At 38.3% G+C, this 288,358-nt stretch overlaps 2 protein-coding genes, 1 long non-coding RNA gene and 2 pseudogenes across 5 annotated transcripts; 3 read left to right on the forward strand and 2 right to left on the reverse strand.

The window, feature by feature from the left end:
• Positions 1-362: 362 nt before the first annotated feature.
• On the reverse strand, positions 363-144,481 carry AGPS (alkylglycerone phosphate synthase). Its single transcript, XM_045838437.1, has 20 exons — positions 144,035-144,481; positions 100,844-100,933; positions 88,306-88,396; positions 85,991-86,111; positions 85,818-85,892; positions 82,628-82,699; positions 81,033-81,112; positions 79,699-79,779; positions 66,846-66,971; positions 65,031-65,139; positions 53,988-54,115; positions 45,003-45,054; positions 41,594-41,670; positions 39,644-39,756; positions 34,809-34,878; positions 32,051-32,112; positions 28,247-28,336; positions 23,149-23,248; positions 21,023-21,080; positions 363-2,355 (listed from the first exon to the last, which is right to left on the reverse strand). The coding sequence occupies exons 1-20, from the start codon at positions 144,370-144,372 to the stop codon at positions 2,234-2,236; spliced, it is 2,055 nt and encodes a 684-aa protein (XP_045694393.1). The 5' UTR covers positions 144,373-144,481; the 3' UTR covers positions 363-2,233.
• On the reverse strand, positions 13,172-18,529 carry LOC123809223 (annotated as a pseudogene).
• On the forward strand, positions 144,380-167,210 carry LOC123818829. The gene is made up of 3 exons (XR_006785775.1): positions 144,380-144,513; positions 152,220-152,274; positions 165,811-167,210. It is a non-coding gene; the product is annotated as an uncharacterized LOC123818829 (long non-coding RNA).
• A 2,906-nt stretch (positions 167,211-170,116) lies between these two features.
• LOC123815020 lies at positions 170,117-176,564 on the forward strand (annotated as a pseudogene).
• A 78,271-nt stretch (positions 176,565-254,835) lies between these two features.
• On the forward strand, positions 254,836-287,053 carry NFE2L2 (NFE2 like bZIP transcription factor 2). 3 transcript variants are annotated; one of them, XM_045850395.1, is made up of 5 exons: positions 254,836-255,002; positions 283,180-283,446; positions 284,078-284,167; positions 284,768-284,956; positions 285,343-287,053. In XM_045850395.1, the coding sequence occupies exons 1-5, from the start codon at positions 254,958-254,960 to the stop codon at positions 286,570-286,572; spliced, it is 1,821 nt and encodes a 606-aa protein (XP_045706351.1). In that variant the 5' UTR covers positions 254,836-254,957; the 3' UTR covers positions 286,573-287,053. The 3 variants fall into 3 exon arrangements, with proteins under 3 accessions (XP_045706351.1, XP_045706426.1, XP_045706465.1); XM_045850470.1 differs by lacking the exon at positions 254,836-255,002 and adding an exon at positions 256,399-256,541; XM_045850509.1 differs by lacking the exon at positions 254,836-255,002 and adding an exon at positions 256,434-256,507.
• Positions 287,054-288,358: the final 1,305 nt, after the last annotated feature.

The following is a 288,358-nucleotide window of genomic DNA, read 5'->3' on the forward strand; positions in this document are numbered from 1 at the left end:
GCATATGCAGCGGCACCTCAGAATGGGTGTATGAAAAGGGGGAATGCGTTCTGATTTACTAAATCAGAGCGAAACAGTACTGATGGGTGTTCATGTGTTTCAAAATGATCCCTGTAGAAATGATTCCGACTACAAAATGTAGTTATCACCACAAAACCAAGGTTGGGGAATCCGGCAAACACGGGCAAAGGAAAACAAAGACATAAATCACTGATTTCCATGAGGTTTGTGTAGAATGGTGAACATGACAACTTCAGGTGTTAAATTTATAGTTTCCTAATATCAAATACAGATTTCTGAGGTTGCTGAAATTTGAACTCCCTGGGAAAGAATGTTGTAACAATCACATGCAACAGAATGAATCTGCTTATGAATCTGTAAGTTTTATTTTTAAAAAATTACTCAGAAACATGTATACACTCCAGTGAGATATTAGTACCATATTAAAATTTTACATTTTGATCACCAATTAGAGAAATCACTTTCATGAATAGATGCATTTTATAAAGCTGAGATTTTTATCATTATAGAGGCAAGTATAATTTCCTCATCAAGTATCCACCTATTTCAAATATCAAGGTCTTTAAGCACAGATCTGCTGGAAATTTTGTAATTAAAAATAAATCACCAATGTGGAGAGGCAGCTTCTAATAAATCAATATTTAGTTTTTGTTGTTAAACTAATATTTAATTTTGATTTGTTTACAGATTTGTTTATTAGTCTGAGGCCAATTTTATTAATTAAAATCATTTATCATTTTGAAGTCTTAAAAATACCATTTTGTCAACTTTAAATTTTTACTTCTCTGGTTAAGGCTATCTTCACATATAAAAGGTATCAAACTGCCCCAAAATACTCTGGAGCTGCTGCTACATAGACAGACAGTGTGTCCTTTTATAGGATCATCTGCATTGTAACCTACTGATCAAATATTAATTTAAAAAAATTATCAAAAGTTAGGTATTGCATTAAAAAAAGAATCCATCTCAAAATGTGAGTCATAAGCCTTGACAGTGATTCAAAGTAACCCTTTCACTTATTTTAGCATCCAGATTTGAATGTAAAAATGTATGCTAAATGTGACTAATGTTCTCATTATTTAAGAAATATGATATTTCAAACTTTTGATTATGCTATGTATATTAATACATTACAGGTTTTTTAAAGTTTAGGTTAAACCAACCAGTAATTCAAAAGAGGTGTTAAGCCATTATTAAAAACTAAACTGAAACTTTACTTTTATATGAAAATTTATCATGTTGTTTGGGTTAATTTTTTTAAAAAGATTTTAATTTTTATCGTCGAAATTGCTGAAGCTTTCAAATTCAATAGCTGAGAGGTGACTGTGTTTCTCTCGCCAAACAAGCTTCCGGCTGCAGACACCAAGTGTGAGCAGTCTTCCTTCCCGCCTGTTGCAGCTCCTGCGTCTCAGCGACACGTGTGCAACCATGCACACTAGGGGTCTGAGCTGAATAAAGGCATTCATTTCATGGTAAACCTGTTCTTCACAAACACTGAGTAATATAAATCAGCTTCTTATAAAACCTATTATGAATGAAATAGAATATAACAATAGGTTATCTCAGTGATACAAATACAACTCAGACTTCAGCAGAAACAGAAACATGGAGAACAAAAATGTGTCCCCAAACAGAATTATTTTGTATATTGATGATTCCAAGTTTTACAACTGTACACTAATTTCAAAAAATAAAAAAAAGGGTAGGCCAAGCACCTTACAGAACTGAAAACATCCTAAGTAACAGGCGGCCAATACTGTTTCATGAGTCCCCTCCCTTAGTGGCCGATTCACACTGGAATGCGCCCTGAACCCCACGTGTATCGCTCCTCAGTGGAATCCTCCCCAAAATATCTGCTTCTCGGAGATGTTTTTAAAAAGAGTCTGGATAAGCAATAGGTGACACCAAAATCCACCTTTGTTCCCAAGAGGAAACGTCAATACAAAACAGCTGGCAGCATCTTCCTCCACAGTAACAACTGGCAGACTTATGCTGCCTGAAATTTGAAATGACAGTGAAATGAGAGAGACTTTGGAATACCATCTGTCCATCCATAAATGCAGAAACAAAACAAACTACAGAATGAAACAAACATGTTAAACCAACAAACAAATGCAGCTGAGATATAGTCCATGATATATATGATTACTGGCATAACAATAGTTGAAGACTTAAAAAAAAAGTGACTTTTTTCATAACAACAGTACTGGATTTATAAAAGGTTCCTGTTTCCAAAGATATTATTGGGGTCCACATATTCCTTGACAGACTTCAGCATCCCAAAGCCGACATCAGAGATACTTTCCTTTAGCCATTGCTTCCGTAACTTGCCCACTGGAAAAACAAAATAAAAAATGCTTCAATATACACTGTGATGCTGGGAACCAATCAATCTTGTGACCACGAATGAACAAACACTGTGTGATAAATGCTTTTATTCAAAAATGAGAAATGTTTTGCTTTATTTGATTTATTGAGCCCACCAGACTATCAAGCTCATTAAGCGCGATGCATTCCCCGGGGAGGCCTGTGCCCCACAGAGTCTCCTTTTCCTGTAAACTACGGAATGAAGACGAAGAAAGCTTGGACTGAGATTATGGCCCATTTTACAAATAACAAAATGAGAAAAATGTGCATTTCAAAAGAATCCCCCTCCTGTCTTAACAACCCAAACAGCCAAAGTTTCAGAGAAAATGAAGTTAATTCAAGAAAAATACTGCGTTCAGGTAAATTTGTTGGGTATAATATAGCAAAAATAGCAGGATACACACACACAAAATATTTTAAGGAAAACAAAGGCTTAGAAATTTTTAAGAAAATATGAACCCTGGGTTTAAGGGGGAAAAAAAGAACCTGGTTATGAAGCTTTTCCATTTGCATTTTCTTTTCATATTACTTTTAAATACATTTGCATGTTCCCAAATAATGGTTACTTTCTTCCTATTTTCCCCAAATTAGAGATTTCTTTGGGTACTAAGTAAATCAAACACCTGACTCATCTTAAACTTACTCTTCTGCTTTTATATACTGTAAAAAGCATGCTCCCCCTCTTTGTTCTTGGTCTTACTAATTTTTTCTGAGAAAAATAATGAAGTAATATAAAGGCTAGCAGCATAAATCATCTTTAAAAAAGTACTCAATAAAAACATAACCTAAGTAGAACTTTTATAAGAAAGGATATGTGCTTTATGTTTTGGCATTAAAAAGCAAAGCAATATGCTGACTTATCTGTGGTGAAATGGATAAATCTTTTAATTTACAAATAGGACTATTTGTAGTTAGTACTTTTCAAATGTATTACTGTAATAATTGAATTCCAATGGTCATTTTCCACAAATGTTCATTAATGACCCAAAGTCATCAACGGTCCTTTAATTGGCCACGGAAATGGGAAACCTTCTTTCATTAAGGTATGCAGCCTGTCATTCTAAAATGTGCTCCCATTTATCAGGCTGCAGTGATACACCATAGCATCTACCTTTTGGAAACCTTAAATACCACTTCAAGCTCAATTCAAAGCATCTTTTGTGCCCAGTTCTCCAGAAAAACATCAAACTGTCATTAAAATAATAAATAACATGATACCCTTTGAAAGCAAAGTATTTCTGCTTAGCTTCTAGAAATAAAAAAAAGTGTTGCTGGTGTTAAGATGGGGGAAATGAGGTTCAGCAAGAAAAAATTCTTAAATTCAAAAAAAAATTTTTTTGCTTAAAAAGTTCTAAAATTAGAAGTCAGGCAGTACAAATTCCTATTTACGGAATCTCTAGCACCTAAAAGATATTCCACCAGGTCCTCCTACTATCTTCCTAAGGGACAACTCAGCACAAGGCTTCAGTCTGTTTTCTCACCTGCAAAAGGATTAAAAACAGTCTTTTCACCTCAAATATCCTAAGATTTTAAGAACTTTAAAAAAGTTACAAATCAGTTATTTCCAGATTTGCTCCAAGGGATTAAAAACCAGCAGAAGCGGCACTGTGCTAAGCCGCCCACGCGGAGGCAGCTCCGCGGAGGGGCGGAGAGCGGCGAGTGCCAGTCTCCACTGTTATCTGTAATGTAGCTTCACTGAATGCGTCCTGTGGTCACAGATCTAATTGTGCCGAAAAGACTGCAAACAACTGCTCCAACAAGATGGAGCACATTAGAACCTCAGCAGGATGCCCAACAGCGAGCTTGTCTGCCTGGTTTTACACCTCTAGTAATGATGCAATTCCACAAGGAACTGAACCATCATTTGAGAAGCCACCCAACAGCCACTGCATATTTAATGAAGTCGCTCACCAAGTGCTGGAAAACAGAAGGTGCTTGGAGTGCATCATTAGTTCTGTCAGAAGGATAATTTACACATCTATCTTGTCAAATTTTCTATGGTTTATACTTTTACAATAATCAATCTAACATACATTTGATTAGTGAACTAGAAAGTTTTTAAAAAGGCAGTACAGGCAGCATGGCCATGGCCCCTCATAAACATAGTTAATGAAAGAATTTAACCCCTTCATGGCAGAGGTCTATGAGCTTCTGTGAGTGATAACAGAATTTCAAATGAGATCAGAAATCACGGCTCATGCAATTAAAGGGGCTAGGAATCTTTTTCATTTTGCTTAACAATTTAAATCAATACATTGATTAAGTGTCCAAACAAAAAAACACAATCTAAGTAAAAATGTTCAGTGAGTCTTTGTGATAAGACAATGATTGGAAATAGCTCTTTATAAAATTCTAAAGAACCTTCTCTGGCTGTCTTGGATTGATGAATTAAAAACAACAACAACCCCCCCCCCCCCCAGGTCCTAATCCCAAAGAGAGATCACATTTCAAAGTAGAAGAGTTTTTATTCTAGAGCTAACTGACAATAACAATGATGGTGCCATGTGTCCCATCTTCATCTGTCCTGCCAGATAATGTACATACAGGAGAAATGAGCGGGCTGCACTGGTCTGGACACACGTGACACACGTGTTCACGACTCTATAGGAGCCGCTTCGACATTTGTAAACCTCGTTTTCAGGAATGGAAATGAGACTCTGTTCCTTAAGCAGCATGTCATACTGAAAGACAGGACAATGAATAAAACCAGCAAAAACAGGTAGCCTAAGACGGAAGCATCCCTTGTATGTATAGTGATCCATGAAAAGGCATGTATACATTCATATCACATGAATCCTAATACTCTTTCCAGACCTGTATTACCTGAGGTGGGATATTCATGACTACTGACTCAACTATATTCCTTTAACTTCTGATTTTCTATAGAAGTATAAACCTAGCCTGAGTGTCAACACTGGTGCTACAGAAAGCCAGTTCCACCACCTTTAAAAGTAAAATAGGGACCCTGTATTCCACAGTTCACAATTGTTCTAAATACAGAATACCCAAAGTATTTAAGCCTGGTATTTAAGGGCCTCAGAGCATTTTTAAAGATACAAAAAACATAAGCCAGTAAAATACTAAACATTACAGAAAACAAATGGGGGAAATTCTTCATCGGCTTAAATTAAAAGAGTTCACAGTTTACAGTGAAACTTTTTTACAGTTTAATTTCAGATAATGTACATACAGGCTGGATGAAGCAAGTATTTTGTGTTCTTCTACAATATACACTATATTTTTGAAAACTTGCTTTTAGAACAGAAAAAAATGAAGCTTTGGAGGGTACCTTTGAACTCACAGGGCCAACAACTCCCTCTGGGTGCTAACAACTCCAAGAAAGAACACCTTTGTGGTATGACCAACAGCATAAAAGGACAGACAGGCATAAATGTAAGGGGGAGTGGGTAGTGAGTGGCGTGTGTGTGAAGTGTGGACACGGTGGTCAGCCCAGCCATCAAAAATTATCTGGAACCACTCTGTGCTCTAAGGCCCTGAAGACTTAGCAGACACTACCCAATAGTCCTCTCTTAAAAGTGATAAATCTAGGTTCTACTTGCCAGAGTTCTTTTTAGCTAGATACAGTTAAAACTGTTTGCATTATGAATTTGATCACAGAGTTGAAAAGACTTATTATATACTCATCATGAAATAGACTGTACATTTAGATGACAGAAGTGAAAGCTCAGAAGTAGAGTTTAGCCAAAGTAGAATAAAAGCATCTAACCATTACTATAATGACTGTATTTTGAAAGTTGCAGTTTGAGCATACTGGATACCTTTAGCACTATAGGTCATATTTTTAAAACAAAATCTAGACTTAGCTGCTTGTATGAGTGATCCAAACATCCATTTGTATTTCAAGATTTAAGTAATGCAACTATCTCCTGGTGAACTACATAAGGAACTGGTGCTGGAGGTACACCCGATCTCCTGCCAGATGGGGTTCTGGCCCCATGAAACTCGAGGTGCTGATGAAAAGAGAGGACAACAGACTGTTTCCACTCCTTGAGGTACCTGGTGACCTGACTGCGATGAGGTTTCTTTAGGGAGGGCAGGGGATCTCAAGTGGAAAAAAAGGATTTAGTTGTCCATTTGTTAGTGCAATAAAGCACATTTCTGTGTGTTTGATTTTGGTGAAGGTACATGCTAAACGTCAACCAACAAATCTCCAACTGAGGGAGGCTGACCCCAGACTTCAAAGGTGTATGAGGTGGGATTATGACCATTCAAGAGGCTGACTGAATGCTGAGTGGAGACTTAAAAGTCATATTTGATTTTTAAGTCATCTAGTTTATTTTCTTCTAATGAGACTTCTGATATCAAGATGCAAAAATTCAAGAATACCAAGTTAACAAAGCAATTAATATTTGATGTTATAAGATACTTCTTTCACTAAATATTTAAACTGTCTTTATGCTAAGGTTTCATCGGTGCAGTTTATATAATATCTCCAAGATCTTACAGATACTTCAATAGGTCTTTAGAGATTACAAAACAAAAAAAGTTTAAATTACTGGGGTAATAACAGACCACAAGAGCTGGATTCAGTCTGTCTTCAGAACACAATTATGTGTTAATTCTGCTCTCTCTCCCCAAAAGATGGCTTGACACAGCTGAAGTTTAAACTCTGTGGAAATTAATGCCTATCCAACAAAGTCAAAAGCAAGTGAACAGGTCAAATACCATGAGATAGGTAAGGGCAGACGAGGAGAGAAAACAACAAATGATCCTTGAAGGCTAAGTCCACATTTTATTCATGCTTGTAGCCCTTCTGTATAACATGTGTATGCCACAATAAGAATTCAGTAAATGTTAACTGAAATAAAAAATAACCACTGAATCACAGTTGTCCATCAGCTATTTAGATAAGGGGTAAGGGTTCAAATTTCTATGAAAAGGAACCTGGGTTTGCTTAATTTATTTTGGTTATACCTGCCTTGCATTCCCTATATTCTCACATAATTTCTTGGATACACTCAGAGTTATTCTACAGCAGGTAGGACTCTTTGGACTCCATCAGTGCTTCTCCACAGAGGCAAGTCTGCACCCCAGAGACAGTCAGCAATGTCTGGAGACAGTTTCAGTTATCACGACTGGGGCAACACTAGTGGCATTTAGTAAGTAGAGGCCAGAAATGACGCTAAAGATACTACAATGCACCAAACAGTCCCCAGAGCGAAGTTATCTGGCCAAAAATGGCAACAGTGCCAAGTCCAAGAAATCTGAACTATATGCTTCCAAGTGTCCACCTCCTGGGAGCACAAACAATTTCCATAAAGGCAACGCACCTTCACTGCTATAATCAAATGGACTGGCTGCCAATGTCGTTGCTAGGTGACCTTGTTCTAAATTTGAGGTTAATGACCAAATTAAGAGAAATTGCAAGATTTTATCTACTGAGAAAAAACAACCATTGATGGCAAAGACACTTTCTTTAAAATTAATGCTTAAAGACTTGAATCTAATGTCAATTGAAAGACATTTTGTCACTTTTGGCCATTTTTCCAACCAATCCGTTAAAATATATATGAAATAAAGTTTCACAGCACTGTCCAATGGGATTTTCAGTGATGACGGAAATGTTCTGTATCCACACTGTTTAACACGTAGCCCCCCAGCCACATGTGAATATCTAGCACTTGAATGAAGTGCTAATGAAGAAACAGATTTTTAATTTTAATCAATTTAAATGTAAATAGCTACAAATAGCCAGCTGTCTGGCTTTTGTGTTTTACAACGCAGAACATTAAAAATAAATTCTACCTAAAGTCAATTTTGACAGATGTTACACTTGAAAATATCTATTAGGGTTAACTGTTTGCTAAACACATGCAACTAACTATAAAAATTATTCTGTGACAAGTTAATAATGTAGTAGTACATGCATTCTCAGACCAATAAACACTTAGTACTTAGAAGAGTCTTGTACATAAAACTGCTGGGAATAAAGAGTTCTCTTTCAAGGTCCAAAGAGAAGTAGTAACATACAATGCACCTAGTCTCTTCCGGTGATACGCCCGAGGCAGGAAGCTATGACAGGTGCATGCAACACGCGGTGAGAGACGGCAAAGACAGTGTGCCCCTGCCCATTCGCCATGGCGCAGGCATCTGTAACTGCATGAGTGGGGAGGTGCAGAATTCAATATATTGTTACAACAGGTTTTCTGTCTGCTCTCAAATCTGTTTATCCAGTGACAGAGATGAGACTGTTGAAATTGTTAAATGTTTGGCTAAATTATGGGTTAAATTGGCTTTTAGAGTCTGGTCCTGGAGCCAACTATTTACAACATTGCTTCAGAGAAAAAAAATATTATAATCACCTTAAAAGTTTTGTGAAAAAGAAAAGCTATTCACAAAGGAAAAAAACAAAGGAAAAAATTTAATTTAAAGGTCAAAACAAAATTTTTGCTATCTTATGGTAATCTGATAAATATTCAATATTGGAAAGGCTACATTCATCTGGTAGCTATAAAAAGACAAAATCACAACCAAGACACTGACACTGAAATAGTCGAGACCCAGAACAGTTCCGTCATCACAAGGGTCCCTGCGCTGCCTGTTCATAATCAACACCTCCCCACACCAGATTCCTGGAAACCACTAACCTATTCTCTATTTCTATAATTTTGACATTTCTACCTAACAAAAATGTTATATAAATAAAATCGCAAAGCTTTTGGGATTGTTGTTTTTTTGTTTTCCACTAAGATAACTCTATGGAGATTCACCCGAGTTATTGCATGTCTTTTAAAAAAAATAGTTTTTCTTTTAAGATTTTACTTATTTATTTTTAGAGGAGAAGGGAGGGAGAAACAGAGGGAGAGAAACATCAATGTACGGTTGCCTCTTGTGCACCCCCTACTGCGGACCTGGCCTGCAAACCAGGCATGTGTCTTGACTGGGAATTGAATCAGCGACCCCTTGGTTTGCAGGCCGGCACTCAATCCAATGAGCCACATCAGCCAGGGCTGTTGAATGTCTTAATAGCTACTTTCTTTGTATTGCTAAGTAGTATTCCAAGGTACGGATATACAATTATTTAGCCACTTACAGTAGTCCCCTGCTTACCCGCAGGAGGATATACGTTACAAGACCCCCAGTGGAAGCATAAACCATGAATAGTACAGAACCCTATATATACTTTTTCTTATACACACACGCTTTTCCACTTAAAGGAAGCTTCCCTGTGGCATACATGGATTGCCAGCATCACTACTCTTGCACTTTGAGGCCATTTTTAAGTAGAATAAGGGTTGCTTGGGAGCAAGCACTACAATACCACCGCAGCCTATCTGATAACCGAGATGGCTACATGACTACTGGGCAGTCTGTGTATACAGTATGAGACGATTCACATCCCAGCCAGGATGGAGCAGAACAGCATGATACTTCATCATGCTACTCAGAACGGCCTGCAATTTACAACTTATAAATTGTTTCCTTCCAGAATTTTCCACTTAATATTTTCAAACCATCACTCACCATGGGTAACTGAAACCATGGAAAGGGGGGGACTACTGTACCAGTTAAAGGACATCTAGGCTGCTTGGGGCTATTCTGAGTAAAGCTGCTCTGAATACTAATGTACAGGGTTTTTGTTGTGGACAGAAGTTTTCAGTTCCTTGGTATAAATGCCCAAGAGTGTAACTGTTGGTTTGAATGGTAGTTGCATGTTTGATTCCATAAGAAACTGCCAAACTGTCTACAGAATGGCTATGCCAGTTTATATTAATACCAGCAACGTACGACTGACATAGTTTCTCCACATCCTCACCAGCATTGGATATTGTCACTCTTCTTTCATTTTAGCTTTGTGATAGGTGTTTGTATTTCACTATCCAATACAATACACTCTCATGACTTTTGAGAGTTCTTTACACATTACAGACGAAAGTATTTGTTGGATATGTGGTTTGCACACATTTTCTCCTACTCCGTAGCCTATCCTTTCATCCTCTTAACAGAGTCCTTCATAGAGCAAACCCTTTAAATTTTGGTAAGATCCAACTTACTAATTTTTCCTTTAATGAATTGTGAGTTTCAGAACTCTTTGCTTAGCTCTAGATCCTGGAGAGTCCCTGCCTGTCCTTTTGCCTGGAAGTTTTATTACTTTATGTTTTACATTTAAGTCCATTACCTATTTTGAGATCATTTTGGTAAAAGGTCAAAGTTTTTTTTGTTTTGTTTTGTTTTTTGTTTGCCTACAGATGTTCAGTTGTCCCAGCACCATTTGTTGAACAGTCTATATAGGCTTCCACCATTGGACTACTCTTGTACCTTTGTCAGAATCAATTGACATAATGGTGTGGGTCCTTTTCTGGGCTCTCTGTTCCGTTTCATTGATCAATGTGTCTCTCCTCCAGTACCACAGTGTTGATTACCGTGGCTATGTCCTAAAATCAGGCAGACTGATTCCTACGACTTTTTCTTTTTTTCAAAATTGTTTTAGTAGTCTAGTTCCTTTGCCTTACCATGTAAATTTTAGAATAATCTTTTCTATATCTACTAAAAATATCCCTGAAATTTTGGTAGGATTTGCATTAAACAGATCAATCTGAGGAGAACTGACATCTTCACCATGTCCAGTTTTCCACATAGTCTCCCCATTTATTTAGGTCTTGATTTTTTTTATCAGCATTCTGTAATTTTCAGAACACAGATCCTGCATATATTTTGTTAGATTTGTGCCTATTTCATTCTCTTTGAAGCAACTGCAAATGGCATTGTAAATATTTTAAATCTCAGTCTGCATATGTTTGTTGTTAGTACACAGAGATGTGACTGATTTTTTTTGTGTATTCTTGTATTCTGCAATCTTTCTGAGTTTGTTTTTGTAGATTCTTTGGGGTTTTCTATGAAGACAATCATGTCATATATAAATAGCAACCATTTTATTTCTTCCTTTCCAATCTCTATGTCTTTTATTTCACAATACAAGTTTTAAATAAATGTCCTCAAAGCTGATCTTTTGCTTATTCCTTTGAATAGTCTCTTTTTAAAGTTTCTGATACTACTGGATTCTGTTAAGACCACACAAAATAGCTGCCCCCTAATTATTCTCTGAACAACAGTAAATAATTTTAGTTAGGTAAGAGACACCAATATTTAAACTAAGACTGGTTATATTTAATCAAGGCTTTTTACTTCCTGACAAGGACTCAGGTATAACTTGAGCAAATGAACAACTGAAAAACTTAAGTCATAAATTGAAATTAAATATGTGGCTGACATAAACTCTGCTGTTTAAACTGACCAGCTCGTCAGTTACAAAAACAAGCACTATGAAGATTAAGTTAAACAGGCTTTGTATTTCCTACAGCTTCCAGTTCCAGACTACATCTGTTTTCTTTGATACACAAAACCAGAGTTAAAATAGCTCCATTTATCACAGCATGATTGTAGGCAGACAAACCAGCCTGTCTGCTTCCAGATAGTGAAAGCAACTGTTATTAATCACAATTACAGGCCAAACCTTCTAAGAGAAATTACATCAATATTCTCCCAACCCCCAGCCCTTCTACTCTTGAACTCAAAAATGGCACTGAGAGTGTCACGACACTGCCTGAAGGTTAGTAAATAAAGATGCTGCTATAAGGCTGACCTGAGTTTTAAGATCAGAATGCGAATTAAGGAAAATCTTTTTTACCCATGAAGTGATCTCTCAAAAGCTCTATTATTAAGGTTAGCAGGACAATTAAACCCACTCTTTAAAATTTATATAGAAAGGTTTCTGGCTTATGAACCTATACAGGATATCTGAAATTTACAATTTTTTTAGATGACTAACTTTAAGCAGAAAAGCATTTATGAAAATAGACATTTTTCTATACCAAACTTTGTAGAGAACAGCGTAAAGAAAATTATTTCTCTTTCATAGAGATTGTACAATAACAGAACTTCCTATAGAGTGAGACCAACTGCAGGTTATGAATGAAAATTACGTAAGACAATTATTGAATCATATCCCTTAAATTTGGATCTTTTTTCAAACAAACTGTAAACCTTTCTTCAATGGTTAGGGCAAGGGTTTAAGAACCCAAACCACATACTAGACTTATTGGGGTGAACACTTTGTAAGTTATTATATGTCTAATCACTATGTTATACACCTGAAACTAATATAATATGTCAACTGCAGCTGAAGGACAATTTTTTTCATAGTACTTGCTTTATTTTCTTTTGGTTATACATGCTTTAAAAAACAAGCACAGCCCTGGCCAGGTGGCTCAGTTGGTTGGAGCTTCGTCCCACACACCAAAAGGTTTTGGGTTTGATCCCTAGTCGGGGTGTGTTGTATACTGGAGGCAATTGATCAATGTTTCTCTCTCACATCAACATTTTTCTCCCCCGCTTGCCCTCTAAAATCAGTGAACATATGCCCAGGTGAAGATTTTAAAAAATAGTTTAAAAAATTGCACACATTTGCAAAATATCCAAACATCAGGAATCAGAAAGGTACAAAGCAAGTAACTTACAGGCTTGAAAGAATATCATAGGCTACAGAACAAAATCAAACCAATCAAATACTGAAAATTTCTTTGTTCAAAACACAAAGATATTTTAATGGAATAAGTTTTTGTTCATTTGTTTTTTAAAACACTTTAGGGACAAAAACTAAACTTCTTGTGCACCTGAGGAAGGGCCTGGCTTCTCTTCCTTGAAGGCCTTTTGTAAAATACAGATGCCAGCATTCACTGGCCTCCGTGTTCACCCTCACACACACGCTTGCCATCTGTAAGCGCAGCACTCTGGGCCCACCCTGGGGATAACTGGCAAGGGGCTACAGAACATCTAGGATGTGGTTGATTTTGGTAACCAGCTCCTATCACTTTCCCTGAAGATGAGCTTTACTCTTTCTCTACATGTGTCTTTCTTGAGCTTGCCAGCCACCAGCTGCTTAGCTCCTATGGCTGACTTCAGCACCAGCTACTTGACCTATGCATCCGGCTTCTGCACTTCATTCACTCTGTCGCAGAGGTCAGAGCACTCTGTCTTTCACCTGGACTACAGCAAAGCAATACCACTGGCCAAGGCCTTGTGTTCCATCTCCAGGCTCATAACACTGTTGAGGGACTGCTTACACTTACTGATAGTCTTACCAAAGTCATGGCAGTGACGTATTTGCTTACTGACCAGGGTCTGCTCTGTGATGCAAGCCACCCTTGTCCTGGCTCCTGCGGCAGATCCCTTGTGATGAAAAAGTATACCCTAATGTAGACAAAGACTGTGAAGAAAGAACAAGACGTAGAAAAGGGCCCCCCACCAGCAGGGGCTCCTGCAGTGTGAGCACCTTGTTGAATGTGTAGTGCACCCTGATGTCCTGTTCTACCGGATTTTCCCTCCTTCTTTCTTTCTTTTTTTGGTTCCACCAGGTTTTTCCTGTAGGCAACATTCACAGGCAGCCAAATGTGCCCAGGCAGGTATAGTGGAACTCATCTGGGCCATGGCTGATTTCGTAAGGACTGCCAACTTGGATATTCCTGCCCCTATAGGCAAGATGACCTTCACAGTCAGAAAATCTACCACATGCTCATCAAACACCTGGTCCACAAACCTCACCTTCACTGTATATGGGGCACCCCAATCATAGCTTGGGAGGGTATAGTGAACAATGCAAGGGGTCTTCCATGCTCCAAAAAGAGGGAAGTAAGCCCAGATTTCCATCTCCATGGAGTCATCCAAAATAAGGAGGTGGCTGGTGGGAAGTGCCAATACCATCTCGATAATAACATCCCAGGCAGCGGCAGGGAAGATAGTCTTAAAAGAGAGGATGGAGGATATACATCTATCTGGCTGTCTCTGGTAATCACAGTCTACAAAGACCCTTTAATTAAGCACAGCCCCTATATGCTTCAAGTCCACATTTTCTTCCTCAGAGGGAAACCTCAATGGCTTGGGTCACGCTGGTGATAACAAGGAAAAGGGCAGGGTGCACTACACATTCAACAAGGGCTTCTCACAATGTACTTTAACAGTATTCTGACTATAGGTAGGGACCACTCTGAAAGGTCCAAGGTGCAGAAGGGTCTTGAACTATGCAGGGTTGCACAACTTGGTGTAGCTCTCCATATTTTGAGAGGCAAGCTTCACATGCATTGTTTGTCTTTGATGGATAAGAAAAGTAGAAATACAATGGTTGCCCTCAAACACCACGAACTGTTTCTCTGATTGAGTCATCTGATTTGAAGATTGCAAAAGCACATAAGTATAGTCTGTTTCCACAATGGCTGAAATCTCGGTCCCAGGATCAATAGCACGGGGAGCGTGACCACAAAGAATCTCCCACTGTTACCCTTAATTTTGGTTTCAAGTACTTCTAGAGTTGTTCCCTTCCCCATCTTTTCCTCTCACTTGCACACAGAGCAGCAGAGGCAGAAGCAGACAGCAGCAGGGACCTCCGTGACCAGGTAGGAAAGATTTTTTTTTAAATCCTGTCTTCCCAGACCTTTTATTTCAGGTTGAGTAACACATGTATCTTTAATGGCCTCTACAGGTTTTTTTGTGTGCATTTGGGGTGGGAGAGGATTTTTAGAAAAGAATATAAACCATATTTCCACTTGGTACTGTCTATTGCTTTCCTTTTTTTAAGAAAAGCTACTGTTTTTTAAGTGCCTACTACATGTAAGACACTGTAAATGCTTTAATTACATACATTATTACATTTAAGTCTTACAATAATCTGTGAGGTAGGTACTATTCCTGTTTTGCAGATGGGAACACTTCAGCTCAGAGAAGTTATTACCCTCAGATCACACAGCTAGTTAAGTGCAGAGTCAAGAGTTAGATACAGATTTCATTCCAAAGTCTATGTTCTTTGCCCTCAGTTTATAAGCCTCTCAAACTTTTACTTGTTTTAAGACAAAGCCTATATGAAATCTTAAATATATAATGCTTCTACGGAAGAATACTAAAGTGTTGAAAATTGTAGAGATAGCACATTATTTTACACTACTTTTCCACTGAATGACTCTGTTAATTCTCTTACCCATAAATATTATGGAATATGAGGTCTGTCTGGAAAAAGTCCAGCCATTGTTAATATAATGCAAACGGTTTGAGCAACATCAATGTAACCTGGCAGCCATGGAGAATGGACTGGAATATGCATGTGTGAACAATGACGACTTCCCTGCACTAGTCAGTGGGGGCAGTAGACGACATTGAGTGAGCATGTGTACTGTGTGGCTGTCACATTCAAAATGATTAAGCAAACAGAGCAACGCATCTGTATCAAATTTTGTGTTAAGCTTGAACATTCCTCCATGGAGACTATTTAGATGATTCAGAGGCCATAGCTATGGGAAACTGGGGATTGGTAGCTTTGTCATGACAACACGCTGGCTTACGCATCACACCTTGTGCAGAGTTTTTTGGCAAAACATCAAATCACTCAGGTGACTCAGCCCCTCTAGAGCCCAGATTTAGCACCCTGTGACTTCTGGCTTTTCCCCAAAACTAATATGACCTTTGAAAGGGAAGAGATTTCAGATCACTGATGAGATTCAGGAAAATACGATGGGGCAGCTAATGGCAACTGGAACTGAGGTCCCAAGGTGCCTACTTTGAAGGGGGCTGAGGTGTCATTGTCCTGTGGACAATGTTTTTTGTATCTTGAATCTTCTCCAATAAATGTCTCTATTTTTCAAATTACATGGCTGGATACTTCTCTACAGATCTCAGAACCTGAGCCATTCCACAATTAGATTCTATATTCAAAAAAGGCCTGATTATTAAACATGTGAAACTAAATTAGCAATGAGACTAATGCCATTCTAATATGAAAAATTCAGAGATATGTGATAGTTTGTAAAAGTTCCCCAAGTCTGTGAGCACTTACCTACTCACTTAACATATTCATTGAACATCTACTGTGTAGACCTGCCAGGCACAGTTCTAGGGACATGGGAACACAGTCATGAACAAGATAAAGTCAGTAACCTCGCTGAACTTACTCAAATGAGCACAGAAACTACTCAAGAGAACAGGGAAGACATCTCTAAGATGGTGGCATTTTTGTCAGAGAGAGAAATGAAGGGGAAGGTGAGCGATGCAAACATCTGGAGGGAGAAACAAGGCAAAGACCATCAGGAAAAAAGGGAACAACCAGCAAAGGACTTGAAGGGCAGGAGAGCCTGATACATTTGAGGAACAGCAAGAAGGCCAATACTACTAGAGGAAAAAAGTACTAAGAGATGAGGACAAACAGAAAGACTCACTGTGAGTATCCTTGAAGGTTCTGATAAGAACTTCGTGTTTTACTCTGAATGTGAGGAGAAAACACTGAGTTTTACACAGATTACTCTGGCGGCAAGGGAAGAAGCAGTAGGGGAGCAAGAGTGGAAGCAGAGAGACCGGTTGGGATGCTGCTGCAGTGGCCCTGGTGGTAGTGGTGGCTGATGCCTTCTTCTGCTATTTGGGAAGCAGCGGCACACAGATGGTGTTTGAAGTCCCCCTACTGAGGTGATGCCTAAGGGAGTGAATGAACACCCAGAGCAAACTGCCTCAGGGCTGAGCCCTGGAGCACTCCGATCTTTATTTAGCAGTTTAGAAGCTGAGCTTGCAAAGGGAAGCACTTCACTGTCCCAGCACATATGAAATATATTTTGTATTCAGGCTTACCTAGTTTCTTCTAAGCAACAAATGAAACCAAATAGTTTAGTTGGCTTCCATGTAGTCATATTTTTGACCACATAGAAATTAAAAATATGAGAAATATGACAGAAATAAAAATTTCTATTTATATGAGACAGAATCTCTCAATAAATATGCAATCAAACCTTGCTATATTCAAGTTATAGCTAATAATTTCTAAAAATAAATTATTTCTTCAAATTTGAGTCGTCAGCAAATAAAGGCCTATAAGCCTAGAACCTAAAAATGCACATAAAATGTAACGTGATCTGACCTTCAATGATTTTATTACCTGATATGGCCAACATGTTAGAAACCTACAATGAGGAAGTATAAAAACCAAAAAGTCAAACTGACTTCTGTGCAAGGACTGAGAAAACAATGAACTATCTAGAATAAGGAAATTAAAATTGCTGATTCATTTGTTTTAACATCTGAAGTAAGGCGGGTAAACTAGTGTCAAAATTAAATAGAGGTTTTATAATTTTAAAAGAAAAACAATAATGTTTAGTATTTCTTTTCATACACTTTTAAAATTGTGTCTCTCTTCAAAGGCTATTTGTTCATTTCACTCTTTAGCTTTTTGCCTATTTTTGCTATTTTAAGGCCTTAAGCAAGAGGACAGGATGTGGAGCAGGAGGACATGAACTGAAATTCAAATTCTGGCACTCGTGATTACTGCTCATACCTTTGGGCAATTTACTATACATTCTGAGTTTTAGCGTACCTTTATTTGAAAGAAATAATATCTACTCCACAGCATTTCGAGAAGAATAACTACAGGAGATTAAGTTAGCAGAGCACCTAGCAAATATTTATAGCTTTATAAATGTTAATTACTTTCCCTGTTCTATCTCCCTTATCTTCACTGTTTCAACATCTGTAGCATTTACTTGTTTATTAAAGTTACCTTTTGAGTGTTTTTCAAAGAAAATGGGAAACCTTTACCTTGATTAAAGTAGCATGACATAATCCTACCAGTTTTGATCAGTGGCCTTTTGAAATGTTATCGTATTTTATTTTACTGGACAGTCAAGTTCTTCAGTAAAAAAACTGTAATTCTCTGAAACCCTATTGCCCAAGTGGACCAATAATATAAAATGGAAAACACAACAATATTAAAAGGCACTAAGCATACTTTGTATTAAAAAATCATCAGGAGGCTATTTACATTGTTTGCTTTGGGATCAAGAATTGAATCATGATCTTATAGGTAATTGTTTACACCCTTCCAACTGTATTTTCTGAACTCGTACTTGTGTGTATTGATTAATGCAATGGACTATTACCATAGCTTTCACATACAACAAAATCCAAGTTTCCAAGGAAATAAAGTATCTAAAACCAATTACCTAAATGACAATTAAGCTACTATTTCCTCCCATATATAAGATTCAGCTGTTCTCACCCTCTGGCAGAATCACATCTCTCCAACATTTACCATCATATATGTGAAACGTGCAGTTCCGGGTCTTAAAGGAGAAAGTTCCCTGTTGGCTGCTGACATGTACCAACAGGCAAAATTGACTGGAGAAAGGAATACTTTTTTTCTCTAAGTAATTACGGCTAAATTATTTTGCCTCCTCCCTCCATGCAATCAATTAAGAATGAAGAATATGTCATTACTAAGCCCTGGCTGGCGTAGCTCAGTGAATTGAGCACGGGCTGCGAACCAAAGTGTCGCAGGTTCAATTCCCAGTCAGGGTACATGCCTGGGTTGCAGGCCATGACCCCCAGCAACCGCACATTGATGTTTCTCTCTCTCTCTCTCTCTCTCCCCCTCCTTTCCCTCTCTAAAAATAAATAAATAAAATATTTAAAAAAAAAGAATATGTCATTACTTCATGATAGTATCTATTTTTACAAGTTCCTTACATATTAATATAGTGGCATCCTGAAAGAGAATATATAAGAAAGATTTTAAATAATGTATATGGCTGGCTGAGCATTTTAAAGGAAGGTGCCAAAAATATAAATATCTTTACAAAATGCCTCATGTTTAAATTTCCAAAATCAGGTGTAGACTTTTAGATTAATTAGAAGCTTTTAACTGCACTTGAGAGCTTTCTAATACTCATTTTCCTCCTTTATTTTTGTCATTCTAACATTCACTAGAATCTCCATCAGAAGACAACACTGATAAAAGGAAGAGGAAGAAAAGAACAAATTCATTCACTGTAATGCTTACCAGTCAGCAAAGTTAGAAATTTATGTATAGGGGTTAAGAAAAAAATAAGGCAACAGCAATGCTGGGAATTGTCTTTCTAGTCATTCATCTACATGTGTCATCTTCTCCAGGCCTGGCTGCAATAATGGTGTAAGGAACACAGATCCTCTATAGCTCACTCCTTTTTCTACCAAAATTATTTTATTTATTCTACATACACGTATGAAGCGGTGACGGCAGGGAGGGCGTGGGAAGGGTGCACTACTCTAGGTGCTGGTATATAGCAATGAACAAAACAGAATCCCTGCCTGAAAACCCTCATTTTCCTGAAGGAGGAGGTTGCTACTTTTAAGAAGTATAAATATATAACATGTTAGATAATGCTAAACGCTATGGTGAAAATCACACAGGGAAAGAGGGATATAGAGATTCCAGGGCAGGGGCAGGAGCTGCATTTTTTAATTGGCGGTTGTTCATCTTTATGCTCCCCCCTAAAATATTTTTAAATTTAAAAATCAAATATATTTATTTTCCTAAGCACCAAATTATACTGAAGGACATACTCAGAACAATTTTCTATTAATGGGGACAGGTGTATAACCTTGAAAATTATCATTTTAATAACCAGATAGCCATTGTTTCACTTTTTAAAAAAATGCCTCATATAACTTTCCTAACACTGCTGCTAATACATAGGTGGATACATCTTAATCTTTACTGATATAATCAATTTTCTAATAAACCTTAATATTTACTACAATGGTCACCGAGCAACAAAACACCATTAAAATCTTGGGAAAAACATTTTTTTTGCATCCTGTCTTGATTAATTTACTGAATTTTGGGTAGGTGGGACAAACAGTTCATCAGTATATGGTACAACTGACATAGAGCTACATTTCAATAGCGGCTGAAAAACATTTGTGTTGTTTTTCTTTTTTTTTCCCTTCAAAAACGTTTGCTTGTAATGGTTAAATACCTGCCAGGCAAGTGAGGTGATTCTTGGGGAACGTGAAGTTCCCTGAGAACTGAGAAGGCTGTCTAGGTTCCTGTGAGGGGGGACTAAAAAACAAATAAACAAAAAATGTAATTATCTTCTGAAGGGTGGGCCCCTTGTAGTACAGGTTTCCCCTGCTAGGTGAGTGTTCTAGGAACCCATCTCTACCAGTGTACCACCTGGCATTGTAGTAAGAGGCTGCATTTGGCTTCAGTGAATTTTTTTTGAACACTCTTTCAATGCATCTGCCCGTTTCATGATGGGTGATTTATGAGCGTACCTGCCCACACCACACTGTATTCAGCAGTTTTTGACCAAAAACGGCATGACCCCTGCCCTCCACCCTCCCTATTCATCTAACCTCACCCCATGGACTTTTTTTTTTCCTGGATGAGAAAAGTCCTCAAAAGGAAACGTTTTTCCAATGTGGAAGAGGTGAAACAAAAAATGGCAGAAGCACTCAAAGGCATCAAATCAACGAGTTCAAAAACTGTTTTGAGCAGTGGGAAAAAACATCTCGATAGGTGTATTGCATTAAATGGAGAGTACTTTGAAGGTGACTGGAGTTTAAACATGTATGAATAAATACACAATTTTTTATAAATAGATTCTTGTTTTGGGGGTCCCTCTCGCATCTAAGCAGGCTTGTCTAGTAAAACTTCTGTTGGTTATTACCACAACCTAGACTTTCTCAGTGAGAGACATAAAAACTTCTAAGAAATCTCAGGTGCTCCTGTATTATTCATATTACAACTCTCCCTAGCACTTCATTAAACCAAATGTTTTTTACATTAGGAATATCAGAAATTTACATTAGGAATATCAAAAGAGAATACCTCCATGGTGATGTGACAGGCTCCCTCCGTTATCGAGGATTTCTTCTCTAGCAGCTGCCTGTATTTGGAAAGGATGCAACAAGTAGATTTCAGTGTGAAGTGAGAGTTAAGATTCAACTCCCAAAGGAAGCACATACTTCCTGGGTTCCTAATAAAGCAGAAGCTTAATTTTCCTTTCTCTTGCACTAACTACATTTAAAAAGCAATTAAGATATATAGCCTATTTGTAATAGATTTTTCCAGTGAATAGTCACAATCTACAATAGTCACTTCCAGATTCTAGAATAGAAAAAAAGGCAAAATAATTCAGCAGCACTAAGTTGTCAATGAAAAAATGTATTGTGAAGACCAAACCAGGTCCCACTCTAAAGTGAACACGTCACTGTACCAACAAACATTACTAACTAACATTTACCAACTGCTTATTGTTATGTCTAGAACAGCACTAAGCAATTTACCCGCAGTAAATCATTTATTTTTATTATAGCTTCATGGAATAATTATAATGACTTGTATTTCACAGATAAAGAAAATGAGGCTTAGGTTGTTAAGTCACTGACCTAATATCATACAGTGGGCATCACACTCAAAATTACAAAGCAATCAGGGGTCGACCAGAAAAGCCCTTATGGGGCAAAGTACTTGTGATACCTATGGATACTTAAAGCGTGAAAAAAAACCCAAGCCCTGTTTCATCCTCCTGACATACTAGGCCTTGACTAGACTCCTTATAGAGTGCTAAGGTGAGAAAGATAAACACTTAAACCACAACAAAGAAACACTGAAGTACAGGGTGAAAAAAGGGAAACAGAAATTGAAATTACATTCAATCTGTGAATCTGTAATAGCCACAAGGTGAAGTATCTACTGCCTTGAACCTCTCAGAATTACTCAGGTTGTATAATACCAACAAACGATGAGAAGCGGGGCCAGGGTAGAAAGGGGCCCCTGTGGGATAGACAGCCCATACCTCACTGCAAATCCTCGTCACTTAGGATTTTTCCAATGAATCATATATATGGCGGCCCTGCTCTATGAGATTTTATCTTCTGGCAAATTATTGTAAATAAAGTGATAACTACAGTACTTGAAATCAGTAGCATTTAAAAAATGGTAGTTTGGACTGGGAAAGAAGGAATAATTTCACCCTTGTAGTACTACACGGAAGAGGCACTGGGCAGCCACAGAGCAATATAAAAACATTGAAAGGTTAAGGTGATGGGAAAGAACTTGAACTTTTGAGGGTATGGATATGTTCATTATTTTGATTGGGATGATGATTTTACCAGTATACATATACATCAAAATTCACGAAACTGGACTTCATGGGCACTTTACTGTATTTCAATTTTACTTTGAAAAGCTGTTAAAAAGTTGAGAAGGGGGAGGCACAGGCAGGACCAACCAAACCCTGGCTATGGTTTGAGTCTAGAAGTGTCCCCTGAAAATCATCTTGTGGTATTATTTTTGGTAAGCATGTAATGGAGTTAAAACACCAGGATACCTGAGGCTTAAACAAACCCCAGTCTCTTCCCAGTTTAGAGTCTGGTCTGTACTTCAACTCTAGACATGTAACAAGAAATATCTGATCATCTAACAGGAGGCTTTATAACATTTACAAGCGTAAGGACATTTAAGAAGTATAATAAAACCACTAGCAAATGAACCTCAATGGCCTACATATAGCTTTAGCAAACAAATAAATTATAAACCTAGAACAAGGATGTTACAGCAACACAGACCTAGAGCATCAGGGTTGCTGACCTCAACAGTAGCCACCCTCTGGAGGTGAGGGGCTGCCCAAGTGATATCAAGCATTCCCAGAGTCCTTTGTCATTTCACGTCATTCAGTATTATGTACTGTAAGTAACAACCAAAAAAACACAAGCTACAGAATATTAATTTTAGAACATTAGTTCTAATATATGTAGAGAATATTAATTTTAGACTCACAATTCAGTATACAACCCAGTGCAACAAACATGCTTCTCATTTCTATGCGGTATCATCAACCAGGTAAAGTTGTAAGTGACAGAAGAGAGTCAAACTAAAATTCACAAATTGATGGTAACATTTATCAAAATTAATAAAAGAATATAAGAGCTATATTCAGTATGCAAAATTACCTCGGTCTGTTCAAACACAGTCAGTGGGTCACTTATTCCCCTGTAGTTAAAGGCAAAGTAGAAATAGATACATGCACCAGCGTCGTAAGTCTGAGTCACCCTAAAAAACAGACAGACAAAATTCCCACAAGGCGTTAAGTGAAATTAGATTTAAGGTCTAGAAACTTAAAGGCAAAATCATCTGAATGATTTGCTTAAGCCATAATCTCATTCTCTACCCAGCCTTCTACTCCATGAAACGAATGCAGACTGGCTATCTGAAGAATATACAGAAACTATTTGTACTATTTTTAAAACTTTTTTTGGTAAGTCTGCATTATTACCCCAAAATTAAAAAATTTAAAAACAATGTAAACGTTTCTCTAATTGGCCTGAAATAAACAAAACCTGCCTCTTCAGAAGGGATTTTTTTTTTGAAGCATGTTGTAGCTAAAAACAGCCCAAAACAAACTAGATGAAGCTTGGTGATCCACTCTAAGTCTTCTAAACTTCCTCTAAGTTAACAGAAATAAATACAAGACCTTAAAACTAGGAAACAAAAGAAATGTACAGATACCAAAAATGATCAGACTAGGTAAAATACATCTTCACATTAATAATTAGTAGGAATTTGAAAACAAACTAAATGATCCTATCAAATGCATTGACATGGCCTTAGACTAGTATCTCTGGGCTCCATATGTGTGCATGTTATATGGTGCTTACAAAAATACCTGGAATGCCAGACTGTTAAAAAATATATCAATATATTTAATATATGTATTTTAATATATATTAATATAAACATAGACTTATATCTATAAAGTATAAATATATATTTTATAAATATGCGAAACTGGAATATATAAATATATATTTATAAATTTATATATTTTATATATATATATATATATAGAGAGAGAGAGAGAGAGAGAGATGCTTTCAAAATGCAACTAGGCGAAGCACTTGAAAGGGAGCTAAGGTAATCATAGTCGAATCCCCAAATGCAGTTTATAGAAGTCCCCAGAAAGACCTTAACAGAAGGAGCAAATACAGAGGAAATACTCTTTTTACTACACAATACAAATAGACTCTAATCTAAAATTTTAATGGCCTTTCAGGCCAAATGTTAGCTGCCTCAGAACAGAAGAAATGAACTGTTTAATAATGCTACTGTCAATTTGCCAGCTGTGTTTTTCTTCTAGTGTTAATTCACAGTCATAAAAACAGATCCTGTGAATGTGTACATTTTAAGTTCCAGATTTACAAAGTTTAAGAAAAACTAGAACAATTTTAACTGATGGCATTATCATTACAAATAATAAATTTAAATAAACTTAAAGGATACAGGAATAAAAGGAGTTTATAGCAATTACTAAAGTATACATTACTCATAAGAATAGTTAATAACAATAAATGTAATGTAACTAAATACTAATAGACTATGGCCACCTTCCCACAAATCCAGAATCAATATTAAATGCAGTTCAGTTTTCAGTAGATAAGGAGGTTTCTAAAGTCAAAATAGGGCTTGACTGATCAGTATCTCAAAGCAAAAGTAGAAATAATGAAAACACCTTTTGGAAAACTTCAATTTGGGTCCACTTCAGAAAGTGACTCAGATCTAACACCTTTTAATAGATCACTTCTATCATTTAAGACAGTTAAACACTAAGCTTCCAAAATCACCCTGACAACAGAGAGTGTGGCTGCCAGTCTACTATTCTATAATTTTTAAAAAGTGTTTGTGCTCTGCTCTTTTTGGAGTATTTTACTTGTTTCAGATTCACTGGCTAGGAATTCCTTTCCATAAAAATTCAGGGTTGGAATTTCTATTCCAATAGACAAAGTACCTTCTAACAAACAGAAATGAAATAAACAAACTTAATAAATGCAACCTACAGCTAAATTATTTTCCTTGGAATCTTTAATTTCAACAATATCTACGATTATTTTAAATTAATTTTGAAATACCTTTTAAAAAACTAGTTTCAAAAATACATCTCATATTTACATTCAACACAGAATAATTCCCTTGTCCATTATTAAACAGCTTAAGTCAAACTCAACTAAAATCATATTCTTGTTAAATGTTAGTTCAATAAAGTATGTGATATAAAAACTACATTTAAAATTTCTATTAATCAAAACTATTCAAGTAACTAGACTTTGTGCACCTTCTAATCTTTGGTTTTATAAAATGATCACAGTAGCTAAGCATTTAAGCTTCTATCAGAAAATTATTCCTATAAAAACAGCTACTTAATTAATGACATGTGGCCAATTCAATCTAAGCATACCAATTTTAGCTACCTACATAACAAAGATCCTTCAGTCTTGTGAGTACCTTCTGAAAAACCAAGACTTAAGTGTTCTTACAGAAGAGAATATTTTACTTCTCAAACACTTTCAGTAAGTAGTGGCTTATAACAATGATATTTTCAAAATAGAAGGGGAGAAGTCTCAAGACTTGTTGAACAGCGAGGTAGGGCAGAAGGAGGAAGGGGAGATAAAATCTGTTAAGTTGCCACTAAAAACAAAAGAATAAAAACTTCTCAACTACACAAGAATAGATTCTATTATTTTAAGTGTTTCAAATTTTACTGTAACAAATGACTTTTGGATTATTAGGCCTGATTTGTTTTCAGTATTATATAATAAGAGAAGAATTAAGTACAACAGGTCCTCAAATAACATCACTTCATTCAATGTTGTTATGTTGATGAGATGCCTGATGAGATGCAACAGGAACTTAACTCTTGTTTATTTTGATTAGCCTATAGTAGAATTGGTTTCATTATGCATCATTTTGCTTAAAGTCACAGAACTGGTCAATATCATTAAGTGAGAACTTATTTTATCAATTTCGGTTGGTAACATAAATAAACACAAAACTTTTTTCTTAGACTTTAAGGACTTTACAGTAAGTTTCGTTTTTAAAACTGCTTCCAATTTTTTTTTAAAAGTGCATTCTTATGCCTTCATTTAGAAAGGCTCTCTATCAGATCAGTTCACTAACCAGGCTCCCTCTTTTCTCTTCCTTCAGACATAGCACATGTCCAACCAGTGAGCGCTAACTCCACATTTTTAGCTCTTACCTCTTCGATTCTACCCCGAATACATATGTTCTACATGCAAATACACAGACTTGACTTGCTACTTCCTGAAATGCTCTTTAAACCCTGTCTTTCTCACCAGGCTCAAAAGACTATTTCAATGAGATTCTGAGTTACATGAACAGTTAATGTAAGGAAGGTGTTTTCCTCATATCTCATGGTAGGATTGTACTTTCTTACCCAGCAGATGCATAATTTATCAAATTCTAAAAGATATGTCTCCATGGGAGCAATAAGAACAAAGAAACACAACATAGCAGTAGGGAAGTACAAGATGAGAGGATGTAAAAGAGAAAAGAAGAAAAAATTACAGAGATAGCAGTTTAAAGAGTATATTGCTAGTCTTACAAAGCAAATATATGCAAATTATCATGCTATGTCAAAATATCAAGAGGGCTTAACAACTGGATGTTTCCATGAGGATTTTTCTTTGAGAAGAAAAGCAAAATATCCAAATTTTTCTTACTAATACTAGTATGAATTATAACCTTAACCTTAATGTAATTACATCATGATGATGCAATGGCATTTATACAGCTCTTCATAACCTTTCTCATTTCATCCTTAAACAGTCCCATCAAGCAGATGCTATTACCACTACTTTTACTAGTGATAATTTAGAGCTCAGATTAAATTATTAATAAACACTAGAACAGTGCTTTCTTTTCCTGTTCAGACATGTGTAATGTTACAAAACAAAGAAATTAAAACTGAGCAGGAAATTGCCATGATGGTGTAACTGGTAGGCAGGGCTGAGGCACCAAGGGCTAAGGACAGGCCCTTTGGCGGGAACAAGCCCAGGTCTGCCTTCCCAGGCTGAGATTAAGTGATTCCAGGCACCTCAGAAGAGTCAGGATCATGGACAGAAATACAGACAAATGCTGTTATGCTAAAGCATAACGGTTGTTTCACAGTCCAGCATCAGGTGTACTTAATAATAAAGATAATATATTATTTTGAAAATTACCTTTTAGTCATGCTTATATTGGTGTTTATTTGTTTATATAATAAATATTGGAGTTATAAATCAAACACACAAAATAAAAAAGAGAGGCAGTTATGTAATACAGAATGTTCAATAAATTTTCAAATGCTACATTACTATTGTATCATTTACTTTCAAGTTCCCCTGCTCGTGATCTGTCCTAACTTCCATTTATTCTCCATTCCAATTAATTGAATAACCTTTGGAGGATACATATGCTTATTCCAATCTTAATACATTTAATCTTCAGGTGTTTACCCAGAAAATTAGTATCAAAAGCTTTAAAACAAAGTACTTCTCAAGAAAACCTCCATCTGGGCTGTTGCTATTTAACAAAGAGAACAAGACCTTCAGTTGAACACGATCAAATATGGGGCACACTAGTCACATCTTAAATTTAAATTACTTGAAATTAAATAAAATTTAAAATCCAGTTCTGATTACGCTAGCCACATTTCAACAGCTCAAGAGCCACATGTGCCTTGCGGCAACCATATTGGACAGGGCAGATACAGAACATTCCCAGTGTGGCAGAAATATCTGTCAGAAAGCAATGAGTTAATCTTCATTTGGATCTTTCACTCCATGCATTCCTTTATTCCATACCCATTCATTTATCAACTGATAAACTGATTAAAGTGGTTATTCTCTACTGAAGAGTGAGCTAGGTTGACTATACATGTAACTTATAGTTCCCTGACTACGTATGTAATTTAGTTTCAGTGAAGAAGGTCTTCTCTTACTCCAGGAGCTTGGACGTTTGGGTCTTCACGGCCATGCTGTCCAGAGAGCTTGTAAGGCTCATTCACAGAAGGGGCGTTCTACTCGTAAAGGGCTCGGGACTGCTCTAAATGCTAGTGGCACCATCCTAACGAGGTGGCAAGTGAAGTTTAGGAAAGCTTGCTAAGTGACATAGAATGAAGCTTCGCTTTAGCTGGCCAATTACACTTCTCCATTAATTAAAAATAGGGTTTTTTGTTTTTTTTTAGAATAAGAAGTATAAGAAGAGAAAACTCACCTGCATGTAGAAAGAGGAGCAAACTGAACACCCTTCTCTTTGCATTCCCTTATTATTCTTTCTTTTACATTTCTACAGAGATCTACAACCCTAGAAAACATAATTGAATACATTAAATTTTCAAATGTTACAAAAATTTTAACATATGCTGCTTTATCTGGCATCCTTCAAGTCAGAAATGCTCCTAACTAAAACTTTCATACTTCTTTCTTCAAAAATGAAAAGCCTTTATCATTCAAATTGAGCCTTCTATTCATAACTTTCAAGGGAGCAAAGTCCTTTCTTTCTTAGCCATAGGAAAGACAGAACAGCATACTCAAGTGTCCTGAAGGCAGTTTCCTACACTTAGAAAAACACAATTTCAAAATAAATTTAACTGCAAGATTTTAAAAGCTATAAAGAACACAATAAAAATTCAATTCTGGATTACAGAAACACCAGTCTTATATCCATGTCTAAAACGTTTTCCTTAAGCCCTGACCAGCGTGATTCAGTTGGTTGGGCATCATCCTACAGACCAAAGGGTAGCCTGTTCGATTCCCAGTCAGGGCAGATGCCTCGGTTGTGGGTTTGGTCCCCAGTTGGGGTGCCCACGGGAGGCAACCAATCGATGTTTCTCTCTCACAACCATATTTTTCTCCTTCTCTCTCCCTTTCCCTCTCTCTAAAAATAAGTAAAACCTTTTAAAAAGTTTTCCTTAATTTAAAAATAACTGAATTAGTGATAATCATGATGTTATACCACATGCTCCACAGCCGATTTGTAAACACTGAGCTAAAGTCCAGTTCAACAAAGACTTACTGGACATGTAACTCTGTGTACAGCTATGCTAGACTGTTTAAGATCAAGTCAATGAAAACAGATGAGAGGAGACTGGTAATATTTAACAATATTAATCTATGTTTTAATGTGAACTGTAACATACTGTTAAAACTACGGATTTTACTTCATGTGGAAAATAAAAACTCTTAAGGTCTATAAAAGCCATTAGTTCTACAGTAAGCATCCTGGCTACGCACTGACACTGGAACAGAAGATACCAAAGAAACCCAAAAGGCTGACCTGCCTCTAGTCTCAAGATCAATGTGACTGTGGGAACTGATGTAATAAAAATAGCATTACATGGATTATCCTTTATAAAATGAAGTTATTTGTATTTGCGTAAGAACAAAAAATATATGATTAAAGTATGTGAAAAAGATTTTCGTGTTTTATTAACATGCCAAATTTTATTCTTATAAATACAGAACTTAAACAGTGTTCTTAAGTTAAATTCTGCTTTATTCTACGAGAGCTGCAGGCAAACGTGATAAACATGAGTGATAAACATGATTTATCAATGTTACCTATGCCTTGTTTATGGAATGGTAAGAATACCTTGTTTTTAAAAAAATCTCTGGTAAAGCATATGGATTATTAAAATTCAATGTGCTTTTATTTTGAAAATCCAACTTATAAAACAAATACTTTAACTATAAATAAAATGTACTAAGCTTTAATATCAACAAGGGTTAATAAATATTACAAATTTATGAAAGTTACAAGTTCTTTATCATGTCTCCCAAAAATGGAGTTTAAGTGCTGCTGCTTCTTCTTGATCATCATAATCATCTCATCAAAAATAATAATCAGGAGCAGAAGGAGATGGGACAAAGGACAAAACTGAATGGTTATAACCCTTAATGGGGTACTTTCTAGAAATGATTTGTAGGAAAGGAGTTCTGAAAGTATTCTCTCACAAAACTTGTGCAAAGCAATCCACTGGAGCCAATCACCTGGGAGATAAATGTAACTGTGTACACTTTTAAATTCTTACCTCATCTATTAGCAAATTTAACACTACTGACCATTTCCTTCTTGAGAAAAGTTTCCCTGGGCTTCTCTCACATTGCTGGTTTTCCTCCAAATTCTCCAGATATTATTTCTCCGTCTCCTTTGCTCTTGTTTGTATGACTATTCTTAAATGTTGAGGTTCCCGGGACTTCTTTCTTAGGCCTTTTGTGCCCTTCATCCAAACTATTTATCTGCTCCCTTGGTTTTAATCCCAGTCTCATGCTGGTGTATCCAAAATCTTTAAATCCTCACTTGGACCTCTTAGATTGCTATTTTTATAGGCTGAATTCTTACACTATTCCAGAGTACCTCCACAGAACACTATGCAGTCGTCCTGCTAGGGCCCGCTGAGGAATATGCAAAACTAGCAAGAGGAATAATCCCTTAAGAGAATTATGTCTGAAAAGGTCAAGCAACCTAATAATGAGTGAGAGTTGAAGACCCTGATCCCATGGGTTGTCCTTCTAAACACCGACTCTATCCAACTAACAGTGGGAAAGAAAAAACATTGCTAAAAGGGCAATAAAGTTTCATGTCATGAATGCAGCTGTTTTCCCTTAACCTTATTTATTAAAACTGAAGTTGTTTTAAATGAAAACAAACCAAATATGTATTCTGTATAAAAGGGATATTTCCAGTGAGTCAGTTGTAAGTAAATGTGTAAGTATATACAAAGAAAGAATAAAGAAAACTAAAAAGATAGTGCATGATTAGCTTCCACATTTGGAAGAATAAAAACAAAATGAACAACTGCCAAACTCTGTTGTTCAAAAGTGTCAGATGTCAATGAGTTGGTTAATTCTTTTTATTTACAAGATTTATTCCCCTTATAGTTAAATTAAATTAAATTCAGCAACAAAAGCTGTAAATAACAGATCCATACCACGAAGTCTGGTTATCTCGCAATGCACAGACTGAGTGTCAATGCACCCAAGGTCATGACCATGGCAGGTGAAGACTGAATGAAGGAAAATAAAGGCTTTCTGGGAAGGAGTAAAGAGAGGTTACAGTAGAACAAAAATGTTAGGCTGTGTAATATCTAAGATTCATGAGGATTTGTTCTATTCTACTTTATTTTAGATTTAAAATGATTGGTTAATTTTATTTTTTAAGTAAAATGTAAGGCATGTTAGAATAAAATGTACTAACAATCTCCTTAAGAATTTTTTACTACTAAATAAGTAAACTCACAAGTCCACTTTTAATAAAACTATTTTCCACTTCCTAATCAGTTTTTATTAATTCCCAACCAATCTGTGTGTATACAATCTAAAAAACAGTATATAATTTCTTTAAATTCTGTATCTTTGAGAAATCATTTAAATGCAAGTTAAGTAAGATCTTGCTGAATAGCATGTAAATACAAATATCAAAAGCTAAATAATACATCACAAAAAATTTAACTAACTTCATAATTTGGGGGCACTCTTTAGAGAACATTTAAGCCTATTAATCACTTAAGAATTTAAATCAAAGCTAAGTAAAACCACATAGTGACATTAAAGAATCTTAAAGAATAAGATTCTTTAAAATATAAACTTCAATAGCAGCTTCCTTCTATGGCACACAAACAAATTTTCCACAAACAAAAAATAGCTTGCAAATGTGATAATCTGATGGAGATATTAATTTAAATAAAGGTGATTATGATATTTCAATGTTTCTTTATAAAATTTTAAGTTTACATATTCACACACAAAGACACATTACTTGAACAACTTGTATGGCATATTTTAATAGCAGGCATTTTTAAAAAATATCTGCCATTCATTTACTTAAATAACTTTTGTAAGAATTTTATTACCATGTTTAATATGGATCAAAATTATCTGGATTTTATATCAAATAGATTATTTGCTGATTTTTCTTAACAGGTTGTGTGTGTTTTTTTTAATTGTTTACTCTATTACAGTTGTCTCCCATTCCCTCCCCCCAATTCCCCTCTCTTCCCAGCATTTTATTTCATTTTACCTGTCCCAAGGAGCGGAAGTCTCAAAAGATTCTCCTAATATATAGTATTCTAAACCGAAGTCCTGTTAAGACACATATACAAAAATCAAGAAATTATAACAGATGCAGAAGAATCAATAATATTATTTGTATTTTATGTTGTTCACCATCAGTAGTACATGTAATTGTTGGGATTACATGTTTCTACCTTAATCTCCATGGCTCTTTACCTCTTTACTATCCACCTCATAAGAGCCCTGGAAAGTGGCCGTAAGAGTGAGGTACAACCTCCAGGAAGACAGGAATTTGGTCTGTCTTATTCTCCTCTGTACCTGTGGCACCAGGCTAAGTCCTGAAATATAATAGGAACTCAAATATTTCTCCAATGAATGGAGTTTCTATCCAGGAACTATCTATGCATATGTAGAGAATATTAGCATAACAGATGTTTGGTGGCCTAATCAGTACATGAACCAATACCAACAAGTGGCCATTAGGATCAAAGAAGCAGGGAAGCAGGGAAGCAGGAAAGTGGGGGCATGGGGGAGAGATTAGAGGAAGGAAAAGCTATCTCCCTTTCTTAAAAGTAACTTTTTTCCTGGCTGGTGTGGCTCAGTGGATTGAGTGCCGACCTGAGAACCAAAGAGTCACCAGTTTGCTTCCCAGTCAGGGCACATGCGTGGGTTGTGGGCCAGGTCCCCAGTAGGGACCAAGCAAGAGGCAACCACACATAGATGATTCTCTTCCTCTCTTTCTCCCTCTCTTCCCCTCTGTCTAAAAAATAAATAAAATATTTTTTAAAAAAGTAATTTTTCTTTAAAAACAAACTAGAAAATATAGTTCCATTCTCTGTACTGACTGAATAGAAAGAACATTTGGAAGCACCTCTGCTAGGAATATATGCATATACGTATCTTACACCAGAAGATATAATGTTTGTATGATAAATAACTTATAATACTAATTTCTTTATTCAACGTACAATTCTGTAATTTCAAAACTGAAAATAGAAATTCACAAACCACTACAGAAGTATAAAGATATGACAGAAAATTTTATAAGGTAGAAAACTCAATACATGTTAAGTTTTCACTTCTAATAAAATGAACTTCTTCAACTCTACCACTGGTTGACAGTAGCAAAAAATTCCTGAAATTACTGGTCTAAAATTTTCTCTTATGCATTCACTTATTTAGTAAACATATATTTAATGACAACAGTATTAAGTACTGGGAAAATAAAAAAAAAATCTCTATTCCCTCCCCCCACAAAAATCTCTAACTTGCTTCTGATTAAGTTTTAACATTAACTGGAATCTTAATTAAGAAATTTACTTCAAACTGTGTCTATGCTGTACCTGTTACAGTTACATTTCATTTTCTAGCATTATAAATTTAGTACCATGAGAAAATGGTCAATATTCTCAGAGAAAATGCCTAACAAACAAAATTTATGTATACCCATAATGCTGATGGAAGAACTTGAGGTACAGACAGTCTATGGAGATAAAAGTTATGAGACCTAAAGTCATCTACTTCCTCTCATTATCTGCAAACCTGCTCATCACAACCTCTCACACAGCACACAGGCAAGAATGCGCCATTCTCAGAATGGTGGCAGGGAGGTGGGCAGCGGGAGAAAACTGTAAGACGACCTACATGCTTCAAATTCACTGCTATCTGAAATTTAGATCTTACTTAGGGTTAAATTATTGATTGTTAAAATGAAAACAAAAGTCAATCTTTCTTAGAAAAGTAAAAAAAAGTTTGTATGAATATTTCCTTCAGAATAATTTCCAAGTGAGAAATTAGAACTCTCAGTTTTAGGGAAGCCAAATTCTCAACAGGATAGCTGAGAAATGACCTTTTAAAACAAGACCCTTTAAATTATATAACAAGCAGTATTTTTTTAAAAGTAATCTTAGCAACAGCAGAAAATCTGAAAACTCAAGTTTGCTGTAGCTAAACTAGAAAAATAAAACAAAATACATGAAAAAATGAGTAAACAAACTTTCATATCAGTAAGTACAAAAGACTCATGAGGTTAATATAGCTAATAAAAGTTTCTCACAAACAGAAAATTTAGAATTAGAAAAATTTTAGAACTCAAATATACACAAATTATTTCTTTAATTGTATATAGTACTCACTGCCAGTGAATCAGTAACTACTCGGAACTAAGTTAAAAATCAACTTTCAAAGACAGTTGGAGACAGATTTACATAACCTTAAAACAGAATATGGGTCGAGTGAGGAATGGTGCTAAATAAAACATCTTGATTCTAACCAATGTTAGGAACAGCACACTCAACTTTCAGACAGAGAAAGTCTCCATTCTTCTCAAGAACAGAAAGACCTATTAAAACCTTTAAATTCCTCAAAAGCATACATGTAAGGTTTAATTAATAGTTAAAAATTATTTATAAGACCTAAAATCATCTATTACCTTTCATGATCCATAAATCTGTTCATCACACCTTCTCACACAGCACACAAGCATAACTGTACTCTTCCTTATCAGCATGGGGGGTGGGGGCAGCAGGGAGACCTACATGCTTCTTCAGACCATTGCGATCTAAACTTTCGACCTCACCTAAGGTTACAGTAAAATGCTTACCGTGGGAGAACTTGGGGTGGATTTGTAGCTAACCCTTTATTACTATAAAATGACATGCTCAATTACAGTTGGTTAAAATTTAAGAAAATAATTTTGTTTACTCAACATAAGGAAAGTATTGTTTGCAACATAAATTGACAAGGAAAAATATGAGATAACTTACTCGAATGTATGCAATGACATAGGTCAGCAAATAACCTCTTTGTCCATTATCTTCTCCAGCTGCCAATCCACTGTAATTAAAGAAGTGCTAATAAGTTTCCAATGAACTATTAACAATATTTAAAAAACCGAACTAGTATGACACCTTAAGATAAATGCTGAACAGATTAACATATATTATACTGTATCTCATTTTTATTTTACTCTCATTTATCATAAATATATCACAGAGCCATCAAAGGAATAAGCTTGAATAACAAAAATCTGAAAGCGCTTTTAATATTTCAGCTTGGTCATTAACTTCAAACTTTTATTGATCACACTAATAAAACTGGCTCATGAACCCAACTACTTCTACCCACATTATCAAAGAATATGAGACGTAAGAAACAAATGTAAATAATCCTCACAAGCACAAAATGATACTTAAAATACTCTTATTAAAACACTCTTAATTTCTTATTTTATTATTATACTCTTATTCACATATTCATATATTATTATAATCTTATTCATATGTAAAGATGTGCAACAAATGACTAGGATCTTCCAAATACCAAGATATTTCTTGAATACTTGAGCACATTGTACAATATTTGAAGTATTATTTCATTGACCTTATGAGTTAAAGGAGACAACACACACCTGGAAATATTAAAGTTTTTGAAACAATATGTAGACAAGTATAAGTCCAACAGGTAAGATCTTATTACTTATGAACACATGAACTGTCCCTTTTAATTTGAAAGTTTTGTCCATAGAAATTGCATTTGGTGATCTAGTTAGAATTAATCCATATAACATATAATTCAGTCTAAATGTTCTACTTTGTGAAAGTCAGCCTTATTTTAAAAGATTATGAATGATTATAGATTTCCATACATTCATTATACCTTTTTATTTTTGCTTCTTTCCATCAGAGATAAAAATTAAATTTTAACTATGCTTTTTAAAAAATTTTTTAAAGATTTTATCTTATTTTTAGAGAGAAGAGAAGGGAGGAAGAAAGAGAGGGAGAGAGACATCAGTGTGTGGTTGCCTCTCACATGCCCCCATCCCCCCGGATGGCCTGCAACCTGGCCTGCAACTCAGGCATGTGCCCCAACTGGGAATGGAACTGCCGACCTTTCGGTTCACAAGCTGGTATTCAATCCACTGAGCTACCCCAAATTTTAACTATTCTTAATCAACTAAATAAAACTTATCCCAAACTCTCAAAGCACCCATTAAAAATTCCTCAACAAAACCATGTAAAAAGAAAAATATCTTTCCTTGTGACTTTCTTGGATCCTGGTTAATAATCAACTGTTATGTCTCTCTTCTGAATATCCAGCCTGTACCTCCTTGTTCTCAGGATGCCAAGCGCTTAACAATGGTGTTTGCGCAAGACTCAGGTCTTGAGATTGTGTGACTTGAGCCTCTTCTGGAAGCATTTCTCTTTATGGCTTCAAGGAACTACTTAGAGTTAAATCCTTTTTTTCCCTGAAGTTTGGCTTGGATTTTGTGGTAAGTAAATAATACAATATAGATGTATCCTTGGTCTATGCAAATAATGTAAGGCATTTTTAGGCTAGGATAAATGGGCTAAATCAGATTTCCTGACTTCGTGTTCTGGCTGGACATACTCAAATAAGTGTCACCCAGAGGAGTGGCAAAGGTTGATAAAAGCAGCTGTAGTCTAGAACTACTCAGGGACAGAGTATAATAAAATGAAGGGGGCTGTTTGTACTACCAAAATGCTAATGAGAGAGGAAGACAGAACTCAGGTGAGATAGCTAAGAGTGAAAAGTAAGAAAGAGAAGAGAATTCTGGGTTGGATGTGTTTGTATGTGAGGTTGGGGTAGGCAGTCAAATAAAACTCCAAAACAAAACCAAAACTAGTCAGAAAATTGCTGTGTAAGTGAGCAGAGGAACACAGCTGAGCCCATAGCTCCATTAGGTATGAAACAGGGTCAGACACTGAGTCTGAGAGGAAAGAACACTACAGATCTAGGAAACCGAAACTGTTCATCGTGGCCTGGTAGCAGAAGCAAAACAAAGGAAAAGAGAGGGAAGACTAAAAAAAGGTGCAGAAGACCTGCCCTGGAAATCTTTGAGAAGGTACATTCTAAGTATGCATTTGGTGAGATGTAACACTAAGGAGGACTGTCTCTCTTATACAGGATGAGAAAAAGTCCTACTTTGCAGTCCCAGATTTACCTGTTTTTCTTCAGACCCAATTCTAATATCTAGCAGGACAGGGTGGGGCAAGCTCAGTTCCACTTTGGAAATCGGTGTGACAAACCACACAGAAACATATATTTTCTTATTTGAAGAAGGAATCTGATGTTCATTCTAAATTCATAAACACCAATGGAGAAGAAAAGTCATTCGGGGTTTGCTTTTCTGAATCACACATTTCTGGGCAAATTTAGCCTTTTGGAACTTCTCTCTTTTTTTTAGCTTTCAGAATATCTTCTAGCCAAAATTACCTTAAGATACAATATATAAGTAATAATAGAGACTTCAAAATTAAATGCTTCTAACTTGCCATTTTTGCAGCCACTCAAAAAAAAAAAAAGGAAGATTCAAACTGCTTTATGTTAAAAGTAGCAACATCCATCCCCTACTTCCTGCTCCCCACCACAAATTTCAAACATCAATTAACAAGGTTCTTAAACAAATTTAAAGTGATTTCATGGGGAAGGACTGGGAAGACTAATGAAGGAGGAATGAGACAATTTTTTTACATAAAAGAGCCATCTGGTGAACCTAATCACTCTCATGTTGAATTACACTAAACAACTTAAGCACACGCTTTAAGAATAACGATAACATATTACCCCAAATTCTACGGTAAACATCAATACATTTGTCATGATAGCTGACAGGTAATGTTTATTCTGCTTAGCTCTTAGAAGTTAAAGTACAATACTAGCCAACACAGATAAACAAAACGTATGATCATTCAACATTTGGCTATTATGTTCTGTTGGACTGTATGTGTTCAAAGGTATTGAACAGTGTTTGGGTGGAGGTGGAAGGCAAGGAGGAAAAATGGCTAAGATAAAAATGTTCTCAACTGTTGGGAATACTACATTAAAAACAATCAATTTGAAGGTAATGAAGTGGTAGAAACAGGGTTTAAAAAAGAACAGAAAATGAAGAACAGATTAACGATGGCCTGATTCAAAATAAAATACATTAGCTAAACTAACTTAATGAAAAATTTAGCAGAATGAAATTTAGTGGTGCTTTCTTCCATGTACTTATGCAGAAGGAGAAGTGACTGAGGAACAAGGGTTAGCAGAGTGGCATGTTTAATTAGAAAAACACCTCTGAATCTTCCAGTTATTAGAACAAAGCACTAGTGCCTATAGAGAACTGGGAGCAAAACAAGATTTCTCCTAGAAAAGCACACGAAGATATTTTCAAGTATGAAACAAATCAAAAGACCCCTACGTCGTGTGCCTAATGAGAGCCCAGACTGTTCAACACAAAAGATTTCTGCATCTAAATGAGGGGAGACAGGATGAAAGTCTACTAAGAAACTAAGTTATAATATAACTAAGAAGTAGCAAATAATAATAGCAAAAACTGAGACCTCAATGAAGATCTAAGTTTTTAATGCTTCACCTTTGCTTTGAAAAGATATCTCATTTACCATAATGTATTTTTAATGGCTGAATTTGATACAAGGTTTTTTTAGTATAAGCAAACTGCTAGAATTTAATCAACAGTTCTGGGGTCTCAGTATCAGTATCTAAGAGACCTGGATTTATCTTAAGGATGATTCATTCTTACTTTTAAGTTGTAAGTAGCTGGTGTTCAAGGAGAAAAACAAAACTGGCATGACATTAACAGACAGTTCACGACAGTTGATGGGTCAAATTAAATAAAATTGACAGAATGGTTCTGCCAAATACCTAAAAATTAAAATTCACCAAGAATAAAAATATTCACAAAGAATTCAAATTAAGTATAATGTATGTGATATATTTTAAGTTCTAGAGGAGAAAAAAAAGACAGGTAACCAGAAAACTGTTAGTTTATATATTTAAAAAAGGAAAATAAATGGAGTCCTGATAAATGGCATTTTCACTATAGTTCCCATAGATCAATCTTATAATCCATCAAGCAGACAAAAAGAAACCACCCAATCATTATTCAGTTGGTTATAGACATGAAATGTTTTCTGCTTCTTTATACTAGCATAAAACAGTAAGTGACAGGGGGTAGAGCACAGGTAATTTATCAAATACTTTTGATTAAACACAATTTCCTTTCAAAAACATAATTACAGCATTTTTATATACAGGGTCTGGCAGAAGTAATGCCTGGTTGAGTGTAGTTGGTAGGGTAATAATATAGGTATAACAATTTAGTTTTAATTTGAACATTTCACTTAAAATGTCATATGGTGTGCCATTGTGTGATATTGTTATTAACAATTACACACTTACGATTTTGTAATAAACAAGGAGCGTGTTTTGTGTCAGACCCTGTATATATTTCTACCACTAAATTATAATATGACTATAAACTTTTTTCCTATTTCACTCTAGCGCAATAAATAGCAAATGTTATAGAATTAGCATTAATGGAAAAATACAGTATTTAATATAATCATGTAAATGATTATATACAGTTATATTAAGAAATCATATATTAATTAAGTACACACAAATAAGAGCAACACAGCAATCTAACTTCCTACAAATTTTTTAAATAAACCAACACAACATGTTAAGTTATACTACCACAAATTTAATACTAGAAAGGGAACATTAACAACTGCTTGGAGATATCAGAATTTTAGCTTAACTTTCTCTTGGTATTTTGAAGTGAAAGCCATACCCAAATTTTGCAGCAATGTCATACACTTGTTTTTCATGCTGAAGAACCTTCTCACGGTCCCCCTCAAACAGTAATGTAGCGACACTGATCTGACTTGGATCAAATCCTTTAAACTACAAAAAAAATTATTATTACAGATAAATCTTATTCTATAAAAGAGTAAATCAAAATACATTTTGTTCCTTTTTTCCTTCTAATCTGGGCTCAAACACAGCAGCTCTTTAAAAATTGAACTTTGGAACTTTCACTGGCAACCAAAAGAATGTTTTGTACACCTATTCATGTCATCAAAATATAATAAAACTATGAAAAAAACACTTCACTTCAACGTATGCCTCGGTGTCAACTATAATGACATATTGGTATGTAAACACAACAAATAACTTGTAAGAATTGTAACTATAAGAAAGAATCCAATAAAACTACCAAAATGATAGAAAATAATAAAGGATGGGGGGGAGTAAAAACCAATAGCATGCTTAAATACTACAATAACTCTTATTAAATAACATTTTCAAAGGAGACTTTATGAATAAAATTAAAATGCAAAACACCTAAGAATAATCTTAAAACAGCTAAGTTCATGAGGAAACACATGTCTAAAAGATTTAAGACATATGTTCCTGAATGCATAAACTAAGTATTATAAAACCTGCGAACTCTTGCCAAATTAATAAACTAGTTTATCTTAATTCTAATAAAAATCTCAACAGACTTTCTCATATGGTTAAGTTTCTAAAATTTTTCCAAGATAATAAACAGGTAAGTGACAGTGGTAGCAGGAAAATTAAAAAAAAAAAAAAAAGAAGTACTAGACCTACAGCAATAAAATCCATTTACTTTTTTAGGAACAAAAAGCTCATTAAGATCATGAAAAAGATTTTGATACATTAAAAGGGAGTCTATTTCTTGGATAAGTATATAAGATGTGGACATGGTAAATCAGTGTAGGAGAGGCAGGGGTTAGTAAATGGTTCTCAACTGGTCACAACTGGTTAGCAACTGGGGGAGGAAGAGGTAAAGATTACAATATATAGATCTTTATCTCACATCATAAAAACAAAAAAGCTTAAATAGTAATAAAAAAAAATTGAATTCCCACTTAACAAAATAGCGCGAGAGAATAAAATGGTCCTACTCATAGTTCTGGAGGAAGGAAGGCTTTTCTAAGCTTAGAAGTAATTAATCAGAGGAAAATATATAAAAATTTAAAACTTTTGCAACAAAAAGAAAAACCTTTATTTAAAGGGATTCACTGACTGGAAAAATTATTTACAACATATACACAAAGGCATCTAATAATTCCACACACCAAAGCACCAAGAAAAACATGAGGCTCCCACCCTGGAGCAATAACCCTATTCATCTAATTCACACAAAAATTGTATCTAGCAAATATAGGGAAATGGTCAGTCTCACTGGAGTTTCAGGAGACATCCACTAAAATGAAGTACTATTCCCCCTAGATTCAGTAAATTTAGAACATAAAACAAAAATCCTACTAAGCAACAACAGCAAGGATGCAACAGAAAAATGGTACAAGTGTATTGCCCATGATAGTGGAAGCTGGTAGAAACCTTTATGAAAGGAATTTAGCAAATCCATTGTTATTTTTTTTAAACCCTGATTTTTATTTCACTACTAGATATCTACTATAATGGAAAAAATTCAAACTATAAAAAGTGTTCCATGCATAAAACTGTTTAATGCAGTGTTATTTTTTAGGTACTTCAAACCTGAAAAAAAAATTTAATTTCTGAAATCAAATGCATCATTGATTTACTTTGATAAAATATTTAACACAGAATATAATAAGTATGAAATGTATGCAGAAACATGGAAAAACATACTTATAACAGGTACTCTGTGAGGGGCAGAAGGCAGGAAACAAAAATCAATTAATATCCTAATCACTTAAAATTTTAGCATTTTATAAAAGAAAATTCTTACCTTTGTAATATAAAACTTTTTTAATCCATCCAAAAATGATGTAAAAATAGAGGAAACCTGAGGTTTAAGAGCATGACCTAAGAAGGAAAAAATTAGTACTTCAAATTAATAACAAATTATATGTTTTCAGAAGATCAAGAGAAAAGTGAATGTTTTCATAACCTTAATTTTAAAAATCTATTACATATGACATATTGATATTAAGATCTTTATCTTTTACCTTTATTTTCTTTCAAAAGTCACAGATTTTTGCTTATAAAATCCCTTCTTGTTTTTTTTTAAACTCAAATTACTGTATGTAATTAATACTACACATAGTTTAGGTTTTCTTTCAATGGTATACTTTATGCATAGTAAAATCACTTCATTAATTTTTATTTCATTAAGACCACCCAATGGTGACTGGTTTTACTTTTATTTTTTTAATTATGCAGAAACCATGCAGAACTATAACCAAATATGGAGCCAATACCACATTTAAGGTTGTTTCTTAATTAATTCTTATTTCATCTAGAATTCTTGGCATAAAACTAGTAATTGCTTCCTTAATCACACCCCGAGAGTTAAAATTGCCAAAATACCATGAATGGGGTCTCAGAGTCTGTTAAATTAACATCTCTGCCTGCAGATTGAGCTTAATTGAGTGAAAGTCTTTACTGTTTTCTCATTGTTTTCAGAGTAGCAACTTCTTAACTCTCATGACTGCTATATTTAAGAGTCACACATCTGGCCTTAGTGATACAAGTCCAACTCAAAAAATTCAAGCATACCATTTACACAGAATTTTTATAAAAATTTTTAAAGCCCCTAGTGGGTCTAAAATTATCTTCAAATAAAAATTTTATTATTAAAAAGAGGCTTTAGGGTTTGGGGATTCAGTTTATGTTTACAGTGTGGGTTCCTTCTTTAAAATAGGTATACATAGCAAACTAGTTTTCTGAAAAACAAACAAAATTCTGGGAAGAAACTATTACTTGCAGTCTTTTTTTTTCCCATTCACCTTTTTTTAATGAGAGTCTGAATCTGGAATATGTATTACATTTCTATTGATTATAATACGAAACTGCATTATATAAAAAAACAACTAACATGAAGTCTTCACCAGAGGCTAAGAATTAGGTATCCACGCTGAAACTGAACAAAGCAAACCACAACAAAAACGTAGGGCAGATTATCTAAGGACTAACCTAGCAATCTTTCTGAGCTCCTGAGCTCCTGGATCTTAAGAGGTTTGTTTGGGGGGTTTATTTTTCTTTTATTGTAACCTGTCAGAGATGCTTCTCTAGAATAACCAGTGCTTTAATACATACCATTTCTAGCATGATTAAAGTCAGAAATACAATATCATCAAAATATTCACTCTCTGTCACAAATAGTATTCATTCTACTTTAACAATTGGAAATAAACATATAAATATAAATGTGTGAGTGTGTATGTTGTGTTCTTGCAATAATGTGAAATTGTATGTTCCTTAAAAAGTCTCTTGATTCACATAATCTTTACATAAGGTATGAAGACTCCAAATGTTATGACTGATGTAAATTAATCCTAAGGGCATATCTTCATCTTAACACATTGTACAATTTCTGTAAACGCTAGTGGGAGGTAGTCACATATACTCCTGATACTGAGTTGATGTGATACCTTTAAAGCATATTATTGTAACAGCGATACTAACTTTTAAGTAGGTCAAGTATTACTATCAATTGGGCATATTAGCTTTCACTTATTCTCTAATTAATGTTACCTATCAAATTGATTATATTCAAAATATATTCCAGCTATTGTGTTTTATCTTTTACAGTAAATAAAATAACTGGTTTCCAAGTTTACTAGCTGGACAGTTTGATTAGTGGATTTTGTGTTGTTATAGTGTTAATTAAATAATTTAAAGGGATTTAACAAGCATCTATGTTTCAAAGAAGTAATCTGAGACAGTGGATCAGGCACATCTGGGTTTAAATCCAGCTCCACCACAGCTCTAACTTGTGAACTTGGACTGAAATTTTATACCTTTGAGTAGTTTGTAAACTAGGAATACCACCTTGAATAGCTGTGAGGAGATACTTGATAAATTGCGCTACTGATAATGTGCTTACTAACATTAGCACTAAGCTATGTGCTATCCAAGATTTGTTTAACCTATTTTGCTAATTTAATGATTAAGTCAGTCAACATGTTACATAATAGATTCAGGAGACATAAAAATGAATGAGAAACGGACATAGAAAACTTCAATTAAATCTAAACTACACTCAGATGGAACGAACAAAAATCTGTCTATCTTAGCCTTTGTATTTATTATTGAGCAATCATTCCCATAATCTTATGGACTGTTTTGAGGGTACTTAAATTCTGTAAATTTAAATCCCAACTAAATTAGAATTTATGGAAAATATATAGAAGAAGTAAAAACAGAATTGAAAGATGAAAAATTGTGTCAGAAAGTTTAACACTTTAACCAGAATAGGGAGCAAAAAGAGTTTCCTGCTACTGAATTCTCCATCTGATTACCCCAATGGCACCTGAAATGCAACCTGTTGTAATGTCTTTTCCCCAAAGTCATCATCTCTTCTAGACTGTTATCTACCAATCCAATTGGTCAAATCAAATCTGGCAGTCGCCCTCAACTCTTACCTTTATTTAACCTTCTACATCCAGTTGGCAAGCAGGCCTTTCATAAATCTATCCCTCACTCTCCACCTTCACTGCTGCTGAAGTGGGGCCCTGATCAAGGCCCCCAAATTGGCCTCTTTAACCATTTCAACTCCTGCTTCCTGCTGGCACCATTCTAATCTATCCGCATAATGCTAGCATAATAAGCTTCCTAAAATATAAAGTTGATTTGTTTTATTCCCTCTACAAAGAAACCCCTTGCCTGACAAATCTACCCTGCAAAGTCCACCCATCCAGCTTGAACTCCTGTGACAACTTTCACCATAACCTCTATGCGCCACACAAAACTAAAATGTGCCACTTAGGTTTTACAACTTCCTTTTTTTTCTGATAAGTGAACAAACTTGGTAGTAGAAAGAGGAAGAGAACATCTCAGGCAAATTTCTATTCACCTTTTAAGATTTAGCTCAAGAATCACCGTCTTTTAAGAAGCCTTTCTTATCTCCCCCACCCCCCAAGGAAAATCAGGCAGGCCATCAACCAGCCCTCACTTGCACACCAGGGTAGCCAGCGTCATCTTCTTTCACAGCACCTCCAACACTCTGCATTCATTCATTCATTCATTCATTCACAGAATTCTCTGTCCTCATTAGACAGAGAGCTTCTCAAAGGATAGGAACCATGATGTTCGTCATTCTAGCTCTGCACTCAGTAGTCTTCCTGGCACATAACATGTATTTCATAAATTCATGTGGCTTAATAAGCAGATTAAAATCACCATTTCTTACTTACCAAACTGAAACTGCTGGTTATCCATGAGGCGAATAGATGCAGGAGCACATCTCTGGTTTAAAAGAAAAAAAAATGTGATATAAATTTAATAAGGTAAAGAAGCTAGACGGGTAAAACATGAATGTCATCTTTCTTCATAGATAAGTCTAAGAATTGTTTCTTCTTTTTATCTCTTTTCATAGTACATAGAAAAACTATCAGATAGTATCTAGAATTCTAAGATCTTTCAAGGCTATCTGTATAAAAACAGCAACAAAACTCTGAAGCATAAGATTATGTATCTAAAACATCTAAAACTGCACCAGTATCATGTTTATTTAGGCACACAATAAAAGCTGCAAGAGAAGAAAAACAAGGAAAGCAGATATTTATATTAATTTGTAATGTAAAACACTACAATACCAACACTAACAAGGTTTAAGTTAGTTACAATTTTTCCATAGAATTAAAATGAGCTGCACCCTAAATGGGATTTTTATTTTCTACGCAAATTTTTAACATGGTTAATCTGCTACCAAGAGGTTGCTTTCAAATTAAAATATTTATCTTCTGAGTATTACCATTTATCAATAAAATTTGTACCAACACTATGTTGAGACTTATGGGAACCACTCAAAAGAACCAAACTTAATATACACTTTTAACTGTGTATAACAATATTTTTGCTATTACTTTCTTTTAACTGGACGAATACTTCATTTTTAAAACAATTCATAATACACATTTTATTTCACCCAGCAAAATGACTAGTTTCTTATTATAAATACTATACAACTTATTTACTCCACTTTGAAACTAAAGGTGAGGTAATTCAATCTATATAAAAAAGTCACTGCCAAATCTAAAGAAACAATATTAGGCAATTTCATATATACAGCTTAACAATAACATTATCTTATACTTGATAATCCTATGATTTCCAAGCTATTTTCTTATGTCTTTATTTAATATGAGAAACAACCCTGTCAGGGTAGCAGTCCCCAATTTTATAGGTAAGGACACAAAAACCAAAGAGATGAAAAGACTTCCCAGAGGTCGGATGTCTATTAAACAGTAAAGAGAACTACAACCAAGACATCTGACTGCTGAGTGAGCAATATTTCAAATACACCACACAGCTGCCCACCCCCCGCAAAATCACTTAAAACACAAAGCTATAAAGACACAGTTGAAATAAAAAATTACATGAAAACTACCTTCTTTGCTACTTCCTGATCTTATTAAAAGTATATTGTTATAAAATAAAATAAAAAATCTACTACCTGAGTAATGTCAAATCTTGGTATAAAGGGATCAGTGTAGTTGGGTTAATGCCTCTAAAAACATTACCAGCTTCCAAATACCAAAGGAGCATCAATTTTCCTGAAATGTCTTTATTAAATTGGGCACATCAATATCTAACAAAACACATGAATACTGATTAAACCAAGTTTCTTTTCTTCATAAAATAGGATATAACATACATATTTATATGTCTTGGCTTAAGTACACCAGCAAAATATGAGAAAGAATTCAGAACTATTCTGTCATTATTTAAAAAAAAACATTTTAAATTCCTGTCAACAACTTGTAAATTCCATATCCTATTGCCACTCAGATTCTCCTTCGCCTGTATCCATGGCAGGTGTTATTAATGAAAACAACCAACACAGGCATATATACATCAGAAAATGGAGGAAAGAATATATGCCATTTAGTATAGTAAACGTCTAGGGGAATCCAACCTCTAAAACAACTAAAATACAATATGCAGGCCTTGACACAGCCTTAGTTTGACAACACTATCCACAAAATACACCTTAAGGAAAACTGGAATAAATTGATCATTGAATGAATATTAGATGACATTAAGAAATCACTGCTGATTTTCTTAGGCATGATAGCAGTACTGTGGTTATAAAGAACACTTTTTCTTTTGTAAGTATTTAGAGGTCAAGTGCCACACTGAGTCTCCAGCTTAATTTCAAGTGGTCCAGAAAACATACACAAACATATAAAACAGACCAGAAAGTTAACTGTTGAATACACAAGATGGATATACAGGTGATTACCATACTATTCTCTCAAAGTTTCAATATACTTAAAATTTACAAATTAAAAAGAAGGAAAAAATAAGAAAGCTTTAGGTCACTTGCTACATATAGCAACCAATATTCAGTTACATTGAATGTGCTTTTAAATTGATAGCTGAGTCACATGAACTAGACAGTCATACACTGTTTCTATTTATACTGAGGCACAGTAGAAGGTTACACACTTACACTATCAAAAAAGAGTAAGAAGCTAAAGAATTTTTTGTCTTTAGATAATTAATAAATTAGTTTTCAACACTGACTTGAAAATTATCAAAATCAAACAACAATTTTATTAAGTCTCATGTTTTAATACTGCTGCATATTTTAAAAATCAGTAAATGTAGTTTTTCAGTTACTATCACAAATAAATTCTCAGATGTAAAGCACTCAAATTTAAAAAAACACAGTATCTAGATTGCTTTCTAGTCCTCTGGTAATTGATAATTTATAAATCATTGTACAACATTCTAAAAATACAAAGCAGAAAAGGTTTCTTAAATTTTTAAATTAGAAGTTGTCACTACAGAGCTAATTAAATAGGAGTTCCTATCAACAGACCATTTTACTATAATTAAATGTTACTATATATTACTAGAATTTAAAAAACAAAACAACGTTCCTGGTTATGATACCTTTAGTTAAGATTAGATTATGTTTCATTTGCTATGAAAACTAATTTGGTAGGTTAAAGAAACCTCAAAACATTTCCTTTAAAAGTTAGAGACATCACAAATTCTGAGAATCTCAGCTCTAAATTCACTCCCATGCTATTCAATTAGATTAGGAAAGGGGGGAAAGGGTCCTTGAGTTAAAGTGACCCCTGGTGGTAAGTGATCAGAACTAACGTGAGGGAATATTTTTACCATGTGCAACAGTGAGTTAAAGATATATTCAGAGAATTCAAGAAATACTCACAGGAAAATTGCTTACTTGAACTGTAGTTAATGAAATAACTGACTTCTTTCCTACTGTAATAAATGTGCCCTTACTAGATAATCTCTAATATATACTCACTTGTACCTAAAGTGTATTAATACTTACTAGTCTGAATGGGTAAGAGAAATGGATCACTATGGGCTAATAAATGTCAGTATTACTGTTTTATCTGAGCAAAGAGAAAATAAAAAACCACACTGGCCTCAAAGCATGAGTATAAGACTAAGTTAAATAGCTGGCAATTTCATCCCTTTAATGATATTATTGTGCAAACAGAAATTTACTTAAATATATAAACTGAAAAATAAAACCACCACTCTGATTAGTCTTATTTACTTAGAAGTCTCTGAACTAACTTAAAAGCAACAGATTTCTCAATCTAACCATCTCCTCCAAGTAGTTCCTGTAAGAAACACATCAAAAGATTTCTGCAAAATTTGTTTTTATAGAGCCAAGTCATACCTCTTCCTTTTCACAGAGAAAACCAGAATTTGCATGTTATTCAAGGTGTCTTTTTAAAAAATATTTATTTACTTATTTTTAGAGAGGGAAGGGAGGGAAAAAGAGAGAGAGAGAGAGAAACAGGAATGTGCAGTTGCTGGGGGCCATGGCCTGCAACCCTGGCATGTACCCTGACTGGGAATCAAACCTGCAACACCTTGGTTCACAGCCCGCACTCAATCCACTGAGCTATGCCAGCCAGGGCTCAAGGTGTCTTTTAATACATTTTAAATGTGTAGAATTTCCACTGTGCTGAGTCCACCAGGATAAACTAAAAAATATAAGCACTAGATGGCAGTCCTACATTTCTGGTACCATGGTTAAAGATGATTTCAATTCAAATCATCTTTGAATTGAAAAGATTTGTTTCTTCAAGTAGTAAAACTTTCTGTGCTGATTCCAGAACAGACCAAATTTCTTAGCCAGGAGACTATTTCAGAGACACTCCACTAATCTCATACTGTATCAGAAGCCAATGCTTCAAAACAAAACTACTTGTACAAAGCTATACACAAATTTAAACACTGAAAAACGCATAATAGGCAACATCCTTAGTTATTACTAGAAGACAAGAACCATGTCTTTTTAATTTACATAATCCATTATACTGTGTTGGATATAAAGTTAAAAACCATACTATCTCATATAAAAGATACAATACAATAATTCAAAAAAGGATATGTGAAAAAAAGGGTATGTGAAAGAGAATTGTATTAAATGCAAATTTCTAGATATAAAAATTTAAGATGCAGACAGAATTAGTTCTTTCTCTAACTGATAAGAATTAATACCGCAGATGAAATCAACAATGTTTAAGGCTATTGGTATAGCTGGTCCTATTTGAAATGTCATACTGTACATTTAAACAAGAACTTTTACTAGGAGTCTACATTGTGAACAAGAACTTTTTTTTTAATGAGAATTATCTCTCGGTTTTAAGGAATGAAATAATGCAGATTATAGAGTAGATACTTCTCTCCACTTATATTGACAGAAGGGCCAAAGTTAATACCAAACAGTCTCCCCATTAATTTTACATTTTCAGTTTAGCAGGGGTGTAATTACTTGTTCTGAGTAGCTCCTCAGAACACGGTCAAGAGCATGTCTTATAACTGTCTTCAAGTTTAATATATTTTGCTGGATTGCACAGTAAAACCAATTAACTGAACATTTGGCTAGGTTATTCTCTCTGCTTCAGAGAGAGAAAAAATATAATTTAAAAAAAGATTTAAAATGACAATTCCATTTTCTACATGTAACAAATTATTCCCAAGTTTTAATTGTTTTATAGTATAAGTGCTAAACCTAACTCCTTTCAATTTATTTGAACCCCTCCAAGATAAATTAAGCTGAAAACAGAACAATCTGGAAGTATAACATTCTGAGATGTCAAACATAACCTATGTTATTTCTTCCCAAATCATGGTCTACACTCATTAGGAAAAAAACACCCTGTCAATTTAAAACAGTTTAAAATAAAGGTGATGGTAAGTAGAAAGAGCCATCCCTTTTCAAAAAGTAGTGAGAGAAAAAGCTGCCTTTTAATCTATAATTCTAAAAACCTAGTTCTCACACTGAGAAAAACAGTTTTTGGAAGAACGCATGCTAATTCGTGCCACAAATGTTCATCTCTCAGTACCACAGGGCATAACGCCTACTTTTTATTGGGGGGAGGAAAAAAACCCCCGAACTTCAAGGACTGCTTTGAGCTTGTTTCAACACTGTTTTCCTTCAAGTCATTTTTAAGCAAACGATAAAAGAGAGTAACAAAATATTATACCCGACACTGATCTTGTGGTTAAAAAACAATTTTCTGCCTTTGGAGAGGCTTCGGTAGGAAATCTACTTTCTAAGAAAGTCTTAAAAGTCACTTACCCTTCTACTGAGTAAAGGTGCAGACTGTACTGGACTGCCACTTATGAGACAGAATCACATTAATCTTCCTTTCTAGCTCCTCACAAGGTAGTGAAGTACTGAAAGAGGGCAATTCCTCACATGGACAAAGATCAGATCAGACCTTAGCAGAATCCTTCCGCTGCCAGTATAAGGTCGCTCAATTTATTCCCTTCAGTAAGAACAGTGGTGAAAATATACAGAGCCCACTGAGCTATTTGGGAACAATCACATAGGCTCCTTTCCAAAAGCTACTCATCCAAAATACATCCCATTTCAAAATCAACTTGAGTCTGAAAATATTGCAAAAATGGAAGTGCTATGAAATGACAGTGAGGAATTACAAGCAGCCAACTCATTATTCAATCAGGAATTTGGCACAATCATAAAACATGTACCATCTATTTTAATGGATCTTAATTCTGTTATCAGCTGAAAATCCAAATTGCAAATTGAACAATGACTAGTGCCAAAAACCTGGTAATTTTCTCAACTTTTCTGCCTGAGAATACTGTTACAAAGCAGGGAAGCACATACAATAACACCCTTGTCATGTGAAATCTGTACATTCTATAAACTAGTATGTAAATGCACATAAACCACAATGCTAGCATTTACCCATTCCCAGGTAAGGTAAACAATAATATTTCTCTACATGTCCACTGTAGTAAAAGATGTAGGTTCTCCAAACAGTGAGGTAACTCAATTGTTTCACTCATAAGAGCAGTATTTGAGAATAAAATATTATCTGGGCTTTTCAATCAGTTTCAAGTAAGGCAAGCTTTCTAGTCACATGGTGTTTATCCCTGAAAATTGTCTGTTATTAAGTACAAAAAAAACAAATTGTTGAAACTATTGATTAGAAAGGAGCTTTCCTTTTGATCTGCTTTTTAACCACAGGGTGGTGCTTTCTATCAATCATTGCCTTTATTTATCCAAGATAATTCAATATAGTTTATTTTGTAGTGAATTTAGATTATGGTCACTGTGTGAATATCCAAAGAGTTTGTTTGAACAAATTAAAGGACAATTTTCACTGGCTTATGCAAGGATGAAGGAAAATTTTACCACTTGCTTTTTCTGGGCACAAGTAGTTCTTCTCTGTTACTTTCTACCAGAGCATATTGTAATTATAACAAAAACATCAGACTGTACCAATCATTTATGTTTAAATCCAACATTTTCACTATAATGAAATTATAAACTTAAGATTTTGATGTATATTACTTCTCATTAATAAAACCTAGATATAATTATACGCAAGCATTTGCAATGTGGAAAAGCAGATGGAGCACTCAGGAATACATAAAATACATCTACTTCTACACCAAAGACATAGAACAACACTAAATCTGTCCTCCACAGAGCAGATGCACTGTGTAGGGGCAGAGGTGGACCAACACAGACTGAATGTGACTTTTATCTTTTGTTGAAAATAGAAAACATACAAATCAGACCAGTTTTATAAAGTCTGTAATTATTTTTTAAATCTAATTTGGCATTTATGTTTATTCTGCTACAAAGCATAAAGGCAATAATGGTCAATTTAAAAGATGGCATTCAAAACTTGAACAAGAAAAATAATCTGAACTGTATCTTTAATAATAAAGCTTTTGGGAGAGAACAGTCAAGCCTGGCAAAGACAAAAAGTAAATAAAAATAAAGAACTTAACACAACGAATAAATTACAATGCAAAGTAGAAATACTGGAATAAAAAAATTACCCACTAAGGAAAATTTTGAAATTAACAAAAAAATACAATCTATTTGTAGAAAATGTTTGGTTTTATTTAGCTTCCCATTTTTCTAGGTATTAACTCTTAGGCAAAACCACAATGCTCTACAAGTAGTTCTTTCACTTCTCAATACCAGGGGTGTCTTAAATTTGAATTTACTTTCCTTGGCCTTTAAGTGACAGAAGACTTGCTCAGTGTTCAGATATTTACTCCTAAAACTTATCTCCACTCCTTTATTCAATCAGCCTACTTTTAAATTCTGTTACCATCTCATTATTTTAGTGAACATAGCATAATACTTACTATACATCCCCAAAGTGCTAGTAAACTAGGGGCACTCTCATAAGGATTTCAGCCTTTAACATTCACTTATACTTTAACCCCACCAAAGCGACCGGCCACAAGTTCAAGCATGTTGATTCTAGGACTACACTTCTCTTTAAACTCTCTCCTGTGCCCAGAGGTAACACACTCAGGATTAAGGGCCCTATGGCTAATTCTTGATGGGAAAAGCAATCCAGCTGATAAGTAACAAAAGCCATTTGAAAATTATAAAAATCATCCTTGTCAACTGTTAGATAAGGTGATGAGTCCATATAGCTGGACTTCCTAAAAGTGGGAAACTATCAGGAAGAATGAGTTTCTCAGAAAACAAAACTGAACTGAGTGTATGGAATAAAAGAGCACTGAAAATGGTAACTATGTGGGTAAACATAACTTTTTTCCCTCATATTAAATTTCTTTAAAATAGTTTTTTCCTCATTTTAAATGTTCTTTAAAACAACAGTGGTTCTCTTGGGATAGTGGGAAGACAGGGCTCCTCACCACTTTTTGTGTCAGTACCTCGTCAAGTCTACCATCAACATAGAGTGCCTGCTGGTTAAAATGTCTTTGCCTCATCAGATGCTCCTTCCACTCTGCACTGGTAAACTGTTAGATAACCTATGACAGATCACATCAGAAAGCTCCCAGGCCTTCAAGATTCTAGTCTAGTATAGTTGAAGTATTAAAGAACTCCAGGAGTTTGGAGAAAGCAAGAAGAGGCTGAAACATATTCTCTTAACTTCCCCCTGTTTTTAGAAAATGTGGAAAAAAGAATTTTTCACAAACCACTGTAGTTCAAACAATGAACCAAATGCCTAAAGAAATGTGAGAATTTCCACACTGATGCACAGAACTAAATAGAGAAAAAAATTACTTTTGTATTACCTAGTCTTTTAAAGACCCTTGAAAATATATCCTTTAAAAGAAGGAAGGAAGAAAGGAAATTCTTTCAGTTATAAGTAAATACATTATGTTATATGATGCTATCCTGTATTGTATCACTTCGTTTAAGCTACAGAATAGGCAACACTATAAAACAAAGTAGAGCCTGGTAGCAGTACATTCTAAGAATTGACTGCCCACAGATAATTTCTAAATTCCTGGGCCACTGATATTCAGCCATTTATTTCAATTTCAATAAATGCCTTAAGAAAAATTAAATATTGCTTCAATTCATCACAAAATATTTCACCCAAAAATAACAAAAGAAAGCATAACATTAAATAAAAGGCAAAGTCATTCAAAGCTATCAACCCAAGTATATATCTTACCTTGGCTTAAAATTGCACAGCACTTTTCAAACCAAAAATAGGTGTATAATTATTGAAAAAAAATGCAACTGCATTTAAAAGGATGATTTTAAAATATTACCTTTTGATACAGGACTAGGTGAAAACCACAAATACAACACAATTATATATGAAGATTCTATGTGACATATCAAAATCAATTATACATCAGAATTTAAAAAATCTAAGAATATATGTGTGGGTTTGGTTTTTTGTTTGTTTATTTATTACCTGTTTTGCAATTTCCCTTAAACAGGCTACTCCTTGTTCAAAATTAGGGAAAGCTACTGAGCCAAACTTTTGATATTCAGGGAGTGGTCTGATTTTTATTGTAGCTTCTGTTATCACACCAAGAGTTCCTGAAAAAGAAGGGGAAATAACCCATTATATCATATACCAATTTTCTAAATCATATTTAAAAAATCTATTTTATCTATTCTATTATTATATTTAAATCTATTTGATCTATTCTGTGGAAATAATGACTAGTCAAGTTTTTCTAGAAAAACTAAGCAATTTTATAATTTCTAAGAAAAGTTTTTAGAATATATTTTTTTGTTATATATAAATACTTTAAAACAATTTTTTTAGACTTTATTTATTTATTTTTAGAGAGGGAAGGGAGGGAGAAAGAGAGAGAGAAACATCAATGTGCAGTTGCTGGGGACCGTTGCCTGCAACGGAGGCATGTGCTCTGACTGGGAATTGAACCTGCGATGCTTTGGTTCGCAGCCTGCGCTCAATCCACTGAGCTACGCCAGTCAAGCCTCTTTAAAACAATTTTAAGGTAACCTTTCTTCAAGAAGGTTATATTTAAGTAGTTTTATAAGTATTACAACTTACTAAAAGAAAAAGAAATATTTGAAAAACAACAGGTTTTATATCTCATACGCATTCATACAAAAGTATATATTGATATTTGTGCCTATTATTACTGTGAGAACAATTTACTGGGGCAAAAAGAACTTAACTTTCCATGAGAACTTAAGGTGATAGAAGAAATGAGAGGGACTATTACACCTTGCCTTTCTCCCTAAGAATTAATATGAAGAAAAGACAAAGGCAAGGGAGGTGCTCTTGTGTGAAATAAAAAAAAAGATATTTCAGAGACAAAAATTATCATAAATATATAGCACAAGAGGACCACCAATGAAACAAATGTTCTTTTTCCATTATATGGAGGAGTGGGGGACAAATCAGAGTGGAAATAAGCAAGTTAAATACAACTACATGATCTAATAGCAATGCTAAAATAGTTGAAAAGACATGGTTGAAAACAATTATATTGACAAGCCTAGCTTTTCAAATTCAGTGGTTCCCGATGTACAAATGGTAGAAATTATTAACACTACTAGTAAACTGTTTGCAAATCATAAAAAATGAACAAAGAGGGAAATCTTTGAAAATGTAAAACAATTACAACACCAGAAATAAATGAAAAGTATCACAAAAATCAAAGCTTCCAATAAATTTATAGTATACTTAAAATAAAATGTCAATATATAATACAAGATTAAAAACTACTAAGTCCACCAAAAGTAAATTACATTACATTAGATCACAATATGTTTATCACACAATAGGAGGTTTCCTATTGAAATATCAAATATGGCCCTATTATGACTTGTAAAATCACAATGCTTTGCAAGTCTGGCCTATATAATATTTGAATAAAAAAAGATATATCTTGTACATTTTAAACGATAACAAAAGTGACCAGACTTTCTTTTATTTTAGCATCTTTATTGAGATATAATTCAGACCATAAAATTTTATCCATTTAAAGTATAAAATTCAATGTTTTTTCATATATTCATAGATATATGCAACTATCATCATAATCAAGTTTAGAACATTTTCATCACACCCAAAAAGAAACCCATCAAACAATCATTCTCCATTCCCCCTGCACCTCTCAGTCCTAGACACCCACCTATCTGCTTTCTGTCTCTATTCTAGACATTACAGATAAATAGGATCTTAGAATATACGGTCTTTTGTGACTGGCTTCTTTCACTTAGATGATGTTTTGAAGGTTCAATCATGTTATAGCATGTAATAAGTATTCTGTTCTTTTTAAATAGTTGAATATTATTCCACTGTATGTAATAACTCATTTTGTTAACCATTCATCAGTTGAGGGACATTTGGGCTTGCACTTTTTTTTTTAACTATTTTAACAGTTTACTATAAAAGGACATAACTCAGGAATAGTCAGATGGAAGAAATGCACAGGGCAAAACGTGGGGGAAAGGGTACAAAGTCTCCATGTCCTCTCCAGATAAAACACCCTCCCAGCACCTCCATGTGTTCACCAACCTGGAAACTCTGTAAAACACTATTTTAGTAACTTTTAGGTAAGTTTCATTATATAGGCATGATCACTTAAGCCACTGGCAATTGGTGACTACTGTATGTTGCCATGTATAATGCGTACCAGACTTTTGTGAGAATTATACATGGGATTATTACACCCATTAGTATACCCATGGTATGTAATGATTATACCCATGTATAATGTGCATCCCTATTTTTCCCTCAAAAATTTGGGCAAAAAACCTGTACATTATACACAGCAAAATACAGTAATTCAATGTCCAACCTCTCTTCCCTACACAGGGGACAGGGCTGAAAGTTCCATAGATTTCCATTTTGTGGGTGCTATAAATCATGCTACTATGAACATGTGTACAAGTTATTGTGTGGACATATGTTTTCCTTTATCTTGGATATGTACATGAAGACAATTTCAGAATGATCTTTTATTCCAAGTAACACTTGGCCCTCAGTTACCTTTGACTGAGGCTAAGTTTCAGGTGAGTGCAGCCAAAAGGTCGGGGGCAGGGGGAAAAGGCTCACTTCTCCTCAGCTTTAAATGGTGGGATAGAGGCTCTACTTCTAATAGTGTGCTAATACTGGGGTCCCAATCACCCTTATCTTAGCTTGTAAAGGGCTGGAATCTTACTAGAAGAAGCAAACCAAGAAGACCTTCTTTCCTTCTTCCTTCCCCCTAGCACTCAGCTCCTAAAGCGAGAGTGTCCTTAAAGAAAATCCTGCCATTGTTCTCTCTGCACACACACCTCCAGAGCTGCAGGCTGAAACTTTGCCTAAAAGGGGAAACACGCCATAAAACAGCTCCTGACTTCTTCCAAAGGCAATTACTTTATTTTCAACATAGCATGGAAAACTTCAATGGCCAGTAGTTTAATCAATCATGGTTATGTAATGAAACTCTGTAAGAGTAGAGAATGTGGTAAAAGATAATGGGGAGGACCTAAAACTTCCTAGGCAATAAGTAAAATGTAGGCCAGCTGGTTTGCCTGGGCAGAAATAGTAGGGATACTGGAAGTCCTAGTATCCTGGAAGTCCTTGTCTGAGCAATCAGACAAGAAATAAAAGGTATCAGAATTGGAAAGGAAAAAGTAAAACTGTCTCTATTTGCAGGTGACAAAAAATTTTATGTATAGAAAATCCTAAAAACTCAACTAAAAAGCTCTTAAAACTAATCAATGAATTCAGTGTAGTTAAAAGACAAATTTAATATAAAAATCAATAGCATTTTTATACACTAACAATGCATTTTACAAAAAAGAAATAAACTGATCCCATTTACAATAGCATCAAAACAATAAAATACTTAGGAATAAACTTAACCAGGGATGTGAAAGATCGCTACTCTGAAAACTATAAGACACTGATGAAAGAAATTGGAGAAGACACAAACACAGTAATTAGAAAGGTATCCCATGTTCATGAAATGGAAGAATATTGTTAAAATGTCAATACTAACAAAAGCCATCTATAGCTTCAATGCAATACCTATCAAAATTCCAAAGGCATTTTGACAGGGAACAAAAACACTCCTAAAATTTACGGTAGTGGGAACCACAAAGACTCTGAACAGCCCAAGAAGTCCTGAGCCAGACGTGTCACACCTGATTTCAAATTATACTACATAAAGCTATAGTAATCAAAACAGTATGGTACTAGCCTGAAAACAAACAAATAGACCAATGGAAAGGAACAGAGAGCCCAGCAATAAACTCAAGTATATACAGTTAACTAATATTTGACAAGGGAGCCAAAAACATTCAATGAAGAACAGACAGCTTTTAGTAAGTGGTGCTGGGAACACTGGATATTCACAAGTTAAGAAAATGAAAGGTGACCCCTATCTTACACCACTCACAAAAATTAACTTGAAATAAATTAAAGACTTTAATGTAAAACATGAAACTCCTGGAGGAAAATATAGGGAAAAAGCTACTTGACATGAGTCTTGGTAATAGTTTTTTTGGAAATCACCTAAGGCACAACCAACAAAATCAAAACAAACAAGTGGAACTATATCAAACTAAAAAGCTTCTGCACAGCAAAAGAAACCATCAACAAAGTGAAAAGGCAACATACAGTATATACCTATACATAGCAATCACATTTACTATGGGAAGGGAGATGCCTGAAAGACAAGGATAGAAGGTAGATTTTCCCCTATATGTCCTTCAGTACCTTTTGAGTTTTTTACATGTTTGTATGTATTTTAATTTGGTACATGTAATTACTTATTTAAAAAGTTAATGCTATACACACACAAATATATATAATCTTTACATTAGCAAAATGCTTTAAATTTTTAATTCTACATCAAAATTCTAAGATACTGGTAAGAAATGACCATATCTCAAATTTCTGTATACCCAACTGCCTCATATGTACCGCAGGCATTTTAAAGTAGCAAAACCTGGCATGAAACTATCAGTGAGGTTAAGAAAATTAGTAAAATAAGACTTTGCATTATTGCAAGGTTAATGAAATCACCAGAGCAAGTCTAACTATCCAGCTATGAGTTATGCAGGGAGGCCCCACTGTGAAACCAAAATACAGACTGATAGAGGTCATCTTCCATTAACACATATTCAAATTAAGCCAATCACAAATGGATACATCTCAATTCACTTCATCAAAAGGCTCACTTGTGTGTAGGTTTTACCATATTTATTGATTCTTTTGCTCTGAGAATATTATGTCCATGCAGTGATATAAAATACTTGATTACATATCGCTTGATTATATGCACATTATACCGATATTTTATACCAACCTAATTTTAATTTTTTATAATGGCTCCATGATAATGTGACAAAATAGAGGCTAGTATGCCTTTCACTTTTCTTTGTTTTAATAAAAATGTATTATAATAAATTTTATAATTTTTAAATGTTCTAAAGAAAATTAAATGTTTCAATTATTATTATAAAATGCAAGTATTTGCTTGAAGCAAATAAAATCTTTCATAATTTGAAAATATACTTTCAGGTGACTCTAGGACTGAGAAGATTGGCAGTCATTTGATTCTGAATCCTGTCCCTTTACTCTTCCCCCAAAAACATAAAAATCAACAAAGAAAATAAATAAAACCACATAGGAACTACACCTTGAGTATTACTAGGGGACAAAACAAAAATAAAAAATAAATAAACCTACAACATTTAAATTAACTGTAAGTAGAGATTTTAAAAAATAATAATAATTTCAACACACCTCCTAAGCCTTCCAGCTGCTACAAGCTTGAAAGAGCAGAAAGTAAGAACAGGCTTAAAAGATTATATAAGAGCCTTGGCTGATGTGGCTCAGTGGACTGAGTGCCAGCCGGCCTGCGAACAAAAGTGTCACTGGTTCAACTCCCAGTCAGGGCATGTGCCTGGATTGTGGGTATGGTCCCTACTGGGGACACATGAGAGGCAACCACACATTGATGTTTCTGTCCTTCTTTTCTCCCTCCCTTCCCTTCTGTCTAAAAATAAATAAATAAAATCTTAAAAAAAAAAAAGACTGCACAGGTTTGAAAATGGGAGGAACCAGAAGTGGCAGCCTTGGAGAAGCAAGAGGAGTATCTTTAGGGGAGCATAATATTTAGAGAAATGTGATACTCTTGGAAACAAAGTAGTGAAAGGAAAAAATAAAATGAAGAAAAATTACTGCTCTCACAGAGACAAGATGCTATGCCTTCTCCTAACAAAACCACCACCACCCACAACAAGGAGCACAAAAGAGGGTAGAAGTGAAAGAAAAAAACACTCTTAAACTAGGAACCCTTTCCAAGTAATAAACAGGAGCAGAGAAAGGCAAATGAAATCCATTTAAATAAAAACTGCAAAGTCAGAAAATGTTAAAAAAAAGCTTTCCTGCACGTGAAAAGCTCCTCCTCCCCAAACCAACCTTGATCCTAATGAAAACTGTAACAAATTTCAAACTGAATTAAACATTGTCAAACAAGCATTTGTGGATGTGAAAAACACTTAAATCAGAAATATAAACACTAAGAAACATAAACATAAGTTGACAAAATATAAGAAATAAGAGATGATTAAACTCAGAAATGGAACAGCAGCAGCAGCAATAAACATAAAAAAATGAAGGCTGAGTTATAAGAAATCCAAAAGAGAACAGAGAATAGATTTAATGAAAACTTAATGAAGGTCACTGAAGAAAGGCAGGAAAATGACCAAGGTAAAATGAAATACAAAAAAAAAACAAGTCAAGAATAAAGGTCAGAGAAAAAAAAACAGTGGTTGATATAGGCAGCAAGCAAAGGAAGTCAGATATATATATAATTGGAGTCCCTAAAGAAGAAAACTCAAAACAATGGGGAAAAATCCCTAATATATACACTATAATACAAACAAATTTTCCACAAACAAAATCTGAATATACACATAGAAAGAGTCCACTGGGAACCAGAGCAAAATGATATATGACAATAAACTCTGACTTGTAAAAGCATTAAATTTTAACAATAAAGAAATAAAAAAAATTTCAGGGCCTCCAGGCAAACAGAGGAAACAAGCTACAAAGGCAAGAAAGCTGACATCAGATTTCTTTAAAACACCACACAAAACCAAACCAACAGTGGAGCAGCATTTTCAAAAACAAGGGAGAAAAGTGCGACCTTAAGGATATTTACATCCACTCAAGCTGTCCTGCAAGAATTGAGGCCACAGGAAAACAGTTTAGAACATCTCAGAACTCATAGGATGTACAACTGTGCCTCTCCTGATGAATCCCCACTAAAGAATGAGCATTATTTAACCAAAAGATGACCAATAAAACTACAAAAAAAGAACCAATAGTAAGCATCTCATCTACTTCATTCTACAGAAAAGGCTAAACGGTGGGGTCATGGTTTTTTTTTTTTTAATGTACTATTAAACATTTTTCAGATAGAAGTGCAAATCATTGTAAGTTACTAGTAAACTCCATACATAGGAAAAGAATCCAGTGCATTTCAAATGCTTTGACTATTTATTATAATTTTAATATATTAATCATGCTACAGCATTTATAATGAGAAGCTGCTTGTTAACAGTACGAAAACTTCATTAACACAAAACAAGACAAAAACACTAAACTTAACATGGTTAGTCACAGTGGAACTCAGTAGGATAGGGAAAATAGGCTTTTAAATGGTAATACTTTCAAGAATGTCCTCAAATGATTCAACTGCAGCAACAGAATATATTTTTAAAGCTCAAGGAAAAGTTTATGATTCACATTTAAGGCAGGTTATTATTTAGATAGTTCAAATAGCAAATGAAAATACATTTTATAAAAGAATATGATTTCACATAAAATTAGTTCCTCAATCATACTGTCTCTTGGCCTATATTAAGATGATTCTACATCCACATATACAAAGAATTGGGGATTAGGGACCACAGATACAATGTGTAAAGATCAATAATGCCAAAATAATACACAACCACAACAACGGTGATAAATTTAACATTTACTGACTACTTACAGCATGCTTATAAACTGCTTAGCATAATCTCATTCAATCCTCACAAAAAGCTTATGAAAATGATTACTTTATTATCCCCATATTATAGCTGAGGACATTGGGTGTAGGAAATTAGCTAACTGAAAGAGTCACAGAAATATAAGTAGTGAAACCAGGAATAAAATCCAGATATTACAGATTTCACAGTTTGTGCCCTTAGATCATATGGCACTCTGCATGTATATTTATAATAAAATCTCATTTTAATACAGTAACTTACCCTAGAATAGAATGTTTTTATAATAGTATGTTTTATAATAGTATGTTTTTGCATACTTACTATGATGAGTTTGTCTTCCTTAAATTTATTCAAAAATTGACAAGAGGGAAGTAGTCTAGTCTTTTAAATGAAGTTCACACTACTTTAAAAGGGATAAAGGCCATATTATTTCCCTAACTATAACGGTGCAGCCAAGAGGGGGGCCCCAAATAGGGATTTGTGATGGGGTCCAGAACTCAAGGTATCCAGGAAATATTAGAAAAATATATACAGGATGTCCTCACCCCTCACCCCTCATGTCTGAGCTGGGGGAATAGGACACATGGAGCAAGCCCATTCCAAGCTGTGTCCTATAGCAACAGCTTTGCAGCTAACCTCTGGTATGGTCATTTAGCATACCTATAACCTTTAACTGGTTTCATGGATATGTTAAATAGCTGTGGCCATGCTTTGAGCCAGGGGGATGGAAGTGACTTCCACCCAAGAGATAAGTGGGAGGCAGCTCCCCCAGATTACAGTACCTGTGTGAGAGCTTGGAGAAGACTGGCTCCATACCATGGGGACACACCTGCCCAGACTTACGATAGTCCAGTAAAGCTGGAAGAACACAGTAATGCTGGCAGATGTAACTGACTGTAGGAGGAGTCGGACATGAGACTGCAGAGCAAGACTGGTGGGGGGATTTAAACTCAGGTGCGGCGGCTATGGCTATGCGGGGGAGAACCACGTGGCTTTGGGGTGCTACCTTTTGCCACGTGGCTTAGGAAGCAGGAGAGACTTTGCCTGGAAGAAAAGGGGTGAAAGGACTCTTGCTGGTGGGCCATGAGAAGGTGCCACATGGTACTGGATTAACTGGAGATCACGGCGGCGACACAGCTGATGGTGCTGGGAGCCTGAATCACGAACTTCTACTTCTTTTCCTGAGATAAGGTACCCCAGACTAGGGCAGAGGTAGAAGGAAGTACTGTGTGCAGGCTGTGGGTATTCTAAAGGACTTTAGTATTTTAATGAAGACATTGTCACTACTCTAAGTCTGTATAGCTTTAAAATAAATAATTCCTTTTCACAAATCTCTGGCATTGAGAGATGTCTTTCCTTTGGCAGCAGGCATAGCGAACCTAGTGTGGGGAGGACTCCTGGAGAAAAAAGGGAAGTCCTTTTGGTAATAGTATATCGTACACACCCACCTAGGGTCTGTTCTGTAACATAACCACCCTATAACCCCCACTATTCTGCCCTCAGAGCTGCTGCCCAGTCCACCCTACAATTAAATGTTACGTTTCCGTTATACTGAAAAACTCACAGCTTCATAACGCTGGCATGGTTCTTTCTCATTTCTAAGCCTGCCCACATGCAGTTCTCTCTGCAGGGTAATTCCCTCCCACCTTATTCCCTCAAGCCCATCAGGAGTTATTTTCTCCTTATCAAACCTCAAGAACCACTTTAGGTACGGCCTCTCTTGGGAATTTTTCTTAATACCCATTAATGTGAACTTTTGTCTATATTTTTCCAGTGTTTTCCTCTGTCATAGAATTTATCATACTGTATTATAAAGGTCTATCACTACTGGTGTCCTCAGTGTGCCAGTACAGAAGAACCTCACAACCAGACTTTAAAAATGCTAATCAATGGGATTTTCAAAATGTCTGAAGTTGTTACTTGAAAAGATCATTTATATTTACAGAGCTCATTCCAACTATGTATGTATGAATAGTATAATTAATAATTATGTTTTAATACCTAATTATTATTCAATTTGACATCTGGTGGCAAGTTATATTCTTTTAGTTAACTTTTAGATGATGCAATAGCACAAAAACGTCCAAAGTGATATTAGAGAACTGTATTAAAGTAATTTAACATTTTATTTTTCTTATTAAAAATGTTCTGTTTTTCCTTAGAAGGGTATACCAATCAGAAAAGCATTAAGAACAAACAAAAACTCAGACACAGGCAACAGTATGGTGGTTATCAGAAGGAAGTGGGGTGGGGGAGTAACAAAGGGTAAAGAAGGTCAACTCTGTGGTGATGGAAGATTTAACTTTGGGTGGTGGGCACACAATGCAATATACAGGTAATGTGTCATAGAACTGCACACTTGAAACCTACAAAACTTTATTAACCAATGTCATCCCAATAAATTTAAATATATACTAAAAATACATAAAAATAAAAAATAAGAGTAAAATGGGTAGCTATATTGACAAAGATTTGTCATTTGTTGTTATAAAAAAATATCTAAACTACTCCACTGATCATAACTCAATATTTGACCTTCAGCATGCTCTAAAAGACCTTGTTTTCCCCTCCTTGATGTCAGTGTCAAAGGTTAGAATTTACCCTGGTTTATTATAAATTGCTTTTAATACATGCATATACCTAAATGTTTCCAAAACCTATCTTTTTTTAAGCTTGTACCACCTTCTGAAGAGTTCCTCTGCTAATTTAGAAACCTTATTTTACCTTACTTCTCTTAATTTAAGAAACTCTCTACCATTCTAAGAATTAAAAAATAAGCCCATGTTCACTTTCAATTCACAGTGCCCATGTAACAGTGAGTTTGCAAAATAAAACGACGATTAGTTTTCTTTCTGAATGGTATAGGAATTGAATGTTTGGAGTAAAATAAAAAACTACATTCTAATCTTCACAGCATCAAGGAGCCAAGCAAAGGATACTGCTTAAGTAGCGACAAAAGAAAAGAAGAACATTAAGTTTTAAAAGTATATGAATCAACAGAATTCTAAATTCTACTTCTTGAACAAAGCAACAAGAAATAACAGAGATATAGAAAGGCAAGACAATAAAACAACACTTTATCAGTCCTTTCCCCTAATTATTCAGACAACATAAAAGAATATCATAACATAAAATGTTAAAACAAACCATTTTAAACCCTAACAACTACTCTTCTTAATATTATTAAAAACTCTAAGAGAAAAATCAAATAAAACCAAAAAGACCAAGCTGTCTCTAAAACTATAACAAAGAAAAAAGAAAACTATAACAAAGAAAAATATAAGAATGTTAATAAGATGTTCTCATAATAAAAACTTTATGAAGTACTACTAAGGTAATAAAACTTCTTAAAAATCACTATTCTTTAAATATAGATGTCTTTCTTTCAAAGATTTGATATCACAACATCACAGATTTTCACAAAACTGAGTCACTAACCTGTATTTTTTCATAATAAATCTGCAGTAATATTTACCTTCAGATCCCATGATGAAGTGATGGATATCAGGGCCTGTTGACATACGAGGTCCTTGACAGCTTTTTTCTATTATACCTCTAGGTGTTACCATTTTTATATGAACCACCTGTTTAATACAATGCACGATGTAAATTCTAGACATATGTCAGTGAATGCTGTGTGTATATGTACACACATCCATATATTTATACAAAACACTATTTTTTAAATATTGGGTTAGGTGATAAATGTTGATGTCCTTCAGAATTCTAATGTCTTTTAGTAATTTTCAGACTAAAAATAAATTTTATAAACTTTAAAAAAGGGATGGATCTAAGATTCTTATTGGTTTAGGTATATTTATCATCCTAAGAAGACCTTAAGTACATTTCTTTAAACCAAATTTAGTCTTGGGTTATGCATATGGCAAAGAACTAAAGGAAAGAAAATACAAGCAATGGCCACATTTTATTAGGTTCATTCTTTCACTTATTTAACAATATTTATGAAACATTATTATTCATGTCAAAACTGCTCTAAATGCTTAGAATATTAAAAAAATAAAATTCTTGTCTCCTTATCCCCTCCTTCAAATTATCTAATCTGCCTACTTACAAGGAAAGAGTGAAAAGAATGAAGTATTAATTGTGATCAGGTCAAACTTGTGATGAAGAATTAAGATCGAGTGACTAAGCTAAAATGAGGGAGGGAAGACATGTGTGATCTCCCTGTGAGGTGTGTCTCACCTAGGTGAGAAGGCAAGTATACTGGGGCGGGGCGGGGCGGTGTAGTCTCGCAAAAATTCTGAGTTCCTGAGATCTGAATCAGAAATGGTTAGGTAAAAACTCAACACATTTTTAGAATAGTTTTTAGACAAATAAATAAAAATAGCCTGTGTTGTTGAAGAAAGTGAGAAGAAAATATCAACAAGCAACTCACAAATATAAGAAATAAGTATTGCCAAAGAGATCATTTTAAAAGTTTACATTTACTAGCAATTAAAGAAATAAAAAATTAAGACAAAATATAAATAAAGAATCCAATGAAATAAACATTCTCATAATGCTAGTGGGAATGTCAATTGGCACAAATTTCCTATAGAGAAATTTGGCTATAAGGATCCAAAGACTTGAAAATGTATAAGCATCTTGATACAACAATTCAAGTTCTAGGACTTACCCAAAGAAAACAAAGACGTATGCTAAGAAATATTACTAAAGTGGATATTTCTCCCTTGTTTTCTATAATTTTGAAATCTGAAGTAACTTAAATGTTCATTAATAGCTACAAATGGAACAAATGATACCTAATTCCGAATGAGAATGCCAACAGTTACACTATTATCAAAATAACTCCCGGATCAGCTAAAACAAAGTGGTGTGCACACAAAACCTTAGAGGTTATACTGCCTCTTACTAGAACATTTTCACTCAGGCTCTTTCTACACAAAAAGTTTTGTTTTTTTTTTTTCAGAAAAAATAAACATAAAAACCTATAAGGCAAAAGAGTAGAAATGACCAGATCATCTAAGTAAATTGATTAAAATCTTGGTAGAGTTGAAGACCAAAGCTCCATGAGGATTACAAAGTAATATTTATATATAAGTCAGATACTATGAAGCATTTACAAAACTTAAATATCAGTCACCTGAGGAGTACCCTTAAGTAATGACCATTGTGTCTTTTAACTTTTCTATCATACAGTGTTACCATAATCAAGAGAAGTATACTGAGAGGACTCCACCATCCAACTCGATTTTTAAAGGCTGTCATCATTTTATAATACTCTCTATATAGTAATCAATTACTATATAATAAATCAGAAAAAATTTACCAGGTCTTCAATATTGCCATAGATATTCTTCTTCATGCCTGATGCCCGAGTAGACACCCATCCTCCCACAGTGCTGAATTCCATGGAATCTGGTTCATGACCTGTACAATAACCACTTTCTTTAAGCTGAAAAACAAAAATGTAATGTTTTACTAGTGAAAATGGTCCCATTTCACACAGCACTCAACACATTAACTCTTTCCACTTTAAAATTCCCATATGTCCCTGGAATTTGGACTCATTAAAACCTATATAGAAAAAGAAATACTTCTTTATCATAATTGCCCAAAAAAATTTTTAAGCTTTTGCCTCAAGGAAAACTTTACAAAACTAAAAAATGTGATCCAAAAGACAGCTGTATTTTCCACAATTGACCATCCAATCTTACTCCTTATATCCTTTTATTTTAAAGCCAACTACCCTCCCTAATTTTTTTTTCACAGAGACCATTTAAATACTTATAGAGATCAGATTATTCTTAAACAACTGCCAACTTCACCTAAACACTTCCAATAAATAAAGCACTTAATCTCTGTTCTCCCTACCCTAATATAATATGCAGCAGGCCTGCAGAAAATCCAAGCAAATTGCCTGTACTTAATTCTCTCAAGGAGTCATGTGTTTTAATGTACAGCCATCTGGCTAGGTTTCCTGCATGTAATACTGTCATTTATTTGTGATGCAGATCATGCATTCCTGTACATTAAATAGTCACTTGTTTCTCATTTTTCTAAATTAGTTTGGCTTTGCCATCTGCACAGCACCTGAGGTTGAATGGGTGCCCTTTACTGCAACAACACTGAAGCCATTCCACCGAAATCATTTTAAAGATCCAGCCATCTCGCATCAAACAGTACAGACACCACCATCTGCACACCCACTGTCTGTTGCACTCAAGCCCATCAATCTGTGTTGACCATTTGATAGTCGTCCAGTTAAGCAACTGCTTCTATTTTTCAAGTAAGCCATGCGTAGATGTAGAATATGTCAGCTATGTTTTATACACATATTTAAGTACAGTATGAAAGTTGTAATCCAAAATTTGAGGGCCAATTAGGTTAAATATAATTTGTTAGCTTCTGTAACACAAGCAATACAAATTATTTACCTTTTCTAGTTTTGTTGCTAGGAAAACAAGGTCTAAAAATATATCAGTTGTTACATAATAGGATTTTTTTTCACCAAATCCTTAATAAATTTATTTAATTTTGAGAGATTAATAATCACCCACAAGTAGGTAGCTTAAATACATGACTGAACAGATAAAAATAAAGATTATCAGACTGCTAATAGTTCTTCCCTAATTTCCAAACGATCTATATTCATATTATTTACTCTCAAAAGGCTACTGTTACTCAAATTTTCTAAAATTAGGAGAAGGAAAAGAAAAGACATTCATGAAGGACTTAGATGTGCTAAGTACTGAACAGGGAGTTTTCACATATCCTCATGACAAAATCTCCACATTATGTATACAGAAGCAAATACACACCTAAGCTATTTCTGTGAGTGCATACAGAGTACTGAAAAGCACATACAAGAAAGTACATACAAGAAAGGAAACTACCCAGAACCAGAGAAAAAAATAATCTAAAAAAATCAGAGAACAGCCTGGGAGAATATACTTGCAAAAGATACATCTGATAAAGGACTGTTACCCAAAATATACAAAGAACTCTTAAAACCCAACGATAAGAAAACAAACAATCCAATTAAAAAATGGGCCAAAGACATTAATAGAGACCTCACCAACGATAGCAAGTAATCATAAGATGCTTCACATCATATGTCATCAAGGAAAGATAAGATAAAATATCAACAAGATACCATTACAAACCTATATAAACAGCCAAACTCCAGAACACTGCCAACACCAAATGCTAGTGAGAATGTGGAGTAATAAAAACTCTCATACAATGCTAGTCAAGATGTAAAATGGTACAGCCACTTTGAAAGACAGTGGCTGCTACATCTCAATATATAACCTAGTAACTGAACACCTTGGTACTTACTCAAAGGAGCTGAAAATTTATGTCTTATGAAAATCTGCACACAGATATTTACAGCAGCCTAATCATATATTGCCAAAGCTTAGAAGCAACCAAATGTCCTTTAGAAGGTGAATAAATAAATAAACTGTGGTATATCTAGACAATGGAATATTATTCAATGCTAAAAAGTAATGAGCTATCAAACCATGAAAAGATATGGAGGCCCCTTAAATGCATATTACTAAATGAAAGAAGCTAATCTGAAAAGACTACATTATTTTGTGATCCCAACTATATGACATTCTAGAAAAGGCGAAATTATTTAGACAATAAAAAAATCAGTGGCTGCCAGGGAGATGAACAGGCACAACACAGGATTTTTAGGGTACTGAAAATGTTCTGTATGATATTATAATGAGAAATAATGTTATTATACATTTGTCCAAACCCATAGAATGTACAAAACCAAGGAGGAACTCTAAGATAAACCATGGACTTTGAGTAATTATGTCAACGTAGGTTCAATCTTGGTGAAGTATCATTCTGTTAAGTGAGGGAGGCTGTGCATATGTGGGGGCAGGGGGCATGTAAGAACTCTCTCGGAACCTCCCTATCCCTTTTGTTGTAAACTTAGAACTGCTCCTAAAAAATAAAATGTTTTTTTAAAGAAATAAAGACATTTTCAGACAAAAGAGAAAGAATTCATCGACAATAAAGATATGTTAAAGGAAGTCCTCCAAGCAGTAGGTAAATAACACTGGATGAAATTAAAGGTACTAGAAAGGGTAACTAGATAGGTAAATGCATAATTTTTTTCTTATTATTTAAATATCTTTAAAGATAATTGCCTTTTCAACAAAAACAAAACAATGTATTATAGGCTTTACAAATAAAGTGACAATAATTACACAAAGAAGACCAGGGAATAGGGAAGTACTGTAAGGTTCTTATACTAAGCTCTGAAATGTTATTTTATCACTTAAAGGTACATTTTCAAGTTAAACATGTATAAACACTAAAACAACCCTTAAAATAACAAAACAAAAAGTTATAGCTAATAAAGAAACAAAGGAAATAAAACGGTATCATAAAGAATATTCAATCCAAAAAAAGAGGCAACAAATGCAGGGGTAAAACAACTAACAACAAATGCGAAATACTGAAGACAAAAAGCAAGATGCCAGACTGAAACTGAACCACATATTGAAGGTAAATGGTCTAAATACCGCAATTAAAAGGTATAGTTTGTCAGTTTAGATAAAAAGTAAAGACCCAATTTATGCTATCCACAGAAAAAAAAAGCACTTTAAATATAAAGACAAAAATTAGCTATAAGTAACAGAATAAACTAGGAAAAAGATATACCTTGCTAACAAATCAAAAGAAAACTGGAATGGCTGTTTTAATATTGGCTGAAGTAGATTTCAGGCCAAGAAATAGTATCAGGAAGAAAGAAAGGTCATTTTATATTGACAAAATGGTTCTCAATCAAGAAGATACAATAATCGTAAGCATCTATTTCCCTAATAACAGAGCTTTAGAGTATATGAAATAAAAACTGATTAAAACTACAAGAAAAAATAGACCTACAATGATAGTTGAATATTCTAATTCCCTTCTCTCAAAATTGATTTAAAAAGTAGACAGAAAATAAAAAAAGATATCAAAAGTCTGAACAACACCATAAATGAATTGACCTAAAAGACATTGACAGACTACTCCAACCAAAACCAGCAGAAGACACTCTTCTAAGTGTACATGAGACATTTATAAGATACACCATAATGTGGGCCATAAAACATGTTCAAATAATTTGAAAGCATTTAACACATATAAAGTATGTTTTCTGAACACAATGGAACTAACATAGAAATCAGTAAAAGAAGGATGTCTGGAAAAATACCCCAATTTTTGGAAACTAAATAATAACTTATAAGCACCCCATGGGGTAAAAGAAAAAAATCAAAAGGGAAGTAAAAAATATTTTGAAATGAATGAAAATAAATACACATATCAAACCGTGTAGAATACCAATGAATAGTTGGAAAAATGTATAGTACTGAAACCTACATTAGAGAAGAAAAATAATAAGTTCCCTCATATTCCATCTTAAAAGACAAAAATCATTTGACCAAATTGAACATTCATTCCTAATAAAAACTCCCTGCAAACTAAGAGAGAATGAACTTTTTCCAGCTTAATAAAGGGCAACCACAAAAAAAAACTTACAGTTAACATCATAATTAATTATAAAGAACTAAATACATCTCTCCTAAATCAGGAACAAGACAAGTAAGTCCATTCTCACTTCTTTTTGAACTTGTATTAAAGGTTCCAGCCAGCACAATGAGAAGAGAAAAATAAATAAGGCATACAGATTAGAAAGGGAGGAGTAAAACCGCCTTTATTCTCAAAGGACACGGCCATATATGTAGATAATCCAATGAGAACTACAAGAAAACTTTTAAAACTAATTAGTGAATTTAGCAAGATATAAATAAGATCGCTATACAAAAATCAACTGTATTTCTATATACTAACAGAACATTCAGAAATGGAAAACTTTTAAAAACATAATTTACTATATATACAATATTTAGAGACAAATCTCATTTTAAAAATATGAAGATCTGTATACTGAAAACCAAAAGACACTGCAGAGAGAAATTATATACCAAAAAACCCCCCCTAGAGATATTCCATGTTCATGAGTCAGAAGAATCAATATTGTAAAGATGTGGGTTCTAGCCCTGGCTGGTGTGGCTCAGTGGATTGAGCACCCGCCTGTAAACCACAGAGCTGCCAGTTGAATTCCCAGTCAGGGCACATGCCTGGGTTGCAGGCCAGGTCCCTAGTGGGGGGGGCACACCAGAGGCAACCACACATTGATGTTTCTCTCCCTCTCTTTCTCCTTCCCTTCCCCTCTCTCTAAAACTAATCTTAAAAAAAAAAAAAGATGTGAGTTCTCCCCAAAATGATAAAGAATTGATGCAAATCCAATCAAAATCCCAACAGGCTATTTTCACAGAAATTAACAAGCTGATTAAAAACTTCACATGAAGGTTCAAAGAACCAAGAACTGCCAATACAACTCTGAAAAAGATTTATGATAAATCTACAATAACCCAGACAATATGACACTGGCATAAAGACAGGCAATAGATCAATGGGACAAAACAGAGTCCAAAACTAGAAGCACACATAAATGTACAACAGATTTTATATTTTTATGATGGTGTGAAGTTAGTTCAGTAAAGAAGGGAAAGATTACTTATCAAATGGTGCCGGAATAACTAGATATCCACGTGTTAATAAAAAACAACAAAATAAAACTTGAATCCATTCTTTGCACCAAACACAAACATTAACTGAAAATCTTCAAAACTCATCATATGGAAACAGTCTAAATGCCCAACAACAGATAAATAAATTTTTAAAATGTGGTTATACACATGCACTGAGATATTGTACGTTCATGAGAAAGAAGGATATTCTGCCACAGGCAACAACATGAATGAACCTTGAGCACATTATGCTAAGTGAGATAAAGACGAATACTGTAAGATACCAATGTGTGGAATCTAAAAAAGCCAAACTCGTAAAAAACAGAGTAAAATGGTGGTTACCAGGGAGTGGGAGGTAAGGGATAAGAATGATGTTGTTTAAGGGTATAAACCTGAGACAAATAGTAAATAAATCCTCAGTATCAAACACACAATATAACGAATACAGACAATAATATTGCTTCACAATGATCAAACTCATTAAGGGACAAAAACTTATCTCCACCACTAAAACAAGACAATTATGAAATGTGATATAGGTGCCAAATATCATTATAATATCAATCATATTACCATACATAAATGTATCAATTTAACATATTGTACACCTTAAATTTACACAATATGTCAGATAAATTGAATAAAAAATGCTCAGACACTTACATGTAAAGAAAAAACTGTCAAACTCAACTAGTAGAAAATCTTTTTCTATAACATCATGTTAACCAAGGGTTTCTAGATATGATAACAATATATAAAATAAAAATTAATACACTGTATTTCATCAAAATTAAAAACATGTACCATTCAAAATACTCTATAAAGAGAATGAAAAGATAAGCCAGAGACTGGGAGAAAATACTTGCAAACCATACATCTGAAAAAGGACTTAGCCGTATATTTTGGACTATAAGATGGACTCCCCCACCCCAAATTTGGGAGAAATAGTGGTTGTTAATGCTGCTGTTGAGCTCTGTTTACATTTACATTGGTGAAATATTATATTATTTATGTTATTAAATATTTTAGCACATTTTTTGCTTCACAATTTTTTTTCCTATTTTCCTCCTTTAAAACCTAGGTGTGTCTTATGGTATGAAAAATACGGTATATCCAGAATACATTTTTTAAAATTCCTAAAATTCAACAATAAGAAAGCAAAAACCCAATTTACAATTCCAGAAAACACATAAACAGATACCTCACCAAAGAAGATATATGGATGGCAAATACACTTGAAAAAATGTTCAAAAGAGTTGCATTCCAGAAATGCAAATTAAAATCACAATGTGATACCATAACACATCTACTAGAATGACTAAAATTTAAAAGTCTAACAATAACAAGTATTGGTGAGGATGTAAACAAACCAGAACTCTTATATAGTGCTGGTGGGAATATAAAATGATGCAGTCCGGGAAAATGGTAGTTTTTCAAAAAGGTAAACATATACTTACCATTTGATTTACTCATTTTCATTTTTAAATATTTGCACAAGAAAAATGAAGTATATGTCCCTATAAGAACTTGCACATGAATATTCACATTAGCTTTACTTGTAAGAGCTGAAAACTGGAAATAACCCGTGTCCAAAAAGTGAATGGTTAAACAAACAGTGATATATCTATCTATACAATGAAATCCTACTGAGCAATAAATGCAACATGTGTGAATCTTGACATAATTATGCCTAGTGAAAGAAACCATACTCTCACTCCCCACAAAAGAATGCATGACTCAATTTTAATGAAATTGACGGACATTTAAACAAATCTACAGTACCAGAAAGCAGATCAGTGATTGTCAAGGGCAAGGCAAGGGTGAGTTGCAGAGGATAATAAATAGGCAAGAGGAAAGTTCTGAAGTTGGTGAATATGTTCATTATCTTGATCGTGGTGATGGTTTCATGGTTGTATTCATGTATCAAATTTATGAAGTGTATTTTTTTAAATCATTTTACAATTGACATGCAATATTATATGGTTCAGGTATACACCCCAGTGATTAGCCATTATGTAACTTACTAAGTGATCATCCTGATAAATCTCATACCCATCTGACACCACAGCTATTAGAATATTATTGACTGTATCCACTATGCTGTACTCTACATCGCCATGACTACTCTGTAACAACCAATTTGTACTTCTTAAGCCCTTCACTGTTTCCACCCACCTCCCAATACCCCTCCCATCTGGCAACTGTCAAAATATTCTCTGTATCTATGAGTCTGCTTCTGTTCTGATGGCTGATTTCTGTTTTTTAGAAACAGAAACAGTTTTAAAAACAGGTTTTATTCAACTGTTGATATATGCATTTATTGCCATTTTATTGTTTATATTTTTATCTTAGTTTTTTCTTCTCCTTAAGAAAGACCCTTTAACATTTCATTTAATACTGGTTTGGTGTTGATGAAATCTAGCTTTCTCTTGTCTGAGAAGCTCTTTATTTGCCCTTCAATTCTGAATGATAGCTTTGCTAGGTAGAGTAATCTTGGTTGTAAGTGGTTGCTTTTCATCACTATGCATATTTATTGCCATTCTCTTCTGGCCTGCAAAGTTTCTGTTGAGAAATAAGCTTAACAGTTTTATGGAAGCTCCCTTGTAGGTAACTAACCACTTTTCTCCAGCTGCTTTTAAGGTTCTCTCTGTCTTTAACCTTTTGCATTTTAATTATAATGTGTTGTGGTGTGGGCCTCTTTGGGTTCATCTTGCTTGAGACTCTCTGTGCTTCCTGGACTTGTATATGTCTACTTCTTTCACCAGGTTAGGAAAGTTTTCTTTCTTTTTTTCAAATAGGTTTTTAATTTTTTGCTTGCTCTCTCTCTCCTTCTGGCACACCATGATGCATGCAAATGTTGGTAAGTTGTCCCAGAGGCAACTTACCTTGTAAGGAGTTACACGATCTCCATTTTTTGGATTCTTTTTTCTTTTTGCTGTTATGATTGAGTGTTTTTGCTTGCTTATATTCCAAATTGCTGATTTCTCAGCTTCATCTACCTTGTAAATTATTCTTCATTTCAGTTAGTGTATCCTTCAGGTCTGACTAGTTCTTTTTCATGGATGCTATGTCATTTTTCATACTGTTGAAGTTCTCACTAAGATCCTTGAGCATCCTTATAACCACTGTTTTGAATTCTCCATCTAGCAGTTTCCTTGCCTCTATTTCACTTAGGTCTTTTCCTGGAGATTTCTCCTGTTCTTTCATGTGAAACCTGTTTCTTTGTCTCTGCATTTTGAATGCTTCCCTGAGTGTGTTTCTATGTACTAGGTAGAGCTGTTATATCTCCCAGACTTGGTAGAGTGGCTCTGTGTTACAGATGTCCTACAGGGCCCAGTGGCACAACCTCCTCAGTCACCTGAGCTGGGCACTCTAGGTGTGCCCTCATGTGGCTTTGTGCACTGTCCTGTTGTAGTTGAGCCTTGACTGCTGTTGATGTAAGCTGGGAGAGACTGACCCCAAAGCCAACTGACTGCAAGGACTAGTTGTGACTACAGTGGAGAAGTTTCTGTGCAGGAGGCAATCCTCAGAAGCAGGACTTGCTTCAGTGAGGCTTTACTGCTCACTGACTCCACCCTTGAGTGGGTAGCTAATGGAGATGGCAGGGCTATAAGTCTGCTGTGTTCTGAAGCTGTCCAACAGATGCACTGGCTCTGGGGCCTCCCAGGAGGTATAAGGTCAGCCAGCTGTGCCCTGCCTGGGGCCACATAGCACAAGCTACAGAGCAATCTGCAGATGGCTGCTCCTTGTGTTGGGCTTGGAGGTGCCCAGGAAAGGACAGTGGAGACTGGATGCCACTAGTGCTGGTCCTAGGACCACTTAGCAAGAGGCGTGGGGTACACAGAGGCCAGATGCTGGTTGTTTGAGTGATTTTAAGGAAGTCCAAAGCAGGAGGCAAAAGAGGCCACTTGTATGGAAAAGCCACTGAAAACAGCTTGGGTGGGTCTGCAACCTGCATGGGGCCATAACTTGGGTGGAGTAGCATCTCAGGGAATTGCCAGAGCAAGGTGAACAGTATAAGCCAGGTTGATGGAGACTCAGATGTAGTGCCCACCTGCCAGCTCTGTGGGGGTGTTGTCTCAGAAAAGCAGCAGTGGCTTCTCTCAGCACTTTATTCAGGGAGAAAGCTGCCCCTCTGATGCCAGAAATTTCGGTTCCTCCCCATATGTTCCTGGTGCCTTTCAAGTTGCCACCCCAGTGCTACAGCTCAGAGCGAGTGAATCCATGTAAATCCATGTGCAGTCTCTTTAAGAGGAACTACCTGGGACTACAGAAGCCCTCTGTCTCACTCAGCCACAATCCCTGCTAGATTTTACAGCTCGTAATTATGGAATCTTCTCTTCCTGGCCCTGGAACCTGGGGCTGGGAAGCCTGGTGTGAGGACCCTTTGCTCCTCATGGAGGACCTCTGCAGCTAAGATAGCCCTCCCAATTTCAAACCACCACACATGGGTGTGGGACAAGCCTATTTCATGTCTCCACCACTCCTACCAGTTTCAATGTGGCTTCTTCTCTAAATCTCTAGTTATAGGACTTCCATTCTGCTTGATTTCAGGCAATTCTGAATGATGGTTGTTCTGTAGTTTGGTTGTAATTATGATGTGGTTGTGGGAGGATTACAGTACCACATTAACCTACACCACTATCTTGACCAGAAGCCTCTCGAGTTGTACATTTTAAATGAGTACAATTTACTGCATGACAATTATACCTTAATGAAACTATTATAAAGTAACAAAACAAAATAAATGACTCCAAGGATTTTAGCCCAAACTGCCCAAAGTACTGAATTTCCATCAACTGAGAATTAGAAGGCTACAGAATAAGCAAACTGTGGACAAAACGAGAAATTCAATTTTTATTTATTTTTCTAAAGCTGCTCTTTTTAATTTAAATATTTATTAATTTGTTTATTTAATTAGAGGGGAAGGGAGGGAGAAAGAGAGGGAGAGAAACACAGATGCAAGAAAGAAACATCAATCGGCTGCCTCTCGTACGTGCTCCAACTGGGGACAACACCTGCAACCCTGGCATCTGCCCTGACCAGGAATCAAATTGGCAACCTTTTGCTTTGCAGGACAATGCTCAATCAACTGAGCCATACCAGTCCGGGGGAATTTCAATTTTTAAAATGTTGCGTTTGTTTAAGACATTTTGTGTAAAATACATATTAGATATACAAGTCAAGACACATCAACCAGGCAACTGGATATGCAAATCTGGAGTTTAAGAAAGTAGAGTGAGGTGACAATATAAATTTGGGAGTCTCTGGCACACAGAAGGAATAGTTAAAGTTAACTGTGCTTGAATGAAGCAGACAGTGCTCAATAAAAACTAGTGGGACAATAAAAGTTCTAAATACTTCATGTCATTAACTTATTTCATCCTAACAAAAAATCTTATGGAGTAGGAATTATTATCTTCATTTTATAAAGAAAGAAACTGAGGCACAGGGAAATGCGTCCCTCGGCAGAAAAGTCCCAGATCCCCAAACTATTAACTGATAAAATGAAGTAGCCAAAGATTTAATAAGCCTAAATTCAAATTCCCCAAATCCATAATACATGTTAGTGACCTCCCTTAAATTTTATGTTTATTAAAATCAATGTAATCTACAAATTAAAAAGATTAAAATCTGTGCTACCCAACTACTATACATGTGTCATTTTAAAACTCCCAGAAGGAAAAAGCAGGATGTTTTAAGCTAGTTACCTAAGTTGAAGTAGAAACTGAAAGACACAGTTTAATGAGGAAGAACTTGAACTGGGATCAAAACGGATACAGAAATTATGTTATAATCTACTGGATGTAAAAAAAGAAAATTCTATATCTGCATCTAGAGAGATATGAACTAGCAGGTAAAATGCCAGAAGTTGCCAGTCTAAGAAAATGTCATTTAAATTTCAAGGAAATATGTTCCTTGAATTTTAATTCTAACCTTTAAAAAATTTGGAAAGGTTAAAATACTACATCAAATATCATAATAAAGGATACAAAATTGGTGGCATAAAAGGCCGTCCTTTGTTATTAAAATATTGCTATGTTGATAATGCCTCATTCAGGCATATTTAAAGACTAATACAGGACTTTTTACAGGGTTTTTCTTCCTTAAATATTATTATTCTGCCCACTGATGTTCAATATAAACTATAATAATTAACAAAACTAATTGCCTTGACTTATATAAAACCTTGACTTATTGAAGATCTTTAACACTGCCTCAACAAATATGTTCAATTTTATTCCAGTTCTCTGTTCTTACTGCATTAAATAAAAAATAAAGACAGTAAACAGTTTAATAATTTTTTTCAAAGCCTTTCATCTAGAATTGTTCACTGGCATAGCAATTTCATTCATCTCTTACCAAGAAAGAAGGAAAAAGACAATAAAAACAAGATCAACCAGCAAGTCACATTTCCTTAAATGTCCTGTTAGTAACAGGAAGGGGTCTCTGTAACCCAAATTGAACAAAGGGGTAAGAACATCACCAACAAATTGGACTTTTCCATCATTTTTATTTATAAGAGCCGAGTTACAGCATTTTACCCATGTTTGAAGGGGCTCAGGGGGCTGCAAGAATCAATACATTTTAATAATTACCTGCTTAGAAACCATGAAGGGAACCTAAAGTTTTCAAAAAATTCATTAGGATCCCCCAAAAAGTGTATAAGGACTTCAAGAGTTTCACTAACTACATGAAATGACCATTTTCAATGAAATTATGCATTGAAAAGTTCAATAAATAGCAAATATCAACATCTACCCAGCTGATACAATTTTATCACCAATTTCTGAAAATTCTATGTCCAATTTGTTCTACTTTGCTCCATTCTTACTACTTTATTTCAGGTCACTATCAGCAGCTGCCTGAATTGCCACATCCTCTTAACCTACCCTTAACGTGCCCCATTCATGTTCCACACGGTAGCCAGACTGTCCAAGTACAAAGATAGTGTTCGAACTTTCAAAAGGGGCTTCATAAGGCCCTTTATGATCTCATCTCTTTGTGTTTTCCTGCCTTCATCCATTACCACTACTACATATACACCCACCCAGTATACAGACACCAAGAATATGTGTTTTCCATATATACACACTAGAGCTCAGCCACACTCAGCTATCTGCAAGCCCCCAAAGCAGCAGTTGCCAGTTAAGCCTCTGTACATGTCACCTCCTAACTGGATTGTTCTCCCCATTCCCCATCTCCTTCTTGCTAATTCTTACCCTGAAGTCTCATGTTAAATGCTGCATTTTTTTTGACAAATTCTTTGTCCAACTCCTTTCCTTCTAATCCCATTTGATGAGTCACAACACCTCACATTTAGCCTTCGCCTACAAATTCTCACTCTGAATTGTAACTGTATGTTGGCCTAACTTTCTGTCATAATATAATATAAGCTATCCACAGGTAGAGGATGGTGTCTTCTTCATTACTGTGTCCTCAGCATCTAGCTCAATGCCCAACCCACAACAGAAAATGAATAAACTCATCAGTGAATGAATGTACTGTGAAAGGTACTTCATTCATAGAAGGGATACATACCAGTTTTTGAAAACCTTAATTAAAGAAATAACATACCTGTCTTTCCAACTCTTGTCCTGTTATGCCAGCCTCTACATGAGCTGTCAGATTGTGCTCATCAACCCAGAGGATTCGATTCTGTTGCAAAGGAATAAAAAAGTCTCATTTCCGTGAACTACTGACATGTCCTCAGGAACTATAACTTTCTAACTCAAAGCAGCAAGTGACAAGAGAGTAATTAGGCAAGCAGGATTACCCCCACCAGAAAGCACCACTTATCCCTAAATACACAACATGACAGACAATGTGATATAGGTAGCGCATTACACAGGAATTGGTTTAAAACACAGACTGTCTTTATTCAGATATTATTTGAATTAAACTCTACCTCTTATCTTAGGCTACTTATTTAACTGTCTCAGCTTAGTATTTCCTTATTTGCAAAGTGTGGATAGCAATACCTACTCACAGTGTTGCTGTAAAAATTAAATGAGATACTACATATATAAAAAGCTTAGCATACATAGTTCCTATCATTTTGTTAGTATTATTTACTGTTAAGTTAGCAATCATATCTAATTTAAGAATATCAGAAAATGACCACCATGAGATTAGAAAAGGATACCTGTAAAAACATTTGAATATAAATGGCATCCCTACTTTATTTTTAATCCAAAGCAGAACCAGAGACCGCAGCTAGAAAACAAAGCACATCCTTGCCTCCTGCTGAAAAAAAGAAACTATCATCTGGCTCAACTTACCAAATATATGCCTGTCAAAAAAATGTTTTTACCATTCTTATTTGACCTAATTTATATGTATCTTGGCAAATTACTGTCTACTGTGAAGAGCAGACTCTGCCCCCCTTCTATCTGGCAGAGCAATCATGTAACACACGGAATCTTCTTCTGGATTCCAGAGAACATGCCACAGTGTCCAACTCTTGGAGCACAATGAGCCAAAACTTCAAAAAATAACCCTATCATTAAAATTAGTTAGCTCCTCTACTCTTCTACAAGAAAAATGCAACAGCATTAGTAAAAATGTGGGGGGCAGGTAAGTTTGGGTGATTCAACTTAACCTTAACTAATATTATTTGTTTTCTTTAACAAATCAGTTCATGTACTGTACCAATATTCTAACCCATGCTTTTCAAATCATCAATTTCACATGCCAATTTGGTAGAATCCATTAAGGTATGGTATGTGCCTTACAGTAAGAGTGAGCTTAGCTTTTAGAGACCTAAACACAAGGGTAACATATACCCATAAAAGTAATTTAAAACAAAATGGACAATGTACTCCTTTTTAATGACAACTAAGACTGAGCCATAACTACACTGTTTAAACCAAACGCTATCTATCTCTGAACACATCTTAGTAATCATATACCATTTGTGAAGTGTCCAAAGAAATGATCGTTCTTGTTTCATCTGCAGGACACATCAGGCCATAGGAGACACTTGTTCCTCCTGTCAAATAAAAAGCAACAACTTTATGTTTAAATGTTTTATTTTTAGCAATATATAGGGCAAACCCCTGTCATAAAGTATACAAATGGGCCTGCTATGGAAGTAACATCTATATCATCTACTTTGCAAAATGTAACGTGTACATGCTGACACACTAAAAGCAAACTCAGCTTGGTTGTATGCTGTGTGCCAAAATGAAAAACTACCACGAAGCTGAAAGCAATGGGATGTGGCTCCACCTCCGGGCACAATCAAGTGGAGCTCCTAGCATTTGTGAAACTCCAAAAACATGATTAGAAAAGTTCTAAGCTAATGTAAAAAATACAAACCCTACCCAATTAAACTAGAAACACCACTGCTTTCCTTCTGCCGTAATTGTGAGATTCACTTATCACTGAAAATAGTATCTTACATGCCCAAACACAAAGGCTTTAATTAGAATACTAAGTTAAAACTGCCCAGGTTACATGATACTCCAAAGCAAATTTGTATGTTCTTTGGCAAAAAAGTGATTTTAATATAAAATAAATAACACATAGTATTTAAACAATGTACTTCTGTTTTCCACTAATATCTGTTGTCAAAGGAAAAATAATTCTTGAAACCAATACAAAACAGTGTTCTTAGTTCTTATCCATATCTGTATCAACACAAATCAGAATAAATTCTAAATTGGTACTTCCTTGTGTCTTAGACAGAAAACATGTAGAAGTCACCTTGATTTAAGGTTAAGAATTATAGGGGGTGTTGATCTATGAGGTCAGCTTAATTTTATAAGGTGAGACCATGAATTGTCAGTTAAAAACATGCATGTGCTCAATGACCGCTCTTTGCTTGCCAGTCACTTGAAATCAGAAAAATATTTCATTAAAAGTAATACTGTAGTGCCTTTGTCGTATGAATTCAACAGGAAGCATCAGCTGAAGAAGGAATCTGAAGCTTCTGATTTGTTGGGGTCCCACGTGCATTCCACTACTTCCAATTCAGTCAGGGAAGGCAATTTCCTTTGGCTTGTGTAAGTTGTTAAAATAATGTGGTTGATGAAAGATCAAGAAAGATCAAATTTGTCTTAAAATGCAAAACAATATTGGTTCTCAGTATTACAAGATATTAATTTAGTCACTAGCGTCCCTGTTGATCTTTTAGGCTGCATGGCATTCCTTCTCAAAGGTTTATGTTGGGGATATTTAACCTTTGAAAACTACTCTCTCTGTAAGGATAAAGGTCAGAAAGTAATTACTAAAGCAGAAATATATTCTCCTTTAGGCATTACAGTCACAGCTTCAACAAGGATCCACAGGGACCAAAGCCATGAACTAAGAGTACATCGCATCTTAGGCAGAGCTACCCAGAACAGAAATGAGGAGAAGCACTGACCAATTTTTCAAAATAACCTTATTACAATTACAAAAATATCTGTTTTCAGGAGGATGGCACAAATACTTAAAATACACATATTTTACATTAAAAGAACAAATTTACAACATGTTAAAATTCAAAAGGCACAATACCTACCCCCAATTGGTATGATACAAAGGTTATATTTGCAAGCTAGATTCACAATCTTAACTACATCATCATGACATGCTGTTGAAAAAAGAGAAAATAAGTTAATCACAGAAACACAAATAAAATCTGGGTAACCCTGCAAAACATGAGTTTATAAAGTAAATTTTGCCTTTATTTACTCATTCATTAACACATGAAATAGCTATATTAAAACAAATTGTTCTTTATTTTTTTAACTTCATTTTTAAATAATTCATATTTACAAAATAGTTGCAAAAAATGGTACAAGAAAATTCCCTTCACCCAGCAGCTGCAAATACTAACATTTTAAGTAACTGTAATTCAATTACTACAATCAAACAACTGGCACTGACAGAATACTACTAACTGATCTGCAGACCTTATTCAAATGTGGCCAACTGTTTCTCTAATATCCTCTTTTCTGGACTGGGATCACATTCTGCATTTGTCACATCTCCCTAATCTTCTTTAATCTGAGACAGTTCCTCGGTCTACCTTTAATTTTCATGACCTGGATACTTTTGAAGAGCATTGATCAGTTACTTTGTAGAAGTCCCTCAATTTGGGTTTGTATGATGTTTTCTCATTATTAAATTCAGGTTATACATTTCGGCAGGAATTCCACAGAATTTGGCAGGAATTCCACAGAAGTAAGGTGCCTTTCTCAGTGTGTTACGTCTGGAGGTATATGAGGTAAACAAGTGTCATTTCTGGTAATGCTAACTTTCCATCATTTGGTTATGTGGTGCCTGCTAGGTTTCTCCAATCTAAAATTATTATCATTAATATGCATCTTATGGGGGGGATACTTCAACTATATAAGAATCATGTTTTTCATCATACTTGCACTAATTTTTGCATCTGTTAAGGATTCTTTATTGTTCTTAAACAAATTTTAAAATATATGTATACTATATGACATGAATTTCCTTTCTACTGTACATAACTGAAAGGTACCTTTATTTTTGTAAAAGTTATAAATAAGAACCTGACTGGAGAAGACTCTAAACACCAAGCAAGAGATGCTAAGACTCAATGTGACTAGCCATAGGGCTTTAAGGAGGGGTAAAACGAGTATTTCAGAAAGATCAATCTTCTTATAGACTATAGAAAAGCATGAAGGAGAAAGAGACTTGAGTTAAGAAAATAATGTAAAAATCAAGGATTACTTGCTAAGGGCCTGAAAAGAAAATAAGGATGCAAAGAAAATATGCAAAAGAATGTCCATTTATGAATATAAAAGCCTTAAATGTCACATCTCAAATTTGCTTAAAGCTAGGAATATACATATGTTGTTTGTATCATTCCAATTTTAAATAAAAATTCATTTTCAAGTTTTTAGACTAAGCTCACAAACCTTACTGTTTGTGGTAAAATTTTTACTAAATATTAATTGTTCATTACCAATTAATAAAATACCTGAAGATGTCTGTTAAAAACCTTTAACAAGGCAAAATTATGTCTAGAATGGTCACCTGATCAGAAGCTATCCCCGACCACGTTACCCGACAAAGCACTCCTGCATCCTCTACCCACCTTATTTTGCTCTCTATGTTCTCACTGTCTTATTTCTCATCATACCACTTATCGCTACTTAATACGTTATATATTTGTTTATTGTTCTGTCCCCTCCCCTCCAATTATATTGTATGGCACCTGAAAACAGGGATTTTTGTTTTGTTCACTGCTTATTCTCAATACCTGGAACAGTACCTAGCACATATTTTCATAGACCTAAAGTTTTGGTATTTAGATCACTGAAAATAATATATAAATACTAAATGTAGTAAGTTATTTTTTAGCATTACTGTTTTTAAAAATCCTTTATTTTTTACACACATACTTACCAGACAAGCTATACCATATGAGTCACTAACTACTTGTCCAAACTAAATAAAAGGGAGCTATCCGCACTGTGTAAAAGTCAGAATGATGACAAACACTGCTGTAAAGAATACCCTAAATCAGACGAGTTACATATACTACAAGTTCTTACTCTTTGACGAGCCCTAGACATCCTATTAAAGCAACATGTAGAAATCGGATTCAGATTATAGCCTAACTTAAAGATATCCAAAATGACAGATTTCCCAGATATGTGAATATATATGTATTACATGCAGTAATATACATATTCAAACTGCAAGATGAGATAGCCACCTTCATTCCATGGAATATCACATTGTGTCAGAACCTGACTTCGTGCAAAGAAAAACTTGAACTTAATCAACAATAGGAAATTTACATTAAAATTAAATAAAGGCCTCAGTGAATTGATAACCTGTTAGGAGACAAACTATTTCCAAGAAGTCATCATAATGGAAAATTCAACAGAATGAAATTAAAATTATAAACTTGATTCAGGCACCAATACACTTTTCAGATAGATTCATGAGGTATGGGACAAAATGGCAAAGGGAATATTTTTGAAAACTTAACTTTTCAAGAGAGTATGAAAGCTTGAAAGGACAAGGCACTTGAAGCATGAGAACTTTTAAGATTACTGCAAAATTCCAGATATGCACTGATAAGGCCCTAAATTGGAAATTGGGATGGAAAAATAAATGGAAGGGCAAAGCTGTGAGAAAAGTATTTTGCAGCATAAAGAAATCTTGGTGCAACAACTGACTAACTCCATATGTTTCTAAAACCTGGATTTTTAAAAAAAGACTTTATTTGTTTTTAGAGAGAGGGGAAGGGAAGCAAGAGACGGAGAGAAACATCAATGTGTGGTTGCCTCTCACATGCCCCTTACTGGGGACCTGGCCTGCAACCCAGACATGTGCCCCAGTAGGTTCACAGGCTGGCACTCAATCCACTGAGCCACATCAGTTAGGGCAAGAACTTAATTTTTTAAATTAATGATCTGAGTATGTCATTATTGATACAAATTTCATTAAACTATGAAATTAACCAAAAATACATTTTTCTACTGAACTAATATGGTATTTATTTATTTATTTAAAATAAAGACTCATCATCAACAAAATCAATCATTAAAACCAACAGTTCAGGATGATCAGCGTAAGAAAGAACTTCATGACCTTCAGCAACCTCTAAAAATACAGCTACCTATGTATTTTTTAACTCATATGTTAAAAATTACATATTTCAAATACTAAATTTACTTAAAATTTAACAATGCTAAATTAAGAATACAAGAAAAAGAACTTACTTGGCCATATAACTATATCAGGAATGCGATGAAAAATTCCTTCCCTGAGCAAAAATATCTCATGAAGACAATGACCTGTTTCATGATTTTAAAAAGAAAATGCAAAAACATCTTAAATTACAGTAATAAAAATAAAAATTAAAAATAAATAGCACTTATATAAAATTGCTTACCATGAGCTCTAAATACTCGATCATCTGCTTCTTGTGAATATGAAATAGTAGTTTCTTTAAGCTCACGAAGAAAATCTTCATTTACAATAGAAGGAGGTGTATCACTAGGATTTAAGGATGCCTAGAAAATAAAATTGGTTTCTTTGGCTTATCTCTAGAAAACAAATTTTGAATACCTCTATTAGGGAGAGTGACTATAAACTATAAAAGGTTTTACTATACAAACTCAGTCAGAAGCATAGAAAAATACCAAATAATATGTATGGAAACCAACTTTGTAACAATAACAAATGGTCTGGTTAATGACACTCTGTAACATGAGTTACAGAAGCCTTATGTTTCTTCATTTGCTTCCATGGCCCACCTTTTTCTTATTTCTAAGAATTGCGATCAACAGCAAGGATGACTGTAAACTCAATTTTCAATTTCAGATTAAGGAGACAAGGGGAAAGCTGTATGACTTTTGCATTATCTACATTTTAATCTATAGATAATATGTAACATTTCCTATATCCCAATTGTTATTTTAAAATGAACAGCAAAAAGACTCACAATATAAGTAATAAAGCCATTTTATATAATTGCTTTAAAACTCACAATATAATTATAAACTTGATACTTAATTTCAACTAACAAGTAACTTGAAACATTAATCTTTAATTTTAAACCTACGTGACCTTGGGGAAATCACCCAACCTCTGTGAACTTTGGCTTCTGGATCTGTTAAATGAGCTTATCACTACCAAATTTATACAGCTGTCATTAGGACAAAAGGTTAAAGGTGATTACTTTTGTGAAAAGCACTTAACATCATCTAGCATATAGAAGGAGATCTATAAATGGCTGCCCAAGTCAAATCGGCTATTAAAAAAATATCATGATATAGTATTTCAAAAAAAGAAAATATAAAAATATGTAAAAAGCCCTGGCTGATGTGGCTCAGTGATTTGAGTGCTGGCCTGCATACCAAAAGGTCGCTGGTTCGATTCCCAGTCAGGGCACATGCCTCAGTTGAGGGCCAGGTGCCCAGCTGGGGGTTCATGAGAGGCAACCACACATTGATGTTTTTCTCCCTCTTTCTCCCTCTCTCTAAAAATTAATAAAATATATTTTTTAAATATGTATAAAAATATATGATATTTATATAGCTTTTTAGTATCTTATTAAGGATCTGTATTTAATTTTTAATTACATAGTTGGCCTCTGTATCTGTATCAAATAAGTTTTTTTAAAAAATCCCTGAAAGTTCCAAAAAGCAAAATTTGAATTTGCCATGTGACAAGCACTATGCTGAATCCATGCAAATGAAGTAATATGTGGGCATGCACTGCTATAGATTATATGCAAAAATAGGCTATGTGCAAATATCACAGCATTTTATAGGAGGGTCCTGAGAATCCACAATTTTGGTCTTCACAGGGGTCCCGGAACCAATCCTCAGTGGGATTATTATATGAGTATATTTATGTAATAAATATTTATTGAGTGGATGGTATAAGCCAGGCACTGTTCTAGGCCCTACCTGGGAAGACAGCAGTGAATTAAACAAGAAAAAAACATCCTAACCTCATGGAATCTATCCTACAGTGAAAGGAAATAACCAATAGAACCCCAACAAAACATACAGATTACTATTTTGTTAAATACCAGAAAACTGAAAAGGGCTCAAAGCAGGGGAAAAAACGTATGTAAATAAAACTGGTGAAATGTCTGAATGCAGTATGTAGATTGCATCAATGTAAAAAAATGTAATTATAAATAAGAGAGAGAATTAAGGAGATGAAAAAAGAGATCTTTTAAGAAAAGTTAAAAGAATTTGTTTTGGGAAAGGAAGGAATTAGTTGTTTAGCTTCATTTAATTACTAGAATAAAATGTATCAATGGATTTATGAATAAAGTAAGTCCTCACTGAATACCTACAGTCCTTAATAATATGGTAGATATAATGAAGAATATAGTGTTAACCGTAGCCTCTGCACTTGTGGAACTTATATCCAGTCAGAGGGACATGCAGAATACCATGCCACAGCAAATAATAATAAATAATAAAAATCATAATAATATAAGGAAATACTAACATTTCATTAGTCTGATATGTATACAGTTTAACAATTTTCTAATCCTACTCTCAGAAAAGTGAAACTATACCTTACTTAAGAAGGTCAAGAAAATAGTAGACTCCATAACAACAACAAAAAAAAACATGACAAATGCATTAAAGCAACTATGACAAATTACATAGATCAGTCTAATTAATTTGGAATCAAACACACACACAGGGTTAAGCATATTGGTAATCATTATTATCTGCTTACTTTAGAGGTAGTTTTATGCTCCACATTTACTCCAAGGGTATTCTGGACCCATTCTCTAAAACTTGGTAAAGCCATGCCACTAAGAAGGTACCTAAGGTACAAAAAAAGTAAAACATTAGAATAAGGTATCCTCATTTAAATTTCAATCCTAAATTTACTTCAGTAATGGTCAAACAGTTTATAAAAAACCGACCCTTTCCTATACAATCATAAACTCTAGACAAAAACAAAACAAATAAAATCCAACTATCTCCAGGCCATAAACCAAAAGCAGGCAAAAGGGAGTGTGCTTGGCAGAAGGAAACTGTACTACATGAGTTTCTTTTTTGTTTCTCTCTTTAAACAGGCTTTGGCTTTAGGGAAAGCTCCAGCTGGTCCCACAAAAAGAAACAAAAGTGCAGAAAACCCACAGTCTTCCTGGCTTGAAGAACCAGAGGGCAGTATCTGAAGTGAGCAGAGAACCTAGGAAGTACAGGAAAATCACGGAAAAGGAGAGTCAGAAAGAGACATATATAAACTCTGCCCAAATGTTTGCCTGACCTTGAATTACACATTTATTGAGCAGATGCTAAGCAACCCCACTAAGCTTAAAAGAACTGAACAGAAAACTTAGCTGCTCACCACCACAGAGGGAAATTGGGAGTTTGAGATCAGTCAAGTTAATTGCTTGATGGAAAAAAAAAAAAAGAGAGAGCCTCTTCAGAAGAATGTAACAGAATCCAGAATCCAGAGTCTGTACAACATACCATTAACAATGTCCAAGATACACTCCAAAATTACTAGACATGAAGAAATAAAGTGTGATCCATAACTGAGAGAATGGCCCCAAGTTGATTCAAGATACCAAAGACAGAACACAAAGATTCTAAAGCAGCCACAATTATGCTAAAGGACAAAAGTAGAAATATATTCCCAGTGAGTAACAGAAACTATAAAAAGAACAGAAATTCCATAATTAAAACTCTGAAATAAAAATTCACTGAAGGAACTTAAGAGCAGATTAGAGATGTCTTAACTAATAGAGCAACAATACATATACAATCTGAAGAAAAGAAAAAATTTTTTTAAAAATATAGAGATCTTCAAGGACCTAAGAAACAGTAACAAAAGACTACCATACAAATAAATGAAGTCCTAACAAGGAGAGGAAAGAAGTATTTGAAAAAGCAATGGCTGGAAGTTTCCAAATATAATTGAAAGACAAAAATTTAGAAATTTAAGGCCAGAAAACTTGAAGAGGATAAATGCAAAGAAACTCACACTAGGTACAACATAGTCAAATTGCAATTAGAGAAGGAGAAAGAAAATCTTTGAAGTATCTACAGAAAAATTATACCTTACATACAATGTGATAACAATAAATATTATGAATGACTTCTCATCAAAAACAATAAGGTCAGGAAGCAACTGAACAACATTTTTAAAGTGCTGAAAGGAAAAAAATGTCAACCTAGAAATCTATATCTGGTGAAAATATCCTTCAAAATCAAAGAGAAATAAAGACAATTTCAAATGAGAACTAAGAGAACTTGAGAATCCAGTGCCAGAAGACCTACAAGACATGCTAAAGAAATTTCTATAGACTGAAGAAAAATATAACATGAAATGTAAACTCATATCTTCCAAGATGGAATACATAATGCCAGAAAAAGTAAGTATGTGGGTAAATTTATATAACCTTTAAAAATTATAATACAAAATAATTGTATTATGGAGGTTATAATGTGACAATCACAATAAGAACAAGGAATAGAAAAAAAAAACCCTGTGGATTTGCAAGGTTCTTAGACTTTACATGAGTGGTAACATTTAAAATGCACAACAGAGGACTATACAGTGGGTATACTGTGAAAAAAAACTAGATTTGCTACTCTGTTTTTGTCTCCTACCTCTTTCATCTCAATCCCTATTTAAATAGTTTATATCAAACATCAACATTATTTCACTTATACAAGAAATCCTAAATTTTATATGAGAAGATAGATGCTGAAAACTCAAGTGCTTAGAGATCGACTTTTCAGTTTTAGAAATACTTCTGAGAGGTGGTGAAATATTAAATAGCAATAAGTGCTAGAAATAAAAGACATAAAAGTATCCTCCCCTAGATTAGTGTAATAAAGAAGGCTGATATGCAAATAGTAATAATCCAATGTGTGAGAACAGCAGTAATATAAGAACTCTTTGAAAAGATCAAAACAAATTTCAAAATGTTTTAAAACAGTACTTAAAATTTTTTATTAAGTAAACACATTGTATATCATGTGCCAGGCACTGTCCTAAGTGCTTTATATATATTAACTTACGCATATTAACTTATGAGATTGGTACTATTATCCCCATTTTATAGATGAGGAAGCTAAGGTACAGAGAAGTTAAATAATTCAAGGAATTAAGTAATTTATTCACTCAAGATCCTACAGCTAATAAGTTACAAAACCAGACTCTGAATCAAATTATGAATAAGGCTTCAGTCTGTGCTCATAAGAACTACACACATTTCCAGCAAAGATGGAGGCATAGGTAGACACACTGTGCCTCCTCACACAACCAAGATAGGGACAACAACAATTTAGAAACAGAATAACAACCAGAACTGACAGAAAATTGAATTGTATGGAAGTCGGACAACCAAGAGTTAAAATAAACACGTTCATCCAGACTCGTAGGAGAGGCGGAGCCGGGAAGCCAGGTGGAGAGGGGTCACGCAGCACGAAGACTGTTGGGACTGGGCGCGTAAGACCGCAGCGGGCAGACCCTAGGCATGCAAGTGGCAGCTGGCAAACCTCAGCCGAGGGGTGGCAACCGGCAAACCCAGCGAGGCGACGATTGTGAAGCAAGGCACTGCACACAACCCAGGATCCAGCGCTGGGAAACAGAGCCTCGGGACACTGATTGAAATCACCTGTGGGGGTTGAGGCACAGGGAGAGACTCCCAGCCTCACAGGAGAGGTTGTGGAAGGACCCATGGGGTGCACAAGCCCACCCACACGGGAATCAGCACCAGAAAGGTTCAGTGTGCTCGGGGGAAGTGGCGGAAGGGACTGAAATCAGCAGAGAACAGAGCAAGCACCACTGTTCCCTCTCAGATCCTGTCCTCATGTACAGTATCACAACCCAGTGACTAGGTTGCCCCGCCCTGGTGAACACCTAAGGCTCTGCCCCTCATACCTAACAGGTGAGACAAGACAAAAAAAAAAAAAAGAGATGGCTCAAACAGAAGAGCAAATGAAAGCCCGAGAACCCATCCTTTTAAGCAACCGAGAGATAGCCAACCTATCAGATGCACAGTTCAAAACACTGGTGATCAGGATGCTCACAGAATTGGTTGATTTTGGTCGCAAATTAGATGAAAAAATGAAGGCTACAATAAGTGAAATGAAGAAAATACACAGGGAACCAACAGTGATGGAAAGAAAGCTGGGTCTCACATCAATGGAGTGGACCAGAAGGATCAAAGAAACAACCACACAGAAAAGAATGAAGAAATAAGAATTCAAAAAATGAGGAGAGGCTTAGGAACCTCCAGGACATCTGTAAACGTTCCAACATCCGAATTATAGGGGTACCAGAAGAAGAGGAAGAGCACCAAGTGGAAAACTTATTTGAACAAATAATAAAGGAGAACTTCCCCAATCTGGCAAAGGAAATAGACCTCTAGGAAGTCCAGGAAGCTCAGAGAGCCCCAAAGAAGTTGGACCCAAGGAGGAATACACCAAGGCACATCAGAATTACATTAGCCAAGGTAAAAATGAAGGAGAGAATCCTAGAAGCAGCAAGAGAACAGGAGACAGTAACCTACAAAGGAGTTCCCGTCAGACTGTCAGCTGATTTCTCAAAATAGACCTTGCAGGCAAGAAGGGACTGGAAAGAAGTATTCCAACTCATGAAAGGCAAGTACCTACATCCAAGATTGCTCTATCCAGCAAAGCTTTCATTTAAAATGGAAGGGCAGATAAAGTGCTTCTCAGATAAGGTCAAGTTAAAGGAGTTCATCATCAGCAAGCTCTTATTATATGAAATGTTAAAGGGACTTATCTAAGAAAAAGATAAAAAACATGTATAGTAAAATGACAGCAAACTCACCATTATTAACAACCACACCTAAAACAAAAATAAACAAAGCAAACAACTAGAACAGGAACAGAACCACAGACATGGAGAACACATGGAGGGTTAGCAACAGGGGAGTGGGAGGAGAATAGAGGGGAAAAAGGTACAGAGAATAAGTAGCATAGATGGTAGGTAGAAAACAGACAGGGGGAGGGCAAGAATAGTATGGGAAATGTAGAAGCTAAAGAACTTATGACACATGGACATGAACTAGAGGAGGGGAATGTGGGTGGGGGAGGGTGTGCAGGGTGGAGAGGGGTGGAGGGGGATGGAGGGGAGTAATGGGAGACACGTAATAGCATAATCAATATTAAATAAAAAACAACTACAAAATGCTGCCTCTAGTCTGATTCTTCCCTTGCTACCAATCCAAGTGAGATCATTAAATTAAAAGTCTTTATTAATGACATTTACAAAATCACAGTAATTTTTTCCACTATAATGTTCTTGCACCTTCTCTATTCCACTGTCCTCCTACCCCCCACAAAAATTTATCACAGGTCAGCCATATAAAACTACTATATAGGGTGGGGCAAAAGTACGTTTACAGTTATAAGTATGAAAAAGTTTCTTCTTGTACTGTTTATTAATTACTGTATTATTTCCCATATGAACTGTAAACCTACTTTAACTCCACCCTGTATTACAGCTGTTTTTTTGATTTCATAATTTATTTATAAAATATTAAAGTATAACATACATAAACAAATAAGTACATAGCTGAATGAGTTTTTACAAAGTGAACCTTCCATGTAATCAGCATTTAGATCCAGAAACAGGAAAACACTACCAGCACCCCAGAAGCCCACCCCCATGCCCCTTTCAGGCACAACCTCCTTTCCCAAAACCACAGGAACTACTATACTGACTGTTAACATCACAGGGTAATTTTGAGTGTTTTTTGAACTTTATGTAAATAAAATCATACAAAATGCATTCTTTTGTGTCTGCCTTCTTTTGCTAAATAATGTTTATTTGCTCAATGTTTATGAGATTCATCTATGTTTAATATGTAGTTGCATTTCATTCATTTCCATGACTTAATTCCATTGTGTGAATATAGCACAATCTCTTTATCCACTATATTGTTGTGAGACCATTGAGTTGTTTACAGTTTTTGGTGCATGCAGGGACATTCTTGAACTTGTACTCTGAAAAATGTATTACATGTTTCTGATGAGTGCAACTACGTATAATTTCTAGGCCATAGTCTATGTACGCCTATGTATAGCTTTAGTAGATGCTGGTAGACAGTTTTCCAATATGTTCAACATTAGCAATTATAAAGAGTTCTGTTTGTTCCATATCCTCCCCACCCTTGATGTAGTTCTTTTTAATGTGAGACATTCTACTGGTAATCCCTTAAAAATCTAAGTTTTAATTTCAATGATTACCAATGATTACTCATATATCTATTTAAATATCCTCTGTTTTCAATGCCAGTTCATCTTTTGCTCATTTTCCTATTGGATTACTACTGTTTTTTTCACTTGTGTATAAAAATTTTAATATATTCTGCAATCAAGGATGCATGTATTAAATATTTTCTCTTTGTGATTTGTCTTTTTCACTCTTTAAAAAGTCTTTTGATGAAATGAAGTTCTATACTTTAATGTCTAATTGATTCATTTTTTTCCTGTTGGGTTAATGCTTTTTTTTTTCTGATTTGCCTGACTCAAATTCAGAAAGGCATTCCATGTATTATTCTACCAGTTTTGTACCTTTAGCTTATACATTTAGATCTACAATCTATCAAGAATTGATCTCTGTATGTCGTATGAAGTAATATCAATTAACTTTTTTCTAAGATGGTAGTTAAGTCTCCCTACTGTTATTTTACTTGTTTTGTTTTGTGTTTGTGTGTGTGTGTTTAAATTGAGGAAAGAGACTCTTTAGCAGTCACTATTTGTTCCAGACCAAATAGCAAACCAATACTGACAGCAAATCAGAAAAGACTACAAATTGCTCTTAACAGTTTCTGTCCTGCAAGCTATTTAAAATATTTCAAGTATAATACTTTTACTCAAGATTACTTCCCACTCATTTCATCAGAGCTTGAATGACTGCAAAAGCTTTTAGCAACTAGCCTCACAAGATTACTTTGATTTCACAAAGATAGCCCAAAAAAGGCCAGTGGATATATATATATAAACTCTGCACTGAAATTAAACGTTTATAATAATGCAGCACTCAATATTTAAAAAGCCAGTGGTGGGCCCTAACCAAAGAAATTTCTAACTGGAAGTGACAAAAAACACTAATTTTGTTACATAATTTTAACAGTTACCCCACATGGTCTGAGTGGATGTCACTTCATATTACACAACAAAAATATTATCTAAAATTCTCAAACCCATCTTTACATAAAGGTTCACAAAACAAAAATGATTCTGGAAAGGAAAAAACTAAACAGCAAATGTTTTAATCATTCAAGTTCCTTTTTTATATTAAAAATCATCAAGGCTAAAACCAAACAGTAGTATGTTTGAAGTATTATATAAAAATAACTTTTTCATAAATCTAAAGAAACTGGAATGAAAGTATGGGACCATAACTAAAACAACTAAAGACAGTCAGTCACTCAGCATATTAAATAATCTTCATTTTAGCTAAGGTAAAAGTATAAATCCTGGTAGGTTGGTTACAATACATGTGGCTAGTACATGTTAATAATGTCCTACCAAAAAAAAAAAAATAAAACAAAACAATGTTGAACTACTAGGTCTTAATGCTGGGCCTTTACATTTTAATTGTAAAATTACTTTGGGTCTCTGTAAAACACAGTAGACTCTTAATATTCATGACGAAATCATATTTAGACCTTTGTGAATCCATTAATTCACAAATAATATTACCCATAAGATAAAAAGATGACCACCTTCAAGATACTTGAACTAATAGAACAGGATCGGTGTTAATGGTCATGTATAAAATTTAAAACTGCATTCTACCACTAAGATAAACACAATATACTTCTACATCTGAATTTACAGTATTTCAGATTGTGAAGAAATATCTTGCTTGGCAGTACCTTACATGTAAGACTTTACTCCCTTATCTAACATTCCAGTACAGTTCAAAAAGAGTTCTATGTCAGAATGAAAGTTTTTCCATTGTACTTGTTCTTAAATCTAATGTCCTGGGATTTGAAAACAGTAAGGGAAGCCTGACTTAATAATCATAAAATCTAGCATACTGCTAAGGGCTCCAAAAATCTCTTAAAATATCATGAAGTAAAACTGAAAACTTTAAAGTCAAACAAGTAAATGGAAGGAAAAGAAGTATTATAAGGAAAGTTAAAGGAATCAGAAGTATTTAACATAACAAATAGCAATGGAATGGCTTGATTATCATCACATTATAATTTGGATTGACATCTAGAACTATAAATAAGCATTGATTTAACACTCATAAGCCTTCTACTCTTAAGAAACTTACAACCTAGTTCAGTCGAAGATGTAAATACATTTAACTTGCAGAGTGAACACACGGGCAGGAAACATTCGACTTCTACCAGAAACGTGCTAAGAGGAAAGCCAAGTACCTATACCAGTTGTTGAAACAGGGTGACTACTGAATAGCTCTTCACCATAACTGAAGATTAGTTTGAGAATTTTAAGAAATGGTCTTTTTATAAAATATAAAATGAGATCAAATTGTTACAGGGTGCAGCCAAGAGGCGAGCCCCAAAAAGGGATTTGGAATGGGGTCCAGAACTCAAGGTGTCCAGGAAATATTAGAAAGATATATAGGATATCTTCCCCCCCTCCCCCACCCTCCAACCCCGCCACAGATGTGAGCTGGGGGAAGGGACACATTGAGCATGAACATGCAAAGCTGTTTTGCACGGAACAGCTTTGCAGCTAACCTCTGGAATGGTCATTTAACATGTCTATAACCTTTAACCGGTTGCATAGATATGTTAAATAGCTGGGGCCTTGCTGAGCCAGGGAGAAGGGAGTGGCTTCCACCCAATATGTAACTGGGAGGCAACTCCCCCTGGTTACAGCACCTGCGTGAGAGCTTGGAGATGATTGGCTCCATGCCATGGGGCCACGCCTGCCCAGACTCACTATGGCAGCCCAGTAAAGCTAGAAGGATATGGGAGTACTGGCAAGTATAGCCGAAAGTAGGAGGAGTAGGAAATGGGGATACAGAGGAAGGTTGGCTCGGGGATTTAAACCCAGACAGGGCAGCTTTGCAGAGGGAGAACCACATGGCTTTGGCCAGAGTGGGGACCCCTGCAGCCATGTGAGGGAGAATCACCATGCGACTTTAGCAGAGAACAGCCACTCAGCTTTGGCAGAGTGGCAACCCTCCCCACCACACAGTTTTGCTGGGAGAAGAACCACGCAGTTTTGCCAGAGTAAGGACCCCCACAGCCATGTGGGGAAAGAACCACGCGCTTTTGGCAGAGTGGGGACCCCCACAGCCTTGGTGAGAACCACACGGCTTTGGCCAGAGTGGGGACCCCCGCGGCTTTGGAGTGCACCCCTTGGCCACATGGCTTAGGAAGCAGGAGAGACTGCCTGGAGGAAAAGGGGTGAAAAGATTTTTACTGGTAGGCCATGAGAAGGTGCCACATGACTTTGGGCTAACTGGGGTCCAAAGCTAGAGATCCTGATGGCAACACAGCTGATGGTGCCGGAAGCCTGAATCACAGACTTCTACTTCTTTTCCTGAGATACAGTACCCCAAATTAGGGCAGAGGGAGAAGGAAGCACTATGGCTGTCTGTGGGTATCCTAAAAGACTTTGATATTTTAATGAAGACATTGGGTCACTACTTTCAGTCTATATGGCTTTAAATAAACATTTCCTTTCCTTTTCACAAATCTCTGGCATTGAGAGATGTCTTTCCTCTGGCAGTGGACAATGCAAACCTAGTGGGGGCTCCTTTCTGTAATAGTATATCATACCCCCCTTGGCCCTGTTCTGTAACAAAATTACCACCTTTCTTTAGAGCAAGGTAGACTATACTGTAGCAGAAACAGAACCAGAACAAGCTTTCAACACCGATGAAATCACTGTACATAGAGAGAATGATACCCAAGGAGGAAGTGCAGGTCAGAATTTATGGCCTAAAGACACTCACTCACTCTGGGGCAGTGCACAGAGGCAGCAATTAAGCAATTTAATAGCCTTTTTATAATAGAAGATGAAACTTTAATAAAAAATTATGCCACTGAAAATACAATGTGCAACAAACCCAATCAAATTCTTGCCATTTAAACACTAACTTGTGGAGTTCTGGCCAAGATGGAGGCCTAGGTAGAGACCCTTGGCTTCCTTGTACAACCAAAAGGAGGATAACCACCACCTAAAATCAATCAACAACCAAAAGCACCAGAAAATCAGACTGCATGGAACTCTGACAACACAGGAATTTTAAAAATCAATGAGAACAACCACATTGGTAAGGCGGTGGACCACATTGCCAACCCAGGTAAACCTCTGGGGACCGGGAGACAGCACACATTGAAAAGTGCGCTAGAGACAAGCAGGCGAGTCTCACTGTTTCCTCTCAGGCCCCTCCCCCACAGGCAGTGCCGAAGAGCAGCAAAGAGGGTTGCCCTGCCCCAGTGAATACCTAAGGCCTTGCCCCACTACAACCTATCAGCTGCCCAAGACAAAGAAATATGGTCCACACAGAAGAACAGAGTAAAGCCTCAGAAAGTGAGCTAAGTGAGGAGGAGATCACCAACCTATCTGATACAGAATTCAAAGCCCTGGTAATTAAAATTCTCACAGATCTGATTGAGCTTGGTCAAAAAATGAAAAAAGCAAATGAAGGATACCCAAAGTGAAATAAAGCAGAAAGTTCAGGGAACCAACAGTGACAGGAAGGAAATCAGGATTCAAAGCAATGATTTGGAACAAAAGGAAAAAATAAACATCCATCCAGAACAAAATGAAGAAATAAGAATTTGAAAAGTGAAGAGACTCTTACAAACCTCTGGGACAACCTGAAACTCTCCAATATCCAAATCATAGGGGTGCCAGAAGGAGAAAAGGACGACCAAGAAATTGAAAACTTATTTGAACAAATAATGAAGGAAAACTTCCCTAATCTGGCAAAGGAAATAAACTTCCAGGAAGGCTAGGAAGCCGAGAGAGTCCCAAAGAAGTTGGACCCAAGAAGGAACACACCAAGACACATCATCATTAAGTTACCCAAGATTAAATACAAAGAGAGAATTCTAGAAGAAGCAAGAGGAAAGGAGAGTATTACCTACAAACGAGTTCCCATTAGACTATCAGCTGATTTCTCAAAAGAAACCTTACAGGCAAGAAGGGGCTGGAAAGAAATATCTGAAGTCATGAAAGGCAAGGACCTACATCCAAGATTACTCTACCCAGCAAAGCTATCATTTAGAATGGAAGGGCAGATAAAGTGCTTCCCAGATAAAGTCAAGTTAAAGGAGTTCATCATTACCAAGCCCTTATTATATGAAATGTTAAAGGGGCTTATCTAAGAAAAAGATAAAAAATATGAACAATAAAATGATAACAAACTCACAACTATCAATAAATGAACCTAAAAGAAAAGAAAAACAATGAAAACAAAAACTAAGCAAACAACCAGAACAGGAACAGAATCAGAGAAATGGACATCACATGGAGGGTTTTCAGTGGGGAGGGGGAAGGGAGGAATAGTGGGGAAAAGGTACAGGGAAGAAGAAACATGATTAAGGCATAAGGCAGATTGGGAAAGATAAAAAATGGTATGGGAAACAGAGGCAGATTGGGAGAGATAAAAAATGGTATGGGAAACAGAGGACTCAAAGAACTTACATGTACAATCCATGGACATGAACTAAGAGAGGGAAGGCTGGAGCGATGGGGGTGCAGAGTGGAGGGGGGATAGAAGGGGAAAAATTGGGAAAACTGTAATAGCATAATCAATAAAAATATTTTAAAAAATAATAACAAATACTAACTTGTGCTTTGTATAAATTAATGTATACAACCTTTAACATCAAAAAATGACATCTTTCAAAAATTTTACTTTATAGAAATATGTAACACTAGTTCTGAAGTTTTATTGTCTGCTGCTTGAAATCAAGAGGACTAAATTCTTCTATATCTAGAAGGAATAAGAATGACAAGATTATAAACTTAAGTATTTATAAACTAAAAAATTACAACTCTGTTCAGAAGTTAGACTGGAATCAGGAAAAAGCTCATTTTTCCCTAAGATCTAAAATACCTTAAAATAATTGTTTTTAATTTAATGGATAGGTTTTAAATACCAAAATTACCCTTCTAAAAATACATACAATTAATTACATTTCCTTATAAAAATTTCCTACCTTTTCAATCTTTTCTGTATCAGAAATAAAGGAATCCCCATAAATTTCATTGAGCGTCACTATTGGTTTCTGGCACCTAAGGATTTCCTTTCCTTTCTTTCTATTATATTTGTTTCCTGTGGTATTTGATCCATGTTTTCTACGTGGTTACAGAGGGTAGAAGGAGTGTATTCAGTCCATTACAAACCCAGAATAGAAACTCTTTAACAAAAAATTTTAAAAATGGTCCTTATAATCTAGTATTAATAAAAGGGTAAATTAATTCTGTTCAGCCAAATCAGTATTTTCTCCAACTTATCCTTTCTATTCATAAATTTCATTTTCTCTTTTACAAATATCATAACCTTCTTATGCTTCTGCCCTTTGCCTCTTACTAGAACAACAGAAATTTTTGTCACAGGGTAATTTTTTAAATACAACTACCTCCACTGCGCTGGTGTATGGGTGTAAAAGGCTACTGTGAAATGCTCCCAGAGTCTGGAGAGAGAACAAGATCAATACAACGGATGAGATGGTAATCTGCAGCGGTACTTCATAAGCACGCATAACAGAAACAGTATGAAAATGAAGCTTAAAAACACTTAATTTTTAATCCCAATTTCCCACTGAGCAGGTGGCCACAAGTAAGCTATTTAGCCTTCTCATGCTCAACCACCTTTATGTTTAAGAAAACAGGGCTACCCATCTTTGGGTTATTTTAAGATAACTTAGTAGTCACTCAATAAGTAATAGCTATTCTCATCTTAAAGAATGCTTATAAATGTTTTCTGATCAAAATCAGAAAAATCTACTAATTCAACTACTATCCCTAGGAAACTAGAGCTAGAAAGCTATGATCTACTTTCCGTAATAAGGTAACAGTGTTTCTAGAAGCACCAGAATGGGAACTAAATACTATTTAGTTAAAACTCAGTTTTAGTTATTAAAAATTTTGTAATGTAGTACATATTTAATCCTAGAACATCTAAATTCCATTTTTAAATGAAGGGAAGAGTCGTATTATTCTATTTTTATGTATGTCTATTATTTAACATGTTATATTTGTTATTTATGTTTACATTTTTTCACAGAAAGAAAGAGAAAATAAAGAACATAAGAAGGAATAAACACAATTACCTTTTCCCAGTCAACTCAACATGACCTTTCTTATTGAGGACGAGCTTGGAATCATTATATCCCCATCCATTCCATTTCAAAATTTCTTGCCTAATAATAAGAAAAAAAATATATAGATGAGACTATGCTAAACATCTCAAAACTAAACAGTGCATCACTATTAACTTTCATAATTATTTAAAAAAAGACCATATCCCACTAATATTATACTTGTTTTAAAAAATGAATGCATACCACAATGGCTAGGTATTAATATTCCCAAACATGGAATCACTCTAATGAGTAGTACCTGCTTCACAAAGAGCTATAACCACTAAATTTAATGCATTCAAAGAAATACAGAAGACATCCAAAGGAAAAAATATGCTTAGGGTTAAATATGCTTTATTTTGTACATTATTGAGTTTACATTATAGGGTGGCCTAAACATTTTGTAATTAAAATAAATTTACTTGAATAGGAAACACATTTTTGCATATATTTTAAAAATTACAATTATTAATCTTCTATGATGAAAAAGACGAATTTACCAAGTAGGTTCACTAGTACTGACATTACTACTAATTAGACACTTTTAATACACCACATTATAATCTGAGTGCTGGATCTATAACTATTCCAAATCCTCCAACTTTCATGTAACTACCAATTTCTCCCTTGACCTAGAGATTAACATTAACATAACAATTCATAATCATACTAGCTTTCAGCATTCCAAAACAATATGGTGTTTTCAATGTCCAAATGCAGTATTTCAGTTTTAAAAATAATATTCCTCAAAATAAATGGCTCACTCATTCAGTTCTGCACATTACAGAAGAACGGATAGGTCTGGGCCCGTGCAGAACCCAATAGGCAACCACATTTCAGTGTTGTGTCAGATTTTATTATATGTTTTATTTACTTTTTTAAAGACTTTTTACTTATTTTTAGAGCGAGGAAGAGGGAGGGAGAAAGAGAGGGAGAGAAACATTGATGTTTGAGTGAAACATCAATCGGTTGCCTCTCACACGCCCCCAACAGGGGACATGGCCCACAACCTAGGCATGTGCCCTGACTGGGAACTGAACTGGCAATTCTTCACTTTGTGAGATAATGCCCAACCCACTGAGCCATACTGGTGGAGGCTTATTACATGTTTTACCATAATGCCCTAGTACATCTGGACTACTACAGTAGAGTCATAGCAGTTTTCACTCAGAGATCCAAGATGGTGGCAGAGTAGGTGGAAGTTACACTTACTTCCTCCCAGGACCAAACTGGAATTACAAAATATAGAGCTATCAACCTGAATAATCACCTGAAGACTAGCAGAACAGAAGTTTTATAGCCAAGGATTTACAGAAGCCACATCAAAACTGGACATCAACTAGCCCCACCCTCCCAACTGCCAGGGGCCCCACCCCCTGAGTCGGCTCTTCAGTAGACCCCGGCAGAATATGGGGTATACTGAGATGTGTGGCTCTAGGATGAGGGATATTTTGCCCTCAAATGCCCAACTAATGCAGAACCCTCCCTCACACAGCCAAATCTTTGTCCATTTGGGCCTCATAAGCTCTGTTGGCCTCAGCCTAATGACTCCCTTAAATCTTTTCTCAAAACAAAAGTTTGCAGACACCCAGTGGGTAGTAGCTAGACTTGGTATACTGTGGGACTTTTGCTGAGTGGTCTAAGACCCAACACTGGCACCGAGTTTGCTTGATGATTCACTGAGAACCTACCTCATACAACTCAAGCAGCGCCAGAGGCACTATTAGTGAATGAGCCTAACAGGCAGCCAAGCAGGCAAAAGCAGGCAGAGGCAGATCTCGGGGTACTTCAGGCCTTTTGCTAACCTGCCACGAGCTCAATCTTGGTGTAAGCTGGCTCTGATGTACAAGCTGGTCCTTCCCACAGATACCCAGGCCCAGCAAAAGCAGTCACAAACTGTAGACCACTTTGTAGCTCCAAACAGGTTGCCCAGGGCCAGCCACATGCAGCATCTGACATTGACCTGTACCAGAGTCCCACTTAACAGGTCCCAGAAACAATACACCCAGCTGCCAACTTCAGACAACATCAGAGCAGGATCCACTTAGCTCCACAAGCGGCACAGCCAAAGAAAAATCTTGGCAGGCACCATATGCTGCTGAGGCAAATTCTGCTTTGTGTGGTCAGCACCTGCACCAACAGCTCACATGCTGTGGTCAGGGTGGAACCTCACAATCAACCAGCCCAAGGGTCAATCCCACGCGTAAACAGGTCAATAGCAATCAAGACTCAATTACAACAGGAGGGTTCACATAACCCACACCAGGGACTACCAGAGCGCCCAACTCAGAAATTATGGAGACTGTGCCACAGGGTTTTAGAGGACACTTACTACATAAGGCTACCCTACCAAGATGGAGAACAGAGCAGATCTACCTACAAAAAACGAACACAAAGTGACAGCCAAAATAGGGAGACAAATAAACATGTCCCAAATGAAACAGGAAAAATCTCCAGACAAAAAGCTAAATGAGATAAAGGCAAGAGAAGTACCAGATAAAAAGTTCAAAAAAATGGTTATAAGAATGCTCAAAAAATTTAGTGGGAACTTCAACAACATGAAAAAGGAGCCCATTGGGCTCCTTTTGAGCACCAGCCTGTGAACCAAAGGGCCGCTAGTTCAATTCCCAAACGGGGCATATGCCAGGGTTGCACACTAGGTTCCCTGGTGCGGGTCGCATAAGAGGCAACCACACAATGTTTCTCTCTCTCTTTTTCCTTCCCTTCCCTCTGTCTAAAAATAAATAAATAAAATCTTTTTAAAAACACCTTTAAAAAAAAAGAAAAAGGACATAAATACCATTAGAAGAACAAGTCAGAAATGAGGAATACATTATCTGAAATGAAGAACACACTAGAAGGAGAAAAAACAGGTTAAATGAAGCAGAGGATAAAATCAGTCATTTGGAAGACTATGTAGCAAAAATCACCCAATCATAGTTGCAAAAAGAAAAAAGAATTTTAAAAAATGAAGACAGTTTGTAACAACATCCATATCATAGGGGTACCAGAAGGAGAGAGAGAACGAGGGATTGAGAATCTATTTGTAGAAATAACCAAAAACTTCCCTAACCTGGTGAAAAAAAAAAAAAGATACTTAAGTCCAGGGAGCACAGAGTCCCAAACAAGAGGAACCCAAAGAGGCCCAAACCAAGACACATTATAATTAAAATGGCAAAGATTAAAGACAAAGAGAAAATCTTAAAAGACAAAGACACTTGCCTACAAGGAATTTCCCATAAAACTGTCATCTGATTTCTCAACAGAAACATTTCAGGCCAGAAGAGACAGGCATAAACCATTCAAAGTGATGAAAAGTAAAGACCTAAAACTAACAATACTTTACCTACCAAGGCTATTTTTTATCATTGAAAAACAGACAAAGAGCATCCCAGGCAAAAAAAAAAAAAAGCAAAGCAGATCATTAGCACAAAATGAGAATTTTAAGAAATATTAAAGGGTCTTCTATAAATAGAACAAAAGAAAACAAAGGAACATATTATAAAGAATAAAATGACAATAAATATGTGCCTATCAATAATCACTTTAAATATAAATGGCTTAAATGTTACAATCAAAAGACAGAGAGGAGCTGAATAGATAAAAAAACAAGTCCCAAGATATCCAAGTCAGAATGAAAGGTAAACACAGACTAAAAGTAAAGAGTGAAAAGGAACTTCATAGATCCCTAACCAGTATGGCTCAGTTGGTTGAACATCATCCTGTAAAACGAAAGGTCGTGGGTTCAATTCCCAGTCAGGATACATGCCTGGGTTGCAGGTTCATCACCAATGAGGGTACGTACAAGAGGCAACCAGCTGTTGTTTTGCTCTCACATCAGTGTTTTTCTCCCTGTCTTTCACTCTTCCTACCCCGCTCTCTGCAAATAATAAAATCTTTTTATTTTAAAAAAGGAAGATATTTCATGCAAATGGAAAGAAAAATAAGCTAGGTTAGCAATACTCATATCTAACAAAATAGATTTCAAAACAAAGTCTATAGTAAGAGAAAAAGAAGGACACTACATAATGATAAAGGGAACAATCCAACAAGAGAATATAACCCTTGTAAACATTTATGCACCCAACATAGGAGCACCTAAATATGTAAAGCAAATCTTGATGGGGAAAGACTGACAATAATACAGTCGTAGTGAGGAACTTTAACACTTCATTGACATCAATGATGACATTCCAGAGAGAAAATCAAAAACAGCAGCCTTAAGTGGCACAACAGATCAGATGGATTTCACTGATATTTTCAGAGAGCATTTCATCCCAAAGCAGCAGAATATACATTCTTTCGAAGTGCTCATGGAACATTTTCTAGGATATGCTACATGACAGGAAAAAAAAAGTCTCAATAAATTTAAGAAGATTAAAATCATTCAATCATATCTAACTATAATGGTATAAAACTAGGAACAATCGCAAGGGAAAAAAACAGAAAAACACACAAAAACATGGAAGCAAAATAATATTTTACTAAACAATGAATGAGTGAACAATGAAATCAAGAAAAAATCAAATGATTCCTTGAAACATATGAAATAAGAATGCAACAACCCAAAATCTATGGGACACAGCAAAAGTAGTCTTAAGAGGGAAATTAATAGCATTTTAGGCCTACTGCAAGAAACAAGAAAAATTACAAATAAACAACCTAATGTTACACTTAAAGGAACTAGAAAAAAAACAACAAAGCTCAAAGTGAGTACAAAGAAGGAAATAATAATGATCAAAGCAGAAATAAACAAAATAGAGTCTAAAAAAATACAAAAGATCAATAAAACCAAGAGCTGGTTCTCTGAAAAGATAAACAAGATTGACAAATCTTTAACCAGACTCACCAAGAAAAAAAGAGAGGACCCAAATAATTAAAATCAGAAATGAAAGAGTTGAAATTACAACTGACACCACAAAAATACAAAAGGTTGTAAGAAAATTTATGAACTACACACCAAAAAATTGGATAATCTGGAAAAAATGAGTAAATTCCTAGAAATATACAATCTCTCAAAACTGAATTGGCAAAAATCAGAGAATCTATATAGACCAATTACAATTAATGAAATTAAAGCAGTAATCAAAATATAGCAAACAAAAGTTCTGGACTGGATGTGTTCACAGATGAGTTTTACCAAAGATTCAAAGAAAACTAACACCTATCCCTCTCAAACAAATCTAAAAAGTTCAAGAGGAAGGAAGTCTCCTAAGCTCATTTTGCATGTCCTGTATTATCCTATTTCTGAAGCCAAATAAAGACACTCCAAAGAAATAAAATTATAGCCCAATCAATATCCCTGATGAAGATAGATGTTAAAATTCTCAACAAAATCTTAGCAAACCAGATCCAGCAATACATTTTAAAAAATCATAAAATATAATCAAGTGGGAATTATTCCAGAAATGCAAGGGTGGTACAATATCCTTAAAACAATTACCATGATACATCATATAAACAAAATGAAAGGTAAAAATTATATGATTGTATCAATAGATGTAGAAAAGATTCCAATATCATCCATATATGATAAAAACTCTCAGCAAAGTGGGAATAGAGAGGTGTTGTACCTCAACATAATAAAGGCTGTATATGACAAACCCACAGCTTGTATCATACTTCACAGGAAAAAACTAAAATCATTTTTCTTAACATCAAGAACAAGACAAGGAGTCCACTTTCAACTCTCTTATTCAACATAGTAAGTTCTTCCTAGCCATAGCAATCAGATAAGAAGAAGAAACAAAAATCATCCAAATTGGAAAGGAAGAAGTAAAACTGCCATTATTTGCAGATAATATGATACTGTACATAGGGGACCCTAAAGATTCTACCAAAAAATTACTAGAACCAATTAAATTAATTCAGTAAAGTAGCAGGATATAAAATAAATATCCAAATATCAGATGAATTTTTATATACCAATAAACTATCAGAAAGGGACACTTAAAAAAAAAAGCCATTTATTGTACAGTGGCATCAAAAAGAACCAAGGAATAAATTTTTAAAAGGATGTAAAAGACCTGTACTTGGAAAATCATAAGACACTGAAGAGACTGAAGAAGATATATATAAATCAGTGGAAGTACATACCATATCATGGGTAAAAAGAATTAACATCATTAAAATGTCCGTACTACCCAAAGCAATCTAAGAATTCAACACAATTTCTATGAAGAAACCAACAGCATATTTCACAGAACTATCCATAGAATAAATACTCCAAAAATTTATATGTAACCACAAAAGACCCCCAATAGCCACAGCAATCTTGAGAAAGAAGAACAAAGTTGGAGGAATTACACTACCTGATATCAGAATATACTACAAAGCTATAATAATCAAAACAGTATGGTACTAGCATAAAAACAGACACATATGAGGAATCATACTACCTGATACCAAACTACTACAGACCATACTAATCAACACAGCATGGTACTGGCATAAAAATAGACACACAGATCAATGGAACAGAATAGAGAGCCCCCAAATAAACCCATACCTATTTAATTAATATTTGGCAATGAAGTAAAAAACATGCAGTGGGTATAGACAGTCTATTCAGTAAATGGTGCTGGGAAAATTAGACAGATATGAGCAAAAAAGTGAAACAAAAACCATCTTCTTACAACGTACACAAGAATAAACTCAAAATGTGTTAAAGACAAATGTAACACTCAAAACTAAAAAAATCCTAGAAGAATACAGAGCCAGTAAAGTTTCTGACATTTCTCTTAACAGTATTTTTTTCTGATATGTCCTCAGGCAAGGGAAACAAAAGAAAAAATAAACAAATGGGACTGTATCAAACTAAAAAGTTTTTGCACGGCAACAGAAACCATCAACAAAATGAAAAGAATACCCACTGAATGAAAGAACATATTTGCCAATGATACATCTGATAATGGATTAATATCCAAAATGTATAAAGAATTTATACAACTCAACATCAAAAAACCCCCAATCCAATTAAAAAATGGGCAAAAGACCTGAGCAGACACTTCTCCAAATACAGATAGCCAGCAGACACGAAAAGATGTTTAATGTCATTAATTGTCAGAGAAGTGCAAATTAAAACCACAATGAGATATCACCTCACACCTGTCAGAATGGCTATAAATCAACAAGTGTTGACCAGAATGAGGAGAAATTGGAACCCTCATGCACTGTTGGTGGGAATGCAGACTGTTGCAGCCACTATAAAAAACAGTATGGAGATTTCTCAAAAAATTAAAACTGGAACTGCCTTATGACCCAGAAATTCCACTTCTGGGAATATGTCTGAAGGAACCTGACACACTGATTTGAAAGAATATATGCACCCCTATGTTCACTGCAGCATTATTTACAATAGCCAACATATGGAAGCAGTCTCCATTCCCATCAGCAGATGAATGGATAAAAAAGCCATGGCACATTTACACAAAGGAATACTACTTGGCCGTAAAAAAAAAAAAAAAAAAAAAAAATGAGATCTTACCTTTTGTGACAGCATGGATAGACCTGGAGAGTACTATGCTAATAAAATAAGTGTCAGAGAAATACAAGTATCAAATGATTTCACTTATATGTGGAATCTAATAAGCAAAATAAACATACAAAATAGAAAGACTCATTTGTGCAGAAAATAGACTGATAGCTGTTAGAGGGGAGGGGGGTTTGGTGGTTGGGTGAAAAAGGTGAAGGGATTAAGCAAAATAAAACAAAACAAAACCACAAACCCTCACAGACAACAAACAACAGTATAGTGATTACCAGAGGAAAAGGGAGTAGGGAGAAGGCAGAAGAGGGTAGAGATAGGGATAAATAGTAAGGAAGGAGACCTGATTTTGGGTGGTGAACACAAGATACCTTATACAGATGATATATCTAACATTATGTAATTATACACTTGAAACCTGTATATTATTAACCAAAGTTACCCCTATAAATTCAATAAAAATCTTAAAAAGGAAATATGGTGAGCCCTGACTGGTGTGGCTCAGTGGATTGAGCACTGGCCTCTGAACCAAAGGGTCACCAATTTGATTCCCAGTCAGGGCACATGCCTGGACTGCAGGCCAGTTCCCCAGTAGTAGGTACATGAGAGGCAACCACACACTGATGTTTCTCTCCCTCTCTTTCTCCCTCTCTTTCTCCCTCTGGCTCCCCCTTTCTCTAAAAATAAATAAAATCTTTTAAAAAATATAATAAAAATATAAAAAATGTGAATATTCTTAATGCAAATTCAATGATGCAGTTTGATAAAAATAATTACAAGGAAAGTTTTCTCTATATAGAAAATTATTTATTATATTAAAACTTCAAAGTATATCAAAAGAAAAATATGTGTGGTAATGAATGTGAACTAGACTTATTGTGGTGATCATTTCACAATATATAGAAGTATTGAATCATTATGCTATACACCTAAATAATGTTACATGTCAACTATTTCTCAATTTTTTTATTTTAAAATAAACAAAGATGTACATACTCATTAGAAAGCATTCTAACTCTCCATAATTCTCAAGGAAGAAGAAAATGACAACTTACATGCAAAGTTTTTATTACAATTATAACTCTTCAACCAGTTCAGAGGCTTTTCAAACAAGTGGATCACTAACACAACACAGCTGAAGCAAATGCAGGTCATTAATTGTGCACCGAAATCTCCATCCATATATAAAATGAACAAGAAAAAAAAAAACTAGGAATTTTCTCTTTGAAATTACAGTTTGCTATCAATAAAAACTATAGTCTCTATACAAAAATAAACTGTTCAAAAATATCTCAAGAGTATCAATCCAGAGACTAGATTTGTACATGAGCCTGTTACAATCTGTTGCCCAATATTTTCTTGTAAGTTCACATTCCTACTCACTGCAGAGGGGGGTTTTGGAAGAAACCTTTTGGAAAAAATCTCTATAGAAAAACCTCATGGCTAATATTACCACTGACACTTGTTTTCTTAATACTACACTTTCTAAAAACACATTAGGTCATCAAGCACTTTGCTTTTTTTCATGATTATATTCTCTTCACATTTATGAAGTATAACTTAATATTTTATTTTTGTCATATACCAATAATTTACATTAGAATATGTACATTTTAAATAATTAACCCCTTTACTTAATGTTTTATACCATATATAAATTTTTATGTGTGACATGCATTTTACTAAGTAGTAAATTTGTCATGAAGTCTGTACTCTATAAAATGGTAGTTTGGTAGTACACAAAATAAATACAAAAATACCTATATAGTCATTTTGCTTTGGTATTATTACCACTAGGCACTGAGAAATTATTTCAATACAGATGTTGAATTTGGCATGTCTACATAGCTTAACACTGAGAATCATTTTCCTTAAAATTATGCCTCGAATTTAAAAAAATTATTCCCAGATGGCCTCAAAGTAAAAAGCTAAGCTTCATTACATGCGGTCATTTTTAGCACTTGATAAGAAAAATGAATCAAGATAAGCAGAAAGTATCTGCTGCTGTACACTAAAGAAGAGATTTAGGTATTGAAGAATCTTTGGGTAACATCCTAAAGAACTTCCAAGTTTTTAACTGTAGGCCAAGGTCACCTTTTTCTCTCTTTTCATCTCAATCTGAAAATCTACCTATGAGTCTTACCATATTCACACCAACTTTTAAAGCCTTCCCATAAGTTTAAATGTAGGCATTTCAAATAAATGTGTACATGCCCAAAAGCATTATATTGTTTACAATTATGAGTAGTATACAATTAATATTTAGTTTATTCTAAAACTAACACTGAAGTACAAAGTGTTAAATAAAAAGTCATATTCCTAGGCTTCTGGTTTTAAACTTTAACACACATGTATCTCCTCGAATTATTTATATATTCTATGTAATCACAATTATGAGATTACACTACACTTTAAAATAATTTGTTACACAGAAGAGTATAATGAGTACATTAAAGGGCATTACCACATCAACATTTTAAAAACTGAGAGTAGACCTATATATGATCACAGAATTCTAAAGTTAAAAGGTACTTAGAAACCGCCCAGTTCAAGTGCTCATTTTTCATGAGCCCAAAGAAGCACTCATGATTACACAGCTAAGCTAGTTGGGAGCATCAGAAAGTGAACTCCGATCTGGTGATTCTTCCTCTTTAGAAAGGTAATACCTGAAAACCACTAAGTCATGCCCCCAGGTAACCACAATGATTTAAAGGAACACTTTTTTCATCGCATCAGTATTTTTCAAAGCACTATTACATGTCATTATTATAGTTGTTCTTCCACACTTGACCTAAAGGAAAACATTTAAACATCAAGGAATATGGCTGCGGCAGTAAGCCTAGTGCCCTGTACTTGATTTATCTGCAGTATAATGAATTCTGTCAGAATAATGATCCCAAAGCACTGCAAGCACTCAAATGAAGAATGATGAAAAGAATCACAAACTTTCCATAAAATTCAAATAAAAGGATTCAATTCTCAACTAACCCCAGATATCAATTCACCAGGCTGATTTCTCAAACTTTTCAATTCTTAGAGCTTACTACACCAAATTCAATGTCTTCAAAAAGCAAGACATCTCCTCCAGGCAAAGAAAAAAACTGGCTTGATTTCATTACATGAAGAAAAAAGTTTTAATTTTACTACATGAAAAAAATGTTTAAATACATTTACACATCTGAACACAGTACCAAATGGTAAAAAAATACAGACTGCTAATATTAGGTGGCATAACAAAAGGAAATGGAGAAATATAATAGCACCACATATACACAAGATGGCAGTATTCTCCCACAATACACGTATTTAGTATTTTGCATTTCCCAGGTCTGTCATTTGCACAATTTTTGCCTGAAATATTTAGATGTAGCATTACTATTATAAAAACCACAAAGTTTCTTTTTTATTCTTAAAATGGGAAATTTTCACTTTTAAGTATATACACAATAATCAAGTTATTATTCTTCTAGTGATAATTACAAGCATCCTGATAAAAATGTATGATTTCTATCATTACTATTTCTTTTTTTTTAAGATTTTATTTATTTTTAGAGAAAGGGGAAGGGAGGGAGAAAGAGGGAGAGAAACATCAATGTGGGAGAGATACATCAATTAGTGCCTCTCACATGTCCCCATCTAGGGACCTGGCCAGCAACCCAGGCATGTGCTCTAACTGGGAATCAAACCAGTGACCTTTCAGTTCACAGGCTGGCAGTCAATCCACTGAGCCACACCAGCCAGGGCTAGCATTACTATTTCTAGTCATAATATTTTTCATTAAAAAGTAAGAAAAAATATGTTTTAATGTACTTTCATTTTGGGTTAGCAATAAAAAACAGTTCAACTAGCTAATAACTTTAAAAAAGAAATTTTTCCCAAAGCAATTCCAATAATCAAAATTCTAATAAAAAACACTTTACCACTCAGTTTAAATGAAAACCAAATTTTCACTTATCTTTTTCAATTTAAATAATAAGAAAAGATCATACAATCTCAGAGCTTTAGAAAAATAAAAACTGAAGTATAAAACTTAAGCTCCAAAGCCGGATTTCTAACTAGTCATGCTCAGTATTAGTTAAATTCCAATTAATTCCATAAGTACTTCAATATATGTGTTAAATTTTTTTAAAATCTGTCAAGGATTTTTTGTGCTAATTAAAATTCACATTATGTACTCTTGTGCTTAATTATTTCAGGAACAAAATAACCTCCTGGCTGGTGTGGATCAGTAGATTGAGTGCTGGCCTGCTAACCAAAGGGTCACTAGTTTGATTCCCAGTCAGGGCACATGCGTGGGTTGTGGGTCAGGTCCCCATTAGGAAGCACTTGAGAGGCAACCACACATTGATGTTTCTCTCCCCCTCTATCTCCCTCCCTTCCCCTCTGTCTAAAAATAAATAAATAAGTAAATAAATCTTTAAAATAAAGATCCAGATAACCTAAAACAAGTCATAAACATGCAGTAAAAAATAAGTGATGAGAAATATACCAAGATAAACATCTATTTCTAAAAAGAACTGCTACAAAAAAAATTCCTATAAATAAAATATTTCTACAGGTTTCTTGTATTTTTTAAAAAATTAAAGCTGAGTTCTCAGTAGAAACAAAGTTTCAAAGAGGTGAGAAATTGTAGATTACTGTTTAATTCTAAATTTAATTTAAAATAAATTTAAAACCATATTCATATCTAGAGTATAGATCCTACAAAATTATTTCTAAAAATTTAAAAACAAAATCTCTATAGAAGTAATTACAATGCTTATTGCCTCAGTCTGACAGTGCAACTAATTCCCTTTCAAATAGTTTAGTTAATCTAAATGGCTTTCTTATAAGTACAATAATTTATAAAGCCCCTTTATAACAAAGACCAGAAAAAAATCAAATGTAAGACATGGACAGATTATTATGTCATAATTAACACTGCTACAAATCTCACAGTTCCAAGATTGTTAAAACATCTGACTTAGAAAATAGATAAATGTCATCAAGCTTTGATAGCTTGATACCATTAATCACCTGATTCATAGAACATTTCCCCTTGCCCTGATTAAAACTCACCAACCTACCTCTTCTAATTATACTTTATTTCCTGCAGAGAAAAAACGGCCAACTGCAATGGCCAGGAGGCTTGACAATTTTATTTTCTCATCATGAATTAGTCTAGTGGCATTCTAATTAATTGTCACTAGTGAGGGTAGTGAACATGAGTCACGCTACCTAAAAATAACTGATTCTGGACCCTGACAAGATCAAGTTTCTGGACAGGTCGACAAGGTAATACCCCTGCCCTCTAGACAGTAAGACTTCCTGCAAAACCTGGACATTATCATGCAACACTTTTTACTTTCACATGCTTTTCAAATCTTCCCTCCATATCTCCATTGTAAGTTTTGAAACTCTAGTTGCTATAATAAAAATTTGACCCTCCTGTGTAATAAATTCTTAATCAATTTTCCAATTTTTCCAGTGTTATAGTATAAAATGGATTAAATACAATGTTTAAGACACAGAACGTTGTTAGCAAGAACATGGAGAAAAGGAAACCACATGCTTTTCTAGTAAGCCACTCCACAGAACAATCATGTGCTAAATTTTCACAGGTAATGCCATTTCTATGACCCAGCTATACAGCTCTATGTGTATATATGGGAAAAACACACACACAATTCATAAGCGAACATGTTTGATATATTCTCTAGAGCATGGTTTGTAAGAGTAGGTGGGAGGCATCACTAGCAGAATGAATGAGTGTTAAGTAAATTCCACAAAACACTATGCAGCAATCAGAATCACTGAGGTAGATATACATCAGAAACATTAAGAGACTTTTTAAATAGCAGTGAATACAAAAGAAAAAACAAGAAGATCTACAGTATAATACCATTTAAGCAAATTAAAAATATTCACACTACATAACACTAAATATTTTACAAAACATACATTCAAGAACATTCATGGGTGCCCATGGGAGGGGGCAAATGGAATGATAAGGAGTCGGAGTTCACAGACAAATGCCATGAACTAAATAAGTATGATTACTGCAACTCTAAACCTGAAGCAAATATGCTGCTGAGCCCTTCAATTACAGTGCAATTTCTCTCTGTTCTAAGAAAACAATTCTTTCTTTCACACGTATACAGAAATTCCATTATGGTTTGTTATAAAAACCGATTGTTGGGCTGCTTAACAACCTCAACAAGTTTTTGTTTTTGTTTTTTTTTAAATAGAATCCCATTAAAAATGAGTCCGTTTTGTCAGGGCTTGTGTGCTTCAGTTGCTTGGAGCATCATCCTGTAAACCAAAAGGTTGTGGGATTGATTCCCAGTCAAAGCACATGCCTACGCTGTGGGTTCCATATTTGTTTGGGGCACATAACAGAGGCAGCCAATCAATGATTCTCTCTCATTTTGATGTGTCTCTCCTTCTCTCTCCCCCTCCCTTCTCCTCTCTCTGAAATGAATAAGCATGTCCTCAGGTGAGGATTTAAAAAAAAAAAGTCAACTTCAACACGCAGCAAACCAAATACACATTTAACTTCAAAAACACTTTTTTTTGAAGTGAAAGTTTGAAAGAAACAGGCATTTTAAAGAAACTTTAAAACCTGAATTCGAGGGCCAAAAATTGTTTCCACAAGGTCCAATTCCTATAACACTTGCTATGAATTAATAAATGGAAGGAAAAGGAACATTCAGGTAAGAGGTGGGGGTGAATTTTAGAGACAAAGAGACAAAGAGGGCAGGACTGAGGCAAATAAGACAAACACAGTCTCATCCCTTGGCAGAATAATCTGGCATTCTCTTCTCACTGCAGGTTCCTTGGGTACCTTCCCTTCCCCCCAAACTTCTCTTACTCCCTACCAAATTCTGCCAATTAGAAATTCACTAGTGTTTAAATAATCTCTTTGAAAACAGAAATACAGTAGTCCCCTGTATTCACAATTTTGCTTTCCATGGTTTCAGTTACCCATGGTCAACTGTGGTGCAAAAATATTAAATGGAGACCTCCAAGAATAAATAAGTTTTAAATTGTGTCATTCTGAGTAGCATGATGAAATCTCCTGAGGGGCCCAACCTATGACACAGTGTCAGCTGATCTACAAATGCTCCTCTACAGTGGACATTACCTGTTTTTAATTGTTGACAATTTGATGAGGAAAATAGTATATATCATGAGTATTTTATTGGCATTTAAAAAATTACTAGTGATATTTGTATGTTTTCTTGCTTATTTTTAATTTCAAGTATATCTTTTGGGATTACATTAGTCCATTTTCTTTCCTTTTTAGTATAAAGTTTATTTACTCTTACTAACTTGAAAAATCACAATACAGAGCAGCCCCGATATATCTGCAGTTTTGCTTCCCACAGTTTTAGTTACCTGTGGTTTCAGTTACCATTAGTCGAGTGTGATCTGAAAATAGTAAATAAAAAATTCCAGAAATAAACAATTCCTAAGTTTTAAATAGCAGGCCATTCTGAATAGCATGATGAAATTTGCCATCCTGTTCCCTCCTGCCTGGGATGTGACTCATCCCTTTGTCCAGCATGGCCATGTTGTATATGCCACCCACCTGTTAGTCACTTAGTAACATCTAGGTTATCAGATAGACTCTCCCATTATTGCAGGGCTTGTGTTCACATAACCCTTATAGTAGCCTAATGCTACGTCACAATGCCTACGTCATTCACCTCACTTGATCTCGTCACACAGGCTCTGTATCATCTCACATCATCGCAAAAAGAAGGGCGAGTACAGTACAATGAGAGAGCGACCACATTCACATAACTTTTATTACACTATATGGTTGTAATTGTTGTATTTTATTATTATTGTTGTTAACCTCATATTGTGCCTAATTTACAAATTAAACTTTAGCATGGGTATGTATGTACAGGAAAAAACATATAGTATATGTAGGGTTTGGTACTACCGAAGGTCTCAGGCATCCACTGGGGGTCTAGGAATGTATCCTACCTGGATAAGGGGGGACCTACTGAACAGATGATTAGTTGTTTACTCTTGTAGTAGTATATATTCCTAATATTTTGTGCTAGAGCAGGCATGTAGACACATACACATCCATACGAGTTTGGTACCTGCCATTCTGGAGCCCTAGAAAAGTACAACCATAGTATCGGTTAGCCTCATGTACTGGGCTACATAAGTGAGGAAAACAACTCAAATCAGTACCTTGAAGCTGTCTGAGCAAAAGACAACAAAAAAGGATGGATGCTTCCCTTGGCCACGTGTGTTCCCTAGACTATACTTTAAATTTCATGATTTGTTCCCTCCACTGTCCACCTGTGGCGATTCAAGCAACCAATTCCAAACTTTCTCTACCACCAAATGGGAAAATGCCAATTCATTTTCATCGCTCTCTCCCTGCTTGCTAGTAATTGGAAGAAAAATTGTATGACAAGCTTATTACACTGTCCAACCTGTAAGTGACCAAAGGTCACTTCTGCTACAGCCTTACATTACTGGAAAAACTGGAAAAACTAAACTAAGAAAACATGAATGTCTCCAAAACTGCCTATCATTTTAACACAGAAACCAGGCCTCTGAGCTCTCTTTCTTAATTGTCCTCCAAGGGACAGCCCACCATTGCCCTTGGAATGCCCATAAAATAACCAAAACTGATGGCCATACCTGCTTGACATACATAGTATTCTTGCTGTAACAACTGTTTTTGCTTTGTTTGTTTGTTTGTTTGTTTGTTTTTACTTAAAATGATAAGCAGCAATAGCCACTTCTACTTTAAATGACAGGTAGTTGGAATTGTTACCTTTGTTTCTTGCAAACCCACAGAAAAAAATTGAACCCCACAAAATTTGGGGGCAGAGAAAAATGAAAACCAGGATTCAATCACATTAACAGAAGTTCCCACACTTTTGGGAGTTTAATAATTACCTTGGGGGACATACATGCTATCTACAAGAGAACCACCTCAGAACAAAAGGTATACACAGGCTAAAAGTGAAGGGACAGAAAAAAATATTCCAAGCAAATGGACTTGGAAAAAAAGCTGGGATAGCAATAAGCAGTATTTGTATCAGTCATAACAGACTTCAAAACAAAGGCCATAACAAGAGACAAAGAAGATCACTACATAATACTTAAGGGAGTAGTCCATCAAGAGGATATAACCCTAGTAAACAAGAAGGTCTATCCAGAAGGTATCCAGCCATGTAATATGAAAAAGAGATATTTATTGAAGAAGATACAAGATACAAGAAACACTGCACACATGGCAATGATGCCTCAGGCTCCTTCAAAGTAAACACCTTGAGACCTCAGTGTCCCAATCACCATCAGCTGCCCTGTCGTATTTTCCTGAATCTCATCAGTGGTCTGAAATCTCTTCCTTTTCAAAGGTAATTTTATAGTTTGGGGAAAAGCCAGAAGTCACAAAGTGCCAAATATGGGCTGTTAGGGGACTGAGTCACCTGGGTGATCTGATGTTTGCCAGAAAACTCTACACAAAACGTGATGTGCAAGTGGGCATGTTGTTGTGATGAAGCTGCCAATCACCAGTTGCCCATAGCTCTACCCTTCTAATCATCCAAATAGTTTCCACAGAGGAATGTTCAAGGTTAACACAAAATTTGACGCAAATTTATTGCTCTACTTGCTAAGTCATTTTCAATGCAACAGCCACACAGCACACATGCTCACTCAACAGCATCTACCGCCCCCACTGACTAGTACAGTGAAGTCACTGTTCACGCATGTGCATTCCAGTCCACTCTCCTTGGTCTCCCGGTTACATCAACATCACACAAAGCATTCTTGTTATATTAACAATGGCTGAACTTTTTCCAGACAGACCTCACAGGTGCACCCAATATGGGAGCACATAAATATATAAAGAAAACCTTGGGGAACTTTAAGAAAGAGGTCGGCAGAAATACAGTCATTGTAGGGGATTTTAACACCCCACTATCAACAATGGATAGACCTTAGCTGTCCTCCATTTTGTATTCCAGACAAAAAATGAACAAGGATATGGTGGCATTAAATGATACTCTAGATCAAGTGGGTTTAATTTAAATTTACAGAACATTTCACCCCAAAGAAGCAAAATATACATTCTTCTCAAATGCACATGGATTATTTTCAAAGACAGACTACATGGTAGAACATACAAGCTTCAACAAATTCAAGAAAACTGAAATCGAAGGGGGGTGGATTTCAGGGGAAAAGAGGAAGGGTTTGCAGGAACAAATATAAAGGACACATGGACAAAAACAAGGGGGTGGTGGAAATGGGAGGGAGATGGGGAGGGCTGGGGGCGTGGGTTGGGATGGGAGTAAAAGGCAGAAAACTGTACCTGAATGACAATTAAAATAAAAATAAAAAATAAAAAAAAGAAAACTGAAATCATATCAAGCATCTTCTCAGATCACAATGGCTTGAAATAGAAACCAACATCAAGGAAAAACTCAAAAACATTCAAATACATGGAGGCTGCATAACATGTTATTAAATAATGAAAGGTCAACAACAAGATAAAGGAAAAAATCAAAAAGTATCTGAAACAAATGAAAATGAACACACAACAACACAAAGCATATGGAACACAGCAAAAGAGTCCTGCAAGGGACGTTCATAGCATTATAGGCCCACCTAAAGAAGACAGAAAAATCTCAAAACAACCTAACCCGACATCTAAACAACTGGAGGAACAACAACAAACAAAGCCAAGAGTAAGTAGAAAGAAGAAAGTAATCAAGATCTGTGCAGAATTAAATGACACAGAGACTAAAAAGAACAACTCAAAGACTAGACTGATGAATCTAGGAGCTGGTCCTTTGAAAAGATAAAACAAATTGACAAAGCTTTAACCAGACTCAATAAAAAAAGAGAGAACACAAATAAATAAAATCAGAAGTGAAGGTGGAGATCTAACAACTGACACCAAAGAAATACAAAGGATTATAAGAAGTTACTACAAACTACATTGCAAGAAACTGGGCAACCAGGGCAAAATGAATAAATTTCTAGAAACACACAATCTTCCAAAACTTAATCAGGAAGAAGCCGAAAACCTGAATAGACCAATAATGAGCAAAATTGAAGAGGTAATCAAAAAAACTCCCAGCACACAAAAGCCCTGGGCCAGATGAACTGAGGCAAATTTCACCAAACATTCAAAAAAGAACTAACACCTATCCTCAAACTAATCCAAAAAATTCAAGGAGAAGACTCACAAACTCTTTTTATGAGGCCAGTATTATCCTAATCCCCAAACCAGGTAAAGACAATAAAGAAAGAAAATTACAAACCAATACCTCTGATGAGCATAGATGCTAAAATCCTCAACAAAAGATTAGCAAATCTGATCCAGCAATACATTAAAAAAATCATACAGCATGATCAAGAGGGATTTATTCCAAGAGTGCAAGGATGGTACAATATTTGCAAATCAACACACATGATACATCACATAAACAAAATAAAAGACAAAAATCACATGATCATATCAATAGATGCTGAGAAAGGCACTTGATAAAATCTAGCACCCATTTATGATAAAAACACTCATCAAAGTGGGAATAGTGGGAGCATACCTCAACATAATGAAGTCCATATACAAAAAATCTATTGCCAACATCATATTCAATGGGCAAAAACTAAAAGCATTTTCCTTAAGATCAAGGACAAGACAAGGGTGTCTACTTTTACCACTCTTACTCAACATAGTACTGGAAGTCCTAGCCACAGGACAAGAAGAAGGAAAAGAAGCATCCAAACTGAAAGGAGGAAGTAAAACTGTCATTATTCCAGATAACATGATAGTGTACACAGAAAACCCTATAGGCTCCACCAAAAATTACCTGACCTAGTAAATGAATGCAGCAAAGAAGCAAGATGGAAAGTCAATATTCAGAAATTGATGGTATTTGTATACACCAACAATGCATAATCAGAAAGAGAAACTAGGGAAAAATGCAATTTACTACAGCTACAACAACAACAACAAAAAACAAGGTACCTAGGAATAAATGTAACCAAGGAGGTGAAAGACCTGTACTCAGAAAACTACATAACACTAAAGAAAGAAACTGTGGAAGATACAAATAGAAGTATATATCATGTTCATGGATTGGAAGTATTAACATCATTAAAATGTCCATACTACCCAAAACAATCTATACATTTAATGCAATTCCTATTAAAATACCAACAGCATATTTCTCAGATCTAGACAAATATTCCAAAAATTTACATGGAACCAAAAAACACCCCAAATACCCTCAGCAACTTTGAGAAAAAAGAACAAAGTTGGTGGGATCACAATACCTGATATCAAACTATACTACAAGGCCACTATAATTAAAACAGTCTGGTACTGGCATAAGAACAGATACATAGATCTATGGAACAGAATAGAGAGCACAAAAATAAAACTCTGTCCCTATGGTCAATTAATATTTGACAAAGAGGACAGGTGCATACAATGGAGTAAAGATAGTCTCTTCACAAATCAGTGCTGAGAGAACTGGAGTGGTACATGCAAAAAAATAAAATAAAATAAAATGAAATGAGACCAACAACCTATACCATACACCAGAATAAACTCAAGATGGATAAAAGTCTTAAATATAAATCGTGATACCATAAATATCCTAGAGGAAAACATAGGCAGTAAAAACTCAGATATCTCATGAAGCAGTATTTTTCCTAATACACCTCCTAGAGCAAGGGAAATAAAAGAAAAAATAAACAGGACTACATCAAATATAAAAGCTTCTACATGGCTAAACAAACCATTATCAAAATGAAAAGGGAATTGACTATATGGAAGAACATATTTGCTAATGATACATCAGACAAGGGTTTAATATCCAAAATATAGGAAAAAAATCATACAACTCAATACCAGGAAGACAAACAATCCAACTAAAAAATGAGCAAAGGACCTGAATAGACACTTTTCCAGGAAGACATACAAATGGCCCAGACATATGAAAAAATACTCAATGTCAGTAACTATCAGAGAGATGCAATTTAAAACCACAATTAGATATCACCTCACACCTGCCAAAATGGCTATCATTAATAAATCAACAAACAACAAGTACTGGTGAGGATGTGGAGAAAAGGGAACCCTAGTGCAATGTCAGTGGGAATGCAGACTGGTGCATCCACTGGGGAAAACAGTATGGCATTTCCCCCAAAATTAAAAATGGAACTGCTTTTTGACCAGTTCGATTCAATTCAATTCAAATATAGTTCAATTCCACTGCTGGGATTATACCCTAAGAATCTCAAAATACAAATTCAAAACAATTTACGCACCCCCATGTTCATAGCAGTGCTATTTACAATAACCAAGATTTGGAACCAGCCTATGTGCCATCAGTAGATGAGTGGATTAAAAAGCTGTGGCATATTTATACAATGGAATACTATGCAGCTGAAAAAAAGAAGGAAGTCCTATCTTTTGCAACAGCATGTATGGAACTGGAGACTATTATGCTAAGTGAAATAAGCTAGTTGGTGAAAGACAAATACCATATGATCTACCTATAAGAGGAATCTAATGAACAAAATAAATGAATGAGGAAAATAGGACCAGAAGCATAGAATCATGGAATAGACTGAAAGCTAAAGAGGGGAGGAGTGAAGAAGGAACTGTTTGAAAGAAGGTGAAGGGATTAGTCAAGAACATATATGAGGGACCCAGGGACATGGACAACAGTGTGGGGAATGATTATGGAAGTGGTAGGCAGGCTGCGTGGAGGGGGTGAAGGGAAGAAAAAAAGTGGGACAACTGTAATAGCATAAACAATAAAAATAAAGTAAAAATAAAAATTACCTTGGGTATTAATTTTAAAAGCAGAGTCCTGGATGTCACTCCAGATCTAGCCAATAATTAGAATCTCTGAGAGTAGAAAATGGGAATCTACATTTTAAAGAAGCACCACCAGAAAATTCTGATGCAGGTCATCCACAGAGCACACTTGGGGTAAGCACTGCCTTAAGACATGAGACAAAGTTGAGAGCAGAAACTTCATCGGTTGAATAGCCACAAAGGGATATAAAGCCTTACTATAACAAAATCAAGTTGCTCTCTTTATCAAAATCAGGAGGAACTGGAATTGAGGGAAAGAAAAAAAAAAGAACCTCACTGCACTACAGAAATGGATGGACCTGAGTTGAGTTTTGCAAAATAACAACAGAACAAGAGGGAAAAGTTGCAGGCACTTACCATGTGAAAGACAGGAGGAAGAAGTAACAGTAAATAGAGATTTGTTTATATAACATGGGAGGTAGATAGGTCTATCCTGTGTTTTACAAAGGATTATCCTAGAAGAAGAAATGAAAGCTATACAGCGATTATTTTCTGGTCTAAAGTTCAGGAAAGTTGATGTGTTGTTATAAAACTTTCCAAGTTTATACATGTTAAGAGGGTTACAAAGCATAAAAACTGAGACAATTTATCAAATAACTTGTCTTTAAGAAAACAATATTCAAATTCTATATACCAGTATGTGGTCACCAAGGCCACATAGCAAGCAGAGAGAGCTGTGGGCTATGACTTCTAAGAGCCACCAAGTACAGATGCAAAAAGAGAAATAGCATAGAGTGACCATCGTGTACATGATATTGACAATCAGTCTACCATGCACTATGAGAAACTGCTGATGCTCTTCACACTTTGGCTTCTTCCTTTCCTCCCTAATGTATAAGGTAATGTTTACTAGAAATGTGTTGTATTAAAATGCCACAGTCGTCATTGAGTACCTCCTACTTATTACCATGCTTCAGCACTGGATCCATATTACTCCTTTATATACAGTTTACTGCCATAGTAATAATATTGCATAATACTGTAATGCTAAGGGCTTTACAATCATTATTTCATTTCTCTCTCACATTAATCCAGTGACGTAAGTGTTATATCCCTATTTAAAACATGATAAAACAGGCTGAGAAAGATTCAATAAATTGTCCAGGATCACACAAACAGTACATGATACAACTAGGATTTAAATCTTGGCTTTGACTCCAACACTCCTTAACTACCAAGCTATGATTTCTTTATTTTTAATTTTATTTTTTCTACAGATGTGATTTAGAGTTTAAATTAATTTTTTAATTACAGTTCACATTCAATATTATTCTGTATTAGTTTCAGGTGCACAGCACAATGGTCAGACAATATACTTCACAAAGGACTCCCTGATATTTCCAGTACTCAACTGGCACCATATGTAGTTATTACAATATTACTGACTACATTTCCTATGCTGTATTTTACATCCCCATGACTATTCTCTAACAACCAATGTGTACTTCTTAATCCCCTCACCTCTTCCCGCTCTGGCAACCATCAGTCTGTTCTCTGTATGTATGAGTCAACTTGTTCATTTATTTTGTGCTTTCGATTCCACACTTAAGTGAAATTATGAGATATTTGTCTTTCTTTCTCTGACTTATTTCACTGAGCATAATACCCTCTAGATCCATCCATGCTGTTGCAAATGTTAATATTCATTCTCTTTTGTGGCTGAGTAATATTCCATTGTGGGTATGTGCTACTTCTTTATCCACTCATCTACCTATGGGCATGGAGGCTGCTTCCATATCTTGGCTATTGTGAATAACACTGCAATGAACATAAGGGTATTTATGTTCCTCTGAATTAGTGTTTCAGGTTTCTTTGAACATATTCCCAGAAGCATAATCAATGAGTCATAAGGCAGTTCCATTTTAAATTTTTTGAGGAAACCTCCATACTGTTTTCCACAGTGGCCACACCAATCTGCATTCCTACCAATAGTGCATGAGGGTTCCCTTTCCTCCACATACTGGCCAACACTTGTTTGTTGATTTATTGATGATGGTCATTCTGATGGGTGTGAAGTGATATCTCATTGTGGTTTTAATTGGCATTTCTCTGACAGTTAATGACATTAAACAATTTTTCATGTCTATTGGCCATCTGTATAGCCCCTTTGGAGATATGTCTATTCAGGTACTCCGCCCATTTTTTAAATGAATTGTTTGGGGAGAGGGTATTAAATTGTACATGTTCTTTATAAATTTTAGATATTAATCCCTTATTAGATGTAACATTGGTGAATAAATGCTATAGATTGATCTAGTCCCATTCATTTACTTTTTCTTTTGTTTCCTTGCCCAAGGAGATATATCAGAAAACATATTGCTGAGAGAATGGCAGAGATTTTACTGGCTATGTTTTCTTCCAGGAATTTTATAGTTTCAAGTCTTACATTTAAGTCTTTAATCTATTTGAGGTTACTCTTATGTATGGTATAGGAAAGAGGTCTAGTTTTATATATATTTTTTGCATTTATCTGTCCAATTTTCCCAACCATTTATTGAATAGACTTTCATCACCCCACTGCACAGTCTTGCCTCCTTTGTCAACTATTAATTGCACATATAAGCAAGGGTTTATTTGGGGGGCTGTCTATTCTGTTCCATTGATCTGTGTGTCTGTATTTATGCCAGTACCAGACTGTTTTGATTACTATGGCCTTATAGTATAGTTTGATACCTGGTAATATGATACCTCCAACTTCGTTCTTCTCAAGATTGCTGTGGCTATTTGGGGTCTTTTGTGGCTCCACATAAATTTTTGGAATATTTGTTCTAGTTCTGTGAAATAGGTCATTGGTATCTTGGTAGAAATTGTGTTGAATTCTTAGATTGCTTGAGGTAGTATGGACATTTTAATGATGTTAATTCTTTATATCCATGGGCACAGTACATGTTTCCATTTATGTTTCCATTTATTTATATCTTCTTAGATTTCTTTCTTCATTGTCTTATAATTTTCCAAGTACACCTATTTTATATCTTTAGTAAAATTTATTCCCAATTATTTTATTTTTTGATGCAAGTGTAAATGGCATATTTTTTCTTAGTTTCCCTTTCTGATAGTTCATTATTAGTACATAAAAATGCAACTGATTTCTGGATATTTATTCGGTATCCTACTTTACTGAATTCATTGATCAGTTAGTGGATTTTGTGGAATCTTTAGTTCTCTATATATAGTATCATATCATCTGCAAATAAATTGCAGTTTTACTTTTCCCCTTCCAATTTGGGTGCCTTTTATTTCCTCTTCTCTGATTGCTGTGGCTAGGACTTCCAGTACTATCTTGAGTAAGAGTGGTGAAGTAGACATCCCAGTCTTATTCCCAATCTTAAGGGTAACACTTGTAGTTTTTGCCCATCGAGTATGATGCCACCTGTGGGTTTGTCATATACAGCCATTATTATGTTAAGGTATGTTCCCTCTATTCCCACTTGGCTAAAGGTTTTTATCATAAATGAGTGCTGGACTTTATCAAATGCTTTTTCTGCATCTATTGATATGATCATGTGGTTTTTATCTTTAATTTTGTTTGATTTGCAAATATTGTATTGTACCAACCTTGAATTCCAGGGATAAATCCTAGTTAATCACAGTGGAGGATCTTTTTAATGTATTTCTTAATCAAATTTCCTAATATTTTGTTGAGGATTCCTGCAGCTTTTTTTGGCCTATAATTTTCTTTCTTTGCAGTGTCTTTATTCAGTTTTGGGATTAGGATAATGCTGGCCTCATATAATGAGCTTGGGAGTCTTCCCTCCTCTTATTAAACAATGATTTCAATATACTCACTGACTGCCCCAAAAGGAGTACAAAGTATTCTAAAACCTCAGAAAAGGTATTGTTCCTTTCTAGCTTTGAGAAGTCTTCACTGTGGTGGTATGTAAACTTCAAACTGTTTTTGAAGATGGTAGAAATTCAATAATCAAACATAAATAGAAAAGTACAAGGATTGTCCCAAGCTAGTAAACAGCCCAAATTGGCTGAGGCAGAGAGTATAGGCAAGAACGTCATGGGAAAAAGGGGAGCGCCTGAATTAAAGGTATTAAGCTTTATTACTTCAGCAACCAACAGGAAACAATAGGATCATAATAGTATTTGCCATGTTCCAAGCTCCCACACCAAAAGAAAAAATCTAATGGTAACTGCACTGAAATTTTATTGCCCTCCAATGTGGATGAAATCCCAATTCTCTCACATAGCATACAATGTCCTTTGCAATCTGGCTCCAAACTATATTTTTACCTTCCCTAAAAGTATTCTTCCAGCCAAAACAAAAGTTATCACAATTCCCTATATACGCTATGCCTTGTATATCTGCCTGTTTTTACACTTGCTATATATCCCCTGTCTGAAATGCCATTCTCTCTCTAGAGAAAATCCTACGTATCCATCAAGAACCAGTCCAAAAGTTACTTTTCCTATTAAGCCTTTCCTATCTTTCTCAAAAGAAAAATTATAGCTCCTTCTGTATACACTGATTATAGCATTTACCACATCATATACTCTACATGTCTACATATCTCTATTGGACTATTAATCAATTTTGCAATTTTAGAATGTATCACAGCATCAGCAGGTAGCATGTCCTCACACTTTCTCTGAACAAAGATTGGTCTGATAATAAAATGAAGAATCATTTGAAGGGGAGAAAAACAAAGAAGAGGAGATAAGAATAGACAGGAGACAATTAAAATTTCATCTTGGTTGACGTCAGTGTAAGAAAAAACAAATGTTTTCACGTTTGAATCGGACAGAGAATCTATCTGATTTGTCAACAGACAAGATAAGGGAGGGGAAATGGAACTCAGCAAGGCCTTATAACTGAAATATTTGAGAAATAGTGGAATACTCGAATTGAAGGCTATAGTAATGGCTTTATACATGCATGCTAGGTTGAAGAAATCAGCAAGACATTCAGATAGAAAAGCCCAATAATTAAAAATGTGAAAATGGAGGTTGAGATAGAAATATTAACTTAAAAATCCCCCCCAACAGTGGTAAAAGCTAATACAGTTCAAAGAGATGAGATTATTAAGAAAATGGAAAAGAAAGGACTGAAAATTAACCTTAAGGATTTGTAAATTTAGGAAGCAGAAGGAAGAAAAATCACCAATGGCATGACCTGAAAGGTAGAAAGGGCAGGAAAAAAACCAGAACAGTGCAATAGCATGGGAGTTAAAGAAAGAGCTAAGAATATCTACCAGGCACAGGGAATTGGTTAAGAGATAACTAAGAATTGTGTAATTAGTGTATTAATGGCTTTTAAGAAGGCTATTCCAAAGAGTGATTAATATAGACAGAAAACAATTTCAAAAACTTACATGGAGATCCAAGATGGCAGAGGAAAAGTGGAAGCTACACTAACCTCCTCCCAGGACCAATGTGGAATTACAACTAAATTTTAGAGAAATCATCCTGAATAACCAACTGAACACTACATGGAGAGAAGCCTTATAACCACAGACAGACTGAAGAAACCAGTTCACCACAATGAGACTGGCAGGGTTGCGAGGGAGGTGCAAGAGGGCTGGCTGGGCTCCCATGGATGGCAGCTGAAATTCCGGAGGGATATTTAGCAGCCAGGATGGTTCTGCCTAAGAAGAGTGGGGTCTAAAGCCCAAGTTGGGCTCTCCAGCCTACAGCACCAGAGCTCAAAAGGTACCCAGATAACATTCTGCTGTGGGAAGGCAGCAGGATTTCAGTCTGCCAGAGAGATGACTGGAGACACAGAGAGCCTCTTAAAGGTCCAACACACAAAATTCTGTTTACAGCCACTTTCCCTGGGTGTCAGCAGAGGGAGGGCAGAGTGCACTAGAGATGCTTGAGAATAATCTGGGGTTGGTAGCGCCTGGTAGAGAAATGAAAGAACAGCCACCAGGATGCCTGATTCCCATACTGCAAGAGCCACCTTTCTCAGGCAGAGCATTCCTCTCCAAGTAGCAGCAGCCTGAGGGGAAGCAATAGCCCTGCCCACAAAAACTACTCTGCCCCATCCTGTGGAGCTTAAGCCAGGCTGCTGATTATAGCTCTAGGCTGAATCACTGATTAGTTTAAAAATGAAGGCAGAAAATACAAAGCAGTCAAAATGAGAAGACAAAGAAGATGCAAAATGAAAGAACAAGAGACTTCTCCAAAAGAAGAACTAGATGAAATGCAGGAAAGCAATATATCAGATACAGAGTTTACAGTAATGATTATAAGGATACTCAACAGCATAAAAAAAAAAAAGAGAAACCATAAAAAAGGACTAATTGGAAATAATGAATGCCATATCTGAAATAAATAATTCACTGGAAGGAATAAATACTATGTTAGAAGCAGCAGAGGATTGAATCAGTGATTTGGAAGGCAAGGAACAAAAACAAAAAACAAAAACAAACCCAGGCAGAGCAGAAAAAAGAAAAAAGAATTTAAAATAATTAGAGTTTAAGAACATTTTGGGCAACATGAAGCTTAACAACATCCTCATGGAAACACCAGAAGAAGAGAGAGAGCACAGGAATGAGGACCTACTTGAAGAAATGATGAGAGAAAACTTCCCTAATCTGGTGAAGAAAAAAGACGCACAAGGCCATGAAACTCAGAGAAACAAGTTGGACCCAAAGAGGCCTATACCAAGACACAGCATACTTAAAATGACAAGGCTTAAAAATGAGGAGAGAATTTTAAAAGCTGCAAGACAAAGCAGGTAGTTACATACGAGGGAGCCCGAATAAGAATGTCATCTGATTTCTCCACAGAAACATTTCAGGCAAGAAGGGAATGGCATGAAATGAAAAGCAAGGACCTACAAATAAGGCTACTTTGCCCAGCAAGGCTATCATTTAAAAACAAAGAAGAAATAAGGGGCTTCCCAGACAAGAACCTAAAGTAGTTTGGTAACACCAAACCAGTACCACAAGAACAAACACAAAGAAGAAAAAGAGAAAGGAGGGAAAAAAACTCAGAGGAAAACAGTCTAACAATAAAATGGCACTAAATAAGCATCTATCAATAATCACTTTAAATGTGAATGGCTTAAATGTTCCAACCAAAAGACATCGGGTAGCTGAATGGATAAGAAAACAAGCCCCATATTTATGCTGCCCCCAACAGACCCATCTTAGATCAAAAGATACATACAGGCTAAAAGTAAAAGGATGGAAAAAGATATTTCAATCAAATGGAAAGGAAAAAAATATGGGTTAGAATACTTAAATCTGACAAAATACACTTTAAAACCAAGGCTAAAGTAAGGGACATAGGAAAACACTATATAATAATAAAGACAACAATACAACTAGAGGATATAACCCTAGTAAACATTTATACACCCAACATAGGAGCACCTAAATACTGGGAAGCCCCTTATTTAGGTGCACCCAACATAGAAGCAAACCTATATGGTCATAAAGGGAGAGTTCAACAGAAATAAAGTTACAGTCAGGGATTTTAAGACCCCATTGACTTCAATGGATAGATTCTTCCAGGCTGAAAATCAACAAGGAGTTAGCAGCCTTAAATGACACTCCCAATCAAATGGATATAATTAATATTTTCAGAGCATTTCATCCCAAAGTAGCAGAATAGACATACTTTTCAAGTGCACATGGAATGTTTTCAGGATAGACCCCATCTTTGGACACAAAACAAGTCTCAATAAAGTTGAGAAGACTGAAATTATATCAAGAATCTTCTCTGTTCACAATACTATGAAACTAGAAATCAATAATAGGAGGAACACTGAGAAATACGGAAAGACATGAAAGCTAAATACCATGTTATTAAACAATGAATGGGTCAACAATGAGATCAAGGAAGAACTCAAAAGATACTTTGAAGCAAATGGAAATGAGAACACAACAATCCAAAATCTGTGGGACATTGGAAAAGCAATCCTAAGAGGGAAATTCATAGCATTATATTCCTACCTCAAAAAAAAAAAAAAGCTCAAATAAACAATCTAATTTCACTCTTAAAGGACTTGAAAAAGAACAACAACAAAAAAGCCCTAAGTGAATACAAGGAAGAACAGCCCAAAGTGAGTACAAAGAAGGAAATAATAATGATCAAAGCAAAAATAAACAAAATAGAGTCTAAAAAAACAGTACAGAAGATCAATAAATCTAAGAGCTGGTTCTTTGAAAAGATAAACAAGATTGACAAACCTTTAATCAGACTCATCAAGAAAAAGAGAAAGAACCCAAATAAATAAAATCAGAAATGAAAGAGGAGAAATAACAACTGACACCAAAGAAATACAAAGATTGTAGGAAAATATTATGAACAACTATATGTCAACAGACTGGACAACCTGGACAAAATCGATAAATTCCTAGAAATATATAATCTTCCAAACCTGAACCAGGAAGAATCAGAGAATCTCCATAGACAGATTACACATAGTGAAAATTGAAGTAGTGACCAAAAACTCCCAATAAACAAAAGCCCTGCACCAGACTGCTTCACAGGTGAATTTTACCAAATATTCTAAGAAGAACTAACACCGCTCCTCAAACTATTTCAAAAAATTCAAGTGGAAGGAAGGCTCCCAAACTCATTTTATGAGGACAGCATTATCCTAATTCCAAAACCATATAAAGACACTACAAAGAAAGAAAATTATAGGCTAATATCCCTGATGAACATAGACTCTAAAATCCTCAATAAAATATTAGCAAACAAAATACAGCAATGCATCAAAAAAGATCATACACCATGATCAAGTGTGATTTATTCTGATAATGCAGGATTGATACAGCATTCACAAATCAATAAATGTGATACGCCACATAAACAAAATGAAAGATAAAAACCACGTGATCATATCAATAGATGCAAAAAAGGCATTTGATAAAATCCAGCACCCATTTATGATAAAAACCCTCAGCCAAGTGGAATTAGAGGGACTTACCTAAACATGAGAAAGGCTATATATAACAAACCCACTGCTAGCATCATACGCAATGGGATAAAAACTACAAGAGCTCTCCTTAAGATTGAGAACAAGATAGGGATATTCACTTTTACCTCTCCTATTCAACAGAGTACTGGAAGTCCTAGCCCACAGCAATCAGACAAGAAGAAGAAATAAAAGGCATCCAAATTGGAAAGGAAGAAGTAAAACTGTCATTATTTGCAGATGACCTGATACCGTACATACAGAACCCCAAAGATTCCACCAAGAAACTACTAGAACTGATAAATGAATTCAGAAAAGTAGCAGGATACAAAATTAATCTCCAGAAATCAGTTGTATTTTATATGCCAATAATTAACTAACAGAAAGGAAAAAATTAAGAAAACATTATCATTCATAATTGCTACAAAAAGAAAATAAAACACTTAGAAATAAACCTAACCAAGGATGTAAGAGATGTGTACTTGGAAAATTATAAGACACTGAAGAAACAAGTAGAAGACACAAATAAGTGGAAGCACATAACATATTCATAGATAGGAAGAATTAACATCATTAAAATGCCCATGCTACCCAAAGCAATCTATAGATTCAATGCAATTCCTATCAAGATTCCAATGATGTATTTCACAAGAATAAGACAAATATTTCAAAAATTTATATGGAACCACAAAAGGCCCCACATAGCAACAGCAATCCTGAGAAAGAACAGAGTTAGAGGAATCATGCTGCCTTATATTCAACTATACTATGTGGCAATAGTAATGAAAACAGCATGGTACTAGCATAAAAACAAGACACATAGATCAATGGACCAGAATAGAGAGCCCAGAAATAAACTCACACCTTTATAGTCAATTAATACACAATGTTGGGAACCACCCTGCCTGGTTTCAGAAGCTGTAACTCCCCATTGAGGGAGCAACCTTCGGACCATAAGCCACTAAGGAGACAAAGCTCATCTCCCTGGCAGGAGCGCTGCTTCTGCTCCTTTTTCTTTGCCCCGCCTGGCCTGCATTACTTGATCAGTTAGCCAACAACGGGTAAGATTCCCCAACGGGGGAAGGGCCTAAGACAGTCACGATCACGTGGAGGGAAGGACTTGGGGGGCTATAGAAAAAGGGGGTGATGGACCCTCGCCCCTCAGCTTTGACATAGCATGAGTCCTCATTCTGTCTGCGGTAAGTCTCTTAATCTCTTGGCTGTCTTACTTCTCCTGACTGACTTAAACCTGAAACAATGACAGAGGGCAGGGCAGTGTAGCCCTGTGCTGGAAAGGGCGGGTTCCCTGGGTGATCAGGCCTGAGAAAGAATACATAAAATCCTGTGAAACCTGCTTCTCTAAGAATGCTCTCAATTAAATGATAAAGGTTTCGAGCAGGAAATGAGTTTGTTTCCCAAAGTTTTGTAGCCCTTTAGCTAACAGACCCTGACTCAGAATAGGCCCTCGTAGTTCTTTGTATGCTATCTATTGTTTGATCCTTACTGCCTGACAGTGATTAATGAACTTTACCTGTATTCCTGTGCAAATTGAAACCCAATAAAAACCTGTCAAGGCAAGGGTCAGGGTGTTCTCCTCTTGAGAGAATGGCCAGGCCGCTCTGAGGAGCTCTCCCCTTGAAAGAGTAGCCGTGCCATCCCTTTTCCTCCACAGGACTTGGTAGTCTGTGTGAATTTATCTTGTATCTCATCCATAATGCCACGGACATTGCACACTGGTGTCCGTGTCAACTCAACAGTGTAAACAAGCACACACAATGGGCTGAAGATAGTTTATTCGATAAATGGTGTTGGGAAAATTGGACAGATACGTGCAGAACAATGAAACTAGACCACCTTCTTACACCACACACAGGAATAAACTCAAAATAGACCAAAGACTTACACGTTAGACCCCAAGCCATAAAAACTGTAGAGGAAAACAAAGGCAGCAAAATCTCAGATGATGCTCATAACAATTTTTTATTGGATATATCTCCCCATGCAGGGAAACAAAAGAAAAAACACACAAATAGGACTACATCAAACTAAAAAGTTTTTGAACAGCAGAGGAAATAATCAATGAAATAAAAAGACAACCCACTGAATGGGGAACACATTCGCTGATATATCTGATAAGGTGTTGATATCCAAAATTTATAAAGAACTTACAAAACTCAACACCAAAAAAATAAAAATCCCAATTGAAAAATGGGCAAAGAACCTGAATAGGCACTTCCCCAAAAAGGACATACAGATGGCCAATAGACATAGGAAAAGATGCTCAACATCACTAATCATCAGAGAGATGCAAATTAAAACCACAATGAGATATCATCTCACATCTGTCAGAATGGCTGTCATCAATAAATCAACAAACAACAAGTGCTGATGAGGATGTGGAGAAAGGGGAACCATTCTACACTGTTGGTGGGAATGCAGATTAGTGAAGCCACTGTGGAAAGCAGTATGGAGATACCACAAAAAATTAAAAATGGATCTGCCTTTTGATCCAGAGATCCCACTTCTAGGAATATATCTGAAAGAACCCAAAACACTAATTTGAAAGAACATAAGCACCCCTATGTTCTTTGCAGCATTATTTACAACCTTCAAGATATGGAACCAGCCCAAGTGTCCATCAGTAGATGAGTGGATAAAATGATTATAGGACATTTACACAATGGAATAGTACTCCACCATAAAAAAAGAAGAAAATTTTATCCTTTATGACAGTATGGATGGGCCTGGAGAACATTATGCTAAGTGAAATAAGCCAGTCAGAGAAAGACAAATACCACATGATTTCTCTCATATGTAGAATCTAATGAACTGAACAAACAAGGAAAATGGGGACAGAATCACAGATGGAGAGCAGGATGACAGCTGTGGCGGGGAGGGGAATATAGGAGGTACAGGGGTTGAGCAAAAAGACAAAAAGATTCATGGACATGGACAACCATGTGGTGACTGGTGGGGGGAAGGTGTTTAAAGGGACTAAATGGTAATGGAAAAAATTGAATAAAGATTAAATTTTCAAAAAACTTAAATGTACATGCTTTTAAGAAGCAGGAAATGTCAATAAAGAAAAAAAGATTGATGACTCAATAGGAAAATAAACAGGATAATCTACAGAGCAAGATTCTGGAAAAGGAATCATCAAAAAAGATGAACAGGTGATCTGGCTGAGACATCTTTCAATGAATGATACCCAGAGTTAGTTCAGCTCATTTAGCTGCCTGGGCAATTTTTATACTAAGGCCACATCCACTCTTTCCAGGCAACAGCTGATTAGAGCAATGTAGACTTGTGACCCAGCTATTGGGAGCAAGGGGGTTCAATAATTCTCTGCTACTAGCTGAATTTCCTGGTGGAGGAGGGGTGGGTATATTTGACCATTTGGACAAAAGATTAGAAAAGGTTGGTCTGCTTAAGGAAACACATAACAGATACTAGCAAGAAGTGATGCTAGCAAGAACCCTAAAAGCTATCTGGTTCTTAGTTCTAACTCCATCTGGAGGCCAAGTTCCACTCCTGCCCTTAGGTTCTTTGGTGTCCCTGCACTCTTATATTAAATTCTTCTCTTCTGCTTTAACTTAGTTCAAATCAATTAATATTTATAACCTACAGTCCTAATTAACACATACTAAAAAACAAGTTCTTTTTAAAATGGTTATCAATCATATTAAATCTGAAGGCAAGCACAGCAAACTAGAACGTACTTTCTGAAAATAATGGTAGATAGCAGGTAAGAATTAGGAAATAAAACCGAAATGAGACTAGCAGTCTCATAGTTATGTTGTGAATGTACAAACACTTTGTGAAGTCAAAGCAGACAAAATGCTATTTGGAAATCAAGCTCAACATATGAGAACAAAAGCAGAATCTTTTACTTCAAAAATATAGACTTTTAAATTTCATTTCAAAAAGAGATTACTACTTTGTGAAAACACCAAGACATTCAGATAGAAATGTCCAATAATTAAAAATGTGAAAATGAAGATTGAAGAGTTAGAGATTAATTTAAAAATTCCCCCCAAAGTGGTGAGTGCTAATATAGGAGAGTTTACTTCAAATATGAAGCTACTGATTTCATTTAAAATTCATCAAAAATGAGTGGACTAGCCTCGCCATGCAGCTCCATTGGTTGGAACATCGTCAGATATGCCAAGGTTGCAGTTTTGATGCCTGCTAGGGGTGCGTGTTGGGGGAGGGGGCACCGAATGGATGGAATAGCAGATCAATTTCTATCTCCCCCGACTTATTCTCCCTTTATAACAAAAAATTACATAAATCAATAAATTTTAAAAAATGAGATGGACTTTTACTGGATGAAGAAGAGGTCAGATTAATGGATAGATATGTGATAAACAAGCATAATAAAATGTTAATGGTAGAATTTAGGTGTTTGGTATATAAGTGATTATTATAATATTCAACTGTGCAAATATGCTTATTTTTTTTTCAAAATAGTACTTGTTAGGGGAAAAGAAAACTGCTAACACTATAATCCTTAAAGTGCAATTCAAATAGACAGGGATTTGCCAAAACAGGAAGTATGAGGCATCAAAATAAATGTGCAGTGCACATTAGGTACTGGTAACAATAAGTGGTTTAAACTGGAACTTCTGAACCGGTTGCTTCATCTCTCCTCCTCATCACCTCAAAGGCCCAGGCAGCACTAAAGACTGTTTCCTAGCCTCCCTGTGGTCATGTTTTGGTTTCTCGTAGCAACTCAGGCCAAAGAATCTAATTTCCTTTTATGTGAATTTCTAGAAATCTGCTTTCTTAAATTATAAGATAGGAATCTGCTCAAACACCATGGCAATCTTTTCCCTAAGATTCCAGTCATTTCCAATTCTTTATTCCTGATCAGAATTAAGTCCAAAGAAGCAGTTGTCCTTTATTTCTACCTGTGTCCACTTAGATAAATGAAGGATGTATTGCAATGCTCTCTGACTCATTAAAATACTTTTCTAAAATGTGTCTTAAGCAAATTTTTAAGGACTGAATTATAAAAAGCTTATCATGATCTTTATAAGAGAAAACTGGAAGCAAATATAATATAGTCTTTATTAAATTTGTAGTACCTACATATAATTCAGTACTTATTTAGTCACTGAAGATGGTAATAGGTTAACATTTCTTGACATGGCAAGTTATGCACAAGATAGTGAGTGAAAAGTGGTTTAAAGACATCATTACAGCATGACTTTATACACACACATATCTGAAAAATGCCAAGATGCTACAGTGGCTCTTAGTTAGCTTGGATATTTGCCTTCATTTTATCATTTTTTTCTGCAACAAAAATATATAACATTTCATAATAAGTTACTTATCCTTCCACTTTTTTATAATTGTAAAATAGCTGCCAGATATTCTGCTGCTATCAGAATAAGACTTCTAAAAGCTATCCAGACACTGAAGGCTCCCATCATTACTATAACCAACTGCCATACCAATTTTATACTTTATTATATTGTCCATATTCTCCTACCCTAATTCTTCTGATTCTATTTTCATCCAAATGTTCCCACACTCAGACTTAAGAACTTTTGCATAACATCTTAACATAGAATGGTACTCTCCCAACCCTGGGAATCTACATTTTTTTAAATCAAGTTGCCCTTCCATTGCTGTGCCAGTCACCATACCCAGTATAGCACCTAGCACCTTGCAGTAATAGAAGACACATCAGTCTTCTGTGGTAGACCTGTAAGTCCCAGAAGGCAAAAATTAATGTGCTAACCTTCCCTAGTGCTTAGCATATAGATAACTCTGAATAAGTTGTCAAAAAACTTGGATGGATGAAGTCTCAAACTGGTGAGGCGATGGTAAGCATGTAGCTGTTTTAAATAAAGTAAAAGCTCCAGTCTTAATAGATATTACATGGCACAATACTTAACAGCATGATTTTAGAGTTAATATTCGTAATATGAGAAACCATGGGAAAGAGGTAACAGACAATAACCAAATGTCTCCTCCCACAATTAAAAAAAAAATTCCCCAAAACAATAGACTCTGAAGCCTGGTGGCAAACAAGCAAAGCTCTTCCAAAGAATAGCACAAGAAAGGGTGTGGAGGCTAGAAAATGTGGCTTGAATAAGAGACCATGCCTAACACAGAAGAGGCAGTAAATCAGAAGCTGAGGTTTAAGAGGTACAGATTTTAAACAGCGGTTGGGAGTGGGGTGTTATGAACTGACTCCAGCTACATTAGTCTCTTTGTTATTCTCCTAATAAGTCACATGGATGCCTACCCCTTAGGGTATTTGCACACACTATTCCTCTGCCCAGATCACTCATTCAATTAGATATCCCCCATAACTAAACTTTCTCATCTCCTTGAAATATCTGCTCAATGTTCTCCATTGGCCTTCTACTTGAAATGTGAACCCAACCTCCTTACCCTGCTCTACTTTTTCTTTTTACAAAACTTAAATAATTTAATTATTTATTATGTGTTGGGAACCACCCTGCCTGGTTTCAGAAGCTGTAACCTCCCATGGCTAAGGCTGAGTAAAGAGACCTTGGGACCATAAGCCACTAGGGAAACAAAGCTTATCTTCCTGGCAGGGGCGCCACCTCTGCCCCCTGTTATTTCACCCCGCTTGGCCCTGGGCAGATGACTAGTTAGCCCATGATGGGTAAGATTCCTCAAGGGAGGGATGACCTAAGTACAGGCACAGTCATGAAGGGCCCTGCGAGAAAGATTTGGAGAGCTATAGAAAAAGGGGGTGATGGACCTTCGCCCCTCAGCTTTGACATAGCCTGAGTCCTCATTCTGTCTGTAAGAAGTCTCCTAATCTCTTGGCTGCCTTACTTCCCCTGCTCACCTAAGCCTGAAACAATGCTGGAGGGCAGTGCAGCCCTGGGCAGGAACAGGTGGTTCCCTGGGTGATCAGGCCTAAGAATGAATGCATAAAATTCTGTGAAACCTGCTTTGCTAAGACTGTACTCAATTTTCTGATAGGGGTCCAAGCATGAAATGAGTTTGTTTCCCAAAGTTTTATAGCCCTTTAGCTAACTGACCCTGACTCAGAAGTAGCCCTCATAGTTCTCTGAATGTTATCTATTGTTTGATCATTACTGCCTGAGCATAATGAATGAGAACCTTCCTTGATATAACGCTCCCAGAAAGCAATAAAAGCCTGCCAAGGCAAAGACTGGGGTGCTCCCTCACTCAGAGAGTGGCCATGCTGTCGCTTTTCTCCACCGGACTTCTGCAGTCCCTGTAAATTTGTTTGTTGCATCCACAACACCGCAGACACCTCTGGCCAGAGCCCATATCAATTATGTTTGGTCAATTATTTCACCCCTAAGAATGTAAGCTCCATAAGCACAGAGATCTTTGCTCATTTTGTTCACTGATGTAACCCAAACACCTAAAACACAAGTAACTTGATAAATTCTTGCTGAATGCACAAAATGAATATGAGAAATATTACAAAGAAAAATGAACAGGACTTGGTGATGTCAGCACAGTATCAAGGAAGAAGCTCTAGACTTGAAATAAAAGATCTGGACTCAAATCAAAGCTCTACCACTTACTACATAGAGAGTATTTTCTGGGAAGCGTCTGTAAACCTCAGTTACTGATCTGTAAAATGAGTGGTTGAGATCAGATAAGATAAACTTGAGCAGCAGTGTGACTAAAAATTATTAATTTGAATAATTCAAAAGACAGTTTAATATCAACAGAAAGGAATGAAAGTTCAGGAGTAAGGGTTGAAGGATACAATCACAGGAGTAGTACTAATACTAAGAGAAGTAAGAAATCCAGAAAAGTAACTTCATTTGGGAACCAAAAGGGACAGATTATGAGTTAGGTTTCAATCTACAGCTGTGCTGTCCAACATGGTATCACTAGCCACATATGCATATTTAAATTTTAATTAAAATTAAATAAAATTTAAAATTCAGCTCCTCTGTCACACTAGTCATATTTCAATGACTTAATGGCCTTAATGGCCACACGTGTTTAGTGGCTACCATATTGGACAGCACAGATTACAGACCACTTCCATCACCACCGACCAAAAGTTCTAGTGGACCCCTCTAATTTATAAAATTTGAGTTGACAGAAGAATAGCATTCAAATGGGTGTCATTTTAATATCCCTGATGCTGGATTCCTGTAAAGCTTAAACATCTTTTAGAAGAAAGGCAAAAACAACCACATTGTCAATCTGAGTGGGAGTTGCAAACTGAATATAACAAATTAAACAATTAATATTATTTGTTTCCAAGGGCCTGGGATGCATGAAAATTCCCCACCTGGGATATAAAGTCCCAACCTGGCAACCATAAGTAGAATTTGGAGAGTCCCAGTGAAGCTGCCAGCAAGAATTTGGCCATCATTATGGCTGAAACCTCTGATAGGCTGGCAAGGCCAAATATTACATGCAATACAAAAGTTTTCTTAGTGAGTGACTAATAATAATACCTAGAGCTCCAAATCTCACCCAAGAGGCAAACCTCTCTTGCCAAAAGTAAGCACAGTTACCTAGAATGGTAACAGCCTTCTTTAATGAGTAAGCATATTTCAACCACAGAAAGATTCAGAATGAAATATAAAAATACTGAAAAGAATCAAAGCCAGATGTTAATTTTTGTTTTAAAAGGCTAAATAAAAATTGATCTTTTATATACTTAGAAAATTTAAGAGAATATGGCCTGTAAGAATGACTGACTTGTAACAAATTTAAAATGTGTAACTGGATAATAACTTGAGAAATGATATTAAGCTGAAATCCTGTAAGTTCAGAAACAACATTTCAACACTGCAAAGATAGTCATTGTGCTCACAAACTCAATGGATGTCAACAGATATTTTTTCCTCTTTTTTTGTAACATTACAATAGCTTTTTAAATAACTAATAAAATCCAAAACCAAGCATAAAAATGTCACATACTTAACTGACATTTACTATCACTTTTTAAGAATCTAAAACTGCATTCTGAAGCAAGATCAAAAAGGAACTGTTTATGGAATAATATGCCCTTAAGGAAAAACAGAGAGTCCAAAAGTAAACCATCACCCTCAAAACTCTCCTCAGCAACTTCTAATAATGAGAATATGTGCTCCTGGACAGAAATAATTAGAATCAATTCATAGGAAACCTTAATAGAAGTGCAACAGGTTTTAGCCAGTCAGCCCTCAAAGTGTCCACATTCTTTAGGACTCTGTAATCCCTTTTCTGTTTCACCATCTCCACCCGCCAACCCCCCTCGGCATTCAATCATATAATTTTAAATATCATTTAATGCACTAACCTCCAAACCCAAATCCATCCTTTCCTCTCTATTCTCACTGCTATCATCTTGGTTTAATCCTTCATTATTTTTCACTCGTTCTGCTACAATAGCCACCCTAACTGATCTCCCCAGGTCATCTTCATCCTTCTCCAATCAATTCTTAACACTCAGCTGGAGTGATTTCTCTCAAACCCAAACCCATCTGATCATGTTCCCTTCCAGGCCAATTCTTTCAAGGGTTCTTCAACACCTACTCCCTTTAGCTACTTCATTCTTCCTCATTACATTTAACATTATCTGACATATAGTACTATACAACTTGTTTGGTCACTATCTCCACTCCAACTAGAATATAAGTCCATAAGGGTAGATTTTGTTCACTGCTACATATTGCATAGTAAGCACCCAAACATGCATAAATGAGTGAACAAATAAGTGAATGAATGAATGATGATCTACAAGCCAGAGGCCTCCATGACCTGCAAGGGCTGTCCTCTTTTCACCCTGCTCCCACCTCTGCCTATGTTAAATTGTTTAGTTACTTAAATACAATATGTGCTTTCATGCCCCCTTGCTTTGCCATATGCTATTTATTTCCTTTGCCTCACCATTCAATCAATCTGCCACACTATCACCCATATTTTAAAATTGTCTCCAGAAAGCTTACCCTGACTCCCTAGACAAAGTATATCACTTTCTTTGCTTTGTGCTGCACCTGTACCTGTATTTACAGTGGTTTGGCTCAAACTGTACCAGAATGTATATCTCGTTTGCTAGATTCTGAATTCTATGAGGTCAAGGTCTATTATTCACCTCTTTGTCTCCAGTGCCTAGAACAATACTTGTCATAAAGCAACTACTCTATAAATGTTGAGCAAATTAATATATGTGTGACTAAAGTGTTAAGAGGAATGAAAATAAGGAGTTTCAAGAAGTCACTCTTCCAATTCCACAATGATAACCAGCCATGAGATAAAAGAACTGTGACCAAAGACATCATCCAAGGTAATGAAAGAGGAGTTATACAAACAATACACATCACCAAACAATTCCAAAACAACTGACATACAGTCCCATTCACACTTTATTAGATATACATGCTGACTCCTTCTTGCTCCATCACTTGCCTTCCTTAAAAGGAAGACAGTGGGAAGGGTTCACGGGAACAAACTTAAAGGACACATGGTCATAAACTAAGGGGAGGGTGGTAATGGTAGGGAAGTGGGGAGGGGTGGGAGTGGGGGCTGGATTGGGAGTAAAAAGGAGAAAACTATATTTGAACAATGATTAAAATAAAATTTTAAAAAAGCGCAAGTTAAAAAAAAAAAAGCAAGACCTGTGTCCTGTGTTCCACATGAACAATGTATTACTTAGATCACTCTCTGAGGAAGTTACTGTGCTCCCTCATATTTTAATTCAAACTTCAAAACAGTTTCATAGAACCATATTTTAAAACTAACTACACCTAGCCCTGAACCAGAGAGCAAACAGAGCTTTCTACTCTTTGCAATCTATACCATCAATGGGTTACACCTGTACCTTCAAACAATGGAACAGTCTCACAGGGGACCCCAGACCAATCACCTGCACCCATGGAAGCCTCACCCATTATCCCAAAGTGACTTATAAGACTTACTATTTTTCTCCAAATACTGTAGACCACAATCTAACCATAAGGAATACACCTGATCTACCTACTTAGTTCTAAGAGTGCAAACCTGCATGTAAATGTACAATCACACACAGTTGCATACAAATGAATAGACATTAACGTACATGAAGTCACTTAGAAAACTTAAGTTTTAAACCTTATGATGGCTAATATAATATCAAGTGAAGCCAGAGGGCACGATATGGTCCCTGATTCCTCCATCCTCCACCATTCAGTAACCAAGTTACGGAAACTTTGCCTCTTCTTATTTTTTTCAAATAGGCTGCCTATTCCCAATCGTAGCATTTCTCATTGGGATAAGTCTTCTAATTGGTCTCCCTGTCTTTGGCCTCAATGAAAAAAATGCCTCTACCATTTGTTGAGGGATTATGTAACCAGCATTGCACTAAGCACTTAATCACTTTATATTTTTCAATTCTCATAGCAACAATGCCATGCAGGAATTACAGTCCTCATTTTCACAGATGGGGGAACAGAAAGAAGCTCTGAGAGGTTAAGTGAGTTGTCTAAGTCATGCAGCTGGAATTGTGTAGTAAAAATTCAAACTCAGGTCTATTTTCCCATATTAACCTTCTTCAATTCAATCCCCAATGTGGCCTTTCCAAAAGGTAAATGTAATGTTTTACCTCACATAAAATCCTGTGAACAAGACCGGTCTCTCTAGCCTCATCACCTGTCATTCTCACTCCTTTCTGTCACACTTTACTCCCAACAGTTCCCTAACTTGTCTCACTGCTTTATCCATGAACACACTTTTTCTGCCAAGAACACTTTTCTCCTTTGGCAGGCTGCTTCCAACACAAACTTCAAGATTTACTTAGACAATCCATATTCTGAAAAAGCCTTTGCCCTAACAGATACACACCCAAAACTGTGTTAAATGACCATTTGGTGTGGTTACCAGCTAGTTTCTTATCACACTGTATTAGAACTGTATTTTACTAAGGCTATCAGTTCCTTAAGAGCAAACACCGCATTTTTAAATCTCTGTATTCCTAGTAAAATGAGTATGTAGGAGAGGAAGGACTCAATGAATGCTGAATTGATGAATTCACGAGAAGCAGTACAGCTTAAAAACTTGACCCAAAAATTAATGTTATGTGCTTTTGCATTCTAACCCACCACACAGAATACCTGCCAAGCCTGCAGCAGCCTTGTAAAATCTTTTTAATTTCCTCATCCGTAAAATGGGAGAGAACTGCACCTACCCCATTGTTTGGAGAGAGGAGTAAAAGAAATAATAGATTTAGCACAATCTCCAGTACACTGGCATTAAACGTTAGCAACATTTTTTTTCACTCTCAAAGTTCAGTCACATTGACAAAGACACATCTCAGAAAACAGCTTCTCCTAGCAGCTTCCATTAGAACTTAAGATTTCTCCAAAAAGTTGGAAGTCAAGATCTTTCACCTTATGTTTACACAAGAGCTCGGTAACTATCACCACACCCTATAATCACTAACTAGTATCTGAAATTTATTGCTTCTTTCCCACCTCTCGGTTTCTTCCATCCAAGTCGAAGGCCCTGCCCCTAAGCAAGAAGAAACATACCCCACAGAAACCCGTCAGTGCCTTCTTCCACTTCTCCTTTGCGGGAGTTACGAGAGAGATCCATCATCTAGTACAAGCTTAAATCTCCTCAAAGGATCAAAAGAGAACCCTTTCTATCCATTCCTAGATCTTGGCCCCCAATGTATTAATTCAAGAGAGATAATGAATTCCTAGCATTAAAAAGCCAAGGAAAAGGGTCCCCTTGAAGGCTTCCCCAATAAGAGTACTTCAGGTCTGTTACTCTCAAATAGTGACCCAAATCCAGCATTCCATCCTGCCCCCTTCTTGACAGAGTCCGGGTCTCGTCCACTCTCTCGTGAAAGAAATTGACCAGTACCTTCAGGGACCGGAATGCCTTCCACCCACCCGTCACCTCCCGTACCACGTCGTGTGTTCCCTCCCGCAGGGCGCGGCCTGGCACCTCGCTGGCGGCTCACTCCTCCCTGCCGCTACTCACCGCTTCTTGGGGATGGTGCCCGACTCCTGCGCGGCGGGAGTGGCCGTGGGCGCCGCCGTGGCTGGAGACGCGGCTCTCCGCGCTTTGCACTCATTGGTACTCAGACCCTCCTGGGGCCGGCCCAGCAGATGGCCCGACAGAACACGCAGCCTCCGCCCCGCACGGTCCCGGTCCGGGTCCCGATCAAGGTCCCCTGTGGAGCCTGAGCCTGAGCCTGAGCTCGCGCCCGTCTCGCCGGCTGCAGCCGCCGCCTCCGCCATGGCTTCCGCCTTGTGCCGCCGTCTGGGACCGCTGGGCGCGGGTGAAAGGTCACTCAGAGCGGCGCTCGGCGCGACCATTCGCTGCGGCGTATCCCGGCAGCCACCGCGGCGACTGGGCGGCCGGCGCCAAGCGCCTGGAGCTGTACATCCTCCGCTCCCGCCCACCCTGCCAGCCCGCCTCTGCAGTCGTGCCTCTGACTGTGTGCACCTGCCAAGCAGGTGAGTTTGAACTGCCCCGGTCTGTCTCAGCTCCTCCTGGGCTGGGCCAGGATCCAAACCACAAATGCCCCTAACTTGACCAAGTATCACCCTAGGTCGTGTCCTCAGTGTGGCTTGGGCCTGCAGAGAAACCTTGCTGTAAGAGTCTTGGCGGTGCTGGACCTGGTAGAACCAGCTGCACCCTTTACCTGAATAAACTCATACTGCCTCACCTCTGCCCCCAATCCCTGCAAGTCACTAAAGTAACTCAGAACTGAAGTATTGGCTGAACCATCATAGCTATCATTTTTTCATTGCCTACTTCGTGCCTCTGGCTGTGCTTGAGGCCAGATCTCAAGTACATAATCTGCATTTTATCTACTTGATGAAAAAGAAAAACTGAATCACAGAGACACTAACTTGCTCAAGGTCAGTCATGTAGTCAAGAAATGCTAGAGCTGAGTTGCAATCTAGGTCTCTTTCCATTCTTGCTAGGCAGTATTTTAAGGTACCGATAAATTTACCCAACACTGTTACTAAGACTCCTTGCTTATCTACAAATTGACTTCATTTTTGGAGAATGGTACTTGGTGAAATTAGGAAGATCTCATAGGACAGTGCTCCATAGCCATTTTCAGCAATGGGTTGAATTGCAGAGCTAACCATCAGAAGTCAAGTTCCTTTTTGCATAATGCACAATGCAAAGATGTCTTAGATATAGTAAGGGAAAGTATTGCCATAAGGATTCCAAAACCAATGAAGTTTCCTCCTTTCTGAATAACCATCTTCTTTGTAACACTGGCTCTTGTGAAAAAATTGAGGAGTTATATGACTAATACAAAAGAACGCCTAAGTACTGGAAAAAAATCAGGCAATAGGAGGGCTTGATTTATATGCCAGATCTTCAGATCTTAAGAGATACTTAAGCATTAAATATCTGGTCTAGCTCTAGAATGGATGAGCTCAACCTCTGTTTAGCTGCTGCTTATAATATTGAACTCTTTTAGAGGAAGCCATTGGACTGAAGAAAAGGGACAGGAGGAGGAGTAAATTGCTGAGTGCTTTAAGGAACAAGCCTTCTCAAGTTCAAGAGTTCAGCAACTGTAGTCATCAAGGTTCTCACACCCTTTCCAGATGTTACTAGAACAGTGTTAAAACAACAACTAGCATCTTTGTTTGCAATCATATAAAATTAGATTTCTTGCCAAGATACTGTATAAACAATATAGAATCTTTTGTGACAGGCCTGTTCATTTTTGCTTGAGTCCCAGAGAGCTCAATCTAACACCACTGGCATACTTTAAATGTTAATGTAGTTAACTGATTTCGTCAGTCTTGTCCAAATTGAGGTATGGACAAGCTTCTGCTGATTCTCAGGATGCAAATTTATAAATTTTGCAGATATCAACAGAATAACAAAAATCCTTTTCTCCTGGGTGATGTAAACCAAAATTATGAACCAGTGGAAAAACTACTGATTTGTATTGCAAATATGTGTAGAGTGATGAAAAATATATAGGCAGTAAAAGCATTTGTTAAAGCCTATTAAGTACCTAATTCATTACTTCTTTGCTATGAGATGCAAAGCATTTAAGCCATTGATTCACTTATGTTATATAATCAGGCTAATTAGGAATTAAAATACGCAAGTGGGAAAAACCTGTGATGTTACTTGGTGGAATAAGTGAGACACAACTGACCTGGGTGAAGGGTTTCCTGCCTCTTCTTCTTGCAAGAGCAGAGCCAAAGCACAGTGCCCTGAAATTTATTTAATGCTGCTGAAGAGGAACAAATGTTTCATTTGAAGCATGGTCATTTAAGAGGCTTATGATTCCCACAGAAAGCAAAACCTCAGGGAATATAACATTCAGGAGGGCCTCAACAAACCTGTTCCTTCCGAGTCCTGGAAACACTTGTCCCTGATAACCTGGATCCCAATGAAGAGCTGACCACATGTACAGAAACCAGAGATGAACCACTGGCATGTGGAATTTTAAACAGACTAAATTTATCTGCATTTCTCTTCTGTTATGTAGCACAAAAAGTCTAAATAGGATAGATTAACTCCTAAAATATGCACTAATTTTTTTTACTGCACTGATTTTTATTACTCATCTTCAGAGCTGCTGAGTGATGCATGAATAAAGGAATTCTTGAATTTTCACACATATTTTATTACAAAATGCAACAGAGAAAAGTGAACCAAACCACAAATCATCACAGATCAAACACCCATGTAACTTCCGTTTAGGTCGAGAAATAAAACAGTGCCAGCTCCTCACTAGTTGCCTTGTGCCCTCTCAATCACTTAATCCTCACTACCTGGGAAAGGTAACCACTGTCCTGAGTTTTATGATATGCATTTTCTTGTTTTTCTTTATGGTTTTAACAATTAAGCATGCATGCCTTATTTGTATCTTTGCATTTATATAAATGGATTCTTAAAGTATGTTCTTTGGTGTCTGGTTTCTTTCACCTAGCATTATGTTTATGAGATTTATCCGTATTGTTACACGTAGCTATAATACATTGATTTTCCTTGCTGTATAGTATCCATTGAGTGTATATACCAGGGTTTGTTATTCTATGATTAATGGACATTTATTTCCATTTTCTGGATGAAGTTGCTATGAATATTCTTGCATATGTCTCTAGGTGACATATAGATTAAATTTTATTGAGTACCCACTGTAGGAGTGGAACTGCTGGGTCATAGAGTATGCATATGTTTAATAAATAAAGAAATGATAAACTGTTTTCCAAAAGGATTATACGAAACCTACTATCTCAGCAGCACATGAGAGTTTCCATTACTCTAAAATGTGTTATTGCCAGTCTAGTAGTTTTAGCTATTATACTTGTATACTATTATCTTAATATGGATTTAATTTGCATTTCCCTGAATACTGAGATCAAGTGCCTTTTTTGTATGTTTGTTGGTCGTTTGTATCATCATTATTTGTGAATGTGTAATGAAGATAAATCTCCTATATTACCTTCTAGAAGTCTTACTGTTTTTTCTTTCACATTTATACCTACAAGTTTGCCTGGAAGTGATTTTTGCTTATGGTTTAGATCAGATTTCTTTTTTTCCTCTCTATATGAATATCCAGTTGTCTCAGCACTACCTGTTGCAAACATCTTATTCTACATTGTCACTTTTGTCATGAATCGTGTCCATACAGCAGTAGGCTATTTCTGGGTTCTCTGTTCTTTTTTGTTGATCTGTTTACCTACCTTACGCCAGTAAAACCCTGTTTTAACTGTTGTATACATATTCTTTTAGATTTTCTATGTACAATTATATCATTTGTGAATAACAGTTCATTTCTTTCTTCACAATCCTTATACTTCTTTTTCTCCCTTTACAAACCTGTACAGTACTTTTTTCCTTGCCTTATCCAGCGAACTAGGACTTCCAGTACAGTGCTGAATAGGGGTTGCAATGATGGCACCCTTATTTTGCTACTGATTCCAAAGGGAAATTTATCAACATTTTAGCATTGTTTGAAGTGGGTTGCTTTTTTTAAAAAAAAATAACTCTTATAAAACATAAACACCTCTGTGTTCATCAGCATTATTTACAATCCCAAAGATATGGAAACAGACCAAGTACCCATCAGTAGATGAGTAGATAAAACAACTATGGGGCACTTACACAATGGCATACCACTTGGCCATAAAAAAAGAAGAAAATTTTACCCTTTGCCACAGCATGGATGGACCTGGAGAACATTATGCTACATGAATGAAATAAGCCAGTCAGAGAAAGACAAATATCATAGGATTTCACTCATATGTGGAATCTAATGAACAAACTGAACTAGCAAGCAAAATAGAGACAGACTCATAAATAGCAGGCTGACAGCTCTGGGGGGCGGGGATTAGGAGTTGAAGGGATTGAGCAAAAAGGAAAAAGGACTCATGGACATGGACGATTGTGTGGTGATTACAGCGAGGTTGGGGGGTATAAGGAGGATAAACGGTAATTCAAAATACAATAAAAATACAATAAGAATGTTTTTAAAATAAAACATATCAAATAATGTTATTTGATATAACATTAACCTTATAAATAAACCTTATATCAAATTAAGCAACTCCCCTTCAAATCCTAGTCTTCTGAGAGTTTTTATCATAAATGGATTTTGACGGGGGAGTAGTGGGGAGAAATGCAGACAACTGTAATTGACCAACAATAAAGTAGTTTATGGGAAACAGATTAAAAAATAAAATAAAAATAAATAAATGGATTTTGAGTTTTATCAGATGATTTTTCGTGCATCTTTTGAGATTGTGATATGTTTTTCTCCTTCATTTTGTTAGTATGGTAAATTACATATATTGGTTTTCCCTTGTTCAGCCAACCTAGCAATGCTGTCATAAACCCAACCTAGTGAGGATGTGTTGGCCTTTTTATATATTATGAATACAGTGTATTAAATGTTTAAGTGTCTGTGTCTACGTTTATAAGTAAGATTGCTCTATTACTTTCCTTTCCAAATAGGAACATGCCAGGTTCTTCAGGCCTCGTGAAAAATGCTAGTGAGAACGCCTTTGTTTTCTAGTCTCAGGAATATTTTATGTAAGATTGATTATTATTTCTTCTTTAAATGTTTGTTAGAAATCACCAAAGAAACAATCTGAAACTTGAGTTATTTTATGGAAAGGTTTTTATTTACAAGTTAGTTTAACATTATTCAGATTTTCTACTTGTTTCAGTTTTTGACCATGTTTTTCTAACAAATTGCTTCATTTACATTTTCAAATATATTGACAAAGTTTTTTACAGTATCTTATGTTATCATGTAATGTCTACAGGGTCTGTAGTGTGCCCTACTTTTCATTCCCAACATTGGTTATTTTACGTCCTTTCTCTCTCTCATTTTAAGCAGTTTGCCAGGCATTAATCAATTTTATAGCTTTTTTGGAGAACCACCTTTTGAGATAGTTGATCCTATTCTATGTATGCTTTCTCTTTTTATTAATTTCTGCTAATATTACTTGTCATTTCCTATGTGCTCCCTTTTTTCCCCTAATTTCTTTAAATGAATGCTTAGCTCAGTTGATTTTTCGGGCTTTTTGTGTGTGTTTGTTTTCTGATACATGTGTTTAGGGCTAAAAATTTCTCTCTAAGCAATTCATTTAATTTGCTCAACTTTTAATAGTAGTAATTTCATTATTATTCAGTTCCACGTAGCTTCCTTTCATGTTTGAAAAGGATAATAAGCGTTCTTTCTCATTTTGAGGTACAGTGTTGCCCAAATACAAGTTTGACCTAATGGCTGCTTTGTTCCAGTTTTTTACATCCTAACTGGTATTTCACTACTTATTTTATCAGGCATGAAGTATGTTAAAATCTCCCACTATTATTATGGATTTATTTGTTTTTCCTGTACTGCTAATTTTTTCTTTCGGTACTTTAAAGCTATCTATTAGATATTGCAAAATTATTACTATATTGTGCTGTGTATAATGCACTCCTGTGTATAATGTGTGCCCACAGTGTTGGCCCAAACTTTCAGGAAAATAGTGTTTCATTTTAATTTTTTAATTCAATTATTTATTTATATTTAGAAACAAACCGATTATCATATTCCAGTGTATTATATTGCATACGTATATCGTTATTGCTTTCTAGAGTTACACTTCTAACACAGCATAAATAGAAGAATTAAAAACATTTATGCAGATACAGAATTAGTACTACCCATGTATAATGTGCATCCTTATTTTTCCCTCAAAAATTAGGGCAAAATTGCGCATTATACACAGCAAAATACAGTATATTTTATATATGTTATATATATTATATAGTTACTAAATATCCCTCTTATCTAATAATGATAATTTTTGTTTTAAAGTTTAGCTATACCAGCTGTGTGTGTGTATATGTCTGTCCATCTGTCCCAATGGTCCTCTCCTATAACTTTCACTCTTTCTGTGTCCATATATTTTAAGCGTGTTTCTTGTAAACAGCTGTTAGGTGTTTTCTTTTAAGCAGTCTGAGCATAAAATCCTAAATCCATTTAGCCCATCAAATTTAATTGACTTACTGATATATCTGGCTAAGAGCACTAGTTTCATTGCCAGACAGAGTTTGAATATTGGCTCTACCAATGACTAGGTATATTGCCTTGAGCTTATCACATTAATATCTCGGCGCTTGGCTCTTTGTCTGTAAAATTGGCAAAGTAATGACTACTTGCCAGGTGCATTAAAGGTTAATGAACAAGAATATAGTAAATTCTAAGTGCTACTATGAAAGTAGGAATGAGTCTGATGGAAGGAAGATAGGCTTCCTAGAAAAACTAATTCATATTAGTAGGAAAAGAAATAAGGTTAAGTGGGTAATAGGTGACCAAATCATGGGAACATTGAAAACTTAGTAGAGAAGTAAAAACTTATCTGGCAGAAGCTATTGTGAGTTCTTGAGCAGAGGATTAGCATGACAAACCTGGAAAGACTGTAACAGAACCCCTGGGTTCTATTGCTGTGGGTTCTGCTGCCTGCCACCAATAAGAACTGTGACTCCCAATGCCAGAGCCTTAGGAAAAGGAAAGGAAATATTTATTCCAAAGTTATATAGGTTAAGAACAATGGTGGAATTCTGCTGTTAAATCTCACTCCCTTTAGAAACAAACAAACAAACAAAAACACACAGTCTTGCCCACTGCCCCCCTAACAAACCAGGCCAGCCAGAGACACCATCTCTCAGGAAAAGAAATAGAGGTCTGTAGCTTAGCTGGGCAGATTCCCGTCTGTATCCTGGCTCCCACCAGTCGTCCATGCTTGGCTAGCTAGGCTCCTGCTTTTAATCCCAAACTGCATCCTCGTGGTGGGCCGAGGAATCCTTCTGCATCCTTCCAAACCATGTGTCCAAGACCCCTCACTGCTGCTATGTGGTCAAGAGGCTTCTCCTTCCCCAGCCACATGGTCAAGAGGGCAATGGCTGTTCTGGGCCTGGATATAAATCCCAGCTCAGATCTTCCTCTGTAACCCCATTTCCAATTCCCCCCATACTGGGTTACACCACAGTAAGGAGTCTAGTTTCTCAGCTGCCATTGTTAGTCCAGGCAAGCAGCCTGTGACCTAAGGCTAACCACCTTCCTGATCTCATGCAGGTGCAGCAAGCCGCTTCATGACTACATTGCATCACAGGTTAGAGTCACACCCATCTCCCTGGCTCCAAGCAGGCACAACCTTGAACATTACTAAAACACTGTCCAGTGGCCCTACTCCACTTCCCTCATTCCCCAAGCAATTGCTATTGGGGTTTTCTCCATTTGGGGGGACCTCTAGCTCAGCACCCCATGACAAGACTACTACTTTGGAATTCATTCTCAAGTGGAAGTCAGCTTACTGGGTACGTCTTAGAACCTGTAGGCAGTTTTAAAAAGAAGCTGTACCAGCAAATGATGAAGAACTAAAGAACTCATACAAAAGAAGCTAATATTTTTGAATGATGGGAAAACATTTAATTATGGTTAGCTGCTCAACTAAAGGGCAATGAGTTACCTCAAGAAGATGTAAATGTAAAAGTGGCTAGAAGTAGTTCCATGTTATGTTGTGATACTGTCCTATTTCAGGATGTCACAAGGAAAAACTGACTTAATTAGTCAAGTCACTGGGCTAAAGTGAAAAGTACTTTATGTTCTCTTACAGGTCTGCTACAAACGTATTAAGCAATATAAAGTTCTTTGTTTCTTTATTATTTCATGTTTTAGGTAGGAAAAATTTCTGACAGCCTACCCATCAGACTTACTACAAAATGATAAATATGTAAGTATTTTAAAATCAAAGTCAAAAGTCACTTTAAAATAATTATCTTTTAAGCCAGGCGGTGAAAGACAAATACCATATGATCTCACCTTTAACAGGAGCCTAATCAACAAAACAAATGGACAAGCAAAATATAACCAAAGACACTGAAATAGAGAGCAGGCTTACAGTGACCAGAGGGGAGAGGGGAGGAAATTTCAAGGGAATTTCAGGGAAAAGGGGGAGGGTTTGCAGGAACAAGTATAAAGGACACATGGACAAAAACTAGGGGCAGGTGGAAGTGGGAGGGAGGTGGGGAGAGCTGGGGGAGTGGGCTGGGATGGGAGTAAAAGGCAAAAAACTGTACTTGAACAACCAAGTAAAAATTTTTTAAAAAATTATTATTTTCTTTGGAGCATATAAAACCAAGATTTCTATTTATCACTTAATACTCTAAAATAATAAGCTTTCAAGTAGCCTTTTTAAGTTTTAAGTTTTTAAGTAAATTTTTTGGTCTCTAGGATTTCTTTATAACTTTAAAAAAATTGAGACCCCTGAAGAGCTTTTTTGATTGTCTACTTACCTACCTCTCTATCTATACTATATTAGAAATGAAAATTGAAAAGTATTTAAGACATTTCTTTATTAATCTATTTTAAAATAATAATGCTAAATGAATCAATACATATTAACATAAATGACATATTTTTATTCAAAATGACTTTTTCCATTTAAGAAAGAGAAAAATGGAATTTTACAGTTTTGCAAATCTGTTTAATGTCTCTCTGGCTTAACGGAAGACATCTGGATTCTCAAATCTGTTTCTGAATTCAATCTGTTGAAATATCACATGCCATGGAACTACTGGAGACCTCTACTTTAAACACTCATGAGAGAATGAGAGTGAAAAACAACTTCTTAGTCTTATTAAGAAAATACTTTTGACCTTTCCATCTCTAAAAGGGTTTAAAGGATCCCACAAGTGTTTCCAGACATTTTGAGAACTGCTCCAATGTATTTGCATAGATGTCTGCTAAAACAATTGCTAGGGAAGCTCTAGAAAACTGGATGCTAAAAGTAGTTACTGCTATTGCCACAAAGGAGTAGTATGCAATGCCACTAAACAACATTGTCAAAAAATTTAAGGCATGTTCTATTTTAATGCATTCTTTCTGAAATACATATATTTAATTTCATACAATCACATTTTGAAAGTGATTTCTAAGTTCTCCTGACTTCTAGTGCAGATGACAACATAGGTAAACACAGATCACCTCCTCACACAACCACATCAAAATTACAACTAAACTATAGAACCACCACCTCTCAGAAACATCAGAAATTGAGTTGAGCCCCAGCTGTCATGGCTCAGTGGACTGAGCACCAGACTGTGAAGCAAAGGGTCATCGGTTCAATTCCTGCTCAGGGCGCATCCTGGGTTGTGGGCCAGGTCCCCAGTAGGGGGCATGTGAGAGGGAACCACACTTTGATATTTCTCTCCCTCTCTTTCTCTCTCCCTTCCCCTCTCTTTAAAAATAAATGAATAAAATATTTAAAAAATAAAAAGAAATTTAGTTGAATGGAAGTCTAACAACTACAGAATTAAAGAAACCACATCTATCCAGAATTGTAGGAGGGACAGAGACATGAAACAGACTGGTCCCACATCCATGTGTCTTGTTGTAAATAAAAATTCATGACAAATATCTCAGGAATGAAGAGTCCCAGCCCCACACAAAGCTGCTCAGCCCAGGGTTCCAGTGCCAGGAGATAAGTCCCCATAATATCTGGATGCAAAAACCAGCAGGGATTGAGTCAATGGAAGAAACTTCTGGAGAACCAAGCCGTTCCTCCTAAAGAACCCACACATGGACTTACACTTACTCCCTGTGAGATTCAGCACTGGGGTAGCAGCTTGAAAGGCACCAGTGACATACAGAGAGGAACTGAAGTGTCTGGCATCAAGGTGGGAGCTGGGAAACAACTTTCCCAGCCACAAAGGCAGGCAGAGGCCATTGTCCCTTTTCTGAACCCTTCTCCCACAGAGCCACAGAATCAGAAGGGGGAGCCATATCTGAGACTCCATCAACCTAACACTGTTTGCCCCACCTTGGAGATCCCCTGAGGCTCCATCCCACCCAACTTATAACTGTTAACAGTGGCTTTTCCATATGAATGTCTGGTCTTGGCTCATGCTTTACAACTTCTTAAATCCTTTGAAAATCAACAGCTGGCTTCAGTGAGCCCCCAATCCCCATACCTCTTGCTAAGTAGTCCCAGGCATATCGCTAGCAGCAGTCAGCCTAGGTTCACAATTTAGCTTTGCCTGGAAATCTCCAAGCCCAGTACAAGTGACTCCCATCTCAGATTGCTTTATAGCTCAGGCAGAGTGGCCCCAGGCAAAACACAGGTGAGACTGACCATGGCCTGTACCACCAGGAAACCCCAGGGCCAACACACCCAGAGGACAGTAATAGACCACATCAGAGCACCACTACCCTGTAGCTCAAATCCTCTATGGAGGGCAGAGGTGGGGCTTTGTAGTCAAAGCCAGTCTTTGTAACTGATAGGCCTGGGTGAATCCCTCCCATTGACCTGCCAACAGCAATCAAGGCTCAACTACAAGAGGAGGGTGTACTCAGTTCACACGGTGCATACACCTCGAGTACCCAGCTTGAGTGATAGGGGAGGCTGGACCCTACAGGATACCTACTTCATTAGGCCATGTTATCAAGACAGGGAGTCATAGCAGTTCTACCTAATACATGCAAAGAAACACAGGGAGGCTGCCAAAATGAGGAGACAATGAGACATGGCCTAAATAAAAGAACAGATCAAAATTCCAGAAAAAGAACAAAAGAACTAAACAAAATGGAAATAAGCCATCTATAAGATGCAGAATTCAAAACACTGGTTATAAGGATTCTCAAGGAATTTAGTGAGGGCCTCAGCAGCATAAAAAAGATCCAGTCAGAAACAAATAATATACTAATTAAATAAAGAACAATTTATAGGGAAACAACTGTAGAGTGGATGAAGCTGAGAATCAAATCAATGATTTGGTATATAAGAAATAAAAAAAAACAACCAATCAGAAGAACCACAAGAAAAAAGAATCCAAAAAATGAGGGTAGTGTAAGCAGCCTCTGGGACAACAAGTGTTCCAACATTCACATTATAGGGGTAAAAAAAGGAGAAGAGAAAGTGCAAGAAATTGGAAATCTATTTGAAAAAAAATAATGAAAAAAATTCTCTAATTTGGTGAAGAAAGTAGACATGCAAGTCCAGGAAGCACAGAGAGTCCCAAACAAGATGAATGCAAAGAAGTGCACCCCAAGACACATCATAATTAAAATGTCAAAGATTAAAAGTAGAGAATCTTAAAAGCAGCAAGAGAAAAGCAGGTAGTTACCCACAGGGGAATTCCCATAAGACTGTCAGCTGATTTCTCAACAGAAACTTTGCAGGCTAGAAGGGATTGGCAAGAAATAATCAAAGTCATGAAAAGCAATGACCTACAGCCAAGACTGCTTTACCCAGCAAAGCTATCATTTAACATCGAAGGGCAGATAAAGAGCTTCCCAGACAAGCAAAAACTGAAGGAGTTTGTCATCAAACTATTATTATATGAAATGTTAAAGGGACTTATTTAAGAAAAAGAAAAAGATCAAAACTATGGACAATAAAATAGCAATAAATACATATCTATCAACAATTGAATCTTAAAAACAAACTAAGCAAACAAGAAGAACAGAGACAGAATCATGGATATGGAGAGCATTTTGATGGTTGCCAGATGGGAGTGGGCATGGGAGAAGTAAAAAAAAAGTAGTTACAGAAAACCATGGGAATGTAAAGTACAGTATAGCAAATTGAATAGCCGAAGAGCTTATATGCATGACTTATGGACATGAACAATGGTGTGGGGATTGCCTGAGGGAGTGGGGGCTCTGTGTGGAGGAGGGAAAAATGGGAAAAATTTGGACAACTGTAATAGCATAGTCAATAAAATATAATTTTAAAAGAGAATGTGATTCCTAAATGTTAAAATCAAATCTCCAAATCCAATTCATATATGAACAGAAATATAATTCTTACAAATGAAGTAGATAAATTTAGTGTCACTTTTGTGATATAACATGATTAAGTTACTTTGTTATATCAAACTTACTCCCATATTTTATGCTTACAAAGTTATATTTCCCATTGCATTTAGGTCAGTGACAAGTAGTTAACAAGATGTCCTGGGACCAATTGAAAGCTACTTTGAATCAGATATTTAAGGTGACCTATTAACCACCCATGCAGTGTTTCCACTGTACCCCTAAATTTGCTACTTAAATGAGCAATATGTATTTTTGATATCTACTTTTTATTATTCTGACTTATTAAATGACTATATTTTCAAGCAAAGATAGATGGTAGCTTCCTCATGCTCTTTCTTTTTCTTTGCTTCTTAACACTCCCCTTTGTTTTGTTTCTTTTAGGCATATCTTTTTTATTTTCTGTGTTTCAACTTGAGTCAATATAGTGCAGGGCTAGAGAGGTGAGCACTGGAAGTATATGTAGTCAGTAAAATGAACAATAAAATCAGTCCATGAGCCAAAATGCAAAGTTGTGGGAAGACAAGGCTAATGCCAGGAGATCCCTCAGGAAACATAACCCCAAAGAAAGCCCTGTGTAGAATCACTGACAGCCAGGCTGCAAGGCAGAAATATAGGGACAGTCTTAGGAGGCCAACTAATTCTGCTAATTTCTTGTCTTTTTGAAATATGTTCTTTAAGACATTGTGTGACACTCTAAATATTTAGTCCTCAAACTATATCCTTGATCCAGCTTGTTTTAAGTTTGTGTGCAAAATAATGGTGTATGTGAAAGTGTTAAAGAATTGTTCATTTCTGTTTTGAAAGCATTCAAATATCAGGGACTGTGAACACGTTTATTCCTTATTTCTTAATGAAATACCAAAGCCACTAGTATAAAAGTTACATCTGCTTATATGTGGTAGGGGGGTGGAGGGGACAGAGTTGAAATTCACATTACTAAAACTTAGTTATAGTCAGTTCTACCACTTTATTTTTATGATAAACAGATGACCCATAAGCACCTTTTAAACCCATCCATTAAACCACAGTTCAGGTTTGAAGAAGAAGTTGCCTGCGTTGAGTAGGGTCGTAGGATGAGCCCCAGGGGAGCAGGCAGGAGGCTGGTCGAGGGATGAACATCAAGGAATCTCCTACAGGGAAGCAGTGCACCAGCTGGAAAAACATGACACCAGATGCAATAATAATCAGGGAGAGATCTAGGCCCCACAGCAACCAGGGGTTCCACAAAAGGAAGGTAAAGATATTTGAATGAGTTACTTTTTTGTGCTAGTTCTGGGTGGTACTTACAAAGCACAAGAGGTCAGGAAAATCGCCCTCAGTGGCTACCCACTGACTTGCCCTTTTGCACTTTAGCTGCAAGTACATTTGCAGTCATAGGAAGCTCCATCCCAAGGGAATTTGTTTATTATAACCAACCCATGGATCTTCCAGCTACCCAACAGACCTTAAAATGTCAGGAGAAACATTGCAGAAACCCAGAATTCAGGATGCGAAGACATAAAATCGCCATAAAAATGCATGAAAATTGTTTCATCTTACAAAAAATTATAAAATATAGGTTGATGATCAGTTATGCAACTTGCCTAAAATAAACACATATTCAGTTAAATCACATTTTTTCTTAGAACCAATCAGTGAGAACAAGAGGAAAGCTCCTGCTTCCCAGCTTTGAATATTAGATGGTTACTACTTTGTCTTACGGCAGAATATGATGTTTTGGATTTGCATCCAAATAATCCAGTGTAGGTGGTGATCTGGGAAATAGCAAGAAGATTGGAAAATAAACAAAATGGGGCACGCTAAAGCTAGGTGTTGACTACATGGGTGTTCATAAACTCTCTGATTTTCTCCTTTTTTTTATAGTTTTCAATGATTTTTTATTGTTATTCTATTACAGTTGTCCTAATTTTCCCCCCTTTGCCCTCCTCCACCCATCCCACCCCCAAACCCCGAGCTCCCACAGTCAATCCCCACACCATTGTCCAAGTCCATGGGTCATTCATGAATGTTTTTTGACATTCCCTTTAGTCCCTTCCCTTTCTTTCCACCATTATGCCCCTCCCCACTCTCTCTGGTCACTTTCAGTCTATTCCGTGTTTCCTTGCCTCTGGTTCTATTTTGTTCATTAGTTTATTTTGTTCATTAGATTCCTCTTAATTCTGCCTTATTCTGTTGGTCATACAGACCAAACCTAGAACATCATGGTTGGGGGAGACACAAGAATGTGAATTCCAGGAGGCAGGGATCACTGGGGACTATTTTGGAGGCTCACTACAGCATGGAAAATAAAAAAGAGAAATAACTCAAATATTAGAGATAAGATACATGGAAATGGACTTGCAAAGGTTATCTTTAAGTGAAGTTGGAGGATCCATCTGGGATGGTTTTGTTATTAAGTAAAGAGAAAGTCAAATAGTAACTTGTAATTTTTTAAAACTTATCTTAAAAATACCTTAGCACTGTAAATCTCTGTGTATAAAAGCACATGCCCCATCAAGTGCTTAAGCCAAGAGATTACTGAGTTGATCTACTCAGAGCTGAAAAGAACAGCAATAACAATTGCTGTAAATTCTGTTTCATCCCCACCCTTCCCAAGTTCGGTCATGCACACTCTGGTTTCTCTTCAGAGTGTATAAATCTTTCACCTTTTACCAAATGCGGTCATGCGTGCCTCTGCCACAGCTCAGTTCCTGGTTTCTAGTCCCATTCCTGATGGACTTCAATTGATTTTGCACAAAGCTATAGTCTGGCTATTTTGTTGATTCCTGATCTTAACCATCCCAACCAAAGAATTGAGGTAGAAGAAAAAGAAAACACAGCATATGCTTTTTGCCTTTAACAAACTTAAAATTTGTACAAACTGACAGTTTCTAGCTGTTCCTGGGCTTCAGTTTATACATATCAAATTAAAAATTAGGCTACAGTCTGTCAGTATTCATCACTAATTCAATACTTACATGGTGATTTCTAGCACTGGTAGTTTTGAAAAACATTTTAGGGTTTCCTATCATACTTTCAGAATGCAAATCATCATGGCAAATAACTCAACCAAATAAAGTAATATACAGATAAACCATTGAAATAATAGATGAATTCCACAGTCCACCACAGAATATTTTCCAACTGTGGTGTTGATTAGATTATAAAAGACATCTATTGGCAAGTAGTCATCAAAAATAGACTAACACACTCAAAAGTAGCTCTAAAATCATTAAACTGTGTGAACTAAAGCATGATTATTTAGGTATAATAGAAGGAAAAAAGAAAGATGAGTGACTTTTTTTCATTTTCATGATAGTATCATGAAAGAAATAGGCTTTATAATAATTTTACTCATTGGTAAAAGAGAGATAATCATTTTTATAATTGGTTGAATAATAAATTAACTCTCCTTAAGGAAAAGAAATTGATGCATATGACCATTCACTCTGAGTCTAATAGTCCCTATTAATCATCATCTCCTCCCAGCCCAGTAGTGCTCTTAATACCCTATAATTCTGAGGAACAGATTCCTTTTTGAGTCCTCTCTTGATGTTATCAGAACATGTGGAATTAAATTGTTGTCAGATACTGTCTTCTTACCAAGATAAATCCATTGGTATCTCTTCCAAGGAGATTTTTTTGGTACCACTCTAAATAATAAAGCACCTATACTACCTAACCCCCAAAATTAAAATAAAAGATTTGTTTACTCTTTAACAAAGAATTCATTCTGGTTCATTCTGTATGAGTTACTATGTTTATACAGCCAAATTATATGGGTTTCTTTTTAGGTTCACTGTAGCAGACACTTTTTCCCAGGGAAAAACTATTGTCGTTTATAGCAGTAGGTCTAATTCTTTTCTCGTGTGTTTATTTTTTAAGAACTCCCACAGACTGTCTTGACCTTAACCATAAATAGCAGCTTATGCTCAATGATTTGTGTGTGTCTGTGTGTGTCTGTGAAGTAGGGGCAGCAAGGGCAGTGTAGGAAATAAATCTTGTTCTATACAAACATGTAAGAGTGGCCTCAAATGCTCATCAAAGAAGAAATGATTAATATCAGATTCTTCCCTAAGAGCAACTTTTGATAGTCCAGGAACAGAGATACAAGAACACCAGGCACCTAACAGGGAGTTAGAAGAGGTCAGACAGAATATACCTACATCCAAGGTCAGTCTTTTGTCCTATCCAAGTTCCACCTTAGGGCAGACCTCCGCCACAGAGACTCCCATAGGAATTAAAATGAATGTATGCATACTTTAAAAAAGAAGCTAATTTCACAATTACTCTTGTATTTCAGGGAATTATCCCTGATACCTAGACAAGACTTAAGGATGAATTCCCTAAGAGTAACATAAAGGATGGCTGTCATTTTATAGGGACAAGATGAGACAAATAAGAAATGAGATGTAATCTAAAATGAATCTAAAGGTTAATGGAAAAGCATTTTCCAGTTATACGTATTAAATGAGAGAGGAAAATCTCACACTCTCAAACAAGGAAGGGAAAGTGATTACAATTAATCATGTAAAGATAACTGGTTTTTTTTTAAATGGTTTCTGGGTAGTAGTTGCTTTATTCCAAAATTTTATAAAATAATTTAGTTAGGTACAACAGTTGGTCTTGATTTGAAGTAGAATAGAAAGCCAAACAAATGCATTGGGTCAGGGTTGGAAATGGCTGGTGTATATTTTTAACTGCTGGATATATTTAGCATGAGGACCTGATGGCATCAGCTCCTAGTAGAGAGAGAGAGAAATCTCCTGCTCTTGCAGAAATAACTTAAAGTGGTGAGTCAGGAGACCTGGATTGAAATTCTGGTTTCATCATTTAGAAAGTATATGATCGTATGCAAAATTTTTGCTCTCTTTCTTCATTCCTTACTTTTCTTCACCTTATTTACCATTTAGGCAGAGATCTTAATTTCTTTTCACATTTTGGGATATTATCAAGGTTAAATGAAATAATGCATATAAAAGTACTGATCAAAGTTACAAGTCCTGTAAAAATATCAGTATTCCTTAGTACACATTGTCATTTGTCATTCTATTTTATACCTTGGAATAGAAACAAAACTTCCTAAAAATAGAAAAAGGCAAAATGTAATACCTAATGCTGGAAAGAAGGGAAAGAACCACTCCAATTTTGTTTAGTTTTGATACACATAAAAATACTAAAACAAACTAATAAAATCATGTATTAATCTTTCAAAGTACCAATTCCTGCCTCAGACAGCAATTAATATGGCTTCTTGAAGAGAAATGACACCAAGTAAGTTTATTTTATGACATCATAATAGGCTCTTCATGTAAGGGGAAAATAACAGGTAAGTCTGCTTTGGGTATAGTTCAAATGCTTACAGATATTTAATATGACTGGAGAAAAACTAATAAAGCTTTACACTGTGTTTCACTTTCTCAGTCTGTGACTAATATTTGCTTTTTGATTTAAGCAGAGCTTTTGGCTATAGCTTTAAGCTAGAATGTTGGGGTATCTAAAGTGATAAATGAGAAATTAAATATAAAATATTTTTTAAAGTTGAAGATTCAATACAATTGTACACACACACACCAAAAAAAAAAAATAAAACAAGTGTAATAAGAATTGTTCACATTAGGAGTCAGGATCTCTGCATTCCACCTTACAACTAGCCAAGTGACCAGCGTCACTGGTTTGATTGTTGTACATGTGGTTCTGGGGCTCTACCAAAGTTGGTCCAACCCCAAACAGCAAATGATTTTCCAGAGACCTGTGGAGTATCCTGCACTTCTCTTTTAGGGAAGAGAAAATTAGAATTTGGTTTGCAGGAATATGCCACTGGGGAAATTTGGCTAGTTTGAGGTTTCCCAGTGTAAATTGTATAGGGTGCTCATTCTTCTGGGGACAGGGCATGTTTCTCTGGTTCTGCTGTCATAAATTTGGGTAACAAAAATAAGGTATTATAATTATAATAATTTTAGTAGTAATAGTAATTGTTATTATTAATAACAGTAGTAAATATGAGAAAGTTTATTTTCACAGTCTCATGACATAATCCTCAAAGGCTATATACTGGGCCCTTAGTGAGCATTTAAAGGTTCATCCATCTGGTATATTGCTCAGTTCAGGCAGGGTAGGAGACAGGGAGAAAAGGTGGTAAAAGGAAAAAGAGAAGGGGAAGAGAGAAAAGATGTGGAGGAAGAAGGGAGACAGAGAAAATGTAGAGAAAGGTGCTGGAGTCCTGCTCCAGCAGGTCCAGGGATTCCCAGTGGAGGGACAGTGTTGGCGCAGGAATGACATGAGAGGTGCAGTTTCAAGCTCAACAGCCTGGCATCTCTGCTGGGCTCCTGAGTTCTTCATTTTTATATAGTTGGGTGTGTACATGTGGCATATGTGAAAGCTATCAAAATGAGGTTCTCAGGGTATACTTGCTTTGTCAGTGCCCCGCAGAAAATATGACACAGACATAATAAGAAACAGCTGTCCATTATAACTGCATATTATTGTGCAAGCTTTTTAGCTCCTAATCTTTGCAATTAATCAGTAACACGTTTTACCACTTTATAACACCTTAATTTTTTAAAGCTTAACTTAATTTTAATCTATATATTCTAAAGCCACAAGCTGGGCACGTAGAAGGGCACAGGATTGTTTTAGCTCATTGGCAAAGGCCATGCAGAAGACTTTCATGGTCAATGTGGTTAATACCTGTCTCTCACTTCTCACTTCAACGCCAGACCCTGTCTTTCTAAGCAAGGAATAATCTTTGTTTTGCTCAGTCCATTCGGCTGCCTGCCATCTACCTTGGTGCTGATGCATTTCTATTATTTGTTTCCATCTTTGATGTCTAACTTTTTTTGGCAACAAACACCATGGGGGCCCTGATCGCTTAAGGGCCTCATAGAAGGAAAGTGTATAATAATCTTTCCAATATCCATTTATATTTACCCATCCTGACCCTTTATGATAGATTCCAGTATAGGGTAAAGGGGGATCAGTGGGTCTAGGAGTTAAAGGAGGAACAGACCATGGATACTGGTACAATGCTGACCAAATGTGTTTTTTTAATCTATTCCTTGTTCCCGGAGCCCTGGTTCTAAGAAATTGTGTAATAAGGGTGGGTATAGGGGTTTTTGTAGGGAATAATCCTAGGAGTCTCTTCCATTCCCATTCTTTGAACTCTCTAACCGACTTAGGAGGACACTCTGGTGGGGAGTCACTTTCTAATGAGCTCTCCTTTTCTTGCTTACTTCCGAAGAACTGTACTTTTTCTGTGGAATTGCCATCTGTCCCAGTCCCATGGTAAATTACGTAGACCCTAAGCACGGGCAGTAATACAATGATTAAGCAGAGGAGTGCCTGGTGTCCCCCCCCACGACCCCCCACCGCCGTGTCTGCTGTGCGGACATGTGGCTCCCTCTGTGACTGTGTCAGACAGCAGGGCTGGCTCCCCGCAGAAAGGGGCAAAGGGAAGCGAGAGAAGTAGGGAGGGTGAGAAGGGAAAGGCCATCCTCACTGCCTTTCTTTGGCCTCCTGTAATCACCTTTATTAGAGTTACTGAGAGGTAGTTTTCAGAAGGGATTTTTCCGTAAGAGGACATTGAAATCATTAACTGAATAATCATGTTTTGGATATATCTGATCTTCATACATGGCCCCTGGAGAAGGAGATGTCAAAGAAATCTAAGGCAGTTTTAATGGCAACAAAATAAAATTTTAAAAATGAGCAAGAAAGAATCTGGCTTAGTGGTTAGTCACTATTTTGCATAAGATCCAACTTAGGGGAAAAATGTTTACAGCTTCATTTTTAATACTGAAAATGAAATATCTTTTATTAAGTCCCTTGGGAGAAATGTGTGTATTTTTACAACATATATTACCTATATGTTAAACAGAAAAATGTCAATGAGCAAATTGACACAGCTTCTTAGACACTTCATCGTTAATTCCTGGGCATAACTGAAAAGGAACAAAGCAAATGCAATATGGTGAGGGAAGTTGGGTTTCAGAAATCAGGATGAAGGGAAAGAAACATATACATCAAATAGTTATTGAAAGATTCAAATTTTCTATATTTCTTCTCCATGGAAGAAGCTCGAAGTTTAACTTTTGTGGGATATCGTAGAATTTTGTTTTCTTGGTGGTGGTGGAAATGCAAAAAAACACCAAATATACCCAGGGTGACCCACAGAAAAGCAAGACCCATTCGTTTCTTCTCTTTCTCTCTCTCTCTCTCATCCTTAATAGGTTTTTTAGGCCTATTTTTAATTTATTTTATTTCTCATGTACAAAAGCCTAGGATTATACATCTCTATGTGTTATGGAAGAAGGTTTAGGTGCAATATTGAGGAAGTTAATTTAATACCCTATTTATTTATTTATTTATTTATTTATTTATTTTTAATTACTTTATTGTTGTTCAATTACTGTTGTCTTCATTTTCTCCCCGCCCCCAACCCCAGCCAAGCCCACCTCCCTCCCTTGCTTCCCCCCTCCCCCTTGGTTTTGTCCACGTGTCCTTTATAGTAGTTCCTGAAAACCCTTCTCCCCACTGTCCCTTCCCCCCTCCCCTCTGGCTATGGTTAGATTGTTCTTAATTTCAATGACTCTGGTTATATTTTGTTTGCTTTTTTCTTTTGTTAATTATGTTTCAGTTAAAGGTGAGATTTAATAACCTTTTACATGCCAAAAGAAGGAAAAAGTCTACCCCATGGCACTAAGAGTTTGTGCTTTCTTGTTGTCTTGAATTGTGTGAGAGGTTTTTTCCTTAAAAGTATTTTTTCATACACACACACACACACACACACACACACACACACACACAGTATATATATATGAAACACAATAGGTTGGTGAGAATGAAGCAAGGCTGCATATTTACAGAGAGCCAAGACTCATGCCCAAGAAGGAAAGGGGGACAGAGACGGTTTCTGCTGAAAGACCAGCAGTCATTTCAGACAGCAGTCTGCCCTTCCAGCAGAAAATACTGGAAGTGAGTGCCACAAATGAGGGTCTTCCTTGACTGTCTCAAGTATCTGTAGGATAACTGATGTGCCCTTCACCCTGCTTAATGGAAGCCCAGTGCTCCACTTCACTTAAATGAAGGCAGGATCATTCAAACAGTAGAAATAGGGGAAGAAGGAGAATATATATATATATATATATATATATATATATATATATACACACACACACATACGCACACACACATACATATACATATATATTACATATATATAATGTTATTTTTTGGTGTACAGGGCAATGCTCTGACCACCTGAGCCACCTGGCCAAGGCAATATGTTACTTTTTATTATAAAGTAATTCATAAGAAAAAATTAATAAACTTCTTTTAAAGTCCATTCTAGAAAATTTTAAATGTACAAAAAAAAGATGAGGAAGAAAATAAAAATTGTTTACAATTCCACCACCCAGAAAGATGTGCTGATAATATTTTGTTGTATTTCTTCCTAATATTTTTTAAATTCTAGAATGTCTTGTTAGACAAGAAGAAAATTGTCATTTGATGTTTGATGCCTTCAGCCCTTCTAGACAAGAAATGGATTAAAAATGCAAAAATAAAAGAGAAACAATAATTGCACCCATTTGAGCTGCGGGAAGCTGTACTGGCCTCGGGAACCAAGTATTCAAAGGAAGAAAGCAGTTGTGAGAAATCCGCAGAGTGGAGTGGAAAGAACTCACAGAGCATCTGTCCTAGTACTTACTGTCTCACTGTTACTCCATGACCTTAGGAAAATCATTTCCTTCTCTAGCCTTCATTTTCTTGATTTTTAAATTGCAATTTAGCAATTCCACAAACATTGTGAGGTATTTTGCCCTGTCAATTCAGTTACATATTCTCTAAGTACCAAAGGCCGAGTTTTCACAATATTGGACTGTAAAAGTCTATCCTTTCTGCAAACCTTTCTCCTAATCCTTCTCTTCTCAAGCAGTTCCACCTTAATCTAGGAATTCAGCAACCTTAAATTTTCTCTTCCATTTCTTATGAAAACCTATTGGAAATTAGTAGAGGTGAATCATAAACAGCCTAGTGTGTTTCTCCCAATAATGTTTGTACTACATTTTTATATGTAATTGTTTAACAGAAAGTTTTTCATCCTATTGAAGGAATTTCATATGTCAATAAGTAGGTAGAGAAAGGTATATTCAGCCCTGGCTGGCGTAACTCCGTGGATTTAGCGCGGGCTGCGAACCAAAGTGTCGCAGGTTCGATTCCCAGACAGGGTACATCCCTGGGTTGCAGGCCATAACCCCCAGCAACAGTACATTGATGTTTCTCTCTCTCTATCTCCCTCCCTTCCCTCTCTAAAAATAAACAAAATATTTTAAAAAAGGTATATTCAGAGGCAAGGCAAAAGGACCTTCTTCATACACCTAAATTTATACCAGATATAAGAAGCCTTTGTCCAAGTCTTTCAAATTCTAGAACAATGTGGATTATGTCTCTAATATGGGTCATTCTTCAAACTTCGCTAATAGGAACTTCTTTCCTTCCCCCTCACTTGGAGCTACATTGGAGCATATTTTTAAGTTTTTAACAACTTACAGAAATACCACCCAGTTTCCACAAGCCCTGAAAGAAATGTAATATCAAAGAGCCATTTCAATATGTACAGAGGAGATCGTTTGCTTATCTTCTGTTTATGTAGTGAAAATTTATGGAAGGTGTCCTGATTAGGGATCACACCCACAACCTTAGCATATCAGGACAATGCTTTAACAAACTGAGTGACCTGGCCGGACTAGATTAAAATCTTACTTAAAACCCATGTTATATAATCGCCTTACTTTAAAATGGAGAAAATGAAGACACAAACTTGTCAAATGTCAACTAGTTATTACTAGAACACCTGGCCCAGAGCTTACTTCATATGCCACAAAGTTCCAGTTTCCATAGTGGTGAGCAAGTCCCTATCTGCTCCCTATTTCCTTCTCCTTTTCTGTAATGAATAATCGGAGTTGGGGACCCCCACAAGGAAACCTTGCACAGTTTCTATATATGGGGATTAGGATGAGAATGACTGATTCTTGCCGTTTTGGTCTGACTTCAGGCCTGGATTGGGAGTGTGGGGATTCTGTTAAGAAGGAAAAGAGAGGATCACTGAAAACAATGCAAAATGGTTAACATAATATCTAGCCCGTTTACAGAGATAATCTGACCCTTCTCACTGCCATGGGATACACACACACACGTGCACCTACAGTGATATTGTCAAGCCACGTCATCTCTTCAACACATGCTCTCCTCCCAACATTTCATCTGGACTCCACTGTCTCCACCTCAGTCCAAGTCACCCCCATTTTTTTTGCCTGGAGTCTAGGCAAACCTTGATATCTTGATGACTAATCTTTTCATACCTATATTTGTCTTACTTTTATCCTTCCTCTATTCTACACCCAAAATAACCTTTCAAATGTGTGTTGCTCCCTGGTTTGCAAGGATAAAACCCCAAATCATGAATGGGGCCTACAGGGCCATCCACAAAGAGGCTCTCCCCAACCTTCTTAGCCTTCTCGCTCTTTGTGGGCAGCCCACACTGGATTCACTGATCTTTTGTGTTGTATTTGTAGACTCTATTTCATTTATTTCTACTCTGATCTTTATTATTTCTTCCTTCTACTCATTCTGTGTTTTGTTTGTTGTTCTTTTTCAAGTTCCGTTAAATATGAAGTTAAATTGTTTATTTGAGCTTTTACTTGTTTCTTAAGACAGGTCTGTGATGCTATGAATTTCCCTCTTCAGATTGCTTTCCCTGTGACCCACAGATTTTGGGTTGTTGTGTTCTCATTTTCATTTGTTTCTAGGTATCTTTTCATTTTTTCTTTGATCTCATTGTTGACCCATTCATGGTTTAATAACATGTTATTTAGCTTCCATGTCTTTTTGTATTTTTCAGTTTTCTTCTTGTGATTGATTTCTAGTTTCATAGAATTATGATCAAAGAAGATGCTTGTATAATTTCAAGCTTCTTAAATTTATTGAGACTTGTTTTATGTCCTAAGATGTGGTCTATCCTAGAAAACATTCCATGTGCACATGAAAAGAATGTCTATTCTGCTGTTTTGGGATGAAATACTCTGTAGATATCAATTAAATCCATTTGATCTAGTGTGTCACTTAAGTCCACTGTTTCCTTGTTGATTTTCTATCTGGAAGATCTATCCATTGAAGTCAATGGGGTGTTAAAACCCTCTACTATGACTGTATTTCTGTTGATTGCTCCCTTTATGTACATCAGAATTTGATTTACATATTTAAGTGCTCCTATATTGGGTACATTAATGTGTACTAGGGTTATATCCTCTTGTTGAATTGTTCTCTTTATCATGATGCAGTGTCCTTCTCTGTCTCTTACTATATTCTAGGTTTTATTGTCTCTTTTGTCAGATATAAGTAGTACTATGAAGCCTTTTATTTTTCCATTTGTATGAAATATCTTTTTCCATCCCTTTACTTTTTGTCTATATGTATCTCTCATTCTGAGGTGGGTCTCTTGGAGACAGCATATATATATATATGGGTCTTGTTATCTTATCCATTCAGCTACCTTATGTCTTTTGATGGAGCATTTAAGCCATTTATAATTTAAAGTGATAATTGATAGATAGGTATTTATTTACAATTATATTTTAACTTTTTCCTCTGTTTATTATCTTTTTCTTTATTTCTTCTTCTGAAAACAAGCTCTTTAACATTTGTTGCAATACTGGTTTGATTTTAACAAACTCCTTTAGCTTTTTCTTGTCCAGGAAGCTCTTTATTTCTCCTTCTATTTTAAATGATAGCCATGTTGTATAAAATAATCTTGGTTGTAAGGTCTTGCTTTTCATCACTTTGAATAGTATGCCAATCTCTCCTGACCTGAAATGTTTCTGTTGAGAAATCGAATGATAGGTAATGGGAGCTCCCTTATAGGTAACTAACTGTTTTTCTCTTGAAGCTTTTAAAATTCTCTCCTTCAAGCTTTGCCATTTTAATTATGATGTGTCTTGGTGTGGGTCTCTTTGGTTCCATCTTGTTTGGTATTCTCTGTTCTTCCTGCACTTGTTTTTTTCCTTCACCAGGTTAGGGAAGTTTTCAGTCATTATTTCTTCAACTAGGTTCTCAATCCCATGCTCACTCTCTTCTTCTGGTATCTCCATGATGCAGATGTTGTTATGCTTCATGTTGTCCCAAAAGTTTCTTAAATCTCCTCAATTTTTAAAATTCTTTTTTTCTATTTGCTGCTCTACTTGGCTGTTTTTTTCTACCTTGTCTTCAAATCACTGATTCAATTCTCTGCTTCATCTAGCCTATGGTTTATTCCTTCCACTATATTATTTAGTTCAGATATTGCATTCTATATTTCTGACTGGTCCTTTTTTATGGTTTCTATGTCTTTTTTCATGCTGATGACCATCCTTATAATCATTACTCTAAACTATATCTGATAAAATGCTTTCCTCCATTTCATTTAGTTCTTCTTCTGGACAATTCTCTTGTTCTTTAATTTGGTGCCTGTTTCTTTGTCTTCCCATCTTGGATGCCTCTTTGTATTTGTTTCTATGTATTAGGAAGATCTGCGAAGACTCGGTACCAGCTTGTGTCAGACACTGCCTGTGAATGGCCGTGAGCATCCTGTTTGGAGCTATCAGTGACCTATAGCTTATGGCTCCCTCTGCTGGGCCTGAGTTTGTGGAAAAAGAATCTAGCCGTGCACCATGGCTGGCTTTTACTGGCACCAGCCTGGGAGAGGATAAGCTAAAGTCTCAAAGCTTCCAGAGATCCACCTTAACATGCAGGCTGAATCAGTGAAAGTGCCTCTAGCTGTAAGCTCCATAGAGTGGGGTAAGAGGGTTTCTTATGGGTGAGGCTCACTTCCCCTCAGGCTGATACCACCTGGAAGGGAGTGCTGTCACTAAGAAAGATGGATTCTGCAGTGTGGGAATGACTCAGCATAGGGATCCCAGTGACTGACCCTTCAGCTCTCTTCCCAGAGCCACCAACACCAGACTATCCTCACATAGCTCTAGTGTGCTTTGCCCTGCCTCTGTCACAGCCCAGGGTAAGTGGCTGCAAATGAAATTTTGTGTATTGGCCCTTTAAGAGGCTCTCAATGTCTTTGACCATCTCTCCCTGGTGGACAGAAACCCTGCTGTTTTTCACTGCTGGATATTAATTTGGGTTTCTTTCGTGGTTCTAGAGCTGTAGGCTGAGGAACTGAGCTTGGGATTTAGACCCTGCATTTCTCAGAGGGACACCACCCCAGCTGCTAAAATATCCCTCAGAACTTAAGCTGCCACCCATGGGAGTCCAGCCAGCCCCCTCATATCTCCACACTTCCTACCAGCCTCAATGTGGTGATATGGTTTCTTCCATAAGTCCTTGGTTATAAGGCTTCTCTCCAGTTAGTGCTCAGCTGGTTATTCAGGATGATTTTTCCATAATTTAGTTATAATTCCAGTTTGGTTCTGGGGAGAAGCTAGTGTAGCTTCCACCTACTTGGCTGCCATCTTGGATCTCAGGTAACAAGTCTTGAATTCTTTTTTTTTTCTTTTCCTTTCTTTAATTTCAAGTCTTGAATTCTGATATTCGGTCAGCTGAGGTAAGATCCTTCAAGGTTCTTATCAACAGAACAAACAAGTGAACAAAATAGAATGAGAGACATGGAAATAAAGAACAAACTGACAGGAACCAGACTGACAGGGGAAGGGGAAAGAAGGGGAAGGGTCTAGTCAAGGAACATGTATAGAGGACCCATGGACAAGGACAACAGAGGGGGCAGGGAGGATTGAATGTGGGAGGGAGGGGGTAGGTAGGGCAGGGGAGAGTAATGGGGGGAAAACAGGGACAACTATAATTGAACAACAATACAAAAAATTTTTTTAAAAGGTCCCTCAAGGTTCATCCCAATCACATACTACAATACTCTCTCTCTAAAAGCCTGCCTATTCTTGTCTGAGCATCTCTCCTCTTCCCAAAGCACTTCATCTTAACCTCTGTTGAGTGGTTATGTTCTGGGTTCTTATTATCCTTGTTTTGATACCCATTTACCTAACCTACCAAACTCTATTCTCTCTGAAGGAAGGTAAATTGAACAGATACATTGTCTGAATCATCTTTATAGCTCAGAATCTAAAAAAATGTTGTGTTTATTAAATTAAATTAGTACCAGAGTGGCTAGAGAAAGTTCTTTAGTCTTATCAATTCCATCCATCAATTTCATTACATATTCCCCCTCACTTCCATGAAGAACTACAGAGAATAGAGACACCCTGCTCTCTTTGCCCTTCCTATGAAAGATTTCCAAAATTATTGGCGAAAAAGAAAGGCAAGGCTTATAAATATTTAGAACAAACCAAGTAAAGCCAGTAAATATATGCATTTGGTAATGATGCATGTTTTATACTTCAGAGCTCTTCCTCAAATCAGATGACAAGTTTAAAATGCCAGGGGTATCTGCTGATATCTCAAAAAAGGAAAAGAAATAGCCCATGTGCTGATAAATTGAACACACCTTATTAAGAGATAATATGGTGCGTTATAATGCTTCATAGTGGAAATCATCCCCCCTAATATGTAAACATCTAAAAATGATGTTTATTCACTGAAACCAAACTTATAGGCCTGAAAATTTGGGTTCTGATCCCATTTCTGTGCCTATCTAGCAGAGTGACCTTGGGAAAGTCAGATTACCATGTGTACTTAGTTGTGTTGCAACTGGGACCTCATGTTACAGACTTTAAAATGGAAAACCTTCTACAGGAACTTCCTTTTATTTCCTGGAGCTATGTGTGGACTTGAGGAAGGGTCAAGTCAGGCCATGACTGTCAGGTGAGAAACTCGATATTTTGCCATTATCAAATATATATTATATCTAGGAAAATAAATCTTTTCAGATAAAAAATCTTCTTGCCAGCTGCCAGTTAATTTCCATTCAGATGTTTCTTTTTTTCTTTTCTTTAGTTCAACTGGTATTTATTAAAAGTCTGTTATTAAAAAAAAAAACATGGAACAGACTGACAGATTTCAGAGGGGCGGAGGATGTGGGGAACTGGAAGAAATTAGCCAAAGAACATACATGCACATATGTGTGGCCCACGGACACAGACAACAGTGTGGTGAAGGCCAGGGGGTGGGGTGGGAAATGGGGGCTGGGTGGAGGGGGACAAGTGGGGGAAAAATAGGGAACATCTGTAATAGAGTCAACAATAAAAAAATAAGTTTTTAAAATAATGAAATATTGCAGAACTATTAAGCATAAAACCTGTGCTTTAGATTTCATTGCATACTTAAAACTGTGCTTTAGGCATTATAACAATAGTGACAATTGTCTCTTAAGAGCATGTACTCTCTGCTCACTGTGCTAGGTACTTTGCAGGTACTTTTTTTTAATTCTCACAAAACTCTTCATGATAAGTCTTATTAGCCTTATTATACAGTTCACCAAAGCCAGGTTCAGAGAAGTAAGCAACTTGCTCCAAGTCACATAGCTCATACTATAGTGACAGTCCAGCGTCCTTGCTTTTTCTGCTGACTGAATTCTCTAGACCTCATGTTTCCCCCTGTAAAATAAGGGAATTTAATTATGTGACCTTGAGGGGCAATATTAAATTTAACTTATCTGTGGACTTTTTATTATAGAAAATTTCAAACTTGCACAAGAATAGAATGACTGGTTCAATGGCCCATCACCCAGCCACACCAACCAGCACCTCATAGCCACTCTGGTGTCACCTTTTCTCCACTGACTTTGGTCCCCAGCCCTGCCCCCCATGAAATTTTGTGAAGCAGTCTAGATACAGTATTTGATCTGCAACTATTTCAGTATTTATAGAGAAAGGGAAAGACTTTATAAAAACAGTCCAATACTTTAACACACCTAAAATAGTAACAGTAATTTCTTAATATTAAACAACCCGTTAGAGCCAGTCAGCCCCCTACTGTGCCATGATCTAATCTTTAATTGTTGGACTATGGAGAGGCAGAGGCAGGGTCCTATCTCAGGCAGCCGCAGCAGTTCACCAACCCACATAGAATTGTTCCAACATTTAAAAAACTGGGGATGCCATTCTCTGCATGCTGGCTTATTACAAACCTTGGAGTCTTTGAGTTCCCTACCAGCTCTAACAAGAACCTACACTGTCACTCAATTGAGATATCCTTTTCCCGCTTCCTTTTCCTATTGGGCTTTTTCTATACATGTATCTGAAAACTTTACAATAATACAGATGATTATTTTACATGATTCTGGAACTTCTGGCCAATAAAATAAGCAACAAAACAAGAATGTGAGTTATGACTGTTAGAAAATAAAATTTACAGTATTTGGAACCAAATAGGATTAAATACCCAAAACAAAAAAGAAAGCAAACAATAAATTCTTGGATAGAATAGCAAATTATGAGCACAAATTTGTAGGCCAAACAAGCCTACAAATTTGTATATAGCTGGCTCCACAATAATACAGGGTGGGACAAAAGTAAGTTTACATTGTAAGTTTACAGTGGAAAACAATACAATAATTAATAAGTAATAATAAAAGAGTGAACTGTGTTTCACATACTCACACCTGTAAACCTACTTTTGCCCCACCCTGTGTTACTGTGGAGCCAGCTATCGTGTTAGAAGGCCTGGATCAATTAGTAATTATAATTAAAGTTAAATATAATTAATCATACAGTTTTCAGCTGTTTTGAATTAATTTCACTAAAATTACTTAAGAATTACTTTAGTGGATGTCACTGATACTGCCTTCCCTAAAAGCTCTTTCCTAGGCACCAGCATACCCCTCCCCTCCTACCGCCCACAGGACAACAGTCAGGGCATCTCTGTGCTCACAGAAACCGGCTCCCCTCGTCACACTTGGTGGGTTCAGAGACAGTCGCCTGGCCTAAACCAGTACAACCAGAGGCTTTCCTCTGTATTTTTCAAACTGGAGTCAAGAAACAGCCAGCCACATCATTGTCGTAGGACTCCACCCCCAAATACTGCCGGTGCCCCTGTTTTCTCCTCTGTGGGGAAGTCCTACCTGCAGGGAGAGCAGATGAAGCTGACATGCAGAGAGGAGCCTGTCCAACTGTCAGAGGATTTTTGACGGCAGTGGAGGTCCTGCAGTGGTCGTGAGTCCCCACTGCACCCTTGCCCATCTCTTAGGTTGGTATTTAACTCTTCCTTGGAATCCGTAAACCAATAATTTCTAACTTTTGCCAAAGTTAATTCAAATTACATTTCTATCTCTTGCCATTAAAAGAATTCCCACTTCATTGACAAAGGAAATGTATAGAATATACTTTCCATAAGTAATAGATTTATACTTTATTTTATGTAATGCAATATATATTTTATCATACCATATATAAATCCTCTTAGTTCCTCCATTATTAGCAATAAAAAATCAGAATGTTAATGGATTTTCAACCACATGATTTTTTTAAATACTTAGATATGTATAGTCTAGTATGTGGTGGGGGAGGCAGGACAAATCTGAAAAAGTAAATTGAGGTTAGAACATATGGGGCCTTAAATATCATGATAAGGAGTGTGGACATTGCTCTGTAGGTAGGAGGGGTCCAACTGGAAAGTTTCCAAGCAGGGAGCAGATATGTTTGGATCTTTAAGATATTTGGATAGGTGATTTGGCTGGCAACATGGAGCTGGAATTAAAATGGAAAAAAATTGGAAAACATTCTACTAGTTCTTATTCTGGAAACCTAATCACTTAAATGTATTCCAGGTATCTGAGACCAATGGGATGAAGAGCTCAGCTTAGAAAGTTACCCTGAAAATGTTGGGAGACAGATTCCAGACACATTTCAGTTGTATCCAGAGCGGGAGCTGGAGCGGAAGGGTTCTGAAAAGCCTCACCTCTGCCGCTGTCCTAGTTACCATCACACCCAGGAGCTGCAGCTGCTGCAGCCAGCCCCAGTCACCCTCATCGCAACCACCAGCAGCTGCCCACCACCCCCTCCCTCAGTGGTGCTGACCCCAAGCCCAGCACCTCAGGCAGCAGCACAGGGACCAGCGGCCCAGAAGGTCTCATATCCTGCCAGTGGGTCAAGAAGGTCAAGGCAACGAAGGTTTGGGGAACAGGAAAGAGATTTGATGTAAGAAACAAATACGGCTTCATCAACAGGAATGACACTAAGGAAGATGTATTTGTACACCAGACTGCCATGAAGGAGAATAACCCCAGGAAGTGCTTTCACAATGTAGGAGATGGAGAGATTGTGGCATTTGATGCTGTTGAAGGAGAAAGGGCTGCAGAGGCCACAAGTGTTGCAGACCCAGGTGGAGTTCCAGTGCAAGGTGGTAAATATGCAGCAGATGGTGAGCATTATGGTGTGATCTATGTTGTAGGGGTCCTCCAAGCAGTACCAACAGAATTACCAGAATAGTGAGAGCTGGGGAAAAAAAATGTGGGATTGGCCCCCAAAGGCCAAGCCCAACCCTGCGGCCCTACTGCAGGCAGCTGTTCCCACCTTACTACATGCGGAGACCCTATGGGCATCAATCACGATATTACAACCCTCCTGTACAGGGAGAGGTGATGGAGGGTGCTCACAATCAAGGTGCAGGAGAACAAGCTAGACCAGTGAGGCAATAGGTGTCGGGACTATAGGACACGATTGCATAGGGGCCCTTCTCCACTAGAGAGGACAGCAAGGAAGTGGATAAGGATAATCAAGGAGATGAGACCCAAGGTAAGCAGCCACCTCAGCGTGGGGTATCCCACAACTTAACTTACCAACATAGTCTCCCAGAAAACCTCAAATCACGATATGGCAAAGAGACAAAAGCAGCTGATCCCACCAGCTGAAAATCTGTCTGCTCCAGAGGCTGAGAGGGACAAGGCTGAGTAAATACCAGCTTACCATCTCTCCCATCATCTGTTTAGTCATCTAACATGAAGAAATGAATATGTAATTCCAGCAACAAGAAATGAACAAAAGGTTGGAGGTGAAAACCTTAAGTGCTTGCGTTCTGCCATTCAACCAGATAACTAGAACTATCTGCATTATCTAGGCAGCATGGGATTTTTATTACTTTTACCTAAAGATATCTCTTTTTAGATGACAAATGCATCTTTTTTAAAGCCTGGTTTTTCTCAGTACACCCCTTAAGGTTTTAAAATTGTTTCATATCTGGTCAGGTTGAGGTTTTTAGGAAACTTACTTTTAATTTGTAATAAAAGTTTACAACTTGATTTTTTAAAAAGTAAAAGTCAGCCCTGGCTGGCATAGCTCAGTGGATTGAGCACAGGCTGCGAACCAAAGCATCGCAGGTTCAATTCCCAGTCAGGGCACATGCGTGGGTTGCAGGCCACAGCCCCCAGCAACCGCACATTGATGTTTCTCTCTCTCTCTCTTTCTCCCTCCCTTCCCTCTCTAAAAATAAGTAAATAAAATCTTAAAAAAAAAAACAAGAAAATATTTTTAAAAAGTAAAAGTCAACAAACTGCAAGCACCTGTTAATAAGGGTCTTAGGTAACTGGGGAAAAAAGAGACTTCGGAAGTAGACTTTGCACTACACAATGACCACTTGGACACCGGGAGTGAAAGTGAGGAAATGCAGAAGGTCTGTGAACAGATGGCATCAAAACAGTCTGAGAAAACCCTTGTCTAACTGAACTTCACCATTGATGTTCAGAGTCCACTTTAACAAGTATGGGCACTATGTCCCCATGTAGTACTCACAGTCTCTCATTTGAAAGACAGCCTTCATATGATTTTATCTTGGCAGGCTATTTGTACTTTATTGAAATTCCCCCACAATGTAGGAGGCCAAGGAAATTATTAAATTCTGGAAATAGGATTCCTACTTGGTTACTGGTAAAAAAGCAGTACTATGGTTTCATCATGCTGGCATGTATTGGTCTGATAGACACTTTTGACTTAATGAATATAAGTAAAAGAATAATTATAGCCAAACCTAAAATTTTGTATATCACACAAACCTAAAATTTTGTATATCACACATACCACCAACTCAACTACTCTGCTTTTCTTTGCATTCATGGTTAGAGATAGAAGAATTAAAATTTTGTGGTGAAATAAAATTGAAAAGAATGTGATAAAGTGATGTGAGGCTCAGATTCTCAAAGTAAATTTTCTGTGTTCAAAACCATTTACCAGAAGGTCCATTTTCACCATACCTTTTCTGGAAAACTATTCAGTTCTCATTTACTTGATTCCTAAAACAAAATGATCAAATTCTATCAATGTAACTTGTTCTCTGTTACAAATAGAATTAGACACAACCCCGACTTGCTTGCAGTCATTCCAGTATTTTTTGAAAAATGCAAAATTCCAATTTGTAGATGGTGATTTTGCCAGAAGTGAAAGCTCAGCAGCTCGCAGACTTGTGAAATAACTGACATTTCATAATTCTGACAGTTCTGATGAACTACAGGAAACATTGGCCAAATGCCATTTGGTTTGAATTTTTCATCTTAACTGAAATAGCAGAACTTTGTTTCTGTGGAACAAGGCTAGGTTCACTCATGGAAGAAAATAGCCTTAAAGTAATGCTGTGGTAGTAGTATCCATTATTAGAAGATTTCACCTTGATTTTTTAAATTAAAATATCAATGGCCATGAATATGTTTCTGTATTAATTCTAGAAAATGGCATTCTTAGTGAAACTAAGGATTATATCTTCTTATTGGCTTGCTCCCTTTACCATTATGTAGTATCCTTATTTGTCTCTTACTATGGCCTTTGTTTTAAAGTCTATTTTGTCAGATATAAGTATTGTTACCCTAGTTTTTTTGTTTGTTTGTTTCTATTTGCAGGTAATATCTTTTTTTTCATACCTTTGCTTTTAGTCTGTGTGTATCTTTTCTTCTGAGGTGGGTCTCTTGTAGACAGCATATGTATGGGTCTTGTTTTCCTATCTATTCAGCTACCCATGTCTTTTGATAGGAGCATTTAAGCCATTTACATTTAAAGTGATGTATCACCATTTTATTCTTTCAACTATGTCCCTTTGGGTTTGTCCTTCCTTCTCTCCTTCCTTCCTTCCTTCCTTTCCTTTTCCCTTCCTCCCTCCCTCCTTCCCTCCCTTTCTTCCTTCCTTCCTTCCTCCCTTTCTTCCTTTCTTCTTTACTTTCTTCCTCCTCCTCCTTCAAGCAGGCCCTTTAACATTTCTTGTAATACTGGTTTAGTGGTAGCAAACTCCTTTAGCTTTTTCTTGTTTGGGAAGCTCTTTATTTCTCCTTCTATTTTAAATTATAGCCTTGCTGGGTATACTAATCTTGGTTGTAAATTCCTGCTTTTCATCACTTTGAATAGTTTGTGACAATCTGTTCTGTCCTGAAATGTTTCTGTTGAGAAATCATATGACAGCCTTATGGGAGCTCCCTTGTAGGTAACAAACTGCCTTTCTCGTGTGGCTTTTAAGATTCTTTCCATGTCTTAAAACCTTGCCATTTTAATTATGATGTGTCTTGGTGTGGGCCTCTTTGGGTCGATCTTGTTTGGGATTCAGTGTTTTTCCTGGACTTGTGTGTCTTTTTCTTTCACCGGATTAGGGAATTTCTTGGTCATTATTTCTTCAAATAGGTACTCTATCCCCTGCTCTCTTCTTCTGATACCCCTATGATGCAGATGTTGTGACACTTCATGTTGTCCCAAAGATCCCTTAAACTATGCTTATTTTAAAAAATTATTTGTTCTTTCTGCTGTTCTGATTGGGCATTTTTTTTTCTACTTTGTCTTCCTAATCACTGATTCAATTCTCTGATTCTTCCAACCTACTATTTATTCCTTTCAGTGTATTTATCATTTCAGATCATGTGTTCTTTGTTCCTGATTGGTACTTTCTTATAGGTTCTATGCCCTTTTTCATGCTGTTGACCATCTTTATAACCAGTACTTTGAACTCTATATCTGATAAATGCTATTTCATTTAATTCTTCTTCTGGAGAATTCTCTTATTCTTTCATTTGGGGCCTGGTTTGTTTTTTTGTGTCCCCATTTTGACTGCCTCTTTATATTTGTTTCTGTGTATTGGATAGACCTGTTATAACTCCCAGTCTTCATGCAGTGACCGTATTCAGCAGGTTTCCTGTAGGGTCTAGTGGTGTATCTCCTTGATCACCTGAGCTGGGTGCTCTAGAATGTCCCTGGTGTGGGTTACGTGGGTCCTCCTAATATAGTTGAGTCTTCATTGCTATTGGCCTGCTCGTGCATGGGATCAACACTCAGGCTTGCTGACTATGAGGCTTGACTGTGAGGCTCAACCCTGTCCACAGCATTCAAGCTGCTGTGCAGATACTAACCACATAAAGTAGAATTTACCTCAGCATGGTTTGGTGCCTCCCAAGATCTCCCTTTGGATATGCTACTTATGAAGCTTATTGAATCCTACTCTGTTTTTATCTGTTACTGACCATGGAGTGTGTTGGTTCTGGGCCTCATGGGAGGCACTCTGGTACAGGGCAGTGTCAGACAGTGCCTGCGACTAGCCCTGGGCAAACTGTTTGGTGCGACAAACAATCTGCACATTGTGGCTGACTCTGCTAGGCCTTGGTGCATGCAGGAAAAAATCAAACTGTGCACCAAAGCCAGCTTTTACTAGCCACAGGCCTAGGGGCAGCTCAGCAAAAGTCCCAAGGTACCCTGAGATCTGCCCCTGACTGCCACCGCTTGCCAGGTGCCTGTTAGGCTCAGTCACTGAAAGAGCCTCTGGCTATACTCCTCAGTGGAGCCTAAGCTTCACAGGTGGGGTGAGAGAGAGTCCAGAGGGTGAAGCTATTGCTTTCCCCCAGGCTGATGCTGCATGGAGGAAAGTACTCCACCCAAGAAAGATGGCATCTGTGCTATGGGAGAATGACTCAGCACAGGAATTCTGGCAGCAGACCCCCAGCTCTCTCACCAGAGCCACAAACTTCAGAGTCTCTTCACATGATTCTAGTCTACTTCACCCTCTCTCTACTGGAGCCCATGGTGACTGGCTGCAAATGAAATTTTGTGTGTTGGCCCTTTAAGAGAGTGCCTGCATCTCCAGCAGGTTTCTGTCTCTCCCTGCTGGACACAAACCCCGCTGATTTTCACAGCCAGATGTTACGTGGTCACCTCTTGCTGGCTCTGTTGCTCTGGGCTGGGGAGCCCAGCTTGGGGTTTAGACCCCACACTTCCCAAGGGGAATCCCCTGACATCTGAGATGTCCCTCCAGAACTCAGTTGCTGCCTGTGGGAGCAGGCCAGCCCTTTTCACAACTCTTCCCTTCCTGCCAGCCTCAATGTGGCTTCCTCTTTAAATCCTTAGCCACAAGGCTTCTCTTTAGCTAGTCTTCAATTGTACACCAAACATGATTATTCTATAATTTAGTTGTAACTCCAGTTTGGTTGTGGGAGGAGGTGAGTATAGCTTCTACCTACTTCACTACCCTGTTGTATCCCCATCCCATATATACTTTCAAATATACTGACCTTCTCCTTATAGATTTGTTTCTCAAGGCCTTTGTGGGGATTGTCTTTTGGACCTTTTGGGAGCATACAGTTGAGGGTAGATGGTTGGATCAGAAATGATAAGTCCATTCCAGTATTCCTGTCTCCTAAAATTTTTAAATGTGTTCTTTTACATTTTACCAAAGAGATTTACGTCACAACTTCACTTTTCATGAGTCACCATTGTGTCCAGATTTCAGTCACCCTTTAGCAGAACAAACAGAATTATCTCCTGCTTCTCCAGCTAAAACAGTTCATCTAGAATCTCTTGTAAACCCCATTTGTAGGATCAGCCCAGTTTAAAATTGGGTCCTCCTCTTCATTCAACATTCTTAAAATCTTTTGTAACCCACAGTCAATAGATTAATTATAAAGTTCAATTCTTTTGATAGTTGAAACATCTCTTCCTGAATTTTACTTTGTAATTGACCTCTTGAAGCATAGTAGAAGTTTAGATCTCTAACTAAAGATCTGGAGAGGGGGCATAAGAGAACTGGTATCCTCTTACAAGGCGACTCCTGTGAACAAGGGGGCTTCAGTATCTCCACACAAAGGAGACATTGCTTCATAAGCAAAAGAAGATGCTGCTGCCACTGATGAGGAAGGCTCAGTGGAGCTGGGGGTGGGAATTCTCTAAATTCTTCAAATTCTCTCCTATTTAGCATTTTCGTTTCAAAGATACAACTCTTTTTAGATCAGTACCTTAACATATGTTCACATAAGACCCCAAGTAAGGAGGTGAATTCAACTGATTTGCCAGTCAGTAATCATCAAGTACAAATATTAGTTTATAGTTATCTAAATTCTAGGTCTATAAGAAGTTTTTGTTTTGTTTTTCTAACAAATTTATAGTCCTGGTTTCAGTTCACATTTAAAATGAGAATCTAGATATTTCCATGTGTCTGTCTCTCCAACTGAAGCAGCTAACCTCAACACACAGCTCTCGGGTTCCTCATACCATTCATACTGTTCTGTGGCAACAACAATTAGGTCCTTCACAGTCTTAACTTCAGTGGCTACCTTAACCCTAATGTTCACGGACACTAATCTTCAGCTATTTCACTCTAACAGTCCATATGGCCTTCCCATCTCTGAATATTAATTGGGCATTTATTACCTCCAAACAGAATGAATCTGGATAACTAGTCTCCTCATGTCCTTAAGAGTTTGTTGTTTGTAATCAACTCCCCCTTACCAGCTTCTGTGTAAGTCAGGATTATTAGTTATAGGAATTAGAAACCAACTCTAGGTAGTTTGTACAAAATAGAATTTGTGGGAAGGACCAAAGTAGTCACAAATTCTATGGGAAAATGAAAAACCAGGCTCAGGAAACTGATGGGAGTCAAAAAGGGGTAGCAGCAGAAAACTCTGCCAAGGACCTCTGTAGGAACAGTCTGGTTGGAACAGAACTTGGACGAGAGCTGTTGTAGGAAGAATCTAGGCAGAATACTTCCAGTGACACCACCATCACAGGCATTCTGTTCTCCTGGATTATTGACATCACCACTATCTTCATAAATAACTTGCTGGACCCTGTACCATTCCATCACTCCTTCTGGATTCAAGGTCAGAATGCCCCTGAACAAAGAATTACATGCTGAAGTCCTCGCTGTCTAGAGGGAAGATCTTCCCTTCTTTAGTTTCTATAGTGGGGGAAAGTGCAGGATGCTAGGTAGCCAACACACACACACACACACACACACACACACACACACACACTTCCAGGCCACCATACTTGTGATGGTTTCTGGACTTTCTACTCTCTTTTATTAGTCTGTTTATTTTGTTGTCCCTATGACACTGTTTTAATTTCAACCATTTTATAATTTCTTTTAAAATCTTATAGTTCAAATCCTATTCCCCCTCAAAGGTTAATTTTTTTTTCTTGGCTCTTCTCTTTTTCTTGGCTTAATTTTTCTCAGTAAATTTCAGAACTCCATCAAGCCTCTAAGAATGTCCCATCGGGATTTTGATTGGCATTGTATTACATTTATAAATACATTTGAAGAATAATTTAAAATATTGACAATGTTCTTATCCAACAACATAGTATATCTATTTATTTAAGCCTTCTTATACTTCTAGGTAGTTGTCTCAAATAGATTTAGCACACTTCTCAAGTTTATGTGTTGGTTGTTAGGGTAGATGGAATTTGTTTCACTTTATTTTCCTTTAAAAGAGTTTTAAGGCTCTCCTTTTAACCCAAGCTAAACTTTAATATCTCATAACTTTACTATGCCAATGACTCTATGATTGTAATTTTCCTACTCAGCTATATGAATCATTAAGCTAAATTAGTACTAGGTATTTTTCAGCTTTCATTACCATACTAAAGCTTATACTTTGTAGTATAAGTTTGAGCTTAAGTTAAAATTAGAAATATTTTTCAGGGGAGTAAATTCAGGGGGGGGAAGTCAACAGAATTGGATAAACTGGAAGACGGTAGCCATTGCACTAGTGCTACAGTACCCCCTAGTGGGCACAAAGAAACATGGCCTTTATACCAAGAATGGCCCCAGTCTCTTCCACAGGAAATTAGAATCTGGAGGGTCCTTGGTGATCAACTAGGTTAAAGTCTCTTTCTTCCAGATAAGGAAACTGAGGAACAAAAAGGGGAAATGATTGCCCAAGTTCACATAACCAACCCAAAGCTAAAATCCAAGATTCCTAACTCTCATTTTTATTCCTCCCCATTCCTTCCTCCCTCCCTCCCTCCCTCCTGTCCTTCCTTCCTTTTGTTTCCATATGTATTGTGCATCTGTTACGAAACAGGTTGCTAAGAATACATAATATGAAACATATTTAATCTTTGCCTTCAAATCTAGTTTTCTTTCAAACCTACTGCTTTTATCCGTTTTCAGAGCATTACTTTATTGGAGAATGACCAAACAATCATGTAGAGGAAAGTTGTTAACCATCCACAGATTGAATCACAATATAATTAATTAATTATTGAGATTTAACTGGAAAATATGTTTGCAAATGTGGAAAATTCCCATGACCAGGTTTGGATCATTTAATGAGGAGAAAAGACTTTCCACATTCATTACAGTGAATTCTACTGCAAAAGAAAATGACCATAGTATTTGAAGGTGTTCGTGTGTGCCCACCACCTATTCCCAAACATCATCATTGATATATACTTCACTGAGTAAATCTTGATTGAGGACCTACATGCTAGGCATGTACTAAGCACTGGGTTTAATATGATGAAAAGAACAGATATGGTCCTATGCTTTCTGTTCTTACAAAGCTTATAGCCTCCTATGTATGTATATGTATAATTCCTTAAATCCCAGATAAACAGTTTTTCTCATTTCATTTCAGAAAGTCACATTTTGAAGTTATAGAAGTCAGGAAGTATGCAAACATTTTCAAAAATTACTCTGCTCCACCATAAGGAAAATAGATAATAAGGATTTGGGGCTAGATGAACTGGAATTGAATCCCAATTCCACCATTTACAAGCTATTAAACAAACTGATTCACTTCTCTGAACCTCAATTGCTTCTATAAAATGAAAATAATATGTACCCCTTTTGAAGGATATTTTATCATTATCCTTATTAATACATGAAGAGACCTTACTTATTAATACCTTAAGTCAAATGATGAATTATATAGTCTTTTTCCTAAAGTGCAGAAAAATTATCCAAAAAAGTATTAACATCATTCACTTAGTTTCACTAAGAATGTCATTTTCTATAATTAATACAGAAAAATATTCATGTTCACTGACATTTTAATTTATGAAAAATAAGGTGACATCCTCTAATAATGGATATCACAACAACAGCATTAATTTAAGGCTTTTTTTTTAAAAAATGGGTGAATATGGCCTTGTTCCACAGGAACAAAGTTCTGTTATTCAGTTATGATGAAAAAATCTGGTATGACCATTATTTATCTGTATAAGGGATTGTTTAAAAAAGAGACAATAGACCCAAAATAGAGTCACATGTGCTAAGGCCCATGTCAGCAAACTGAGACTTAATATCTAACCTAATTGCAATTTCAGCTTCTCCCAGGAATGTAATCTTAATTGATCAGCCTGGAATTTTCTGGTCAGCACTAGTGAGGTACTCCACGTGAAAACTGTCTTTCACCCCTTAAAGAAAGTTGACCCTGCCTGAAACAATTTGCTATTTTCTTGGGTTTTCACCCCTTTTCTGCCTATCAAAGACTTTCATTTTGTACAGGTCCTGGGAGCATCTATTTGCTGGGTGGGATGCTGATCAATTCATGATCATTGAATAAAGCCAATGTGATCTTTAAATTTATGCAGTTGAATTTTGTTTTTGAAAAGGATCTTGCCTTGGCTGGTGTGACTCAGTGGATTGAGTGCCAGCCTATGAACTAAAGGGTTGTTGCTTGGATTCCCAGTCAGAGCACATGCCTGCATTGCAACCCAGGTGCCCAGTTGGGGGCACCCGAAAGGCAACCACACATTGGTGTTTCTCTCCCTCTCTTTCTCCCTCCCTTCCCTTCTCTCTAAAAATAAACAAGTAAATTAATTAAAAATTCTTTTGAAAGGATCTTACAGTAAGCTTTATATAAACGTATTCCTCCACCTATTTTAATGGTTTGATAAAGGCAAGAGTCATGTTCTACTCAGCTCTCCCTATCCCTCGCCCCCAGTGGTACCTTGCATAGAGGTAGAGCACACCTGATGAGTGCTGAGTGAAGAGACCACCTTATTGCTGGTTGACATGTGAGCTGAGGGAGAAAATCTAGCCTAAGTTATAGGTAAAATTATTTTGTTTCACTTTGAAGTAACAATTATCAAACAAATGCTATAACATTCCTACTAGGAAAAAAAGTAGTTACATTTCCCAATCTTTATTCAAACCAAAGCAAAGCTTCAAAATATTTAGACCCAGAGAGGAGGAATAGGGTGGATGGGGAGAGGACTAGTACATTCTCACACGCTGTGCATGCAGCAGCCCGGATTCTTTCCCCCGTTGAAGTATTTTCTAAAGTTTACTCCACACAACACCAGTTTCAGGGATTCAAGGTCAAGTTGTGGAAACTTTCCCTTGCAAGCTCACAGTGTACAGTGACAAATTAAAGGCTATAAGAGGTGTTGCCTGTACTAAAGAAAACTGCTTAAAAATGGTTTGACCTTGCACTTCCCAAATATACTTGACCAGTGTTTCACCTGTAAACATCCCAAAGAACTAGTAGGTTCTATGGAACACACTGACTTCGGGAAATTGTCCTGCTGTATTCAGAGGACCCCTTATTAAAACACACATACACACACACACACACACACACACACGCACACACTTTGATATTTTATCTCCAAATCCTGCAGGACAGAATGTGAACATTTCCAGTAACATTTTAACTATAGCAAAATGACACCACTTTGGAGGTCCCAGAATGTTAGCACAATTGAATTGTACTTATGTAAGAAGAGGTCAATTTGAGTCCAGGAAATGGCTCCTCAGCAATGCCTGGAATGTTATCGTAAAAACCGATAAACAGACATCCAGATCCTGTTTTTCGGCTGAAAGGAATAGCGAGAGTGCGTGGGGGGGACATAACATTATCACCTCCAAATCTCACTGATGTTTCTTACAGTTTTCTACAAATCAGTATGTAGTATCCATTTCCCCTCATCTCCATTTTGGGATTTCCAGTTTACTTTTGTGTGTTTCTAATTCTTCTCTCTAGATGGCAGCACAGATGGAAAAAAGTGCCAGAATGCCAGCAGAGCAGGCTGGCTTCCACAGCGGCAAATGCTTACATTTCAACAGCCTGTCCCCAACTCACCCTTTTAAAAAAATGAACAGAATCTAAGATGGATGATAGTTGACAAATTTTTGAAATGGATTTAATCAGTTACATGGGGATGGAAAAAAGTAATGACAAACTAAGATCAGCAAAAGTGAAGAAACTGACCACTTAGCAGCATCTCTCCCACATAAGATATGTTTTCTGTACCTTAAAGATAATGTCCTCAATATTCCTGCGTCATGCAGAGTGTCCTATAACGTGACCATTGACATCATTATGCTCAGCATCATTACAGCCAAATACCAAGCCACCTGGTTTTCTGTCAGCATTGGATTCATTTAAGATATACAATGACGCTGGTCACTGACCCTTTCGTCAACCGACACTTTGAACCTGCTGTAAAGTGATCACCACGTCACCAGATGCCGCACTGAAGGTTAGGAAGTTAGCGTGAAGGTAACACTTCATTAAAAGCATGTAACTTATGGTTGAGTTAATAAAGCAAGAGAAAAAGAGTGGAACACACTTAAAAAATCTGTATAGTTTACATCAAGTCCTCACTATGGAGTTTTTTAAAAACCGTTACTTTTCCTGGTACCATTGCATGTCTTCATTAAACAATAAAACAGAGTCTACCAGCAAGACTTTCACAACAAAATCTGCTGACAGAGAGAACATGCGGATGCTAGCCCCTTCAGCGTATGGCATTTCAAGGGCTCCAGAAGACTCCAAAGAACACTAAATTGCTCATGTGTAATGAACTGGACAGAAGCTAAAATGTGACCTTTGCTTTTACACAAACAAAAATTCACCATAGGGAGTGAAAATAAATGTGGTACATTAATAAACCAACCTGAGGCCAAGTGGATTGTGGTTCATATTTAAGGAAAAATTAATCGCAATGTATCAGCCTCTTTTTTAATTTCATTTATTATTTTATTTTCAATTACAGTTTATATTCAATATTATTTTGTATTAGTTTCAGGTGCACAGCATAATGGTTAGACAATTATATACAAACTGGTCCCCCCAATAGTTCAAGTACATAGTTATCACGATATCATTGACTATATTCCCTATGCTGTACTTTACATCCCTGTGACTATTTTGTGACTATCAAGGTGTACTTCTTAATCCCTTGACCCTCTCCACCCAGCCCCCAACCCCTTCTGGCAACCATATGTCTGGTCTCTGTCAAAGTCCTTTATAAATTCTCTGTCCTTTTTTCTTTTTTTAATGCAAGCAAACATTCCAGGAAATTACTCTAAACACCACATCTTTCCTTGAAGGAGTACCTTGTGATATTCTTTGTGTCATAAGGGATGTTAATGCCATAACATAGTTAATGCCATAATGAGTCTGGCTATCTCCCAAAACAACTCCTGGTGCTCGAAGGTTATTTACTGGCTGCTTTTCTCTGGGCTTTAAGTTTAGACATAAAACCAAGCCCTAAAATGAACAGGCAGAAAGGCATTGAGGTAGTGCAGGATATGAGGGAGTGGAGGAAGCTGGGATGTTGAGATCACCCAGCCATTGGCCTGTGTGAGTCTCAAAGGCCATACCACCCTACACCATCCAGAGCTTGCAAGCCAGCAGCCAGCCCTCAGCTTTGAGCCTTGCCCTGGAAGCAAGATTCAGCTCGTTCCTTCCTCAGATCCAGCAGTCTTAGAGGTGCTGAATCTTGAGAGGCTGAACCCATTCTCCTGCATCTTTGCAGCCACCAAATCCATCCCCTCCACCCACAGACCCTTGATATCCTTGATGTGTGCCCAGGAGGGAAGCCCTTCAATGAGTTATACTGTTCTGAACGCTCATCTCCGTGCTTGACTCAGCCTCCTACTCCACCCTGTCCTCCTAAACTTCCTCTGTGACCTCAAGAATCCCTTTCGATCATCAACAAAGTCCCCGGTAATCCTAGCCTCTTTACTGGACATTCTTTAAATTTCTTGCCCTAAGAAAGCTTGGCTTTCCCCACAAACACAATGCTTCCTCTGCAGCCCTTCCAAGTGGAGGCTACAGGGTTGGATTCTGTCACACACTGCCATTTCTGTGGATCCCAGTTCTCTGCCCTGTGAGACCCAGGCTACATAGCCATTATGTCATACTCTCTACCCAAGCTGTCTTCCACTGACTGCCTGGCTGCACCCTTTATTTATTGAAGACATTGAAAATGGACCCACAGTGTTCCTTTTCATGCCAAATTCTGCCAATAACCTGGCACATCTGGTATATCCATGAAGTGTGCCTGACCTCTTGGGTCCTTGATGCCATCTCTGATTACCTTCTCTGTGCTGTTTCAACCACCCAGTCCCACGGCCACCCCCGGACTTTGTCATCAAAAAACCACAATACCTCACAACCCACGACTTTCTGTTCCTCTGGTTCTTTTCATTTGGTTATTTTCCACTCTGTCAATTTTCCAAACTTATTAAGACCTCTACTCTTTCCTTGTTCTCCTTACCTATCATCCATGTTCTGTCTCCTTTTCCTTCCCCACCCAGGAAGGCTTTCACGCTTCATGACATTAACCTCTGACCTATGTCCTCAACTCCGTTTCTCCAATAGTCTTTTGTTTCATCTGCCTGACAAAACTTGGAACGTGTACCTTGAATCCAGTTGTCCGCCTTGGCCAGACAACTGGACTGCTGGACACTGCTGCAGAAAACCACACAGACTGAGCTGCCCCAAAATCATGGTCAAGTGGGGCTTCTGTGCTGCCTGCAATCTGACCACATTGCCCGGACCTCTATGTTCTTTCTTTTGAATCTCCAGAGTGACTATTTTGAGAATTTTCCTCTCTTCCCAAACCTTTGTGCTTGCTCTCTCTATCACTCTCTGTAGGTGATTTTATTTCCCACTTATGAAGGGGAGAAATAGAAGGTACAGGATGTGAGCAGCCTCAGTTTTCTGTGCCAGCCACAAATGTGCTTCTTTACCAGCTTTGCCTCATTATTTGACCATGCCTCTTATTATAAAAGCTGTTCCCCTCCCCCATCTAAGGCAGATAGCTTGGCCCATGCTCTGAATCCCATCTTCTTCTGATTTTTTATTGGCCTTTCTCTCAGTGATTCTCATATTTATCTATTCGACCTTTCCCTCTTTACTTGCTCCTTGCTTCTCAGGTTTAAAAAAACCTCCCATTCCCCTCTCGACAGCCCTCTCTCCCCTGGCCAGCTACACTTCCTGGAAAACTTATCTCCACTCAATGTTTCAACTTCCTCACTTTCCATTCACTCTCCAAAATTGCCTTCTCCAAGGTAACCAGTGATCTGTGTGTAGCTAAATTCATGAGTCTCTTTTCAGTTCCCTCTTTAATTGACCTTAAGCAGCCTTTGACATGTCCTTTTTTAAAACTTCTCATTTATTCTGTTACAGTTGTCCCAATTTCCCCCCATCTGCCCTCCTCCGACGCACCCACCCTTCTCTCCCAGAGTCCATACCAACTCCGTTGTCCATGACATGTCCTTCTTAAACTCTCTCTTTCATGGGCATTTGTGACACCACCCACATGCTCCCAGATATTTCTCTCTAGCCCAGACCTTCTTCTTGAGCTTCAGACCCAGATAGCTACATTTCAGTCAGTTCCGCCTACATGTTCCACTGTCATCTTAGACTAAAACTGAAGTCAAGTTTCTCTTTATATCTGTACCTCTTCCTGAATTCCCCTTAATGAGTAGCAGGCACTACAATGGACTCATTGATGCAGCTGGAAACTTGTGTGTATCATCCCTAACTGTTTTTTTGTTTTGTTTTGTTTTTCACTATCTCTCCCATTTGGTTGCATCACCAGGAACTCCTACTCAGTTTCTCCTATCCTTTTGCTTATCTCCTTCTTCTCTGCCACCGTCACATTTACTTAAATCCCTGGTCTTCCTGTTTTCTTTTTTTCTCTTGAGCCATTCCCCACACAGTAGCTATGTGATTGTTACAAGCAAGACACTTCACAGGTATACAAGTCCCCAAACACTCAGGCGTGCAAAAATGGAACACTTTTTCCTAGAGTAAATTAATGTCTGAATCTGAACCTCCAGCTTTCTTCCTGACAGACAATTTATTCTAGGTGCTTTAAGTGAATTCAGTGATTTGTCTGAAACTGAGATTCCATAAGTATTTCCATTCAGAATTCAACTGAAGACCATCCCTCTTCTCTTCTTGCCCCTTACTCTTGGCCTCCTTGGGCTGGCTGCCCAAGGGAAGTGGAGAAAGGACGGAGGTCGGTGGGTAGGCTGCATGTTGTGGTGGAGAGGGAGCTCTCCATCTAGTCTCGTCTGGGGTGGTCCTAAAGCTGGCATGAGCTGCTAATGCCATTTTTGTCTATCCTTTCAGCCCAGGCCGGGCCCAGCTTGCCCTCTGGAGTTTTGAGCCCTGCTGGCTCTCACAGGTGGTGATGGGTTGGCCGGGTGCACATGCAGGTAGATTTCACGTAGCTTCATCTCAGAGGGGCAGCCATGTCCCCCGCAATTGCAGCGAACAATTCAGAACCATCTCTTCCTTTTATCTAGCACACCTTCTTCCAGGTCAGGTCGTTTCTTCTCCCCTCTCAGCACAGAGAAGGAAAAAAAAACATTCACATTGACACATTTGTATGAATTGTTAAATCTCATCAATTTAATCTCTCAGTTAAAGTGCAGAGCCCTGTGCATTTGAATTTCATAATGTAAAGTCTGGGGCTCTCTTAGCAGAAGACTATCTCCACAATAAGTAATGTGCTTTCCACTCTACTGACAAAAGAGTCTGGTGGAGCGTGTGTGTGTGTGTGTGTGTGTGTGTGTGTGTGTGTGTGAATGAATTGGTGCGGTGGTAGCGTGCAGGCTGGCAGCCCGGAGCCCAAGGAGAGAGATGAATGGAGAGAATACATTCCGTTCATATTTCACATATAATCCTGACACATGTTCTATCAAAATCGTAAATCTGATCAGGCCATTCACTGCTTAAAGCCTTCCTGTAGCTTCCCATTGCCTTGAGGATAAAATCTAAACTTTTAAACTTATAATATGTTTCCAGTTTATCTCTCCTACATCATTTCCTGCAATTTCCCCCCTTTTTTGAGGTCCAGAGGCTCACCATGTTCTGCATGGCCTTGGTACTTTTCACATTCCTGTAAGGTTTTCTCCAACTTTTCCCCATATTTAGCGAATTCCCTCACATTCCTCTGGTCTCAGGTTAAATGCCACCTCACCAGGGAAGTCCTCTTTGACTTCCCTCCCACTCCTGACTTCGACGTGTCCTTTCTGTGTACTCCCATAACCTTCTCATGTCATAGCACTTATCATATTTTAATTTGCATTTTTGTCTGCTCTCCTACTAAACTGTAAATGCTTTTAAGGCAAGACTGTGTCTGTTTTGATCACTGTTCACCCTTCAACACCTAGCACGTGCCTGACACATGCTAAGTATTCAATAAATATTTGTTAAATTAAAAAATACATGAATGAATGTGCAGCCAGATATTAACTGGCTTTATGTGTGCTATTTTTCCCTTATAGCAGGATTTGGTATTTTATTTTGTTTTCTAAAAGCAAACCAATCTACAAAGCAGAGGTGAGAATGTAGATTTGACTGAAAATTTCATGAATGCACAGAGAGGAGAGGGTTTAAATGGCAGGGATGTCTATTCTCCCTTTAATATTCCTGTTTGGCTTCTAAACTTGGGGTCTTTCTATCTTTTTGCCCTCTCTTCTCCTGTGCCTCCCCACCCCCAACTCACCTTCTATTCCCTTTCCTAAGGAAGTATATCCTTCTATAAGGATGATCTGGGAGGAACTGGAGAGAGATAAGGCTCCTATCTGTGAATACCTTTTAGGAGACAGTTGAGTGAAGCCAGGCAGAGTTGAAGGCTTGAATTAAGAAAATAACAAAATGAAGAAAAGAGGGTTTAAAACATGTTTGAGGGGGAAGATCAACAAGATGTTGTTACTGATTGGACTTGGGTAAAAGAGAAAGGAAAGAAAATTATAGGATGCATCACAGGTATTGGTAAATGTGAAAGAAAGAGAGAGAAAGAGGAAGGAAGGAACAAAAGAAGAGAGGAAAGGAGGGAGGGAGGAAGGACGGGAGGAAGGAAGGAAGATGGTTAGAAGATGAGTGAAAGAGTAGGGACTGAGAGTGCCATGGGATTAGTGCCATGGGACCACCAAGAAAAGTAAGAGAGGTTATGAAGCAAGAAAGGACAAGCATAATGATCATTACCTCTTGAGGGTCTAACTGGGGTTAAAGGTGAAAATTGTTATCAGCACACTAGTCTACACATTATTGTATGATTTTCTTTAATAACTTGGGTTAGGAATGGGAAGAGATGATAGAGTGGGTGGTAGATTGATCCAAGACTTGGGATCTGCTGGGAAGATGGGGCAGAAGAACCAAAGAGCAAAGTGATTGGTGACACTACAAAAACACGTTCAAAGCGATGGAGATTACACCTAGGTTCAACAGTGGTAGAAGTGAGCCAGGATGGTGCTGGCAGACTGCAGGGGAGTGGAAAATGGGTCAGGAAATTGGATATTTTGATGTAGTGAAAAGGAAGTAAGAAAACTAGCATACTAAGAGACAGAAGATGTAGAACAGGGAAGGGACCACACATGATGCAATGCTTGCAGGCAGTAGGAATCCCCAGGCTCCAGGACCCACGGGGAAAACATCCTTGAAAAGGAGAGAGTTCTCTTCCTTCTCTGAAATGAGAGGGAAGGAAAGGAGGAAATGTCTTGTTTAAATATTTCTTAGTAGAGAAGCAAAAAGAGGGGGTTCACATTGTAGAATTTTGATTTCTTCTATTAAGCAAGGTGGGAAAGTGGTATGTGGGAGGTGGGATCAGGGCTTGAGAGAAGTAGGAAAGATTTAAAAAAGAAGCAGTGGAGAAGGTGGTAGGAAGGCACCTACCTTGATTGAAAAAGCAGACAATTGCCTTTTAGTAGTGAGGACCCAGCTGGAACCAGTCAGCTGACATTGGTCTGGATCAAAATTCTAATCTCCAGCAATATCTTCTGCTTTGAAGCAGAAAGAGAAAGTACTACATGGTGAACTTCATATGAGGCTAGTGATTAGGAAGACAGGAATGGATGGAGGACCAAGGAATTGAGGGCACCTAACAGGATTATCATTGAAATAGTCAACACTAGTAACAGCTTAAGAGGATGGCAAGTGAGGGCTGACGGGTCCTTGGCATTCTGAGAACAGTGGTGAGTGAAGAAGAGGGTCACAATGAGGAGGACAAACACCAGGATCTTCCAGACATTTTCTCCATAAAGGGAAAAGGTACATGGCCCTTTAAATCATTAACTAAACTGGAATTTAAATCTGGGCAGACTTTCCCAGGTTGAGCTGTTCTGCTTTGCTAAGCATTGATAAGCTTCTGTGAACCCTTCAGGGTGAATAAGGCATGATCCATCTTCCCTGTCTGGACAAGCTTGGTCTGGCCTCCCTTCTCCTGCTGAAGCAGGTCTGAGGTATGCACCAGGATTATGCATTTTAGACTACTTATCACATTCCATAACATAGGGCTCCTGCTGATACTAGGGCTCTGCTCTGACACTTTCTGGCTGTGCCCCGCACTATAGGGTGAGGAAACTGTGGGTCAAGGGGTTGTGCCCACTCAGAATCCTCATCGATCTCTTCTAGATCATATTCTGGGTACCTTGGACCACCTCAGAATCCCTTGCCCAAATGCCTTAAACCCAACTTTCAAGGTACACTTCTTCCCCAGTCCCATCTTCCAAGGGCAGACCCTGCCACTCTGTATGTACTCCTCAGCCTGAAGGTGGCCGAAGGGAGCCTTGAACATGTTCACAGAGCATGAGGGCATGGGCTGGGGCATCCACACTCATGCGTGAGAGGCCCTTCTCAGTCAGCGCCAGGAATGGGAAGAGAATGAGGCAGCTTCAGCCTGTGGTCCAGCTCCCCCCACCCTACCTACATGTCCTGGGTGAGAACTCCAAGGAGTCTAAGAATTATGCATTCAAACTTGGCCTTCAGGACATTAGGAAGCTAGACCAATCAAGTTAGGAAAATAGGACAATTTATTTATAACTTTTTACACAGGCATGGAATACAGACCTCCATTTGTACTCTTGCCTTTTTTTCCACAAATGTTAGGGGCAGTGCTGGTTCCTGCAATGTATTATTTACCTGTTGTAAAGAAAAGCCCTTCAAAATAATTATTCTAAGTTTATTTGACATATAGCTAGGTGTAAATTGTATCCCAATTTAGTAAAAAATAAAAACCCATTAAAAATCCTATTCAGATTTTTTAAGTTTTGATAGCCTAAGTAAGCACTTTCTCCAATTTTTAATATCAGTAAAACAGGGAAATATCAGTATGTTTCCCTGTTTTACTAATGTCCATATTTAAGCTGCATTTTCTAAAAGAATCTGTGAACATTTATCCTACTGTGACATTCAAGGTTCTTAGCTAGGCCTTGAGTACAGCCCCATCAGATAAACCAACATTGGGACATATGTTCAGCACATCCTTTTTGATGTTGATGATGCTATCATGTTTCTTTCATGTGTTCCAGTTGCTTACAGATATATCCAATCTGACTAATGCTAGATTTGTGAACTGTCCCACAAATCCACGCATTATAGCTTCATTCCTTCATTATCAGATCTTAATTAAAGGAGTAGAATCAGATAAAGCTAAAAATGTTTAGTCATTAAGTTGCAGAAAAGAGATGGAAGATAGCCTCTGGGTCTCCTGCCATGGCCCACTGCTACCGTTTTGTTGGAGCCTTGACACACCCTCTGTTACCTCTTGCATCTGAAAATGAGAGGTGACCTCTTGAGAGGGTCTGTGCTAGGACCCCTTCTGATAGTAGTTTACAATCTACCATAAATCTCAGAGCCTTATTTGATAGCGATCCAGGTGGGAAGTGGAAGGCCCAATTTCTAAAAGAGCCAAAAGAGATCATTGATCTAGGCTGGAAGAGACCCAAGTTTCTTGACTCAGAGCTACTATTAGGCTGGTACTGAAGTGGCACAAGGCAAGTCATTTCACTTTTCTGTTCAGGTACTAATGCTGGTGTAATATGTGGGGTTGGGAGAGGGGAAGGGAAAGAAAATTCACTTAGCTTACTAATTTCCAAATTTACTAAACTGTGACCCCCCCCCCACACACACACTTTTTTTTTTTTCAGCTATGCACAAAACAAATAATCTAAGGAATGCCCTTCGGGAAATGCTAGACTAAATCAGTGGTTCTCAACAGGCAGAGGGAGCGGAGATTTTGCCTCTGCCGCCAGAGGATATTTTGCAATGTTAGAGACATTTTTGGTTGTCACAACTGAATGTGGCAAGGGATTCTGCTAAGCATCCTACAATGCACGGGACAGCTTTCCAAAACAAAGAATTATCCAACCCACAATATCAATACACTAAGGAGTTGAGAAACCTAGGCTAGATAAACTATCTCTAAATCTTTCGACTCTAAAATCTCAATGAGGTGGGGTTTGTTTTTTTAAACACAAAATTTTATTTCTCTTTTACTCAAAGGCAGCTGTAGGCCTGGGTAAATCTCCATTTTGCCTCCATATTTAAGTTTCTTTGATCTTAGAGCACCTTCCTATCAATATGTGCTTCTCTGAGTCTATGATTGCCTTGGCAGAGGAAGAGAAGCATAGAGAATCAAGTTCATCCATGTTTCAACAGGTATCAGTACTTTTGTTGCTGAACAATATTCTATTATATGGATATAACATATTTTATTTATCCATTCATTAGTTGATGAAATTTCGGCTGTTTCCACTTTTTAGATGTTATGAATGATACTGCTATGAACATTTGTATACAAGTTTTTGTGTGGACATATGTTTTCATTTATCTTGGGTTATATACCTAAAATAGGAATTGCTGAATCATCTATGTTTAGCCTTTTGAGAAACTGCCAGACTGTCTTCCTTATGGCTGCATCATTTTACATTCTCACTAGCAACAAATGAAAGTTCCAATTTTTTTTCACTTCCTTGCTAACACTTACTACCTTTCTTTTTATTGTAGCCATCCTAGTAGGTGTGAAGTGGTACATTTCACTGTGGTTTTGATTGACATTGTCCTGAAGATGAATGATGTTGCGCATCTTTTCATGTGCTCATTGGCCATGTATGTATCTCCTTTGAAGAAATGTCTATTCAAATCCTATATCCATTTTTAAACTGGGTTATTTGTCTTTTCATTATTGAGCAATAAAAGTTCGTTGTGTATTTCAAATACAAATCTCATATTTGATTTGCAGATATTTTCTTCCCTGTAGGTTTCTTTCTGGTGTTCTGTGAAGCACAAAAGTTTTAGTTTGGATAAAGTCAAATTTATTTATGTTTTCTTTTGTTTTTTTTTTTTTGTGCTTTTGGTGTCATATCAAAGCAACTATTGACTAATCTAAGGTCCCAAAGCTTTATGCCTATGTTTTCTTCTAAACTTTTTTAGTTTTAGCTCTTACATTTAGGTCTTTATCTCATTTCATGTTAATTTTTATGTTGGGTGTGAGGTAAAGATCTAATTTTATCCTTTTGGATGTAATATACAGTTGTCCCAAACCATTTGTTGTAAAGACTGCTTTTCCCCATTGGATTATCTTGGAACCAGTCAGTCAAAAATCAGTTGACCATAAATTTGAGAGTGTATGAGTTTCTAAAATACCTCTTTTCTAATACCTATATATTTTTTCCTAACAGGTTGAATAATAGGTTATATCTCAGGTTACTGTGACTCATTTAAATAAAAAACTCCAGAAGAAAAGCTCCTTGTATAATTGTGTTGTTCCCCTAGAGCTGTTTAGGAAAAAATCTACCTGCAGCTAAAAGCATTCTTTCCCATTAGAGGTATTTGGCCCACACAGGAAACGGAAATCTAAATCAACCGGGAAACTGGAGACATAAAGGATCTCCTTAATCTCTGGTGTATGCTCTAATTTCCTCCTTCTGTCCTCATTTTTCTCTCTTAATCCAGAATAATAATATTAACTTTCTATGAAATTCATGGAGATGGATCATCTCTCAAGTGTGTGGGCTCAGAATGTATTTCTTGCCTAAAAGGTCTCTTTAGCCACGTGCACACGTAGGAAAAACTAAAACTTGGGACTCTGATCTCACAAACAAGGCACAGACAAGGATTTTTTCCTCAAATGCGACAAAGGCTTAGGCTAAGAATGTGCTTTAGATTGAGATGGTTTTGGTAAACTCAATTAGCTCCAATTCTAGGCTTATTTTATTGCTCCTATATTTTGTCCCCATTTGTACTGATGAGTAATGGATTTACCTGTGTCCTATCATTTATATGATTAATATTTCCTCTAGGTTTGAGTGCTATGTGGTTCTCCTTTAAACTTGTACAGGGATTAGACTTGGCAGTGATTTAAGGTAATTAATTCATATGTCAGTTGTTAGCAAGATCCAGTAATTAAAGTCAACTTTAAAGTAAGTTATTAACTCTCCAATAATAAAAAAAAAACGTTTTATCAACTTATCCATTTCAGCTATTTATTCTAGTTGACAGATGAGATAGGGCCATTATGGACTGCACATAATCACCTCTGAATTTCACTACTGAATAACGGGACCAAATGGAAGTCTGGGCTGTCCCAGGTCATAGTTTAAATCTAGAATAAACCTGTTCAGGTTGATGGGCATATGGGAGGGCGCCCCCTTGGATCTTATTACCTTTGCAATGCTGTCTCAAATTTTGCAAAATCCCTTTTTGCTCTGTTCAAAATTCTCAAACATATAAACTAAAAATAGCCTAGAGCAAAAATTTCAGATTGTGATCTGAAATATGAAATCACTTTCCTGTTTATGTTGTATTTGTATAACACTTTATAAAAATAACTTTTTAGCTGTTCTCCATATGAACAGGCTAGAGGGAGGAACTCCAGTGAAGTGTAATACCTGCGACACAACAGGTACAGGTCTTTTATTTGCAGGCCTTGGCTCATCAAAAGTTTCTATCTCGTGATACTAAGGCTACTTTTATTTTGCTTTATTTCTTGGCCTGACATCTGCTTACATTTACTCAGTTCAAGGCATGCCATAATGGGCCCTTTGCTTAAACCTTCTTGGCTTGTGATGAACTTACTACCAACATTAAATCCAGGTCGGACTCTTTCATGTGGTCAGGGTGTCTCTATAGTATTGGTTCCTGAATCCAGGTAATCATTAGAATTACCTGGAGTGACTTTTAAAGAGCTTTTCAAGTCTCACTCCAAATGTACTGAATCTAGATCTCTAGGGTAGAGCCAGTAAATCTGTATGTTTCAAATCTTTCCAAGCTAATAATGATGGTCAGCCAAGTTTGGGACATGGTCTAGACTCTCTCCAGGGGCTTCAAGGTCCCATGGGGTTAGCCTTAGGGCACTGCCACTGAGAAAATGCCATCTACTTGCCAGAAGATACTAAAAGACCAGGGGTGCCTATTGCAATCTGCCCTTAATGACTACCTACTGCCTTGGCAAAGAGTCTTGCATTCCTTCTCTGAACTCCCTCAGGCTGTTCTTGTTGTGACTTACTTGCTTTTTCAGCACTGGCACTGGTAAAAATAAGATAGACTCAGTCCTGACAGACCCGATGTGGACTCTCAGTTCAGCCTCCTCTATGGATGCCATTTGCCTGGTCTGTGAATTGAAGGTAATATTATCCCCCAAGGAGGATTACTTGGCAAGTTATATAAATATCTAACTACTAGGCTGTACACCTGAAACTAATACAATATGGAATGTCAACTATAATTTAAAAATTTAAAAAGTAAAATTTATATATGTATATGTATATATGTGTATGTATATATATGTATCTTTGCTGAATATATATACACACACACATACATATAGTCTTCCCAAGGATGCAATGAAGACCAGCAGAACCTATTTGTATAGTACACAGTACACCCTACATTAGGCATTATTACTTATTTGGCTGTACTTGTCCACCTCCCCTATGAATATGGTGAGTTAATGAAGTTGCTTATCAAAGTTTCCTGACTGTGGTGCCCTGGATTGCTCTGGGCAATGTTTGTCAAAGTAAGGGCACCTACATCTGAGTAGGAAGAAAAGAGGACAGAAGTCTGCTTTGCTGCAGCTCTAACATTCTGCACTTCTTAATTTTTTTATTGCAGTATAACATACATGTAGAAAAGTATGTTTATCGTAAACAAACAGCTCAGTGAATTTCAGTAAGCTGAACAGATCCCTGTAACCAGCACGTAGATCAAGAAACAGAGTATTCCCAGCACCCCAGGAGCCCTCCACCGTATGCAGCCTTTTAGGAAGAGCCCACCTGTGGAGCACTCCTTTGCCCTGTCCCACCCTTCTCTCACGGGTCAAATCTCTTTGCCACGTGAGCCCTCCCCAATCTGAGAGGCTGGGCCTGTGGCCTCACTGGCACCCTTAATAGTGATGCTACTTCCTTTGTAAGAAGGATCATGAAGGGCGTTTCCATCATTTATATTCCTAGCATACACCCTAAACTGCTTGCAGTAGATGAATTCAGGTCCTGGCCAACAAGGAGTGGAGATCAGTCATTGCCTGAACCATTGGCACCTCTAGCATTTTCTCACAGAAGGGTGAATGAGGTGGATTCTAGGGTAATTACCTTTGTGTAATTGGAAGCTAAATCACTGATGACTGCATAGTTTAAATATCCATTTAAATACTTTCACTTTATTGCCTTTATGTTTACAGGACATGCTACCACCAAATAGGCTATTAATTTTTCCAAAATGGGTACACTAAAAGCTAGCACAGCTCAAATGGGTACCCTCTTTTTCCATCAATAGAGAGTTTTTCTTTATCTTTAATCCAACTATTCAAACAGTCTAATAGATCAGGACCCGTAATGATAAAGGTCTCACCCAAAAGAGATCAGGTTTTCTACGTAATAAAATTTAGGCAGGATTTTATATAGTAGAACAAGAACCTGAGGTGTTTTGCCTTTATCTTCTCAGGATTTAACATGCATACAAATCACATGGAGTTCTGGCTGAAATGAAGGTTCTGATTCGGTGGGTCCTGAGAAGCCCTGAGATTCTGCACTTCTAACAAGCTCTCAGGTATTGCTGCTGCTGCTGCTGCTCTGAGGGCCACCCCCGAGTAACAAGAGTATTCGGAATAAACACCGGTCAGAAGCCTGTATAAATATCTGAGCTTCAGTTTCCTAGTCTATATAGACTATTTCTAAGGTCCCTTATAACTGTACAATTTTACAGTTCAGTAATCCCCCTTCAACTATTAGCTAATGTGTCTTTGGGCTGGTGATTCTCATTGTTTATAAGTTGTTGTATTAGATCTTGTTATGTATTAGAAAGCCAGGTAAAAACTTTTGCTTATGGCTGACAAGTTTTGTTTTTAGCCTTCTACAAGTCCCCCCCAATCCATGGGAAGTTTTGGCTAACAATAATAACATGATGCTGGCCTTGGATCATAAGCTAAACTTGAGTCAGCACAGTTGGGCTTCAGTCAGATAAGCGAGTGTGAACCTGGGAGTATACCCAAAAGAAAGGGACAGCTAATCCTACCTGAATAGGCAGTCCTTATGTGAATACAGGGTGGGGCAAAAGTAGATTTGCAATCGTAAGTATGCAAAGCATAGAGTTTATTCTTGTATTATTATTTTCCATACAAACAACTGTAAACCTACTTTTGCCCCACCCTGTACTTCACTCCAATAGCCACAACTGGGAAGAGCTGCAGAACATGTAAAAAAACTTCAAGGAACTTGCACTATTTAGGTTATGAAGAGAAGACAAAGGATACTTTAAGAATTTTTGAAATGGCAGCACAAATTAGCATATCCTCTGAAGTAAATGTCTTTACAGTGCATCAGAATAAATTTAGGTTAGCTCTAAGGCAGAACTTTCTCATAATAATGATGGTCCTAGGGGATGGGATTGCCAATGGTAAATTTTCTTAAAGACCCTTAAAATGAACAGCCCTGGCTGGTGTGGCTCAGTGGATTGAGCGCAAGCCTGCAAGCCAAAGGGTCAAGGGTTCGATTCCCAGTCAGGGCACATGCCTGAGTTGCAAGCCAGGTCCCAGTTGGGGGTACATGAGAGGCAACCACTCATTGATGTTTCTCTCCCTCTCTTTCTCCCTTCCTTCCCTTCTGTCTAAAAATAAATAAATAAAATATTTTGAAAAAAGACCCTTAAAACCAACAATAATCCTTCTCCATCAACTATCAGCTACTATTATATATCAGCTACTGTTATCAGTTATTAGTTGATCTACCAAGTGGATTCAGTGAAGACATCATTCTAGGTATTGAATACAAGGAGTTATATGCTTATCAAGCCATTAGGAGGGCTGAAAGAACAGAATTTAGAAGGCTGTCCTTAGACTTCCAGGTCTGACCACATAGCAACAGTCAAGAGGCCAAGAAGCCATGGAGACCATTGCCAACATCGCAGCTACTTTTCACCAATGGAGTTGATGGCAATAGAGACACAGAAAGTCTTGCCACTGAGAATCACATCTAATGTAGCACGCATATCAACAACTGACAGGGAGAACTGGCAGGCCATGAAAATGACCCCCCATCTGGTTTTAACCTTCCAAATTTCATAACATATTATATCTGATTGGCAAAATCTATGCAGAATCCTATTAGTGTGGAAGTCTAAGAATTATAGTAGTTGGGTTTTTAACTGTAAGTTGATTTTATTGAAGTATAACATACAGAAAAATGCACAAATCGTAATCAGACTGCTTGATGAATTTTCATAAAGTGAGCACACCCATGAAACCAGCACCTGGATTTGGAACCAGAAATGACTAGCACACCAGAAGACCCCCGAATCAGGGCATTTTCTAGGCATTATCCTCCCTGAATGTAACTGCAATCTTAGCTTCTGATATCACAGAGCAAATTTGTTTATTTTCAAACCTTATACAAAGTGGGGTGATACAGTACGCACTCTTTTGTGACTGGCTTTTCTCACTCAACATTGTATTTGTGAGAATTATCCATGTTGTATGTAGCAATAGTGTCCTATTTTCATTGCTGTATAGAATTCCATTAGATGAGTAACGCAACTTCTGCATTCTACTGCAGATGGACATGTGGGTTGCTTCCAGTTTGGGGTTATTGCAAATAGTGTTGCTATGAACATCAGTAAACATATGTATTTACTTCCACTGAACACATAAGAGTGGAATTTCTGGGTTATAGAGGATGTGTATGTTAGGCTCAAATAGATACTGCCAGTTTTCCAAAGTAATTAATGAGTGTGCCACCTCCTTACCAAACTTGGGGTTTCCTGTCTTTAATATTTAGTCATGAAATACCTCTTCAGGTCTTTCTCCACTTTTCTATTGGGTTGTCTGACTTTTTTCTTGTTGTTCTTTGTAGTTCTTTATAGTGAATGAGTCCTTTGTTGGATATATGTATTGGGAATATCTCTTGCCACTCTGTGGCTTTTTTCCCCCTCACTTGTTTAACAGTGCCTTTTGATGAAGATGTAGTTCAGTTCATCAGAGGTTTTCCTTTATGGCTTATTTAGTTTAAGAAATCTTTGCTGACTCCAAGCTCATAAAATTATTCTCCTATGTTTTCTTGGGAAAGCTTTATTATTTACTCTTCACATTTGGCTTTATAATTTGTTTGGTATTGATTTTTGTATACAGTGAAAAGTAGGAAATACAGCTTTGACACCTTCTGACTTCTATAATACTGTGAAGTGGGGATGAATATCTCTAAAAGGTGGTGAAAATGAATGCTGAGTGCCAAGAGACCATATCTAACAGTTAATGTAGGTGAGTTTTACGCTATATAAAACAGCACCAGACTGAATTTTCCTGAACCTCTTTCAAGTGTGATGGTCTGTGATAGACCATTTTTCACATTCCACACTTCCCTAATGGCTACAGTCCACCTCAGGTAGTTGCATTGTCTCTTCTTTCTTATCCTGCCTCTTGGAATCTCACCACTGTTGCAAGAGCACTGTGTTCGTTTCCAGAAATAACAGCAAGAATTGGTCTGCTTTCAAATAAATGAAAAGAAGACCAGAATTAGACTTGATGGACGAATGTGAATGTTAGAATACCTTTAAAGAAATTTAATTTTACTACCCAATCTAAGAAAGCATGGACAAGTATAGGGGATTGCTCCAAAAGGCTTGAGTAAGGCCCTGGCCAGGCAGCTCAGTTTGTTAGAGTGTCATCTCCCAGGGCTGTCCAACCCATGGCTCATGGGCTGAATGCAGCCCAGGATGGCTATAAATGCCGCCCAACACAAAATCATAAATGTACTTAAAACCTTTTTTAGCTCATCAGTTTTCATTAGTGTTTGTGTATTTAATGTGTGGCCCAAGACAACTCTTCTTCCAATGTGGCCCAGAGATGCCAATTGTTTGCACACCCTTGGAGAAGGTCTCACCAAGGTTGTAGGTTCGATCCCCTGAAAGGGCACATACTAGAAATCAACCAATGAATGGAACAACACAAATAAATGGAACAACAAATTGTTGTCTCTTTCTCTTTCTTTCTCTCTCCCCCTCTCCTTTCCCACCTCTCTAAAGATCAATGAATTTAGACTTCTGGTCAAGATGGCAGAATAGGCAGATATGGCTTGCCTCCTCTCATAACCATGTTAAAATTACAGCTAAGATATAGAACCATGAGGAAAAAAGAAACCACATCCATCCAGACTGATAGGAGGGCCACAGATAGGAAACAGACTGATCCCACATCCAGATGTGATGGATAAAAATTCAGGAGGAATATCATGGGAATAAGGAATTCCAGCCCCACACCAGGCCCTCCAGCCCAGGGTTAGTTCCAGTGCCAGGAAAATAAATCCCCACAACTTCTGGCTGTAAAAACCAGCAGGGATTGAATTGGTAGAAGAGGCTACTAGAGCCATGAGCAGTGCCTCTTAAAGAACCCACACACAGACTGACCTTCTTAGAGTCACTTCTTCTGGGATCTGACACAGGGGAGGGGACTTTAGGGACACCAGCGGCATGCAGGGGGAGGCTGAGGTATCTGGTATCAAGGCAAGCAGTGGTCATTGTCCTTTTCTAGGCCCTCCCACCACAGAGCCAGCAGAGTGGTGCCATATATAAGATTCCATCAACCTGCTGGCTTACACTGTTTGACCCACCTTGGAGATCCCCAGAGACTCCACCCCACCCAACTTATGGACCCACCCAAGCTGCTTTTCCATATGAACGAACAAGCAGCAGCTGGCCTCAGTGAGCACCAGGCCTAGGAACTAGCAGCTTAAATTCACAGGTTGGCTTTGCCTGGAAATCTCCAAGCCCAGCACAAGTAGCAGCCACCTCAGATTGTTTTATAACTCAGGCAGGGTGGCCCCGGGAAAAACACAGGTGTGGGCTGACCTTGGCCTGCACCACCCAGGAAATACCAGGGCCTGCACACCCAGTGGACAACTACAGACCATGTTGGAGCACCACCACCCTGCCCCTGCACAGCTTATCCTCCATCAAGGGTAGAGGTTGGTGGTAAGTGGTGTCTTTAGTGATAGGGGAGGCTGTAACACTGGACCCTACCAAAACACAGAGTCAAAGCAGCACTACCCAAAGAAACATGGCCCGAATGAAAGAACAGATCAAAACTCCAGAAAAAGAGCTAAACAATATGGAGATAAGCAATCTATCAGATGCAGAGTTCAAAACACTGGACACAAGGATGCTCAAGGAACTTAGTGAGTACCTCAACAGCATAAAAAAGATCAGTCAGAAATGAAGAATACACTAGTTGAAATACAGACCAATTTACAGGGAAGCAACAGTACCGTGGATGAAGCCAGAATTGAATCAATGATTTGGAACATAAGGAAGCAAAAAACAACCAATCAGAACAAGAAGAAAAGAGAATCCAAAAAAGCAAGGATAGTGTAAGCAGCCTGTGAGACCACTTTACAATGGGAATGCAATCCAACATTCACATTGTAAGGGTGCCAGAATGAGAAGAGAAAGAGCAAGAAATGAGAAATCTATTTGAAAAAATAATGAAAGAAAACTTCCGTAATTTGGTGAAGGAAATAGACATGCAAGTCCAAGAAGCACAGAGTTCCAGACAAGATGAATGCAAAGACGCTCACCCCAAGGCATATCATAATTAAAATGCCGAAGGTTAAAGACAAAGAGATGGGAAGGGAGGTGTGGGCAATGGGTGAGAGGTGAGAGGATTAAGAAGTACAAATAGATAGTTACTGAATAACCATGTGGATGTAAAGTACAGTATAGGAAAGGGAGTAGCCATGACCCATGGACATGAATAAAGGTGGGGGTGATTGCCTGAGTGGGTGGGGAGTGCTGGATGAAGAGGAGCAAAGGGGGAGAAAACATCAGGACAACTGTAATAGTATAATCAATAAAATACAATTTAAAAAAATAAAAAATGCCCTGACAAAGAAAAAAAAGCAAGTTGCAGATCAATATCACATTTATATATAGAAAAACAAAAAAATTAAGGAATTTAAGAATAAATAAATAAATTAAAAGATAGATAAATAGATAAATAAAAACTGAAGAAAAAGTGGGTTTTCCTATGTGGTTTTAACAAGCTCCCTTACTCTACCTCTACCCACTTATAGGCACAACTGTTATCAATGGAAAATGAGTTCTTGTGGTGTTAAGAGGAACCTGGGACCTGCAGGGGAGGATTGGGTTTCAAGGCATGTGTTATTGATGATATAAAATTAAGGGGTTCTCCTCTTGACTTCCCAATGTCCCATATCCATCTGTCCCGCCATGGAAAAAGTCCAATCTTGTCTTCAGTAGGGCCAGTATAAAGGCCACTTCCCAGAGTTTCTGCTCCATATTAAAGCACAGTTCAGCGTCCAGTTAGCTTAGCATGTGTTTCCAGCTGCAGTCCATTACTGTGCTGCAGTACTCAGGCTCCCTTCTGGAGCCTGCATGTGGAGTCCCCATGGCCATGGGCCACATGGCTGCTGAGGCCACATGGCTATGGAACAGATGAGCACACCAGATAAGTGTGGATCCCAAGCAAGAGGGAGAAAAAGAGAGAGACAGAGATAGACAGAGGCAGACAAAGACAGAGAGAGGGAGAGGGAGAGAGAGAGAGGGAGAGAGAGAGAGCATACTTCTTTATTCCCCTGGGATTATATTAGTTTGGGTTTGGGATGGACCAGGTGCTTTTTCAAAAGAACCAATGAATGTTCCAAGCCTTCATGGGCTTTGAATGGGTTTATACCCCCTAGTTGTCAGGACTCTTTCATCCAGAACCTCACCCTGTACTCTCCCCTTCCTCCTCCCGCTGCCTGCCAACAATCTGGTACCAGTCGGATGAAGGGAGGAGTGGTAATTCTCTTGGTGGAGTTATGCTGTGATCCCTTGGGGTGTGAAGCTGTGGTTTCCTGGCTCAGCAAGCAGGCTTATGCTCCCCAGCTTATTTAGTTCAATGTCTAGTTCCCTTTGCTCCCCTTCCCTATTAATAATTAGTTAAATATCAACAGTAACACAACCATCCCCTACAATTTTTTTCATGTGGAATACTCAATCCTATGTAAGGTATTGTATAAAGGAGGTCTGGAAACAAGTTTCCTAGCTTCCCTGCACCAGATTCCCCCCTCTTCTAGAAATCACAGTATAGCCACTGGAACAATAAATGAATGTAGAGCAAAATTCTTCTCAACCATCTTGTACCTGAATCACTGCTTTTTCCTTTGACATTCGAATATATCTTTTGGCTCCTTAATAATAATAGCTAAAATGGGTTCTTTATTCAACTCAATTTCATGTCCCCTTTTGTCTGGGCTATTAGGAAAAGTAACACTGCTCAATTCAGGTCATACTGCAGTGGTGATTTGCAAACCATCTTACACAGTGTCAAGGCTTTTGCAGTAGGGCAGGGTTGGTCTTAGCCTGTCCTTAACAAATTCACAATGACACACCAAGACTGATATATTCCATTGGTGTCTCCACAGCCCCTTTATGTCTAAGAGCTTTCTATTGTTGGGGGATCCCCTAGAGGTCTATCTGCATATATGCACCTGATAGCCGTTGCCCCTTGGTTCTTCCAATTCCTATTTGTCAAGCACTCCTGTTATCACTCCATATGCATGTTCTTATTTAACCCTCATAATAATCTAGATTATTATCTACATTTTATAGAAGAGGACATTGAGGTTAGGTAATATGCCCCATGCCCTTGCATCTTGTTAGTGGTGAAGCTTTTGCTGTGGATTGATTTTCTTTACTCTTTTGTGTGAATATCCATGAATAATCTACTTGCCCGACCTTGCTGTCCCCCTCAGATCTTAGACAAACTTCTCCATATCACCTCCACTTCTCTCCAGAATTTATCTTTGCAAAGACCCATCATACCAAGGCATGTCTGTCATCTTAGTTAATCTCCTAATTCAATTCAGGAAAGCAAGAATTTCTAGACACCAGTTATATGTCTCACACAAGTTTTGACACTGAATGGGACAGGAAGCGAAAGAAGTGCAAGAGTCCCTTTCATAGGAAACACAAATGGAATTTAACTTAATTAGAAAGAAAAGTAAGTCCTTCACCTACTAACCCATTGATTTGACACTTCAGACTCAGATATATGAACAGCTATTGTTGTTTTTGATGACCCTTTTCTCTGGGTCATCTGCTAGAAGTAGCAAAAGTTTCCTCTTCTCATTTGTGAGCTACTGACCCCTAAAGGTCCCACCTCCACCCACATTCCCCCTCCAGGTTCAGTGGGTCTCAAGTCTCAATTTCCCAATTCTCCAGTATGCTCCAAGGCTTCCACAGGGATTCAGATGGGAATGGAGTTGGGGGGCTAATTGGAAGCGCCATTTCATAGTCAGTATATATTTTTAATGTTTTTATTTTTAGAGAAAGGGGAAGGGAGGGAAAAAGAGAAGGAGAGAAACATTGATCCATTCCCTCTGGTATGCACCCATCCGGGGACTGAACCCGCAAACCAGGCATGTGCTCTGACTGGGAATTAAACCAGTGACTTTTCACTTTGTGGTGCGATGCCCAACCTACTGAGCCATGCAAGTCAGGGCAGAGTCAGTATAGTTTTGATAGGTTTTAGGGATGAACCTGGTACCTAGCCACAGTACATATACTTTTTATTTAAAAAATTATGTACACCACCCCCCCCCAAAATACTCTTGGAACTCAATCTGGCAACACTCCTTGATTACCATGTAACCATGTTACATTCTTCACATTTCTTAAGTACCTTAACTTATAAAGCTGGCAATTTTCAAGTGGAACTTTGGTATTTTTCCCTATTTTTTACTCTCCCAGACTGAAGTACATGGTTTTTCCTGATCTTGACTTGAGCAAATGCGTGCCTCTAGCCACTTCAAGGAAAACAGAGCTTTCTCATAAGGATAATTTCAGACTTTATAGCATTGTTTTTCAAAGTTCTGATTAACTTTGTTTATCTAGAATCTCCTGAAAATGAACCCCTCATTAGCTGAATGTGAGATGACCTACTGTGGGAACTAGTGGTACTGGAACATTGCACCCTAGAGTTCTGTGACCGTGAGCTTAGCTCTGGAGAAGGGAAAATGAGAACCGTTCTCTCCATCCCATCATGAAGGTCAAGCCCAGGAGCTTGGTCAAATAGTTCATGATCCCAATGGAAAGTAGGATATCAGAGTTTCATAAGAAGAAACATAAAATCCCTAACCTCAGTGATCAGTTCATCTTAATGCTTCCTCCTTCGATGCACAGACATTTCAGTAGCATGAGACCGCTGGGCACTCCACCTGCAGGAAGGGGAGAGTACTGAAATTGAAGACACCCCTAAACCTGTCTTGAGGAATTTTTAACTTCCATCCGACCTTCACAGAATTGTAATCTGAGAAAAGGGGTCATGATACCTATTTAACAGGAAATTGTAAGATCACATGAGATATGAGAAAGTACTTTATTAATTTTAAAGCAGATTTTGACAATTTACTTTTTTATTTCCTCTGTTTTTTAACCTAGAAAGTGTCCTGACCAACCATATGATCACATTACACATTTTAAAATCATTGCTAGACTCTGACATTGGTGGTATGGCAATAGTAAAAGCAAACACACACATACACACACCAGAAAGAGGAGTGCAGGTGGTGGGGTCCGTGTGTGTACATGCCCACGTGCTGGGTTTTCTTCATTCGCCAAAGTCTGTGAAGGCCTCTTAGTGTTCAGATGGGAAGGAGCACAAATAAGATGGGGAATTGCCTTCAGTGTCAGAGAATCCACATTAATTTTACTGAAAAAATAGCTGTCTATCCCAAGTTTATTTCATTACTTTTTAAAAACAATAGCCATTTTTATTGCTAATAGTTTTCAAAGACTGGGAATTTTTTTTTTTTTACTGGTTAAGTAAGAAAAAATGGTTAAGATTTTTAAATTGGTTAAGATTTCTTTAATTTCTTAAAAAGATAAGAGGTCATCTTAGAATAGCTCTGTTTTAAGAGTCAAGGTAAATTTCAATTTGGAGCAAGAATGACTTAGAGCAGATGCCTGTTTCCAGTGCCACTCCAGTGGAAACCTTAGGGTGAATTCCACCTTTAAAAAAAAAAAGGTCAGGATGTGTATGGACTCAGTAAGGGTGGAGAAAGGAAAGCTGATAGTGACTCAAGAGAGTTTTTGGAAAAAGGATTATGCTTCCACCCCCACACGCCTGATGCTGGGAACTCCCACTTTGGAAGATGAGACAGATCTTAACATTGGAAGATGAGACAGATCTTGACACGAAAGCAGATTGAAGTAGTGACCCACCCTAGAAAAGAAACTAAATGCATTGTTAGCTTCTAGATTGCACAAAGATATAAGATCAGCAGTGCACTGTGACCAGTACACTCAAAGGCCTTAAAAATACACTTATCTCTTGGTGAGCAATTTCAATTTTAGGACTCTATGCTCAGGAAGTAATTAACCATATATGCAAAGATTGAGCTACTGGTAGATCATCCAAGCTATGTATGTTCAACATACAGAAATAATAAAAGCAACCTAAATATCCAACTATAAGAGTTTAGTTAAGTAAACACATTCATATACAGGATGGAGCAAAAGTAAGTTTACAGTTGTGTATATGGAAAATACTACAATAATTATAAATAATAATTCAAGAATAAACTGTTTCACATACTCACAACTGTAAACCTACTTTTGCCCTACCCTGTATTATGTACTATTATACTTAAAGTAATGGTATAGATAAATATTTATTAATGTGATAAGATATCTAAAATTAATTAAGAACGAACACAGGTAACCAACCAATATGTACTCAATGATTCCATTTTTGTAAAATAAATAAATATGTGAATGTAAGTTCAGTTTTAAAAGCTCTTAAAGGGTTTCTGGTTCAAGGTGGTAGACTTAGCATATGCATTTAATCTCCTCTTGTTTTACAAATCTCACTGAAATTATTTTAAAACACACACACTTGCAAAGAATACAATTTATTAAAGTGCAAAAAGAAACTCCTCCTGGCTTTACACCCAACCCAACTCTGGACCTTGCTTCTATTTCTCCGAGTGGAAGAATGCTGAAATAGGACAAGAGGAAAAGGAGACTTTTTTACTTTCTGATTTATACTTTCTGTAGTATTTTAATTTTTCATTAGTATGTATGTATTTTGGTAACTTCAAAATTATTGAAGGATTTTCTTTGGAGAGTGAATAAAATCTTTTTAAAAACTATTGAAAGATAGATATGAATATGTTAATATAATAGCATCACATCATTTTGCACTTAGTTTCACTAGGATTCAAGTAAGCTTGGTGAGGGCAGAAGGCAAAAGAGAAAGAATGGAGGAAGAGGGGAAAGGGAAAAAAAGAGAAGAGAAGAGGGAGTGCAAGAGAGAACACTTAATGGTGTGGTGATTTCTGCCTGCCCATCCATTCAATTTGGGCTTGAACTTAACCCAAAGTAAACCTGAACTAGATGACGTCATTGTGACCCCTTTCTTATCCTGAGTACTTTTCATACTTTGAGTATCTAGTCATGCAGAGTGTGATTCTAGTGTTAACAGAGCCTTTTATTTTTGTTTTTACATCTAAATAACATGGCTTTTAAACACAACAACTTCATTAGGTGTTCAGCTGAGGATGCAACTGATTTTTTTATTCCAATTGATTAAATTAAGGTCCTTGAAGGGAAATTCTCATTCCTCCCTCTCTTAATTTAACATTAATTCCCAAAACTACAGAAAGCCAGTGCAATGTCTGATCAATATGGTGGTGTAGGCAGACATGGCTCACCTCCTCCCATAGCATGTCAAAATAACAACTAAAATACAGAATAACCATCACTCTGAACCATCAGAAATCAAGTTGAATAGAAGTCTGACAACTATGTAATTAAAGAAACCACACCCATCCAGTTTTGTAGGAGGGGCACACACATGGAATGGGTTGGTCCCTCACACACATATGGTAGATAGAAATTCAGAAGGATATCTCAGGAGCGAGGAGTCCCAGAGCCACACCAAGCCCCCCAGCCCAGGGCTCCAGTGCCAGGAATAAATGTCCCCACAACTTCTGGCTACAAAAACCAGTGGGGATTGAGTCAGGGTAAGAAACTGCTGGAGCCACAAGCAGTTTCTCTTAAAGAACCCACACATGGACTTACCTACTCAGACTCACTCCCTGTGAGCCTCAGCACTGGGGTAGCAGCTTGAATGGCACCAGTAACATACTAGGAGAGGCTGAGGTGTTTGGCATCAAGGCGAGCAGAGGCCATTGCCCCTTTTCTAATTCCTCCCCGCCAACAGAGCCACAGAGCCAGTAGTCTGGTGCCATATCTGAAACTCCATCCACCTGGCTAACCCTGTTTGACCTATCTTGGAGATCCCCACAGACTCAGCCCCACCCAACTTCTGGGCCCACCCAAGCTGCTTTTCTAATAAATGGCTGGTCTTGGCTCATGCTGCACAACTTCCTTAATCCTCTCCAACAGGCAACAGTTGGCCTCAGTGAGCCTCAGGACCAGCACTAGCAGCAGGCAGCCTAGATGCACAGCTTGACTTTGCATGGGTATCTCCAAGCCCAGCACAAGTAACAGCCATCACAGATTGCTTTACAACTCAGGCAGGGTGGCCATGGGCAAAATACATATGGAAGATGACCTTGGGCTTCACCACATGGAAACCCCAGGGCCAGAACACCCAGTGGACAGCTATAGACCACATCAGAGCACCACCACCCTGCTCTTGCACAGCTGATCCTCCATGGAGGGTGAAGCTTGGTGGTCAGTCATCACAGCCAGTCTTTTCATCTGACTGGCCTGGGTAAATCCCTCCCATTTATCTGCCAACAGCAACCAAGACTCAACTACAAGAGTAAGTGTACTCAACTCACACAAAGGGTATATCTTGATTATTCAGCCTGGGTGATAGGGGAGGCTGTGCCACTGGACCCTACAGGACACATACCACATTAGTCCACACTGCCTAGACATGGAATCACAGCAGCTCTACCTAATACATAGAAACAAACACTGGGGGGCTGCCAAGATGAGGAGACAAAGAAACATGACCCCAATGAAAGAACAGATCAAAACTCCAGAAAAAGAGCTAAACAATATGGAAATAAGCAATCTATCAGATGCAGAGTTCAAAACACTGGTTATACGGATGCTCAAGGAACTTGGTGAGGACCTCAGCAGCATAAAAAAGATCCAGCCAGAAACAAGCAATACACTAATTGAAATAAAGAACAATTTACAGGGAAACAACAGTACCGTGGATGAAGCCAGAATCAAATCAGTGATTTGGAACATAAGGAAGCAAAAAGACAACCTACCAGAACAACAAAAAGAAAAAAGAATCCCCCAAAAAAAGCAACCTCTGGGACAACTTCAAGAGGTCCAACATTCATATCACAGCAGTACCAGAATGAGATGAACAAGAAATTGGAAATCTATTTGAAAAAGTAATGAAAGAAAACTTCCCTAATTTGGTGAAGAAATAGACATGCAAGTCCAGGAAGCACAGAAAGTCCCAAACAAGATGGATACAAGGAGGCCCACCCCAAAACACATCATAATTAGAATGCCAAAAGTTAAGGATAAAGAGAGACTCTTAAAATCAGGAAGAGAAAAGAAGTTAATACTTACAGGGGAGTTCCCATAAGACTGTCAGCTGATTTCTCAAAAGCAACTTTGCAGGCTAGAAGAGATGGCAAGAAACATTGAAAGTCATGAAAAGAGGGGACTTACAACCTAGATTTCGTATGTAGCAGATCTATCATTTAGAATTAAACAGCATTTAAAGAGCTTCCCAGACAACAAAAAACTAAGAGTTCATCATCATCAAACCATTCTTATATGAAATGTTAAGAACCATTCTTATATGAAAAGATTTACTTAAGAAAAAGATCAAAATTATGAAAAATAAAATGGCAATAAATACATGTCTATCAACAATTGAATCTAAAAAGCAAATTAAACTAACAAAAAGAACAGAATCATGGATATAGAGAGCATTTTAATGGTTGTCAGATGGGAGGGAATCTAGGGGAATAGGTGAGGAGGTGAGGGGATTAAGAAGTACAAATAGGTAATTACAAAATAGCCATGGGAATATAAAGTACAGTATAGGAAATGGGAACTTATACATATGACCCATGGACATGAACAATGGTGGAAGGCTTGCCTGAGGGAGTGGAGGGTGCTGGATAGAGGAGGGTGAAGGGAGAAAAATCAGGACAAGTGTAATAGTATAATCAATAAAATATCTTTTTTTAAAAGGAAAGAAAGACAGTGCAGGATTAGTAATCTAATTCTAAGGTGTAATTCTAAGGTGTTTATTTTCCCCCCTCTCTATTTAGTCATATTTTCTATTTGAACAATGAGGAAGTATCCCTTTGTAACATAGAAAACTATATTAAAAATTTGTTAACCAGCCATGGCTGGTATAGCTCAGTTGAGCCTGCAAACCAAAAGGTCACTGACTGGTTAGATTCCCCATCAGGGCACATGCCTGAGTTGTGGGCCAGGTCCCCAGGAGGGGGCGCGTGAGAGGCAACCATGCATTGATGTTTCTCTCCTCCTCTTTCTCTGTCCTTTACCCTCTCCCTAAAAAATAAATAAAATCTTCAAAAAAAAAAATTGTTCCATATCCACCTTCACCTAGCCAGTAGGCACTCAGTGGCTTATTCTCTTTTCCAAATGCAGCAGGATTTTATGACTCAACTCAATTCTTAGAGCCAACTTATTCCCTCCTGCTGCTGCAACTTTGTGATACCACAGCATCACAATTTTGTATCTCACAAAACTCACCCAATCCCAACCAGAGGGAAAGGGAGGTGGGGTGACGTAGGAGAGTGCATAAGGGCGTAAATGGTGACGGAAGGAGACTTGACTTGGGGTGGGGGATGCACAGTACAGTGTACAGACAGTGTATTATAGTATTGCATACCTGAAACCTATATAATTTTATTAACCAATGCCACCCCAATACATTCAATAAAAAGCAAAAAGAAAGAAAGAAAGAGAAAGAAAGAAAGAAAAAGAAAGGAAGGAAGAAAGAAAGGAAGAAAGAAAGGGAAAGAAACAAAGAGAGAGAGAAAGAAAGAGAGAGAAAGAAAGTTTTTCTGGGTCAAAAAGAATTCAAAAGTAAAATAGAAGAATATCTTTAAAGTAGCAATAACGAAAATACTAAAGCTATTGGAAAATAAAACTTTACTCACAAAAAAATGTATACCTTAAACACTTTGATTACTAGGATAGAAATGAATATGAAATAGCTATGCATTCAAAGCAAAGCTTAGAAAAAGAAAAACAACATAAATCAGCCCAAAAGAATAAAAGACTTTAAAAAAAGAAATTGGTAAACAATCAAAATAATAAAATTGATACAGCAAAAAAAAAATAAAGCTTTTTCAAAAGTTAAAAAAAAAAACCCTTGCCCAATACCAATCTGTGTCAGTTGGTACGAATAACTAGATGCTCAGCTGGGTTTTTACTTTGTGTAAAATGCTTTATGAAATTTTAAGAAACCAAGTTTATTTTCATCAGTAAGATTTTCGTTTCAGAACTTAAAATATAGGTACTTTGAAAATGCCATTTGTAATAGAAACATTAAATAGGCTACTACTTTATTGTATAAATTAAAAAGTTATTCAAGAAGCTGAAGGTATCAGAAAAGGAACTCAGTTTTGCTTTTGTCTGCAAAACTGATCAGGATTGGGCTGTCCCCAAAGAACAATTATGAAATCCTGAAAGGACAATCAACCATCTCTCTCAATGGCCTGTGGAATAACCAAATCCTTTGGCTACTTTAGAAGTTAGAGAGTAAGATGCAGCTGAAAGCTGCCTGCTCTTTAAAGGGGCCCAACCCTGTAGAAATCTGTCCCAACTGGTAGCCTGACCAGGTTTCAGGATTAATAGTTCCCACCTGTGGCAAGTGAGACTCCAAGACTGTATGTTCTGTATGGAGGATGGATACTTGGATACGTGCCTAATTACAAGGGATCCAGTTTTAATACCTTATTATGTGGTGAAGAACAATTTATTTAATCTCCTTGACTCCTTTATTTTTATAGATTTAAAATAGGAATCCTACTCTTTGTTTGTTCTGCCCATTAAATGAGAGGCTCCTTATGGGTGTACAATGCTGGGGTTCTCAAGTAGAAGAAAAAGCTTTAAGCCCTGGCTGATTGGAGCATTGTCCCATACATCCAAAAGTCACAGGTTTGATTCCCAGTCACGGCACCTACCCAGGTTGCAGGTTCATTCTGCGGTCAGGGTATGTGCAAGAAGACAACCAATCGATCTTTCTCTCTCTCTTCCCCTCTCTCTCTAAAAGCAATGAAAAGAAAAATGGCCTCGGGTGAGGATACCAAAAAAAGAATAAGCTTTAAAATATTTATTAAGAAAAAAGGATAAAACATTCTATGTATTGCAGAGTTGTTGGGCCTTTTAAGTGTGGGAAGCAGACGAGCAGTTCCTAATGAGCCCAGTGGGCAGCCTGGAAATATTTTCATGTTCCCTTTTAGCTTTTTGCACCTTGTTTACTTGTTAAATGAATGCCCTGGCAACAAGAATTGCATTTTTTCTTGCATGGAATCCATCTCTAAGAAAAGACACACCTGGAAGATGTCAATATCAATTTGCTGGCCAAGTTAGAGTGAGCGCATTGACGGGGTTGGCATGGATCATAGCCTTAATCCTTTCTCAGTGCTCAGAGAAGCAAAGGGCGCAGGAGAGTACCTGTCAGGGGAGTTCATGTGAGTCCCACCCTACCTGCCCATCCGCAGGAGGCCACCCACTGCTGCTTCCCCTGTCATGTGACAAGACTGCTGTGGGTGCTCCACAGCCAACTCAGCTGAAACCATATTGGGGGAAATCTCAGACAGCTACAAGTCCAGATATAAGCTCTGAAAATCCTTTCTGAGACAAAGGCCTGTCCCCTCAGGCCCACTAAGATTCCTGACAGTACCCCAGTCTGAGCCTTTTTGTTCATCACCTCCAAGATCTCAGACTTGCTGTTAAGCCATTTACCTGATACCCACCTGCACCTCCAAACTCACCACAAATTTCTAGGATATTCTGTCTATTGCACAATTTTACCCAGAACTCTTAGGTATGCTAAAATTTCCTTCCAGTTCTGACTGCAATCAGCAATTCCATTGTCATTCTAACAATTATTCTCATGCCAGCTCCCAATGAGCCTGCTGGGTTGGGCCTATCCTGGTTCTCCCCACCACCCTCACCCACTCCGCCCTACCCCACCATCTTGTTTGTTGGGTCAGTGCCCTCTTGCAGAAAGCCAAAGTGTAAACCCTACTAATGTACCACTCTTTGCCTTTGATCACATATGATAGACCTAGGACATGCTCCTTAGAATCTACAATATTTGATAATAGAAGAGCTGGTGATGGCATATTTTCTGCTCCTCCTGCTTTTGGTGGTGTTGCTTTGTGTCTAGTTTATTTAACTTAAGATACCATGTCCAAGGTTTTCTGTGTTCTAGCATGTATCAGAATTCCATTTCTTTTCCTCCCGCTTGTTAATTCCTCCTTATTTCCCTACTTCTGAGATGGGCACTGAATAAGGTACCAAACTGATCTGGAGAGGATGAACTAGATGCACCCACATTATGGAGCTTGGCCTCAGTGGAAAGGTATTAGAATCCTCACCTACCAGTCCAACCATGATATCTAATTTTAAGCTTTAAACATCTAAAATAAGAACAGCTATGAAAATACTAACCTTCTTGTGAGACTGAGATAAAATGAAGTAATAGGTATGAAAGCACTTTGCCAATTGTTTGAAACAAATAAACCCTGTTAGCAGTCATCGTAGTGGTTCTTTGCCAAGGCAAACAGCCAAGACCTTGAGTAGAAAAGTCAATGCATCAACCACCTCCCACCTTCTTCTTCCCGGCCCCACCCCTGATGTCCCAATGCTCACTGCCTTCTATCGGACCCAAATCTCTCACTTCCCTCCTCATCCCATGTTTCCTCACACCCTTCAGCACCAGTGGAAACTTCCCAACGAGCTGTGGATCTCATTATCAGATTATAGAAATAAGGCATGAATACAGATTAATTCTTCTGGAATACATTTGCATTTTAAAAGAGTTTACTAATCAGAAAGATATATATTAATCAGAAATACATTTCTGATATATATATATATATATATGGAATGAACTGTAGAGGAAAATGGGAAACTTTTAAAATGTAGTTTGGGGGGCGGTGAGGGGAAAAGGGAAAACTGTACTTAAACAAAACTAAAAAAGTGTTAAAATAAAAAATAAATAAAATAAAATGTAGCTTAGGTTTATTTTTCAGATTTTAAATTAATGCCTATGATAGTTGGCAGAAATGCATTCATCTTTTCACCAAAATATATGAACAGGAATATTCATAGGCTCACCATTTGTAATAGCCCCAAACCAGAAACAATCTGAATGCCCATCATCAGTAGAATAGGTAAATTATAATCTATTCCGGTGATGGAAGACTACACAGCAATACAAATGAATAAACTAAACCTTTATGCAACAACATGAGTGACTCTCACCAACATCATGGTGGGTAAAGGGAGCCAGACACAAACGAGTACACACCATACGACTCCATTTGGAGAACGTTAAAAATCAGATCGAATGAATCTCTGATGTTAGAAGTCAGGATCATGTTTACCTATTTGATGGGGAGGTAATAGTCACTAGGAAGGAGGCACAGGGGCAACTTTTGGCTTTATAATAATGTTGCGTTTCATAATCTGAGGCCTGGTTACACAGGTGTACTGATTATGTGAGAATTCATTGAGCTATAAACTTATGTATGCATGCACATCATACTTAAAATTTTACTAAAAAATTAGCAATACATGTTTACTGTAGAAAATATAAAATATAGAAAATAGATAGGGTTAAAGGAAAACATATCAAAGATTTTACTTGACTCATTAATTGATGAGGGAACCAGTAAAATGTTAGAGCCATTCAAATGGATTTAACTTACGGAGATTTATGTTATCTGCCAGGCAAAAGTCACTTGCACTACATTAAAAGAAATCATTTATACAGCTACAGACAGGAAACATTTGTATTATTATCAATTTTCTATATGTTAACTTTTTTCTCTACAGAGTTTTAAAATAGTCTTGTCAAAGACAACAGAAGGAGAAATACCAGACTGGACAAACTATATTTTACCCACTGAACTTCAAAGACTTTCTTACACTAGAATAAAATCAAAATATCTTGCAATCCTTCTATTCAGGCATAACCTACATATACACTTTTGTGCCATATTTTTTAATAGCATATGAGAATTGTCTCATATCTGTAGCCAAAAAAAAATTCTCTTTTTTCTCTATAGATGTTCCCTGAAGGCAAAACACTTAACTGTTCCCATTTTGAGTACAAAATTTCCTTTGTTCCAGAAAACATTTGTTCACATTTCTGATTATTTCCTTAGCATACTTTCCTAGAAGGGAAAGTACTGGATCAAAAGACAGAACAATTCTAAGACTTGATACATATTGGCAAACATTATAAGAATATTTTGGAGTGCATAGTTCAGTTGGGTGAAGGGAGGAAGGAAAACTTTTCTAGGCCATTTGCATGCTCCAGGGATTACTCCTGCCCACAAAACTTCAGGAGTAAGATGCATGTTTATAGTCTTTTGAGTACCCACCATCTGCCTTCTTCCTTTCCTTTGCTTTTGGACTTCACTAGGGTTGAGTAAAAACTTAGTCATTGACTAAGGAGAAAGTGTGAGTTGGCACAGCACATCACAAAAATCCCAAGTTCAAACACAAATCCAAAACTAGTAGAGTTCTTCCTGCACTGATGGCTTCATCTATATTAGGTTGTAAATCCCTTGAGGGATTTTCCAGAGCAGAACTCAAAGCCTACTTCCTCCGTAAGACTTCCTGTGTTCATGCGTATTTCCTGATCTGTTTTGCCAGTCTGGATTTTAAATTCTATAAGCTACATGTATTTAAGTAAGACATCAATTATTCCATAGTATTTATCAATTGCCTACTAAGTGCCAGGCACTCTGGTATGTTTCTGCCCTGTGAGCCCCCAAAATATCATTACCATATATAACCCATAAAATATACCATGTGGAATAAACATCATGCATTATAATGTCAAACTATTTATTGTTTCATTGCATTTGTTGATTGTTTCTACCCAGATAAAATGTTCCTTGAAGGCAGGGGTTATGTCTCCACTTCTCTGGCATCTTCCAAAGTACTGTGCCCTTAATAGGCATCCAGTAGAGAACAACTGAATTGATGACATCAATGCCTCATGTCTGCATGGACCAAGCAAGCTATTCCAGCTCCTTAAACTACTCATAGAGTCTCTGTGGGAATAAGTAACGAATGCTTGGAAAACATGAACTAATTTATTATGTAAGTGATCATTTTACATTTTATATCTTCACCAATAGGTGGCACCATCAATTTTGAAATTATATTTTATATTGTTAACAGCCCAAAAATCTAAGTACACAGTTCATTCAGTAAATATTTATTGGGTGCTGACTGGTGTGGCTCAGTTAGTTGGGCATCGTTCTACATAGCGAAATGCTGCTGGTTGGATTCCCGGTCAGGGCACACGCCTGGGTTGCCAGTTCAGCTCTGATCAGGGAGCTTGCAAGAGGCAACCGATTGATGTTTCTCTCTCACATCGATATTTCTGTCCCTCTCTGCTTCCCTTCCCCTCTCTCTAAAAATAAATAAAATCTCTTAAAAATAAATAAATAGGTGATAGATAGATAGATAGATAGATAAGTATTTATTGGGCACCTTTATGGAGAAGCTGCTCAGCCAGCCACCACTAACAGAGCAAAAACTAAAATTCTTCAGATATGCTTTATTATACTTCCTCTTCAAGTAATGCCCTAAAGGATATTCCACTCTCATCCTTATTTTATAAAATAACATCTAAAACTTGAGTAATGACTCAAAAACAATAGTTTTACATGTGTGTGTTCCAATGCAACCTAATATCTTATTTTAAAGGGGATAGGGATGTAAAGTTAAATAAAACACAAGCCAGAAAAATCTGGATGGCTCTTTAATTAACACAAGTTACCACTTCTCAGTGAAAGGAATTTTCTTTCTCTTTGGAAGGTAACAGAAATGTGATCCAGGCATACCAGGATTCTTTCTGCATCTCCCAAGGCTGCACAGTCCATCTGGAGATAATAAAAGATCCATTCCTCTGTGTTTATTTCAGAAGGTTTATTCTCTGGAATGACCTGAGGTTACAAGCTGCAGAGCATTTGCCAGCTGAAGAAGGCTGTTGCCTGCACGCTACTCAGGCAGCTTCTAGTCCCCAGGAGAACCCCTCTAAAGTCTTCTTAGTGTAGAAGGAGGCCCCTCTGCCCCTCCTGATAACATTGTCTTCTGCACAGGCTGAGAGCAGAAAAGGAGCAGAAAGGAAAAAACAGGGAGGGGGAGCAGTGGGGAAAAGAAACCCTGGTATTTGCATCAAACACCATAGAATAATCACTAATTTAGCCATGTACAGAGGAGAGAAAGGGAACCTCTGACCAAGTCTGTGCCTCCTTTCACTGAGCTTTTTTAAAGTGGAATGAGTGGCATTACGTACTTCGGGAGATGCAAAGGTGAAGCATACAGGGATTTTTGCCATCCAGGAGCTCCTTGTCTGGAGTCTTGTGTAGAGGTGGTTAGAAGTGTGGGTGCTGGTGCTCTATTCATTTGAACCCTGGATTCACCACTTACGTATTCTGGGATAAGTTATTTTATTTAGCCACTTCTTGCTGCAGTTTCCTAACCTGCAAAAAGGGGATAATAGTAGCTACTTCATAGAGTCATTAGGAGGATTACATGAATATAGCATTAAGATTTTAACAAAGGATGTCTATTGTTATTAAAACAAAGTAATACACAAAGGAAATGGTGGTATTGTAGGAGAGGTTGAGATAAAGAGCTATGACAAACAACTCAGAGGCTGGAGCAATACCGCCCAGTGAAAGGGGTGAGCAGGACGAAGCATTCATTGATGGCTTTGTGCAAGTGGCATTGTCATTGAGATTTGAAGAATAAGTAGAGCTTGAAAAGGCAGAGCTGGGGGAACAGAAGTTATTCCAGGAAGATGGACCATAAATAAAGGTGGTGGAAAAGGAGGTGAGGAGGCGTGGAGTGTTTGCCGCAGAAATAGTGATTCAGTTGTGCTGTTGTGATGGGCACAGGAAAGGAAATGAATGCGGAAACTCTGCTGTTACAGCAGATGGGAGTCATGTGTGGGACATACATATATCAGGCAATGGGGTTTAAAAGCCACTGGAGGCTTTTGAGCAGGAAAGTGGCATGCTGACAGAGTGACCATACTCTCACGACTGAGTTGGCAACCACATGTGACATGCATTAGAAGGAAAAGAGATGGGTATGGTGGCAATGGCTGCCATTTGCCCATTCATTGATGTGGTGAGAGTAACAAAGGCAGAGGTAGTAGGAACTGAGAGAGAAAAGAGATATGAGATATTGGGGTGGGGGCAGTATAGCATGTAGGAGACAAGACAAAGGGAGGAGTCTCTGGCTGGGTGAGTGTGAAAATAAAAGCAAGGAGTTACAGGCCTGGGGTTGGGGGAAAACTCAGTGAATTCATTTGTTGAGCTTATAATTAGGCAGTGATATCCAGGAGGCAGCTAGGAATGGGGGGTGGGGGGGGCCTTCAGAGTAAAGCTCAAGGCCATGGAGATGTCCTGCAAGGTTATGACAGTAGATGGCAAAACAGGAGATTGGATGAAATTACCTAGCGAGAGGAAAGAGAGAGGCAAAAGATGGCTAAGGATAAGAACTTGGGGCACACCCACACTGGGAAACTGAGAAGGAAGTGGGGCCAGAGATGAAACAGCCGATTGAGGAAAGGCCCAGAAAAGCAGCAGATGCAGAAGAAAGAAAATTTCAGAGCTAAGGAGAAGTAGAGAACAAAGATGAGGGGGAAAGATCTTCGAAAGAGCAATTTTATTGGAATGAAGAGACGAGAAGCTGGGTCGTGGAATGAGAGGGAGAGTGCAGTTTCTGGATTCAAGTCCAAGTTGTCCTGCTTAATAACCTCAGGCAAGTGACTTGGCACAGAGGGAAATGGGCTGGACCTTCACACTCCCTTGCAAAACATACAAATCCCCTCTCCTCCTCTACGATTTTTAGAAATTCTCAAAATACTTTTTAAAGAAAGTGAAGCAGCCCTTTCCCCACCCCCAGCTGAGAATCTCTATGATGAAGTCGGTGTGGTGAAAGATCACTCAGGCTCAGAGAGGAGCAAGTGTGCATGGGGACCGGGACTTCGCAGCATCAGCAATTCATCACATGTCACTATCACCTTGATAGCCTGTGGACAGGAGCAGAGAACTTAGATGGTATGTCCTATCCAGAGTTGGGAGTGGCACGGGCAAGGGTGGTGGACTTGTGGATGTTAGGCAAAGTGTTGCTAAATTGTCTCTGAATGGAGCCCAGGCTCTGAAAGTCCCGTGCAACCTGTACAGTGGTTCCCCTTGTCTGCTGTTTCACTTTCCACAGTTTTCAGTTATGTGAGGTCAATCGTGGTCCAAAAATATTAAATGGAAATTTTGGAAATAACAGTTCATAAGTTTAAACTGTGCACCATCCAGCTCCATCCCCCCTCCCCCCTCCCCCAGGGTATTCACACTGCATAAAAGGTCTGTCCAGAAAAAGCCCAGCCATTGTCAATGTAATGAGAATGGTTTGTGTGACATCTATCTAACCTGGCAGCCAAGGAGAGTGGGCTGGAACACACATTGTGTGAAAAATGTAAGCTTCACTGTACTAGTCAGTATGGGGCAGTAGAGATGGTTGAGTGAGCATGTGTACTGTGTGGTTGTTGCAGTCAAAATGACAGCAAGTAGAGTGATGAATCTGCATGAAATTTTATGATAAGCTTGAACATTCCTCCAAGGAGACTATTTGGATGATCCAGGAGGCCAAAACTATGGGCAATGGTGTTGGCAGCTTCATCACGACAACGTGCCCACTCATGCATCATGTCTCTTACAGAATTTTTGGTGAAACATCAAATCACCCAGGTGACTCAGCCCCCCTCCAGCCCAGATTTGATGCCCTGTGACTTCTGGCTTTTCCCAAAACTAAAATCACCTTTGAAAGGGAAGAGATTTCAAACCATCAACAAGATTCAGGAAAATATGACGAGGCAGCTGATGGCGACTCGGAGAACTGTGTGAGGTCCCAAGGTGATTATTTTGAAGGGGACCGAGGCATCATTGTACTATGTACAAGGTTCCTTGTTTCTTGTATCCTCTTCAGTAAATGTCTCTATTTTTCATGTTACATGGCTGGACACCTTCTGCACAGACCTCGTATATTACCTTGCCCCTTGTCACTCAGCAGCAGTCTGTGTTACCAGAGCAACTCTCCCGGCATCATAGTGCTAGTATTCAAGAAACCCTCACTTCACTTACTAATGGCTCTGAAGCACAAGAGTAGCAATGCTGGAAATTTGGATAAGCCAATGAGAAGTGAAAGTCACCCTTAAAATGAAAGGGTGAAAGTCCTCAACCTAAAAAGAAGAGAAACAATTCAGTCAGGAAAGAAAGGGAAATTCATGCCAGTTTGGTTGTTGCACCTCAGACTGCCAAAGGCATGGCCACAGTGTGCAATTAAATTTGTGGACAGAAGACGTGAGCAGGAAATGTGTTGTGATTGATGACGACATGTGGTGCTGGGGATCACTGCGCCTGCAGGAAGATTTCAGTAAGGGATCCCCTGAAACAATGGCGCCAAGTCATTTACTATAAGGAAGAGCTGGCTGCACAGATTCAGGAATCGTTTTGGATTGAAAAATATAAAATTACTGAAAAGAGAGAGGCCGCATTTACATGGCTTTTATTACAGTATATTGTTGTAATTACTCTTCTTATTAGTTATTGTTGTTAACCTTTTACTATGCCTAATTTATAAATTAAACTTTATCACAGGTAAGAACGTATAGGAAAAAACATATTTAATGTTCACTACTGTCTGAGGTTTCAGGCATCCACAGGGGCCTCAGCCCCCACCCATCAGTGGGGACTTCTATATGAGTGTCATAAGGCTGCCATAACAGTGTACCACAAACTCAGTGTCTTATGACACTAGAAGTTCATACTCTTCTAGTTCTGGAGACTAGAGTCCAAGACCAGGGTGTTGCTGCCTCCTGAGGACTGGGTAGAAGAGTCCATTCCACGTCTCTTTCGTAGCTTCTGGCGTTCCTAGGTGTTCCTCAGTTATCAATGCAGTACTCCAGCCTGCCCCTCTTTGCACATGGCATCCTCCCTGTGCCTTGGCATTTTCACATAACATTTTTCTTATAAGGACACCGGTCACATTAGATTAAGGGTCCATCCTACTCCAATGTAACCTCATCTTAACTGATCTGAAATGACCCTCTTTACAAGTAAGGTCCCATTCTGAGGTACTGGGAGTTAGGACTTGAATGTATCTCTTATTTCTGAACACTAAGGAATGGTGGAGGTACTTTTGGCCTCAGATGGGTCTGAGTTTGGGGTGACTATATTGGTTTATACAGATTTAATGACACCTCTAGCTTTAGAAAATATTTTTTTCAATCATCAGGAATTGACTTGCATTTTCGAGCTAGGTGCTTTGCTAACACTCCAGGGTTGATGGACCCGGTCCTCTACAGAGGCCTGGGATGCTAGTCTGGTTGGAGGTGGAAGGTGAGGGGAATTTTCCTAACGCCTTGTTTGATGGTGAGCCCATCGTGATGGCCGGGTTTGTTACTCTTTGGGATGACCTGGGGTTAGGAGAGCAGATGAACGTGAGGCCACACCTCTGACAATATCCGTTGGTCTCTAGCTTATTCTTTCATCTTGCTGGCCTTTCAATCTGTTGTAACTCTATAAACCCAAATGTGTTAGTTTTAGGTGAAACCACGACTACATGATTGGTGTGCGTTCAGATTCATTTGCTGGCTCCATGCCCATCAAGAGTGAGGGCAGTGTGCGCGTTAACTGTTCTAGTAGAGTAGTTCAACATTTAGGACAGCCTGCAGCAGCAGCAGTCTTAACACAGGCCTTTGCTGCCCTTGGAAGAACGGATAAGAAGCTGCACACAAGTAACAACACACCAGGGTCACGGCACAGATTTTACAATAACTCACAGAAATGATGAGATATACATTAAATTAAGCACAGTAGAACGGTTGCTTCTAGAGAGAGAGAGAGAGCAGAATGGGAGGAGGCACAAATAAAATGAGATAATGGATAGACAGATAGACAGATAAAACCAAAGAGGGGCCTTGCGAACACCAATGAGGAGAGGGTCCTATGGACTGAAGAGTGTGATTAGTACAACCTCTTCCACCTGAAGTTTACAAAACCAGCAAGAGGCAGCTCTCTCCATGGAGCACACCTGTGCCTTTCCCTGCCCACTTCCCCCAGGTGTCTTTCCTCGCGTCTCTTTCTCCTAAGCTCCAAGGGCCCTTCTTTTCCCTCTGTGATGTTTTTCCTGAGCCCTTTTTTTCTGTGGCTCACTTCTTGCACCTCTGTGACTTTCTACATAAACATTTTCTTAGAGTTTGAAAAAATTTAAAGATAATAAAATAATAAAAAAATAAAAATTGAAAAACCAACAAAAACAGGCAGAATATCTGGGTTGGAATAGTGAACCCCCTACTCACTAACTTTTTTCAAGTTAGCTAACATCTCTATCCCTCATTCACCATCTGTATGATGGAGATAATATTAGTACCTGCCTCATGGGATGGTGAGACTGAAATAAATCCGAATGTGGGAAGTGCTTAGAAGAGCAGCAGGCACACAGTGAACACTCAGCCACAGGGTCATGGGAATTAAGTGTAACTATCCACGGGAAATGCTCAGTACAGCTGGCTGATCCACGGTGTTCAGCTGGAGTGCATCAGCACTGTTGTCACAGTCATCCTCATCATCGCCATCACTTCTTTGCTTGGCCAACACCATGCCTTTATTTAGAGAGACCAAGAGACTCGCACAATGGAGAGACAATGCTTTCTCTTAATTCCACCTCCATCATTGCCTTTTGTGTAATCTTAGGCAAGTCACTATTCTTTCTGCTTCAGTTTCCCAGTAAGCCTCCTATATCTGTTGTCAGCATTAAATCTCACTCCTGAGACATCACTCCCTTGAAGACTCTAGTGTCAGAACCCCACACTGAGTCTCTGTTAGTTACTGTGCAGGACTCAAAGCTAAGGCAAGGGACTAAGCCTCAGGGAAGTCAGTCGGTCCTAGTGAGCCTGCCAGACCCCTTAGGCCTTGAAGGCCACTAATACAAGCCCCATCAGTGTGGCCTACACAGACAGCCCAAACGTGGAGTCACTGGGAACCAGCGTACTGCATGAAAGCAAAGGCCCCCGAACCAAAATGGGGTAATCTGGGCCACCCACCGTAGTCTCAGGGGTTCGACTTGCCTGGTTCTGCCTTTTTGTCTTCTGTTTTGCGTCAGTTACCCAGGACTTGCTTTGTGTCAGGTGTTGGACTATTTCACATGTCTTCCGTGTTTAGTCCTCATAACAACCTGGTGAGGAAAGGATTGCTGTTCTCACCATTTTATGGACAAGAAAACCGAGGCGCAGGGAGGTTGGATATCAATTGCCCCAGTTACCCAACTAGGAGGTGGCAAAGTCACGCACTAGCTGACCCCACACAGCCTGGCAGCAGAACCCTCGCTGTGCTGCCTCTTAGAAATTCCCAGGGAGTTTGACAGTTTGGATCAATATGGAAAGTGGACATGATCTTGATCCAACAATTTCACCTTAATGAATTTACCTGATAGATCTGTTTGTCTTGTTGTTTAAATTCTTATAATGGCAAAAGAAATAAAAAAGTAAACATCCATTTATACCAGACTGGTTAAACAACTTATGCTACATAATTACAATGGGGTGATGCAGACTCATGAAAAAGAACAATACAAGCTTATATGCATTCACCTGAAATGCATATAGTCTTAAGTAGAAACCATAGTCTTAAGTAAAAAGAAACAGTCCTACCAACTGCGTGTATTTTTAAAAATATTGCAAAACATTCTATAGCATGCTGTCACACTGTATCCCCCTCCAGAAGTAACCAAAATCTAGACTAGCCCTCCCTGCCACTATCCCATTGTCATCGGTTAAGTTTCTAAGGATGCTAAGAATCTCCTAGACCAGTGGTTCTCAAAATGTGGCCTCCAGACCAAGAGCAACATGCTCTTCTGAGAGCTTGTTAGAGACACACACTCTCAGGCCCTGTCCCAGACCTATCACATCACAAACTCTCAGGGTGGAACCCAGAGAACTGTGGTTTCACAAGCCCTGCACGTGATTCCAATGCATCTTAAAATGTGAGAACCACAGTCCTAGCCCTGGCTGGCGTAGCTCAGTGGATTGAGCACGGGCTGCGAACCAAAGTATCGCAGGTTTGATTCCCAGTCAGGGTACATTCCTGGGTTGCAGGCCGTGACCCCCAGCAACCGCACATTGATGTTTCTCTCTCTTTCTCCCTCCCTTCCCTCTCTAAATATAAATAAATAAAATCTTTTTAAAAATGTGAGAACCACAGTCCTACACCAACAGCTTCACTTGGGAAACATTAAAAAATGATGCCCGAGCCTCACCCCACCCCAGAGACTCTAATTTAATTGTCTCAGGATGTGACCCAAGCGTGGGTTTTCTGATGTTCCACAGATGATTGAGACCATTGTGACCTAGACCTTGGAAGCGGCCACTTGCATCTGGGAATGGCTAATTGCATACTGTGGCATAAAACTGAACTGCAAGGGCTGGCAGATATGCAAGAACACCACAACATCCCAGTCTGGGTTCCTGTCCCCTTCCTCACACCCAGCATCTCACCCGGGAGGCGGAGCCACGGTGGGCGGTGCTCTGCGGCTAAACAGGCATGAGCTTATTAGTCTGAGCACTTTACTAACATTACTTACTTTAAGTCTCCCAATTCAGTCTTAGGAAATATTGAGAAGAGGCAGGGGAGAAAATATAAAGTAGTAGAAAAAATGATATCTGTAAATGGCATAGTAAAAGCTCAGTATTACCAGCTATTTCTTGGGCTTATATATTGTGTATTGAAGATGACACCATACCACATAGCACATCTCTGGCACAACGGGGGTTCAGTCAGCATTTGTCTAATAAATGAATTCTCTAATCAACAAATGAATAAGTGGATATCATTGAAGGAGAAGCTGATTCTGTCATTAGCGTCCACTTTTTACAGTTTACTGCCAATGCTGCCCTTAGAATGGAGCGGGGGGAATGAAAGTGCACTGACAATAAATGTGCTAGGATCAGGTGCTGGAGTCGAATGCTACCTGATGGGCCAGAAATCCAGATGGGGCAGGAGGGGGAAGCAAGTGTGGTATTTTTAGCACTGGCAACCACACAGTTCCAGGTCCCCTTCCTTGGATGTAGTTTGGAAGGTGTATCCCCACTTCTTGGAGATCTCTGTGGCCGTCTGATGTGCTTGAGTCACTGAAGCGAGAAGAAGTGTTGTGTTTTGCTTCCAAACAGAAGTCTTAAGAGCCAGTGCGTGATTTGTCTCACTTCTCCGGAGGGTGACCAGCACTCCTGGCTTGCCTGAGGTGGAGGAGGTTCCCAAGGTGTGGAATTTTCAGTGCTAAAGTTGGGACAGTTCCAGGCATCAACACTTCAGGTAGCGATGTTTCCACCAGCTTGGACCCAGGAGTGAAAGCGATATGAAGCAGGTCCCCACCCCCTGTGGAGACTCGGAGCATTGAAATGACCTGCCTGTGTCCACACCACACAGTCCAGAGTCAGGCACCATTCAACCAGGTGTAAGTAATCTTTATTGCAGGCATCTTTTTTCATTTCATTTTCAACCTTGGAGACTCTGGTCCACAAGGGTAGGTGAAAACACGACCTTCCTAAATTAATCAAATGACATTCATTTCACAAAACTTTATTGTGCTCTAGTGTGTTAAAGGCTCTGTGTCTGGGTTTTAGGGATATACAAAGATAAAGAGATACTGTGACTTCTTTCTTTAAGAAACACAGGATGCAGAGAAGAGATAGACTCACACATGGCTAACTGTATCCCAAGGCAGAAGCTGGTAGATTCATCAAAACATTTTATATGCCTGTCTGTATTTGGCAAGTTAACTACAGTAAACACATATTGGTAATGTTATTTTTAAAACATTTATTTTAGAAAGCAACACTTAGAAAGAGTTAAAGTGTCATTATTCTCCAGGTTACCCATTCTCAGAATAATAATAATAATATCTTTTTCTGAAGGTCAGTACCATTTATTCAAAGTACAGTTGCACCTACCGCTCTTCAATAGGATGGAAGCTTTAAATTTTACGCAATGTTGCTGGCAGATTTCCCATTGCATTCATGGTTCTTCCTTCGCCCTGTGTGACCAGCAGCTCAAGTCTGCGTGCCCACTGGGCAGGATTCTCCACCATGGATCAAGGCCAAGGCTAGCTAACTGGTCCAAAGGAGGTAGTTCTTCTTAAGAAAAGAACGATCAGCACTTCCTAGGGATCCTTCCCTTGGGTCCAAAGGCATTAGAATAAGGCCTTGTGCACAGAGTGGGTGGTGGCCAGGCATGCCACGGAAGAAATCTGAAGCACAGGACCTTGAAGATAACAGAGTTTTCGCGCCAACCCTAGGCAAAGAAAGTGTGGTTTCTGGGGAAAGTCTCGCTGTCCTGCTGTCTGCAGTTGGACAGCCTCCGGGGCTGCAGGGACGTTTTGGTCTCTGAGTACAGTCACTAGTACCAGCTGTTCTGGTAGCTTGAACAGAAGGTAAGCTGCAAGTGTGTGCATGTTGATCTGTTTGGGGAATGGAAGTAACATAAGCAAACCTGCAAAACGTACTGCTTTGAGAGGTTTTGTCATAGGGGTGCTCCCTACAGTGTGGGTTTCCTCATTGTCTAGACCCAAGAGCATCTCCTGGGCCCTCTCTGTTAGAAGACTGAATGTCCTGGGGGAGTGTGAGAGGGGGAGGAAGGGCCTGGCTCCCGGCTAAGACAGTCATACAAGGCCAAACCTCAGCAGCTGCCGTGAGGTAGTGAGTGCGGAGGGCCTGGGGCCTGTCAATTCCAGGTGAGAGATTTCTCTCAGGTTTATGGGTAAATGTGCTCCACTGAGCAAGCCATAGACTTGAATGTCATCCTAACTTGTGCTTGTGACATCTTTATCCAAGAGCAACACAAATTGAACAATTATGTTCTTCATACATCGGAAGGAAAGATACAGAACGAGCCACTTCTTCATGCCTTGTGACATCTCATAAAATATCTCATGTTATCCTACTCTGCTAGTCAGGATGGACTAGATAACACATTAACCCCAAAATATTAATGGCTTCATATGACAAAAGTTTACATCTTACTTCACAATCCACTGTAGGCAGGAGGTTCTCCTCCAAGAGACTCCTTTCATCTTGAAATGCCCTCAGCGTCAACATTTGGCCTTAGCAGTTGTCAGAGGGTGAAGAGAGCACACCACACACAAGGACACACCGCGGGATCTGTGGCTAGGTCTACACACACTGCCCATGACTGCTGCTGCATCCCACCCACAGAATTTGATCAGATGGCTCCATCCTAACTGCAGCGGGTGTGGGAAAGTGGTGCCTTTTGTGTGTCAGGAAGAGAACATGAAATTAATGAGTATCTAACCAGCCTTTCCTCCAAGTGCACACAAGCTGGAGTTATTCCATAGTATTTTTCTCCTAATTATGCTTTGCATTTGATACAATTTAGTCTGCCGCCTGACCTTGCATTGTGTTCTCTGACATCTTCATGAAACACCCCGGCTCTCACAACAGCACTATGAGTTGTCAGGACGGGTGTTATTACACACATTTCACAGATCAAGGACCCTGAGGCCCTGTGTAGCCACGTGACTTGTCCAGAGTCACACACTATTAAGTGACAACTCTCTTTCAGACTAGTGGTCTCTCCATTATAGTGGAGCACACTGTCTTCCCCACAAATTCACACTAAATTAGGCACAGATCTCAGTATACAAAGACGAATATCTTTATTCCACTATAAATCAACCTAATTTATCTTTTACACTGTGGCTCTGTGTTGAAAGATGTCAGCAATGACTTCCATTATTTTGGTCCCCACCTTTGAGGGTGCATCTCAGTTTGGGATGGGACTAGGTGGGGTGTGAGCTTAGTGCCAAGGTATTGGGAGATCCATTTGTTTTTCGTCCGCTCTTTGAGGAGGCCCCAACCAAGATGTCTGCAGTTCCTTCTAGTCTTCCTTTACAATACTGGTACATCTGTGCCTCCTTCCTATTCACATGGCCCCTTTGGGTCCAGCAGCTCCCTGCTACTTTAGGGCCCGTCCAGGGTCTGGAAGGTTCTGTAGGCCCACACCACACAGCCATCCTTCTCCCCAGGCTTGCTGCCTTCCTGAGGTAGAGGGGTAAAGTAAGAGGGAGGACCCACCGTGCCCTTACTTGAAATTTCTATCCATCTGTCCTGACTCTGGTGGAGGCCCATGGTTCTGATCCCCAAGGGAAGCCCCCCTCTCCTCACACCGTTCACTTCCGAACACTTTGGCTGTCCTCTAAGCCCTCTCCAATCCTCTGAGGGCTTTCATAACACAAAACACAACTCATAGAAGTTTTTTGTTCTCATTGTGCTTTGTATCCTGCCATATCCCTCCCCACCTGAGGGGACGAGACAAAAGCCTGCTGTCCACGCATGGAACTGGGGAAGGGGAATACCGAGAAAAAAACCCATTTCTCCATCACATGTGTATCCCATTTAACTTCTCGGGTCATTGTGAAGCGGTCTGTCCTTTTCCTGAAACTAACAGTGAGGGGAAGAGGCACTAATGGGAGTTTTCACATTTGGGAACTAGTAGATGAAGGCCCCTCCTACCCTCGGGGTATTTAAAGGCAGGATTTTCCCTTCCCCACCTCACCCTCTTAGGGCTCCACTCCCCCATGGCTTCATCTTACAATCTTGGTGATCAAGTTCTCACTCAAGAACTGGGGACCTGGTCTTCTCAGAGGAAGACCCACAGCTGTGGAGGTCTGACTGTAGATGATGTACTTGTCTTCCAAGTTTGGAAAAGGGGATTTGTTCCTTTGGGTGTTTTACATGTTTATCCCTTCCCCCACCTTAGTTATGAGCACCCCCCAGAGTAAATCTGTTCCAGGGGGACATGTTATTGTACAGTACAGCCACAGTGATGAAGGGAAAAGGGAACATTAAGACGGCTTGAGTGGGAAGATCACATACTGCTTGTAAGAGCTGAAGGAATTCAGAACAAATGACAGGCAAAGAGGTGGTGCATTAAAGCAAAATACCACTTTAAAAAATCTGACTTCTACCAAATCCCATTTGCAAAGGGAATTTTATTTTCTTGTTGTTGTTCTATTACAGTGGTCTCAATTTTCCACACTGCTCTCCCCAGCCCCGCTCCCTGCCTACCCCTGCTCCCACAGTCAATTACAAAGTGAATTTTAAAATCATTTCAAAGCACACTCATCTTTCAAAAGACACTTGTTTTAAAGAGTACAGTTGGCTTTTGGTCAAAATATGAAGTTTCGGTAATGCACAGTAACAATTGTAGTATAATTACCGGCCACAAAATACCAGGTGCCTAACCAAGCCTTTTCCACCCATTTAAGAGAGCCAAGCCAAACAAAAAGGCCCTGCCTAGCCATACCCAGTAGTTTATGAGCTCAGTCTTTGTCACCAGGAAGGAATTAATTCAAAGAGCAAAGCCATTATTAGGCACAACCAGGCATTTTTCTATTGTAAACACCTTTTGTTAATACATGTTGAGAGCTGAACTTTCTCACATTTGAAAGAGGCCAGCTTGAGAGAGAATTTAAACCAAGCCAGTTTCAAGGTTGTTTCCTTTTCTCTTTTCTTCTCTTCTGTTTTCTTTCTTTGCTTTCTGACATCACACCCTACTGTCTGCACAGTAGGGAAGCACTGGCCTTGGAGTCCCAAGACTCCCCCATGTATCATTTGACCTAAGGATTACAGTGTTCCGAGCTCTGCTGTGAACAGATTGCTTTTGCACCAAGGAAATGAACAAGGAAATAACAGACAAGGCCCAGGAGTGTTATAAGGAAGAAATATATTAAGAGACTTAAAGATGCACTTCCTCATTATTTGTAAGGAAGCTATTTCCTAGATTCCTTGAGGTATAAAAAGCTAAGTGCATTTGCTTAAGTTAATAAATTTTATTGAATTATTGTGATAATACCACAAAGCAAAAATGTTTTATATTTCTTCTCTTTTTATTGCTTCCTGTTCGTTATTGAGAGAAGAAATGCAATGTAACTTTTTTGTACTCTATCATAATGAGGTTATCTAATTTGTTTTGTATGTGCTTCTGAATGTATGTGCATGTAATAATTAGATTGTCTACATAATTAGATTGAATAAGACAGCCATCGTGTGTGGTTGCTGCAAACACAGATGTACTGCTAACGATGGGGCCCAGTTCTGTTGGAGCAAAACCCCATCATAAAAGCCCTCTGCTATGCTTTGGAATGGATTATTCTGTACTGAGAGCAAATACAAAATCTTCACTTCTCAGAACAACCTGAAAAATCAGTGGTATGTACTTTATTCTCCTTTCCTAACCCTGGATTAGAAGAAAATTCTACATTCGGCTAAGATGACCAATCCACCTTGGTTTATTGGTGCCCCATGTCCCATCCCGGAAGCAGTCTGGACCCCGAGTTTCCACTGACAGACTCTCTGGGTCCTGTGCATTTCTTTGCCTGTAGTCGCAGAGGAGGCAGTGATGGTATAATGGACACCACTGAGCAGGGGTTGTGAGCAGGGAGACACCGGTCTTCACCGTCTTCTCTCTGTCCTCCCACGGTTGGTGCTGATCTGCATTTCAGGGAAAAGAGAGAGTAACTTATCGGGGTTAACCATGTGACAATTCTGCCTTTGCAGATCAAAAAAGGTCTAATATCAGTAATGCATGTGATTCTACCTAGTACTTGCCCAATATCACAGAGTTGGTAGGTGCTAATTCCACAGTTTGAACTCTCAACTATCCCAAAATGATAACTGTACATCTGTATTTTCAGATGACAGACCAGAACTTGGAGCAAATGCATTTAAAAATAAATAAACAGTGCTATCAGTAGACTACTTCCTTTCTTCTGTAGTCTCTGGTTTCACTACTGACTTTATTCATGTCATAGCGTGAAAATTGGCTTTCAGTCCGATAAGACTGCCGTGCTGAAGCCAGCCCATCACACCCGCTTTCTCAGGCTGGCTGCTGCAGAACCCCCTGCCCAAAAATATTTCTCCTCAGGGTGGCACAGAGCCACATACCCCAGCTCCCCAGATGAACTCTCCCCATTAGATCCACTCAGCTATGGCCGCATGACTTCTACCCAGAGCCATTGTTAAAATTCCTCTGCAAACCCTATCAACCTTTCCTGTTAGCACACCAAGGATTTTCTTATCATCAGGTTAAGTGAGCTCAGGACTTGGATCAAGTGAATTTTATTTGGGAGCTGATGGGTAAGCTCAGGAGCATGAGGCTGATAAATCATGGACCGTTAGATGCAGCAGCAATGTGAGAAGCCGTATTGGCCAATCCCAGCATTGCACAGCAGAGGAAACTGATATTCAGGTGCCACAGCCTTGGCATGCTAATTTTAGGTTGACCAGTCACCCCAGTTTGCCTGGGACAGAGGGGTTCCTGGGTGTGGACTTTCAGTGCCCAAACTGGGAAAGTCCTGGACAAACCAGAGTGAGTTGGCCACTCTGCTTGATGGAAGCCCCAAACTCTTCTGTTTCCCTTCACAGGTTGGACAAAACTCTAGGTGGGGAAATGACAGCAAACACAAATTTACACCTCACAGCTCAACCACAGCTGGCTCCCCCGAACGGTCAGTCTCAAGGCACGAAGTGCATGCCACACGGAAGCCATGTGACATGAAGCTTTGCCTGCCTCATGACTGGCGGAACTCTTAGGCTCTTGGGCCACAGCATTTGGGAAAGTTGGTTAGATGGAGTCAGTTTCAGGAAGTAAGTCTGTGGTCTGGTTTATTCACTTCACTGAGACAGGGCCACTGTGTCAGCCACAGCATGTGGCTCAGAGCCTTCAAGGACGGGCTGCTGCCATTTGTCTCTGCTCCCTGTGGTTGCAAAGGGAAGTACTCAGGCAGGCAGAAGGGTCAGCAGGATGCCGCGTGCTAATCACTTCCTTTTTCAGAAGTTATGTCATTCAGAGGTTTTGACTCCTGCAATAGGCAGTCCTTATTGGCTAACTTTGGGCTTTTTTACTGAAATGTCAAGCACCTAATTTGTAAATATGTCTTGGTTTTATTTCTCCCCCTGGACTATTTTGCCCCCAGCCCTTGGTTGCTTGGCAGTTGTTTCCTCCACCAGGCCTTCTGCTTTCTGTTCTGCTGAGTCCCAGCCTCTAGTTTACATTCTGCACCTGGGGATGAGTACGTGCTGAACAAGGAAGGGAAGGAAAGGGGGAAGAGAGGGTGGAATAAAACTGTCAGGTAGTACAAGCTTCCCCTCTGCTTGGGGCTCCCCTCTGTACAAGACAGTACACACCTGCTACAATTTAAATTTTTCATGATCTACCCCTGTTTTCAAACACCACTGAAATGCCCTTCTTAGTGCCCAAGTCAATTTACTGATCAGATAAAGGAAGCTTAACTGTGACCTGTGTAGGTAACACTCCTTCTAGGTTGTCTTAGCACTTTAACAAACCTAATTCCAGTGGAGGGATTTTGAAATTGGGGGAGGGGCAGGAAGCATAGTGATGGATTGTTTTGGGCAGAGCCCTGTAATGAGGACTGCCAGATTTAGCAAAGGAAAATAGAGGATGACCACTTGAATTTGAATTTCACTTAATGAATAATTTTTGGGGTATAAGGATGACCCTTGCAATATTTATGAAATAATCATATTAAAATTTATTCAGTGCTTATCCAAAATTCAGGTTTAACACTGTGTCCTATATTTCGTCTGGCAACCCCACGATGTAAAATGTCTCCCAAGTACACACCCCGTGCAGTAGAAAGATGGGTTGCTGCGGAGTTTGGAACAGTTTCCAAATGTTTGGCAGCAGGGAGCCAGCCTGTTCAAGAGGGCATCATACGGTACAGTCACGTGAATCTCTGTCCTCCGAGCCAGGCCTGCTGAGGTGTGGGACATCTGAGGTGGGCCTGAACAGGACACCTCTGGAGACTGGCCTAGGTGCCGGTAACAAGGGTGTGTTCTGCTGGATCCTTCCCCAACCATACAGTGTCTGGTTCCGGTGCTGACAACTGACCCGTCTGATATCCGTCATACTAGAACATTATTTTTAGATCTGAGGAAGCAGTGGCAATTTTTTTTAAATAAGGTACTAGATACAGGGGTAAACTACACTCAAGAAGCTCAATCCATGACCAGGAAATGCAATCCATGGGCTGTTAGCATTACATGTAGGAAAAGTTAGTACCAGCAGCTTTGCATATAAAAGTTCCTAAAACTGAGACCCCACCCTTTTTTTCACTTAAAAAAAAAATCTTCACCTAAGGATGTGTTTACTGATTTTAGAAAGAGAGGAGAGATAGGGCGGGGGACTTGGGAAGAGAGAGAGAGAGAAACATCAACGTGAGAAACATTGATGGGCTGCCTCCTATACATACCCTGACCGGGGATGGAACCTTCAGCTTAGGTAAGTGCCCTGACCAGGGATCAATCTGCAACCTTCTGGCCTACGGGATGATGTTCCAACCAACAGAGTCCCCCAGGCAGGGCTTTTTTTTCACTTTTTATTTTTTTATAAGCAAAGGTGATACTGCTAGCTTCAATAAAATTGCTTTTACCACCTACAATAACCTTTTTGTTTTCAACTAATGAAGAGAAAGGCTGTTTTGTCACCTGTTACTAACTTCTGCCTTGGATATACCAGGTGTGCTCTTCCAGACCTGCCCTCTGTCCTTCTGTTCTGCTCTGTACTCTGGAAGCTGACCCTGGGGGCTCCTTCTCCTCTGCCTTCTGGCTAAATCACACCAATGGGAGACTTCAGCAAGAGATTGGAGGTTAAGAGGACAAGTAGGTCAAAAGAATAATTTTATTGTGGTTGGTGTTTATTAAAATGCTCATGCTGTCAACAGTCTTATAAAAAGCACTCAAAATTATGAATAGATGAGTACTTCTTTAACACGATAAAATACACCAATATTATCCCAAAAGCCAGCATTCTGCTTGATGAGGACTCAAACTCCAGAAGCCATTTGAAAATTGATAAGCTCAATTATGTAAAAAAAATTTTCAATTCTGTGTGGCAAAAAAAGATTACCATAAGTTAAAAAACAAATGGCTTAAAACTAATATAAAATAATATTGAATGTCAACTGTAATTTTAAAATGGCAAACTGGGAAAAAGTATTTTCAACTCATATTACAAAGTATTAATATCCTATACAAAGTACTACTAGAAATAACTAAGACAAAGAAAATTGGTGATGCAATTTGAAAAATGTCAATGGAAATGAATAAATGATTAAAGTGTTCTGATACCAATTCCAAGGTGTGGGCGGGGGAGTTTTTCTACAACAAATTCTCAGACACTAGTTGGGTGGCCTACAACCCAACTCAGTGCAGACATCCACCCAAGAAGGTGTCAGATCCCACAAGTTAAGGGTTTAGTCCTACGAGACTGGCCATCCTCTACCTCAGATGCCATTCATGAGTCCAGGCTGTCACCTGTGCTTCTAATCAGGAGCCATGTATCAGAAGTTCCAACAGGCCACTCCTTGGATTTGAATAATTTGCTTGAGTGGCTCACAGAACTGTTGCGCGTGGGTCACCGGCCAGCAGTGACCACGGAACGCTGTGGATGGCTCGACAATACGCGAGAAAAAACACACATGCACAGAGACAGACTAGTTTCTGTGGGGAAGTAGGGACAGAATGGCCACCCCCCCTAGTGGGGAGCGCGCTGATTTACCGTCCATACCTGCTTTTATTGGGCTCATTTTGCATAATAATTCAGGTAAAGTACAGTACTCATTAGGGGGAAGTAAGGAACTATAGAAAACAAAGAACTCTGCCGGTCTATTGAGTTGGGGGTCAAAGAGCTGTAAGACTGAGGAACAAACTAACTTCCTCCTAAGACCCTTCTCATTCAACTGAGAGCATTCTAAACAAAGAAGGTTTCACAGTAATTTACATATTCTTTCTTAGGCCTGATCACCCTGGGAAATCCGCACTTCTCAGTACTGAGCTGCACCACCCTGTCATTGTTTTAGGCTTAGGTGGAGCAAGGGAACTAGGTAACCAAGAGATAAGGAGATTTTCTCCCAGACGCTGAGAACTCAGGCTATGTCAAAGCCGAGGAGCGAGGGTCCATCACCCCCCTTTTGCTGCAGCCCCCCAAGTCCTTCTTTTGGGGGGCCTCCCAAAAGTGATCGTGCCTGGCTTAGGTCGTTCCCCCGTGGGGAATCTTACCCGTCTTTGGCTAACCGACTAAGCTTTTGGGGGGTTCAGTCATGAATAAAGCAGCAGAAGCAGCATTCCTGCCAGGAAGATAAGCTTTTGTCTCCTTGCTGGCTTACAGTTCCAAGGGCGTTCCCTTAGCCTTAGCTAGGCGGGGGGTTTCAGCTTCTGATACCAGTCAGGGCGGTTCCCAACATATCCCCCTTTTTTAGTTTTTAAAATCAATTGTGGTTGTTAAGCCTGTGAAACCTACTTTTGCTGTTTTTCGAATGCAAATCAGAAGAAAAGCAACATCTACATACATCATAAGGCAATAATAGAAATTAAAAAACTAAATTCTATGGATTGTGAATACCTAAATTTCTAAATTCAGTGCAAGAAAACATATTAAGGGAAAAACAAAAGTAATAGGTCTGGTTACATTTCAATCTTTGAGAGAAATTACATAGATATCAGGAAAGGCAAATCACATGGCAGTTTGAGCATAATGCAAGCCTGACTTCTTACGAGAGGATTTCTTAACAGGTGCAGTTCTGCGCACCGACTCATCACCTACTTTCTTACGTGGGTGTTGAGTTTTAATTTTACGCCTGCCAGAGTGGTTTCTCATGCCTTCTCCCTTGTTTTCAGTTAGGACTGATAAGGGTTCCATAAAGGTGGCTACTTGCTGGTCTCTGATACGACCCTGGGAAAACAATTTGCAAATACACCGAAGTACACAATTAATATCACAATCAGTAAATAACCAGCAGCTCCAAAAACCCAAATTCTTAAATTAATTCCATCAAACCATGTTTTAGGATTCAGCCAATTAATATTTTTACTAAGGGCTCGAAAAATGTCCTGTTTGGTTAAACGTTGAATGTCCTGCAGCTGCTGATGTAACTCCAACTGCAATTTATCAATTTGTCCTTTTAAGTTAGTGGAGAAAGCTCCCCTCAAGCGATGTTGTATATCAGTCCAAGTATGCTGGCTGGAATTCCATTGTAGCAGTGTGACACACAGTCTGGAGAAACCAGGGTCACAGGTTAGGTGCTGACAAGTCACGAGAGCGTCCTGGCATTTGCCAATCCAGTCCAGTGCTGATTCAACTGCAGAAAGTCGGGTCAGGATCTCCTGATCTATTTGAGCCTGTTGGACTAATTCTAAAGTAGCATTGATTAAACAATAAGTGCAACCAGGTGTTAACAAACTGTCAGACTCATAAGGAGGGCAGTCCATTGTTAAATGCTATAATGCCATTTGGATTCATTCATTTTTTGGTCATATTCTGGAGATAACAGATTTGGAAAGAGTTGGAAGGCACAATTAAATCATAACCACTATTAACGACTGGTCTTGTTAGATTTATGCAAAGAAACCTTATGTCATTACTTACTCCTTTAGAATGCCAAATTCTGGAGGGATCAGGTAGGGAGAAAAATATAAAGTGTGAAGGAAAATCCTTTTCCTTCTGATATCTACCAGGCTTCTGAAAACTTTCACTTCCACAGACCTTCTGAAACATTCACAAACTCTCTATTCTTTCTCTTTCATACACTTTCTGATATCCACCAAGATTGTATCTCCATGCCTTATACCTTCCACTACTAACACACACCACATAATTCTTTCTTAAAACGTTTACTTCCACAGACTTTCTCCAACATTCACAAACCTTCTAATCTTTCTTTCATACCCCTTCTGATATTCACCAAGATTGCATTTCCATGCCTTATACCTTCAATTATTAACTAACATCACATAACTTCTTTCCTAAAACTTTTACTTTTCCATTTATCTTTACAGTTTCCCATTTACATTCCTAGAGTGTGAAGTTTCAACCTTCCCTGGAATCCTCAATTTCCTTTTCAGAGCAGATACAGAGCAAAATCCATCCTTCTCTGTGGGGGTGAAGGTGGGGCCTCCGTGATCTGCTCACTCAATTTGCACACCGTTTCACTGTCAGAATCAGATTCATCATCATCTAGCTCTGTTTTCTTTGCCCAAATGAACTCGAGAGAATCCCTGACAAGCCTCCAGGTTACAAAGGTGTGTGCACCAATAGATATACCACTGTTTTGCAAAGATTTCAACCTTTCACCCACTTTTTCCCAAACATCAATGTCTAACGTCCCTCTATCAGGAAATGAAGGACAATATTTTCTTATGGATTGCAAAAGCTGAACCAGATGCTTTTCTTTCACCTTATATTTTGCTTCTTTAAGAACTTGTTGTAATATACGCAGAAAAGCTTTCTGCCCTTTATATAAGTTACAACTTATGTTTACCTTCCTTCCTTTTTTTTTAAAGAAAAAGCTTACTTTTATTTACTTTTAATTGGCCAAAATAAATCACCTGATTACTTTTTTCAAGGCAAATCGTTTGTTTTTTCAAACTTGAGAATTAAATTACTATTTACCCAATTATAGATGGTCGCGAAGAGAGAAACGACCTAGAAAAGAAAGACCTACTTCCCTGAAAATTCAACGCATCCTACGACATGCCCGAGAAAGAGTTCGGGGTCGTTGGCCCTTACCTGGGCTGTTAGCGCGCAAATCCACCCGAAGTTGATGCGTTGTCCACAGCGACGGCTCGTAGCCGCTGGTTCCAAGTGGTCTCGAACGGGGTTCCATCTCTGTGGTCCCGAATCGCTGCCCCACGTTGGGCGCCAGCTGTTGCGCGTGGGTCACCGGCCAGCAGTGACCACGGAACGCTGTGGATGGCTCGACAATACGCAAGAAAAAACACACATGCACAGAGACAGACTAGTTTCTGTGGGGGAAGTAGGGACAGAATGGCCACCCCCCCTAGTGGGGAGCGCGCTGATTTACCGTCCATACCTGCTTTTATTGGGCTCATTTTGCATAATAATTCAGGTAAAGTACAGTACTCATTAGGGGGAAGTAAGGAACTATAGAAAACAAAGAACTCTGCCGGTCTATTGAGTTGGGGGTCAAAGAGCTGTAAGACTGAGGAACAAACTAACTTCCTCCTAAGACCCTTCTCATTCAACTGAGAGCATTCTAAACAAAGAAGGTTTCACAGTAATTTACATATTCTTTCTTAGGCCTGATCACCCCGGGAAATCCGCACTTCTCAGTACTGAGCTGCACCACCCTGTCATTGTTTTAGGCTTAGGTGGAGCAAGGGAACTAGGTAACCAAGAGATAAGGAGATTTTCTCCCAGACGCTGAGAACTCAGGCTATGTCAAAGCCGAGGAGCGAGGGTCCATCACCCCCCTTTGCTGCAGCCCCCCAAGTCCTTCTTTTGGGGGGCCTCCCAAAGTGATCGTGCCTGGCTTAGGTCGTTCCCTCCCGTGGGGAATCTTACCCGTCTTTGGCTAACCGACCAAGCTTTTTGGGGGTTCAGTCATGAATAAAGCAGCAGAAGCAGCATTCCTGCCAGGAAGATAAGCTTTTGTCTCCTTGCTGGCTTACAGTTCCAAGGGCGTTCCCTTAGCCTTAGCTAGGCGGGGGTTTCAGCTTCTGATACCAGTCAGGGCGGTTCCCAACACAGAACTCAGGGAAACATTTTACTTACTAGATTAGCAGTTTATTATAGAAGGACATAACTCAGGGAAAGCCAAATGGAAGAAATGCATGGGACAAGGTACAATGCGATATCTCAGAGCTTCTGTGGCTTCTCCAGGTGCATCACTCTCCCTGAGCCTCCACCTGTCCATTAACCAGAAGTCCTCTGAACCCCCTGCTTTCGAGTTTTAAGGAGGCCTCATTACATGGGCATAATCGATTAAATCATTGGCCATTGCTGATTGAACTCAATGCTCAAATTCCTCTCCCCCCCAGGAGGTTGGGAGTGGGACTGGAAGTTCTAACTTCTAATCACACAATTGGCTCTTCTGGCAACCAGCCCCCAATCCTCCAGTGCCTTCCAAAATCCACCTCATTAACATAACAAAAGACACTTTTACTGCTTTCCTCACTTAGGACATTCCAAGGGTTTTAGGAGCTCTGTGCCAGAAATGGGCAAAGAACATATATATATATATATATTTCTCATTGTCAACCTAAAAAACCAAGAACCTAGTTCAAGGCCAAGCATTTATTTGAGATCAAAGAATGCAATTTGGGGTATACAGATTTAGGTGGAAGCACAAAGAGTCTCAATTATAGGCTGAAATAAGGGGTTTTTATTATAAAATGAAAAGGAATAATTAATTGCGTGAAAAGAAGAAAAAAATCCTATTGGTGCTGATACACGGAGCTGCTCTAGCTACTTGTGATTGGTTACTGATTCTGTTTTCAGATAGAAAGTCCATGATCATCAGTCCTTGTATCTGGGTGTCTGCTTTCCTGCTGCATTACAAACAATAGGAGACTTAAAAGTTACATATCAGATAAGGAATGCACTATTTTCGGAGTTCCTGAAATTACGTTGTGGCAATGCCAAATTTGCCTGGAACAGAAATTTTCAAACTTTTTCATTTCATGGCACACATGTACTAATTACTAAAATTTTGTAGCACACCAAAAATTTTATTTTTTGCCGATCTGACAAAAATAGGTATAATTTTGATTCATTCACAACAGATAGCTATTGTTGTGTTGGCTGTTGTCATTTTTTAATTTGACAATCTAAAGGAAAAGAGGCCAGTACCCCTGACTAAATAGTCATGTATTTCATGTTTTAAAAATTCTGTGCTGTGGCACAATGGTTGAAAACCACTGGCTTACACCAAAGATAAGCAGCTGAAATAAATATCGATCCCTTCTGCAGGCTCACAGTGAGCCAATGGGCTTACATAGCACACACAATCCTATGTGAGTTTGGGTATAAGCAAAAGTGGAATTGGAAAATAAATCTGAATTAAGTCGCAACATAAAAGTGAATGGCAGACGTCATCAGCTCTAATGTGCTCAGTAGCACGTGGATTTGAAATTAAGACATTAACATTTCAACAAATGAAAATGTTTTGCAGTCTGCAAATTCTTGGCAGTAGTGCCACAGAATTCAGTCAGCGGGGGCTCCTAAGCTACAAACATAAAAGATTACAAAGAAAATTAAGAATTATTCCTTATTTTCCACTGTCATTATTTTAAATTAATAAAAATAATTTCTAACAGAAGTCTGACATTCTACTAGTGCAATAAAACAAACCTCACATGACAAAGATCCCTTTACGATCATGTTCCCTTGACTCAGAATAATTCCTTCATGAGTAGAAAATAATTGTTATAAATCTATTAACAAAGCATATATAAAATCATATTATACTGCCTCCTTATTTGAACATAAATACCAACGTCTCTGGCCAAACTAGCAGCTGATATTTTTAATATGTGCCCTAATACAACACAACAAAAGTGTTTATACAATGCAGTCTCTTTCCTGTCATCTTTTTTTAAAAGTGGTGTTAATTTTGGAAGGAGTCTTAGAAATCAACAAGTCTACTGAAGCAATTATTCATTCATTTGACAAATGTTTGTTGTCTCCACATATTGTGTAAAGTAAAAAGCAATGGAATAAAATGAATAGCACAGTTCCTGACCCTCAAGATACTTAAATCTAAGCCAACCCATTCATTCATTCATTCATTCATTCATTCATTTTAAGACTCTCTAGGTCTGTCAAGTTCAGACTAGCACTTGTTTTCATTATCAAGCATTTATGAAAAGAACTAAATAGTTTATATTTATGGATTGGCAGTGGTCTATTTTTACTTCAGTGTTTTTCACATAGTATTTTTTAGTTTTGAATATTTCAAAGGATCTAACTGCTCTTCATTTTCACGAGTGACTTTCTGTACATTATGCCAGTTAGCTTCACAACGACCGTTATTTCACAGATGGGGAAATCGATGTCTGTGAGATTAATCAGCTTTCCCAGAAACACACAGATCTACCTGTTTCTAGTGCTTATACTCTCTCTACAATAGTACTAGCAGGATTTGCCAAAATGTAGGCTACAGAAACTGTAATTTGTATTAATACTTTAAGAGTACATGATTGTCATTTGACTGTTAAATCCTCTTCTGCTTCACAAAGAATTTCTTGAAGAAAAGTACTCTATAGCTGTAAGTGCAATGTATTTCTGAGTACCTTAATGCTAGCTCATGAAGACCATGGAATGATACTAGATATTTGTTACTTTCCATTATTAGAATACTCTGCATTAAAATGACCAGTGTATAAATGAAGTTACTGTATTTTCCCCCATGATATTCCTTTATACCCTTTTAATCTTTGAACTTTTCAATAGCCTTATCCTTTGTTCATTTGAGCTCTTTTGCTCTGCAGTTTTTGAATATCCGTATCAAGGCTACCATATCATAAAGATACTGTAATATTTTTATATTGTATTATAATTATGTTTTTTAAAGAGGTACTTGACTTTTTGTCCTTTTAGCCATGTTGGTGCAAATCTCCTCCTAACACACATACGCTTCTACTTAAGCATTCCCAGACACTTACTATACAGTGAATTATCAGTACATAGCTCATTCAGAGCAGGGTGTAGATTATTTCAATCATGAAAGTGATCTTTATGTAATAAAGGAGATAATTTGGGTAAAGTCCCATGATAAAATCTATCATTGATTGGCAATTAGCTTTGAAGACCATGGACCATGCAATCATATTATAAAATCTGAATCATGTTCTTTAGAGTAATATTCTTCAAATTTACTCAGGAGCTACTAGAAATCAGATATAGGTTTCTAGGATCCATTATAATTTCTTTTTAAGTATTTATATATTTGGAGCAATAGTAGAGGGCTGGTAAGCAACAACCAAAAAAGAAAAGCAAGTATATGGAAATCTTAAATTGAATTTTAATATGAAAATTATGACATAGTTTATGTTGCTTCACTCGTCAAAGATTGTTATTCACTTAAATAAGGTCCATAGCAAAAACTGAAGTATAGATTATAGTTACTATATTATTTAATTATTCACAAAGCATTGAATGGTATTTTGGGACCTAGTTTGCCACAGAGAATAGAGCAAAGGTTTTAGAATGAGTTAAGCCAATGATTTCATGTGAACTTTGCCTTAAAATCTTAGGCAATGTACTGAATCATGGAACTGTGTAACCTTGGCCAAGTTACTGGATCAGACTGAACTCAGCTTTATCAACTGTAAAGTGGTTGTTGTGAGGACTAGTGATAACACATATAATGCGTTTGGAAGTAAAGCCTCATAACAGTGGGTGCGCAATAAACTCGAGTCTCACGTAGGGCACTACACACAGTGCACATAATGATTTCTTATTAAATTGAATTGATTATAAGCAGATTAAGTGTTAGTATTATATGACCTTTTTCCTGGAGTGGACAGTTGAAATCGAAAGGATGTATTTCTTGCTGCTGATAGTACAGTGCTTACTCCCTCAAGAGACTAGGGCCGGCAAACTTGAGTGAGAAATGTCTCCATAATGGAGAAGTCTATAGTGCACAATAAAAACTTCCTCTATCTTATAAATCACTATTATCACAAAATATCTATCTATTCAGTGTTTATAGCCTTAAAAAATAAAACATCAGTGATCTTGTCAGGGAAGTTAATAGGTAATTTTAACCAAGTTGATTAAAATTGTTTATAGTAATAACTAGAGCTTCAAAGGAAGAGGAATCAAGGAGAAAAAAACAGGTAATAGTTGTTGCTTCCCAACACAGTTCAGGAAACATGAGTGGGTTCATTACAGCATGATGTATAGAATAAATTCTGAGGCATCAGTGAAAAGTAAAAGCTTAGTTTCTTTTGTTCAGACCTCAAATACACATTAAGGTGCATATTTATATTCTCTGAAATTTTTATGCCTTTTAGATCAATAGTTAATGATATTTTCTCACTGTACCCCCCTTTGTTGTGCCACAAAAAGATAGTTATCTTTAGTCATCAGGGAAATGCAAATTAAATGCAAATTAAAACCACAGTAGTGTGTATGTACATATATATGTATGTGTGTATATACATGCATATGTACATATGTTTTATATATATATTTACATACATATATATATGTTTTTAGAATGATATACCAAGTCATCTTGGCAAGGATGTGGAGGAACTGGAGCTCTGATAGATTGCTGGTGGCAGTCTAAATGGTATAACCACTAGGAAAATGTCTAGCTGATTCTTTTTTTTTTTTTTAAGGTTTTATCTATTTATTTTTAGACAGAGGAGAAAGGTTGGAGAAAGAGAGGGAAACATCAATGTATGGTTTCTTCTCACATTCCCCTTACTGGGGACCTGGCCCACAACCCAGGCATGTACCCTGACTGGGAATCGAACAGGCAACCCTTTGATTCACAGGCTGGTGCTCAATCCACTGAGCCACACATGAACCAGGGCATGATTCTTATAAAGTTAAACATACTCCTATCATATATCCCAGACATTCTGCTCCTAGGTATTTATCCAAAGAAATGAAATGCATGTCTGTACAAGGCTTATATGTGAATATTCAGAAGCTTTATTTGTAATAGCTAAAAACTGGAAACAATACAATGTCTATCAATATGTGAATAGATAAACAAGTTGTGGTATATCCACACAATGCATACTACTCAACAATAAAAAGGAACTAACTATTGACCATTCCAGGCAAATATATGAATCTCAATTGTGCAGAATGTAAGGAGCCAGATTTTAACAGAGTATATAACATGTGATTCCATTTCTAATATCCTAGAACATGCATATTAATTCATAGTTATGAAAAGTAGATCAGTGGTTGCCTGGGGGTGGAATGGGGGATGGGAGAAGCAAGATTAAAATGAGCACAAGCAAACTTTTGGGAGCGATGGATGTGTTCATTACCTTGATTGCCTTGATGGCTTCACACATATATATATATCAAAACTTATCAAATTGTATACTTTAAACATGTGCCATTTAAATTAATAGTTAACAATATTTTCTTACTGTACCCCCTCTTCACTGAGCCATGAAAAATAGTTACCTTTAGTCATTAGGGAAATGAAAATTAAAGGCAAATTAAAACCATATGCCATTATCAAGGTATGTCAATTATACCTTAATAAGGCTGTTTGAAAAAAAATCTTGTGTCCAGTTTTCATAAAAATGAAGAGACAGCTCTGACCCTCTGCCATTAGATTAGGCAGATCAAGGGCTCGCTTCCTCGGTGGCATTCACCACACCTTGGGTATGGGCTACTGTGACGCGTTATTACTGGACTGTAAGGACCTTGAGAGGAGAATCCATCTTGGTCTTTGCCCAGCATGGTCCCCCTCATCAACTGTTGTTTTTTAAATGAATAAATTGCCTGGATAATTTTTGGCAAAACATTTCTCCTCGAATTCCCTAATTAACCCTTACCATTTTCTTTTTGTTAAAAAACATCCATGGAAGGCAGCACATCTTCTTGCTTAAGAACTTGAAAGCCAGAGTGACTGCTTAGCTACTTACTCATTGCCTGGTCACAGACAAAATTAGCTAGCCTCTCCAAGCTTCAGTTTCCTCATGTCTAAAGGGGTAATAATATACTTATGTCATTGGTTTTCTGAGAAGACTAAATGAAATAACCCATATAAAGTGCATAGTCCATAGTCGAAACTCAATTTTTAAAAGGCACGTGAATTCATACATTTACCATCACAAATTTTTGACAGTTTATGAACCCCAAAGACTGAAATGCTTTATCTTCCATCAGGAGAAAGAAAATAGGATGAATAGGTGACTGAAACTCACACAAAAAGATAGCTCTAAACCAGCATTAAAGTTACTTGTATCTTAGGCCTTTTAGAAACGGATAGCCAGAGGATTTTAATTATTGGAAGAAGTACAAGGATTACAATAACTTATAGTCTTGTCAGTACATTTCATACCTTGTTCTTAAGACTTCTTCATTAAAATAGAAAGACAAAAACCCCACCATTAGGGGGAGAGGCTGAAGGTGCAAACAACCCATTTAGTTTCTCCCTACTCTTTATTTTGAAGTTCTTAAATGTAAAATCCTATTCTTATGTTTGTTTGCAAGTTTTCTGCCTAGTGAAAAATACTTTATCATTCTGTCCATGGGGAGTTAATTAAACAGAATGTGGAAAAATGTAATCTTCAGGGAGTTCTGCTCTGAGCACTCTTGGTAAATATTGCACAGACAAGGGAGCCTATGGAGACCTTACCTGGACTGGACTGAGCTCTGGTTTTATAACCAGCCAGTTTCAGGTAATAATTGTCTTGAGCTTTGAGCAACTCAATTGTTTTGTAGCCTTCTGATTTATAATACTGGCCTACTCACATTTCCATGATTTGAGGGGAATTTTTATAAAATACATGGAATTATTATTATTGATAAATTGGATTATTAATCTTCAAAAATAAGGTGCTGACATGTAAACAAAATTTACACCTGGCCCTTGAGGTCTGGCCAAGTACTAGATTTGCCTTCAAAAGTCCAAGTCAATTTGTTGTATGGGAAGAATATCATATCAGGAGTCAGGAAATACTATTCTACTCCTGGCTCTGCCAATAGCCAGCTCTGTGATCCTTGGTAACCACTTCACCCACTGCTCAGCTTCCTCAAGTGTTAGACAGTCAGACCAGAACAGGGAAGGGAGCACCTGATATGTGCCACCAACTCCTGTTACTCTATGTACGTGGCAGCCACTGTTAATCACTGAAAAATTTCTACCGAGTTAGGAAACTGCTTCTGAATTCCTCTCAGCAAAGTATCATAGGCAGCCACTACCAATCAACTGGAGTTGGCTGTCAAAGGAAAACCTACCTACTTGTTGAGCAAGAACACCTCTAAGGGTCATTTTAATTCTACTATTACTCAAAGGCTGAAGTGAGAGTACAAGGTATGGCAAATGCTGGAAAACAAATATCTTGGCAAGTCTTACTTCCCTTTTTCACATTCCTGCCTGAGAGTGTTAAAGACAGCTCGCGAGGCCTGTCTATGGGGATGCTCTGTTCTTCCATCAGTACATCTGGCTTTTTGCTTGTCCAAAATGAATAGAATTTAACTGATTTCCCCCCAATTCTAAAAATGCTTGCTGTAGAAATCTCAACAATGAAGTAAAGTACAAAGAGGAAAGTGAAAGTTATCTGATATTTGATGCCCCTTATTAATATTTGGTAACCGGCCTTGCAGACACAGCTCTAGGTAAAAGTGTTTTTCTGTACTCTGCTTATTTTTCCCACACGGCAATGTTATGTATGGGTAACTTTGCATATCATTCCACAGCTGCAGTTCTTCATCTCTACTCAATGTGTTCCATCTTTGCCTGGGGACACTCCTCTTCTGCTGAGTGAAACTTTGCAAATATAGGAGTAGACTGAAAGGGCAAAGGATTTTTAGACCCTTACCAAAACCACACTTAAAGATGTGGTCAGATTCTCCAGGTTCCACTCTAGTAGACACAGAATGGAAAGATGTGCAAAGCTTGCAATTAAAATTCAATTTGAAAACGAAGTTGACCCTGCAGCTTGTACAAAAGCCAGCGTTCCTCCCATATCTCCATGTACCACACCCCCACATTTTTTTCTTATTATAAAAGGCATATGTGTTTATTTAGGAAAATGCAGATAGGCAAAATGAGAAAAATAAAACCATCGCTAATTGGAATAATTATGGTTAATGTTTTGATCATATCTGTTCAGTCTTTTTTCCTGTGCATACATATTTATATAGCTATCAACACATATCATTCAAACCACTCTTTTAAACTTCTGGATTTTTCTCTTTGTGCACTGCACTGCAGTTCCTACAGAGCGCTGTTTGTATTACAAGCAGGAAATTACGAGTTAAAACTGGCTTTGGAGATTTACAGCTCTTTGTAACAGTAGTTTGCATAGTGAGGTGTGCACACCAAGGAACCAAGGTTATGGGTGTGTTTTGAAATTAATACACCAATTATTTTGAACACTGCTATCCTGGAGTTCAGTTTATCCACTGGGCATGCTGTGCCTGAAGTTCAAATTCCCTCAACAGATATTCAGAAAGTATCTTACATAACTGGTCTAAATGAGGCCATGTCAAGTGCAGAATCTCTGTACACATTTCTATACTGCCATCTACTTGATGAAATGCCTGAATTTCTTAAGGGTATTTGATAAGGAGACTGTCTCCTCACCATTCATTTAATGTGGTGTGATACTGATGCATGCTGTGATGAGGTAATTTACTTTGTAGCAACAAGCATATATTATAGGGAAGATAACGTCCTTATTTACAGGGTGGTCAATTTGCTCCTGAGGGTTTGAGACTCTGTTAAATTGCAAGGTACCATCCCTTTATGTGTTCCCAATGATGGTTAACAAACAAAAAGCAGTCTGGAGAATTCTTACCCTTGATATTCAATATATGGTGTTTTGCTTATCAATTGATAACCAATATGCTATATTGGTTATCCACACCAAAACTTAGAGGCTAAAAACAATTTATTCTGATCTCTCACAATTCTCTATGCTGACTAGGCTCAGCCAGGCAGGCTGGTCTTGCTTGGAGTCTCCACATGTGGTTGCAGTCAGACAGCATCTGGAGCTGGGGTCATCTGGGCATGACTGAGTATGCTGGAAGGTCTGAGATGGTTTCTTCACTCACACGTCTGGTAACTGTTCACATAGCTCCTCTCTACTTGGAGTCTCATCCCCGAGGGCTACTCCGCATGCCCTCTCCTCCCACAAAGATTTCAGACTTCTTACATGATGGCTGGCTTCTAAGAGTGTAAAATTAAAAACAGTGATACCTTTTCAAGGTGGAGACCAGACATCATGTCACTTCCAGCAACCATTCATAAGTGAAAGCAAGGCACAGGGCCACCGCTGATTCCGTGTCAGGGAAGTACATAAATATCAGGGAAGGGGGTGATTCATTGGGTGCCATCTTTGAAAACTAGCTACCCGATATGCTCCAACTGCCCAAACTGGACACATTTAGAATTTCAACTATAATTCCAATGGAGTCTGGATATTTTCTGGCTCAAACACACAGTATAATTAAGGGGAAGTGAAAGGAAGAGGAAAGAAACCTCAAGGTGATGAAGAATTTTGAAACATGGGTGCATTCTTTGGCCTTGAAAACTTGGCAGCTCAGATCACAAAGAAAGTGAAATAAATAGATCATTGCATTACTGTTATCCAAACTCTGTGTGCTCAGAAGGCTTACTTCATGATGGTTATTTTTTATGAGAACTCTAGAGCAAATATTACAATTCTGACACATTGTGAGCATATATGGTGGGTTGCCTTTCCAAACACAGCCAAGAATTCAGACATCAATGGAAATGTAGATTAGTAGCATGTGAAAACAATGGGGGATGCGGGATAGTAGCTGGGAGGGCCTGGCAGTAAAAAGGACTCCCGTGGCACCAGGACAAGGGAGATAAACCAGCATCACCTCATCTGTTCCTCTGGAGCTTCTCAGCGTGCAGTGGCCATGCCCCCACAGCACACTGTGTAAGTTCGGAATACAAGGCCTAAGTTCCCCCGTGAAGACAATCTCATTTCAGTGCCTGCAAAGACTGGAAATCTGCTTGCCATGAGTGGTCTGAGACCAGGGTTCCCCATCCCCCGCCTCCTTTTTTTTTTTTTTTGTGAACTATTATTCAATGCCAAACAGCTTTTCCTTAGTGTTTATTTTTCTTAAACATGTTCGGACTGTTACTATATTGTTCTACTCCCTTTGAAAATATGTACTCTGCAGGTGCCTGAAATAATATACTCCCAGCAACTGCAGTTTTGTCAAAGTAAGGGTTATTTCATTCAGTCTAAACTCAATGGATATCTGTTGCTTAACAAGGAAATCCCAAACATTTTGTAAATTCCTTGAGGACAGCCGGCATTTCATACACAACTTTGGTATCTCTTCCCTCCTGGATTCATTGTCTGCCTTCTCAGATGTAGTAGTGGTAATAAGTAACTCGAATTGTTAACAACATACTCTCTGCCCTATTTCATTATGTCTCTGCATGTTCCTCAGGTCGTTGTAAATAATTTCTCCTAAGGCTTCTTTTTTAGTCCGCAGATCATTTTACAGGCTTTTCACATAACAGCTGAAAGGGTTTAATTCAAACTGAAGAAACTTGCTTCAAATACAAGTGATTAACTCAGGCTTCATTTACCTCAAGGAATACTTGACCGTATAAATTTACAGATAAATCCTGGGAGTGTCAAATTATGCAACCAAGAGAAAGTTTAAGTTTTGGGGGTGTTGATCTGCTATAATCAGGTGTGTGTGTGTGTGTGCTGTGTGTGTGTGAGAAAGATTTTTTTTAATGAAATAATAGTAAAACCACTGCTGGCACTACTTCCCCTGGTCTTTCATAATTTCAAGAAGTTAGAAATGGAAAACCTGGCTTGTTAAAGAGTTAGACTGTTAAAACATAAGAGAAAAAAAAATTATCTATTCTTTTTTAAATCTTTAAGATTTCACAATATTCCTGACTTCAAGAACTTGACATTTTCTGTGAGCAATGATTAATTTTAAGTACTCGTTTTTATTGTAAAACGTAATGTATATTCATTGTAAATTGAAAAGATGCTTAAATTAACAGAAAAATAAAAATCATTTATGATCCTACAACTATTAATATTTGGTGGACAACTTTCGATTTTTTGCCTGGGCACATGTTTTTACGGAACGAATCCGTGCTATATAAGCTTGTTTTATAACTTGGCTTTTCTCATTTTTATTTTTAAAATGATACCGTGAGTACGTGAAAAGAAACTTTGAAAGATTATGGCATATCGTAGTACTTCACAGTGTTAAAGGACGCCATCTCGAGTATGGTGTGTGCGCTTTGATAGGAAAAGGTCTTAGTGGGCTGTACTGACTACTCTGCGACCAAGAGACTTCTTAGTTTGCCCTTGGCGTACTGAGCCTAGCCAAACTGAAAGCGCGTGGGAGTAGGTGGAGGGCATTCAGGGTAACTGCGAGCACGAGCTCCCCGCGCGGTCCACACTTCCCTTGGGCAAGTCCCACTGGCCCCAACCCGTGAGGGGACCGAGGGCAAGAGGGCAGTTCGCGGTACGCACAGCCGGGTCCGAGATGTTACTCCCGCCCCGGGGCTGGCGCCACTCTCCGACCGTGGGTGAGATAAAGCGGGGCAAGGTTCTGCAACACCAAACCAGGGAGGCGCAGCTCCGATACCGGCGCCTTTGCCGGGTCTCCAGCCGCGTTTGTTCCAAGTGTTTAAACTGTTTCAAAGCGCTTGAACCCGAGAGACCTTCGGCAAACAACACCTAATCTCTCGGGCAGAGAGCGTTAGTTTTATTTGCGAGGAGGACAAATTGAGTGCGGGGACCTGGTGGCTCAGGCGGCCCTCCTCCAGGTACCCCGCCCGTCCGCCGGCGTCCACCGCCACCCACTGGGACCCCAGCCCGAGGCCCTTTCCAGCCCCGGGACCGCGAGCTTCTTGCGTCAGGCCAAGCGGGGGTGGGGGATTTTCGGCAGCGCTGCCCGCGCGGCTGGTCTGAGAAGGACAGGCCTGGGCTCTTGCCCCGCCCTCGGGGGGCGGGAGGCGTGGCGGGGCTGGAGCCCAGTTGGCGACTAGGGCCTTGTCGCCTAGGAGCGAGTGTCGGGGAGCCGGTACGAGTCGCCGCCGTCAGCGCCTCTAGGTCCGCACAGAGCTTGGGCAGCCGGGACTGGACCGCCGTCGGGGGAGCCTCAGAGCACCGTCCCCAGCTCAGCATGATGGACTTGGAGCTGCCGCCGCCGGGGCTGCCGTCCCAGCAGGTGCTGCCCCGGCCCTCTCGGTCCCATTGTCGTACCTACACGGGGGCAGGGGCGCGAGGGAGCTGCGGTCCAGGAGGGCCAGCAGCCACTGGCATCTCACCGTCTGTGGCCGGAGCCGGGACTGCAGCGGCCACGTACTGGACCTCCGCGTTTGGGGCGGGGCGGGATGGAGGAGCAGGGACCCAAGGGGCTGCGAGGGTAGTGCGGGCGCGCCCGGGTGGTCCCACAGACAAGGTGCCCGCCGTCCCAGAGCGCGACTGGCTGGGGGTTTGGAGGATACACCCGCGTGCGTGGGGCGAGTGGTGCGTCTCTTGTCGCGTCCCAGGCGGCCAGGTTGGAATGCCGAAGCCCCATCCAGCCCCCAATGTTTGAGCGGCTCCCAAGGCTACGGGGCAGGAGGGGCCGGACGCTGGCGGTCTGAGCCGGCGCGGGCCGGCACTTCCGGGGCAGAGCGGTTCCCCGCCTGGGAGCCTGCAAGAATGTGCCTAGTCACGGGGCCGCTCGTGGGGGAGCTGAGGTCTCGGGGCTGGGACCAGGAACTCCTTCCCTGCCATCACTGTCCTTCTCCCCACAATTGCACGAGTAGTTTGCTCATCCCGCTGGGCCAGATAAAATTCTTGTGTACCAAGTTTCAAAAGAAAGATAGAACATCAGAGTTTGGAGTAGGGAAAGGCTTATTGATGAGAAGGCCCAACTTGAGAAGATGGGAGAACTAATTCTGAAATCCATTCAGGCGTCTTTTTCAGTCAAGGGAAGGGAGGAGGGGCGAAGTGGGCGGGGGCGTGTACAGATAGGCATCCAAAGGTGTCCAAGGAAGAGGGCAAAATTTCTATATCCCTTTGTACCTGGTGGACCCCTGCTAATTAATGAGTCTAGTTCCTGAGTCATTACTTTGTGCATATTTCCCCACCTCTTCTGCTGATAAAGGGGTTCTTAAGCAGAATTCCTCTAATTAATTATGTTTGTAGCTGGAGCTGTTAGCCTGAAGGCCATCAGTGGAGGGGGGAAGCATTTCACTGTTACAGGCTAAGTCCATCAATGGGATCGATCCTTCAGGGAGCTAGGCAAGAAATTCCAGCCCGTAGGTGGGGGGCAGAAGAGGTACCCAGGTGCCCTGTGCGCTAGGATGCCCCCATGTGCGGCCCCTAAACCGGGCCTCGCACAGTGGGAAAGTTTCGACTGGAAGACCCCTGATCGGGAGAACAGCGGGTGGGGCGGGGTCTCTGCGGTTGAAGTCGGCAGCGCCCCAACCTTCTCCATCCTCCCCCGGTGCCTGCTGGTGGCGCACGCCCAGTGCATGGCCTTGGCCTCCGCATCAGTGACAGTGGCCGGTTGGCTGTCACAGCGGCCCTCGGTTGGCCCTTTCCTGCTTTGTAGCGTGCAAGCCTTGCCGTGCTGGGGCCAAGGGACAAGTTGGAGCTGTTGATCTGTTGCGCAATTGTTATTTTTCCCCAGGGCGGCTTTCTCTTTGGATTTAGCGTTTCAGACTTGCAATTCCAAAATGTGTAAGGCAGGATATTCTGTTTTGTGCTGTCAAGGGTAAGAGTTGCGAGTGTAGATTAGAATTTCTGTTGCTTTTAGGCTGTTGCTAAGTTTTTGGCTTTCATATATTATTTCTCCCTTGGGTGTTTTATATAGTTTTCCTTTTCTGTTTGAGAATTTGCCTCAATTTCTTAGCATGCTGCTGCTTTTGTAAGGGCGGAGGATGAGACACCTTTGTTTCATAATGCTTTACTATAAAGTTCTGTAAATTGTTTAAAAAGAAGTTTCTGTTCATACTTTGTAGGGACTTTTAAAGGAGTGGAAGTTTATATTTCTCTTTTTTTTTTTTGTAACTGGGTACTTAGGGGAAAAAATTGGTTCAAGGAAATAAGTAACTTAAGTACAGTATGTTTATGCTCTTAAAACCTAATGTTTTAGACTGATCCTGATGTTCTAAAGTGCGGTTATAAGTCATTGACCATGTATTGTGCTTTTTTTTTTTTTCATTAAAATTGTTTAGCTTGAACTTCCCCCCAGTAATGATTGGGATTGTATTCCCTTGGTTCCCACTGGTATGAAAAAGTATGTTTTCAGATTTAGCTGCTGTTCAAGGGTAAACTGTATGACAAACGGATATATGATGCTAATGGACTTTACTTTTCCTAAATTCAGGAATTGTTGCCTGGAACCCTTCTGTCTTTTATTTTTCTCTTTCTTTACTGTGTAATTTAACATTCTATATACAGAAATGCATAAAGCTTAACTACTGCTTTCCCATTTAAATGTGAATTTTCTAGTTATGTTTGATAAGGCAATTCCTTTTCTACCTTTTGTAATCAGATACCAATTAGCATACTTGAAAACTGAAAAAAAGAAAATGGAGTAAAATTTAGAATCAATTTCATGTCTATAATGGATTCACATATGAAGTCATCGTTGTAGTTGAGGAAGATTTGAACAGAAAGTCAAAGTGGATTGTTTGTCAAAGAGACTCCAGGTACGATGTGGTGTTAGGATATGGCTTTTCACACTCTGTGCAGAGGGGTGTCGATGAACAGGTTGGTAAGGAGAGCCTTAGATTCTTTATCTCCAATAGGTGGAAGGAACCATCTGTTACTGTTTTAAGGGTGTCTTAGAGAGATAAAGTACTTTTGCATGTGAGGGGTGAAAATGATCTTGGACAAGACTGATAAGATTATTTTTAAAAGAAAAATATGACAGACCTCTCATCTCCTAAATGAATGTTAACCAGAGAACAACTTGACTTTTTAGATGAGAAAAGTCTCTTGAGAGATTGTGGAAGCAGTATGTAGGAAAATAAATACACAACTCGTATCAGTCTTTCTGCATTAAGAATAACTTGGGCCATTTAGAAGTCTCTTTTTTGTTAACTTGAGTTTATATAAACAATGTTGGGGGAAACAAAAACCCTGTCTGCCTTTAGGATTACCAGTAAGAGTTGGAAACCAAATACATTATTTTTCTTAATATTTACTTTTTGTTCAGGATGAATTATATTTACAGAACAGCACAGGAAAAGGAACCCTCTATAAACTATAAGAACTTTTTTCCCCTGGGAATGTCTTGTCTATTGGCCGAAGACAATTATTTAAAGGAGTTTTGAATAAATAATATTTCCTCTTTAATTTTTGCTTGATCTGGGGTTAATTGCAGTGCAGACTTGGATGCAAGAGAATTTGGCCTTGTGATAATAATAGGTAAGTTGTTGGCTACTTCCTCGCATGCCAGGCAGTGCAATAATTGCTTCACATGCATAATTTCACAGTAACCCCATAGGAAATACTATTATCACCAATTTCCAGGTGAGAGAAGAGGCATAGAGAGGCCAAAGTTCTACTTAAAAGTGATCCAACTATTGAACAGCATGGGTGGGATTCAAATATAAGTAGTCTGACACCCATAGTTCTTAATCACTGCTTTCAAACTGGACCAGGATTAGTTAAGCTTTGAACAGGGGGAAAAGCTGACACTTTTAAGAAAAACTGGGGAAAGAAGAGCAGGAATTAAAGAGATTAACCTTTTCCACTTGTGAAGAAATTCTAGTCACTGTGTACGTGAGGCGGGAGGTGGACCTTCTTCTACAGAGAGGGAGCAAATAAACCTGTCAATGGAATTACCGCATGCGCAGGGGGGCTTACAAGGAAGATGCGGAGGCCAAGAGGGGGGTAATTTAGTAATAACAACTTCATAGTTTTTAAGATTTCTAGGATTTCAGTAGTATTTATTTATAGAGAAGAGAAGGGAGAGAGGGAGAGAAACATCAATGTGTGGTTGCCTCCTGCACTGCCCCCCCTCCCCACCCCCTTGCCCCCCCCCCACTGGGGGGCATGGCACACAATCCAGGCATGTGCCCTAGACCAGGAATTGAACTGGTGACCCTTTGGTTCACAGGCCAGCACTCAATCCACTGAGTCACACCAGCCAGGATTTTTTCTTTTTCTTAATGAAATCTCTTAGCTACTGGGGTCTTTGTTTGCTTTTGTGTGCCTTGTTAGTTAGAACATTCTCCTGTTCCATTGGCTCTTTTCCTTTTGAAGTTGTGGTCCAAAGTAAGTTTGGTGATGAAGATATATATATCTGTATGTGCGCACACACACAGAGGATTAAACCAGGTTGAAGGAAAGTGAGTAGAATAAAGAGAATTTGAATTGAAAACAACTAGTAAAATTAAACACTAATGTCCTGTTTTGGCGTTTATGAAACTGATGCAGGAGTAAGGGCTCAAGTCTATCTAATTGAAGTTTACTTGGACTTTTAAGAATAGTACATTTCAAAATTAAATACTTTATTTCTGAGTCCTTGTTGCTAAACAAATTGTATGAGAATTATTGTCTTTGTCTGAATCAAGGATCGTGCAGGATTTTTAGCATCCAATGGATGATCTGCCTAAAAGCCGGTCTGGGTAAACCCAGGGTGTTTAAACGCCTGGCCCAGTCACTTCTAAAAGTTTGCTGAAAACCAGTTGTACACCCAGTATTGGAGGACAAGTTTGCCGGAAGCCATATTCAACCTGCTTTCTTTGTCTGTAGCTGTGTGTTTAAGTTTAGCATAAAATGGAGAATAGCGTTTCTTTTTGATAATATGATTTCTAGGAGTTACTAAAATTTCGTGACCACCTGCTTTTAAATACACTCCAACAAACTTTCCAGCAAATTTATTCAAAGGACTCCAAGCTATAGGCCAGAGCTTCTTCATTTGGCAATGATACGTTCTCTGGAAATGAGTGCAAAAATATGCTAAAGCATATAATTCCTGAATGGTATTAGAAAAACACAAATGGTGTTCTTACACCAACCCTTCGCCCCACCCCCGACCCCAGAATAAAACAAGACTGCTAAACAAATTCCCCCTCTTCCTCAAGTTGACATTTTCTCTGTATCACCCTGCCACAATTCATACTTTATAACTGTTAGTAGTATCAGGAATGTTAGGAACTCTGAGGATGGGAAGCACTGTTAACCATTCATTTTTACAGCATTCGTCCTGTCATACTCATTTGTCACAAAGCCTCAGGTATGACAGTGTTTTCGTATGTGAGAGTGTGTATGTTTATTTGATCCAAGTTCTGGTAGTAGTAAAGACAAATAAATCCAGGGCTTAGGAAAGATTTAGAGCACTAAGTCTGTCTTTCAAAAGCCCCGTCGATAATTGACTCCTGAGAGTCATCATAATCCTTCAATAGTCCTTCAATTCCTAAAGATTGAATATACAGATATGGGCAATTCTAAGTAGTCGTGCCTCTCTCACAAGCTTGGAAAGTGACGGTGGGGCCTGTAGGATCAGCGGCGTACTGCAGAGATCCAAACTCCATTCTTTTTTCAAATTAGAGAAGAAAGATCTCAGATTATTTTGGCATTGAAGCCTCCTTCTGAATTTGAGTATTTATTTTCTGTACTAGGCAATTCTCTTTATTGGTCTTTTAAATTCTCTCAGTGCTTGTCTCATCTGTTAATCTTTTTTTTCTCTCTCGCTACAACTAAATTTTAAGTTCTTTGACAACTGGGCATAGAATTTAGGTTTCTCTCTATTTTTTTAACAGCTTTCAGAGATACCATTCAAATACCATACAGTTAACCCCTTTACAGGGGACAGTTCAGTGACTTAGTGCAGTCAGAGCTGTGTGTCCATCACCACACTCGATTTTAGAGCATTGTCTTTTCCTTGAAAAGAGCCCCGGGCCCACTGCAGCCATTTCACAGTTCTCTCTCAGCTTTCTTACTTACTCATGTATTTTCTATCTCTACAAAGTTGTCCATTCTGGATATTTCATGTAAATGGGATCATACCACGTGTGGTTTTGTGTGACTGGCTTCTTTCCCTTAACACAGTGTGTCAGGACTCTGTTCCCTTTTGTCGCTGAATGCTATTTCGTTGTGCAGAGACACAGAACTTTATTTATCCATTTATTAGTTGATGGATATTTGGGTTGTTTCCACTTTATATATTTCTTTTCCTTTTTCCTTACTGCCGTGGTTTGCTGTGTATCAGAATCACCATCAGCATTTAAAAATACTGCTGCCGAAGCCCTATTCCTCATTAAATCAAACACTCTGGGTGTGGGACCCAGGCCACAGTATTTTTTTCGAGCTTCTGAAGGGATTCCAGTGTGCACTCAGGTTTGAGAGCCAGTGCCCTAGAGCAGTGGTCCCCAACCTTTGTGGCTGTTGCCAGGGACCAGTTTTGCGAAAGATAATTTTTCCACGTACTGTGGGGTTGGGAGGCAAAGCTCAGGCGGTAATGGGAGCAAAGCTTCACTCCCTGGCTACCTGCTGTGTGGCCCGGTTCCTAACAGGCCTTGGATCTGGATCTACCTGTGGCCCCGAGGGCTTGGGGACCCCTGCACTAGAGAACCTAGCTCAGTGCTTGGTAGCCATTGATATCTAGTGACTTAGAAAATCTGGTTAGGATGTCTCACTTAAAGCATGAAAGGAAGTGTTTTAATATTTGTTTGATGACCTTCACAGCCTTAAGATCAACACCTAAATCTGAGAACTGTGTTTTAAGTTCCTGGTCAATGTTTGACATTCAGTAAATACAGTTTGAGCTCCTAGAGATTTGGGTGATAATTTTTTATCAAAAGATTTGCCCCAAGTGAGTCAGTAGAATTTTTTCGTGTTTTGTCAGGAATGTGGCCTGTGATAACCTGCGGCCTAATTATTTGGGAATAGCATTGAAAAGGCAGTGAGACGGGGGTGGGGGGGGGGTTGGGGGCGTGGGATGGGTGGTATAGACTCTGGAAGCCAGGATGAACTTGGCCTTATCTGAGAAAGCTCTGTGCTCTGCATTTCTGAGCCTCATTGTCTTCTCCTATTAAAAAAAAAATCCTTAAATTTACAAGGCATCTTTTAGCAACTCGGTTTTTTTAAAGATTTTATTTATTTATTTTAGAGAGGGGAAGGGAGGGAGAAAGAGAGGGAGAGAAACATCAATATGTGATTGCCTTTCATGCGCCCCTTGTTGGGGACCTGGCACGCCACCCAGACATGTGCCCTGACTGGGAATCGGGCCAGCGACCCTTTGGTTCTCGAGCTATTGCTCAATCCACTGAGCCACACCAACCAGGGCAGCAACTTAATTTTTTAATTCTCAGTATCTGCCTGGCAAAGTCAACTTTATATTGTGACCACAATTGCTACCATTTGTACTCACCTGAATGGCTTTCTGGTTTACACATTTGGGAACTAGGACTAACTTCTGAATTACTTTTGAGACAGAAAGAGGGAGAAAGGGAAGGGAGGAAGGAAAGAAGAGAGGGCGGCAGGGTGGGAGGGGAGAAGTACAGCCCAGCAGCAGCCCCACAAGGGAGAACTGAGGGTGTGGTTCTGTGCCTTCTGAAGCTGGCTCAGCCCCACCTCGCTGACACGGTGGGAACCAGCCCAGAAAGGAGCGGCACACCCCTGTGCCAGCCGGGACTCTCTCTGGCGTTGCCCGGCACAGCTTGTGCAGCCCCACGCCAGCCTTGCCCTCCACCATCCTGCCATTGGAGGGAGGGGGTATATTTAGTCTCCCCTGGGAAGCTGCCTGCTTTTCTAACTAGTCACCAGTAGTTTGGAATTCTGTTAACCCATCTTCTGCTATTGTTTCAAGATTTAAAAAACTGTTCTGTTTTTTCACTTATTCCTATGAATTTTGTGCTAAAAATGTAAATGATGCATGTTTACATCAAAACAGAAGGATTTCAGTGACAACATTTAGGTTCTGTGCAATGCGTACTTGCATTTTAATGAACCATTTCCCCCCACTAAATGCCCTTCCCCTTTTTTGCTGGAATGTAGCTGGCATTCAGGGTGGGTTAGTATCATCTCCCCCCTGACCATGCAGAGTCTGTGTGAGAGGCAGGGTTTGGATCCTGACTTGGTGTGTGGGTGGCCCACTGATAGAAGAGTGTGAAATTTTGCTTTCTTCCGGTCTTGACAGTCTTTTGTCTGCTCTGCTTCAGCACAAAGTCACACTGTCACACATGGGTGCAGAACCCACTCTGTGCCCACTCTAAGGGGGTAAAGGGAAAAACGATCCCCCTGCTTTGTTGCCTTCTGTGACCAGAACAGGGACAGGGGTATGACACGTGGAATGACACTACTTCTTCAGCACGAGGGCCAAGCACCGGGGCTTCTTGCTGGTCTGTCGGAGTCTTGCTGCTGTGTATAGAGAGTGTGGAGGAACCATCAGGTTTTTCTGACCTAGCAAAACAAAAAACAAACAAAAAAAAATTTTAAACGTTAAAATGCTGGTAATGAAAACCACCAAAAATTAAAATAATCATTTTTACTTGCAATAGGAAAAAAATATGCAAGAAGTTGTTTCCGTTGGTGGTAATTCTCAGTGAAACATTGAGACTTACAAACTACATTGAGACACCAACCCCAAAGGACAGGGCCGCTCTGCTCTGTGCTGGTCGGGTCCTTCCCTCACCCCCTGGCCTGTGTGCTCTCCTTCCACTGGTGCCCAAGTGAGACCAGGCCAGACGACCTGTGGGTTCTGGTTCTTTCTACCAACCCAGAGACAGAGGCTCACCCTCTGCTAGAAATTTCTTTACCAGGCTGCATGTTTGGCAGAATCCCTGAGGCAGTGGATTGAGGTGAGGATGGCGACTCTGAAACATGAGATTCCAGGTTACATTTCACTTGGAAAATGGGACCTGCAATTAGAAGGAGAGAGCCGGAGAGGAAAAGGGAAACTAGCTTACAGGATTGTTCTCAAGGAACCTGGAAGGAATACAGCCTTTTTGGATTCTTCCTGAGGGAAGCCTCAGGTTGACCCAGAATTTTTACCTGAAGATCTCCTAAATCTGTAATACTTAATTTGCTCTTCCACTTAAGTTCTCTGTATGAGAAAAGGGAAAGCATTTTTAAGTATTTATGTACTCGTATGGTTTTATGCTTGTTATCTGTACTTTTTTTTTACAGATTTTTTTTTCAAATTCTCACCCAAGGACATGCTCACTGATTTTAGAGAGAGGGGAAGGGAAGGAGGGAGAGAGAGAAGGATTGATGTGAGAGAGAAACACCAATTGGTTGCCTCTCACAGGCTCCCCAACGGGACACTGAACCCTCAGCCAAGGCATCTGCCCTGACCGGGAATTGAACCGCACCGTCTTTCAGTGTACAGGACATGGCTCCAACCAACTGAGCCATAGTGGCCAGGGCTTTTAGTTCTTTTAACAACCATATTGGTAGGTTTTTTCTTTATTGAAAAAACTTTGGGATAGTTAAGAAATAATCCAGAGTTCTGTTTAGAATACCAGGAACCATGCAAGATATTTCTAATGGAGGGAATATAATATAGAAAATTAGTTACACAGGTGATGGAAGAGCTGAGAAGCCAGACAGTGCCGAGATTAGCAACCTCGGGAAGCCACTGCCCCTGGAGGGGCTGAGGGAGGCGGTGGAATACCAGGATCTGGAATATGGGGCCTTGGGAGCTGGGATCGCAGAGAGGTGTCCTTTTCCCCACCCTCCAGCATCTCTCCAGTGTCCCCTACCCGCCACATCATTGGTGCAATGTAGTCAGAAGCCAGTTGGCAAGAGAGCCTGGGAACAGAGCAGGGGCACCCTTGTTCTTGTGGGTGAATACGTGGAAATCCCTCGCTGCATGGGTTTCGTGTTTCTCCATTTGCAGGGAGAGTGAAACCACAATGCCTGCTTCATTCTGACTTCCATGGAACATTTTATACTTCCATATTCCCTCCAGTTCACGGAGTACACATATGTGACCACAGAGTAATTCAGTAATGATATAATCTGATGAATTCTCCTAAAGAGTGCAGATGAAGGCTCCATAAGAGTTCATGATTTAGAAAAGTACTTTTATTGCTGGTAGGTTCTGTGCCCCACCCACCATGAAGTGCCCCTGGGATGCCAGGGCAGGATTGATTATACATGGATATTTTGGGTGTTGGCCCCTGGCTCTTGAACTTGGGCTTGGGGGGTGCATTCAGAAAGAACATAAAGCATTTTAAGAAGAGCTGAGGGAACCTCACACACAGCCTTTTGTTCCTATACAGAGGTGGGTAGAAATGACTGCTAGACAGAAATTCACTTGTCTCCCTTCCTTTGGTCCCTAACTGGTGGAAGGCTGGGTCTCCAGGAGCACACGTCTCCTGCCTTGTGCAGCAGGCTTCCGAAGTGCACTTGCTCGGAGTTCCGCTGTGCTGCAAAGCTTCAGTGACTGTGTGCGTGCTGGCAAAGGTAATAATGGAGACAGAGGGAGCAAGTTAGGCTCTTCATTTTGCTTCATGTCACCAGTTCACTTCATTCAAAACCAAGTTGTGGAGAGAACCAGCCCCTCCTTGTTACATCTGAATACCGACAACTGAATTTCACAGGAGGAGAAGGGTGGGGGGCTAACATTGACTGAACACCTGCCTGTACTGTAGCAGGTCCTAGATGTTCTCTTACTTGATCTGGACAATAAATCTATGTGGTGTGGGGGCTATTACCTCCACTTTACAGACAAGAACACCTACCCAACCAGGTAAAGTAACTTGCCCAGTGCCATGCCACTCCAGGGGCAGAACAGGGATTGAGATGTCTGTCCATAATCCCTGCTCTCCCTTCCCTGTCTTCTTTCACTCTTTGTCTAATGACTGTGGGTGTTTTGTTAGGTGCTAAAGAATAAGGGGCTCCTTTACAGAAATTAAGACAGCGTCCCAACCTCTGTGGGAGCTCACTGTGTGTTCATCAGGGGGTGCTGCTGGCACATGGGCTGGAGGGACTTTTCTTTGGGGTGGAGGACAGTCCCACATTACAGGATATTTTGGGACAATCAGAAATGGAACTATCTGCCCTCACACGATTCCACACGTTCCAAGGTGGCTGCAGTAACCCAGTGGAATCACTGTGATGCTCTGACTTCTAGAATATGACTGCTCGCTCTCAGGAAATTCCAGGCTGTTACTTGGTCTTTTTAGAGAGGCCCACCATCTCCTCAGATGGCAGCCTGCTGACACCTTACATTCTAGTCCGAAAGCGGGTGACGGGAGAGAGATCACAGAAAACAGAGGGACCAAGTACGTTTCATTTACTCAGGTAGCGTGTCTAGTCCAGTTTCCTTAACAGAGAGCAATGTATTTGATGGTAGTTGTTACCATGATGTACTGTTTCTTGGGCCTGCACCTGGGAGGAATTGGTCTGAAAAAGAGAAACATTATTTTTAATTTTTAAGGTGAAGTTAAAAATCATATGCTATATCTCTGTGGGTCCTTACCGCCTTTTCTATTGGGTACTTTCTGAAGATGTCTGAGAACTGAGGTGAGAAAGTAAGGAGCAGTAGAACAGCTTAAAAGGTTCAGATGTGGTAATTCTTTGATGCTTTAGGACAAAGGTCCAGAGGTTGCTCATTTCTTATCTTTTTTGTTAGGGAAATAACTACTCTAAGAAAGAACACTTAATCGACATTTGTGTTGATTGATTGTTATATTATCCAAATTGCAAAATTTTTAATGGATATTTGGTGATATTATTATGTTCTTCCAAGAAATCAATTTTATTGCTTGGAGTATATGTTTATAGTTCTTTAGATAAAATACTTTGAGTAGAGTGCCCAAAGAATAATTTGAAGTATTGTTTCTATGAATGAAGTTAAAGAATTTTTCTATGACTAATAGTTGTTTCATAAATGATATTAAATGTGATATCTTTGTTACTTCGGTAGTTAGAGCTTTTTAATCCCAGATATCTTAGGTAAACAAAGAAAATACTGAATTCTGGGTGTAAATGTACACTTACTCATTTCACAAATATTTATTAGGTATTTACATAGCCTGGGGGACTTGCAGGGCATGAAGTTACTTCACTCTTTGAAGATAATGCAGCAGATGTGTTGTCCTTGTTGAAGGACGTTTGCTTTTTATATTGCCCCTTCTAACTAATTGGTCCCTTTGCTCTTTGTACACCTGCATTATAGCATGATTCATATCATAATGAGTATAAATTAGTTTACATCTTTATTCCTCCTGTTTAAAGTATGACTTCCTCTGGGACAGTGACTGTCTTTTATTCATTTTGTAACTGATATCTGGTACCATGCCTGGTACTTACTTAATAGTAGTTGCTCAATAAACATAATGGGTCTGTTACTGCTCTAGGAGCTTGGTGCTTATATAAGCTCCTCTGATACATCATAGCTCCATGGCAGTACAGAGGAGAGGTAGCGTTTTAACTACACACTTTTTTAAAGCATGCGTTTCATTTGGCTCAGGCTGTAGCTGGAAGCTTGAGGGAAGGTGCAGGCAAGAGCTGGATGGACCTGGGCTGCGCATTGGGTCGCGAGAGCTGATAAGATTGATTAGGGGACTCTAGTGTGCCTTCACATGTCCGTGTGTGGCATTGCAAGTTACGAGGCAGCCGGAAATCATAGAAGGGTTTGGAGAGGGCGAGACACACAAGGTGGGTGTGAACAGGAAGTTATCCTGCCCTGTGAATGGGAGGTCGGACATTGGAGGCAGAGACGGTGAGGGGGTCCCTGTCTGTGAGCGCGAGCGTGATGGAGTGGGTTTGGCATCAGCACGTGTATTGGGGGTCTGCAGTTGTAACTCTAAACCCTACCTTTGTTAACTGTTTCAAAAGGATTTTTTTAGTTTGGAGATTAGTAGACTTTCTCCTAATTTTGGCCCCATGATGCAACCATTTGTGCTCAGTTTTCATGCCCTGTTATTCTGGTGTTTTAACAGAAACTCATCCGCCAATGTATTAATTCCATTGATATCAGGAGAGGACAATGAGCCAGAAGCTGCTGTCTTGCTGTAAGGATGGATTGTTTTCTTCAAGATGGTACTGGAGGAGTTTCTGTCCCTTTCTAAGATCGATTTACTCTGACTATATTCAGTTACCTGGAACAGGCCCATCCTAGACTGCCAGTCTCAATGATGGGCAGCATTCACCCAAGACAAGAAAAAACAGGCAGTATCCTCTCTTTTCCTGTGAGTTGGAGCTCACAGAGGTAGGCGTCCGGCAATGCTAGTGATGGCAGCTGCCGCGTGCACTCCTGTCTGGCCCTCTGAGGTGAGGAGCATTGTCCCCGTCTCACAGGCTGTGAGAGGTTGGTGGTGCCTCTGGTTCATCCCCTTCTAGATGTGGCTGATACCCACATCACAGCATTCCTAAATTAAGGAAAGAACTGAGTGCAAGGTGGAGCACAGAGTACGCATTCAGCAAGTTGTGGCTGTGATTATGATCATACTTCTATTTGTTATTTGTCAGGGATGTTTGAGTGTGTGGGGATCTGAGGTGACCATTGCCCACTTGAAAATCACCTTGAATTCTAGCTATGTAACAGCATAGACACCCAGGCCTCTTGTTGCCATTGGTTACGAACTCACTCTCCTGTGGTCTTCATGTGCACGTCCCTGGTCATGTGTAAGGGCCTGATTGTTGTGATGACTGAAGCTTCCTGGGACTGAAAACCGATCCACAGCGAGGCCTTAATGTGTGCTGTGCCCTAGGATAGCGGAGGCCATGCCCCGCCCAGCTTCTCTGTGGGACCCTGGCCTGTCTGCTGGATCCCCTGTACTTCTGTGGGCTGACTGACCAGCCACCTCACTACACTCCTTCCCCGATGCACTCCTTCTCTAGTGGCAGACTTCCTTGCTCTGGGGCTCTGGGCCTGGAAGCGAGCCGTGTCCACAGGAACAGAGGGAGCTTGGGGAGTGGAAGTGCGTTAGCACAAGGCCACATCCAAACATGAGTGAACTGACTCCTGTGGCCTTGTCTTCTTCCAAAGCCCACACCCTTCTTTCAGTCTTTCCAGATGAAAATATTTCTTTAGTAATAACTACCTAAAAGTAACTGGCCTTAAAAAAGTAAAAAGACAGAGTGGCAAAGGAAAAGAACCTTCTAATGCCCTCGGGGAGATGACACGGGAGAACGTTTCCCATCTGCACCCTCTGCTGTTGCCATGTGGATGTCTGATCCCTACACTGGCAGCCTAGAAACTCGCCTCCTGTTTTCTCTGTGGTAGTTAGACCCAGAAGCCTGAAATTAGCTGCTTCTCCTGTTCATCTGACATCTGCAACAGGAGTTGAGTTTATTAAGAGCATTAATAAATACCTCACCCCTGAGTTGTCCTGTATTTCACAGGGGTATTCACATTCTGTTTTTTTTCATATGAAAAAGGATCCTGCGAGGATGGGTGTTCTGCCTGGGATCTCCCTTACAGGAACAGCACAGTGAGGTTGGGTGGCCAGGCCACAGCCACTCCACACAGCTGACTGGCGCCTTGCAGTGTTCTTTGAGCAGCCTCCCTTGAAGAGGCCTAGGTTATTCTGAAATAAGAGCCTGTGTTATTTGAGTGCTCCCGTAATAGAATCCTGGGTTGGAACTCATTGTCACCACTTATTATATAGAGGTCTTCAGGCAAAATTACGTAACCTCTCCACGCTTTGGTTCCCTTGCTCCCCAAGAGTGGTGATACTACTACCGCCCACCTCACAGATTGCTGTGAGCAAAAACAGATAATGAACGCAAGTGCCTGAAATCATGTTAAACATGTAGAAAGTACACGATAAGTGGTGGCTGTTATTGTAACTTAGATTGGGTCACACCTGCCTTTGATCTGGGCCGGGAAGATTGGCACTGTGATCTTTCATTCTCAAATCTCCATGTCAGGGCTCACTAGGTAGTGACCACTGTCCTCACATATTTATTTAGTAGGTTCCTTGAAAAGATTTACATCAAGGGTAAAAAGATTCCTGTACTGATTTGAAGAGAATATAATATGATATATACACTAATTATAATTTCCTTTTTTAAGAGGTCCAAATTGATGCCGGCCAATTGGCAACAACAGTGGGTACTGTGCATTTTCAAATGTGGTCATCTGAAAGCAGCTGAAGTATTTCCCAAGTAAGGATTATTCATGTTCTTAGTTGGAAGAGATAACACTTTCCCGTCACCTGAGGCCCCTTATTTCCACCCATTTTTTCAGATGACTTTTGCAGCGACCATGGTGGTTATGTGGCATCTGGACTGTAACTTTGCTGAATAATGTCAGGATGACCCATTTAGTCATTCTGCGTCCTCTTAGCAGTTCAGATTCACAGCAGCACTTTCAGGTCATTGCCGTAGCTTTTTACAAACAACTGCTGAGAGGATAAATGCTACCTCATGCAGTTTGGAAGGGTTAATGTTCCCAGTGCACCTGCAGGAAGTAGTTTACAGAACAGGAGAGTTGATTCAATAAGTGCCAACCCCCAAGGAGCGTGGAGGGTTCACTCTCCATAGGCGCAGGCAGAGGTGCTCTGTCCAACGACATAGTCAGCTAGCCACATGTCACTTTTGAGTGCTCAAAATGGACTAGTGCAACTGAGGAACTGAAAAATTTAAATGTAAAATTTTTACATTTAAAAATTTAAATGTAAATTTTTGATCTAAATGTAAAAACATCAGTATAAGAGATTTTTCTGTTAAATATAACTTTTATGTTGGTAGCATGGCATTTTAGGATGTTGGGTGAAATTTGTTGTGGCGTATGTTGAATGTGTTCATCATTTCTAATATCATTAATGAATTTAAATTTTGGTTAATGTTAAAACAGTTTTGATATATTGCGTTAAATATATTGTTAAAATTAAATTTTTTAAGTCAGGCTACTACTAGTTTTTATATTACAGTGGCTTGCATTATATTTCTGTTGGACAGTGCTACTGCAGAGCATCTGTTACAGGTAGCTGAAATTAACCTGTTTTAGATTCAGAATCAGTTTTCAGACTTATATTTTGGACTTCACAGAGTCAGAGATACGTAGAGGAAAGGATCTTCGGGGTCACCTAGCCCAACCCCGTCCTCTGGCAGATGAAGAAACCAAGGCTAAGTGTACCGTCATGGCCTCGCCCTAGGTAGGGACTGGGACCCGACATTCTCTCTAGGCTGCTGCTCTGTGTCCCGGGTTTACTTGGCATTGGAAACGTGGTGGGCGTCAGGGCTGCAAAGAACGTAAACTCCCCCAGACCCAGACTAAAGACATTATTTTAGGTGGTAAGTAGAAAGGACGTTTTGTGCTGTGCCTGCCAGTGGATGGAGTGACCAGTTGAGTGTTTGCCATGTGTTTTTGTTGGGTGGGGTGATGGTGCCTTCACGGGGAATAGTAAACAAGGTAAAAATCCCCATGCTTGGTGTGAGCGTTGGCTTTAGAAAACGCCATACAGCTGGCTTTCAGGTGTTAACTTCAGGCCTTTTTTTTCCTCTTAAGCCAGAAACTTTAAAGCAGACACACCCACAGCGTTTGTCCTTGAGGAGACTGCGAGCTTGCCTTCATGTGTTTATTGTCCAGTCAGGTTGTCTGAGAACATTGGGTAAAAGTTTAGGCCTGTTCTATGCCCTTGTTTTCTTAGGAGTGTATCAAAACTGATTTAAAGGAAACAGCCACCAACAACTACAGTGAACACCCTTAGAGCAAAGCAGAATCGTACTTATATTTTGAGGCGTAGAGGAGGAAAGGAGGTGTTACAGCGCACTCAACACTGATCGATTCATGGGTTTGTCCACCAGAGGTAGAGGAGGGCTGCTTCTGCCGCGAACGCCACCTCACGATGCAGGCGCAAATGTTCTGTGTTCTTGCAGCGCTTGAGATGTAAGGGCTGGTGCCTCTGAGGGCGGACTTTCTCCAAGGAGATGTAGAACTATTTCTTGGGTTGCCTTGGTCTTAGTGAGCCTTTGGATGAGTCAGTTTGGAATGTGCGTTTAGTGGGTACATGGCCTTAACCCCATGACTTGAGTGTTCTTAGAGCTCCGATTTAACTTTGAGCCACTTTTGCTTTTGGTAGCAGAAATGATCTGCCCGAAGGGACTTGGAACCCGGAGGCTCTTCATCAGGTTGCATGGAGCTTGGAGTCAGGGAAGGAAAGTTTTCTGCAGAAAAGTGCAGGTCAGATATTGGTTACTTCCTTCTAGTAACAGTTTCATAGGCCATTAATTTGGCTGTTGTATAGGATTCAATTTTGTAAAGGTCTGTTTTCAAAGTAATTCCTAGTAGTTCATGAATTTTTAAGTAATAGAAATTGCAACAGGGAAGTCTGGTTTAAAATCTAATTTGTATTGCGTTGACCAAGTGACCCCTCCTGGGCTCTGCTCAGTCAGATGAGACCTAGGGTGAGTTTCCATTTAGCATCTCTGCGCCTTGGGATCCCCACTTACTTACCAGCCTGGGGTTTGGACTGTGATCTCCAAGATCACTGTTTGCTCTGCTTAGTCAGTTATGTCTTCTAAATGCAATTTAATGGCTGGCACACATCTGTTCCTCAGAGATACATCCTTAGAAAGAATGTCTCTTGAAGGAGTTGGTCAGTAGTTCAGCCTGACTGAACTTGCTTTTCCTTTGAAATTTACCTTATCAGTTGGAAAGGCTGAGGTTGCTGATTCAGTGTTTCACTCATTGAGACTTTGCCAACCTGGATCCTCTCTGTGTGCACTACGGCCTCTACATGCCTTTCCCTGGCCACTGCTCCACCAGCTCCCAAGGCACCAACCCAGCTTAGCTTCGCTGGAGCAAGGCTGGGCATCAAGTGGTGGTTAAAGCAATGATGCTGTTCTCTGGCCAACTGACCTGTCTGTATGTGAAGTTTTTTCTCTTCATTAGCCTTAATTTTATTGTGAAAAGATAGTGAGAAGGTCCAATTTTGAAATGATTCTAGAGTGAATGTAGGAGACCTTGTACAAACAGTTAATATGTATTTATCGAGTGGGCACCATGTACCAATATGATGCCAGGTGTGAAGGACACATAGGTTGGGAAGAGAGCAGGGAAGTGGGCACCCTCACTCATGGCGGGTGGGGTGGAAGAGGTGCAGCTCCTGTGCAGGCTGCTTGGCAGTGTCTGTCAGAATTAAACAGGCATATGCTCTTTGGCCCAGCAATTCCACTTCTACATTTTTATCCTACAGATATCCTCAGACACTGATGAAATGATTTATGTACAGGATACTCATTATAGCATTATTTGTAATAGCAGAAGATTCAACATAACTTAAAATCCAACAAGAGACTGATTACATAATTATATTATTAAATAATAGTATTATAGACCTCTTTATAATGAGATACTCCTCAGCCATTAAAAACAATGGAACAACTTTGCCCTGAAGTAGAACCACCTCTAAAATATACTAAAAAGGGAGGAATAAGTGTGGAACACTGTGATTATGTGCTACTTCGTGTGTATCTGTGTGTGTGTGTGTGTGTGTGTAACAGAATTTATCTTCCCAAGAAAACATAAGAAACTGATGTAGTGGTTGCCCTGGGGGAAGGTAACTGGGAGATTATTTTTTTAATTTTCCCTTTTTTAAATTTTATTTTATTGAATTTATTGAAGTGACATTGGTTAATAAAATTATGTAGGTTTCAGGCATACAAGTCTATAAGACATCACCTGTAAATTCTGCAGTTTTTAAGTTTTGTGCCACATATGTGTGTTAATCTATTTACAGAAGACGTGGTCAAGAGTTTACGCTTCACTCAGACCCTTGTAATAAAGCCCTGATAAGACATGCAAAGTATAAAACACTGTCTTTGTGACAAGATTAGTTTCCGTGCCAAGCCCTCCTCGTGTGGTTGCGTTGGCCTGATTTAGCCATGAGTGAGTCTTTGGGGCAGGCAGGTCTGAGGGTCAGGAGGGCGGCCTTCTGAGTCTTGGTGTCCTGCCTGGGGAGAGCGCACTGGCACCTGAGCAATTTCCAGACCTTGTGCTGTTGTGGGAATACTAAGGAGCAGCACCACAGCGTGGGAAAGGGGAAAGGCCTGCCAGGCTCAGACGCAGTTCTGGGTTCGAGTCCTCGCTCTGCTAGTTGCTGGGCATTTGGTTTGGGGCAGGGTTGCTCCATGCCCTGAGCTTAAATGTGTTCACCCGTCGATAAAGATGAAGCACCTTCCCTTGTGCCGCTGCCGTGAGACTCAGAGGAGACAGGGACTGCCCTGGCACGCTGTAAACCACACAGACACCAGCCATCGTAAAGCTGTTAGGTACCTAGAGACTGGCAAGCGGGAGCAAGAGATGCTAATTCAGAAATTAAAGTGAAACAAAAACATCTTTTTCCCTCTGCCAATAACTTGGCAAGAGATGTAAAAGTAGAAAAGTAGACCAAAGGTAGTTTTGAAGTCCCTGGCCTCAGACCTCTTGGGGCAACTCATTGTATCCTCCAGACTTGTCTCCCTGTTTGAAAAATGAAAGGGGCTCTCGGTGTCAGTCTTGTGACCCCCTCCAGCTGTAGCATTCCGTGACAGTGTTGCATCAATTCCCATCTTGGTTGGGATGAGTCATACCGACTGAAAAGTTCAAATGGGAGGAGGAGGTTTCTTTGCATCTGAGAATTTTCCTCCCACTGGATATCTGAGCCTCTGTGGGGAAAACATTGCCCCCGCCAGGGGAGACCAGGAATGCATCGAGTGGACACTACTCCTTGTTTTGTTTTCTCTCGAGCTAGACCTTTGGAAACCAGGTTTAACCCTTGGTTCACTGGGTAGGATGCTCATATAGTTGTGACTGTACATTATGTCAGTTGTCACTCCTGTGTGAAGTCTTCCTGTGCAGTTTAGTGATGCCTGAGCTCCTACATGTTTCTGATCACATGTCAAGACTAAGATCAGAGACTGTTTTTTGCCTCTGTGTCCCCGGCACCTGGCATAGCCCGTGGCACGCAAGAGGTGATACACACATTAGATGGGAGGGTGGACTAATGTCTGTTTAAGGTGGTATGCACACTAATCTTGCTGATCTTGACCCCCATCTTTATTGTAACTGCTGCCATTCTGGTAAAATTAAGTTGTAACCATTAGTAGCTTATTATTTTAAAAAATAACTCATCCTTTAAAAAGTTCACACTAAGAAAATTAAACAGATCCCTTGGGATATATTTTAATGGGATCTGCAATTAAAAAAAAAAAAGAAGCTACGTACTTTAAACAGACTCTGTCTACATCACAGTGTATGACATTCTCCTCTGACAGTTGTCATCATCGCCAGTGCTCACCACCACCACGGGCGCACAGGTCTTTGGCTGACAGCAGCAAACAGCATGTGAGGCTTACCTGGCCCCCTACCTGGATGACTGTCCTGTTCTTTACTTTTGAAAGCTAATTGTAGGCAGTTAAATCTGAAAAATGACCTTTAAGATCGAAATAAATAATTGCTTTTTACAAATGCAGGACCCAAAGCAGGGAAAGGATCACTCAGGGAGTTCAGAAGTGTTTGGGAGTGCTGGAGCCCTGCCCTCCCTTCCTGGAGTGCCCTGTAGGAGTGGGGTACCCGAGGGTGGGTAGGCGGGGCTCTTTCACCTCAAGGTGGATATCTGAGCCACCCTGTTAGTCCACACCCAGTGAATTTAAGTTTATACAAGGTGAAGTAGGTTAGGGAGTTAGATCCAATGCCCCTGAAGGTTCTGTTGCTAATTATGGTGTGTGCCTGCGTGTGTGTTTCCCTATAGAGTCATTCTTACAGTAATGGAAGACTGACTTACAAGGGTGAGAAGTTCCTTTCATATGTGGAGGATAGCATCCAGAACTGAATACATACATGGCTTGTTCAAACATGGGGAAAACATTAGAAAAATGACTGTTTGCTTATTAAACCCAGCCATTTTCCTGGCAAAGCAGTGATATCCCTTAAGTAAATTCCTTGAGGGCCAGCAGCAGCATCCTGCCGAGACGGACACAAACCACCAAGAAATAACTCCGTTGCAGCACTTTTCAACTGGCGTGCTGCAAGAATGTTTAAAACATGCAGGGCACTGAGCTCTTTCCCCTTAGGTTGTCAAACTTAAAAAATGACAACAGCCAACACAACAGTAACTGTCTGGTGTGAATAAGTCAAATTTTACCTATTTTTTTGTCAGACTGGCAAAAAGTACATTTTTCAGTGTGCTGCAGAATTTTGATAATTAGTTTATGTGTGCCACGAGATGAAAGACACTGCAGATTGCTGCTCCGTTGGGAGCCAGGTGTGAACCCTCTCGTGGAGAAGTCGGGTCCCTGCACTTCTGGTAGCAGGTGGGGTTACCAACTATTTTGGAAAGTAACTTTCTGATTTTCTTTTTGCCCAATACCTGTGTGTCTCTTGTGAAAATAAAAAATCCAAGTTCCTGTTCTAGTCTCACTTTCCAGTCTTGCTTTATCTTTGCATCATGCTTTGCAGTTTGCAGACTAGCGTAATGGGTGAGTTCCAGTAAGCTGGCGGTATCATATTTCTTAGATTGAGTCATTGCTAAGAAACTTGTTTGTGAACAGGAAGCAGCCCAGGAAAGTGTCTGTACAAAGTAACGTGTCAGTGTGAGGAAACTGGACCACTTTCTCGCTGAGAAACAAAAGGGCAGAAGGATGGTTCTACAGACAGGGAATAGCAAATTTGTCATCTAGGGTCTTCGCTTAATTCCTCTTTTGGTGTGTGTTTGACCATTTTTATGCTGTTTAAAATCACTAGTTGTTGAAGATTAGGGAAGTAATCTGTAGTGAGATTTTTCTAGAAGGTAACTTGAATTGGTGGTAACTGTTACTACCATTAGGAGTTTCTGATGACATATGTAACTAGTTGCTAGGCCAGTTATTTATTTATTTATTTATTTATTTTTCAGAGAGTGGGGAGGGAGGAGAAAGAGGGAGAGAAACATCGATTTGTGATAGAAACAACCTAATAGAAACAACCGATTGCCCCTCGCATACCACCTGCTGGGGACCCAGCCCACAACCCAGGCATGTGCCCCGACAGGGAATCCAGCCTGCAACCCTTCGCTTCACAGGCCAGCGCTCAGTCCACTGGGCCACACCATCCAGGGCATAGGCCAGTTATTTTGAAAATGAAGCTGTTATTATGTACACAGAAATGAACCCATGACATTTATTTACATGTGACTTAGATGGCTGGAAGGCCCTTCACCATCAATAACATTTTGTGATTCTGTGTATTGGTGGTGGGGGAATATCTTTGTTGTTATTTTTAATTTATTGGGATGACACTGGTTAACAATTATACAGGTTTCAGGTGCACAGTTCCACAACCCAGCTGTATGCTGTACTGTGTGTTCACCGCCCCAAGTCAGGTCTCCTTCCAGCACCACTTATCTTCCTTATACCCTCCTCCCCCTCCCCCATGATTTGTTTTTAATCACCCACTTCCCACTTATTGTAGAATGTATGCAAAATTAGCAAATCACTTCAGTAGAACCAAAAATATGTGAATATGGGAAAACTATAAAGAATAACAACCTGTCATCTCCCTGCTCACTGAGAAAACAACAGGCATTGTGTTGAGTATCTTGTATGAAGAAGCAGGGGAGAAGCAAAGAGAAGTAAACCAGCTGATAAATATTTATGAGACATAATGGCCATAAGTGAGATGTATTTTAAACACACGCTTGGTGTCTTTTTACTTTATTCAGTAAGGATTGTAACTGTAAAGAGCAGCCTTGTGGATCCAAGAGACCTTTTCTGTTGTTCTGTCAGTTCTTCAGAAGTCAGGCATGCCCTCAGTTGTTTCTGTAGTCTATTGCTCTTCATTTGGTTTACACCCTGACATGGTTGGTAGGTAGGATGTGATTCATGTTCCATCCGGTTTTGCTCAAAAATATATTTTGTAAACATCTTACTTTTTTTAGAGAGAGGGGAAGGGAGGGAGAAAGAGAGGAAGGAAGACATCAGTGTCAGAGGAAGACATCTATTGGTTGCCTCTTGTATGCACCCCGGCTCAGGCATGTGCTGTGACCGGGAATCGAACCTGCGACCTTTTGCTTTGCAGGATAATGTCCAACCAACTGAGCCACGCTGGTCAGGACTGCTTGAAAATATTTAAGCAGCTTCTATTCAAAATACTGAATATTTAATCAGATTCAACAGTTTAGGTAAATAATATAAAATTACCTGGGCATAATATAAAGACTGAAATGTGTGAAAGGAAAACCGTACCCAGGTGTAACTTAGACTCAATGCTAGTAATTAATATTCAAATGGCAAAATCTCAAGAGGACCCTGGCTGGCGTAGCTCAGTGGATTGAGCGCAGGCTGGGAACTAAAGTGTCCCAGGTTCGATTCCCAGCCAGGGCACATTCCTGGGTTGCAGGCCATAACCCCCAGCACCGCACATTGATGTTTCTCTCTCTCTCCTCCCTCCCTTCCCCCTTCCCTCCCTAAAAAAAATGGATGAATAAAATCTTTAAAAAAAAAAAATCTCAAGAGGAATAAATTTTAAGGTTTATTTGCTTAATGAAAATACTTGATTTTAAGAAGAAAAAACTTGAGATATTGTCTGAATAGCTTATACTGTTAAATTGGAAGTGAAGATCAGTTTTCTTTCTCTGTTTACAAAGTTAGTAATCTGCAGCTTATTTTTTCTAGCAGTTTATCGGTGAAATTACTTTTAGAAGGAAACCTTCCACCCCCTTCCTGCCATTCTTTGGACAGAGTAGAGGATGGGAGACGGACGGGAGAAGGAAAGGGTCCTGGGGGGTGCGGCCCTCAGTCACACATTTGAATTTATGATAGTAACCATTTTATTTTTTATTTCAAATACTTTGCCAAAGCCTCAGTTTACTGAATTGCTTTAATTTAGGAGAATATTGTGATGTCTGATATTTTCACTTTTGCTTTATATGTTCTGTTTTTTTCTTATCTTCTGAGTATGATAATGCTGGTTTGTTCAGGCACTGAAATTGGCTTGCAGGAAAACATTTAATGTGGGATTCTGTGTGCAAGCCCTTTCTTCTTTGTTTATCCTGCAGCAAAGGTGTTAGTTTCAAAATGGTTTGTCCAAATTCCGAGTTCCCATAAAACATGTAACAGATTACCCAGATGGCAAATGATGATACATCCATTGTAAATATGAGTATTTCCTTTGGGCCAGATGGTGATTTAATGTGAATTGTCCAACATTTATGTTTCTTATTAAATTGTCTTTTGTCTAAGCCAAGCCAGTAACATAATTTGAAACACACTCAAGGAATCACTAAGGGACAACAACAACAAGAACTCAGACACTGAGTAGCCGCGGCATTTGCTCCATGTGGCATGTGAAGGCTCCTAGCCAGAGCCTGCCTTGCCCTCGAAAACTTTCACATCTTAAAGAAATACCTGCCAGGATGCTGTGCAAACCATGCCCCCCTTTCCTCTCCCTCCCCAAACCCTTATCTGCCAATGTGCAGTGGGGCAGCTTTCCTCCCTGGGGCCTTGGCGCGGGTAAGGCGGCCGTACTTCCTCCCTGCCCGGGATTTGTGCGCAGCAGAGCAGTTTTAGTTCTTCCTTACGCACTTCCTCTCCCCACTGACCACTGTCATGGTGTTTGCTGTGTGCTCCACCCGGGCCGTTTCCTCCTAGCTGGTGCTCAGCCTTGCAGGGATGGGTCATCTGTGGAACAAGTCATGCGCCCAGTCACAGGGCTCCTGACAGGAAACGCTCACGGCCTGCTAGTGTTAGGTTAGCACAGGACAAACGCAGCCCTGAGCCTGTGGGGCTTCCCAGCTCTGAGTCTTGGGTGGACAAACTGTTCTCATTTTGTTTTTAATTTTATTTATCTATTTTTAGAGAGAGGGGAAGGGAGGGAGAAAGAGAGGGAGAGAAACATTGATGTGAGACAGACACATTGATTGGTTGCCCCTCACATGCACCCTGACCAGGGATTGAACCTGCAGCCCAGGCATGTGCCCTGACTGGGATCCGAACCAGCAACCTTTCACTTTGTGGGATGATGCCTAACCAACTGACCCTACTGGTCAGGTGAAACTGTTCTCATTTTACACGTAAAGTTTTGAGTATTTCATACAGTATCAAATCCCTGCAGGTTTTTCCTTTTGAAACTTAGGTGAAAATCTGAGAGTAACAGAGTATTATATATTAAGGCCACAATAAGAAACGCATTGTTACTGCAATCTAAATTTGATCAAAACAACTGTTTTAAAAACGTTTTAAAGCCTAAGTTTTCTTTCAGAGACTTCTCACAGCAAGAATAAACATTGCATAAAAATAAGCAAAAACACAGAGGGAGACTCTGAGAACATGTGGAAGCCTGTTTGGGGCCATTATGATCTCAGCGAAGGCTGCGTGCGCAGCCTGCATGAACAGTTAGATGTCACTTGGAACATCTTTTGATGGCATTGTTGGTGGAGACCGTAAGCTAGGGCTGCAGGAGTGCTCCGTCCTGCAGGTCCCCCATTGTTTCAGATCAGATAACGACATAATCAGATATTCAGCTCAAGAGCTGACCCAAATGGTGCTGCACGGTTTCTCTTCCCTGTTCGCTGATAAGGATTCATCAAGATGTCTTTTTCTGACAGTGTTATGGGAAAATTTTAAAAATCGAATTGATTTGGAGCTGTGCATTGAAGGGTAGTCATGTCAGGAATTGAGTAGCAATTGAATGCGTTTCTGTCTGGGTGTGTACATAAAAGTGTATGTTATTTATTTCTTACAGGACATGTTGCACATGCCTTGTAGTTGATTTCAGACTGTCCCTAAGGAACACAAAGCTTCATTGCCTTATTTCGAGCTCCCACCGTAGTTAGGTCTGTGACTTCATTGTTATTCAGTGGCCTGGAGTTTGGTCTGTTACAGCTAGTGGTAGGATCCGCCAATGTCAGCATGTGTAACAGTGTCTGCATATGCTTTGCCTTTATAGAGAGTTCTTTCACGTGTCTCTTTTGATCCACCAACACCTGTATGATTAGGGGTAGGTTGGAATAATATATTAAATTTATAGCTAAACCATCTGAAACCACTCAAGGCATCTCATCCGGTGGGGAGGAAAGGGAGGGGGGAAAAAACCAGTTATATCAACTCTTGGTGTGATTGCCACAGATAATTTTAGAGTAAACTACATTCAAAATTTTCCTCCAACCACTCTAGGGATACTCTGGAATGGTCAGATTTGTGGGCAGTTGTTTCCAACATAAACTGCTTCAGTGCTGTTTCAGTTCTTTCATGAAAAAGTCAAAATTGGACACTAGTTCTTATCCTGGAATCTCATAACAAGAAGCCCCAGGCCTAGGCATTCTAGGGCCGGGGGGGTGGGGTGGGGGAGGAGGGATGTGTCAGAGTGGCCCCCAGGGGCTGGGTAAGTATTTGGGTTTCTCTTTTATTGATCTTCTGAATAGCTCAGTGCACATTCTGCAACAGTTGTTGAGATAGGTAGGAAGGGCACTGCCTATTTTACAGAGACTAGAGTTCAGTTGAGATGGCAAAATCACGCATTGATTTTTAGTGCTAGCATTTAATAGATGTGAGTATACTGAACACCTACCTCCTCAATGCCTTGGTCAGATAACTCCAGTCTGGAAAAATTTCTAGGAAAGATACTCTGCTGCATCTACATTCACCAAGAAGATACAGCCCAACCTAATCTCAATGTTAAAGTAGATTTCTCTATACCTGGGCCTTTGTTTTTCCCAGGACCTTTGAGTGAACATGCCCATTACAGTGGAAACAAATCATTTAACAATGGAAGCTATTCTCATGATTTATTTTAATGGGCGGCCCCCACCCCCTGAGAAGATAGCCATGAATGCTGCTTCATTGCTTGTTTCGTTGCTTGTAGCCAGGAAAATGACCCCGGTGACATGTGCTTAATCCAGCCTTCTGTAAACTGGCCACTTCACACCACACCACCAAGATGTCCAGGCGAGGTATCGAGACAGTGGATTGATTTTACTTCCTGCCTGATTTAGGAAACAGTGGTCAGTGATCAGATTTTACATGTCTAGTGCGGACGAGTGGTTCAAAGAGCCTGAGTCAGTCCCTGGCTGAAGCTGCCTAGGGACTTGTCCCTGTCCAGCCACTTCCTTCCTAGTGGTCTCCCGTCTCACTAATCCTCATTGTTCCTACATGTAAAATAGGGATATATGTGATCTTTATGTGGTTGTTTTGAGTATTAGTTTGCACATGCAGAGTACTTAGAACAATGTGTGCCATACAGAAAGCTCTTAATAGTTGTTGCTTTATACACAGGTTTACCCTAGCCAGTTCTGAAGAGCTCCAGGTGCCACTTTAACGCTACCTACCCTGTGTGCTTTGTACTACGTATTGTACTGTCCAGGGCTAGAGTGATGACGACCTCCCCTCAGCAGCTTTCCTACGATTCCAGCGCCAACTCCCAGTCATGGCGAGGGGTGGTCTCTGCCACCCAGCTGGCTGTGCTGCTCTAGGCTGGGTGGCCTGCTCCTCTTTCGTTGGGTAAAAATAGCCTGGCTCCTCACTGAAGCCACAGGCATGTTATTTTTGTCCTTGGAAGGCAGAACTTCACAGAGTTCTAGACATACTGAGCCAGCCTGGTGCTGCCAGCCATCAGCAGAACTGAAATACAAAGTGCGATGCTATGCACAAATTGTAAAACAGGTCTAGCCTTCTTATATACGAGTAAACCAAAATAACTATTCGCTCATTGTGGGGTTCTCCCGATACCTCAAAACTTAGTGTCGTCTGTCCTTCCCTGGAACTGCATGTGCGTGTGTTTAAGGGCTATTACGACTTCCTGGGAGCAAACCCAGTGGGCACTGCCCCTTCCCCAGCTGTTTGGGTAGACAACAGGCAGCCCCCACGTGGCCCATATCACAAGATTACTGTCAGCTAAGACGTTACCCATTTGTTCATGCTTCAGAAGATAAAACTCAGGTCAAGGTGAAACTGTTTTAATAAGTGAGCCATAGAATAGCAAGAAATGAGAAGGAAAAGATAAGCCAATGTAGGAAGAACCAGAGAATCGGTGTTGTTTCACAACTGCTAGACTGACGGTTTAACTTGGGTTTTTCCCCCTCCTCTGTAAACTGGATTTGCTGAGCAGGTTCAGAAAAAAATTCTACATGTTCAATCATGATTTCCAAATCCTATTTCTCATAATGAACCAGTGGCCTGGAGTGCTTGCTCTAATTTCTCTATTCCATTAAACAAGTGTGGGATTTCTTTTAATTCAGGAACTTGAATGTACAACATCTGTTAACTTTGCTCTTTCATGACCTCTACCATCATTAATAATCCGAATAATAAAGGACTAGAATGGATGGCTGTGTTTGTAGGTTATTTGTTGTTTTTTAAACAAATAAGTTCTATGAGTGGTTAACTATGCCCTTCCGGAATGGTGGGTCCCCTTCAGATTTTGTTTATAATCTCCCCCCACCCCGCCTCCAGCAACAATGGTATAAGGTGAATTCTGTGGTATCTGCCAATGTAAAACCATCTTATCCATGGTCTCTGTTCTTCCTTTTTTCTTTTGAACATAGGACATGGATTTGATTGACATACTTTGGAGGCAAGATATAGATCTGGGGGTGAGCCGAGAAGTATTTGACTTCAGCCAACGACGGAAGGAGCATGAGCTTGAAAAACAGAAAAAACTTGAAAAGGAAAGACAAGAACAACTCCAAAAGGAGCAAGAGAAAGCCTTTTTCGCTCAGTTACAACTAGATGAAGAGACGGGTGAATTCCTCCCAATTCAGCCAGCCCAGCATATCCCATCAGAAACCAGTGGGCCTGCCAGCTACTCCCAGGTACGGGGCATTCAGCTCTTGGGAAGCAAAGAACATTGATCCAGGATTTGGAACATCTGGATTTGAGTCCCAGCTGTGCCTTTTCCTGTGGCGTCATGACCATGTCCAGTCACTCCCAACTTTGGCCTCCTGATGAGTTCAATACCTGACTGACCAACGTCACAGTTATAAGGATTAGGAGGACACACATTACAGGAAAGGGCTTTGTAAGCTATAGAAACAACACAGGAGGATCAGACAGCAGCAGTGGTGGTCAGAGCAGTGGAACCAGTTATAGGGATTACTTTGGCACCGACAGTGACAGGCACTGTGACTGTTTTCAGACCCTTGACATATAGACTGATCAGTCAAAGCAGCACTTATCTAAATTAGGTGTCATTATCCCCATTTACCTATAGATGAGCAGTTGAAGCTCAGTGAGGTTAAATAACTTGCCCAGAGCATTCAAGAAATGGGGGAGCCAATTTGCACCCAGTCTGGTTCGATTGTGCTCTGAACTATGACAGTAAACTAATTTCTAAATTAAGAAATGTTTGATTAACAAGATTTTAGGAACCTCATCCATAAACCTTTGGCTCAGGAATGGAACATTAAACAGTTTTTTTTACTTTTTGTGTTTCCCTTTACCCAGGCTGTACACATTCCCAAACCAGATGCCCTGTGCTTCGATGACTGCATGCAGCTCCTGGCAGAGACATTCCCATTCGTAGACGACAATGAGGTACTGCACTCGGTTCACAACAGAACTCCACAGCTCCATCTAGTATATCCTACATGTGTCCCCTTAATGTCTCTCCATTAAAAAAAAGAATGAAAGCATTTTAGGAGGAAATTTGTTAATGGAACCTTAGCCTAAACGTAAGTTCACAGACCCAACGCAATACAAAACTGAGGATGTTCACTGCTGTGCAGCTGGAAGCACAGGTCAGCTTAACCATAGAAACTAGCAGTTGCTGATGAGCAGAGCAAGCAGGGTACTACACCAGAACTTGTTCAAGTAACAATTTTAGTAAACCTGTTGTGCTTGAAGCACTATATAGTATTCTATTAAAAGATACAGATTAAATCCTAAAGATTATTCTTACCCATTTCAAGTTTGCCTTCAAGTGTATAAGATAAAACAAAACAGAAGTAAATTTTGAGTCAGTTGGGTAAAAAAAAAAGATATTTCTTATGTAGACTTAGGGGCCGTAAGTAATCAAAAGCAGAATGCAGAGCTGCAGCCAGGTCAGCGTCAGGAGCTGTGGTGGTGCGTGCCGTGGAGGGCACTCATCCACTGCCGGTGGCGGACTCACGCAGGTCAATGCCTTGTCAATTTTAGGTTTCTTCGGCTGCGTTTCAATCGCTTGTTCCTGAAGCTCCCAGCCTCGTGGAGAGCCCAGTCTTTATTGCTCCTAATCAGAATCAGTCACCCGAACCCCTTATCCTTCAGCTGATCAGCGATTTAGATAATATGCAGCAGGACACTGAGCAAGTCTGGGAGGAACTATTATCCATTCCAGAATTACAGGTAACTAAGATCTAATACCATAAATACCAAAGACGCTATTTTATATTCAGTGCCTTGAAATTAGTCATTCTGGTTATCTATTATTTACATGCCACCTATTTGTAGGAAGGGTTAGAGGGTGCTTTCAAACCAGTCAGGAGAGCTGCCCAAGCTCACTAAAATGCCACTTTGTGAAAGAGGCCAGATGGCTTGAAGTTGGTCTAGAAACTCTGAAAATAATGCAGACGCTTGGTATAAACATCTGTTGGAAATGGAGTTCTCTCTGAATTAGAGAAGAAAGCAGCTTGGAGGAAAATGGGAGTGGGGACTTTTACTCAGGTATAGATGATCAGTTATGGAAAATATTTACACTTGATTGACATAGTATAAACTTCTTTTCCATGCAGTGTCTTAATATTCAGAACGACAAACTGGTTGAGCCTAGCACAGTTCCAAGTCCAGAAACCAAACAGGCAGATGCTGACAACAGTTACCATTTCTACTCATTGACCCCTTCACTGGAGAAAGAAGTAAGTAACTGCGGTCCACATTTTCTCAGTGGTTTTGAGGATTCCTTCAGCAGCAGCATCCTCTCCACAGAAGACCCCAGTCAGTTGACAGTGAACTCATTAAATGCAAACGTCACAGTAAACACAGATTTTGGTGATGAATTTTATTCTGCCTTCATAGCAGAGCCCAGTAACAGCAGCAGCATGCCCCCCTCTGCTACTTTCAGCCAGTCACTCTCTGAACTGCTCAACGGGCCCATCGATGTTTCTGATCTGTTACTTTGTAAAGCCTTCAATCAAAACCACCCTGAAAGCACGGAATTCAATGATTCTGACTCTGGCATTTCACTGAACACAAGCCCCAGCTTGGCATCACCAGAACACTCAGTAGAGTCTTCTATCTATGGAGACACACCACTTGGTTTCAGTGATTCTGAAATGGAGGAGATAGATAGTGCCCCCGCAAGTGTCAAACACAGTGGTCCTAAAACACAGCCAGTACAGCCTTCCGGGGATATAGTTCAACCCCTGTCACCATCTCAGGGGCACAGTGCTCCAACGCATGATGCCCAATGTGAAAACACACAAAAGAAAGAATTGCCTATAAGTCCTGGTCATCGCAAAACCCCTTTCACAAAAGACAAACATTCAAACCGCTTGGAGGCTCATCTCACAAGAGATGAACTAAGGGCAAAAGCTCTCCATATCCCATTCCCTGTAGAAAAAATCATTAACCTTCCTGTTGATGACTTCAATGAAATGATGTCCAAGGAGCAATTCAATGAGGCTCAACTTGCATTAATTCGAGATATACGTAGGCGGGGTAAGAATAAAGTGGCTGCTCAGAATTGCAGAAAAAGAAAACTGGAAAATATAGTGGAACTGGAGCAAGATTTGGATCATTTAAAAGATGAAAAAGAAAAATTGCTCAAAGAAAAAGGGGAAAATGACAAGAACCTCCATCTACTGAAAAAACAACTCAGCACGTTATATCTTGAAGTCTTCAGCATGCTACGAGATGAAGATGGAAAACCTTACTCCCCCAGTGAATACTCCCTGCAGCAAACGAGAGATGGCAATGTATTCCTTGTTCCCAAGAGCAAGAGGCCAGATGTTAAGAAAAACTAGGTGTGGGAAGATCTGACCTTTTCTGAGCTAGTTGTGTGTGTGTGTGTGTGTGTGTACTGTTATGTATACTAAAAGCTCCTACTGTGATGTGAAATGCAGAAATACTTTATAATTCTATGCAAAATTATAGTCAAAACTAATGTAGAATATAAAATTTTAAAAGCATTAAATGTTATCAGTATGCTGAAATCAGTTTTACTTTAACTGCAAACTTAATTTCTTAGAGCACCATTTGAGAGAGTTTCTGTACACATGTAAATACTACAAAAACTTATACTGTTCTTATCTCATTTGTTACATTCATAGATTTATATGTTTTGACATTTGGCTAAAAGCAAATTGTTGCAAAACTAACCACTATGTACTTTTTTATAAATGTTATATGAACAAAGAAATGGCCTTTTTTATATTAAATTGTTTAGCTCTGGCAAAAAAAAATTCAGTTGAAAAGCTGGTACTAATAAATATTATGATTGTTAAATTTCTTGTAATTCCTTTGAGTTTATTCACAGTATTTTCAATGACATTTAATACATTTAGGTGTTTTGCATTTTCAGAATGTTTTCTCAGAGATACAGAAAACTGAAGTATGTCAAAAAGATATTTTATTACTTCAATAGCAGGCACATTTCAACCAAGGAAAATGGTCTATCTTGACATGAAAAGTATGTGCTAAGCATTGTTTAAAGTACAGAGGACAGCCCTGGCTGGTGTGGCTCAGTGGGTTGAGTGCTGGCCTGCGAACCAGAACATCACAGGTTCAATTCCCAGTCGGGGCACATGCCTGGGTTGTGGGCCAGGTCCCCATTTGGCAGCATGTGAGAGGCAGCCAGTCAATGTATCTGATGCTTCTCTCCTTCTCCCTCCTTCCCCCCTCCTCTCTAAAATAAATAAAATCTTAAAGTTAAAAGGACAAAATGGAAACCCTGTTCTCCTGAAACTAATGGACAAAGGCAGCAAATGTACTATACTATGCCAGAAAGGATTGGGAAGATCAGCAAGTCATTGCGACTTAAAATAGGGTTGTAAATAGGAAAACCTTATTGAGATGGCAGTGTTTGAAGGTGTGGGAAACCCATCCTATTAGCTAAAAAGAATATTTTACCCAGGACACAGCAAGTCCAAAGTCTCTGAGGCTTGCTTGAGAAAAATACTCTATATATGGCTGACAATAGAGGGGAAGAAAAGGTGTCAAGTAGAAGTAACATCTGATTTTTAAAAGTCTATCCTGTCTTGTGTGTTGAGAATAGTCTTGAGCACAGGTGGCAATAGACAAGGACTGAAGGCGGATAAATCCAGCTCTCCACCTTGTTTCTACCCAGCGGCAGCGCTGAGCTCTCACTTAGCTGTTAAGTAGTTACATTTATACAGTCCTAAAATTGACCCTTTGAAGGCAACCAAGAGGCTGATATGGCCGCCAGTGAAAATGAGTTTGACAACCCTGGTCTAGAGAGTAAAGGTGGGAGCAGGGAGACCAATGGGGAGGCTCTGCAAATACTGACATGAAATATTTAGTTGAAAATATGAAATATGGTGTCTAGATCTAGGGTGATACTGAGAAGGCATTGAATCCTACATTTCAAAGGTAAAACTAAATGCATTTTCTGACAGATTCTATGTGGGGTGAAGGTGGAATCAAGGACTTGAGCATCTTTAAGAACTGAGTTGCCCAGAGATGGAGACTAGTTAGAGGGAGATCTAGGTGAGAAAAATCAGCTCTCTTAAAATCAGTATAATCTTGCCCTGGCTGGTTTGGCTTAGTGGATTCTGCACCAGCCTGCAAACT

The sequence above is a fragment of the Phyllostomus hastatus genome, unplaced genomic scaffold (assembly GCF_019186645.2).
Source record: "Phyllostomus hastatus isolate PE091 unplaced genomic scaffold, TTU_PhHast_1.1 phas_contig_1, whole genome shotgun sequence".
Classification (NCBI taxonomy): domain Eukaryota; kingdom Metazoa; phylum Chordata; class Mammalia; order Chiroptera; family Phyllostomidae; genus Phyllostomus; species Phyllostomus hastatus.

Excerpts from the sequence above, each read along its gene's own strand:
- NFE2L2 (XM_045850395.1), top strand. The coding sequence starts at position 254,958 with ATGATGGACTTGGAGCTGCCGCCGCCGGGGCTGCCGTCCCAGCAG. Across the intron at positions 255,003-283,179 it reads CGGGGCTGCCGTCCCAGCAG|GACATGGATTTGATTGACAT; the intron begins GTGCTGCCCCGG and ends TTTTGAACATAG. Across the intron at positions 283,447-284,077 it reads GGCCTGCCAGCTACTCCCAG|GCTGTACACATTCCCAAACC; the intron begins GTACGGGGCATT and ends CCCTTTACCCAG.
- AGPS (XM_045838437.1), bottom strand. The coding sequence starts at position 144,372 with ATGGTCGCGCCGAGCGCCGCTCTGAGTGACCTTTCACCCGCGCCCAGC. Across the intron at positions 100,934-144,034 it reads GGCACCATCCCCAAGAAGCG|GCAAGAAATTTTGAAATGGA; the intron begins GTGAGTAGCGGC and ends TCTTATTATTAG. Across the intron at positions 79,780-81,032 it reads CTTTGGACACTTCACAAATG|AATCGAATCCTCTGGGTTGA; the intron begins GTATATGATTAC and ends CCTTTGCAACAG.